Source organism: Polypterus senegalus, chromosome 11 (assembly GCF_016835505.1).
Source record: "Polypterus senegalus isolate Bchr_013 chromosome 11, ASM1683550v1, whole genome shotgun sequence".
NCBI lineage: Eukaryota > Metazoa > Chordata > Cladistia > Polypteriformes > Polypteridae > Polypterus > Polypterus senegalus.
The window spans coordinates 57,163,434-57,451,791 of NC_053164.1; the positions used below are offsets into that span (position 1 = coordinate 57,163,434).

A 288,358-nucleotide genomic window follows, 5' to 3' on the forward strand; every position below is an offset into this window, starting at 1 on the left:
GTGTGGGGTTTGCTCTGTGGATGGGTGAAGTGTAGTGGCTCCATACAGAAAAAGGTGAGGACCTATACATCAGTTCAGCTGATGTCGCCTGGAAGTGCACCACTCATAGTGTTTAGAGATGGGCTCTGTGAATCTTGCAGGTGGAGTGCTCTATTTAGTTCATGGTACAAGGTGCCTTCTTCTGAGCCAGAGATCACGGACTCATGGCAGCACAACTGAGAATCTTCATAGTCCACAGGTGTGATTCCACAGCAGCACACAGTTTTTCTACTATGAACCTGATCACTTATAAAAATACTAGCAAAATAGCCTGTTATCAATATAAAACCACATTCACTAATCAGGTGTTCAAATTTTCCCCTCAAATCCAAAATGCATGCTCATTACAACTGTTTATCTTTGTACAAAAGTTTGTATTAAGGAGCAAACATGCACAATAAAATCATTTTAATCAGAACTTTAACATGGAGGTGCAAGGATATCCTAAGAGCTATGTTTTTGGTGGCCTTTTACTCCCAGTAGAGTTACCCTTGGCAAATTTAACTTAAGGGAGAGAACAGTCAAAGAGCGAGTCATACCACTACAAGAACCTTAATACAGATGACAATGCTAGGAACTACGCCTGGAACCAGGTATCCGGCCGATATTTGCAGCAGTCACCTTGGTATGTCACATCAAAGGTAGTGTCCTGTAGTAACAACATATATATTAAGCCTGTGTCACAATACTCTCTGCATTTTTAAACAAGAACTACTGAGAGAATAGGAAACACAGAAACTCACTTTCAAGGCATTTCATAACTTTGTACACTTCATAGCTTGTTAAGTTCCATTGGATTAAGGAAAAAATTCATGTCATTCCATCGTGCATGCTCATGAAGATCGAATGGAAGTCCAAGGAGGCAAGGAATAACCATGAAGGTCCAAGAGGAAAGTAGAAGCCCTGTCTCTTCCAGTCACGCGACCCCCATACCATGAATTATGCATAAAAGAAGGAGAAAGAGAACAGTGAAAGAGAACAAATCATTTACCACTGGACACTAGATGCAATGGGACTCTTCATTAAAGATCTTCCCACTCTGAGAGCCAGGAATAGACTTAGTTTTTTATTTTGGCTGCCCATATTTGAATATTATCATCCAATTAAGACAAAATCATGATCAAGATTACTGTGCTTTAGAAACATGAAGAAGAAGAAGAAAGGACTCATTATTATTACTCTCATTATCATGTCTTAAAAAAAGGAAGTATATTGGCACCATCATGGTGGTATTAATAATTCCATTCTGGTCTGGTATCATGATTGGGAAAGCATCCCCCAGCAATCATAATGTCATCTACCGAGCAAAAAAGTTGAAGTGGAGTCTTTTTATATTGTTTTTACAAAAATATAGTTATCCCTTTTGATTTTAGGTGAGTAAAAATTCAGCTGCAACTCATAACAGCTTTCATACCTGAACAGCCTATTGTATTGACAGGCAAAGTGGCTCTTGGTAGTCTTTAAATCACAAGTGTATGTCATTTGCACAAACACTTAATGTACCTATGCTTCAGCCATTCATGCAGCTTTCTCCATATTCTTATTCTTACTCTTACCCCACACTCAGAAAAAGGACCACTGTCAGCACTGACCAAGTGTGTCTGCTCTTGGAACTGTGTCTTCAAGCCACATATTTCATATACAAAGGCCAGTAGTACAAGCAGAAACATGGGTGCACCATGGGTTCCTCAGTTTCACCTATTGTGGCCAATCTGTATATGGAAGAAGTGGAAAAGAGGGTGCTATTATCCTATCCTGGAACACTATCGAGCCATTGGTTCAGGTATGTGGATGACACCTGAGTGAAAATCAAGTCTCAGGAGGTACCACAATTCACCAACCACATCAACTCAATGGACAAGCATACCCAGTTCACCAGGGAGGAGATGAAACATGACAGGCTAGCTGTAAAATTTCCATCAGCAATGGGGGACATTTGAAAGCTGATGTGTACCGTAAACCAACACATACGGATCAGTATTTAAGGTTTGACTCTCACCGTCTGCTAGAGCACAAAATGAGTGTCATCAGGACTCTACAACACAGAGCAAACACCATACCCACAGACACAGCGACCAGGGAAGCAGAAGAACATCATATCAAGAAGACCCTGAGTAAATGGGGTTATCCCAGCTGGACTTTTGTCAAAGCAGGGAAGACACCTAAAGAATGCTCTAAGCAATCCAGGAGAGAGAAAGGACAACGAGTATCGGAACAGCTGAGACGCATTTTTTCAAAACACCAGGTCTCGGTGGCTTTCAAATCCCAAAACACGATACGGCAAAAATTGGTTCACCCCAAGGATCGGGTGCCCCGGCACAGACAGAGTAATATAGTTTATGCAGTTAAGTGCCAAGAGGTTTGCTGTGAATCATACATCGGGGAAACCAAACAACCACTGGTGAAGTGGATGGCACAACACAGAAGAGCTGCATCGTCAGGCCAGGACTCCACAGTCTATTTACATCTACAGGACAGTGGTCACTCTTTCAGTAATGAAGATGTGCACATCCTGGACAGGGAGGAACGCTAGTTTGAGTGAGGAGTCAAAGAGGCCATTTACATGAAAAAGGAATGACCATCTCTGAACTGAGGAAGGGGCCTAAGAGTACATCTTTCACCAACTTACAATGCAGTGATTGCAGCCATTCCCTAACTCTCTGTGAATGGTTCTCATGGCCATTGATCAGTGGACAATTTGCACGTCATTGATCACATGGCCTATTGTCAGTCAATGGTGCTAGTTCGGTCATTAGGCCAAGGTACTGTTTATAAGGTTGGAGGAACCTGCAGTCAACTGAGATTGAGGAAGATGAGTGATGAAACGTATTGGAAAACAACTTTGTCCAGATGAACAAAACCAACTTTCTAGAATTTTCTTACTTGGATTATTGAGCATGCATCGAGACATATTCTTATATACTTTATTGTCCAAATTTATAAGCAATGAACATGACATCAGTGTACACTAAACTGAATAAACTCAGTATATATGTCTGAAAATTGAAGAAGACTGATGATGAACGAATCACAAGCGGGATATACTGTATTAGATCTTCTCATAATTTATTCTTGTCCTCAAACATATTTTAAATAAATCCCATAGCCATTTTTCTTCTCTATTACTTTTTTTTAAATATCTAACCTGAAAAATGAAGTCACAGTGTCATAAACAGGAAAATGTTTCTCCCACAGTAGACATAAAATAGTGACACAGTGACAATGAAGGGAAATACATTGTGAACAATCAGCCCTGACACAGACAGATACACAGACTCAGAAGTCCCAAAAACACACACATTTATTTGTTTGTCTGCTCTTTACAGCACACAGTGCACCAATCACCAATTACTCAATCCTTTCTTCTCTCATCTCCTTATCTTTCCACCGCCTTCATTCCTCTCCCTCAAGCTCTGTCGTCTTCCTCCCGACTCCGGCTCCCTGTGTGGAATGAGGCAGCCTCCTTTATACTGCACCCAGAGGTGCTCCAGGTGCTTCCCGATCAACTTCCAGCTGCACCTCCGGGTGTGGTGGAAGTGCTGCATGCCAATGCTCCAGAGCTGTCCTGGTACCCCCTGTCGGTGCTCACGTGCCCCAGCAGGGTTGAGCTTTTAAGCTCCAAGCCCGTGGCCCCGATGCAACCCGGGGGGCTGCCCTCTCATGTCCTAGGGGAGGAACTGTTGTTGACATGCCCTCTCCCCCGGTCCTCTCCTTAAAAGGGCATCCTGACCGGGCAAGGACACCGGCCATCTACCACAACATACATTTTGTCTATCTTTTTAATTTGGTCATTAATTTAAACCATTTTAAACACTAGATGTTTTAGGGTTGCCTCTAATAATAGAGCAGTTCTTGTTAATTGTCAGTTTTTTTTAATTAAGTAGAATTCCAACATTTCATGATTATAATAAGTGATTGATATTTAATTCTAATCGAATGATTTGCAGTTATATGTACCATAGCCACCTACATTCACAAAAGGACAGAAAAACAGATGCACACACTGACTGACAGACACCCCACAGATGATCAGTTTGTGCTCTCACGCCCTCAGTGGACCAGTTTAGATCTGCTGTCATCCTAATTGGATATCTCAGCATGATATCCTGAAACATGAGTTGAACACACAAATTGTACACTAAAAGCATGCCAGACACAAATCAAAGCATGGTCTAGGTATTTTGAGGGCAATGATTGTACAAGTTAGACTACTAAGTCATCCATTTTAACAGATACAGATGTCAAATGGACACAAACACCTATAACCATTACAGTGTGTGTTTACTTGTTGACGACAGATCAGTTTGACCTTTTCAGGAATGACTCTGGTCTGATTTCTAACTACATCTCATCTCATGATCCTTGTCATTAAAAATCTTACTGCCTCTTGTGAGTGAGTATCGAAGCAGCACTTTGAGGATCTCCTAGGTACAGTGAATATGTAATCTAAGAGGAGGTAGTAAAATAAGTATTGGTTAGGGTTGAGTACTTAAACACATACAGATGCTAAATGGACATAAACACCTATAACCTTTACAGTATGTGTCCAGTTTTATTAAAATGTTCACTATATCATAAGTGAAGTAATGCTTTGGTGAGTAATTGCTACTTGATTTGAAACAAATACTTATTATTAGGAAGACTAATTCTTGGCAATTTAGAAAAGGGACTTAAATGATAATATTCATTCTCATATTTAATATTAATGCTGCCATATTTGTTGCCATCTTTCTACAGCATTTCCTGAACTCACGGTTTCCATTACAGGATCACAGGATAGTTCAACCCTACCGTACCAGCTACTATGTGTATATCACCAAAACTGAAATGCTTTTATTCACCATACTCACTTGATTAACCTGTTGTGTGTATTATAAGTGGTCAAAAAACAAGGACCAAATTTTATGAATGATAATATTAACATTTTTATTCGCAAATGTACTTGATAATAGAGTTCCTTGGGCCAAAACTAAATGTTTGTGTGTTTATGTCATCTGATCTGAGGTCACTTGGTCAGGAACTGGCTTGAATCCCCAAACAGGTTGTGAGTGTGTTCTAGAAACGACTAGTAAGATGAATCCAACTCTCACTTCTGGATCAGGTTCCCATGTATCTCAGAAGCGCTCAGGGTCAAAGACTCTAAATGGACTCGGTTCAAGACCTCACAAGTAGAGGCAGCTGCAAGATAGTTGCTACCTGTTATGGTGGCAGCATTGACACCTGAGGTGAGTGAAGCTGTCAAATGGAAGAACAAGGTCTTTCTGAAATATTAGCAAAAGGGTCTCCAAATATGGCTAACAGGTGCCAACAGAAAAAAGAGATAACAGATAATGTAGTGGCGGAATGGAAAGGCCATGTGTGAATGGAGTGGCAAGGAGATGGCTTTGAAGATGTTCTGGTAAACCAATTTGAAAAGGCTGGGCAACTAGGATGCTGTCCTGTTTGCCCTCAGCAAGGGGCAGTGAAAACCTAAAGCTAAATTGGTGATTATTCTTGTGTGTGTGTGTGTGTGTTTCCTGTGGTGTTTTGTGGACTTCAATACATTCCTTTAACCCAAAGAATTTTGTTGTGACATTTATTTTCCTCTGGGATTATTTTTGGAAGAGTAAAACATTTTTTTGTATTAATGTTTGTGTTGCTGTCCTGTTTTCTTATGGATACAACCATTGTAGAGAATCAATTCAGCTGTTGTTACTGAGAGCCTGCACAAAAATCAGTTGGGAATACAAAGTGCATTTCCAGACCATCTAATGTAAAAATAATGTTGGTGTGAGAATCTTTAGTCAGAAACGTTTTCCATAATATTACTTGTTTTTGGTATTAGGAACTTTTCATTTTTGATTAGTATTTTAAACTTGACAAGAAATCAATTTGACCTGTTCAGTAAAGACTTTGGCTTGATTTTTACTTATGTCTCATCTCCTGATCCTTTTCAGAAATCTAAATGAACTTTCTGATTCAGTACAGAGAAACACTTTGAGGATCACCTGCTCCCAGTTGATACAGTATCTGTGATCAAAAAAGAAAAAAAAGCTGTGAAAGAAATATTGGTTAAGGTTTAGTCCCTTTCTCTGGTTTTGGAAGTTGTGAGTATACATCTCCACAATGACAAGGGTATGAGGAAGGGATGAGGTCCAACCAGAAATGCTAAGATCACAGGATATTGTGGGGTGTTTAGCTGGGACAGTGCTTTGAGGCTGAGATTTTTAAAAAGGGTAACAAAAAGGTGTGTTCCATATTTTGTGGAATTACATTTCCTGTGAATGCCTAGGCAGGTTGTCGTCAGGGACACCCTGTCACCTCTCCTGTTCATGACTTTTACAAACAGGATATTAGGGTACAGCAAATGCCTGGAGAGTACAGTATTTAGTTTGGGAGCCTAAGGGTCACATCTTTTTCTTGTTTTTCTGTTTTATTGACTGTATTAAAAGCATGTAACATTCCATACAAGCAAGTCAAACTTGACAAAACTAAATTCAATTCAACCCTCACCCATGTGAAAGAGTGGAATGCCAACGGCCAGAATCAAATTTTAAGAGCAGAAAAAAGGGGGAGAGAATCCTTTTGTCCAGTATGAATGTTTATTCTAAAATGTTATTAATTAGACAGAAAGATATGGAAGAAGATGATCCGCTGTGGCGACCCTTAACAGGAGCAGCCTAAAGAAGAAGAGGAAGATGTGCTATATCTAAGTCAAGAGGAAACTGCGCGAGACAAGACAAAATGTGCATGCTTAGTCACAATTGTTGAGAATATCATAAACAAAAAGAGAAAAATTGAAAAGGGAATGCTTGGGAAAGTAAAATTGACGAGTAACTTTTACTATTTCTCAAATTCTGTAATATAATGAGCTACAGTAATCCTGATTTAACTTTCTGAGTTGTGATTCGTACCAATTTTAAATGAACTTTGAATGATTTTTCATATCTTTATAATATTACTTTTTAAGATAATATCAATCTCTTTACGTACACTGCCACAACAAACCACCCAGTGGTGCCGTTCAGCCCCACTTATTGCTGCAGATGCTAAAGTGTTTTCACAGACAATATGTTGTGTTCGCTGGGGACCTCATTCGCTGAATATTTTTTCCTGGACAGCTTAGACTAACTACTTTATCCCATCTCTCTGTGATGCTTTGCAAGGCCAGCGTGACATCACAGAGCTGTTGCAGCCAGTGTTGGATGGGACAGTCCACCCAAGTATAGTTTAATGCTGATCTTTGTAGTGGGCTAAAAATTAGCGGAGAACTGACAAACACATTTAAACATAACATGTGCATGCAGAAGGAAACTGAAAACATGTTGTATGGAATTGTATGTGACCTGTGTGTAATACGCCTTTAAAAATATGACCCAACGTGCTGTGAAGCTGATGCAGAAAAGAAGGAGTCAAGCATCCACATGCTTTAGTATTAAGCTTCTTTGATAGCAGTGGCAGTGAATGAGAAAAAGTTCAAGAGAGGTGAGTTGAGTATCTGCTATTAAGTCTTAGTTTGCCATTGTCTATAAGAAACTTTACTATTCAAATATTTAGTTCAGAGAAGCAGGGTGGCACAGTGGTTTTTACTGCTGCCTTACAGCTCAGGTACATTTTTGGCAACATTAATAGCATACTAATTCTATTAGACCCCAGTGCAGCATTTGAAACTGTCAGACATGACATTCTACTGTCCAGAATGGAGAACATGTTGGGTATCTTTGGCATTGCCCTTCTGTGGTCAACGTCCTATCTGACTGACAGGCAAGATATTTGTTAGTCTTGGCAACAGCAGGTCCAGCACAGTGCCAGTCACACAAAGGGTTCCTCAGGGCTCTGTCCTCTGCCCTCTGCTCTTCTGTATCCATATGCTTCCCTTTGGTTATATCATTTATATCTATGGACTGGGTTATTATTTTTATGCATATGATACTCAACTCTACTTCACTGTTAAAAATGAAACTTCATCAGGGCTTTCTCAGTTCACAACTTGCCTCAGGGAAATTAAAACCTGGATGGAGTAGAACTCTTTAAAATTAAATTGCAACAAAACTGAACTCCTGCAAATTGGCACTAAAGCACACATTCAGAAAATGAGCTCCTACTTAGACACTCTTGATAGTGATCTCATTAGACCTTCTTCTAATGCAAGGAATCTTGGTGCCATTTTTGATTTCCCCCTTACCTATTCCACTCACATAAACCATATTAAGAAACTTCCACCTCCATAACATATCCCGTGTTTGCTCATTCCTCTCCTTTGCTAAATGCTGAGAAACGTGTCCATGCCTTTATCACATCCTGCATTGATTATTGTAACTCCCTGCTATCAGGTGCTGCTTCTAATCTTAAATCACAGCTCCAGTTGATTCAAAACTCTGCTGCAAGAGTCCTTACACGGATCAGCAGCAGCGAGCACATCACACTCATCCTGTTACGCCTCCAGTGGCTCCCTGTGTCTTACGGAATTGAATTTAAAATTCTACTATTGACCTACAAAGCCTTAAATGGCCTCGCACCGGACTACATCAGTGACCTTCTCCACCACACTGCTACTGTTTGCTCACTAAGGTACTCTGATTCTGGTAATCTTGTTGTGCCCCACACAAACCTGCACTCTATGGGTGACAGGGCCTTTAGCTGTGTAGTGCCCAGACTTATGAATGATCTCCGTAAATTAATTAGATCAGCTGATTCCATTTATTCTTTAAAAAAAAACTTAAAACTCATCTGATCAGGAAGGCTTTTAACTTTAACTGACATTCTGCCCCTTCTTTCAGTTTACCTCTCTGTCCAGATGGTCAGGATAATTTGTGTGTGTGTGTGTGTTATATCACAAATGATGTTATTTGTTCAGGCTTTTCTTTTAGTATTGAATTTAGTATTTTCCTCTGGTTTATTGTCTTTTATTCTATTTAATGCTATGCATCTGGTGTATTTATCTGTTTAATGTTCTATGCAGAAATATTTATACCTAATATTGCTATACCCTGCTGTTTAAATAAGCACCTTGAGCATGGGAAAGGTGCTATATAAATAAAATGTATTATTACTATTATTGGCCACCATAGTTTGCTTAATAGAACATAGCACTATTATAATCCAATCAAACCTTTACTTAAGTGCTTTGTGCTAAAAAAAACTATTTTCGACAGACTGAGGGTGCAGCAAATTCATTTGGCTTCATCACTACTGATGATATAAGCAGGGATCGAGCCACTACAACTAAACCCTGCTCTCTGTATTGGCTTCACTTTTACACATGTTGTTCACGCTTAAATTTGACTGCACGTTTTACATGGCCTGTTAGCAGCAAGGTAATAGTCTTGAATACTTTAGACATCATTTAAAATTTTTAAATAAAACAAATTCAAATAAAATTTAGAAATCGGTATCCAAATACACATTTTGTGATTCAATAAAATCAATAAAATTATTCTGCACAATATAAAACAAAATATTGTGTCAGAGAAGGAGGTACTGCAGATATGAAGTGTCAACTTGATGAATTATAGTCTTTTGACTTCTAATGTTTTGACTTTGACAACATTTGACTACATTTTTTTAACATCTCCTAATATTTCTAATGCTTGATTTAGTAAACTGAACTACCAGAATTTTAGTGGAAACGCCTCAAACTGTCAACACAAAAGGTCAGTGTAAAAAATGCCCAAGAGGCTAAAGGCTAAACTCAGAAACAGCACATCAACAAAGTAAAGTCAGCAACCTGCAAGTATAGTTTCCTTTATTATAAACTTCTGTTCAGCAGACAGATATTGAAAAAGACACTTTACAAAATGTATTTGGATCTGCGACTGATGCAGAACAGAAGAATTGGGAACAGTAATCAAAGAGCCTCAGACGCCATATTACAAACTTTAGTCAGGGAATCGTAGTAGTTGGAAAGGCTCTACTGACCAATGTAAACTAATATTTGTGCAACAACACAGTTCATTTAAAACAAAGAAGTGTATAATTACTTTTATTACTTCCTGTCATTTTGGGAACTCTTTAGAATGGATGACTTCAGTCTACAACAGCAATTACCCCTGCTTTGAGAAAGTAAGAAGATTCTTAAGGGAAATATTTGTTTCAGATTCGGTGCTCATAAAAGTTAAGCTGGGTTTTAAAAGAAGGAAAGAGGTACATAAGTGACTATATACTGAATTTAAAAACCAACTTTGCAGATAGATAGATAGATAGATAGATAGATAGATAGATAGATAGATAGATAGATAGATAGATAGATAGATAGATAGATAGATAGATAGATAGATAGATAGATAGATAGATAGATAGATAGATAGATAGATAAAACTTTATTTGTCCCGAGGGGTATATTTGCTTTTTATCAGATCATTAAATTAATAAATACATACATACACTTTGGTCAAAACAAAGAAGAAATTTAAAAAGAAAGAAGTCTTCTGACTTGACTGTCACAGTCTCAGTGAGGCATTGTGCAGGCATATTCCTGTTGGTATAAAGGAGCCCCAGTTTCTTGATACACTTCTACTGAATGATGCATTGCCTGAAAATCCTCACTGTTAGTGTGTCAGAGGGAGGATATGCAGCACTATTCATAATGGCAATCGAGTTTTGTTTTAATTCACTCCTTTGCTGCTACCTCCAGAGGGTCCAGAGTGCATCCTATAACTGAACTCACCCTTTTAATTAACTTGTTAATTTGGTGGACCTTTCTTGAAGTGGTTTTATTAGCACACCACAGTGTAAAAAATCGCACTGGCCATAACAATGTTATAGAAGAAGTGAAGGATAACATGTGATGGTGTAGGTCAGCTCCATGCTCCCTAGTCATTTCCAGCAGCCTCTTGAACCCAGAACCGTTGATAGTTATAAACTAAGAGGAGCCAGGCAAATGAGGACACACTCAGTCAGCAAGGGGTTGGTGCAAAATTGCCAATGCTTTTAGTAAAAACCAACAATCAAACAGTGTCTCATTAGTGAAGTGCAAAAACAGGTCTTCAATAAATAAATACTCTCTAAAAACACATTGAGTAGTCTGTGAGTTTAGAATCCAATAACCCAAAGATAAAATCTGTATAAAACATTGTCATAGGGTACTTAATGTTTCTCCTACTCTTCGACTAAGCTCAGCACAACTTCTTCTCTGTCTACACCTCTCTCACTCATATCTCACTCAGCCAGCAGAGACTCCACAAGCTGTGGTCCTTCTTACTGTCCCCCATGTTGGCTTCCTCTATAGGTGTCTGCCAGAACTTTGATCAAATGTCCTCCTGATCTCCTTCTCAAACTCTTGGCACTCCACCACCATCGAACCCACTTCTTAAATAAATCTGTGGGGATGATCTACCTCTAGAGTGCCGATCATTCACTCTTCCATGGGTCTACTGACCATTCTGTCTCTCTCTGTTTCTCTCTCTCTCTCACACTCTCTTGCTGGCTCTCTCTCTCTTCCATGCTTTTGATCTGATTCTTTCTTTGATCTTCCTTCTTCCTTGTATCAGTTTTCAGAAATGGTCTCTCAGAAATGCCAAAAGATAATATGGCCACCCATAATTTTAGGGAACATAAGAAAAAGTTATTAGTGTGGCTCATAAATTAGTCACAAGATTATCAGAAATGAAAAGAGAGTTTTGTTACTAGGATAATCATTGGAGATTATTTGAGTTGCCTCCTTATTGGAATAATGATTGTGTCTGGAACCCTTTTACCTAAAGAAACTTCATAATGGGAGCAAAAAGGGGATTACTTTGATCATGCATTGAATATAAAGAACTGAACAAAATCACAGTAAAGAATAATTACCACCCTCCCACAAATCTCAGATCTTCTACATCAAATGAATAATTCAACAGTATTTACAAAGTTAGATTTAAGAAGTGTCTACAATCACACCCATATCAGAAAGGGTGACGAATGGCCGTTATAAATATTTGGTCATGCCATGTGAACTCGCCAATACTGCAGCAGTTTTGCAATCATTTTTCAATGATGCATTCCAATACATTTTAAAATAATTTACATTATATATTAATCATATTCTCACTTTTTCACTAGGAATGCCTACACATATTATTCATGTAAGAGAAGTACTTTCTTGGCTGAGGAAAATCATTTTGTATGTAATTTTAGAAAAATGTGAGTTTCGCATATTTTATTTTTAGAGGTTTTTACAGGTTTAAGTAATGATTCCATCAAAATTCAAATAAATAAGAACTGGCCAACACCAAATTCTATTAAGAAAGTTTAGCATTTTTTGCCATTTGTAAACTATTCAAGAAATTTCTTTAAGGACCATTTTAGCTTTAATCTGAAATATGAAAAACAGAATACAGAACAGATTTGAATGGACCAAAGAAACTTAATAGACTTGATGCATCTCAAGAAGTGGTGGGTGCAGTTTTATTTTAATGATTTCTGGACTTAGAAAAATTGCACATATGTAAATTGTTTAATAAGAAACTCTCTTCAGTAGAACAAAATTATGATGGTGGAAATCAACAGCTGTAAAAGTGGCTTTGGGAGGGTTGACCCATTAGCAGGAAGGCAGAGTTAACTTTTCTATTTCCTAAAGATCACAAAGTCTTCCTTGCTGTTACTTAAAAACTGCTAAATGCCTCAATACAAGACAAGCACTGTGGGCCTTGTTCCTTCGCCATTTTGGTTTTATGGTTTCTTATCAACCTGGTGATGCCAGAGATGTGAAAGTGAAGCAGAATCTATTTGTTCGTCTGAAAAAAAGCAGTAGAAGTTTTTGCTCTGGTGAATACAAAAGCGTTGAAAGCTTTACAAGTTAATTCTCCCTCCAAGGGCCTCCTTCTGTTATTTGTCACTGACTTATAGTGTCAGACAAATTGGAAACGATTCATTCTTTTTGAACAACAGTTATCAGTGAATCTAAGGAATCAATTTGCAGGCACAAATGAATTGATTCAGTAGAATTGAATCAATATATATTGAATTCAGACCCCTTCAATTTCTGCACACTTTACTGAGTTTTAATTTTAAATGGATATATTTTTTATTTCCGTCCAGCAATCTCAACTCAATGACTAATATTGACAAGGTGAAAACATTTCAGAAAGTTTTGCAAATTTATTAAAAAGCAAAAACTGAAGTCTCTCATTTATATAAGTATTCAGACCCTTCACTGTGGCATTCCAAATTGGGTTGGGTGCACCCTGTTTGTGCTAATTATACTTGAGATGTGTCTAGAACTTGATTCTCTCAAAAAAATTAAAGAAACACTTTTCAATTAGAGTATAGCATCAAGTCGATGAAACTTCTGGGCTATTGATCTGGTCAGGTAAGTAGCAGAGGGGGTTGTTTATCAGTTTCAGCTGCTTTGGTGTTAATGAAATTAATAACAAGAGCACTAGAGGGGCAGCAATGAGACAACCCCCAAAACAGGAATGGTTTAACAGGTGGAGGTCACTGACATTTTTCCCTTCTCATCTTTTCTGACTGTTTTTTCACTAATTTTGCATTTGGCTGTGGTCAGTGTCACTATTGTTAGCACAAAGTGATACGTGGACCCTACAGAGGTTGCACAAGTAGTCCAACTTCTCCAGGATGGTACATCAATACATACCATTTCCAGAAGGTTTGCTGTGTCTCCTAGCACAGTCTCAAGAGCATGGAGGAGATTCCAGGAGACAGGCAGTTACTCTAGGAGGGCTGGACAGGTCCGTAGAAGGTCCTTAACCTATCAGGAGGAACAGAATGAGCACTACCAGAGCCCTACAAAATGACCTCCAGCAGGCCACTTGTGTGAATATCTCTGAGCAAACAATCAGAAACAGACTTCATGAGAGTGGCCTGAGGGCCCAGCTTCTTAAGTGGGCCCTGTGCTCACTGACAAGCACTGTGGAGCTCAATTGGCATTTGCCATAGAATACCAGAATTGGTAGGTCCACCACTGGCACATTGTGCTTTTCACAGATGAGAGCAGGTTCACCCTGAGCCCATGTGACAGACGTGAAAGGGTCTGGAGAAGCCGTGGAGAACATTAGCTGCCTGTAACATCGTTCAGCATGACCGGTTTGGTGGTCTGGGGTGGCATATCCATGGAGGGATGCACAGACTTCTACAGGCTAGACAACAGCACCTTGACTGCCATTAGGTATCGGGATAAAATCCTTGGACCTATTGTCAGATCCTATGCTGGTGCAATGTTGTCTTGGGTTCCTCCTGGTGCACGACAATGCCCGGCCTCATGTAGCGAGAGTGTGCAGGCAATTCCTGGAGGATGAAGGAATTGATACCACTGACTGGCCCCCACACTCGCCTGACCTAAATCCAATAGAACACCTCTGGGACATTATTTTTCAGTCCATCCGACACCATCAGGTTGCACCTCAGACTGTTCAGGAGCTCAGTGATGCAGTGGTCCAGATCCGGGAGGAGATCCCCCAGGACACCATCTGTCATCTCATTAGGAGCATGACTTAACTGATGCACTCCTACTGTTAATAAACAAATGAAGAGTTATAATTATTTAAAAACAACATGAGGACATTTAAAAAAATCTTTAAAAGTTTTTTCTTAGACTGTCAACCTCCCCAGGAATGCTTTGGCCCCAAAAAACAGCCTCCAAAATTGAAACCACTGTGCTAATTTACAAAAAATATAAATAAACAAAAATTAAAAGCAGCAAACAAGATAAAACAAAGTCCTGAGAAGCATCTGAGTTTGACTTGATAGTTTTTGAGAGGAAGTTATTGAGTTTGACAACTTTCATACAGATCAAACTAAAATCCTGTATCCACAGTGTCATGTATGTGCAGACCTTTACATTGCACAATTAATGAAAGTGGATGTGAGGCTGGCTGGTATTGAAAGCTGATGAAAGCTCCACAAAACGCACCCTGACATAGGCATTTGGCCTTCTAGATTTATAGATCTCACCGTAAACAAATCAGTTGTTTTCTTGTCAGTCTCTAGTCTGTAACATTAAGATGTCCTTCACAAAAGTTTCAAAAATCAAGCATTAGTAGGCAAAATGCTGCTGGGCTATTTGTGCTGTTATGCTTAAAAAGTGTTGGAAACGAGGAAATAAAGGTTTTAGTGCAACACCAGCTGAAAACGAATAAAATAAGAGTAGATGAAAGACTTGATAAAGCTGTTTGTAACAGGCTTTCTGGACCAATTTGTTCAGCAGTGACTTTTTTCTTGAGGTAATGAACAAAGGCAATAGTAGTTTAAATGTCAGTTTTCCAACAATCACTTATGGCACCTTTCTTCACTTGCAGGTTCTTAAAGTTTATTTAGAATTATTGCAGGTAATTGAACCTTATTTGTGGCTGCTGTCATTGATAATTTTACAGATTCTGTCCATGCATTGTATAACCCAGTGGTTCTCAATCTGTGGGGCGGACGCGAAGTAATAAAAAGCGGGGCTTGAAGATGTGAAAAAAAGAAAACAAGATTCGAAAATATGAACAATACATGTTTTGAAACCAAAACAAATGAACTTAAACTACATTCTGATACTAGAAAAATAAATATAGAGTTAGATAAATGTTGATAAAAGTAGGTATAATAAAATATGCATCTATGATATATCATTAATTAAAAAAGAACAAATTGGTATTAGTGGACTCCATTCAAAAAAACGTTAGGGGGGACGCAATTAAAACTGTTATGAAAATTCGGGTCACAAATACTTAAAGGTTGACTGGTATTACCATTGTTGCACTGGAGAGCTTCTTTGCATGTGTTAGGGTTCTTCCAGGGCTTTTTGTTTTTTCTTAATAAACTTTTTTCTTGTTTTCCAAATATTATTCATATATTGTTATATAATAGATAACACATGGATAATATATAGTTTTATATTATAAATTATATGCTGGTTTTTGACCCCTGCAGTTTGTTTGTAAAGTACTGCCTTGTGTTCTTTTTTTTCTTTTAAATTGTGTTCCGAATAATTACATACAAACTTAGATATCATTTCAGTTTTTTTGTCCTGTACCTCCTATCTCATACGAAAACCCCCATATATAAATATCTTAAAGTCCTGAATTCTTAATGGTGTAAAGAAAGCAAAGGGACAAAGATAAAGATTTGGGGAGTCCATCCCTTATAATGTAGTAACAGCCAAATAAAAATCAATTTCAAGAGAGTAATCACAAAGGACTGAGTCAAACATCGACTGGCTAATAGAGTGAAGGCTTAGGGTTTGGGGTGGGATCTCAGGTGGAAGTGATGCCTGTAGGAGGGTGTGGTGTAGCAGCAGAAGTGGGCGGAGTCTTAGCTGGGTTTTTCTTCTGGTGGTCTTTGGAAGAGGGAGAAAAGGCATTAGAACCGTTCATCAACTCCTGGCTCTGTATCTTACTCCCAGTTAAACCCTTAGACTGTCTCCCATGCGCACGTGTGTGACAATGGCTAGTTAGGCATAACAACAAGCTTTTTCGGGTTCCCTCCTACTTTTGGCTCTCTAGACACACAAAACCTTTATGATAAAAAGTAAACCAATAGGGGTCTTTAGCAAAAAAAGTTCTGCATGCAATATCAACTGAACTCAGGGGTTCACAACCTAATGGGGTACAACAGAGTCAAAATTACTCCATTTCACAGAACTACAATAAAATGACAAATTTCAATCATAAGCATGGAGTATTGTTTTTGACTATTTCAAGGTCAGTATTATGAATGTTATTTTTGATTTTTGATCCTGTACCTCTATCAGAGGATGCAAAATTACTTTTTTTTCACATTTGAGATTGTAAACATTCAGAATTTAAATTAAAGCATGCATACTGTCAAGTCAGAGCTGGGCTGCCTGCCATGAGAGTAATCCAGGTGGCCGATACCTCAAAATAACACAGGTCTGGGTTTTTTGGAGGCTTGTGAAAAAAATGTGGACAGGGCTGTAGTTTTGGGGGGACGAAATTGAAGCGGGACTTATCTATTTTATAGTGCTTTTCACATCTATTTATCTATTATATAGTTCCTTTCATACCTCTCTATCTATCAATGCACATCTTGGCCTCACCAGTACTAGACCAAATCCAGGTTAAATCTTTATACCATTTCCACCTTGCTGCCCAATCTGATGCCAGCTTTCCCATTTCTGCCATGCTTCAAAACCTCAGTCCGTGACATCCACAGTCCCCTTATTCTTCCCATAACTTGCCCTATGGATGTGGAAAGGAACAGGTGCACTTTCCACCCACATTTTGTACTACATCCCTCTCTAAATTGACCAATCACCTGCCTTCTTTCCCAGTTCCCAATTCAGCCAAAAACCACACCATAATGTTCGCACCTCCATCTCTGTAATCTTCCAAAAACACGGACTTCCGTCTGTCCTATAACACACCCATAGCATATCCATCCATCCATCCATCCATCCATTTTCCAACCCACTGAATCCGAACACAGGGTCACGGGGGTCTGCTGGAGCCAATCCCAGCCAATACAGGGCACAAGGCAGGAACCAATCCTGGGCAGGGTGCCAACCCACCGCAGACCCATAGCATAAATTCAATCCAAATCTTACTCTGCTTCTGCTAATAGAGTGCCCAATCCTTGGCCATTTCCACTGTATTCCATAAATCCACATCATACCATAAATACAGTGGGATGCAAAAGTTTGGGCAACCTTGTTAATAGTCATTATTTTCCTGTATAAATTGTTGGTTGTTACGATAAAAAATGTCAGTTAAATATATCATATTGGAGACACACTCAGTGATATTTGAGAAGTGAAATGAAGTTTATTGGATTTACAGAAAGTGTGCAATAATTGTTCAAACAAAATCAGGCAGGTGCATAAATTTGGGCACCGTTGTCATTTTATTGATTCCAAAACTTTTAGAACTAATTATTGGAACTCAAATTGGCTTGGTAAGCTCAGTGACCCCTGACCTACATACACAGGTGAATCCTATAATGAGAAAGAGTATTTAAGGGGGTCAATTGTAAGTTTCCCTCCTCCTTTAATTTTCTCTGAAGAGTAGCAACATGGGGGTCACAAAACAACTCTCAAATGACCTGAAGACAAAGATTGTTCACCATCATGGTTTAGGGGAAGGATACAGAAAGCTGTCCCAGAGATTTAAGCTGTCTGTTTCCACAGTTAGGAACATATTGAGGAAATGGAAGACCACAGGCTCAGTTCAAGTTAAGGCTCAAGTGGCAGACCAAGAAAGATTTCGATAGACAGAAGCGACGAATGGTGAGAACAGTCAGAGTCAACCCACAGACCAGCACCAAAGACCTACAACATCATCTTGCAGCAGATGGAGTCACTGTGCATCGTTCAACCATTCAGCGCACTTTACACAAGGAGATGCTGTATGCGAGAGTGATGCAGAGGAAGCCTTTTCTCTGCCCACAGCACAAACAGAGCCGCTTGAGGTATGCTCAAGCACATTTGGACAAGCCAGCTTCATTTTGGAATAAGGTGCTGTGGACTGATGAAACTAAAATTGAGTTATTTGGGCATAACAAGGGGCATTATGCATGGAGGAAAAAGAACACAGCATTCCAAGAAAAACACCTGCTACCTACAGTAAAATATGGTGGTGGTTCCATCATGCTGTGGGGCTGTGTGGCCAGTGCAGGGACTGGGAATCTTGTCAAAGTTGAGGGACACATGGATTCCACTCAGTATCAGCAGATTCTGGAGACCAATGTCCAGGAATCAGTGACAAAGCTGAAGCTGCGCGGGCTGGATCTTTCAACAAGACAACGACCCGAAACACTGCTCAAAATCCACTAAGGCATTCATGCAGAGGAACAAGTACAACGTTCTGGAATGGCCATCTCAGTCCCCAGACCTGAATATAATTGAAAATCTGTGGTGTGAGTTAAAGAGAGCTGTCCATGCTCGGAAGCCATCAAACCTGAATGAACTAGAGATGTTTTGTAAAGAGGAATGGTCCAAAATACCTTCAACCACAATCCAGACTCTCATTGGAACCTACAGGAAGCGTTTAGAGGCTGTAATTTCTGCAAAAGGCGGATCTACTAAATATTGATTTCATTTCTTTTTTGTGGTGCCCAAATTTATGCACCTGCCTGATTTTGTTTGAACAATTATTGCACACTTTCTGTAAATCCAATAAACTTCATTTCACTTCTCAAATATCACTGTGTGTGTCTCCTATATGATATATTTAACTGACATTTTTTATCGTAACAACCAACGATTTATACAGGAAAATAATGACTATTAACAAGGTTGCCCAAACTTTTGCATCCCTGTAGTTCTCTGAGTTTCCTCAAGTCTTGCATCCCAAATTATTATTTACCACACATACAGCGTCATTCCCACCCTAATCTTATTTTACACTTGCTGCCAGTCTGCCCAATCCTATGCAAGTGTGCCAGGCTTACCTTACCTGGGCACAAATTCACACTATATGATCCACAGACCCCCCACATCTTAAAACATAACCCACCCCCAACCTGTCCTGTACTACACACACAGGACAAGTTCAAAGTAAATCTTATTCTGCCATTATGATCAGGATACCTATATTCTCTTGAACATAAATTTTGTCCTCCTTTCCTTCTTGCCTAAAAAAAATTCTGTTACTTTATGATTAAACTGAGTCATTTCACAAAGTCCACCAAAACCAATTAGCCTCATAATATTGTCTAGAACAGTGTTCCCCAACCTTTTTTCTATAGTGGCACATTTTTTTAACCAAAGTCACCCCAAGGTGCACCACTATCATACTAACCACGAACACATTATATCTCATACAAGTGCTCATTTGCCCGAGAGGTGGGACTATTGGAGAAGCCAGACACGGCACTTACTGAGCACTTTGCTGGCATCTCCAAGCTGCTTTGCCCTTTTACCCACCCCTTTCTGCCTCAGAGGCAACTCATATGCCTACTATCCACCAGCACAGTGAGGCTTGCTGGTAACTACACACCCAGGGCAAATGGACTCTAGCAGCCTGGATGTTCGTCTGAAGTGCTGTTAAATGGCAATCGTGAAGCTACTTTTATGCCAGCTTCTCTAGGTAGTCTTGTCCTCCTTAGACATTTCTTGACCACCTGCCGAGCTCGTCCCCCTCTGGTTCAGGCCTAAGTGTACTATACTATAATTTCCATGGCACACCTGGGTATCTCTCACTGTACACCACTGTGCCGTGGCACACTGGTTAAAAAACACTGAGCTAGATGGCTGAAGCTACTTTCATGCCACTTGCATTTTTCAGGAAGATGTTTTAGGTCTTGTACTCGAGTCGTTGTCCGCAATGCTTAGACAAGTTGGACCTGTCCAAACTCCTTTGTCTTCTTTTTTTCTTCAAGTGCATGATTTGTGAAGGCATATATCATTAAAGAAATAACTGAATTTTCTTTGATTTCTGAAGTTGCCATCACTGTAAAGACATGCTCACTCATCTGTAGTTACATTAATGGCAGGGGTGAACTTTGAACCATTGATGGGAACATGAAATAATGTATTAACAATGTGCCATTCACATTATATTAAAAATAATACTGATTCGCTGCCAATAAATGTGGGAGTTTCTGAATATCAGTAAGCAACCAATTAAAGGGCAACCTCAGGTCACCTGCTTGCCAAAAGATCAAGGACTTAAATAGACTCTCATTTAGCTCTCATGTGACTGACAAATATTGTTTCTTGAAGGTCTTGGTCAGCTCCGGATCCATTTATTTTGAGCAAAAGTAACTTTGACAGACGTGCTGGTGCTGTATGTGTTGACTCGCTTGTTAATAAGGTAACTGGCTGGGCCCTCAGTGGTTTATATGGCCTATACTATTCATTGTAATAGCAATGACTTAATTACGTGACTCATATAATGGCGGCTACTTGCTCAGACAATGGTGTCTTACACATTTCCCAGACCCCCAGAGCACTATAATACCACATATGATCTTGTGCTCTCAGTTGTGGAACACAACCAGATACTCTAGAAATGCAGGTGGTTGGATCTCAACATGGCAGGAGGGAGAGGCTGTTCTACCAGCTGAGGAATTTCTGCAAAATCGTGATTGCATGCAGTATGTATGAGGATGAGTATCATACTCCATATATGGAGGTTTCAGGGTGGTGTTTGAGGGAGGCTTATGTATGCATATTTAATAGGTAACTGTGGTTTTTAAAATATAAATTGCCTACAAATGTGCATGTGCCGGGTTTTATAAATCAGATTTTTTTTCTCACTGTACGCATTTTTCTGTTTTGTTTGTTGTTTTTGCCGTGCACATATACAGTACTCAAGGTCAAAAATATGTTAAGAAAACTGACAAATACAACAGGTAAACAATGATGGACAGGTTGCAATGGTAAAAGATGATATTTGTGACCATTAAGACAATAAATAACTCATGAGATAATATGACTCACCTAGGACAGTGCGATAAACTTTTGATTAAAGAAAAAAAATAAAGTTAAATATGGAAATCAAAAGCAGATTTCTTATGGCAGGCAAATGTGCAGACCATCATATCCTATCATTAAAGCCTTTCATTTGTTATTCATCCAGTGTACAGGTATTTGTTAATACATGTGATATCACACAGGCCAAGGACGAACAACTTAGGTAACAACTTTAGGTAATCTTTAGGTAATCTTGAATGTAAAAAAACATAAACCAGCATTAAAAATGGAATTAAAGTGTGTGGAATTAGCGCTCTGTTGGCGCCAACCCGACACAGACTTACAACATGAACATGAACCATAAATATTTTTTTTTTTCAGTTGGGGTCCACATCTTCTCCATGTCCCCCAGCTCTAACACAGTCCCCAAAAACACACCAAACAAAACAAAACACCCCAACACACTCTTCTTATCCTCCACTCCTCCCAGGCAGCTTTGTCATCCTCCTCCTGGCTCTGGTGCCTGGAGTGGTGACTGCCGGCTCCTTTTATAGCCCACCACCTTAAGTCGTGCAGCTCCCCCTGGTGGTGACCACGGAGCCCAACAGGAATGAGCTCTGGTGTTCCAAAATGGTGGCCCTGATGCAACGCAGGGGGGCTGCCACCAAGTGTTCCAGGGGACGTAGCGTGAATCCCATGGCTGCTCCTCCAGATCTAGTGTCAAAGGGGCATGGGTCCTGGCCGTCCGTCACAAGTGCAATATTTTTTTCTATAGTGCTTGAATGTCCTTAACTGAATTAAATTAGAAAGGAAGAGAGTGGTTATTAGCTGAAATAGACAAGTAAAGAGGCATTTCTCAGAAAGTGCTTACCCCTTGCAGAGCAGAACTAGTGACACGTCAGTTCACAAAAGGCACTGTAAATGAAGGTTCTGTGTTTAATGCTTAGTAGGAAACGTTTCAGTTCCAAGTAATATGAAGTTTCATGCCCACCTAATGTGAAAATGATCAGAGTCGACACACTTAAAGAGATTTGAAGCAGCCACCTGTATATTATCCCTGGCTGCAATTGGTTGAATTCTGGTAGCAATTCTGGTTCTTGGTTGGAGTCCCGAAATGAACTGATGAATGATTTGTAAAGATGGTGGTTTTAAAAAGTCAGACCAGAAGTGATGTAAGTGACCTTCTTCTGACGTCAATCGTGGCGCCAGAACCGGAAGTGATGTTAGTCGAGGCACCGGAAACGGAAGTGCCATCATCCTAGGTGCCAGAACCGGAAGTGACATCTTCAAGGTTGAGTCACACAGGTTTTCCCCTGGCTGGTCTGCAAAAATAACAGGAGAAGATTTAGTGCATCCCGTAACCCTCTGGCCTGCCATGGAATTACCTTCCCTTGGTCCATACAACGTCCTCCTACTTGCACATGTGTAACACTAGATAAAATCTTTAACAAACACTGCCTTGCCATTATTTTTCTTCCTTTGATAATTTTTGCCTTTTTATATTAAAAGATAAACTTTTTTTCTTATAAAAGCAGTACCATAGGAAATTTGAAAAAAAAAATCCTTAAAGCGTACAGAATACGTTCAATTTAAAGCCAGGAATGTTCCCAAATATTAACTTATGCCTTGAGATACACACATATTAGAACAAGGTATCCATATTGTTTTTTGAAAAACATTTCTTTTCTAAGTCTCTGTCAGTTTTAAAGAAGTCTTCACTTAATTTCTTCTCTCCATATATGCAACTGTTGAGCCCAGAGGTATAGTGTCTTGTTGCTCATTTCATGAATGGCAGATTTTCAATCTTTGATAATGTAAGAATTCAAGGAATACTTTTTCCACAGAATTAAAATTTTTCTAAGCATTTAGAAAAATTACCTCTCATTTTATACCATCGATACATCAGACTATGAAAAAAATAAAAAACACTGAGCCTCTGTGCTGAATTTAAGCCGTGTGAGGATGAGGAGCTGCAAAGGGATTAAAAATGAGGGAAAAAACAGGAAAGCAGAACTGGAAAGACAGAGAGAGGAAAATGTACAGCCTGAAACTAAACTGGCAATGTATATTTGAAATAAATGTGGATGAATGCAGAAAGTGGACATAGTGCTATTGCTGCTGGAAGATACAAAAGTGCTCGATTTGTCACACTAAGCTTCTGTTTATAATACTGACGGGGATGATCATCCAGCAATCATCAGTCATGAGGTTCTAGAGGCATCTTTCCCTTTTCAAAAATTAAACTGGAAGAAGCGATCAAAGCAAGAAGGAGTAGAGTACACCGACAACTTTCATAAGAGTAAATTTGTCCATAATTCTTGTTGGGTACAACGGCACATTGCTTAGTGGTATGAAGGTCAGTCTGATACATGTGGAATCTGTTTTCTCTATTTTTGTATATGTTGCATGCTGTTTTTTTCTTATATCGGTCACATCAGTGTGCTGCCATTTTATTGAGGCTTTTCTTGTTTGGGCATTGTCATAACGTGCATAGATACGTGGGTGGGCACCTTTGTATTTGGCACAGAAATAACCATGTTGCTGGGTATGTGATTGTTGATTGTGATGTTATTGCCCTGCCCAGTGATGGAGCAAAGCTTTTAAAATTTAAGGGTAATCACCTTAATTGTTTCTCCCTCAAGCACTCACCCAACACTGTTTTAGTGTTTATCCAATGCACACTGACCGCAAATTCCAAGTATTTAGCATGTGCTCGGTAAGTGCTGTCCATATGGGGAAATGGAAAGATATTCGTTAAGTAGACCAGTTCCCCCTAGTAGATATCAAGATCTGAGTATCTAGTTTGATTATTAGAGGACTGGAGTGTTTTAGTTCACTTGACTTATTTTTTTTGCTACATTTCAGTGTGGATGATCAATCAACGTTTTTTTTTTTTTTTGCTCTGCTTATGGGCCTTTCATTGAGTTGGGTCCCTTGACTTATTTTTTTTTTTTGTTCCATCATTTTGGTGGGCTCTGCCAATGCCCTGCCTCTACAAATGATGACAGTATGCATTAGTTGGTGTCCTGGATGAAAACTAAGACTAAGACAAAATTTTTTTAGGCGAGAGTTTAAGAATTTTTAGTTTGGTAAAGGTCTTTTACTGTGAACCTTTTAAAAGTGATTTTGTTCTAATTTTATCAATCTTTTTATTTTATTTTTTTAACTCCTGGTCATACTTTTGATTACCTCTCCAAAATTACTTTTCTTCCTATCGTGATTATATCTGTTTTTTAACTTTGTGGGCACCTAGTCTTTAAAGGTGATTAGTAATATTGATGCCTTAAAGCTCCAAGCAGCTGTGTGGACTTTACATGTTCTCCAGGTTTAATAAGTGGGCATTGGCAGGTACTCTTAAAAAAAACATACCGCATATGTTCATTTAAAAATCTCATTCTGGTTATGAGCATTTTCATAAAAATATTAGCTGTGTCTTGTTTAACAGCAACGTGCTTTGTTTTGTGATATTCTTCTATAGCACTTCAAATTCACATATTAGGTTCTTTCTTACTGGCATTTGTTGATATGAAAACTCTATCCACTCCAGTCACTGTGAAAACAGAAAATGAATCTTCCCTCAGGAAAGAGAGAACCAAGGATCTGTGATAGAAATTACAAACTCCCAACTTTGTTTTAGCATCATAAACATGCCTCATAAATGTGGAAAAGCACATTTTCTGAAATTGAAACTGAAATTGGATGGTGAGTTTTCAGACTTGGTTATTATTATTTTTGTAAAGGCGACTTACAATGCAAATTATAACACAAATGAGAATGAAGCTGTAAGGATCAAAAGGAACAGAGAACAAGTAAAAAAAACCTGGGAGTAAAACTATTGCATAATTATGCCTGCAACTAGACGAAGACTAAACTCATTATACTCAACCCTTTGTCAGTGCAACAGCAGTTATCCTGTAGGAGAGAAACAAAGCAGATCCAAAATATTTAATGAAATGGCCATTTTCAAAAGATATCTAGACACAGGCAATTTGGGTGCAGTTCAGATAGACAAATGGAGATCATTACATAGCTTTGGAGCAAGAACAGTGACGCGTTGCCCATTATTGGCATGAAGTAGGATGGTCACCAGACAGGCAGAGGCAGAATGAAGGGACATGAGGGGAGACCAAGGATTGGGGATAATGAGGAGCAGAACTATTCAGAACCCTTGTTTCACATTTTTGTTTTGTTTCACATTTCTTCTAGTGCTATATTAGACTGCCTTTGTAAGGCTCTATGGGAGCCCTGTGTTTTTAATTCATAACTAAGGCTTCATTTAAGAATACATTTCTGGGGCAAATAAAATAACAACAGGAAAAAACTCTGAATAGTTAGAAGGACGAGGAGGACAAGTTATAGTATGGTTTAGGCATTGCATGGAGATATGAGTAATGACTAGATTAGACTAGACCTGACTTTACCTGGGCATAATGCGTTTCTCTTTGTTAGTCATTTGTAAAGAAATATAAGTATCACCATATCTTTTAATCCATTACTAACCCTCCTCTATTCTATTTCTCTTCTTGGTATCTGGTGTGATATGGACGCAATATAGCGCCCGACCCGACACAGACTTGACAGTGAAACACATGTAAAACTCAACAAACTTTTATTTTTCTTCAGCTGGAGGGCACGACTTCCTCGTAATCCCTCCAGCCACAACACAGTCCCAAGCACTTAAGCACAGCACTCTTCTTCTCTTTCTGGCACCACCAATCCTCCCAGGCAACCTTGTCTTCCTCCTCACCCGACTCTGGCCCCTGAGTGGTGGTTGCTGGCTCATTTTATAGTTCAAGTGCTCCAGGTGCTTGATGCACTTCCGGGTGTGATGAATATGCTGCCCACATGGGACCAGGAGTCCCAAACACAGCACCCTCTAGCGGTGCCTGGGGGATCCAACAGGGCTGCACCCAACTGCAATTCCCAGGGAGCCCTGGGGGAAACCGAGGCACTGCTCCACCCCAGGGGGGCAACCATCTAGCATCCAGGGGGAGGTATTGCACTGTCCAGGGCTGCACCCCCGAATATAGTGTGCAGGGGCATCCCGGCTGGGCATGGACGCCAGCCGCCTGCCACACTGGATATGGCACATAGTGCCACTGCCCTACTGCCAGACAGCTCTCCTGCATATATAAAAGTCATCTCAGATAAAGGATCATTGGAATAATCTGATGGCAAGATTCTCTGATCAGACTGGACAGCCAAGCACAGACTCCATACTGAAAACCAAGGGGCAGGTGAGTGGTCGATTGGCCAAGGTCTCCAGAACTGTGACTTTGTCTGTCACTTTCTCTTGTAATATTTTAGTCTCGATTGTTGTCAACTGGCCATAGTTCATCAATTGATTGATGGACGAATATTGTTGGTTTTCATTTGTGTCTGATAAGTTGTGCTTTGTGTGTGTGTGTGTGTGTGTGTGTCTGTATGTTTGCAGCACTGAGTGAAGAGTGCTATACAAAAAGTTGTATTGTAGTATAAAAGAGGAAATGTGAGTATAAAGCCATTCAGTGGGTAGCCAGCATCACAACCTAAACTGTGAGCTATGTCTTATATGTCTAAAAAAATTTTAAGTATTCAATGACAATCTGATTTGGTTGATATGCTGCATACTGACACCTGATAAATTTGGGAGAAATGAAGAAGCAAGCCTAGACATATGATACAGCATGCTGTGTATATTGCAGCCTTCACAATTAAAATAATTGACCTTAACATGCATGCTTTCCTTCACATTTCATCCAATTTCAAACAGCATCCTACACATTGTTAAGCCAGGCATCCCAGTCTTCCTACAGTGAAGATGAGTTCTAAGAAATGGCTGGATGTCAGTCTGAACATATTGAACTTACCCAAGATTTGTGACTGCTGTGTAGCTGTCTGATATGTCTCTGCTAATTGCTCAATTAGCTTCATCTTACACTCCATAAATGTTGTTCTGTTTTTAAAGATTTTCATAAATCCCCATCTATCAGTTTTTACACTTGCTGTAATCCAGTTGGTGCTTAAGGGGAGCCTGAGACTATCTCAGCGGGAAGAGGCATAAGATAAGAACTCGCAATGGGAGAGACTCTGGTTGATTGTGAAGTGCCAATTCACACACCTACAGCCACATTTATACTGAAGCACTTTGGCATCAATCATTAAGCAAACAGTACATACAAAGCCACACAAATATGAGGGGGAAATGTTCAAAGAACAAAGGAGTGGGATTTGTGAAAATGTAACTATTTCAAGAGTCTTTTAATCCTAATGTAACAAAATAAGTAGCAAAGCTTGTATTATTTACTCTACAGTCAGGTCCACACGTAGACAGTGACATAATTTTCATAATTTTGGCTCTGTACACTAACACAATGGATTTGAAATAAAGCAATAACTGTGTGATTGAAGTGTAGACTTTGAACTTTAATTCAAGGGGTTTAACAAAAGCATTTTGTATGAGCTGTTTAGAAAAGTCAGCCATTTTTATACATGTTTTCCCCCATTTTCAGGGATTCCAAAGTATTCGGACAGACTAACATAATCATAAATATAATGATCATTTAATGAGATTAAATACTTGGGATCAACAGTATAGAGTAATGGGGATTGTGGAAGAGAGGTGAAAAAGAAAGTGCAAGCAAGGTGGAATGGCTGGAGAAGAGTGTCAAGAGTAATTTGTGACAGACGGGTATCAGCAAGAGTGAAAGGGAAGGTCTACAGGACGGTAGTGAGACCAGCTATGTTATATGGGTTGGAGATGGTGGCACTGACCAGAAAGCAGGAGACAGAGCTGGAGGTGGCAGAGTTAAAGATGCTAAGATTTGCACGGGGTGTGACGAGGATGGATAGGATTAGAAATGAGTTCATTAGAGGGTCAGCTCAAGTTGGACGTTTGGGAGACAAAGTCAGAGAGGCGAGATTGCATTGGTTTGGACATGTGCAGAGGAGAGATGCTGAGTATATTGGGAGAAGGATGCTAAGGACAGAGTTGCCAGGCAAGAGAAAAAGAGGAAGGCCTAAGAGAAAGTTTATGGATGTGGTGAGAGAGGCCATGCAGGTGATTAGTGTGACAGAGCAAGATGCAGAAGACAGGAATATATGGAAAAAGATGATCTGCTGTGGCAACCCCTAATGGGAGCAGCCGAACGAAGAAGAAGAAGACGTTATCCAAGACTGAGTTCTAACAAAGACTGACTAAAGGAGAGGAATGATCGGGTTTATAGCTGGAGGGCAGAAAGAGGTGGGTCCTCAGGCGGAAATGGACTCAGTAGGGGAGTGTGAACTGCTGCCAGAAGTGGGAGGAGTTTTAGATGGGCTCTCCTTCTGGAGGTCTGTGGAAGAGAAAGAAAAGGCAATGGTGCAATTAATCAACCCCAGACTCTGTGTCTTACTTCCACCTTAGCCCTTAGACTGCTTCCCATGCGCACATGTGTGACACACCCTACTGAAGCTGTGCCAGGTCTTTACTGCAGCTGTCTTCATTTGCTGCTTGTTTGTTGGACTTTCTGCCATCAGTTTTGTGTTCAGCAAGTGAAATGCATGTCCATTTGTGTTGAGGTTGGTTGACTGATTTGGCCCTTGAAGAATATTTCTCTACTTTTAAGTTTAAAAGCACTTGGTTAGCTTTCACAGTAGGTGTTGGCTCTGTGTCCATTTGTGCGGTGAAGCATCATCCTATCAGTTGTGCAGCATTTGCCTGAATCTAACCTGATAATATAGCCCTGTATACTTCAGAATTCATCCTGCTACTTCTGCCAGCAGTCATATCGTCAATAAACACAAGTGACTGACTTCCATTTGCAGCCATGCATGATCATGGCATAAAACTGCTTCCACCACGTTTCACATATGATGTGGTATTCATCAAATCATTGGCCATTTCTTCTTTTCCCTATACTCTTCTCTTTCCAACATTCTAATATATATTGACCTAAGTTTCCTTTGTCCAAATGAAAATTGTTCCAGAACGGAAGGGACTTTTAAAAATGTCTTTTAAAAAGTCTAATCTGTCCTTCCAATGTTTGAGGTTTACCAGTGGTTTGCATCTTATGGTAAACCCTCTGCCTTTACTTTCATGTCAAGTCTTCTCTTGATTGTAGAGAAAACTTCATAATGACAGGCCTACCTTCTGGAGAGTGTTCTTCGTTTGGCTAAATGTTGTGAAGGGGTTCTTCTTCACCAAGGAGAAAATTCTGCAATCATCCAGCACAGTTGTCTTCCATGGTTGTCCAGGACCTCTGGTGTTGCTGAGTTCACCAGTGTGGTCCTTCTCTTTAAGAATGCACCAAATGGTTGATTTAACCACTCCTTGCGTTACTGTCATCTCTCTGATGGAGTTGTTTTGTTTTCTCTGTCTAATGATGGCCTGTTTTTACTTACATGGATAGCTCTTTGGACTTCATATTGAGAATCAACTACAGATTTTTTTACCTGCTTTAATAGTTAATGAAATAATGAAGGGACCTGCTCCCAACTGACGATGGAACAGCTTGTCAGTCAAATGTATGTATTTTACTTTTTTTTTCTTTTTTAACCCTGATCAACAGATAAAGATTCTTTAATGTCAAAGTAAAAACAGACCTCTGGTCACTGCTGCAGCAAAGCATACTGTGAGGATGGTGTGTTTTTAATGTGCAGCATTTGGTTTATGCCAAACATTAAAGCATGGAGGTATTATAGCAGAACGGTCACCACAAACTAACTCAAAATGAACAAAAAGAAAAAAAAAAAAAAAAAGAGAAGCAAGTATACCAGTTACACAGAGGGTGTCCCAAAAGTCACTATACACTTTAAATAACTTCCTAAAAATTACACAAGAAACTGAGTTTATTAATATTTCTAGCATCAACAAAAGAGTCGTTGCAGTTTTACTTGCTAGGCTTGCCATCACGTTTCAATGCCTTGAAGACTAGTTGTATTCCTCCACATTCGCGCCTCTGTTTTCGACAACTTTCAGCCACCTTCATACGCAAGCTTCTCTGACGTTTTGCAGCATCTCTTCCCCGACCTCGCTGCAGGCCGTGCAGATTCTTTCCTCAAGCTGTAACAGGTTACGGGGCTTAGTGGCACACACCTTGCTTTTGAAATAGCCCCACAAAAAAAAAGTCACAAGATGTTAGATCGGGGGGGTGCAGAGGCCATTTGAGGGGACCCCTTCGACCAATCCATCAGTCAGGAAACTTGATGTTCAGGAAATCTCTGATTAACCTGGCAAAGTGGGGAGGGGATGATACACTTACAAAAACTGCAAATCCTAAGTTGTCATTTGCTGATGGCTTAAGTCTCTTCGAATGATACCTGGAACGAAATAGAAAAAAGGAAGTGTATAGTGACTTTTGGGACACCCTGTACATGAACAATATGATGAATAGGATTCAGAGGAGGAAAAAAATGCACACTTGCAAATTGTCATAAACATGTACAGCAGAAAATGCACGTCAAGGTCAGCAGAAACCCGCATTAATGAATGTGCTGATTTATTCCAAACACCACCTGAATCCCTGTGTCTGATTTAAACTTGGTTATTTGTTCTCCCATTCGTATGGAGGTTCTGCATGACATACAGCCACTTCATCCCAAAGGAAAGTCTTACATTAAATACAAAGACTTACTGCAGCAAAAGCCAAGTGAGCCTTTCCCGTTCCCTTACATATATCTCTCATATTTCAAACAAAGCTCCAAATGTATTATTCAGCAGCTCTGGCAAAAGCTCAATCCCCAGGGTGACACTTTGTCAAAAGCTTTTCAGAAAAGCAAAGGTTGACAGTAGTATCAATCTCAGTGGCCCTTTATAATTTGGAATCACTGAGTATTAACAAGTAAGTTGCAAGGAAAGCAAAAGTGTTCAAAAGTTGGATCATGCAAACACTTGCACTGTGCTAACAAAAGGGTACATTTCAAAGTTCACTTAACAGATTTGCTTTGCCTGTGCCATCCAGGTTTGGACGCAGTTCCACAGCTTGAGTATTTCTCATTTAAGAAGTGAATGTTGCACTGTGTCAGCCAACACAATTTGCGGTAAAGAAATAGTAAAAAAAAAAATATAAGAAAAAAAATAAATAAAAGTTGTCCTTACTTTCTACATACATAAAGTATGTAGAGCATATTAAATTTCAACATTGATATACTTTTAATCAATTATGATGACCTTTATATGTTCAAACAAAAAGAGACAACTCGCAAATCATTAAGAAGCTCTGTTATTTTCATCTAGTAAAATCCTGTCCACCTTATCCATTTTAATTCCTTATCATCCCTGTTCTATTTATGTAGCAGCGATCCCTGGAAAGTGATGGAAGGAGAGAGAGAGTCCAGGGGGGACTTTGGTAGAGTTGGCAAGCCTAAATGTTTTCTACATTCTCCCTTAAATTTGATGGGGTTTGTGTGGCTTATTTAAGGTGACGAGGAAACATATTTAGCTACCTGCACAATCCTTAAAGAAAAAAAAAATCATCCATTTCCTCTCTCTTTCTGGGTATTGAGTTTATGAAAGTTATATTTTTAATATAAAGTTATATTTTAAAGTATAAGTTGTAGCTGAGTCTGGTACCATGACTAACATCTGATGACAAAATGAAGGTGCATGTAGTGTGAATACATTTGGTGTTAAACACCTGCCATGTCAGTCATTTCAAACATGTAAATCTCTCTATTGAAATCCTGTGATGAGACAAGACTTTTTTTGAAGAGATTTTTTTCAAGTCCCACGAGACTTTGGCCATGAGAGTTTTTCAAGTCACGCCCTCCTCTCAACCATATTCAACCACACACACGGCACTCTCACCTCTCATTTGTGTGAATGCTTTTGACAGACACAGTTCCTGCTCTCTCAGCTCTTATAAATTTTAATGTTTTCTTCACTTTAAGTTCCCAATTAAAGAAGATGTATTATGTCCAAATCTTATTGAAGAATTTCATCACGAAGGATTATCAACAGAAAAAATGAGTACACGGGCAATCCTAGCACTGAGAAACAATGAAGTCAAACGAATAAATGGCAAAAATGTTGATTGGTTACATGGCAAATTGGTTAAATGTGTGTTAATAGACTATGCTGAAATATTTGGTGGTGATCGTGCGGAAGATCAAAACTTCAAATGACAATATCAAGAAGAATATCTACAACCGTTAACACTGTCTGGTTTTCCACCACACAAATTACTGTAGAAAGAACGATGTATCCAAGAAAGGTAATGTAGTAAATCTTCCACTGATAACATTAGGCAACAAAGGAGAAATTGATATGTCATTTGGATTAAAACGTTGACAGTTTCCCATTAGAATAGCTTTTGCAAAGACAATTAAAAAATCTCAGAGGCAAACATTCAAAAAAGTTGTTTTATTAAATAGAGAGAGAAAAAGAAATTCAATCACGAGCAGTTATATGTTACATTGTCACGATGAAAGACCATAACACAGAATTAAAATTCAATGCGATATTGACGAAAATTTTATTCAAAAAATAGTTTTTAATGAAGTTTTACAATGAAAATATAAGTTTAAAAAGTATTTTAAAGTTAATTTCAAAGTCAAACAGAACAAAATCCTATTATTCAAGATTACCTCGAATGTGACATGAAACATAATTTACTTTCAAATTATTACATTTTACTATTTTTTAATATGGTTAATTACTCGCTGTAATGTAAAATAGTTCTATTATGCATATGAAACAATTCCCATGAAAATAACTTTCTGTTTAAATTGTACATCCGCATCCCCATACGCGAGCGGCAGAACCGCAAAGAAGCTAGCGCATAGTGCAGGCCCAGGGGTTAGTGAGTGAAGCGAGTAGGGGGCAAAGACCCCTAGTATTAAAAACAATTGAAATGCTTGGTTTATAATTGAGAAATATTTTATGTGATCTCAATTACTGATTAATGTACTGTTTCAAATTTGCCTTGAGAGAGTTTACTTCAGCCCTTTATATTTTTCTCTTTCATATGTCTAATAGCCACTCCTGATAGCAAAAAAGATCCCCACTATGACTTACTGAAACACCAGCAAGTCGGTGGCTTGTTCAAATCTATGTAATACAAATCTGCTGCCTGAAGTCATACCAGGTAAGTTAAATGACCCTTGTAACTGTAAAAGTGCAAAATGCAAGCAAGGAAAACAAAATCTCACTTTAATGGTCTTTGTAATTGTAAAGGTAAAACATGCAAGCAAGAAAAACATGGACTCACTTAACTTATTTAGAAATGAATGGAAGAGAGCCTTCCCTAAATTTGATCCTGTAAGCCTTTATACGTGGAGTGAATAAACATGCACTTGATGCATACATTACACTAAAAACAATCTCAGGAAAATTAATACAATATAAACATATATTGTCTTGTTTTCACTAACTCAACCGTGTACAAATACCCTGTGTGATGAACCAAAGATTTCAAATTTTGATTCATTGGTCCATAAGACTTTCTTCCAGTCTGCAGTAGTCCACAGCCGGTATTTCAAAGCCTTATTTTGTCCTTTAAGGAATGGCTTTCTTACTGCTACTCACCCTGTAAAACCTGCAGCACAAAGTCTCCTCTTCACAGTAGAAACTGAGACTTGCTTTTTTCCGACCAAGATGTTGTACTATGAGGCGCCAATCACACAAGCTGATGACCCTCAGAAACGTGGCTTTAGTATTGGGTTAGGAGTTTGGGTCTGCCAGATCTCTCCCTATCACAGTTTCTTACAGTTTTCAATTGCCTTTGGATTGTGTAGGACACCATACTCACTGACACATTTTTTTGTAATTTCTCTAAAAGAAAGGCATACACTTCTAAAGATGATAATGCTCTGTCTCATTTTATTTGTTGTCGTTTTCTTGGCATTATTACTGGAATTTACAAGTTTGTACAGTGTAATATTGTCCAAGTAGTACCTCAGAGGTAGCACAGTCCATTCCATTTCTGTTTTAACTCAGACAGATGGGTTTTAAGTAATCAATAGTACAAATTGTTTGCTTCAATGTGCAAAGATTAATTTACTTTAATTGCTGCAGAACATCTGTAGGTTGTAACCTATTAGTTGCTCCTTGAAGAAGGCCCATTTGTAATATTCGGATATTTCCACTTTTTTCAGTTTTGCTAACCTAAACTTTAAATATAAACCTCTGGCAGTTTAATACTTACCTTTTCACCATTTGAGGTGATTCTTTGCATGTCAACTGATTAAATTTGTAACAGTACAGTATATATTCATTATAATTAGCAAGCAGAAACAGTAAGAAGTGTTGAGGCACCCTTAGGCAACCCCCATACAATTAGAATCTAAAAAAAAGAAAACATGGGTAAGAGATTTACAAGAGGTCTTTTCAGACTACCAAAGAATGCGGTCCTTCCGGCTGTGAGGTTTTCTGGCAGGAAGAGGTGGATCCAGGTAGACAGACACTGGAATTGATGTTGGTGATGGAAATGTCAGTCTACAGACGAGAATTACCATCACTTAGGCCTTAAACTGTTCCCTATGCACAAACCTGTATACACACATGAGTTCAAAGGGTCAAATATCATTTTTTGTTATAGTGCAGAACATTCTTAGCCAATTTTGGGAAATGTGCTCGGGGGATACATGGAACTGAATATTTCCTAAATGATTTATGGAACATTACATTGCCGTAAAAGCTGTAGTGTTTTCATGTCCACCCAGGTTTTTGAATGCTGCCCTTCATTCTAAAATTTGCCCACTTCCTATACTCCAACTGTGAGCTCAGAATTACAGTTCTAATAATATACAGTTCTAGTACAGTTCTGTATTCATGGCAAATTTTTCCTTGATAGGAAGGAAACACAAAATGTCTTGTGTAAGTTTGTTATGTATTCTATTCCTGACAATGAGAAAACTTCAATAGAAGGCAAGTGGTTATTTTATTTCGGTTTGGCTGCAGGCAATGAAAGTTGGCTTAAGTTTGTGGTTTTAAAATTGTATGATTAACAAAAGGGAAATGGGAATATATTATATTTATTCAAACATGTATCTATCAAAGAAAGCATTAACATTGGCTGATTGTTGAATATTGTCCCTTTCTTTTTTAATATAAGTGATTGGCCACCCCAGGAAAAAATAGTTTAGGCTTGTATTTGGCACATGCATTTAGATGCATCATTATTTTACTTTTAAATCCTTGGACTTCCAGCAATGTCAGGCCTTGTGTGTCATCCATCAGCATTGTCTGTATATTAGAGAGAGGATATTGCGCTTTCAGTGTTTTATGACTTTCATCTTAGACTGCTGAAGCCTTTATATTTCTCGATAACAGAAAGACAGGCAATAGCCACTGTGAGTCTGGTTAGTGAAGAGATATACTCTGCTCTGCTGCATAACATTTGGCACCTCTTACTTCAACTTATGACATTTATAAAATGTTCTTTCTATGACTAATGTTTAATCTAACTGGCAGACAAATGTCATGTTTTCGGGTTCTGCTAAGCGGGAAATTAGGTGTATGTTTATATTACCATTGAGAAAAACGAAATTAAAAAAGCACCAGAGACTTAAAAATTACTATTCTGGACAACTGGAATTACACAAACACAAGCAGATCAAAATATGCTCAACCCTCAAAGTCCCAGTGAGGGAGTTTTTGAAGTATTTGACATAATTATTGTTATCACACTGCATTTAAGATGCAACCACATTAGAAACCTTGCAAAAAAGTTCAAACCAGTATTAAGGAGAATATTCTACCTCAGCATTTAATTGGAAATGCACATCTTTAGTCTTTGAGAGATTAGACTATATAGAGAACTAATCCATATGTGTAAAATCTTAAAAATCATTGACAAAGTGACAATGTGTCAGCAAAGCCACTAGTGGAAATTCAAGTCAGAGCCAGGTAATGGAGGAGGCATGTCCAGGGACAAGGGAGAACAGGAAGGTAAAGAGAGTAGAAGTGAGAATAGGAACTTTGAATGTTGGCTGAATGACAGGGAAAGGAAGAGGGTTAGTTTACATGATGGAGAGAAGGAAGGCTGACATATTGTGAATGCAAGAGACCAGACTGAAGGGGAGTAAGGCCAGGTGTATTGTAGGTGAATTCAAATTATTCTGCCATGGTGTGGACAGGTGGAGAAATTGGGTAGGGGTCATCCTGTAGGAACAGTATGTCAAGAGTGTTTTGGACTTAAAGAGAGTGTCTAACAGAGTGAGGATTATGAAGCTGGAAACTGAAGGTGTGATGATAAATGTTGTTAGTAAATATGCCCTGCAAGGACCTGTACCGATTGGCTAGACTGAGGGACCAAGCTGGTAAAGATGTGCAGTAGGACATGGTGATCAAAGATAAAGATAGAAACGTACTCACAACCAAGCAGAGTGTGTTGAACAGATGGAAAGGGTAATTTGGAGAGGCTAATGAATGAAAAGAATGAGAGAGAGATAGAAGGTTGAATGATGTGGAGATAGTAAGCCAGGAAGTGCAACAGATTAACAAGGAGGAAGAAAGGACAGCTATGAAGAGGATAAAGAATGGGAAGGGTGTTAGTTTGGATTACATACCTGTGGAAGTATGTAGGTGTTTAGGAGAGATGGCAATGGAGTTTTTAAATTGTTTAATACAATCTTGGAAAGTGAGTGGTGTCTAAAGAGTGGAGAAGAAGTATACTGGTACTGGTTTTTAAGAATAAGGGGGATGTGCAGAGCTGTAGTAACTACAGAGGGATAAAATTGATGAGCCATAGCATGAAGTTATGGGAAAGTGTAGTGGAAGCTAGGAAGGAAGATGATGATTAGCGAGAAGCAGTATGGATTCATGCCAGGAAAGACCACCACAGATACAAAGTTTGCTCAGAGGGTGTTGATGGAGAAGTATAGAGAAGGACAGAAGGAGTTGCATTGTGTCTGTGTGGACTTAGGAAAAGCATATAGCAGAGTGCCTAGAAAGGAGTTGTGGTATTTTATAAGGAAGTTGGGAGTGGCAGAGAAGTATGTAAGAGCGGTACAGGATATGTACGAGGGGAGTGTACGAGGGGAGTGTAACAGTGGTGAGGTCTGCGGTACGAGTGATGGATGGATTGAAGGCAGAAGTGGGACCACATCCGGGATCAGTTCTGAGCCCTTTCTTATTTGCAATGGTGATGGACAGGTTGACAGACGAGATTAGACAGATTGTGAGACACTGGAGAGGTGGAGATATGCTCTAGAAAGGAGAGGAATGAAAGTTAGTAGAAACAAGACAGAACATGTGTGTGCGAGTGAGACGAAGGTCAGAGGAATGGCGAGGGTGCAGGGAGCAGATTTTTCCAGGGTGGATGAATTTAAATACCTGGGATCACCAGTACAGAATAATGGGGATTGTGGAACAGAGGTGAAGAAGAGAGTGCAGCGTGAGTGGAGAAGATTGTCAGGACTTATTTGTGACAGACGGATACAAGCAAGAGTGAAAGGGAAGGTTTACGAAACAGTAGTGAGAGTAGCAATGTTATATGGGTTGGAGATGGTGGCACTGACCAAAAACAGGAGACAGAGCTGGAGGTGGAAGAGTTACAAATGTTAAGATTTGCACTGGTTGTGACGAGGATGGACAGGATTAGAAGTGAGTACATTAGAGGATCAGCTCATGTTGGATGGTAGGGAGACAAAGTCAGAGAGGCGAGATTGCATTGGTTTGGACATGTGCAGAGGAGAGATGCTGGGTATATTGGGAGAAGGATGTTAAGGATGGAACTGCCAGGTAAAAGGAAAAGAGGAAGGCCTAAGAAGAGGTTTATGGATGTGGCGAGTGTTACGGAGCTAGATGCAAAAGGCAGGAAATGTATGGAAACAGATTATCCACTATGATGACCCCTAACGGAAGCATGACACTACTTATACACTATATATATGTATGTATATAGTTCAATTTTCAGTAAAACTATCTATTAACAGGTCAAGCACACAAATAACTATACAGGGCATTTGAAGAATATTTTATTTGTCAGTCTTTGAACTCCAGTACATCACAGTCAGATAAAAGTATTGCATTAACAAAAAAAGCAATGTAAATGCATGATTAAAGTTCAGAGAGTGAAAGTTTAAATTCTGTATTGTATCACAACAAATTAGATGTCCTTTGCTGATACAACATCAACAGGAAGCTCTTCCCTATAAATGAATTGCTAGGCACAACTTCAGTGCTGAAAGAGAAATAACTTTGGACTGTACATCAGGGTTTTTAATTTAAAAACACAATAACTACATATTATCATGTGACCCTGACCTTAGTTCACAAACAGAAAAGAGTTGTGTCAAGCATTACATTGTAAATCTCTCTCTTTATTTCACTAGTCAGTATATACACATTTACTAACGCAAAATGTGGATTCTACTTGTTTTCTTAATAAAAAAAAATAAATAAAACGAAAGCATTCGTTATTATAGCATTGCTTATTTCAAATGTAATTTTGGATGAGATTTTGGACTCGATTTAACATAGGTGGCCAAAGGCACTAGTGTTGTTTATATTACATTTAGCAATCTTTTAAATTTACAATATAGAATACCTTTTACTAGGTGGTTGCCTAATGTTTGTATTATTTTTAACAATTTATGTTCTAAAATGCATGGCTAAATTAATTTAAAATAAAGCCCAGTACACTTGAAGAAATTCCCCAAACGGAAAAAAAAAAACAACTAAATGTTCAAAACACTGAGAATATAAATGCACACTGGAAATTAGATGGCATGTAAATCTGAGGCACACAAGCTCTGCTACACATTTGCTAAGTAAGTTTCCAATGAGATACATTCTTTTAGCTGCTTCATACAAATGTTGTTTTCATAGCAGCAAGTCTCTTGAATACTGTCTTGGTTATTACATTTTTCATAAAAATATTACCTTATGATGCCCAGTAATCTTAAATCAATGTGCAACCCATCTATTGGTAGTACTTTGGCTGAAAGCTGATACACTTCAGCACTATGATTCTCAGTGAAACATTACAAGACTATAACACCTAGAAGGCTTACCTCTGCACCTCATCTCCCCTTGGCAACGTCATTCTGGAATTCTCTGACAGAAAAATGGACAGAGTCCAGAATTCATACATTTGGTTACCACATTTTTCACTTGAGATCAATGCAGCAAATTTTTCCTTCTAAATAACCCATGATTTCCTAGGTAAGATTTTTACAGAACAACCTTATGCTCACAAATAATGAAAATATCTGTCTTTTGAATGCCCATGGTTCATTGTGAGAGATTCTCCATTACAATAACCAATACCTCAGACAGAGCAACAGCAAGTAATGCCAACTTCAAGTTCCTAATAAGACACCCAGTACCCTGCCCCCCAGTTCCAAGCATCCTTTACAGGGACTGAATAAGTACACCAAATCTCTAATGACATTAGTGCATTACAGCCATGCAAGCACTAAAATGGTTCAATAAAGTGCGATTGCATTTTTCTCATACAAATGTAAATGGTATTTTTTTCTTTTGTTGTGGATAAGACAAAGAACAGGTCGCCAAATAAACTTTATTTCTTCCTCTGAAATGTTTGAAACATGTGCCTTTAAAACAGGTGCAATTCTGTAAAAGCTGGCTTTAAAAAGCTCACTTAATATTACATTAAGCCAAAATGAGAAAGAATTTCAAGATAAAACTATAATTAGTTTGCAAAATGAATTCAAATATAAATGTTTGTAAATTACCATTTTAGTAGTCATTATACAATTGTACATTTTACAGTTACAAATCACACATCCTTTTGTCAAATTTTATAAAAATAAATAAAACAGCAAACAAAATGTTTTCCACTTTCACCATATCAAATGTGTATAAAAGATTTCTGTCTGCAGGGGCAAGTTTACTCCAAAGAAATAACAGAAGCATTCAAAATGGAAGAAAAATAAGAATTCACTTTAAAAGAAATGAATTGGGGGCGATGGTGGTGTTACTGTTGTTTAATACTGGCTGTACAATAGACATGGTATAAGTGGAATACCTCTGATCTGGATAAAAAATATACATTAATAAATAAATAAAAAATATGAAACAATTAAAGAACACAAATCATTTTCCTGTTTTACATTAATTTGTAAGAGCAAAACTATTTGTCACCTTTCATTAAAATATTTTCACACACTAAACCATGAAAAGACAGTCAATAATTTGTTTATATGCTCAAATAAACTGGTCCCAAATATATCTACTTTCAGGAAGTGCCCTATATTATGTAGTTTCTCACTTTAGTAAATGACCATTTCAGAATTGTTCTTCTATTTATTAAATATGATATTGTAAGAATGAAAATAAGACTACACCAAAAATAAATTTCCCCTCAGTTGTCTGAACGACTGAACTGATCTGAACACACACACACACACACACACACAAACACACACACTGCATTTAGGGTTTCAGCAGTATTTTCCATATTCATTTACTAGTGTAAGTATCAGTTTTTGAATAAACCCTTGCTCCATGCTTTAGATAAATCTAGCCATTCATTATTCATACATCTCTGCATATTTGTCAGATAGTCATAGTATAACCATGTGTGTCACATGTGAGAAAACTGAACAGAAGAAACTGTTCTGAACTTGAGAATTTTACAAGAGGATTTTGGCAGATTGAGCGCAAAGCTGTTTAACATCAACTTCAAGATGAATTTTAGATGAAAATTACACATTACGTCAGAAGCAAACAAATTCTCAGCAGCCTTCAGAAGAACAATATTTGAAAGCTTTAAGCACTGTACTGTATGTCAGTCCAACTTAAATATTAAAATGACATGGATTTAAGGGCAAAAACTTCCTGTTTCCCACAAGAACGCATCATCTTGTTTCCAGTTCCTAGTACATGTAACCTTTGTCTCACTTGACATGGACTACAACCATTTTTGTGAGGCAGGTAAGGGGATCTCTTTGTTTGGATACACATCCATTTGCAGATGACCTGCTGAAAAAAATGTGACTGAAAAGAGATCAATGTTTCACATGAGACAGCTGGTTTCATTTCATAAGCTGACACTGCGATGGTGTTTAAAAAAGGAAGAAGAGTGCTGCTTTCTTTCTGAAGCTCTATGATGTCGACCAGGATCATCAGAATCTCCACCAAGGAGATCATCACTATGTAGGCTAGCAGCATCACAGACAATGTCCCCCAAGTGTTCAACTGAGTCAAATTTTTGCAGGTCTGAGGCGATGGTCTGCAGACTTAGCACTGACACATTATCTGTGGAGTCCACTTGGTGGACAAAATCTCCCATGTTGCTTGTCCCAAGGCTCAGAGCTCCACTTGCTGTTATGGAGCAGTCTGACTCTGCTCCAACAGGGGATCCCCGTCCCTCCCATGCCATTGGTTGGGGAATACTTCGTTTGCTTCGGCTGCCCAGGCGACGGCGGGCATGAATTTGTTCACTGATTTGTTCTAAGTTGCGCAGGGCTACTGAGTAACGCATTTTCACCTGGGAGACACGTAGTTCTAGATCCAGAACCTTGGACTTATGTTCCTGTTAGTGAAAGATAACAAATTAAAATGCTATAAATAAAAAGAAACTGATAGCATAAAATTACCCAAACTTTTAGTATCACATCTTCTAAGTATAATGTTCATTCCTACCTCTAAAATTTGATTAAACTGAGCCTTCAACTCAAAATAAGGCTTGGACTTGACAATGACCCTCTTTAGCGATTTCTGCAGGGTTTGTACTTTGGCTTCTGCTTGTTGACAAAGCTGTGTGACTCTCTGGTGCTCTCGCTCACTGCGTAGTCGCTCTTCTTCTGCCTCATTCACCTGAAAAATACCACCACGATAAAAATGCAGCAAATTTCTTTAAAAGCACAGCCGCTAAAATGTTCTGCATCATACCAAGCTTAGACAATTTAGCTATACTGACAAAAACATAAAGCAATAAATAATAAGTCATTTGTAAATATTATTTTAAAGTATCATTATTAAAGGCTCCATTATCATGTCCACTTGGTTGTTTCTGATTTTGAGCTCATATATAAGCAGGTCTGAATAAACAATGGTGTAACAATGTAGCAATTTAAACTGCTAGGGAAAAGCATCTGAAATCCCATAGTAAAGCATGCAAGTTTTTTTACTGCTCTAAAATATGAAATTTTCTTTCTTGGCATATTACCAAGTCAGTTTTTCTGACCTTTTGTTCATGAAATATGATTTTATTATACAGTCTTTAGCAGTACATTTACAATATGTTACTAAAGGCCTGGAACTTACTGAGCAACTATGTAAGCATTTGCAACTTTGACTCTGGATATTATAATAAATAAAAGTGGTCTTATTTGTAGTAAAAACAGAATTGTAAACTGCAATACCTCTACTTAGTATATCGTTTATATAATCAGGTTCAACAATGTAAAACTTGGGGAAAACAAGTAACAAGTGGAGATCCTGTTATTAGCAGTAACCTCAAATAAATACTTCCTACGTCTGCTGATCTCACTTGCACAACATTTAAGAGGTACTTTGGCAGATTCCTTTTTATTAAGCCATTTTGTTTTTTGACACAATTCATGAATAGTGCCACAACATTTAAATAGGAGTGGTTAGGACTTAGACTAGGCCTTTCTACAATGTAGAATTTCTTCCTTTTAAACAATGTTGTTGTTGATGGAATCCATTTTTTCTTGATTGTTTGGAAGCCATCCAGTTCCTAAGGTGGCTCATGTAGCTCCACAACATGTTTTTGAAGAGTAGTATTTAATTCTGTAAATATCATTCTTCAAATATTACACTGCAGACTATTTACAGGATGCTCACTTGCAGAAATAAAACAGCACTGAATTTCCTCCATATAAGCACTATTTGGCTAACTGTATACTGATAGTAGTCCTAGTCTACATAACTATTTCTGTGTCATCATCCAGAATTACAGGCTTCAATAACTCTTCTGATGTGCTTTGAAATGTTATTTTCTTAAGGCAATGTTGCTCTTCATGAGATCTCTGTTGTGAAAAGCAAAAAGCCACAATTATGAGAATTTTGTATGAGGGTCTGCACTCCAAACCATGCACCATCCTTGAAAATAAATATTTAAATGTAAAATTGAATATTTTGAAAAATAGAAGATGATTAGTCACTCCATTTAGCTTACTTGTTTAACCAATCAATAAGCTAGCCTCATCACTTCATCCAGAAACTGTCACTTGTAAATACATATTGTATATACAGTATTTGTGTTTATATGTTGCATGCTATCAACTGTAAACTTTTTTTTTATTATTATATGCAAGTAAGACACTCATTGGACTATGTATTCAAGACCTGTTAAATCAAGTCAACTGTCATCTACACGACTTTGTAGTTTGTTCTAGATTTTTATGGACTTTTGTATAAAGAAGTACGGTACCTCCTGGCTTATGTCTTAAATGCAAATAAATATATACAGTATATACACACACAGTGCATCCGGAAAGTATTCACAGCACATCACTTTTTATACAGTTTGTGGAATTCCTCAGAATTCTACACACAACACCCCATAATGAAAACGTGAAAAAAGTTTACTTGAGATTTTTGCAAATTTATTAAAAATAAAAAAAATGAGAAAGCACATGTAAATAAGTATTCACAGCCTTTGCCATGAAGCTCAAAATTGAGCTCAGGTGCATCCTGTTTCCCCTGATCATCCTTGAGATCTGCAGCTTAATTGGAGTCCACCTGTGGTAAATTCAGTTGATCGGACATGATTTGGAAAGGCGCACACTTGTCTACATAAGGTCCCACAATTGACAGCTCATGTCAGAGCACAAACCAAGCATGAAGTCAAAGGAATTGTCTGTAGACCTCCGAGACAGGATTGTCTCAAGGCACAAATCTGGGGAAGGTTAAAGAAAAATTTCTGCTGCTTTGAAGGTCCCAATGAGCACAGTGGCCTCCATCATCTGTAAGTGGAAGAAGTTCAAAACCACCAGGACTCTTCCTAGAATTTCCCAGCCCATCTAAACTGAGCGATTGGGGGAGAAGGGCCTTAGTCAGGGAGGTGACCAAGAACCTGATGGTCACTCTGTCAGAGCTCCAGAGGTCCTCTGTGGAGAAAGGAGAACCTTCCAGAAGGACAACCATCTCTGCAGCAATCCACCAATCAGGCCTGTATGGTAGAGTGGCCAGATGGAAGCCACTCCTTAGTAAAAGGCACATGGCAGCCCGCCTGGAGTTTGCCAAAAGCCAAGGACTCTCAGACCATGAGAAAAAAAATTCTCTGGTCTGATGAGACAAAGATTGAACTCTTTGGTGTGAATGCCAGGCGTCACATTTGGAGGAAACCAGGCACTGCTCATCACCAGGCCAATACCATCCCTACAGGGAAGCATGGTGGTGGCAGCATCATGCTGTGGGGATGTTTTTCAGTGGCAAGAAATGGGAGACTAGTCAGGATAAAGGGAAAGATGACTGCAGCAATGTACAGAGACATCCTGGATGAAAATCTGCTCCAGAACGCTCTTGACCTCAGACAGGAGCGACGATTCATCTTTCAGCAGGACAACAACCCTAAGCACACAGCCAAGATATCAAAGGAGTGGCTTCAGGACAACTCTGTGAATATCCTTGAGTGGCCCAGCCAGAGCCCAGACTTGAATCCGATTGAACATCTCTGGAGAGATCTTAAAATGGCTGTGCACTGATGCGTCCCGTCCAACCTGATGGAGCTTGAGAGGTGCTGCAAAGAGGAATGGGCAAAACTGGCCAAGGATAGGTGTGCCAAGCTTGCGGCATCATATTCAAAAAGATTTGAGGCTGTAATTGCAGCCAAAGGTGCATTGACAAAGTATTGAGCAAAGGCTGTGAATACTTATGTACATGTGCTTTCTCAGTTTTTTTATTTTTAATAAATTTGCAAAAACCTCAAGTAAACTTTTGTCACATTGTCATTATGGGGTGTTGTGTGTAGAATTCTGAGGAAAAAAATGAATTTAATTCATTTTTGAATAAGGCTGTAACATAACAAAATGTGGAAAAAGTGATGCGCTGTGAATACTTTCCGGATGCACTGTATATATACACACACACAAAATGTTGCCATGCCCCAGAGCCATGGTTAGTGAGTATAACAAAATATTTGCTTTCTCTACCTTAAATAACTATAACTACCTTACCTCAATATGTAAACCAGGTTAAGAATCTTAAGAATAAATTATACATTTTCAATTTGTATTCACTTTCACTACAGTTTTCATAACAAAAAACATATGTTTGACAAACATGAGAAGACCATTTGTTCCATCAAGCTCACTTACCTTATGAATTCAATATTTCACTATTGCTTTGTGGTGAATTCTGTCAAGAGTTAATGACAAGTCAGAAAAAAAATCCTTGAAGAGAATACCAAAATGTATACCCATACTTTCCCATACTGGGATGGGATTGCAAACATAGCAAATGTGCAAACTCCACAGGGAGTGACCAGGTCAAAATTCAAACTCAAGCTTCTGATGCTGTGAGACAGCAGTTTTCAATACTGCAAAGGGCGGGGGTATATTTTAAAATTAAACTGTAAATGAGTAACCATCATTTCCATTTAATATTGCTGGAAGTACATCTAGGCAGCAATTGTAGCTTTAGTCGGTTGGGATAGGTCTTTGAAAACTAAATATATTTTAGTGAATATTTGATCATTTTCTTTAACTCTCTTCAAGTAAAATCAAGTTCTTTAGGGAAATTTGACAGACAGCAACTTTCGAGTCATACCATTGATGGTGTTAGACTGAAACGTTTGCTAGACCACTCAAGAACATTTCACCTCTTGTTACTTCACTACTTTAGACTTGCTCAAACTATATGTGTCATAATAATGACATTTTGAAAATGTGTTATACTTGCCCAGCTTTCTATGTTCCATTCATTTTTGGTGTTATTCTGATAACCTTCCAACCAAACAAAATCATACATGCCATAATAATATGGGATGTTTCCACCAACATGTTTCACAATATAAGCAATTTTTCTTATGCAAGGTGCTATGTTGTGTTGGGAACTCTTTGCAACGAAAGCCTAAAAGCATTTCTCCCTAATGACATATCTCTAACAAGACTCAAATTTGGATTTTGTTTTCTGTGAGAACTTTCTCTTAACCGGTATGCTGTAAGCAAATAAAGAGATATGAACTGCTCGAGATATTATAATCAGGTGTCAACTTTGGATATAACAGCCTGCAGATCTTTCAGAATTACAATTGTTCTCCTTGTAGCCTTTTCTGATTCTCTCATAGAGTGCATTCTTCTTGGTCTTCAAACCTGCCTGACCTGTATCAACTTTGTACTGAACAGCCCAGAGATTTTACACTGGATTCTGGAAAAGCTACAGCCATTGCAGTGTTTTTGTTCCAACCAGTTCAACAATTAGATGTAAACTTTTGCTGCTAAAATAATATTTAATTGAATTAGAAATGTTTTCTCCTTCTCTTTGTCTGCAATCTTAAATTCTTCTTTCTAATACTGCAAGTTGTTTCTCTTTATGAACTTCATAAAGGTAGTTTACCACACAAACCTTTTCTTGTTTAGTTTGCTTAAATGTGAAACAGGTCAATAATAAAACTGCATCAGCCATCTTTGTCCTGTTTAAAAGTATTTACATTTATCAGAAGTATTTGTTTGAAAATAATGTTAACAAAGAGTTCTGATTTAGAGACAACAGATTACACATGACTAAATCCTATGTTATAAAAAGGCTATTCATAACTTCAAAGAAATGGTTCTTTGGAAGTGGGCAAAGTTTTATGTGTGAAAATAGCTCAGAGGCATATGGGAAGATGTGAAAGCACAGGTGATAAAATGGAATGCAGGAAATTGTGTCTGAGGTGTTAGGCGAGTGACAGCTCAAATATAATAACCAGAAACGGACTGTGAATATGTTGCATTAAACTGTCTCCTTTTCTCTGTATTATACTTCTCTGTAATGCATGCACAATTGTCTTAGTCCTTTTGTCTTGTACAGGGTCAAAAATGACAGATTCACCTCAGAAAATATGCATAGATAAAAAATCTATTGTGGGAGAAAAAAAGATATAATCTGCAAAATTAAACATGTTTAATCAACAGCAGAAACTGGCTTCAAATTGAGAAGTTGGTTTCATCTGAAACCTGCAACCACTGTGGCTCTAAAGGACTTGGACTTAAGATCACTGGTTATGCAGTTGTTTTTTTTTGGAAGAAGGGAATGTGTACCCACAACCTCAAGGTTTGAAGTCCAAAGCCTTAACCACTACACAAGATCAAACAAAATGAAAACTAAACGATCACCTATGACACAATATAAAATTAGTAAAGACTATCTCACACACAATACTAAATACTTTTATTGTTGGTTTTGCCCCCAATTACCAACATTTCTACACTCAAATAAATAACACTATCCTTATAGTCTCATTCAGCTACAAAAAGTGGCAATTCAAATGTGACCAAAAAAAACTGGATTCTACTCATGAGTAAAAGCAGACATTAGCTTTACTCACAAAAGCAATTTAAGGTATTTAAAATTGAAGATTACATTCAAAATATCTTTGTAGTCATCTCCATTATCTCTCTATACTCACACATAAAGACTAAATTTCTTTTATAAATCACACACCAGAAAGGAAGCAGCAGAAAAAAAAAAAAAAAAAAAAAAAAAAATGTCTTGATGACTGAGGAGGCTGACCTTGCAGATTAGCATAGTCTATGGTGGAAATGGAAGTTGCTTTCAGTTATACAGTGTCCTCATAATGTTTAGGATAAAGACACATTTTTCCTTGATTTATACCTCTGCTCTAAGTTTAAAATTACAAATCAAACAAATCAGAAGTGCACATTGTATACTTTTATTTAAGGGTATTTGCATACATTTGGCACACCATGTAGTAATTGTAACACTTTATATATGATCCCCTCATTTCAGAGTACCTTAATATTTGAAATGATGGAAGATCTTTGGGTTAAACATAAGATACAGATTGGCTGTTGCATTTCGTACTTTTACTATTAATGGATCTACCTATTTGCAGGTCTGTCATCTATAATTAAATTGAAATTGTTTTGTGAATTTTGCAATCTATTGCAGAAAACCGCAGATGACACTGTAGGGCTGCTATTTAAATGGACTGCAATTCCCAGCTCCTCTGGGTGTACTGCATCATTGGGCAGCTTTAATAGTTGCTGCAAGGGCTGCTGGGTGAAAGATGAGGGCACCAACTTTAAATGTGAGCCATAACAAGCCGGTAAGATTGCAATCAGCGATGTCCTTCTTTCAGCACCTCACTGCACAAAAATTACACTCATAGGATTACAGTTGTCTCTTTATTTATGTTATTGTTCTGTGCCTGCTTATTTGTATGAATTCATCTGAGTTGGAAATTTTCTTCATTTGGGAGCGCTACCAACTTCTACAAATCTTTACATACAACTGCATCACAGTAGGACAATACTATACATAACTTTCTGAAGATAATTCACAAGGGATTTCATTTCATAACTAAATCACCATCATTTGTGAAACTAGACTGTGATGTGTTTGTCATTTTGTGCTGAGTGTTTTAAGAATTCATTTTGTATCTGTAATATTAATTTTTATTGTTTCCTACCTTAAATATACACACAAATTATAATTTAAATTGTATACAGTTCACTAAAGAACTGCTGAACTATGGTCTTTGTATGGGGGGCACCATGCATCTATGTCCCAGTAGCCATTCTTACAAACATGATTTGCTTGTGCAGTGATTGTTTATCTCACAACCTTTTGCATCTTATTTAGTGGCCCTAACCCCCGCGAATCACAAGGGATTACTTCATTATATAAACTAAACTTGACAAAGTATGCCAAAATGCATCAACAATATGCACATTTCAAAAAGTCACAATTGTAAACTGCCTAATTCATCTCAATAATTAAAGCCTAAATAAAGCAAAAAATTTGAACAGTAGGGCAAGAAAAACCAAGAGAAATTTCAATGACTGTCCAAAGTTGCTACTTTCAATATACGTTTTAGCTAAAATCCATTACGTCTAAGGATGAACATATTCTAGGATTATAATTTGTGAGTAAAAATGTAGAGGAAGTCAGGGACAAAATTAATAAATGTTTAAAAATACCACCTTCCAGGACATTTAAATACTGTAGGCATTAATAAATAAAAATACAGCAAAGCATAATGTAGTTAAATACATAGTGAAAATGCTGAGTATGTACATTTCTGATAGAAAGTTGAAAATTCTTATGAAAACTAAATTTGAATATGTAGATAAATTTCTGCTGTATTGCTTTATTTAAGAATGATGCATTATATAGGATATATAATGATGTGTCATGCATATAATTTTGGTTCATGAGTTAGTGAAGACCTAGACTGGTAATTTTGTCATTATTCAAATATAGGAGAAGAAGAAAAAAAAAGGATAATTTCTCAGGCAACAAATAACATGTTTTACTACAAAACTAAATTTTGCCTTTATTTTTATACACATCTGTGTTATTTGTCTAAAATTCTAAATGCTTCAAAATATGTGCTGTGTATCTGAAAATAGATGTTCCAGAACAGTAACAATTTCCAACATTGCCAATTAATGACAGCTACGGTACTTACATTCCATAAATTGTTCTGACACAACTAAGAAATATGCCACAGCAGGATAAAATATGCACTTATGAAACTAGTTTAAAAAAGTTGAAGAAATACATTGTTCAAGAACTGACAGGACTCTGATGTGCTTTTCTACAGTTAGTGGGTCCCAATGAGAACCAACTGTCCTTGTCACATGAAATCTGACATAATGAACATGTCACTTTTTTAAAGAAAAAAAAAAAAAAACACTATATCATTTTATAACAGTTCAAAAGGTATGCAACAGTTAAGGAAATTTTTTGCGTAGTTAGAATGTTTGATAAAACTGTATAATTATACTACTGATAATTTTTTTAACACTATTTGAGCTATGTGAAGTCAATATAATAATATCTAGGTATTTTAAAACTCAAGTTCACTTATGCATTGAAAACAGTTTTTTACTGTCTACTAGAAAAGATAGTTACTTACTATGGATATGAAAAACTACAGAAAACATTTAATATCATTATACAGATAGTGCCTGTTTAAACAGTCTTTTTTTTTTTTGGACTTGCGTGTACTGAACACATTTCTAATGTACAGTCACATACATCTGCATAGTAAATAATATCAATAATCCAGTCCCAACTCTGGTTTATGTTTTTTCTTGTTGAACAGACATCCTCTGTTTTCAATATATTTGCACAAAGACAGACAGACAGATTATTTGTTCTCAGGGGAAATTCGGCTTTTTACAGGTGCTCATTGAATAAATAAATACTTGTATAAATACTATGGTCTGAACACACATAGATTTAGCTTGCTTTTAGATTTAAGCTTGTACTATGAATATTAAGACTACACTGTGAATAATCATTAAGATGTAAAAAAAAAAACAAGGTGTCTTGTGTCCATTAAATCTTTCATACTTAGCGCTTTATACAATAAATAAATAAATAAATAAATAGATAAATAAATATATATTTATATATATATAAAGCTCCAGTACTCTCCCATTGTCATGCAAGGTTAGGTTGTATGCAAATTTTCTATTGGCCCTAGAGTGTGTTGGGGGTGCAAGTGTGGTGTGGGTGTGTGTGTTCGCCTTATGATGGATTGGGGTTTGTTCCTGCCTTTTACCCAATATGAGCTGACTGGCTCCAGCATCCCCATGACCCTTTTTGGGACTAAGCAGGTTAGAAAATAACTGGCTAAAATTTAGTGTTTGCTAGAGTTGTGGTGTGCAAAATCTGCAAATTTTTGCCTATATTTTCATTATACTTTGCTCAAGACAAATAAAGGATGAACTTAAATATAGGTCGATTGCATGGGCAGTTTAACCTCAATAGCATTCTGTTTCCCTGAATTGAACCAATATCAATCACAGTACCATTTGTTTGAACAGAGCAGGAATTCAGGAGATGCCTCAAGCTGTATTGATGATTTTATCACCTGTGATGGGAAGAGCACCAGGACTAAATAGGTTTACAGCTTGAGACAGGAGATTGTTAAAACATCAAAAACTTTATTGCTTTGGGAAACTGATGTATTCAAATAGTTTAAAGAGTCAGAGTGAATTAATATTGCCAGCCAGCCAATCGGAATATCTAACAATCACGTGTTGCGAAACCCCAACATAGAATTTTATAATAAATATGCCTTTTCTGAAGAGCAATGTTAGAAAAAGAAAATGAAACAGCAATATCAGAAGAGGGCGCTGGCAACATGTGGAAGTTTTCATCTGATCGTCAACAAAAACAACTTTGAGTGCTAGATCACAAGCCGCCTGGGACATTTCTTCTTTGACATCTATACTTTTTCATAAGCTTTTCCTAAAGACTATATCCAGACTTTACAATCAGTCTTATTTTCTGTTATTCCTTATTCTATTTGGTATCATTATTCATGTAATAAATACCACGCTACTTTCTATACTCTGTCTTCATATTTACAGTGATTGAGGTAATAAGGTAATTTTTAGTAAGAGCACCTGGAGCAGATGGAAGTTTGTTATATGCTCTGAACTGCAAGGTTTATTAAGGCTGAAGGTGAGAGTGCCACCTAATAGTAGGGAACAGTATGTAAAGTAAGGCATTCAAGGTTGATAAATAGCCTATAGCCAAGGATATTGAGCCTTTGGTCTCTAGGAATATATTCAAACATACAAATTAATATTTAGCTCTGAGATATATTTAAAACATCATAATGTATGTTGTTCGTGCTGGTAATAAGTAAATCTCTTGAATTGCTAAGAGAGTGACATGTTGTGCATATGTTAGTCATAAGGCTGAAACAGTGATAAATAAAGCACTTCAGACTGAATAAACAATCAGTATGCGGAGGGATATACTGTAACAAACGTAATTTGGGAAGTTAAAAGCAGGTTTGATTGGCATCATGCACTTAATAAAACATCACTACATCCATTTTATGAAGTGGCATACTTCAGTGTAGGGTTGCAAGGGGCTGAAGCCAGGGGCAGGACCAGTTCTTTACAGATTTAGAAAAACATAATTAATACATTATCATTGTTAAACAATATAGTTTGACTTCAGTGTCACATAGCCCCAAATAACCTAATATGGATTCTCTGGGATATTGGAGGAAAACCACAGCAACCAGAAGAAAATCCACAGCACAATATGGTAACTCTAAACAAATAAGGCCTGTTGGGCATGTTATAGCCTAGTCTCTCTTCTAGACAACAGTGTTATGACCATAGTAAAGGTATTAGCTTAAAAAAAAAGTACCAGTACCAGTGTGGGTGGGTGTATATGTGGGCCCAGCAAAACTGGGGTGGCACTTGGTGCCCTCTCTGGGATTATTTCTTGCCTTGCACCCAAGAGTTGGAGAATGATGACTAGAGCCCATCATGACACAATGCATGATCAAGTGGGTTTGAGAATTTAATTTTACAGTGAATTCAAGAAGTATTCAGACTCCTTCTCTTTCTGCACACTTTATTATGTTGTAAATTTAATTATTAAAGGATCAATTTTCCATTTTCCGCCATTAATTTATACTTAATAACCCATAATACTAAGGTAAAAATCATGTTTTCAGAAAGGTTTTCAAATTTATTAAAATCAAAAGCTGAAATCTAAATATTCATACCCTTACTCTGTAGAAGCACCATTGACAGCAATTACACCTTTGACTTTGATTGGGCAAATCTGGCAGATTTATCAGTTTAAAATTACACCTACAACCAAGTAAAGTAACTGGAAATCGAAAGGGTCTGAATACTTTCTGGATTCAAATATATATTATCAGCATATTAAGAGTCTAAAGGATTTTTCTAGGAAAAGAAAGGAAATAACTACAAGGCATATTCTGTTAGGCACTCCTGAATGCAAATCAGAGAAACTAATAATGTCACTACTCTCATATAACCTGTGAATAAAATATTGTTTTTAGTTCTAGACGCTTAAGTAGTAAAGCTCTTAAAATAATAAGACCAAAAGTAAAATACAGTTGAAAGGTTCCTCAAAGCATTTAAATTATCATGCCTACAAAAGATGTGAGAAACACAACAGAGGTCTTATTTCTCTGTAATAATTACTGGATAGATTTAATAAATGATCAGCTAAGGAAAGAAAAACATTATACAGAGTAAAGTCTAAGTAAAATGGAGTACATCACTCTTGGCCTTTCTAAGATGCACTACTTCCTGTGACTTTTAAATTTCACACTATGGTTCTTTCACTGGTTTACAAAGTTCTTTGTGGGTCAGCCTTAGTGTCTGCTCATCATGAATTTGGTCTTACGAAAACAGTTTTTAGTAAAGTTAAATAATCTCAGTTTTCAAAAAGTCTAGAAATAACAGATACCTTTGAGGTAGCATGGTTAAGCATTTCTTGCCAAGTTGGATCCAGGCGATTACGATCTGCCATTAACCCTTGCTCAGCCACATAAACCATTTCCCGTGCAGCATTGTGCATGCTTACGGCTCTCTCATAGCTTAGGGCTGCTTTCTGCGTTTCTTGTTGTGCCTGAAATGTTCATAAAATAAAGGGCATCTGAGTAAACAGTGCATGTTTACTAGGACAGACATACAAAATTAATTAAATAAACAATTGTTTAAAAAAACAAACAAACAAAAAAAAACATGCCAACTTTAGAACTGTTCATGACACTACAGTGTGAATAATAGTCAGGAGGTTAAATATTTTTTATATTTCCATACAATTATTAAATTATTTACAAAGTACTTCTATGCCACTAGTGTTTAATATTTTAAGTCTTTATAAAATGGAGTTTCAAACTGTATCCAACTCTGCTTAAATTTTAATTAATTCCCTGAAGACTGATATACACAAGCGGTAAGATATATACAGAATATGCTATTTTTTTGTTTAAAGTGATTTTCACTACCATGAAGAAGACACCTGAAATCTTAGCTTGTGCATAAAATTTAAGTAAGTTTTGCTGACTACACTAAAAATAGAGAGAGACTAAATATTTGCCAGTCTGACCCAGTTATTTAACAAAATATTGCATATGTAAGATTTATTATTTCTAGGTGAAACCAACCAGTGAATAAGATTTAAATTGGGACTTCCATGATGTGCTACTTGAGTTAGGCAGATTTGTTAGGCTAAGACACAAGTTTGACAATGTTATCCCACTTCCTTGGCACCCATTCCAACATTATATTGTAAGACATCTGGGATATCAACTGACCTCTTTAGCTAGTCTTCTGGCTTCATAATATGGACGAGCTTTCTCAATGCAGGCTCCTAGCTGAGAACCCTGAGCATTAAGCTTGCGAGCAGAGTCTGTCAAGATTTTTCGATAAGCAGAGCGAGCTTCCTGAAAAATAAAGTTGTAAGATCAATGTCCAAAGAGAAAAGCAAGACACAAAATACATACAAACACTGTTTAAGTTAAACATGAATATATTTAACAGCACTGCAGATGACATTTCATTGGCATGTGGCTGCAGTCTTAAGCACTGAAACTTCTCCGAGATATGACTACAAATTCTCAGACAATGTACAATTAGAAAATGTGGATTAGCTGGCCACTTTGAGCCCTCAATAATCTGTATATGAACACTGTAAAACTGACATCCTTTTTCCACTGAATCTTTGATTCTAAATAGAATCGTTGTAAGTGGAGTTAAATTTTTGAAACTGTAATATGACTATGATGGACAGTCCACACTGGACAAAAACAAATGTTTTTTATCTGTGATATTAAAAGTATGATCTGACGCATTCAGTGTTAGTACTGTATTACTGCAAGCATCGTTAATTCCTCTGTAATGATTTAGTTTGGTGGATCTACGAAATAAAAATGGAAACTGCACGTTATTCATAATATGTCCGATTACCGAAGGAGTACTCAATACATTCAAAGATCACATTCATCTGAGAAAGGACTTGTTTTTAGATATTACCAGAAACATTTTATATATTATTCAAACTAAGAGACACTCATTCTCACTTACAATAATGTCTAGGTTTGATACTTTCCTACTTTAACTGTTATCCTTTCTCCATGCATGTCCATTGCACTCTGTCAATCTGCACATGTATTTTCTTTGCACACGCTTTCAGCAGCTGCTGGCAGAAGCGTCTACAAAATAATGTCCAGAGGCAAATGTTTTAGGCAATTGTATTGTTACTTCTCCTGGCTGAAATAATCTCTCTCAATATTTTAGAAATCGCTAAATTTGTGTTGATGTGCCGAATGTACAGTGCTAAACTCAGCAACACACTCTCAAGAGCAGTAGGGTGACATGTACAAAGTAATCCAGTTACTTTTTAAAGTCATGAGTAACCTAATGCAACACTTATCTTACTGAAATAAAAATACCTGCGTTGTTACTATTTCATCAGCACTGGCTGTAAGGCAAGAGGCATATGTACTGAGTCCTCTGCTGGGCTCCATCACATAAGTGTGAATTGATTATGAGTTGGACAATTGACAATCTGACAAAATCCTACTAAATGTAACAAATAAATACAAAATTTTCTAAAAGTGTCACTTTCCACATCAACGTGTATATTACAATCCCACATTAGCAATACATGATCATAATTTATAACTGTATCAGATAAAAGGTTGCCAAATTTATGAACAATGAATATGGTTCTGGTGGTCTGCAGACTAGCACTACAAATTGTGCTGGAATCTGTTTTAATATTTGTAATGAGTGCCTCAAAGGATGTGAATTTGCCTAAATTTTTAAAATTGATTTGCATTTTGTCATAATTAACTATTCCAAGACCACATCCTCAACCAGTATCTCTAGATTTATGAAGGAATGTCTAGTGACGTCTCAGCTAAAACAATGTTAGATTTAATAAGCTAGGTTTCAGTGCGAAGACACAAAACAGATTTTGCATTTAATATAATATTTACCAAAGTAGCTTTACTTTCAAGACAGAGAATGTTTGATAAGCAGCATTTAAAACTGCATAGATGCTTCTGAACTGGTGATATATTTTTTGTTTTAATTAGAATTAAGTTTACTATTACAGGTGCCCCAGGTGGAGGCTCTGGTTTTATGTCTTGGTTTAATTATACAACTTACTTTTAGGTTATCAGGCAATTTAAGATTTGAATCAATACTAAATTTATAAGATGCCCCCAACAGATGAGTAACAGCTACAGGATAGTAACAGGTAGGGATAAACAGCAGCCTGGGATTTAAGATCACAAGACTGCAGCCTGCATGGTGCTCTGATCAGTCAGCCAGGCAGTTTTGCTGCTGTATTTTGGGTGCGCTACCACTGCACCACCTGTGTGAGAGATGAAGTTCTCGTTTAATACCTCACATTGCCTATGTGAGACGCTGCTCTCGTATTTCCACTTGCTACTGTTCCCGTACTTCCTCACCCATGCTCCACACAAAGCCAACATGTTGTTTACATGTTACTTAACTCATGTACTTTGTAGTGACAACTGAGAGAAATTTTTTATATCGTCTTCATGCAGAGCCAGAGAAAAATGTTTATGACATAATAGAAGAGTGGTGACCAGTTCTGTCAAAAGGTAAACAATATGAAAACATACATGGAAGAAATTTTTACATTTCTCACATAACATGCGTTCCACAATCCACATGTCTGCTATCCATTCATACAGTCAAATCATGCAAAATGTGCATTTTTTGTTAAATATTATTAACAGTTACTTCCTGAATATTCAGCATTGAATATCAACAAGATACTACTCCCACAATACTGAGCATTTAAATTGAAGACAGGATATTTAAGTAATGAATGAGTGAAAGAGGCAGCCCTTTTTTTTGAATTTGAAAGGGTTGTCACTGAGACAAAACAACTTTGTCAAGTATTTTAAAAAGTAATATTCAATTTAGAGGTAGGATGCAAATTATTTATAACAGAGGACAAGATTAGTTATTTTGAGCAGAAGCTGAATTACTGCATGCTTAAAATAAGACAGAACAGAATAGAATTTATTGTTAAAGAACTGTTTATAATAAACATTAGGCACATTTACTTCAAATAACTTTTTTTAAAAAAGTGAGCAGGCATACAGTAATATTGAGGGAGCAAGAAGTTAGCTTCATGCAAGAGATAAGATTACTCAAATACATAAGAGATACTGGTGAAAATGAACCGAAAACCGAGTTACAATAATGGATGGATCTTGAAATGAAGTCTGGATATAGGACTTAATGTTATCAATATATAACTAATGAAAGTGTAAGATTCATCACAGGTCAGGGAATACATAGCACAGTTAAGAATTACATATGGATTAAGATGGCATCCTTGAACCACAGCTGTATATTTCTCTTTCATTTTCTCATTTTTAGAGAGGCTACAGTATTAAAAAATATGTGAGCAATTAAAATTAAATTGACTAACTAGATACCAACACATGCCAACAACAGAAATTTACAGATAACTCTTCTCATCACAGGCTGCATCAATAATGGGGATGAGTCAGAGTACAGGAAAGTTGTGGACGGCTCTTTTCTTGTGGTGCAAGGAGAACAACTCAACATCAGCAAGACAAAAAACCTGGTGGTGGACTTAGGACGTGCCTAGAAGCCACTGAGACCAGTCACCATTCAGGGGGAGGATGTGGAAGTGGCGCAGAGCTACAAGTACCTTGGGGTTTCACATAAACAATGAACTAGATTGGTCTAACAACATAGTGTTGCTGTACAAGAATGGCCACAGCAGACTGTACTTCCTAAGGAGATTCGAGTCTTTTGATGTATTCAGCAGCCTGCTAGAAATGTTCTATCAGTCCATAGTTGCCAATGTACTGTTACACGCTGCCTTCTCCTGGGGAAGCATCTTGAGCTCAAAAGATGTACAATGTCTGAACAAACTTTTCAGGAAACCCTGCTCAATCACTGCACAAACCAAGGACACACTGGAAGCTGTTGTGGAAAAGAGGATGGGGGCAAAACTGGGTGCCATCACAAAAAATCCCCTCCATCCATTCCAGGAGGCATTGTCCACAGGCTCATTCCACCACGGTTAAAGAAGCACCTCCGTGGATCTTTTCTGCCCACCGCTATCAGGAAATTCCATGCTTCCTCACAAAATACTTTTTAAATTTCTGTGCAATATACAGTACATGCATTTCTTTATTTTAGTTATTTATTTACTTACTGATTGAATGATTGACTATATTATCTGCCCTGCGAGTCTGTATCCTTGTTTTTTATGTTTTTGGTATGTATGCATGTGAATTTTCCCTTGGGATTAATAAAGTTTATCTAATCTAACCTACTCTAATATAGATCCTCAGTGCTTAAAGGTGATGCAGAGCCAGTAGTGAAATAATTGCAAGAAAAATCAGGTAGGCATTTGAAAAGTGTCCGACAGTAAAAAGAGTCAAAAACGTGGGTACGATATATGAATATAATAATTATATTCAGAAGTGGGCATTGCAGGTTGGCATCAAATACAATAAGATGTGACCTGAAGAAAAACATAAGGGAATAGCATGATACTGATTAATTTTACTTATTTAATATACTATTCAAGCACAAAAGGTATATTGTACTAATTTTACACTCAATTGGCAAAAAACCTTGCAAAATTTGTAATTTTTTGCCAGGATTTTGAAACCATTGATAAAGAAGTCACCTGCAATAGTGTTTACATGAATATTTATCAAAAGGAATATTTCATATGAAATTTAAAAAAGATTTTATTTTTCTGTTTTGATACCACACACATTTTTAAAACTATTGTCTAGCCTGACTTGCACACAAACACGTAGTTACATTTTACTGCTTGAATGGTTATAAATGACAGTTTTGATGTACTACTGAATGAGGCGACTGGGATACAAAACAGCCAATACTTTTTACTGAATGGAACCAAATAATAATAAGTAAAGCTTGTCTGTGGTCTGCCTTTTCCATTAAAGCCATCTGGACTGCAATAACCACTAGGAAAAGAGCTATTTTAAACATTTGTTCAATCCATCTAATAAGAAGTCACGTTTCCTTACCACAAAGCACCTATTGAAGCTATTTTTTAGTGATATAGAGTGTAACTGAACTTATGACATTTTGGAAAAAAGTTATCTTTTTCAATAAGACACACAAAATGAATATAGTAATTTACAAAGTACTATAAACCCACAATTAACAGTCAGCCCGGCCATGTTCTTGTTAACTAAAGCACAATTTAAGTTCCTCACTTTTTATTTGGAAGCATGCAATAGTCTTTCTTGTTGTTTAAGCATGTAATGAGTTTAGTAACAGCTTAGAACCGATGTTTGTTAAACATTTAATTTTGTCTGTCATTAAAGATGCACAGAATAGATTATGATATAATGGCACTAGCCAAATTTCTAAATGTGCTAGTTAATTCATAATCCTGTGCATTATACAATTTTATTGTTCAGCCATGAGCACGTTTTGTGAAAGTGTTTATTTCATATTTGGACTTCAGGCTTCACACATTATACACTTCATATCTACATTTTGTCAATTATTACTAAAACATGAAAAACGTTTCTGTTTTAATGATGTGTTTACATAGATTGTTGTAGACACGGAACACACATGAAATGCATGTGTTCCAAATAAGATATAGTATTTATAAAAGGTGTCATTTTGCTTGACTTCTCCCTCTATACAACTCTAAGCAACTGACACACAGGTAAACAGACTTGAGCTGAGAAAACTGTGTGGCGGTGGGGGGATGTGATAGTAGGCTGTTTGCTGCTTATTGACACATTTACAGGACAAAAGACGCTGACGGAAAAATTACAGAAAATTATGTCAAGTCTTTAGGCAATTAGACAATCAGCTACTAATAGCCAATTAGCCTTACTGGAGACAACTTGTGGATGTATGTTAAGGCCTACCATCGAACGAACCATCTCCTTGATTGATATAATGGGAAGATCAAAAGAAACTGGCCAAGACCTCAGAAAAAAAATTGTGGACATCTATAAGGTTCCACATACATTCCAAATACATCTGTACAAACAATTATACAAAAGGTATAAACACCATAGGACCACTCTACCATCATTCCACTTATGCAGATGACACATTCTGTGTCCTAGAAAATAATTTACTTTGGCAAAAAATGTACAAATCAATCCCAGAAAAACAGGAAAGGACCTTGTGACAATGTTGGAAGAAACAAGTATCATTAACTATAGTAAAACATAGTCCTATATCGACATAACCTGAAAGGCTGCTCAAAAAGGAAGAAGCCACTGCTCCAAAGCCATCATAAAAAAGCCAGCCTGCACTTTGCAATGGCACATGGGGACAAAGATATTACCTTCTGGGGAAATGTTCTCTGGTCTGATGAACTGTTTGGTCATAATGACCGTTGCTATGCTTGGAGGAAAAAGGTTGAGGCTTGCAAGCCAAACAGCACCATCACACCCATCAAGCATGGGGGTGGAAGCATCATGTTATGAGAGTGCTTTGCTGCAAGAGGGATGCTGGTGCACTTCGCAAAATAGATGGCATCATGAGGAAGAAAAATTATGTAGATATACTGGAGCAACATCTCAAGAGCTAAGCAAGAAAGTTGAAGATCAGTCACAAATTGGTCTTCCATATGGACAATAACCCCAAGCATACCTCCAAAGTTGTGACACAATGTCTTAAGGACAACAAGGATAAGGTATTGGAGTGGCTATCATGAAGCCCTGACCTCAATCCAATTGAAAATGTGTGGATAAAACTGAAAAAGCATGTGGAAGCAAGGAAGCCAACGAATCTGTTCCAGTTACACCAGTTCTGTCTTAAGAAATGGGCCATAATTCCTGCAGCATATTGTAAGTAGCTGGTGGAATGCTACCCAAAATGTTTAGTTCAAGTTAAACAATTTAAAGTTAATGCTACCAAATATTTACTAAGTGTATGTAAACTTGTGACACACTACAATTGTGATATAATCAATATAAAGTGAAATACTGTCTGTAAACATTGTTGAAAAACATGACTTTTGCCCTGCTCAAAACAGACGTCTTAAATGATATGCTAAATTTATAGTTTGTTATTAGGAAATCTGTGGAGGGGTTATAAAGAGAGTTTTAGTGAAGTGTATGTAAGCTTCTGACTTCAGCTGTATAGCTCATATTTCACCTTTTCTTATCATGCGTGCAAATGACATGTTACAAAACAAAAAAGCATAAAATCACTGACAAGTTGCATTAGCCTGGGAATCGGTCTTCCACAATATGTGCTGGCATTTCATAATGCAAATAACCAGCTTCAGAGCTCACTAAAGAAGATCCTTTAAAAGGGGCAAACCCGCCAAAGCCACACAAGAATTTCAACTTGTGCGACAACAGCGAATAAAAAGAGCAACATAAAAATCAGGAAATCATGGGTACTCCAAACCTGCGAGAACAGCTACACCATAAAAATACCTGTGTTCTTCCCATTCAAACGTTGTGCTAAATACTCTGTAAACTTAACTGATAAAAATAACTACTTCAAAATAAACAGGGACTAAATACTGTATATACATTCCAGAATTAACCAGACACTCAGACTTGCAAAATGTATGCAAAATTTCTCATCTAAACATAGATCACAATGAAAAAATAAATGTTGCTCAGAGAAGCACACAAAAAGCATTATACTTACATCCAGTTGCAGTTCAAGTCTATTAATCTCATCACTGGCTTGGTTCAAATGCTCCAGTTCTTCCTGTGAAGAACAAGAAACACTGGTTGTAATGGAAAGATTTTTCTAAAGAGAGGGGGGGGATCAAGAGAGCAGATGGGCGTTGGTCGCTCAGCGCAAAAACCAGCTTCAAGAAGGAAAAGTACTGGGAATATGGCCAGAGGGTCATGCTGACTTGTTTTTCACTTCAAGGGGCTTCACTACGCAATTCTTATTTTTGTGTGCCTCCTGGTACCAGGTGTCGTCATCATCAGGACCAAGTGCAAAACAACACCACGTCCCGTGGAAAGGTGTGTGTGCTGAAACTAATCACTTCTGTATACACTGCTTACACGTAAGCCGCTTTGGGCAAGGACGCTCAATTAGTATATAAGGGAAGGTTCCGCCCTCAGTTTCTTTGGAGGCTCAACCGTGGGGACAGCGCGCACCGCCCGGTAAATTGGAAGGGCAAATAATAAGTTGATCCTCTGACAAGACTGACAAGCGGGCCCCCTCAGTCTACTGGTCTGGGATGATGGCTCTGTGCCTTTTCATATGTTTGTAAGTATTGTTTTGCTTTTGTATGTCTGCATTATATTGCATTAGATGTGTTTGATTATTATAATTGATTAAGTAAATAAAATAGAAGTATTGGACCTCTTCTCTCTGATTCTTTGCCTACTTATGTTCATATCCCTGGAACCATTTTCCCGTAACAAAACACTGGTATAAGAAGGTTTTATAAATCTGCTTTATGCAGGCAACAGATGAACCTTGGGGTTAGCACCTATCTAATCAAACTGTCTAACAAAACAAAAAAAGAAAAAGAAAATCCTTGTGTTATGTTTAAAAGACTCCCTTATGTTTAATAAGTCATCTCTTCTTTTGAGTATTACTCATAGTCTAGTCTACATTTGTAGTTTGTGAAAATGGATTGTTTAAAACGTTAAAATAAAAGATTGTTGAAAAGTCCACAGCTTTCTCTTCACCATTTTCCAGTACTCATACATGTGGTTAGTGTTCCCATATTAATAGTCTGTTTAAGCATGATCATTTTCAAAAGCAGAGTCTTACTGGTTTAGTGTTCTCTAAGTATTACTTTACATAAAATATATATTTTTGTTTTTGTTACTGTTAAAAAAGATGTTATATAAATCATTTCCAAAAAAATTAAAGCATACATAAATAAGATTGAACTTTGGAAGTGAAGATCAGCCTCATCTTTATTCAATAGCCAATACCCTGCTTACTCACTGGTAGTCTTTCTGAAGCCAGAAGTATAAAATACACACCAGGAGACAACCATGAGTTAGTTGTGCTTAAAACTGGGTTGGAACAACTGGGATGACTCACTCAGTGTCACATTTTTAAACTAATCCAACAACTCATGAAGGCAGCACTCAAAGTAGGGGCAGTGACTTTCACCTGCAAAGATCAGAGATTTTCTCGTTAACTTGGTCCGAAAGGTAAGCAAGCTTGTGTTTATAATGGACTATCTATAGTAAAAAAAATCTCCTAAAAAAACCTTATTAAACATATAATGTATGTCACGTTTGCAGAGAGCACATTGCACGTTTTAAAAATAAACACAACCAGCTGTAAGAGAAAAACCTTTCTGTAGCACCTGATTATACATTGGCATTCGATGGCATCAATGAACAAATGGTAAATGTGAACAATTATGTTGTCACAGGTACTGTGTGTGCACTCTTGTCTTCAATGTTACAACGACAGCACAGGAGTCAATGTATGCTTGAAAGAAGTGGTAGCCCTGCTTGCGAAAATATGAACTTTAAAATAAGCATTTGAAGTAAACTTTGCATCACACTTCATCAGAAGGAATACAGTTAAGAGATATGATAAAAAAGATCCTCAGGAAATGTAGATTTTATACTCAAAACACTCAAAGCCAATAAATATGCCTAACAACACCAGTAAAATGCACAGCATCCACCTTCTGACAGCACATCCAAATGAATAACTAAAGAAATTTAACATTACAGTTGGAAATGCAAACATGCCATGACAAAATAGCCACTTTTTAACACGTTATATACAGTGCATCTGGAAAGTATCCACAGCGCATCACTTTTTCCACATTTTGTTATGTTACAGCCTTATTCCAAAACGGATTAAATTCATTTTTTTCCTCAGAATTCTACACACAACACCCCATAATGCCAACGTGAAAAAAGTTTACTTGAGGTTTTTGCAAATTTATTAAACATAAAAAAACTGAGAAATCACATGTACATAAGTATTCACAGCCTTTGCTCAATACTTTGTTGATGCACCTTTGGCTGCAATTACAGCCTGAAGTCTTTTTGAATATGATGCCACAAGCTTGGCACACTTATCCTTGGCCAGTTTCGCCCATTCCTCTTTGCAGTACCTCTCAAGCTCCATCAGATTGGATGGGAAGCGTCGGTGCAGAGCCATTATAAGATCTCTCCAGAGATGTTCAATCGGATTCAAGTCTGGGCCACTCAAGGACGATCACAGAGTTGTCCTGAAGCCACTCCTTTTATATCTTGGCTGTGTGCTTAGGGTCGTTGTCCTGCTGAAAGATGAACCGTCGCCCCAGTCTGAGGTTAAGAGCGCTCTGGAGCAGGTTTTCATCCAGGATGTCTCTGTAAATTGCTGCAGTCATCTTTTCCTTTATCCTGACTAGTCTCCCAGTTCCTGCCGCTGAAAAACATCCCCATAGCATGATGCTGCCACCACCATTCTTCCCTGTAGGGATGGTATTGGCCTGGTGATGAGTTGTGCCTGGTTTCCTCCAAATGTGACGCCTGGCACTCACACCAAAGAATTAAATCTTTGTCTCATCAGACCAGAGAATTTTGTTTCTCATGGTCTGAGAGTCCTTCATGTGCCTTTTGGCAAACTCCATGCGGGCTTCCATCCGGCCACTTTACCATACAGGCCTGATTGGTGGATTGCTGCAGAGATGGTTGTCCTTCTGGAAGGTTCTCCTCTCTCCACAGAGGACCTCTGGAGCTCTGACAGAGTGACCCTCGGGTTCTTGGTCACCTCCCTGACGAAGGCCCTTCTCCCCCGATTGCTCAGTTTAGATGGCTGGCCAGCTCTAGGAAGAGTCCTGGTGGTTTCAAACTTCTTCCACTTATGGATGATGGAGGCCACTGTGCTCATTGGGACATTCAAAGCAGCAGAAATTTTTCTTTAACCTTCCCCAGATTTGTGCCTCGAGACAATCCTGTCTCGGCGGTCTACAGACAATTCCTTTGACTTCATGCTTGGTTTGTGCTCTGACATGAGCTGTCAACTGTGGAACCTTATATAGACAGGTGTGTGCCTTTCCAAATCATGTCCAATCAACTGAATTTATCACAGGTGGACTCTAATTAAGCTGCAGAAACATCTCAAGGATGATCAGGGGAAACAGGATGTACCCAAGCTCAATTTTGAACATCATGGCAAAGGCTGTGAATACTTATGTACATGTGCTTTCTCAATTTTTTTATTTTTAATAAATTTGCAAAAACCTCAAGTAAATTACGTTGTCATTATGGGGTGTTGTGGGTAGAATTCTGAGGAAAAAAAAAGAATTTAATCCATTTTGGAATAAGGCTGTAATGTAACAAAATGTGGAAAAAGTGATGTGCTGTGAATACTTTCCGGATGCACTGTACATCCATAGAAATCAATGCTTATTTTAAATGTATATGCTGTTATCTCATATAGTGATGCAATAGTTAAAATGATATTGTAGCAGACAGAAGCACTTCTCAAATGTGCGGAGCCCCATAGCTGCAGTGGTCTGTGTTTGTACGTGTGTCTGTCTGTCTGTCTTTTGTTCAGTATCTTTTGCTCTCTCCCTGAAACCCCAGTGATGGTTTAAAACACACTGACAGGAGGAATTGGGGACAGGTGTTTTAGGAAGAAGCCTTGTGGATGTAGCCTTTGCAGTGCAGGATTTCACCGCTATTCAGTACATACTTTTAAATGGGTTGTACACAGGTGTGTATTTTCATTTGAGAATCACATCTGGTCCCACGAGACTAACTCACTGGCTACCCTGATTTTCAAGTATACATTAAATGCAATGAGTGCTTTATGGTCATTTAACAGTAGTATACAGTATGAAACTGTACTAGTAAATTGGCCTCATGAATGCTGAAGCACCTTAAATGTACCAGATAATATCTTCAAAAGATTCTAGAACTTTAAATCTCAAAATGCACACTTTTCTCAGACCACATTCTAGAATGTAGACATTGCGTGAAGTATCATGACAGCCAAATAATGAGCTAGTTCTGGACAGGTATGATGACCAGTGAATAAGAGGAGGAGGCAGGTCTTTAATTTAAAAGCTCGATCCTGTTTGTGTGCGCTTCACTGTTGTACTCAAATAGAATTTGCAGAAATTTTTTATTTAACAATACTGCAGTAAGAGAAATGCTTCTGGGCTAATGTGAGCTTATGTGATATTATTAAATGAAAATGGTTTCCTGTTTATTTAAGCAGGGTATTTATTCCAGCCCATTGTATGAGGAATTTTGTTATTTCCTTTGTCAAGGAAATGCAAATATTTTTTCTTGGTCAAAATACAAAGAAAGTAGCACCCAAAAACAATAAAAAATTCTTTTTACCTAATTCTCAGTCATATGAGGCGAGAGCCTATTATGGTAGCAGAATATGCTGTTAATTAACATCCTGCAGTAACAGAAAGACATTATTGATTAAATCTATTTGGAAAATTGTATATGGTATCTGAAGTTTAATAAAATAATAAAAAAATCATATGCATAAATAAAAGAAGCAAACAAAAGAATTAAGAAGCCCATTGAAAATTTGCTCAAAAGCTACTGGCAACTGTTTCCTTTGAATTGATAGGAGAGTGTCATGCTGTACCAAAAGAGGAAACCTTTTCAGTACAGGTCTGTCTGGTACTAACTGCATCTCACACCCAAATCACTATGTACATAGAAACAGAAACTGTGCAGTCTTGATTATGTGAGTTCTAACATAGTTATCATGTTTCAGTTTCTCTATTATAAAAAAAAAAAAATTTGGTGGAGGGGAAACCAAGAAGACGAGACATGATCTTCTCGGAAGACACTTAACACCCGCGAGATGAAAGAAATTGGCCACGGAGCGTCTCACGGGGACCTTAAACATGAGACTTGGTGCCAAGAGATTGCAATTTGACATCCCGTGAGAGCCACTTTAACGTCACGCGAGACAAGGCAGTGAGACATTTAAAACAAGTTCACGGACATCTAAGCTAGCAGTTGTTGAAATGCTTTTGGCAGGCAGACATCATGGGCTGCCAGCTCTTAAAACAATAACAAGCAACAAGCAGAAAAGCCAGCAGCAGGAAGCCAGCTGATGATCCGACCGCTTCTCCTTAGTGTGAGTTCAGCCCCCTCCCCCCATTCACAACGGGAGCGACAGAGACGCGAAGTGGCAAAAGGACAGCTGCTGTACAGGCTTTTAAATGATCGATGAACAGGGCAACAAGGAAACAACGCAGCAAGCCAGCAGCAATAAGACATAAGATGATCCGATGGCTTCTCCATAGCATGCGTTCAGCCGCCCCCCCTTCGCATGCAGCATTATATGTCCTGCAAGAAATAGATTTAACCACGCCCGGAGCCGGAAATATAGGACAAGTATTGTTTTTACAAAAGTTTTAAAGTAAAAGTTTAAAAATAATGCAAATGTATGTAACAATTTCCATGAAAATAATCTCTTTAAATTGTATATCCGCTAAACCAAACCTGGGGGTGGGTGAGTGAAGCGAGCAGGGGGTGGAGCCCCCTAGTTTATTAAATATTTTTGTAACGAGTCATAGCAAAAATAAAAGTAATAATAGAAGCAGGGGTGTGGAAATCAAATTTTTTTCTACTTGTCCATGGACAAGTAAACTTAGAAAATCCACTTGTCCGCCAGTTAAATTCACTTGCCCATAAACAAATAACAAAAGTGAAAAATAGTTTATTTTTTCTGATCTCTTTTATTGATACCAAAACTGCCTTCCATTTTAAAACTGAAAAAAGTTCTTTTAGGGAGAGTTTGCCACCTTGCTCTAGAACATTATATAAAAGATGCCCTTATCATTTTAACTCACTAATAAACAATGCCTTCATTATAGCTACACTAGTTCTGTTTCACATATTACAGTTACATAACAGAACACTGTCCCGATTCATTTTCTGCCATGTTCTTCAGCATTTGTCTTGCAACATATTCTCCCCCAAGAATCTTTACCATCTAAGACAGCATGGGCTGAATGCTATTCATTTCTGCTTGAGCTGCCCTGCATGGTACCTGGACTGATTTACCAAAGAAGTAAATATTACCAATGTTGTCGGGAAAAAATAATCGCGTCTAAGTGAAGATTTTTATAGATATTTCATAACATTTGGAAACTTAGAATGTTTTCTTCTTTATTTTTAATAAACTGACAGCACGAAACCAACTTGTTTTACATGAAAAATTTTCTAATCAAAAACGATCTATAGACAGATCATCAAAATTGATGTTGTCACGCAATAAATTTCTTAACTCTTCAGTATATCACAACCTACGCGAAACTGCAAAAAGATTAACTGCCTAACAAGCTTTGTTATGTGGTGAAAACATTTGCATTGTAAGTAAATGACCGTATTTTTATGTAAAAACAATGAATTTTATTAATAATATATAAAAGTTATCGATTATAATGAAAAATCATCAGATTGCATCGTAATGTCAGCATGAAAAAAAATGACCGCATCTCCAAGCGTGTAAATAGCAGGGTAAAATACTTATGTAAGACCGAAAGAGTGCTTCCCCTTTGAAAAATCAGCTGTCATTTTGTAAACAATATTGAAGACCAATCTGAGACATGAAGAACATGCCTAAGTAAACTGTTTCCGCACGAAGTACATACCCAAATGTTTAAAATTTGAAAGTAGTGAAAAAATGTACCCTGCACAGCGCACATAATTCTTTTTTCTCCAGAAAATTGCACTTGTCCGCGGACAACTGAAACCAGAAAAACACGCTTGTCCGTGTCGGACGAGTCGGGCGTTGGAATTCCGCACCCCTAACAGAATGCAATTAAATATTTGCTCTTTAACAGTACTTTACAGTGTCACATGGATAAAAGCATGGCACTGGCTGCCCAACAGTTTTTTATACACAGAAGAGTCCGATTGAAGGGATGTAAAAATGGCATTGATTGATGTGTGTTAGTGGTGGAGGGTCTGTGACTAACTGATGTTCAATTTTCTTAAAAATAACATTTTTTGCAGTTATATCAATAGAGTAGTACCCAATAATAACAAAAAGAATAAGAAGTTCCCCATTTAGAAAATAGTATTAGTTTAAAGTCATGCAATTCATTAAAATTATATAAATAACTAATAAATTATAAAGAAACTGATTTATTGTATAACATGAATAGCAAAGGTGACAATTAAAGATTTGAATTCCAGTTTGAAAATGCACAGAAGCAAAAAAAATTGTTTGCATCCAGATAAACCATAAACTCAACTCAGTTTGTTGTACATTACACCACTAAGCAACTCTTTCAGAACGGTGCAAACTTTAATTCCTGCTGTTTGCGGCATAACCAGACTCTTCATACACCACAGCACAGCTCTTGCTGCAGGCCCCACAAATCAGCTGTTCTTTCTGCACATCAATTACAGTTCACTTTTTAAACCCATTCAATATTTACATTAATTAGGGCAGCTGCACCTTTCCTGTGTAGTTAATTAGTTCAAATACTGCTTAGCTACTGGTTGATAATATCACTCCTCTACAATAATAACTGGCAGATAATATTAGTTCAGGCAGGTCAGTCTTATATATAAATAAATGATCGCTTTCCTCTTTCATTCATTTCCTGAGAAGCGTTTTTGTACTTTTATAGTTAACTTACATAAACAGCAGGAGAAGATGCTGCTGTAAAGGTAGATTGAGTGCACGTACCAAAGGCGAAGAGGAAAATATACAAGTTGTTATCACTGCTGTCAAGGAAAAACTGTAAACAAAACTGTAGTTGAAGTCGCAGGGAATAGGATATGGGAGAGTTTGGAGATTCACCTATGCTTTTCATTCGGAGAATTTAATTTTCAAAACTTTTTACAGTGCAATCCTTTTGAGATGCTCCAATGAAAATTGAACTGTATTGACAAATTTCTATTAAGAATAAGTGTGCCAAATTTAAACAAAACTGGTCAGTGGGGGGCCAAGTTGTTTCATGCACACACACAGACAAATAGACTGACAGACATGGCTGTCGCAGTAATGAGTAATGTGTAAACTTAAGTGAGTTGGATAAAAACCTGTATTCCCGGAGTTGTGATGTAGTACCCAGAAATACCGTGTCACAGTATAGCATGCCCAAACCAAAACATAACTCATCAAAAGAAGAAAACATAAAAATAAATAAACAAAACAACTAATGCAAAGTTCCACCCAACTTGAAGGCAAAAATGCTCAAGGATTATTCCATAATTTGTCCTTGTGTCCTATGTAATTTATATGTTTAACGGGTGTCACATGTTCTTTATGCAAAATTTTTGAAGGGGGTTATTTTTCTTCCACTATAAGCAAGCATTTCTGGAGAAAAGAAAAAAAAAAAAAAAAAAACTAATGCTGGACCTCCCTCAAAAGAGGCAATGAAATCTATCTTTTCGGTCGAAAGCATAGCCCTCAACACATAAAGCATGCTACTAAAATAGAAAGTCTGAATGAACATAAACTGCCCTAATGTGGGATAGAAGTACATAATCTATCTCTCTCTATTATATATATATATATTATATGTTATGAGGGGCCGTTCAGGAAAAAAAGATTGGCTTGTAAATATATACATTGGTTCAGATATATATATATATATATATCGGTTCAGATACATTGGTTTGAATATATACATTGGATTTAATACATCCGTTCAGATATACAGTATATATAAGGATGTTATGGAGGAAAACACTGGAATAGAGCCGTTTCTTCTGAATGTTTATCAGTGATCAGGGACCAGAATGATCAGAATATTCCTGCTTCACAAATAACTGATGTCTGTTTTTATTGTAAAACTGAGAAAACCATACACACACGTACAAACACAACAAAAAACAGTCAAACTCACAAATCGTGGGTCGCACACACTACTGATTAAGTGTATCTCTCACGGACGATAATTTTTTTTCACCCAATAAAACTTTAGTTCATCAAAGTTAGAAAGCAGTGCGGCGATTTCTATTATGCCTTATTGGCAGCATTTAATTTAAAGATGATTCACGTCAACAAGGTAAAAGAGTCTTTTATTTTGACAGGACGATCTTTTTTTAGGCTTAAGCATTTTTTATTGACTTACAAAAGAAAATAGTTATTACTTACCCTCTTTGCTTCAAATTGGCTTTTTAAAAAACCTTTTTGATATAATTTGTTTATGACAGTATAAAATAGCAAAAGTAGTGCTCAAAATGATAATACTCTTATCTAACAGGAAGAGGTGGTGGTAAAAGTAAGATTGCTGACTCGCAGTTAAATGATCACTGGTTTGTGTCCGGGGGCTTCCTTTCTGTTATTTTATTTATTTATTTCTACAAATTGCTTTGAGTAGTAAGAAAGTAGCTATAAAAACGTGAGGAATTAATAACAATATTATTTATTATACGTGTGAATGTGTGATCTAATTCAGCCGCTGCGTAGTGGGGTATGAATAGGGACACCATGTGCTCAACAGTACCATGAGTTTATTGAAATAATTACACAGCAAGGTACACACGCAATACAAACATAATGTGTATATTACTGAAGTAAAGGTTCATATAAATTAATTATATACAACTTTTTAACAAGTTGAGAGATGTCAACTGGTTAAAATTCACAAAATTATACATGTATTGCTTTATAGTCCACATATAGTGTATGTATTTTATTAAAATAATGATATAAAAATCATATAAAATGGTATAGAATCTGTGTCGTAAACGTATTTTGTGTCATATTTCTTCAAAGAAATTTTTAATTAGTTTGCTTTAAAAAATCTTACGGCAAATATGTGAACTGTTGAAAATCGCTGATCTTAATCAATTTGTTTTAACGCATGCTCCGTGCAAAATGCTGTCATATCTGTTAGTAAACATGCACGTGCAGCGATGTCCTAATGTCTGCGTTCTTAGGCCGTAGTTATACTTCACGTGATGCGACGCATGCTGCAGCAGATGCTCCTGGTACGCAAGCGTTGTGGTGTTTATACTTGCGCGCGTACTTTACGTAAATCTGGAGGAATCCACCAGGTGGCAGTGTGAGATATTATCACGGTGAGAACATGTTCGGCTTCTCTGTGTTGTGAATTGCCTAAAACACCTTACCGCAATATCTCTGAAAAGGATGTTTATTGATTAAATCCATAAATCCAGGGATGTATGTGTCCATTCCAGGAAGCATTGGGCACGAGTGAGAAACAGTCCCTTGACGAGGCCTCAGCTCATCGCAAGGTGAATACAAGCACACACATACACTAGCGTCATTTTAGCGGCACCAAATCCCCAAATCTGCATATCTTTGGAAGGAAACCGGAGCACATTTTGGAATACAAGCAGGAAATACCAGCAACATAACTCCCTGCGAGACAGCAGTGCTATCGCTCCGCCACCGTGACACCCCCATGTGTGTAATTATTCCCCCATGTGTGTATTTATTAACAGTATTCATTATTTAAACGAAATTATATGTAAAATGTAACATACACATTTTAATGAAGTTCATCATGAAAGTGATATCAAGTATAAATCTAAAGATTCTAAATGTGCAGAGAGTTGGAATATCATACATTTAATTTGTTCTGTTTGGCGATCTATTGCTGCTTTCCGCTGCTGAAGCAAAATGCCGACATACAGATGCATTCCTGGTCCTTTTATATTCAAGCGTCGCATATTCCCGATCGTAATGACACGATACATTTTAAAAGTCTCACATACCATCTTTTGTGCCATCTATTTTTATTGTTTTACTTTACCTGCTCTCAGGTCCAAGAAGCTCGTAGCGATTAAAAACTGGGATGACGTTTACGACCGTCTGCTTTAATGATAAAGTAAACTACAAGGTTAAAGTGGACATTTTGAGATTAAAGCTGAAATTTCCACTTTAATCACAAAATACACATTTTCACCGTGTCCTTTATTTTTTTCTCAGTGGCTCAAATACAACGCTATACATTATGTTGCTGTTAAGTTGCAAAATTAAAACATAAAAAAGACAAATATAAATGACACGATACATTTTAAAAGTCTCACATACCATCTTTTGTGCCGTCTATTTTTTTTTTTGCAACTTCACATCGGCTACATAATGTATAGCGCTGTATTTTAACCATTCGTCAAACAGCAAAATGCGCACATTGATCCCAGTAGGATCTCCATAGAGGCTTGCTGTCACATGTAGATAGTAAACAGAGACTCTGACGTCACGTTCCGACTTTTAGCACACTGCGCCCCCTGACTTTTTGCTGGTACTGCAACTCGCGCACGCATCGCGTTAATTTCTGAGGACCTGCTCAGAGGACGCGTGAAATGAACGCTGGGAACGCGTAGCAGCCATGATGCGGGCGCGTACGCGTTCTGAGCGTGAAGTATAAATGAGCCCTAAGGCTGCAGGTGTATTAAACGCTATTGACGTTTTACTGCAGGGTGCTCTGTGATTGAAGGTGGACAGTAAACTTTGTTAAAATGATATCGAAAAATACCAGTCGTCAGTTGTGTTTTCAGTCGTTTTGGCGTGTTTACTGTTCTGTTACCAAAAAATTCTTCAACGGGGCTCATCAACAAAGAAACGTGGATAGTAAGATTTAGTAAAATATCAGTAATAATAATACATTGCTCGACACCCAGTAACACTTTACAAAGGCATTTAAAAGACAGCTCATTAAAATAAATGTAGCAATCCACTGTACAGCTTGCTCTTAAACATTTACACAGTTGGTTTTTCCTGGGAATAAAAAAAGGGGAAAAATCCACGGGAAAGGTTTTGTTATTGAACTCAAATTTCACTTCCGCCATGTGAGTCATTAAAACTATTGAAATGAAAACGCATGTCTCATCCTGGTCGGGACGCTCGTTTTCCATGGCTGCTGTAGAGAAGTAAAATGTGTGCCCTCTGACTGCTGATTACAAAATGAACACTGGAGAGGTAAAAATATGTAAAATTGATTTTAAAAGGTCGTATGTATAGTTTTCTATATAATCTTCTCCACTATGTGTCTGCATCCTATCCCCTACAGGGAACACTCATTTCCATGGCTGGAGCAGATCCATGGGCTTTTGTGCACCCTGTCTGCTGCTTTCAAAATGAACCCTGGATAACTAATATTATCTGAAATCCATGGTAAAAGATTGATGAAAGTCTTCTACATCACTTTCAAGTCTACTGTGTCCCATTGTCCTCTCCACTCAAAGGGACATTCACTTCTACAGCTGAGCTTTTGCTCAGAGTTGTGAGCCCCAACTGTTGCTTGCAGAATGAACATTAGACAGCTAAAATTGTTATTTGATTGGCTGTTTTTTCATTATATTAATATTAATTTATTTATTCATTCAGCCTCTGTTAAAAAAAGAAGCACATTTTCCTTAGAGGACAAGTAAAGTTCTATCTATCTATCTGAAATATATGAGACTTGGAAAAATTAATATTATTTGTCAAATGAAGTACCAAATATCCACTGATACACATTTGTAGGACAAGTCAATTAAAGAGTCCGACAAACAGCAACTGAGATATTAAAACATTTTATTGAATCTGTTCTGACAATTATAGTCTTTTAATTAAAATAATGATTATAATTATCAGAAAAGTAGCCATTTTAATGTCAGCATAAAACCAGGCCAGTAACATCTTTGTGAAATAATATCAGCAGTTTTATAAATTCCAGAATGTACACCGATAGCACTGGCATGAACTTCCTTACAAGTATCCTTTGTCTCCTAAACTCAACAAATAACTTTCATATTCCTCCTGTTGCCCTGCTTGTCTTTTTTGACAATAGTAAAGGTCATCCCTTGAAAAAATTATATTCACGCAGCAATTAATAATATGGTTATAATGTAAAACACTTCAAACAAACCTGTAAAATGTACATTTTCTTTGTTTAAGTTGACTTCTTCAATGGATCTAACACTTACAACATGGGGCACTACAACACACATACACAAATATCTTTTAGTATTGTTTTAATATAGCCTTGAAAATTGTTAGTATCTGTCCTCTATCCAAGCCACCCATTTACAAAAGAGATTTACAAGCTTGGGCCAGAAGACAAAAAATGAAACGGAAAGAAATGCCAATCTAGTGCTTGCCACACTGATGTTTGCTCATACTACTACAATTTAAAAGTGCCACCCAACCTGATGCCATCTCTTTCAGATGGGTAATGAAACCCGGAAAATGTATTAATGGATACAGGAAAAAAGTTGAAAGACTTATTCTGGACAGTGACCAAGTTGGGGATTGTTGATCTGTGAAGTGGCAGTAAAAATAAAAAAAATTTAAAACCTGATTACAAAATATATTAAGAAACCTAAAAAGGTATATAATGATTAATTTATGAAAACTCCATAGAATACTTTCTAATACATGTTTTCCTTCAACAGTCATGCTAATGTCAGAATTTGTGTGTTTTATCACTTATACTTTGTGCACATATTGAAGCTGTTTTATGGAATACGCAAGCACACAAATAAATAATTGCCAGCGGTTACAATTTAAATGTATATTTGCAGTATTTACTGTATCCTGAAATTAGAAATGAGAAGATGATGAAAAGTTATTTTTTGCTTAATATACTTTAAACAAACTGATCACAAAATTTCCTAATCAGTTTGACATTGTTGGTACCCTAGAGTGGCACATATCTTGGAAGAAGTCCTATCAAGTTTATTTGGATTTTAAAAAACCTAAATAATAATAATATCTTACATTTATATAGCATTTTTCTGGCTACTCACAGCGATTTTCATAGACATACTTAAAAAAAGACAGTGTATTGATTTTTTTTTTTTTAATTAGTGGATGAGTAAGGACATAGTAGACAAAAAAGTGATATAGAAGACTTCCTTCAATCTCTTTAAATAAACTGTGGACAGTTTTGTAATTCCAGTATTAATTTACAAGCAGAAGCCAGGGGGCACACATTTCTACAGCATAGATCAAGCTGTGGAAATAAGTGTCTCCTCTGCTAGAAGGGATTAAGAGACACACTCGATATGAAAGTGCTATAAAAGACTGTCTGATAGGCTTATTAAAGAAACTGTGCACAATTTTAACTGCCTGGTGTTCATTTTGTAATGGACCACAGCAGATGAGGAATGCCACAGGCTGCTAAAAGTTTTTTAAATACATTTGATGAGTTTTAATCTCCCATGAAAAACGGTGCACAGAACTCCTATGTGTTTTATAGGATAATTGCACCTGCTGTGAAAATGAGATTCCTCTCCAATGTACAGGGGTTAAAGGGTGGTTGTGAAAGGAAATGTATTTATTTATTTATATAGAACTATATTTCATTCCAATAGTTTTAATGACTCACATGGCGGAGGTGAAATTTGAGTTCAACAACAAAACCTTTCCGTGGATTTTTTCCCCTTTTTTATTCCCAGGAAAAACCACCTGTGTAAATGTTTAAGAGCAAGCTGTCACTTATAGCATGACAATGGATTGCTACATTTATTTTAACGAGCTGTCTTTTAAATGTCTTTGTAAAGTGTTACTGGGTGTCGAGCAATGTATTATTATTACTGATATTTTACTAAATCTTACTATCCACGTTTCTTTGTTGATGAGCCCCGTGAAGAATTTTTGGTAACAGAACAGTAAACACGCCAAAACGACTGAAAACACAACTGACGACTGGTATTTTTCGATATCATTTTAACAAAGTTTACTGTCCGTCCTCAATCACAGAGCACCCAGTAAAACGTCAATAGCGTTTAATATACCTGCAGCCTTAGAACGCAGACATCAGGACATGCGCGCGGCATGTTTACTAACAGATATGACAGCATTTTGCACAGAGCATGCGTTAAAACAAATTGATTAAGATCAACGATTTTCAACGGATCACGTTTGCCGTAAGATTTTTTTAAAGCAAACTAATTAAAAACATCTTTGAAGAAATATGACACAAAATTCGTCTACAACACAGATTCTATACCATTTTATATGATTTTTATATCATTATTTTAATAATATACATACACTATATGTGGACTATAAAGCAATACATGTATAATTTCGTGCATTTTAACCAGTTGACATCTCTCAACTTGTTAAAAAATTTGTATATAATCAATTTATATGAACCTTTTTTTCAATAATATACACATTATGTTTGTATTACGTGTGCACCTTGCTGTGTAATTATTTCAATGAACTCGTGATATTGTCGAGCACATAGTGTTCCCATTTATACCACACTACGCAGCGGCTGAATTTGATCACGCATTCACACGTATAATAAATAATAATAATATTATTACCGTAATTCCTTACATTTTTATAGCTACTTTCTTACTACTCAAAGCAATTTGTAAAAATAAATAAATAAAATAACAGAAAGGAAGCCCCCCGGACACAAACCAGTGATCATTTAACTGCGAGTCAGCAATCTTACTCTTACCACCACCTCTTCCTGTTAGATAGGCGCATTATCATTTTGAGCACTACTTTTGTTATTTTATACTGTCATAAAAAATTATATCAAAAAGGTTTTTTAAAAAGCCAATTAGAAGCAAAAAGGGTAAGTAATAACCATTTTCTTTTGCTTAAGCCTAAAAAAAGATCGCCCTGTCAAAATAAGAGACCCTTTCACCTTGTTGACGTGAATCATCTTTAAATTAAATGCTGCCAATAAGGAATAATAGAAATCGCCGCACTGCTTTCTAACTTTGACAAACTAAAGTTTTATTGGTTGAAAAAAATGATCGTCCGTGACAGATACACTTAATCAGTAGTGTGTGCGACCCACAATTTGTGAGTTTGACTGTTTGTGTTGTGTTTGTATGCGTGTGTTTGGTTTTCTCAGTTTTACAATAAAAACAGACATCAGTTATTTGTGAAGCAGGAATATTCTGATCATTCTGGTCCCTGATCACTGAAACACTCAGAAGAAACAGCACTATTCCAGTGTTTTCCTTCATAACATCCTTTCAGCAAACAGGACTAAGTTCCTTGCTGAAACAGATCGCCCTTTAATGAAATGCTGACAATACGGAAAAACAGAAATCACCGGGCGGCTTTCGGTCAATGATAAACCAGCGTCTTTCAAGGTTAAAAAATGGGAGGTACTGCGGTTACTATCAATGCTTCCTGGTAACTCAGCTTTTGAGAAGAATCCGTTTTGTGGGGTGAAAAAACAATCGCCCATGACAGATTTGCTTAATCAGTAGTACATGTGACCCACGATTTGTGAGTTTGTGTGTGTGTGTGAACGTGTACGTGCTTGTGTTAGTTTTACTATAAAAACAGTTAAACATCAGTTATTTGTGAAGCTGGAATATTCTGGTCATTTTGATCCCTGATTAGCATTTAAAGAAACAGAGCAACTCCAGTGTTTTCCTCCATAACATCATTTCAGCAAACAGGACTAAGTTCCTTGCTGAAGCAGATCGCCCTTTAATGAAATGCTGCCAATAAGGAATAACAGATATCAACGGGCGGCTTTCCACCAATGATAAAACAGCGTCTCATGAGGCGAAAAAATGGGAGGTACTGTGTTTGCGATTACTGTACTGCTTTCTGGTAACTTTGCTTTTGAGAAGAATCTGTCTTGGGTGGGAAAAGAGGGAGCGAGTGAAGCGGGTACAATGAGCCGGGGCGAGACGGAGTGAGGCGAAGAGGCGGGTATCTGTGCGAGTGTTTTAAATAATGAAAGGAAAAAAAGTGCTTTGAAATCGAGGACCCCCAACCAAAAGGACTTACAAAACAAAACGCAACAGACAGGCATATGCTACTTGTATAAAATGTGCACAATAATTACAACAGTGTTGAAGCAATGATGAAGCGAAAGGGAGATGCTAAACATGGGTGGCCGCGTTGTGCCTGCCCATAAATCCCAACCAATGTATATATCTGAACGGATCTATCTGAAACAATATATATGTCAGAACGGATGTATCTGAACCGATGTATATATCTAAACCAATCTATTTTAACCAATATATATATTTAAACCAATGTATAATCGACCAATATATTATATATTTATTTATTTATATATATATATATATATATATATATATATATATATATATATATATATATATATATATATATATATATATATATATATATATATATATATATATATATATATATACTGTATCTCAACCAATGTATATATTTGAATGTATGTATTCAAACCAATGTATATATCTGAACGGATGTATCTCAACCAATGTATATATGTTAGAACGGATCTATGCAATACAATTTATACAGTGGCTTGCAAAAGTATTCGGCCCTCTTGAACTTTTCCACATTGTGTCACATTACAGCCACAAACATGAATCAATTTAATTGGAATTCCACGTGAAAGACCAATACAAAGTGGTGTACACTTGAGAAGTGGAACGAAAATCATACATGATTCCAAACATTTTTTACAAATAAATAACTGCAAAGTGGGGTGTGGTAATTATTCAGCCCCCTTTGGTCTGAGTGCAGTCAGTTGCCCATAGACATTGCCTGATGAGTGCTAATGACTAAATAGAGTGCACCTGTGAGTAATCTAATGTCAGTACAAATACAGCTGCTCTGTGACGGCCTCAGAGGTTGTCTAAGAGAATATTGGGAGCAACAACACCATGAAGTCCAAAGAACACACCAGACAGGTCAGGGATAAAGTTATTGAGAAATTTAAAGCAGGCTTAGGCTACAAAAAGATTTCCAAAGCCTTGAACATCCCACGGAGCACTGTTCAAGCGATCATTCAGAAATGGAAGGAGTATGGCACAACTGTAAACCTACCAAGACAAGGCCGTCCACCTAAACTCACAGGCCGAACAAGGAGAGCGCTGATCAGAAATGCAGCCAAGAGGCCCATGGTGACTCTAGATGAGCTGCAGAGATCTACAGCTCAGGTGGGGGAATCTGTCCATAGGACAACTATTAGTCGTGCACTGCACAAAGTTGGCCTTTATGGAAGAGTGGCAAGAAGAAAGCCATTGTTAACAGAAAACCATAAGAAGTCCCGTTTGCAGTTTGCCACAAGCCATGTGGGGGACACAGCAAACATGTGGAAGAAGGTGCTCTGGTCAGATGAGACCAAAATGGAACTTTTTGGCCAAAATGCAAAACGCTATGTGTGGCGGAAAACTAACACTGCACATCACTCTGAACACACCATCCCCACTGTCAAATATGGTGGTGGCAGCATCATGCTCTGGGGGTGCTTCTCTTCAGCAGGGACAGGGAAGCTGGTCAGAGTTGATGGGAAGATGGATGGAGCCAAATACAGGGCAATCTTGGAAGAAAACCTCTTGGAGTCTGCAAAAGACTTGAGACTGGGGCGGAGGTTCACCTTCCAGCAGGACAACGGTCCTAAACATAAAGCAAGGGCAACAATGGAATGGTTTAAAACAAAACATATCCATGTGTTAGAATGGCCCAGTCAAAGTCCAGATCTAAATCCAATCGAGAATCTGTGGCAAGATCTGAAAACTGCTGTTCACAAACGCTGTCCATCTAATCTGACTGAGCTGGAGCTGTTTTGCAAAGAAGAATGGGCAAGGATTTCAGTCTCTAGATGTGCAAAGCTGGTAGAGACATACCCTAAAAGACTGGCAGCTGTAATTGCAGCAAAAGGTGGTTCTACAAAGTATTGACTCAGGGGGCTGAATAATTATGCACACCCCACTTTTCAGTTATTTATGTGTAAAAATTGTTTGGAATCATGTATGATTTTCGTTCCACTTCTCACGTGTACACCACTTTGTATTGGTCTTTCACGTGGAATTCCAATAAAATTGATTCATGTTTGTGGCTGTAATGTGACAAAATGTGGAAAAGTTCAAGGGGGCCGAATACTTTTGCAAGCTACTGTATATATCTGAACCAATGCATCTAAACCAATGTATATTTCTGACTGGATGTATTCAAACCAATGTATATATCTCAACCAATATATATATCTAAACCGAAATATACATCTGAACGGATGTATTAAAACCAAAGTATATATTCAAACCAAAGTATCTGAACCGATATATATATATATATATATATATATATATATCTGAACCAATGTATATATTTACGAGCCAATCTTTCTTTCCTGAACGCCCCCCCATAATATAATATTTTATATATATATATATATATATATATATATATATATATATATATATATATATATATATATATATATATATATATATATATATATATATATATATATACATACACACATACATACACACACACACATACATACACACACGCACACACAGGTGCCGGTCATAAAATTAGAATATCATGACAAAGTTGATTTATTTCAGTAATTCCATTCAAAAAGTGAAACTTGTATATTAGATTCATTCATTACAAATAGACTGATGTATTTCAAATGTTTTTCTTTTAATTTTGATGATTATAACTGACAACTTATGAAAGTCCCAAATTCAGTATCTCAGAAAATTAGAATATCAATTAAGACCAATACAAAAAAAGGATTTTTAGAAATGTTGGCCAACTGAAAGGTATGAACATGAAAAGTATGAGCATGTACAGCACTCAATATTTAGTTGGGGCTCCTTTGGCCTGGATTACTACAGCAATGCGGCGTGGCATGGAGTCGATCAGTCTGTGGCACTGCCATGTTGCTCTGATAGTGGCCTTCAGCTCTTCTGAATTGTTGGGTCTGGCGCATTGCATCTTCCTCTTCATAATACCCCATAGATTTTCTATGGGGTTAAGGTCAGGCGAGTTTGCTGGCCAATTAAGAACAGGGATACCATGATCCTTAAACCAGGTACTGGTAGCTTTGGCACTGTGTACAGGTGCCAGGTCCTGTTGGAAAATGAAATCTGCATCTCCATAAGGTTCGTCAGCAGCAGGAAGCATGAAGTGCTCTAAAACTTCCTGGTAGACGACTGCGTTGACCTTGGACTTCAGAAGACACAATGGACCAACACCAGCAGATGACATGGCACCCCAAACCATCACTGACTGTGGAAACTTTACACTGGACCTCAAGCAACATGGATTCTGTGCCACTCTGCTCTTCCTCCAGACTCTGGGATCTTGATTTCCAAAGGAAATGCAAAATTTACTTTCATCAGAGAACATAACTTTGGGCCACTCAGCAGCAGTCCAGTCGAGACGCTTCTGACGCTCTCTTGTTCAAGAGTGGCTTGACACAAGGAATGCGACAGCTGAAACCCATGTCTTGCATATGTCTGTGCATGGTGGTTCTTGAAGCACTGACTCCAGCTGCGGCCCACTTTTTGTGAATCTCCCACACAGTTTTAAATGGGTTTTGTTTCACAATCCTCTCCAGGGTGCGGTTATCCCTATTGCTTGTACGCTTTTTTTTACGACATCTTGTCCTTCCTTCGCCTCTCTATTAATGTGCTTGGACACAGAGCTTTGTGAACAGCCAGCCTCTTTAGCAATGACCTTTTGTGTCTTGCCCTCCTTGTGCAAGGTGTCAATGGTCGCCTTCTGGACAACTGTCAAGTCAGCAGTCTTCCCCATGATTGTGTAGCCTACTGAACTAGACTGAGAGACCATTTAAAGGCGTTTGCAGGTGTTTTGAGTTAATTAGCTGATTAGAGTGTGGCACCAGGTGTCTTCAATATTGAACCTTTTCACAATATTGTAATTTTCCGAGATACTGAATTTGGGACTTTCATTAGTTGTCAGTTATAATCATCAGGATTAAAAGAAATAAACATTTGAAATACATCAGTCTGTGTGTAATGAATGAATCTAATATACAAGTTTCACTTTTTGAATGGAATTACTGAAATAAATCAACTTTGTCATGATATTCTAATTTTATGACCGGCACCTGTATGTATGTATATATGATCAGGTTTAGATCAGGTTTTTTCTATTATTTGCTTGAATATTCCAGTTAATTTTGTGACATCTTTCATCACACTAAGTATCATAGTTTGCTTACTATACCAATTTATTTGTGCAAATCCGAGAGAGAGGCTGCAGACCCTCCTCACTCACACACCAGCTTCTGTTTGAGTTGGTCTATGTCCCACCACTTGTTGGAGCATACCTTGCCTCTACTTAGCTAACGATACCAGTTTGTTCAACAGACATTATCATCTACAGATTGTTTAGGAGTAACATTTGATGCTTCTGAGAGAGAGAGAGAAAGAGAGAGACATCAGAGCTACATGTGTTTTAGAGGGTAGCTGCTGACTGCCAGAGATATCATGGTCAAGTACTTTTCTCCCCATGCGGGGGGCATCTCTCCCATCAGAGCTGAACAAGATCAGATACAGTGCCAGTGTTTGACATTGGAACATACCTACATTCCACTTGGCCAGAATTACATTTTTTTTTTTTAATTGATTTTTAAAGTTTGTCCTGTTTCACTACTATGTGGGTGTAGCTATAGGGGACAGCCAGCAAACAATAAAAGTCATGGGAAATATCTTAAATATTAAAATGTATCCTTCAATTTAAATGTCTAAATCTAAATATGGTCCGTTATAATAGAAATTTGGCATTTTTTACCCACTGATCGATATCCATAGAGGGCTTGAACCCTAGTAAAGGATTACAAATAACAGTCATAACCACTGACCTTGAAATAGTCTAGAACAATACAATACAATACATTATTATGTTTGAAATTTGTCTACACCTTCTGTGAGTGAATGGTTCTTAGAGGGCTAGGTCCCAAATTGAATCAAATATTTAAAAATAAGGTCATATTTGTGATCAGCAACATTGAAATAGTATAAAACAACACTCCACATGTCTATATCACTGATCCACATTTTTTCAAAGATTTGTGAAAAGGAGTAACTTTGACCCCTCTTATCCCACTAGAGGGCAAACACCTAAGGGTTGGTGGATATGGCATGCACAACTTCAAGTGTCTCTGATTATTTTTGCTCAAGACACCAGATGGTTTACACGTAGTCATAAGGAAGTAGTTTGTGGCACAAAATATGTTTTATTTCGGATCTAGAGGGCCAAAAATATGGGGAACCCCCAAAAAGCTTGAGTCCAATGGTATATAATGTGGGCGTTTCCCCCATAAAAAGAAAAAAAAATGACGTTTGGTTTAAAAAACAAAAAAAAAAAAAAGTTTTTCCCCCACTGGAACAGAAGGCTAATGTTCTGTTAATTACAATCACTTAATTCCTGTGGCCAATTCACTATTTCTGCTTTTAAAAATATATTTGTAAACAGAATACAGATCATGGTTAGTAACAGTAATACCCAACCTTTCTAAATTAAATTAATTATTACACATTCTTTCTAAATCCACAGGCAAAGTGTAAATCAAAATGCAGAAAAGGAAAAAGAAAAATACACCTTTTAACACTTTCGGAAGCGAAAAGAAATAATCGCTGCCACGTTAACGAACTGTTTTAAATATTGCACCAGTTCAGGCACTTGTTCCCACTGCTGGGCAAACAGTTTTAAATTAGACATGTGAAAAGTTAAATGATACTATGTAAATACATTTCGCGCAAAATTCGTTAACAAACAAAAATTTAATAGAAAAGGTATATATACTGTACACAGTTAAACTTTGCTTACTGTACTTCAAGGAATCAAATAATAGCTCACTTTTTAGTTCAAATTAAATTTATGATTTTGTACTTTGTTTCAGCAACTTGAAAAATACAATTACATTTTAATCATTTGTAACTACATAAATATGTTCGTTTCTGACAGTGATAGGATTGCATTAATATGAAGAACCTCAGGCAACACTGCTTACAATGCAGGTTCTCTTCCAAGGCACAAACCTGAGCGTTAAAACATTGCGAAGCCGAAAAGCGTAGCTCGGCTAAACATGCCAGCGCCTTAACAGTGTACTACAGTTTACCTGTATCCTAGGATCCAACTCCTCTTCGTCCACATCATCAAGATCTTCCTCGTCTTGATACAGCTCGCGATTACTCACAGGCCCTACTTCTTCTCTGCCGCCAGTTATTTCTCCATCTCCTTCACAACCCCGTTTTAGTTCTTGATCGCTTTTCTGCGTTCCCGAAATAACTACGGGTTTCTCTTCTTTCCATTGCTCGTCTTCGGTGTCCCCAGCCCCTGCCGGGCTCTCACGCAAGTTTCCCAGCTCCATATCAGGCCTAACAAAATTCCGCTAAATCAGAAAAAAACAAACTCCAGTGTGTGCAAAAAATAAAACACCGAAAGTACAAACGAATGCCGCTACATTGTTGAGCAACAATATGCATTAGTTTAAATAATTCTACAGTCCAAATGTACCTGTTATGGAGGCATCATTATTTCATTCTAATATCTGGACTCCTCCCTAACTTGCAGCTTTGCTTCTGAACAGTAACAGCTTGGTTTGTCCACGAAATGTAAATAAAACACGACTTTTTGATTAAGAAGATTGTCCTCCACTGTAGTCCGTATGTATTACGTCACTATACGGAACGATTTTTAGCCATTCAATACGGCGCAAGGCTACTATTATACAGACGCCATTTTTTAATACGGCGCCACACAAGTTACCCAGAAAACCTTGCGTACGAAAACGTCAACATGGCTGTATAGTATAGTATAGTGAAGTGCTTAGGTTTTATTGTTAAGTGCTAGAAACATTGAATGTTAGACATTGAAAAAAAATTATGTTTCTTTAATTTTATAAGGAATATTCGAGTAAGTTGACCGATGAAAATCAGTTACTTTGGTTGTTGTTTTCTTCAAGAGGTGACTGTCAAGACATTCACTTTCTTATTCTGAAATTAATAGGTAGATTTTGAAGATTTTTGGGGGGCCATTTAAGTAATATTAATCGCAGAAGAACTGTAAACGGTGATGATAATTTAGCATTTTTAAAGTTGTGGTTTTGTGAATCTGTTTAATGTGCAATTTTGTTTAAAATTACTTATTTGGCTTACCATATTGTCTAGAGGTAAAAAATATGTAATTTATTGTAGTTTTTGGAGCTCGTGGTGTATTAAATGTAGTTAATAAGTAAGAGGAAAATAAGAGAATGAGCTGCTAATACTTTTGCTTAATATATATATATATATATATATATATATATATATATATATATATATATATATAGCATTAACATTTTCGTCCAGAGTATTAATATTTTTGAGAGTCCATTTGTTTTTAGTTAGCATTTCTTGCCAATTCAGTGACTGTAAGTTAAATTTCATAATGCCTCGTAATGTATTTAGTGTTTTGGAAAATGAAATATATGCAGTTAATTTTAGGTAAGATACCGCATTTAGAATTAAAAGTAAAGTGTAGTAAACGGCGAACTGACAGTCTGATAATATTTTAATCTATCAAAATGAAAGAAAAAATGTAATTGTTAGAAATCATTTCTGTTGAATAGTTTAATAATTTTGCTACTTTTAAGCTTATTAGGGACATTTTATGAGTTATCATTTACAAATTGATATTTTAAATATAAATGTGTGTTTTCCCCACACTTATCTTGCAGAAGCCATGAAGCTACGAGTGCACCTGCGCTGTAAGAATCTCCATGAATTTCTTAAAGAGCTTAGCCAGCATGTGTTAGATCGCCTCTACAACCATCCTGCGACTTGCTTGGCAGTGTTCAGGTAGAACAATTAAAAACATTTCTCAAACATATTCCTTAAATGTTCTTTCCAGGCTTCCCAGTAATTAGTTGCTGACTGACTGTGACACGGTTAAGTGTTCCTAACATAAGATATTATTTTATATTAATTTTTCACCTTACTTGCCAAAAAAGATCATTTTTTTAGTGATATAATATATATATATATATATATATATATATATATATATATATATATATATATATATATAAATAAAATAACCATGTTTTTCCTTGTTTTAAAATGTATAACCTTATTTAAAGTATACAAATCAGTTATCAAAAAGATCAGGTGAGTTTTAGAAATTTGTTCTTAAATTAATGGTAATGAACTAGGTTTGTAAATGATGTTTATGAGTATGCCCATTGATGGAATGGTAAGTTTTCCATGGATAGTTCCTGCCATGTGTCGTTTGCTGGTAGTATAGCCTCTGACATTTTAGTACTTCATATTCAAATTGGGTGGATTAATTTACACTTTTTTTTTTTGTTGTTCATTATTATGTGGTGCTGATCATGTACTGTTTGCTTTGATGAAGTACTTTTTTTTTTGCTTTTCTGAAGCATGATTTAATGTCTAAAGTAGACATACCCAGCCAAGCATGAAATAATTATGCTGTTGTGAGCTAGCATTAATAATTTTGTTATTAATTATAACTACAGGGTAGTCACAAAAAAATGTTTAGATGAATAAGTTAGTACGTGTAAAATTGCTTCATCTTGCTCAAACTGTACATAATAATAATTAATTCTCATCAATCAAATCTAATATGGAAATGCTACTTTTCAATAATCGTGTTAGTCATTTCACAAAGTATATGACACAGAACAGGTAGAAAAGCAAAGAGGCACATGCAAAGAAACAATGTAGATGACAGTCTGACACTAATGGATATGAATTTAATAGCTGATAAGATGAATGTCTGAAAAAAAGTTGATAAAGATGTTGGGAGTGATGAATAATTGACACAAACAGGTGATCTGTTTGTTTTAAGTTTGTAAGTTAAGATCAAGGAAACTGTTTTGTCAAATGAACAAGTCATAAATTACTTTTCAGCAATGGGAAACATAACTTTAATATCGAAATTGTTCTACGTATTACTAGTTGTGGCACTTTACATTAGTTTGTAAAAATCAAAATACACAGGCACTGTACAAACGTAAACTTTACATAAATATTGTTTCTTCATTAGGGGTTTCTTCAGTGCATTCTTGGAGAAATCACATTTGAGACACATCAGCAAGAAAGTGAGAGCTTATTATTTTTCTATTTAGACGGGTTTAATGCAGCTCAATATACTTTCCTGTAGTGTGGGGTATTTAAATTACAACCCAGGTTGGTGTCATATTGTACATAATTTTCCCAAATACACTTAATATAAATCAAAGTGACAGGAATGATAAACCTCTCTTGGAACCATTGGTCGCACATCCATATCTTTGGGATGTTGGAAGAAAACTGAACTACACACAGGGAGAATGTTAATTAGAAATTGTGACAAAATCACAAGATTAGCCCCACCAAACTTCTGATAAATACTGTAGTGTATGAAGCAGTCAGTTTGTGTCTTTAAGGCAGTATGTGATTATATATGCACAAAGTTTGGTTAAGGTTTTTGAAGTGACATAGAGGCACACTAATTTGCCCTGCTACCTTATTGCCTCAGAGACCAGACAGTCATTTTCTATGTGGAGTATGCACTTTCCCATTATATGTTTTTGGGTTTTTCCTCATTTAAAAAACAATTTTTTTGTAAGTTGTGTGAGAATGTAGTGATGGTGAGTCATACAGTATTAAGAACATGAAGCAGTGTTGGAAAATAGAGCAGAGAGATATGATTGATGTAAAGGTAATAAATTGTTTTGTGAGATGAAATATTTTGTGGTGGTATGGGCATGTGAAGTGAAAAGTGGAGCATGGCTGAATAAAGGGATAAATTGTGATAAAACAGAGGTGGATTGATAAGACCTCAAAGTCAGTCAATGGTATTAAATGAATGACTGTTGCTATTAGGATTTTTTTATAATACAAATGGCAGAAAGTGATTTGGGGAATAAATAGCTATTGTAACTAGGGTACACCCATACAACACTGATCATTATTCTGCAGTAAATTAATGTTCTTTTCTGTAACGTGAAACGTTTGAGTTTTGATCCACAGAAAAAATATAGTTTCACAACTTCTTAAAATTTAATTTTCACCTCCAATTGTGATACTTGTGGAACAGTGGTGCTTCTGACCACCTATTTTAAAATTCTCTTTTCATTTACAGGGAGCTCCCCCCACTGGCTAAAAACTATGTGATGCGAATGTTGTTTCTTGATCAACCTCTCCCACAAGCTGCAGTCTCATTGTGGATTAAAAAAGACAATCACAAGTATGTATTAATTGTAAATATTTTGCATTGCTCTAAATTGCCCACTAGGTGTGTTAGAATAACATTTAGTACTTATATATCATTTTGTTTGTTTTTACTATTTTTTTTTTTTATTTAGAAAAACCTCAGTACCATACATAGGATGCATTTTTAGAATGCTGTAGAATCAAAGATCACTTGTCATTTTGTATACTGCTTTTTCTTGCAATGTTCACTTGACTACCAAATACTGTATAAGGTTCTGCCATTGATTAATTGTAATGTGTGAACAGGAGATCATATAAATTGTTTTTTCATTTTTATGGTAATTATTTTCTTAGTGAATATTATAGCTTGATATCGTAAATAACAATGTCGATAAAAAAATAAAATGTGGCAAAGTATGTGATATGATTTTTTTTTTTTCATTTCCCTATGAAAGTTAATGTTGTTTATCAAATGTCCTTTAATCTATCAAGCCCTGACCATATATATTATGTACCAGCAGTAGTTTTATTTGGAGAAAATTATTTGTTATTGTATATTTGGCTGATACTTTCATTCAAAGAAGGTCAAAATAATATATGTTTATATATTTTTACAGTTGGAGCACAGGCCGCTTAACTGACTCGTTCAGGGTCCCACACTGAGTCAGAGATGGGAATTGAACCTGCCCTCTTATGTTTAAAAACTTGTGCCTTAGCTACTTAACATAATATTAAGCTAGCTAATCAATACCTATTTTCTCAGTATTACTCAATTGTATGCTTATCTTACTGTTTTGTTGTAAGAACTTAATATTTTTAGTTGGTTAACATAAAGCAAATTTAAATTGCTCTCTTTTTAAAACATCAGCTTACTTTTTTGATGGCTTAATAACTTATTATACTTTATGCATCATGATTCCATACAGTACATTTAGCAGTTGTTTCTTTGTGTTTTTTTTTTTTTTTTTTTAAGGGAGCATGAGGACTGTACCTCTGTACTCAGTGGTCTCAGACTGTGGCACACTCAGCTGCTCCCTGGTGGTCTTCAAGGTTTAATCCTTAACCCTGTCTTTAAAGAAAATCTCCGCATTGCATTGCTAGGAGGGTAAGTACAAGCTTTGGAAATGTAGATACAGGATTTTGCCAATTATACATTTGCAAGGTAATGTTTTGATTAACAATAACCCATAATTGAATAAGTTATAATTAGTTTTAAGTAATTAAAGCTGTTTTCACATTGTATTATAATAGGTAAGTTAGGATTCTTGTATTTCAGCAAAAGTAAATGGCAAGCTATTAGTGTATAGGGAATCTTCATAGTGTCCATTAAGCAGAGTGAATTGAAACAGAAATACTGTTTACCTGGCCAAAAGTGATACAAGCCTAGACCTGCAAACATAAATCTAATTAATATAAAATAATTTTCTCTCTTATAGAGAAAATATTTCCTTCAAAATTAAACGAATATGCACATGACTTTCCTTGGAATTGTTTTGGCTTATAAGCATGTTCAAAGTTATGAATGCAAAGAACAGTTGATTAGAATGAATATGTAAAGTGACATCTTTAATTCAAGAAATACTGAATTAATTATCTTCGCAGATTGCTGTATCTTAAGTCTCTGCTGTGAATGTGGCACTTAATGGCCAAAGATTTACGTCCAGTATATATACTAGCTGTGTAAGCCTGTGCTGTAAAAAGGCCGGGCTCCTAGACACTATTGAAATCATCAGAAAAAGTTGAAATGCAGAGTCTTTGGTTTCGTTTTGTGGCCATGCTCACCCCTAAACCCCCCCCTAAAATCAACTCCCTTGTCTAGCAGCTAAGCAAGTTTCTCTCTCCTCGGAGGTTTCGTTTTGCCGATGTGCTCGCCTCTCTTGTGTAGTAGCGGCTAAGCAAGTTTGTCTTTCGTTTACGAATTAATTTTGATGGCGGAGTCACTTTCTTTCAGCTTCATGCTGTAGTCTCGTAATTCTTTCTTCTTCCGACTCGTTAACTTGGGGCCGCCTTGCCAGCTATTTGAGTTTCAGAGTGTAGACTCGCACCAGGGCCGGACAGACAGACACAAATGTGTAGATGTTTATATATAAGATATATAAGTATATTCCATAAAGTCTGAGTTATTGTGAATCACAGGACTAATATTTTTTGAATATTTTTTTTAATAAGATAGAACAGTGGTGAAAGCACAACTGCATCACATAATAGATAAATAGTTTTATATATCAACTCGATCACTGTATTCGAGGAGTTTGCACGTTCATCCCTTATCAGTTTCATTTTTCTCCATGTACTTTAATTTTCCCATGCATCTCAAAAGATTAGGTTATTCAATGATTCTAATTTGTCCTAGTATGGCTATTTGCATGGTTGCACATGGCTTTATGTTTAAGTTTATTTATTAGGGGATACTTTATGGCTCTGATTTGTGGGCTTCTATTTTATCAATATCACCACGAGTTTCATTTCTACGATGTTCAAGAAATTCCTCCTAGGGCTACATCATTTCATCAAGTAGAAACATACAGATACAATGGCCAAGGCCGTCCCAGTTTCTTCCTGTGTGCCATTCTCTCCTCCCTCTCCACCCCAACAACTAACCAACTACCCTTTATTTTCCATGATATTAGTGGTTACAGAACTGCATAGGACAATAATTGCTACATGTGCCTCAAAGTATTAACTTAAATCTTTAAGGAATGTATGTCTCTGCACTGAAGTTAAATGCTACATTATTTTAATGACCCAAATTGTATAGTGATTCTATCTTTACACTAAGGGCATTTTTTCAGAGAAGTACAATAAAATGATAAAAGTTAATGTGATTTTTAGGCTGTTTTTAACTGGTGTGGGCAAATTGTAAATGGTGTTCTGCGGCTGAGCTTCTAACTTTCTAAATGTGTTAGCCCAGATAAAATTTCTAGTAGCCCAGCTTTTTTTCTTAAAAGCAAAACATAGACTTCAGCTTTTTACAGTAACATTTATTTGTAAAGTATCGTAAGAAAACAGTGCATACCACTCCATCCTCAACCACACAATTAACATCTTGACAAAGAAAATTTTAATTTACAAATGATTGCTGAAGGATTATTCCATGTTGATGCATGGTGTTTATTCAGATTATACGGAAATATGTTATAACAAATGAAATTAACATTGCATTAATATTCTCAAATTCTTACGCTGTATCTAAAAAGTTCTTTCTCATTTATGTTTGTCTTAATGCTGATTGTAATTGCAATTACTGTCACTAGTGATTGGTGCAGAAGTTTTACTAGAACTCCTTGCTTTGTCATCTGCTTTTGGTAATGAAATGGTGTTTTCATTCTTGTTTTGTTTATGCTGCGGTAAGGCATGATAATGTTAACCTTAAGTTGTCTACTCTTGCTGTCTCCGCACCAGTTGCTTTAACACAAACACAGTTGTTTCCCTTACTTGCTTTGTGAACTTGCTGCCTTGTATGTGAAACACCAATTTAATAAAAAATCGGGAGTGGTCTCCCCTAGACTTTCTCGCATACTCAGATATGGGGATGGATATTTGAGGAATAAACTGCAAGACAATGCTTATGTTTTTATATTATGAACATTAAAGAACCATCAGTAACAAATCAAATTAATAATATATTGAACAATTGTTATAAAAGTAAAGTTGAATAAATCGGACTCTGCAGCTGCATGAATAAAAGGTAAAGTACCATTTCTGGTTAACGAAAATAGCCCAAAAGTTGATTGAAATCAACGTTTTGTACCTAATACTTGTATGCAAAATTTGGTTGACCTGAGTGAAAGCGTACTCAAGTTATCGTGTTTATACACACACACACACAGACATCATTCAAAAAATTGTATTTGCAGGGTCAGGGAGGTCTAAAATGTTGAGATTCATCAAAATCTTGACATTCAATCTTTGCACAATTCCAATACTTTCCCTATACTTTGTATACAAGAAATTCAGGCAGGTCTAAAACATTGAGATTCATCAACATCTCAACATCAATTTTTTGGACGATTCCAATACTTTCCTTATACGAGAAAGTAAACAACAATATTTATTTATATAGCACATTTTCATACAAATGATGTAGCTCAGAGTGCTTTACAGGATGAAAAAAGATAAAATATATTTAAAAATAAAATTAGTCAATATTAATTACCATGGCTCCAGCAGACCCCTGTGACCCTGTATTTTGATTATAGTGGGTTAGATAATGGATAGATGGATAGAATAAAAGTAAGGTCCGATAGCCAGAGAAGGCAGGAAAAACAAAAAAAAGAACTCCAGATGGCTGAAGAAAAAAATAAAAATCTTCAGAGGTTCAGAGTGCACAAGACCACCCAGCTCCCTCTAGGCATTCTACCTAACATAAATGACCTCAGTCAGTCCTCATGGTATTCAGGGTTCCATGGAAGAACTTGATGATGATGGTCCTATGGACTTCTGGCCTTCATTCCATCAATGCAGGGATAGCATGGTGCTTTGATCAGGTGGTAGAACGCCACCACAGAAAACCATAAAAAGAACAGCAGAGAAAGTAGGGGTTAGTACAGATTTTGGAGCCACCGTGCATGATACTCTGTATATGCATTTAATTATCATGATTAAGCTAAAATAAAGCTATGAGGAAGCCATGTTAAAATAATGTGTTTTTAGCAGTTTTTTAAAGTGCTCCACCGTATTTGCCTGGCGAATTTCTGTTGATAAAAAATAGACAACAAATTAAAATCGCATGATCCAAAGCACCTGGGTGTCTGCCAGGCTTGTGAGTCTGTAGTTTGCTTGTCCAAGATTGCAACAACAATGTATTTCTTGTATAGCCCAAAATCACACATGGAATGCCGTAATGGCTTTAACAACTACTGCCTTTTTACAGTCCCCTAGCTTTGACTCTCTGAGAAGATGATAAGTAACTCTCTTGTAGGGAAAAAAGTAGAAAGGAGTCTTGGGAAATGCAATTTAGAGATAGACCTCCTTTCAGGTAGGTTGAGTGTACAGTGGGTATCAAGAAATGGAGTAAATATAATACAAAAAAACAGAACACAAGTTAAAAAGGTAAACAATCAAGGGCAATTTTCTAATTATGATTCACTGTTAGTAAAAAGTGGTAGCAGAGCATAATAAACTAAGTGCTTCCCCAACCACTGGCTGAATACTGTATGAATTCCTACAGAGTTGCAATCTGAATCAATTTGTTTTATGTATTTCCAGTGGTAAAGCCTGGACAGATGACACAACTCAGCTGGGGCCAGACAAACATGCCAGAGACATCGAGTCATTAGACAAGTATGCCATGGAAAGGTGGGAGGTAAGAAAAATTGCTATGCAGTGTCTGTTGTCCCAAGTATTAAGAACATTTTTACCTTAACTAAGCAATATTCACATTACTTTTTATATGTCTGTAAAGTACAAAATAATAAAGCACCTGCTATTCCCATGTTTTCATGTAATCTGTTCACTCCCATTTCAAAAATAAATTATATATGGCCTAGGGGCACAAATCAGACACAAACCAGTTGACAGTAGATTATAGAATTTACTATTCTGATATAAAGCAATAGTGTCTCCATAACAGCATAGACAGGAATATCTATAATGTAATACAGAATGTAAACAATTTCAATATTAGAGAGAGAGGTTAGGAGCATTCACTGATATAGCATGTTGCTGCACCCATCATACAGCAAACCACCACAGGATCCCAAATTAGGACTTGAGCGCAGCTGTGCAACAGGTGACACCTCAGCATCACACTAGTTTGAATGGCATGAAACAGTATGAGTTTTTTTTTACAGTGGCTGGAGTGCCAATCCTGCCAGCAACCCCCGAGTTCTCACAGCTAGTTTGGAGTAACTGCTTACAGGACTGGATGCAGGTTAACACTACAATCCCTGAAGCGTGTGATTTTTTTTCACTGTTTCTGACCTAGTTACATTTTCCTGATTTAGGCCAAGAAGCTTATCACTGCGCTAATAGCCTGCTTTTGTTTTACAAATATATGGTTTAGCAGAACGCAGCCTACTACCCCCACTCCCGCCATTCAGTCAGATGAAGACATCACCCTGTTGCAATCCCCACAGTTCAAGTCTTTGGATTCTAAGGAATTTTATAGGTAATGAAATATCATAATTTGAAGCACATACATTTCATGTGTGTTCTGCCTCTACAACAATCTTTATAAACAGGGCTGTGGAGTCAGTAAATAAATTCTTTGACTCGGACTCCTTAGTTTCTGGTACTTCTGACTCCAACTCCCCGACTCCTCTGTATTTAATATGCTGATGTATTTTCCATGTTGATTAAAGGAAGGCAACATACACATCATTTAACACTAGAATTACCAGAGCCTACAAAAAAATGCCCTATAAATGTGCCGATAGAAGCCGGCTATTCCATCCCCCCCACCGACTTAAAACGTGCACGAACTTCTCCCAGCTCATGCCTTGATTGATTATCTTAGAGTGAAGTGGAATTTTTGAGTGGAAATAATAGATCGTTATTTGGAACACACGCATTTCATGTGTGTTCCATTTCTACAATAATCTGTGTAAACACATTTGTAATACAGAAACGTTTTTCATATTTTAGTAGTAAATGACAAAATGTAGGCATAAACTATATACAGTAATCCCACCTCGATCGCGGGGGTTGCATTCCAGACCCCCCCCGCGATAGGTGAAAAATCCGCAAAGTAGAAACCATATGTTTGTATGGTTATTTTTATATATTTTAAGCCCTTATAATTTTAAGCCCTTATAAACTCACCCACACTGTTTATAAATATTCCCCGCACAGTTATACAGCATAATCCCTTTGTATTCTCTTAGATATTAGGTAAGATTCATTGAAATTATGTATATAAACACACTGTTTATATACAGTAAAACCTAAATATTATTTTAAAGATATCGAGTGTCTCCGATATCACATATGTTACAGCCATTACGATAGACAGGCCACCAGCAATAAATACGCACAATGCAAGAAAAATAGTATACAGTAAATGTGTGTACAGTGACACTAAACGTACATACATGTACTAAGTACTGTAAGTAGAAAATTAATTATGGTTACTCACCAACAATGACACGATGACTTGTCCGATAACAATGAGTTTAATTTTACTGCACAACAAAGGAGAGCGTTACAGCCCTTCTAAAGGAGCCACTTCATGCGATTTTGTAACACTGCCGTTGTTCTTCTTCTGGCAATCTTCAATCCAAATCCCTAAAGCAGATTCCATCCAGACTACTGCCTTATTACATCCACTTACAACTCGATTTGCACCCTGGTTGAAAGGACACTGCAGCTGTAGATCTTATATTCCTTTCCTACTTTTTAAATAAAAAGAATCGTAGCCTCATTGATGCCGTAATGGCGTCCTACAGCGGTGTAGCTTTTCCCTTCCTTCAGCATATCCAAAACGTTTACCTTTTTGGCATTCATTAACATCTTCTGTTGGCGCTTGGGCACGGCCCCTGAAGCAGGAGCAGATCGTTTTGGAGCCATAATGAAGGGCTTGACTATGCACAAAGATTAACACAAAAGAGCACAAAAGTTAACTCTTTACAAAGCGAAACACGTTAATGCTGAATGAGCGAGACGAGACTTCCTGGTTAACACTGCATTCAGCACACAGGAACTTAACTGCGTGCTCTGATTGGTTAGCTTCTCAGTCAGGAGAACTTAACTGCGGGCTCTGATTGGTTAGCTTCTCAGTCAGGAGAACTTAACTGCGGGCTCTGATTGGTTAGCTTCTCAGTCAGGAGAACTTAACTGCGGGCTCTGATTGGTTAGCTTCTCAGTCATCCGCCAATAGCGTCCCTAGTATGAAATCAACTGGGCAAACCAACTGAGGAAGCATGTACAGGAAGTAAAAAGACACATTGTCCGCAGAACCCGTGAAGCAGCGAAAAATACGCGTTATATATTTAGTTATGCTTACATATAAAATCCGCGATAGAGTGAAGCTGCGAAAATCGAAGCGCGATATAGTGAGGGATTGCTATAATGTATGAAGCCTGAAGTCCAAAGCTCAATAAACACTTTCACAAAAGGTTCAAGGAAAATACAACAGCTTCTGTGGCGTAGCAGTAAGATTTGCTGACTTGTAATCAATCAGTCCCCGGTTCGATCCCGACTCCTATATTTGCCGTTTTCAGTAGTGAGCTGCTCTTATCTATATAATAAAAGCCCAGCACGGTGTCCGTGTCCGCGTTCCTTTTGGCTGTATAGCCGCCCCGTAGAAAAGCCCCAGTCCGTCCCCACTCAGAATTCCTGCTTACCCCCCTCCGTTCTTTCCCCTTTACTTTTATTTTTCCTGTTCTCGAAAATCTTTTCATAACAAAATGTGACACTCTGTCTATTTCTTTACTTAACGTCTTCTCCCCTCTGCCTATTAAATAATCAATAAAATGAAATAAAAAAATCAGGAAAGAAACAGAAAGCACAACCTACCCTTACAGCGTCCACCGCGCTTCTGGCGTTACAGCGAAACACGTGGTGTATGCAGGTTATGAGGTATGACGCTAATTAACGCCCGTACTACAACAGATTATATTGTTCATAGACTATTAACTATTTACAGGGATCAACTCTTTTGGGAAGTTCATAACAAAAAAAATTAAATTATAAATAATGCACTTGAGTATTTCGAGCCCCACGTCTGAGTCGGATGGTTCCCCTGGTCACCAATTCGTGTGCTTCACTATGCCCACTATGCCTTTCCGTCTTCAGCTACCCATGTGCACTTGTACGGAAGAGACCTTACGGAACAATGCCGAAACAAAACGCAACTAAACCTGCTGCTGCGAGAGAGGACACATTACAGCGTGATCACGAAGCAAAGAGGCAAAGGCGTGACAGTCGCTCGCAAGAAACGGACACTCAGCATTCACACAGATTAGCTCAACGACGCGTCTCTGCCGCACAACGAAAGCCAACTGAAACCCCTACAGATAGAGAAGATAGATTACGCCGTGATCGCGAAAGAAAGAGGCAAAAGCGTGCCAATGAGACACCCGACGAGAGGTACTTATGATTGAGTCCTTCAACTGTGGTCATCCAACATGCAGCGTAGCGCGCGGCAAGTTGCTAGTTGTTAATATTATACAGTACACACATACACTTGGTTTGCGTCTGTAACATACAGTGTACATTTATATGACTTGTAAAAGTTACCGTTTTTTTTTTCTTCACTTTTATTAATTTATTAAATCACAATCACAATACATACTACAGCCCCCCCACCCAGGGATCTGACGTAGTTCGTTTTTATTTGAAACTGGGAATAACTGGAGATGTGAGTTGTGTTTTGAGAAAATGGAAACTGGACATTCTCTCATCTGGAGGGATAAAAGCTGCCTTCTTCGTATCTCACCGTCACTTGATATTTTTTTTTACTCAGTTTTATTGAGTATTCCTGCTCACGCTGAATTAGTATGCACCTTTTGGTCTAGGATGTAAAAAAATAAAAACAAAAAAACAGAGACATAGGTATATATGATATTTGGTATTATTCATTTTATGACCTGTATAGTATATTTGGGAAAACTTTGTGGCACGGATGCAACATTATTCATATTCATTTGCATAACAACATCTTGCAGTTTGTAATCAGTGACCACGTGTTTTTTTCCCCCCGATCTTGCCAGTCCCTACGTGTTGCTGTATGCTGTTTCTTTTGTACTCCAGGACATGCAGAGGACAGAATAGAACAGAGCAGTAAGTTCAGCGCTATATGCAATCATCAGATTCAAATGTTAACAGTTCACACACATGCAAGGATCATCCTTCCTACATTTACAACATGTACACCTGTTACAATATACACACTTCTCTCTCTGCTGTGGTTTCTATTACACACCTGAAAGAAAGAGACAATATATGTGAAAACGACATCACACTAATGCAATATTATTTGAAAACGAACAGCGTCAGATCGGGTGTGAATTTATGCTGGCACTGTTACTTAGAGTCAGATCAGGAGCTTATTCAGTGCGTACAATACAATACAATACAATACAGTTTATTTTTGTATAGCCCAAAATCACACAGGAAGTGCCGCAATGGGCTTTAACAGGCCCTGCCTCTTGACAGCCCCCCAGCCTCGACTCTCTGAGAAGACAAGGAAAAACTCCCAAAGAAAACCTTGTAGGGAAAAATGGAAGAAACCTTGGGAAAGGCAGTTCAAAGAGAGACCCCTTTCCAGGTAAGTTGGGCGTGCAGTGGGTGTCAAAAGAATGGGGTCAATACAATACAATACACAGAACAAATCCTTAATACAGCATAATAATAAAAAATTTTAGAAGTACGGAGCAGAATTTAGATAGATAGATATTTTTTTAATCCCAAGGGGAAATTCACATAATCCAGCAGCAGTATACTGATACAAAGAAACAATATTAAATTAAATAGTAATAAAAATGAAAAAATGAAAAAGCAGACAATAACTTTGAGTAATGTTAGCATTTACTCCCCCGGGTGGAATTGAAGAGTCGCATAGTGTGGGGGAGGAACGATCTCCTCAGTCTGTCAGTGGAGCAGGACAGTGACAAAAGTCTGTCACTGAAGCTACTCCTCTGCCTGGAGATGACACTGTTCAGTGGATGCAGTGGATTATTCATGATTGACAGGAGTTTGCTTAATGCCCGTCGCTCTGCCACAGATGTTAAACTGTCCAACTTTACTCCTACAATAGAGCCTGCCTTCTTAACAAGTTTGTCCAGGCGTGAGGCGTCTTTCATCTTTATGCTGCCACCCCAGCACACCACCGCGTAGAAGAGGGCACTCGCCACAACCGTCTGGTAGAACATCTGCAGCATCTTACTGCAGATGTTGAAGGATGCCAACCTTCTCAGAAAGTATAGTCTGCTCTGACCTTTCTTACATAGAGCATCAGTATTGGCAGTCCAGTCCAATTTGTCATTCAGCTGCACTCCCAGATATTTATAGGTCTGCACCCTCTGCACACAGTCACCTCTGATGATCACAGGGTCCATGAGGGGCCTGGGCCTCCTAAAATCCACCACCAGCTCCTTGGTTTTGCTGGTGTTAAGGTGTAAGTGGTTTGAGTCGCACCATTTAACAAAGTCTTTGATTAACTTTCTGTACTCCTCCTCCTGCCCACTCCTGATGCAGCCCACAATAGCAGTGTCATCAGTGAACTTTTGCACGTGGCAGGACTCCGAGTCATATTGGAAGTCTGATGTATATAGATTGAACAGGACCGAGAAAGTACAGTCCCCTGTGCGCCCTGTATTGCTGAACACAATGTCAGACCTGCAGTTCCCAAGGCGCATATTGAGGTCTGTCTGTAAGATAGTCCACAATCCATGCCACCAGGTGTGAGTCTACTCCCATCTCAGTCAGCTTGTCTCTAAGGAGCAGAGGTTGGATGGTGTTGAAGGCGCTAGAGAAGTCCAAAACATAATTCTTACAGCACCACTGCCTCTGTCCAGGTGGGAGAGGGATCGGTGTAGCATATAGATGATGGCATCCTCCTCCCACCTTCTCCTGGTATGCGAACTGCAGAGGGTCGAGGCGTGGCGGACCTGTGGCCTCAGGTGGTGAAGCAGCAGCCGCTCCATGGTCTTCATCAGATGTGACGTCAGAGCAACAGGCGGAAGTCATTCAGCTCACTAGGACGTGATACCTTTGGGACAGGTGATACAAGATGTTTTCCAAAGCCTTGGGACTCTCCCTGTTCCAGGCTCAGGTTGAAGATGCGCTGTAGAGGACTCCCCAGTTCCAACGCACAGGCCTTCAGCAGTCATGGCGATACACCATCTGGACCCGCTGCTTTGCTGGCACAAGTCTTTTCAGCTCTCTGCTCACCTGGGCTGCTGTAATTGTGGGTGGGGATGTCTCACCTATGCTGGTATCAGCAGAAGGATGGTTGGAGGATGCAGTACTCGAGGTGAGAGTGGGTTAGTGATCAAACCTATTAAAGAAGTTGTTCATTTGGTTTGCTCTCTCCACGTCTGTCTCGATGGCGGCACCCGCTTGAGCTGCAGCCAGTGATAATCTTCATCCCATCCCACACTTCCTTCATGCTGTTGTTCTGCAACTTCTGCTCCAGCTTTCTCCTGTACTGCTCTTTCGCCCCCTGAGCTGGACTCGGAGTTCCTTCTGCACGCTTGAGCTCATGCTGATCACCACCTTTAAAAGCCCTTTTCTTCTGGTTCAAAAGGCCCTTGATGTCACTTGTAATCCATGGCTTGTTGTTAGCATAGCAGCGTACTGTTCTTACTGGAACTACAATGTCCATACAGAAGTTGATGTAATCAGTTGTGCATTCAACAGCCTCTTCAATGTTCTCACTATGTGACCCCAGCAATATATCCCAGTCTGTAGTTCCGAAGCAGTCTCTCAGAGCCTGCTCTGCCTCAGGGGACCACTTCCTGAATGAGCGTGTAGTTGTAGGTAGCGCCCTCACTCTTGGTTTGTATTGAGGCTGAAGCAGAACCAGGTTATGATCTGCTTTCCCAAGCGCAGGCAGCGGGGCGGCGCTGTATGCGTCTTTAACGTTTGCATACAGTAGGTCGATAGTCCTGTTTCCCCGAGTGTTACAATCCACATACTGGGAAAAGACAGGTAATGTTTTATCCAGCGTTACATGGTTAAAGTCTCCAGCGATTAGCACAAGTGCCTCAGGGTGCTGCGTTTGTAACTTAGCAACTGCGGAATGGATGATGTCACTCGCCATCTCCGCGTTTGCTTTAGGGGGGATGTAAACAATAACAACAATCACGTGTCCAAACTCTCTGGGCAAGTAATAGGGGCGCAGACTTACGGCCAACAGTTCGATGTCCCTGCAGCAATTGGAGATTTTAACGTTTACATGTCCTGAGTTGCACCACTTTGTATTGACATAGAGAGCGAGTCCTCCTCCTTTCTTCTTTCTGCAGGTACTTGCGTCTCTGTCCGCTCTAACTGTGCTAAACCCGGGTAGCTCCACAGTACAGTACAGCTTAACAGTAGATGATATCACATAATAAGATTTGGATATTTTTAGTGTCCTGGAGACCTCATCCATTAAGCTGCCTCCCCATATGGCCATTCCACGGCTGAAACGTTGCTCGGCCAGCCAATCCAATGAAAGGACCCCTTTTTTCCATGATTCCTGTGATCCTCCATCAGGGATGACTTTACCATAGGCAGACAAACAACTTGGCAGGTGGGCCGTGGCACCAATTGCCACATTTGAGTACCGAGAACAGAAACAGAATAGGTGAGGGTTAATAACAAATTATAACAATCATGTTAGTTATGTTTTAGTGCTAATGACTAACAACAGAGATGCAGTATGTACAGTTAATCAGCAGCTTTAGTCAGAATATGCTAAACTGAAGTAGTGAGTCTTCAGCCGAGATTTAAAGGCTGGGACCGAAGGGGCATCTCTTATAGAAGCAGGAAGACCATTCCACAGTTTAGGGCCCCTTTAACTAAAAGCTCGACCTACCACTGTTATTTTATTAATCCTTGGAATCATAAGCAGACCGGCATCTTGAGATCTTAATGTGCGCTCAGGTTTGTAAGTCGTGATAAGCTCAGACAAGTAAGCCAGACTTTGAAATCTGCCCTAAACTTAACTTAAATTAAGAATTGGAGTTATGTGTTCACATTTTGTTGTTCTTGTAATAATTCTTGCAGCCGCATTTTGGATTAACTGGCGGCTGTATAAAGAACAGTTTGAACAGCCAGTGAACACCGCATTGAAGTAGTCAATCCTACTAGAGATAAATGCATGAATTAATTTCTCAGAATCCTGTTTATTTTTGAAAGCGCCTTAATTTCCTAACATTTTTAAGATGGAAAGAACATGCAGGGGGCCAGTTGTTGTGTGCTACAACATGCTGGCGGTGATCAACGCACATGTACCGTGCAAGGCATGCACAGGGGCCACTGAGAAAAGAAGAGTGTTCATGGCTCAGCTTGCAGAGGAACTTCATCGTTGCATCTTACTAGAAAAGGCGATGGAAAAAGAAAAGGAGCATTCAACATCAACAAGCTTCTGTTCCAGACATCCGCTTTCCCCAGGAAAGTAAACTGAGTCAGTGTCACCTCACCGCTCCTAATCTGACTCTATGTAACAGCGCCCCCTAGTCCATCAGTGCCTAGTGAGCAGGTGTTCAGTGTTATGGGCAACATTTATAAGGAAAAGAGCTGTTTTCATGGCATAAATTCAGAGAAACTATAATATCTGCATTATAATGTCCCTTTACTGAGATGGGAGTATTAGTTTGACCATGCTAGTTAGCTGCTCTTTACAGTAATAGTTTTGTTTTATTTATTGTTTTGTAAATTGCACAGAATGTAAGAATACAGTATTGTTTTTATAATTTTGAGTATTTTTTATTTAATTATACAAATATAGTTTAATTTAATGTTCTGTTATTATGGTTTTCATATATTATTTGGTTTTATGGTTATTTTCTTAATATTTGTTAATTGACAATTTTTTGCTCATTGCTAAAATCTAATTTGTATTCATGTTCTGTTTTAAATTATTTATTTGAATATTTTTGTGCTTCAGTTTTATTTGAACCCAAGGGTTGGGTTCTAGCAATGACACCTCTTCCCTAGAAGGAGGAGAATAGGAATATCATAAGAATAGCCAATAAAATCAAATGCCATATTTATTTTTAAAAACCAACAAAAAAAAATATCAAAAATAGGGAGTTAGGTCATTCCAAAATTAAGGTGTAGAGCTAAAGTTTATTTATTCATGAGTAGTTTTGTTTACACTGGAATGTCTTTCTTTTTTTAACATTTTATTGAATTTGTTAAAAATCAAATAACATTCCATACAAGCAAGTCAAATTTTACAAAACTAGGTTTAAATCAAACCAACCCCCAACAATGAGAGAGAGAACTAGGCCCACTGAGTAAAACTTTAATAGTCGGGTGTATAAATAAATAAATTACAAAAATAAATAGAATAAAATAAGGGAAGAGAGTCTGCTTCCTCAATTTAAATGCTCATTCTAAAATGTTATTGATTAGCTCCTGCCAGGTTTTTAAAAAGTTTTATACAGATCCTCTAAGTGAGAATGTTGATTTTTTTTCCCGATTTCAAATGATATATAACCTCAGTTACCCACTGACTTGAGAGGTGAGTTAGGATTCTTCCAGTTGAACAAGATAAGTCTATATGCCAATAGTGAAGTAAAGGCAACTACAGTTTGTTTGTCCTCCTCCACTTTAAGCCCATCTGGAAGCTGTCTGAAAAGCATTTAAAGATTTTGATCCAAAATGATGTTAATTTGGTGCATGCTCAAAACATAGGGCCCAATGTGGCTAGAAGCTGATCGCAACGTTTGCAGGTTGGATCTCGTCCAGGAAACATTTTGGAAAATTTTACATGAGACAGGTGTGCCGGACAGATCATTTTAAGTTGAATAATTGTATGCTTTGCTCATATGGAGCTAGAGTGATTTCTGTGCATTGCTAAATTCCATTCCTTTTCTGACATGTTGAGTGAGAGATCCTTTTCCCACTGAACTCCTGGATCTTTGAAAGGGAGAGACTGTAAAATGTTTTATATATTGCGGAAATACTGTCTCAAGTCCTCAAGACTGATGAATATTTTTTCCGGCATAGAGGTAGGTGGTAGGTGAAAATTGGGCAGATTCTGTTTAACAAAGTTGCTAATTTTAAAGTAGTGAAAGATGCAAAGAATGCAAAGACATTGTCAATGTACTGATCTCCAAATCCCAAATGCTTCTCTATCTTAAAATACTTCCTACATTGGTTCCATATTCTGAGTGAGTGAAGCCCAAATTTAATTGTTAGCATATTGGCAATGACTTGTACTTATTGGGGTACAAAGCAAGGAATATAAAGAAGTACTGCAGGATTTTATCTCTATGTGTATGTTCATCTATTTATGTTAATGTCCAGGTTTTTATTGCTTGTATATTTGCTGCCTAGTAATAAAATTGAAAGTTAGGTAGAGCCATGCCACCTTCCACCTTAGGTCTTCATGGGGTCGCCCTTTGGATACGGGAATGTTTTAAAATTCAAATAAATGAGATTATGGTTGAATCTAATTTCTTAAAAATTATTATTGATGTATATTGGAATGATTTGAAATAAAAAAAGAAGCTTAGGAATGATATTCATCTTAACAATGTTAATTCTTCCAGCTAAAGTGAGATGAAGGGTTGACCATCTATGCAAGTCTTGCTTAATTTTTTCCATACAGGTAGCAAAATTTTGTTGATAAACAGCTTTATGTTTACTTGTGATGTTTACCCCTAGGTATTTAAACTGATCTGCGTATAGTGACATTTTCTGTTCAAGTCATTTTCTGATAATCCCCTTTATCTCATAAGCATTTCGACAGTGAACTGCCAGTGGCTCAATGGCGAATGCAAAAAGTAGTGGTGACAAAGGGCATCCTTGTTTAGTACTACATTCTAGTTTGAAGTAGTCCGAGTTAATGTTCCTAATACAAACTGAAGCTTCTGGATTGGTATACTATAGTTTGATCCATGCACAAATGTACGGGCCAAACCCAATTTTCTCCAATGTAGTGAAAAGGTAGTTCCGTACAACATTATTCTGAAGTGAGATTGGCCTGTATGATAAACATTGTAATAAGTCCTTATTTTGCTTGGTGAAAAGTTTGAGGTAGAATGTTATTGTCTCTGGCTTCTGTAAATGTTGCTAATAAAAGAGGGGCTACCTTAATTGAGAACTTTTTATAAAACTCGGCAGGGTAGCCGGCAGGGCCTGATGCCTTTCCACTCAGAAGTGAGTTTAAACCATCTAGTAATTCTGATCGTGCCAGAGGTTTATTAATTCATCTGCACTGAGAGTATCTAGTTGTGATATCTGTAATGTATCCAGAATGCATTAGGTTGTGTTTTTGTCTTCTTTAAACAGAGTAGAATATAAGGACGTATAGTAGTGCATTATATTTTTGTGGTCAATGATTTGTCCGTGTTGGTAATTGCTGGGATTGTATTGCAAACTTCCTGCTTGTGGATTTGTTGAGCTAAGATCTTAACTTTCTCTCTGTGTTCATAGTAATGATGTCTTGATTTAAAAATGAGATTGTCAAGAGGTTGAGTTCTGTATGCAAAGCCTGTCTTTTCCTATGAAGTGCCTCATTTGGACACCTGGCATGTTCTTGATCTTTTCTGTTAATTTCACTGATTAGCTCTGATTTCTTCTTGGTTTCCAGTTTATTTTTGTGGGAAAGATACAAAATAATCTGTCCTCTTAAGAAAGCATTCAGAGTTTCCCAGAATATTCCAGCAGAGATCTCTGAGGATGTATTTGTCACTAAAAAAAATCGATATGCTTTAATATAAATTCTGTACAGTTTTCGTCTGGTAATATAAGTGGGTTAAGCCACCATCTGCGAGAGGAGTATTTTGGGCATATTGATTTTTAGGTCCAAATCAGTGTGATTGGAAATAACAATAGCATTGTACTTACAAGATGTAATCGTAGGCAAAAAGTTGTTATCTACAGTGGAAACTCTAGATACGATCACCTCTGTATACGAGAAATTCAAGATAAGAGGAAAGTATGAGCGAAAAATTCGGATCTAAATACGAGCATTGGCTCGTAACGAGCCACGAGCCAGGCTGTGGTTATGCGTGACGCGTTTCCCAATCCGCCTCGACTCGGGGATTCACCCAAGCTGACGCTGCCAGCCCGTCAGCTCACTCAGTGTTCCTTGTTCTCCCGTAGCGCGAGGATCTACGCGTTTGTGCGCTTGTGATTTCGTTGTTTCGCTGTAGCAGTTCGCCGTATAAGCGTATCCAAAAATGTTGCGGACATGCAGACGGAGAATAGGAGACGATTGCCCTCAAGAGGAGTACTAGGGTGTTGTACCGTGTTAGCCATTACATTATTAATGTAGAGAAAAGCCAAGCAAAATGACACCTTTTGTTGGCTAACTAAAAAGATTACAATATGCAAGTTTTGATTACATCTTGCCTGAAGAAGGGGCCTGAGTTGCCTCGAAAGCTTGCATATTGTAATCTTTTTAGTTAGCCAATAAAAGGTGTCATTTTGCTTGGCTTTTCTACCCTCAAGAGGAGAGAGAGGGGGCGAGCGAGCAAGAGAGATAAGGAGAGGGAGACGTGCACGAGAGAGAAGAACCATCAGCTCAGTTATGATCACATGACGCTCAGCAGACAAAGTGTATCCACACTTATTTATCAGTGTTATTTGTTAGGAAAATTGATTTTTATGTTGATATTTTTGGGGGTGCGGAACGGATTAACTGGATTTCCATTATTTTCAATGGGGAAGTTTTGTTCTAGATACAAGAAATTCGCTATACAAGCTCAGTGCTGGAACGAATTAAACTCTTATCTAGAGGTTCCACTGTATAAAGAAATAATCAATTCTTGAGTAACAATGATACACTGGTCAGTAGAAGACATATGCTCTTGAGTTTGGGTTTAGAAATCTCCAGGGGTCTGATAAGTTGTGATCAATTATAAACCGTGTATTTGTTTTTGCAGTGTTAGATGTCATCGCATCTGTGGCAGGAGACCTATGTAGGTCTGGATTTTAAACACGATTAAAGTCCCCAACCATTATAATTTTATGTCTTCGTATTGGGAATGGATGCAAATACGTTTTGGATGAAGTCCCTGTTATCCACATTGGGTGTGTAGATATTTATCAAAATTGGAATTTGTAATGAAACTCTATCTTGTGATCATAGTTTATGCTCTGTTTTATGGGCATATGTTGTATAAGGTCAAGGGAATTCAATGATATTGCATGATTTTCATATATTAAAAGGAGTACTTTAAATTTGTCCCTATTATTCTACTTATTTAGCAGATTTTTTTAAATCTATAATATAGTTCAAAGTGTAGGTTATATGTCTTGCAGTGCTATACAGTTCATTCGTGTTTTCTCATGATGTTTTGTTTATTTAACTCTTTGCCAGTTATATTACTGCAAATCCAATGTAGCAATTTTAGAAATAGTTCTAATGTCATTATTCTTAAATTATCTTATGGTCATTTTGAAGTAATTGTAGAGTAGTAATTGAATGAGTTGAATAGCCTAATAAAATATTTTTAAAAATTGGACTTGTTACATAGAAATGAATTGTCTTTTCAAGATCCTACACATTAACAGACCACCTTTAGTTTTCAACAAAACATCCGAAATTACTGCCGAAAACATCCAGGGCAACATACCACCTACAGGAGAGAACCTATACATATTAGTGTGGAAGCTTTGGGGGCACTCTGTCCAGCATGTGTGCTTGATGCAGCAGAAGGGCAGCAGGCTAAGGCATTAGTAAAGTAAAAATGAGAGGTGCAATGTAAGTGGATGCTTGTAATGTTCCCTCAGGAGAGTAAAGGGATTTTTTGTTTTTGTGCTTTTTGTTACAGTGATCCTTCCTCGATTGCGGGGGTTGCATTCCAGAACCCCCCACGAAAGGTGAGAATCTGCGAAGTAAAAACCATATATTTATATTGTTATTTCTATATTGTCACGCTTGGGTCACAGATTTGCACAGAAACGCAAGAGGTTGTAGAGACAGAGACTTTAAAACACTGCAAACAAACATTTGTCTCTTTTTCAAAAGTTTAAACTGTGCTCCATGGCAAGACAGAGATGACAGTTCCGTTTCACAATTAAAAGAATGCAAACATATCTTCATCTTCAAAGGAGTGCGCATCCGGAGCAGAGAATGTCAGAGTGAGAGAGACAGAGAGAAAAAAGCAAACAATCAAAAATCAATAGGTGCTTTTAAGTATGCGAAGCACCGCCTGACAACGCAGCCGCAAGAAAGGGAGCAATGTGAAGGTAGTCTTTCAGCATTTTTTAGAGGAGCGTCCGTATCCTCTAGGCCAGTGTGCGAACAGCCCCTCTGCTCACACCCCCTCTGTCAGGAGCAGAGAATGTCAGAGAGACAGAGAGAGAAAAGCAAACAATCAGAAATCAATACGTGCTGTTCGAGCTTTAAAGTATGCAAAGCACCACGCGTGAAGCATACTGTATATCATTGAGGAGTTTTATTTAATACATAATACGTGCTCTGATTGGGTAGCTTCTCAGCCATCCGCCAATAGCATCATTTGTATGAAATCAACTGGGCAAACCAACTGAGGAAGCATGTACCATAAATTAAAAGACCTATTGTCGCAGAAATCTACGAACCAGCGAAAAATCCGTGATGTATATTTAGATATGCTTACAAATAAAATCGGCGATGGAGTGAAGCCACGAAAGTCGAAGCGCGATATAGTGTGGGATCACTGTATTTAGAAAGTTTCAGTATATGTTTAACATCAATGAGTTTATTATGGCAAAACTGGAACTTTAATTATTGAAAAACTGTTTTTCCTTTATACAATAAGAAAAAAATATATTTTCATATAATAACCATTTTGATCACTGAAAAGGAAAATTGAAATGTGCAGAATAGTTGGAGATGTATTACTCTACGTATTGAAATTTTTTTGGGTATTAATTACTAAGAGGCTTCTAGAGACAGACTGCAGGGTTCAGATCCAGGTCATCTTGACCTAATTCTGGTATTTACTGGGAAATTAATTAGACTCTCTGTGGGCATAAATTTCAGAATCCTAATTGTTTCTTTTTATTTAATGTTGACTAAAGGGAGCAAATGTTGGACTTGTATGCCTTGTTTTTTCTTCTTTGTTCAGCATCATATGATATATAGTATACCTGCCTTCTTTTGTTATCTTTTAAGTGAAAAATTTACATTTAATGTAACTGAACCCATAGAATGAATAGATTTATGTACAGACGAAAAAAAAAACCCTGCATTTTTTTTTCCAAGAACAGGGAATTAAGTCTAAGTTAGCTGTAGTCATGATACCGTGTTTTGAATTCAATATATTAATGAGCTCAATCTGAAATGTGTTTTATTTTTCATTTTGGGTTCAAAGTGCTTTAGGAATATAATCTTTTTTTAATAATATCCCTAGTGATTAAAAATGTTTAACAGTTTTATTAATCGTTTAATATACCAATTTTTTATTTTTATCAATTTTTTAAATATGTTTTTGTGTTTTTTTTTTTCCTGTGGAGTAATCCCCCATTGTCATATTTTAACAAAAAAAATAAACAACTTTGCACTATAATCCATACAAAAAAATAAAGGTAAAATTTCATTAGTCATTTATTCTCTCAAGTCCACTCTGTCCAGATGAATCCAGTTTTTTTACATTTTTTTTTTGGTTTTTTCACTTTCTGAAATGAATTAATCAATTTCATATTAGTTTTTTGGAGTGCAAATATCTTCTAATGCATACATTTATGTGCCTGTTAATGTGCTAGTGATACACTCAGTAAAGATTATTTCTTATGTTACAGTGTGTTATTTATATATATATATATATATATATATATATATATATATATATATATATATATATATATATACACAGTGGTACCTTGGTATATGTCCTTTATCCGTTCTAGATCCTTGGACTTCTACCAAACGAATTTTTCCCATAAGAAATAATGGGAAAATGATTAATTGCTCCCATGAAATAAAAATCCTATTGTTATTGGCATATTATACATTGATGGGGTTGTATAAAATAATTTAAACACTGCTTAATACTAAAATACATAAATACAAAAGCAATTAGATTAAATAAATGAAAATGACTTGTCCGATAACAATGAGTTTAATTTTACTGCACAACAAAGGAGAGCGTTACAGCTCTTCCAAAGGAGCCTCTTCAGGCAAATGTGAAGCACTGCCGTTGTTCTTCTTCTGGCAGTCTTCAATCCAAATCCCTAAAGCAGATTCCATCCAGACTACTGCCTTATTACATCCACTTACAACTCGCTTTGCACCCTGGTTAAAAGGACACTGCGTCGTAGATCTTATATTCCTTTCCTACTTTTTAAATAAAAGAATCGTAGCCTTCAACAAATCTAAAACGTTTACCTTTTCGGCAATCATTAACATCTTCCATTTGCACTTGGGCACGGCCCCTGAAGCAGTAGCAGATCGTTTTGGAGCCATAATGAAGGGCTTGACTATGCAAAAAGATAAACACAAAAGAGCACAAAAGTTAACTCTTTACAAAGCGAAACATGTTGATGCTGAATGAGCGAGACGAGACTTCCTGGTTAACACTGAATTCAGCACGCAGGAACTCAACTGCGTGCTCTGATTGGTTAGCTTCTCAGTCAGGAGAACTTAACTGTGTGCTCTGATTGGTTAGCTTCTCAGTCATCCGCCAATAGCGTCCCTTGTATGAAATCAACTGGGCAAACCAACTGAGGAAGCATGTACAGGAAGTAAAAAGACACATTGTCCACAGAACCCATGAAGCAGCGTAAAATCTGCGTTATATATTTAGTTATGCTTTCATATAAAATCCACGATAGAGTGAAGCTGCGAAAGTCGAAGCGCGATATAGTGACTGTACAGGTTAAAACTTTTTTTTTTTTTTGAAGGCGCACGCCCGGTATACCACACATGTTGTTCTAGCACACGAGTCGTATTCCAAACAAAGGTTGTATACCAAGCAAAAGATTTCGCCTCTAAACAGGACGTATACCAAGTTGGACTTATTCCAAAGCAGACGTATACGAAGGTACCACTGTATATATATATATATATATATATATATATATATATATATATATATATATATATATATATATATATATATATATATATATATATATATGTATATATATATGTATATATTTACACATATACACACACATTCATATGTGTTTTGGACCTCCAGGGGACGTACCGCTCCCCAAACCCTGACACAGACAAGCTGAAACAACAGATCAATACAGCACACATTTTATTCGGGTAGGGGAAGCATTTTTCTTTTTTTCCCCCACTTCATAGCACAGTACAAAAGCACCAACTAATATGGCACACAATCCTTTACTTCTTCTCACTCACATCCACGTCTCCTCGCAAACTTTGTCCTCCATCTCCCATCCGCCCATCTGTGAGGCAGATCCCATCCTTCCATATTTGCCATTTGTCAGGCAGAAACGTCATATCATATGTCTATTCCACAGCACCACCTGGTGGCACCCACTAGTGCTGGGCAGTAAGACCAAAATTCTATATCACTGTATTTTTCAAAATTGTACCAGTTTCACAGTATTCGACTGTATTTTTTTCCCTTGCATGAGTTAACCACATTTTCCACTGCAATTACTTCAGTAGACTGGTTAAGAATAACCTATTCCACTGTCATGAGAATTGTATATTGTACAAAAAAATATTTTAATGTACACACAAGTATTAATACAGGTTTGCATGGCCCCATAAAGTGATAGTTTTCAAGGAGGGGGGCTCTAATAAAGAGAAGGAATCACATTGCATGACAGTTGCAGTCAAAATATTGAACCTTTTTATTGAACAAATTTTGCAAACAACTTAAACTACAATTTTGACAACATATTGTCAACCATTCAAAGAGACATTTAGACTTAGTAAAATATCCAGAGGTGCTTGTCAAAAGTTATATTGCACTGAACATGTCTTAGAAAAGGAATAAATAGTAAATATTTTTTGTAAACCAACTACACTTTCTGTTAATGTTAACAATCTCTGTTCAATGACACGTTAAAGTGACTTTTTAAACAACTTTACCATCATTAAACTGCATAATATTTAAACTAATAAATAATAACAATAAAATAAATAATAGTGCAACTTCCAGTAATAATACTTTTACCGTATATGCTCCAATAGAGGCCCCCGGCGTTTATTTGCAAAACTAGCCTCGGCTCCTGGCTCTTAATAGAGACCCGCTGCTATTAGAGACTAGCCATTATTAACAAAAACCTTCAGAACGCAATATTTTTTTTGCGCGTTTCGGTACAGGTAGGTACACAAAAATATAGGTTAATATTACAAACAGCTACTTTATTTGAATTTCACATTCTGCATAAGACTGTTAAAGATAAATGGCAATGTCTTTCTGTACCTTTCGCTGCTATTCGTCGTCCAAATCCACAATGACGGCTTTGTTGTTGTCCAGTTCACTATTGTCATCCTCTTCTTCCAGGTTTGTCACGACGCTTTGAATTCTTGCCACCGACAATTTCTCTCTTCCTTCAAAACACGACTGATTTTCTTTGAGGCAATGAATTAATGAATCCTCACTGCCGTCAGTAGAATAGGTGATGCCACAATTTTTGAAAGATTCCCGAATCATTTCCCATGCAGACATGATCCATGTCACCATCAGATGTCGTGAAGGTGCGCGCAAATGTCCGCCTCGTGTGAGTTCTTTGTCATTGTCAACTGCAATCCAATTTTCATATAATGCTCTGATCTTGTCCTTGAAAGATTTGTTCCATTAAACGTCTGCTGGCTGCACATATATTGTGCAACCTCCTGGAACGACTGCTGTGTCCATGTTGTACTTTTTGAGCTCACGTTTAATGTTTGCACTGATATGGCAATGATAAGAGTCCCAAACCAGAAGTCTCTTGTGGAATGAAAATTTCCCACAAACTTTTTGTCAAACCAAACTGACGTCTCATCAATTCCAATAATGTTGCATTCTCGGTTACCTTTGGGCACTTGCAACTGAGAAACCCACATCACAAAAGAAACAACTTTGTCAATCAATTTATCTGGGTCTTTTTGAGCCACAGTAGGTTTTCATCTGAGAGATAACGAATTACGCTCCATAAATTTTTGCAACCAGCCGGAACTCACAACAAAAGTCTCCTTTCTCTTGGATTCTTCATCGATCTCGGTATTGAAAATCAGTTTTGCTTGTTCACGAATCATCTTTCTGGAAACGCGGATGGATTTTCGCCGCTGCTTGAGAATCCAGGACAATACACGGTCTTCAAGTTCTTCACTAAAATTCTTGGTTCCTCCTCCTTCTAACCGCTTTCTGCTTGCACCTTTGTCCTTTTTCGCAGACACAAGACTCTCATATTGTTTTTTCCACTCTCTGATTCTTTTCGGATCAACACCATAATGACGAGAGGCCACTTCACCGGAAGTTTCTTTCACGTATTCCATTGCACAAATCTTAACACTAGAATTACCAGAGCCTACGAAAAAACTCGTAATTCCGTCCCACCTTAAACTGCTTCTTAAATCCCTTCACACTTCTCCGCCAGCGTCCTTTGTCTTCTAAATTTACTGATAAAGAGAAGCTTGGAGCAGCCGGCTATTCCATCCCCCCACCAATTTAGAACGTGCACGAACTTCAGCTTGATTGAGTATCTGGGAGTGAAGTGGAGTTTTAGAGTGGAAATAATAGATCGTTGTTTGGAACACACGCATTTCATGTCTGTTCCGTTTCTACAGTAATCTGTGTCAACACATTGTTAAAACAGAAACGTTTTTTATATTCTAGTAGTAGATGACAAAATGTAGGCATTAACTATATAGTGTATGAAGCCTGAAGTCCAAATAGCAAAGAAACATTTTCACAAGAATAACACAATTGCGCTTTTATTCAAAAATATAACTGCAGAAACAAAAAGCCGCCTTAACATGCGACATTGACAGCAGCTTATTGTAACTGCCTCTGTGGTTCAATAGACTCAGTCCCCGCTTGGGAATCAAGAGGTCACGAGTTCGATCCTGCGCCCCTCTGTTTGGAGAAGTAAACTGCTCTTAGTCTTACTATTTTAGAATAAAAGCATACATTTGATTTCAGTCTGTAACAGCCAGTGCAGTTTATGATCCTTGTAAAGGTTAGCTTTTTTTTTTTTATTCACTTTTCATTCTCTCAGTCACGTTCAGAATCAGTCCATACAACCCCATCTGACACGGCTGTTTTCACTAAAGACGCGCTATAGCTCTGCAGTGTACCACGATGCATACCAACGGCCCCCCTACCCCCTTTTATTTAAGTGCACTTTTTCCATCGCCTTTTCCTGTAAGAAGCAATGTACACACTTCTCTCTATGCTGTGGTTTCTATTACACACCTGAAAGAAAGAGACAATATATGTGAAAATATCATCGCACTAATGCAATAGTATTTGAAAACGAACAGCGTCAGATCGGGTGTGAATTTATGCAGGAACTGGAAATTCTCTGATGCGGGACCTTCCCCCAGGGAAGAAAGTACAGTGTCAGGTGCTCATTCAGTGTAATAGAAACCATAGCACAGAGAGGTGTGTACACGGCAACAAGTACACGTGCCGTAAATGTAGGAAGGACGGTCCTTGGGTGTGTGGGAACTGTTAATATTTGAATGTGATTATTTTATATGGCACGGAATGAAAATCGGCACTTCTTAGCATTGCACCATGCAAGCTGTCGTATCAATCGCTTACTGTAACTTGCTTTCTTTTTTCTTCGGTTATACAGGTAGTTTTGAATAAAAGTGCACTTGTTTTGTTTGCGAAATGAAGTGTCTGCGTGCACTTTTCGTGGCATTACACATGTATTTTTTGAGCATGCCCGTTTGAGCAGTATAAAAAGTATTGAAAAGTATAACAAAACAACGGGCAGATGGGGAGTGTCTGATGATTGCATATAGCGCCGAACTTACTGCTCTTTACCATTCTCTCCTCTGCATGCCCTGGAGTACAAAAGAAACAGAATACAGACGCGCTATAGCTCTGCGTTGTACCACAATGCATACTAACGCCCCCCCACCCGGTTCTGACACACAGACGCTGGCGAAGCTGCCTTCTTCGTATCTCACCGTCACTTGATTTTCTTTTTATTCAGTTTTATTGAGTGTTCCTGCCAGTCCCCGCATGTTGCTGTATGCTGGATATTTTCACATGTATTGTCTCTTTCTTTCAGGTGTGTAATAGAAACCACAGCATAGAGAGAAGTGTGTACATTGCTTCTTACAGGAAAAGGCGATGGAAAACGTGCACTTGAATAAAAGGGGGGGGTAGGGGGGCCGTTAGTATGCATCGTGGTACACTGCAGAGCTATAGCGCGTCTTTAGTGAAAACAGCCGTGTCAGATGGGGTTGTATGGATTGATTCTGAACGTGACTGAGAGAATGAAAAGTGAATAAAAAAAAAGCTAACCTTTACAAGGATCATAAACTGCACTGGCTGTTACAGACTGAAATCAAATGTATGCTTTTATTCTAAAATAGTAAGACTAAGAGCAGTTTACTTCTCAAAACAGAGGGGCGCAGGATCGAACTCGTGACCTCTTGATTCCTGCTGGACTGAGTCTATTGAACCACGGAGGCAGTTACAATAAGCTGCTGTCAATGTCGCATGTTAAGGCGGCTTTTTGTTTCTGTAGTTCTATTTTTGAATAAAAGCGCAATTGTGTTATTCTTGTGAAAATGTTTCTTTGCTATTTGGACTTCAGGCTTCATACACTATATAGTTAATGCCTACATTTTGTCATCTACTACTAGAATATAAAAAACGTTTCTGTTTTAACAGTGTGTTGACACAGATTACTGTAGAAACGGAACAAACATGAAATGCGTGTGTTCCAAACAACGATCTATTATTTCCACTCTAAAACTCCACTTCACTCCCAGATACTCAATCAAGGCATGAGCTGAGAGAAGTTTGTGCACGTTCTAAATTGGTGGGGTGGAATAGCCGGCTACTCCAAGCTTCTCTTTATCAGCACATTTAGAAGACAAAGTGCACTGGCGGAGATGTGTGAAGGGATTTAAGAAGTTTATTTAAGGTGGGACGGAATTACGAGTTTTTTCGTAGGCTCTGGTAATTCTAGTGTTAAAAGCAATGTCAAATGACTGTTTTGGCGGCATTTTGGAATGCAATGAAACCGGTATATCCATATTTCTTATATATGCAACATGCACATGAATTACACACGTCTATAAAGATACAGACTTACAATGTACGCTAGTAGGCAAATATCAAAGACCCGGCTACTGTTAGAGACTGGCTACTATTTGGCCCAACGCTTATTAGAGACCGGCGACAATAAGAGACTCGGCATTTATTGGAGCATATACAGTACTTCAAAACTTCAAGCCCAGGTACATTACACAGTATTCACCAAAATAAAATAAAACAAGTGCAAGTTGTTGATGACATCTTTGCCAACTGAACTGTCATTAAGGCAAATTGCATTAATATGGACCTTGCTTCAAGCTAAGCTATATACATAAATAATAAAACTGCAACTTACATTTGTAATGCTATTTGTGGTATAGTGGGTCTGCGGCTTCAAAAAAAAAAAGGTCAGTTTTTAAATCCAGTTCGCCGTGTCTGTCTCCGTGGACGCAATTGCACAACCACGAGGAGTTGATGAGGTGATTGGGGTGAGTCACACCCGATCGTTGTGTGATGCGGTGTGTGAATAAGGCGCTGCACCCATGGAGACGTATATTAAAGGGCCGGCAGGATAGGGGGAAGGAAAAAAGAAAAGATAGAACACAAGGAGGTTAAAGAAGGGAAAAGGCAGTCATGGGAGATGACCCAGACACCAGGAAGGTGAAGGCAGCACGAGCTGGGGCTCTGTGAGGGTACACAGGCTGAGGCAATCTAGGGGCTGGTTCACCCCACTGACTAAGCGTAAAATGTGGGGTGAGTGAAATGTAAGACCTCCCAATGGATCTGAGGAGCGACTGAGTGAGCACGAAGGAAGGCAGGAGGTGTGCCGACCTCGAATGATCTGGCTGCGCAGTGTGGCAGCAGCCAAGACATGGGTTGGCAGAAAGCAGTTTGTGCTGCAAAGGCTCCGCCAGCAACACCAGTGAAGAGTGAGCTATGAAGACAGAAGGTGGTGTCCTGCGATCGGGCGAGGAGAGAGACTGCATTTTAACCTCTATTTTAACGGATTTATTTATTATGGATTTTATCTCCACGTTTTACTGGTTTTATGGATTTGCTATTTGTTTGGGTACTGTATTTTTCTGAATACTGCACAATGGACACTTTTGGTTTTACTTTTGACTGTTTTAAACCAAAGCACTTGAGCACTTTCCACCATCTCCTGGCTTCAATGAGATTTTTCAGCTCATCTCGGTCGTAACTATCAACGGTATTGGTTCAACAGACTCCCATGTGGGAAAAGGGAGTCTGTAGGGGACACTATTACACAGTAACCAGGTACATTACACAGTATTGAAACAAAAAAAAAAAGTACAACTTGGCTTGCAGTATTATCCAGTAGTATAGAAGCAGTATTCACACATTTGAACATAATGGTCCACATCCGAAATTTTAAAACCAAAGTATCTTCAGGCAACAGACACAGAACCTTTTTTCATCAAAAGTTCTCAATTTTATCGTCTGCTACAGCTTCCGTTTAAGAATGTTCTCTGTCCATTTTTACTGCTCAATACTTCCATTAATGCATGTACTTTGCATGCCCATTTAGCGGTGCAGCAGTGTAAAAGGTCACCCCTTAAACAGTTTCCCGCTGTGCCACATTCTGAACGTTGTTTAGCTTATTTAAACTGGTGTTCCGGTATAAGAAAAGTCCATATCATAACAAAAAAAAATGTTTTTTTGTATGAACCAGTATTACTGCCCAGCACTAGCACCCACGGCACCCAACGGAGCTTAAATATTGAACTCTTAAGTCCCATGGTGCCCTGTGGGAATTTGGGGCACAGCTGTAAACCAAGAAGGCTGCCATCTAGCATTTTGGGGGAGGCAGCAACCGCCTTACCCCATCCTTCCATATTTTCAGCGTCCCGAGTGGGTTGGACTGCCAGTCATCCCTTACAGTGTGTGTATATGTATATATGTGTGTGTTTATTTTCTTTTTTTAGGAAGACTACAATTTTATGTATATATGTTTTTGTCTTTATTTTTCATTTTGGGACTGACAATTTCACTATATATATTGCTGACTTATTTTTGATTGGAACATTACTCTTGTGTTTTTGTGTGCTTTTCAATAAAACCCACTTTTGTTTTTAAAAAGTACCACCTTTTTGTATCTGTGTCTACAAGACGCCCACTGTGTAGTCTGGTGCCAACCTTACCACTGCCACTAACTGTTAATCTTTATTTATTTTGCCATTATAATTAGATGTGCTCATTCAGCTTTGTCTTTATGTATACCTGAACTGTGGCTGGAGCCGGGACACTGTAATCTTATTTTAAGAGACTGATTTTACATGTTTAGGTTGTAGCATTTTAAGAAATGTTGGAAGTAAATTAATCAACAGTGTTTATGCTGTTGGCATTTACATCCCTCGCCCCATGATTTCTGTTTGGACCAATTTCTAATTTAATTTTTTTTAAATTGTGATTTAGTATTGTGTTAAACTGCTACACCAGCAGCTCTCCGTGTCCCTTAACAGTTTTTTGATTCATGATTGAGCATATAGAAAATCCTTTTAAAATGTAATTATATTCTAAGAAGTCAAAGTTGTATTTTGGATGTTTAGTTCATAATCTAGGCTAGGGCTGCAACAAGGAACTATTTTTAGTAATCCACTAATTGGTTAATTACCACTGATTAATTAATCAATTGTATGAGAAAAGATTATTGTCAAATTTAAATGCAAGAGCTATTTATAGTGCACTCTGTAATGTTTGGACAAAGACAGATTTTCCTTGATTTATCCTTCTGCTACACATTTTAAAATTACAGATCAAACAATTCAGATCTGATTTAAGTGTACCTTGTGACATTAACTTAAGGGTATTTGGGTATTTAAGGGTATTCAATTTTTCTATTTACAATGCTGCCAATGGTTTCTTCTCCAGCACCATTTAAGTTCTTCATTGCTTATGGCAGATCGCTTTATTAGGGCACAGTTTTTGTGAATATTATCTATAAGTTGTACCGCAGTTTGTAAATATTAATTAAAACCCTAAAAGATTAATTATTAAAACACTAGACATTAAGCCTGTTACAATAACGGGCGCTAGAACAGTAGTGCATAAACATTAGTAGGAACAGTCTATATTAAATGGCAAGGAACTTGACCTCATTCTGTTTCTTGTCTTAATTTTTTTTTTGTCAAAAATATTTTTGCAAGAAGCCTAAAATAGAATAATAATAAAAATAAAATAGAAACGTATGACAATACAGTAAGTATAATTAATATTGCCTTAGTGTAAACCTTTGTAACAATCTGTAATACACAATATCTGAAGAAGATATTTAGGAAAAAAATTTCTATTTTTTTACCTCATGAAATTTTTCTATAAAATTTCATTATAGACAACATTTCTTGTAAATATTCTGTCTGTTTGGCAAGAGTTTGCCTTGTTCAGGACCATCTACAACCTTGACAACAACATCTGGATAACTTCTAACTCTTGTTAATGCAACATATAACTGACCATGGCTGAATACTGGTTCTGGCAAGTAAATGCCAACTTTTTATAAGGTTTGCTCTTCTGAGTCTCTCTCTTTTTTGCATTTTTCTGACGCTCATTTTCTTTTTCTTCAATCGATCTATTTGTTTGTATTTTTTTTTTTGTCTTTCAGCCTGTCTTTTGTTGATGTTAAATTGTTGAGCTGACCGTTCTTCCAGGAGATGTTACTTGTATAGGATTTGATTGTCTGTGTCTTTTGTCCTACTTGACGTGTACTTTTTTTTTTTTGAGTGACATGTTGTTAGTAGATATGTCCGTAATATTTTCTCTTACAGTAATACTGGCTTGTACATGGCTGTAATATGCGTCAGTGTATTGTGTGCCTTTAAATTTCTCTCGCAGCAATACTGGTTTGTATTTCCGTAAAATGCCTGTAATTTTCTCTGACAGTAATCCTGGCTTTGATGTCCGTAATATGACTTTAATTTTCTGTTACAACAGTGGGCAATCAGCAGAGTGTCCCCAGCAACTGATGTAATGTGTGGCGTGCAGTTGATAATCATGACTGTGTCGTCTCCCCAGCAAGTACTGTGCAGATCACCAGCAAGTATTTTAATCTGTGCTGGCGTGTAGCTGATTATTGTATGTGTGGCGTCTCCCCAGCAACGAATTTTATGTGCGTGGCTGCGACTACCCAATCAGCACTCTCCCAGCAATTATGTCTTTTATTTACTTGTCATGCGCTGCCGCGGCAAGACCATTCACTGTGTGCCCAGCTTCCAGTGTGTGTGCTTTATTTGCTTATTATGCGCTGCCGCGGATAGGCCATTCACTATGTTCCCAGCTTCGAGTGTGTGTGCGACCAAGGTGCCGTGCGCATGGGCGGGGCACGGTGCGATGTGCTGGCCCTGCACATACGCACTTCACCAGAAGACACACACACACGGACACCTGGATGCACACAGGGCTTTTATTAAAGAGGATTAAATCCTCCAAATTATAATGTGTTCTTTGTTGTGAGGATTCGACAAATACTTTGTTTACACTGAACAGTTACTTAATTAAAATTATCATAAATAGTTTTCTTCACAAAAACATGTTTCTTTGTCTTGTAAAAGACACATATTTCATGTGTTTAATTGCATAGATTTATTTTTATATAGCTGTGAACCTTATTTTAGCGTATATTGGATATGTAGAATCACAAATTCAAAAGACATTATTTAATTTATAGCAATTTGTGTTATCTGACATTTTGGTATGTTGACTATTGTCATAATACCTCTTTCTCCCATAATATGTCTCATTACAATTAATTAGAAAATTTGCACACAAGAATTAAATTAATGCCACCTCCATATATTCATGTTCCATGTTCACATTAAATTTAATCAGGTCAATATCCACACCAATCTCCTACCTCTCTACGATGAATTGCACAAAGTAAAATAAATAAATAAATAAATCTGTTGATGCTAATTTGAAACATACAGTATGTTCCAATTTGAAATTAAGTCCAATCACATCAATATTAGCACTCTTACCCAATTCAAAGAGCTATGTAATAAACATTAATAAATTCTCGATGAATTCTAATAATTCTTTAGATTATAGTTTGCAGAGAAAATTTGACCTTTTCAAAATTTAAGCAATAAAAACATGTCATTTGCTGACTGAGTTGGGAAGATGGATTCTGTCACTTTGAGTAAAATAAGATAATGATCAAATCAAGTGTAAGATACCACAACTGATTTTCTTTTTTTTTTTTCTTTAGTGTATTGTCCCTTCTTATTTAATTGAATGTAAGGGCAACAATACACTTACACAGCTTTTAGTTGAAGAGCATGTGAAACATACTGATTTCATTTGCTGATGCTGGCCAAAATGAAGATGTCAAAGGATAAGACTAGGAGTCGTTGCAGCCCATATTGGGCAATCACAGGTGCGGTGTGCGATTTGTGTGAAGCCAGCTTAATAATATCAGAGAATTTGGAATAATCGTAAATTAAAAATGATCTGACAAATAAGCAAAGGTTTTTCCATATATTGTTGGCATATTAGGGCATTTAGAACACATTCTAGCAAGGCAAAACTTGATCAATATCATCGTCACAATTTGTTTCTTGTCCTGGGTATATTTTGGATAATCTTAATCGAGATAAATGTGTGCAATTAATGATATTAATTGAACTATATTCTGTTCACAAATGGTTGAGACGTATATCTTGTTGATGGCTGGTTATTGCTTTATAAATTTTTATTCTAATTAAAAGGTCCTATTCTCATATTTTCCATAGAAAATCTATGGGTACACTATTTGAGATAATCTGGTAAACTTTAGAGTTGCTCCTTGAAGCCTTTTCTTCATCAATACATAGTATAGTGGCAACTATTGATAGTAAAGAAATATTCCTTAGGTTTCTTTTAATAGCGTTTCTAACTGACAAATAGTAAGAGTGTAATTATTGAAAGATGTAGACCTTTTGACGTTATATACTTAATTAAATATTTAATCTCCAAGTAACTGCAGTTTGGTCTTCACTGTGAGAGCTTCACTGCCAATTTGGCTAGGTTCTCAGCCACTGCTATATGTCGAGAAGGCTGGATAGGCTCCTTTTACAACTACAGCCCTACCCACATTGTGCCCCACATCCTCCTCTTCATCTGCATTATAGATAAATAGATAAAAAGAATGTTCATTTGTTTGTTCCTTCATTCTAACTTTATTTGTCCCCTCAAGGATATTTGGCTTTTTGCCGAAACTCTTAGAAACATTATGGTCTAAACATACACCAGAATGACTAAAAAGCGAGAAAAGTAAAAAAGAAAAAAAAGAAAAGCTGTTGAACTGGCTGTCACGATGAGGCATTATGCAGTTTTGGTTTAGAGGAGGCTGAGGCCCTGTTTCATTTCTTGACAATGATTCTTTGGCTGAAAGTACTTCATCTGTCAGAGTGAGGATGTGCAGCATTGTTCATTACTGGCACTCAGTTTTGTTTTACTTCTCTCCTTTGATTCTTCCTCCATGGGGAACTGACCGTGTCCTATGCTCTGCCTTACATATATAGTTCTTCTGTATTCTGAGACTTGTCCAACCTGTCATTAATGTCGACCCCCAAGTACTTTTAGGAGTGGACTTGAATAGTGACCAGACCTAGATGCTCTTTGGTGCGATGAAGGTCAATAACCAGTATCTTTGTTATGCGGATATTAAGATGCAGACAATTCTGTTTCCATCAAGGAACAAAGCTCTCTTCCTGACTCAATTACTCTGTCTCATTCCCTTTATCAGTGACCCATAACAAATTTTATATTGTCATTTGGAAATTGTGGCTGTTTAGGAAGTTGTTGTTTTGGAGACATAATGTGCTTCTTGCTACTGTATATATATTATGATATGCAATATTTTGAATATTTGGAGGATAAAGACATTAAGGAACTACTAAGAGAGTTGTCTCCAGCATCTATTCCTGACAAGTAGATGAGAGCAAATGTTAGTTTTTAACGCCATGTACTACCCATAAATCATCCTTAATCCTAGATACTTTTGAAGTCTTTTTTCTATTTAATATTTCTGGAATAGTTTACATTGGAAATTGATATTGCTCGTACATGTTTTTGGTTTAAAAAATTGCATGAAAAGGGAGAGAAGTAACAGTCAATACATACATTTTACACTTACTAGCTATCAGCTTTAGATTCTGGTTCCTAATCAATAAAAAAGAATATTGCTTAGTTAGCATGCAAAGTGTTCAGGTTTTGTCCCTCCCAATAAAGGTTAAAATGCAAGATTTGTAATAAGAATTTATATTACCATATTCCTTAAACATTATATCACTCATTGCAGGTTCCTAGATTCTTGCCATTTGTATCTTCAAATGCTATATTGTCCTATCTGAAAAATTTAATTTTAACAGGTGATACTCGAGTGTTTCTCTTTTAAAATTAGGAGTGATAAACATATACTAAAAATGTTCACAAGCTGAATTACTTAACTTTGCAGGAACATACCTCTTCTTGAGCATTTTAGAAAGCAGGAGGCACTCTTAAGGACACCTGTATTTCTTTTTCACAGGATTTCTGAACCCCACATCTCATACCAGAAGACTTGTCATTCTGCTACACAAGATTACACAGTACAGAATGTATAACAGCAACTACTTTTCTTGACAATAAATGCAATGTACAGATAACTCTTAAGTGCTTTTGTATGTTAAATTTACAAAAATGTGGTTAGTTCCATGAAGGTAAATACAAGAGTGTGATCTGTTGGAATCCCTTTTTGAAGCTGTTGTTTTAAGGTCTTTACATACATCAGGTGAAACTGTGATCCTCCTCTGCTTATTGGGTATGTGCAGTTTACCAGAGTCAAAGGTGTGGTTTTTAGTGCTATCCAGCAGAACTCCTTACCCATTCCTGAATGAAAGTTGAATTGAATGAGTGCAAGTATTAAAAATTGAAGTATAATTCATCATGATTGCTCTTCCACAGGCTGTTGTCATTGATGTTATATATGGTGTTTTATGGGTCAAAAATTCCCAGAATTTATCAATGGCATTTTAATAGGGTGTATTTATCAACTATGCTGCTAGATACTGTATGCCTACGGTTTTCTTAATTAGTATACTATGTGTCATTATTCTGAGTTGATCAAGATGAGTATTTCTGACATTCTACAATTGTGCTTATGATTTCAGTGATTTTGTTTTCTTCCAAAATGAACAAAGCAGGGTAGGTTGTATTGAACATCAAAACAAAGATGGTCTAATTTTTACGAATTGACAGAAAATAAAGTTTCTCAGTGAGTAGTCCACTTATTTGTAACATTACACTAAACTACTGAATCATCTGTGGGAAATTGACGGGTGAGAAAAATGCATGGCGCATACAAAGTTCCATTTTGCACTGTGACGGGGCACCTGCACTCAATGTTTCACCATGACAATACAGCTGCACACATCACTGTACTATTACTGCCAACCTGAATGCATTGTCAATCAAAAGTTTTGACCAAAAACAATGTGGTTGTTGATTCACACTAAACTATTTCATCAGATCTTATTGCCTGTGAGTTCTTTTAGTTTCTAAAATTAAAACTGTAAACGAAGGGAAGGCAATTTGCTACCATGTTAGAAATACAGAAATAATCGCAGGAGGCATTATACATGGTAAGAAAAGATGAGTACAGGAAATGTTTCTAGGAATGGAAGAAGTCTGGAAGTGTATTACATTCAAGTCAAGGGGAGTATTATGACAATCAAATAGAATTGCTAAAAGTTATATAATTTTCCAATACTTTTTTGCTGCATAACATTTTTTCACTGTTGCCAAAGACTAATTGGACAGAAATCACAAGTGAGATTCTTCTTTGAACCACTGTCACATGTTCACTACATGCAGAATGCCTGCGCATGTTCCTTTAATATACAAGTGCTTAGTAAATAGCAAAGTTCAATTATCTGTGTAACCATTCAACCCAAATGCAGTATATCTATGTACTTGATAGCTACTAATCTGCTCTTAAACAAGTGTCACTGCTGCCTTTACTGGGTGCACTAGTATTTTGTTTATTTTAAAATTTCCTCATAAGAATCATTCTGCAATCCAGCACATCTTGTGTTATTGACTACTGATGATCCCACTTGCTTCATACACTTGGCCTGCAAACACGTATTGGCACTGAGATTGTATAGTAGATTATAATATTAATATTAGAATATATGCAAATGAGGATTCAGTGTCAATTATATAGTAGTTTTTTGGTTAATAACCCAATTATTGGTACTTCTGAGAAACCTGCCATGTAATCACTATTGCTGTCATCATAACATTTTTTTCTTAATGAGTTATGCTAATTTAAATCTGATTATTTCACAAATGAGTTTCAGAACATTTAAGTTCCAGATTCTGCACAGTGAGTAAACATTAAGTTTCCAGAAGAGTAATGCATTGGCTGTTTTTGAAGCTGTGTAAAGTTTTTGCTTGAAGAGTACTGGTTTTAGGTTTTTACAGTTTAACCTTTAACTTTAGAATACAACGCACTCATTTATAAACAGTTTATATTTGTGCTGACTCTACGCTTGTGTGAAAGAGACTGGGGACACAGACTTTTGGTATGGGCTGGCTCCCTGACCGAATTGGCTCTGTATTCCTGTACATCTAAAATTACATTAAGAAAAAAAATGTAAGGTTTATTGCATAAGTCTCCACCATCTTTGTCATTGGAATATTGTTTAACAGGCATGTAATATAAGGTAAATAGATTTGGGTCAAATATCTAGTCACAGTTGTTAAGCTTAGTTGAAAACACAAGGATGACAAATAAAGATGTTTCTATTGTTTAAAAAAGGAAAAAGAGCAACTTTTCCAGAAGAACATTTTAAATTTTAGGTACTTTTTAGTAGCTCAGTCAGCTTTTCTTTCCAAAGTCACATGCACTGTGCTATAAAAAATTAACAGACAACTCATTGACAGCACAACATCAGAAATTTGTTATAGAAAATGTTATGAGGAGGATTCTAAGTAAGTCAACTGTGTTTTACAATTCTTTATCAAATAGTAGCCTTGGGGAATAATACAGTGTACCAGATAGTGTTTCAAACAGGAAAATAGGGGCAGAGAGTTCTCGCATTCAATGAATATGTGTGAACAACTGCTAACCATGAGTTATAACATGATCCTGTACTGGTGTCAAAGTGTGAAATCAGTTTTCTCAAACACCCTTCTGGTCAGTAGATTTTCAGATTTTTGTTATATTTACAAATACTGTGATTTATCCATTCCTTACTTAAACAGTTTAATCCATTCAGAACATTTCTTCATAATAATGTAAGGAAGTATATCAGGTTTTTAAAGCTGTTCTTATTTTCTGATGCTTCTAAAGTAGATGGCTCATTTAATACCTGAAGTTTAGGTGCTCTCACAAACCTTGAAATTAACTACATTACTGGCCAAAAGTTTTACAGTTCACTTCAGTTTTTATTCAGATTTAATCAGTTGAAATGTAATGAAAGAACATAATTAATGAGCTGTGACACAGCATTATTACACTTTCAAGTGTATGGCTTTCATTTGGAGAAATTGCAAAGAAAAATCAAAAGTGTCAGTGAGGGCAGTGTCCTACACAATCAAGGCAATTGGAAACTGGAAGAAACTCTGATAGTCACAGATCTGGCAGATCCAAAGTCACAACCCAGTCAGAAGACAGGTTTCTAAAGGTCACCAGCTTTCATGATAGGAGCTCTACAACACAACGGCTCATTGTCATAAGCACTTTGTTATTTGGCACTTTGAGTAGAAAAACAGAAAAAAAAAGTTAATAATATAGAGTAGTGTGGTGCCAGCACATGTGATTGTTTTTATGGCTTGTTGTCTTAACAAGTATCACAAGGAATACAGGTCAATGAGTAAGACTGTGACACGGTGAGAATGGTGACTGAAGTAAAAAAAAGCAGGCAAGAGGCAAGCAAGTCAAAGATGGACTTTTATTATTTTCGAGTTGTCCAATGGGCAGCAGCAGGGTACCTTTTATTATTGTGCCTTTTGGAATAAAGAGACTGTCAGCACCTATGGACTCACCTGAAAAAGTGGAATTGTCAGAGTATTAAGTCAGGTTCCGCATAATCTGTCTACTTTTTTTCTCTCCTTTACTGATAGTAATATTTCAATACCAGTGGCTTGAAATTTTTTATTGCTCCTTATTGTTTTAGGTGTTTGGTGTCAAACCAGCTGCCACATAAGGTGAAAAGGAAAATTAGATTAATGAGTTGTTTTCATTTTTCTTAGCATTTGTTTAGCTTTAAACAACAGGGATCTCAGGTTTAAGAGTGAATGGGACAGCGTTAGATATAAAATGAAACTTTCAGGGTGCATAAAAAGCGTTTAGAAAACATTTCTCACATTTCTCAGTTCACTTATGGGATCAGGAAAACAACTACATTGTGAAGGGAACTGATTGTTAAGTTTTGCTAATGAAGATAACCATTCAAAATTACAAAATGATAGTGGAAGCATAAACAAATCTGCAAAATAATGCCTTCTTTGCACAGAACATCTGGAGTAACATGATGCCAAAATAAGTGTAGGTAAAATGAACAACCATACTTTTATAAACAAATTTCAGCTTTTTCTTTCTAATAAGACCTTTAAGAAAATTGAATAACATTCAAATAGCAACTTTCAATCTGACAGCATTACTACGTAAAATTCAATTAACCTGAAAGGAACATTGTTATTAAATTACCATAAATATTTGTGTGTATAATTTTAGTCTATCAATTCTGTTGATACTAATAAAAAAAACTTCTTCTTCTTTCAGCAGCTCCCGTTAGGGGTTGCCCCAGTGGATTATCTTCTTCCATATCTTTCTGTCCTCTGCATCATGTTCTGTTACACCCATCACCTGCATGTCCTCTCTCACCACATCCATAAACCTTTGCTTAGGCCTTCCTCTTTTCCTTTTCCCTGGCAGCTCTGTCCTTAGCATCCTTCTCCCAATATACCCAGCATCTCTCCTCTGCAAATGTCCAAACCAATGTAATCTTGCCTCTCTGACTTTGTCTCCCAACCGTCCAACTTGAGCTGACCCTCTAATGTACTAATCCTATCCATCCTCGTCACACCCAATGCAAATCTTAGCATCTTTAACTCTGCCACCTGCAGCTCTGTCTCCTGCTTTCTGGTCAGTGCCACCGTCTCCAACCCATATAACATAGCTGGTGTCACTACTGTCCTGTAGACCTTCCCTTTCACTCATGCTGATCCTGTCTGTCACAAATTACTCTTGACACTCTTCTCCACCCATTCCACCCTGCCTCTCTTCCACAATCCCCATTACACTGTACTGTTGATCCCAAGTATTTAAACTCATCCACCTTCGCAAACTCTACTCCCTGCATCCTCACCATTCCACTGACCTCCATCTCATTTACACACATGTATTCTGTCTTGTTCCTACTGACCTTCATTCCTCTCCTTTCTAGAGCATATCTCCACCTTTCCAGGGTCTCCTCAACCTGCTCCCTACAATCGCTACAGATAACAATGTCATCAGCAAACATCATAGTCCACGGGGACTCCTGTCTAATCTGTCAACCTGTCCATCACCATTGCAAATAAGAAAGGGATCAGAGCCAATCACTGATGTAATCCCACCTCCAACTTGAATGCATCCGTCACTCCTACCGCAGACCTCACCACTGTCACACTTCGCTGTACCACTCTTACGTACTTCTCTGCCATTCCCGACTTCCTCATACAATACCACAGTTCATCTCGAGGCACTCTGTCATATGCTTTCTCCAGTCCACAAAGACGCAATGCAACTCCTTCTGGCCTTCTCTAAACTTCTCCATCAACATCCTCAGAGCAAACATTGCATCTGTGGTGCTCTTTCTTGGCATGAAACCATACTGCTGCTTACTAATCATCACATCACTTCTTAATCTAGCTTCCACTACTCTTTCCCATAACTTCATGCTGTGGCACATCAATTTTATTCCCCTGTAGTTACTGCAGTCCTGCACATCCCCCTTATTCTTAAATAGTACACTCCTCAGACATCCTCTTACTTTCCAAGATTCCGTTAAACAATCTGGTTAAAAACTCTACTGCCATCTCTCCTAGAGACCTCCATGCTTCCACAGGTATTTCATCTCTGACCAACGGCCTTTCCATTTTTCATCCTCTTCATACCTGTCCTTACTTCCTCCTTGCTAATCCTTTGCACTTCCTGATTCACTATCTCCACATCATCCAACCTCTTCTCTCTCTCGTTCTCTTCATTCATCATCCTCTCAAAGTACTCTTTCCATCTGCTCAATACACACACCTCACTCCTGAGTACGTTTCCATCTTTATCCTTTATCACCCTAACCTGCTGCACATCTTTCCCAGCTCGGTCCCTCTGTCTAGCCAATCGGTAGAGGTCCTTTTCTCCCTCTTTAGTGTCCAACCTCTCATACAATTCATCATACGCCTTTTCTTTAGCCTTCGCCACCTCTCTCTTCACCTTGCACCTTATCTCCTTGTACTCTTGTCTACTTTTTGCATCTCTCTGACTATCCCACTTCTTCTTTGCCATCCTCTTCCTCTGTATACTCTCCTGTATTTCCTCATTCCACCTCCAGGTTTCCTTTTCCCTCTTTCCAGATGTCACGCCAAGCACCTTTCTTGCTGTCACCCTTACTACATCGCTGTAGTTTCCCAGCTGTCTGGTAACTGTTCACTGCCACCCAGTGCCTGTCTCACCTCCTCCCTAAACTCAACCTTGCAGTCTTCCTTTTTCAACTTCCGCCATTTGATCCTTGGCTCTGCCCTCACTCTCTTCCTCTTCTTGATCTCCAACGTCATTCTACAGATCACCATCCTATGCTGCTTAACTACACTTTCCCCTGTCACCACTTTGCAGTCTTCAATCTTTTTTAGATCACTTCTTCTGCATAAGATGTAATCTACCTGTGTGCATCTTCCTCTACTCTTGTACGTAACCCTATGTTCCTCCCTCTTCTTAAAATACGTATTCACCACAGCCATGTCCATCCTTTTGGCAAAATCCACTGTCCTCTGACCTTCTTCATTCCTTTCCTTGACACCATACCTACCCATCACCTCCTCGTCTGCGCTGTTCCCTTCACCAACATGCCCATTGAAATCCACTCCAATCACCACTTTCTGTCCCTTGCGTACACTGTTCATCACTTCATCCATCTCACTCCAAAAATCTTCTTTCTCGCCCATTGCACACACAACTTGCGGTGCATATGCACTAACAACATTCATCATCACACCTTCAGTTTCCAGCTTCATAATCATTACTCGGCCTGACACTCTTTTCACCTTCAAAACACTCTTGACATACTGTTCCTTCAGAATAACTCCTACCCCATTTCTCCTCCCATCCAAACCATGATAGAACAATTTGAATCCACCTCCAATCCACCTGGCCTATCTTCACTTCCATTTAGTCTCTTGCACACACAATATATCAACCTTTCTTCTCTCCATCATATCTGCTAACTCTCTCCCCTTACCAGTAATACTGCCGACATTCAAAGTTCCAACCCTCAGCTCCACTCTCTTTACTTTCCTCCTGCCTCCGGACACGTCTTCCCCCCTCTTTTTCTCCTTCTTCGGCCAACAGTAGCCCAGTTTCCGCCAGCACCCTGTTAGCTAACAGTACTGGTGGCGGTCGTTGGTAACCCGGGGCTCGACCGATCCGTTATGGAAATTTGTATTGTTGTCCACATAGTGATTTGGCAAAATTTTACACCGGATGCCCTTTCCTGGCGTAACAATCCCCATTTATCCGGGTTTGGGACCAGCATGGAGAAACACACTGGTTTATGCATCCTCTGTGGCTTTTGTTTTTTGTTTTTTTTTTTTTATTTAGTGGCCCCATAGAAATCTTTTTCCCGGGCCCGCCCTTTACTCTTAAGCAATTGGATACTACCTAAATACCACAGTGCTAAATACCATAATACTAAGCTTTCTATCATTACTTTCCATGTTTATAATTAAATGTATTAAAAACATTTTGAAAGTTTAATGATCTCTAGGTTGAGCATCCCTAATCCAAAATTTCAAAATTCTAAACTGAAACAGCTGTTGTTAAGTTACAGTGATAGTGCAAAAGTTGATGTAAGGCTGAAAGTATTGTCAGCTATATTCATGCAACTATGAAAGTATTACATCTCATCAAAAGTAGGTGAAAAGGACTACAGTTAAGTTAGTTGATAACAAAGTTCCACAAGAGATATGGATTTCAGTACTCGAAATACCCGACTCCATAAATGTCCCTAATGACACCAGTAGAAGCACAGACAAGGCTGCACAGCATCCACATTCTCACTGTACAGCACCCACCTTCTGACTGCACACTTAAACGAATAATTAAAGGAAGTTAACATTACTGTCTACATGAAAATACAAACTTGCCATACCAGAAAATAGCTGCAGTGTTTTAACGAGTAATATACCTGTATTCTGCAATGCTTCTGTAAAGTCTTAATTTGCTGTTGTTATGCCATATAGTGGTGTAATAATCAGAGTGACAGAAATATATTGTAGAAGACAGAAGCACTTGTCAAACAAGTGGAGCCAAGTACCTGCAGTGGTCTAAGAATATGTGTGTCTGTCTCTTTTGTAACTGCACACATTACAATTTACAAATTCATCATTTAGCTTCAGTTATCTTGTACTACAGAGATCTGAATGATTAATGGTTATTTTTGCTTTTTATTTTCTCACAATGTCAAGGCAGTTTCTTTTATTCTCTCTCTGAAACACTGAAAATTTAAAATGCATGAACTAGAGGAATTGAGGATAGGTGTTTTAGGAATGGATGCCAGTATTCCAAAATACCTTTAGTCCCAGGAATTATGGATTAGAGATTTTGGACTTTTAGTATACCCCATTGTTAATTTTCAGGAAGTATGAGGCTCTCCGTCTGTTGCAGAGATTCGATTTTAATTGTCAGAAGGTACCAGTGTCACTGTCAGATTATTACATTAAAACCTTGATAAAAACTGTGCTTAATCATAACCTTTTTCCTCATAAACTAAGGAACAAAACATGCCACTTGTATAAAAATAAATTTCAAAGATAATTGGATAGACAACAATATTATGTTTATTTTCTGTTTGTTTAGATAATGAATATTTTCTTCTTAATGCTCACATCACAGGAGATGTCATTCCTTGCAGTCTTTCATGTTTGTTTCAAAATCAATTCAATGTAATGGAGTTGAAATTGGCAGTCTCAATATTATGTTCTGTATGTGGAATGTATTAAGTTTACCAGGTAGCACATTTCCTGAACCAAAAGCTCTGTCATCTTGGCACACTATCATTAAAAATAGATTTAGGTGTAAAAAATAAACCGTTTTATTTCCTATTTTATATTTTCAGTATAGCTTTTGTAATTACAAACATCAGTAAAATTTACATGAGAACAGACCATTCAGCCCAATAAAGCTCACCTGTCCTACCCACTTAATTCCTCAAAAAAACATTGTCTAGTTTTGAAGGTTCCTAAAGTTCTACTGTCTACCGCACAACTTGGTAACTTATTGCATATGTCTAATCCTCTCTGTGTGTAGAAAAATTTCTACATGGATCGTACCCCTTCACCTCTCACCATAATTTTGGTCTTTCCTGTCGTTACCTTCTTCAATTCATCTTTACATTTTGCCATAAGTACAAAAATCATTGGCGTACAAGAGTACCCATTGCAGGGCACTTCTTTGGTTGCCACCTTCATCACTATTACAGAACAGTACATTCTGAACAGATTGCGTATTGCCTTCACCTCAAAATGTATTACTCTCTTCTCTCTTCAACATTGTTCATGTTTCCTCATACTGTAACATCACTAAAGATGCCACATTTTTTTTTCATACCTAACTTTCTCAAACCACTCCTCTTGCAGCTCCCTGCCACATTCTCCAGATCTACAAATGTATAATAGAGCTTGTTTACCTTTCCTTGATGATTTCCCTAATAGCAAAGATCTGTTCATTACCCAGGCATGAAACCAAACTCTATTTTGTTTTTTCAGCCCTTATTCTCTGGCACTCTTATCAACCACCTTTGTTGTAGTAATAAGACTTGTAAATTCTATGTATATGATTGATGAGAGAATTGGGTTACAGCTAATCCTTGTTAGATGTATGTTTTAAAGCATGCTGTCATGTTTTATGATCAAGTTAGATGGGAAATCTATACTAATAAAAGGCAAAGCCCGCACTGACTGACTGACTCATCACTAATTCTCCAACTACCCGTTCAGGTAGAAGGCTGAAATTTGGCAGGCTCATTCCTTAAAGCTTATTTACAAAAGTTGGGCAGATTTCATTTCGAAATTCTACGCATAATGGTCATAACTGGAACCTATTTTTTTGTCCATCTATAATAATAAAAGGAAAAGCCCTCACTCACTCACTCACTCACTCACTGACTCATCACTAATTCTCCAACTTTCCGTGTAGGTAGAAGGCTGAAATTTGGCAGGCTTATTCCTTACAGCTTACTTACAAAAGTTAAGCAGGTTTCATTTCGAAATTCTACACGTAACGGTCATAATTGTCGATAACGGTCAACAACGTCCGCCATGTTGAACTTTCTTATTTATGACCCCATCTTCACGAAATTTGGTAAGTGGCTTCCCTGTGCTAACCGAAACCAATGTACATACTTATTTCGGTGGTATGACGCCACTGTCAGCCGCCATATTGTTTTCCAACATCACTAATTCTCCAACTTCCCGTATAGCAGTGCTTCTCAATTATTTTCTGTCATGCCTCCCCCCAAGGAAGAAAAAAACATCTTGCGTCCCCCGCACAACTATAAATAGTATAATTTGTCTATAAAATTGTTATAAGTACACCTCTGCATAACACTGTACCCTTATTAACGTATAAGAGAATAAAAAAAGAAAGAAATATGGACCAATTTACAACAAAGAATAGCTTTATTAAATGTAACAGAAAAGATTTAAAGTGCATTCTAAATTCAAAAAAAATTTTAAAGAAAAATAAAAAAGCATGTTCCCCGAGGTTAAACGCCCCCCTTGATGGGTGGGGGGCGCTCCCCACTATTTGAGAAACACTGCCGTATAGGTTGAAGGCCGAAATTTGGCAGGCTCATTCCTTACAGCTTACTTACAATAGTTAAGCAGGTTTCATTTCAAAATTCTATGAGTAATGGTCATAACGGTCAACGACGTCCGCCATGTTGAACTTTCTTATTTATGGCCCCATCTTCTCGAAATTTGGTAGGCGGCTTCCCTGCACTAACTGAAACCAATGTATGCATACTTATTTCGGTGGTATGATGCCACTGTCGGCCGCCATATTGAACTTTTCAGCAGTCTTTGTTACTTATGGGCCCATCTTCAAGAAATTTGGTACACGGGTTCCTAACGCTAACTGAATCCTACTTGCGTACATATATACGTCCATAGCCTGCACCTCGGTCACCGTGGGAGGTGGCGTTGGTCCCCATCCCAACGCCTCCCGTTGTTGGCTGCCTGCCTATATAAGACCGTCCGTCTCCGGTCTCTACATTCCCTTCCTTGCTTCGCCACGGGATTCACGTCTCCCTACTGATAACTACAGCCTTTTTGTTTAATCCACGGCTTCTCCGCTGTTATTTTGTTTGTTTATTACAATTATAGTTATTGTATAGGTATTTAACACTTACTTTACATTGCTCAGATACCCATTTCCTTTTTCATTCCAACCTCCATTACCATGTCTATCGAGATGATCACTATCGATCAAAGAACTGTCACTTACCGAGTGGTTTCCATGCCCGGAGATACCACCTACCTTTACCATTCTTTTTGTTACATATTGCATGGCCATATCAGGCTCACTCTTAATATCCGGAGGAACATTGTGTCTTATGTATTGAATGACTGGGACAGGTTCAAGGTGTGGACTGATGACGGTACAGGAGATAATTATACTACACAGGAGCACTATAAGAGTGAAATGCTTAAACCCTTCACCTATGGTTCTGCACCTGAGTTGATGGCTGCCACTGAATTGTTCGGTTGTCGCTTTCAAGTGTACCGAAATGGCCAAATATTTTACACCTTTCGACAACCGCCAATGCCTCTTAAACATCTTAGATTCACAGGTGACGATTTCAGTAGTGGACACTTTGATGTTTATGAATGTTTAAACTCTCAAAAGCTGGATGTGATTTTATCGATGAAACCGGTTGTGTGCATACAACGCTTGACAGATGCCAAATGTCACTTCAACATAACAAATCCTGCAAATACTGTCGTAATTGAAACAAACCATGAAACTCAAACCGATTATGACAGCAGCAACCCAAGCTGTGAGATTTGAGACAAGATTACTGTTCACATGGCCAACTGTAAGTTGCATGATCAAGAGTAAGCTCAGCGCACAGCTTGGTCATGTTACAATCGGAGGGCTGAACTGACAACATGGTATACAAAGAGATCCTTAACAAATAATTATTGGCACATTTTCCCTCAGTTTGAAAAGGTTTAATTTTCTTCTTAATAAAAATTTTAATACAGTACTTCGCCGCTGCGAAGCGCGGGTATTTTGCTAGTATACTATAATAGACTTCTGCTCGATGGCCGTGGGAGGCGGAGTTATGCCTCCCACGTAATTTAGTGCCTGCCCATATAAGGCCATCCGTCAGCAGCAATCCAATAGAAACACTGCTGCTAAATATTCACGGGTGAAGGACTGTGCTTATGCAGACGAAGATGAGATGGTCAGAGTGGTGTTTGGCACAAACTCAGCGAAACTGCGAGAGAAACTTTTAAGTGCCAGGTCTTAGCTAACATTAAATACAGCCTTCGATGCATGTACACCGAGCGGCTCACGTGAACTGACGCAGTGCACAGACAAAAAGCAACAGTTCCAAAGAGTGCTGAACAAAAACCGAATTACACAATTGAGAAGGCAGCAAAAAAATATGAAGCGTGTGACACATACAAGCATATTCATAAGTGCAGCTACTGCGGAAACAAAGCACACGGTGCTGCAGTAAGAAACGAATCGATGAATGAAACCAGCAAAGGATATTTGGAGCTGTTTTCTCTCCACTATGTCAGAGGGCAGCAACTAAGTGGGATAGATGCCTCTCTTCTGTAAAGTTCAATTTCCCTCTCAATTCCATTGCTGGGCTGTTCTATCTTAGAGAAAGAGTCCCATAGCAGATCCTCAAGTGCTGTCTTCTTGGAAGCAGGTTCCTCTTCTGACTCAGCTCCGCCTTCAGCTTCAAGAGCCCCCTCGCCCCCATGTGTGGAACAATGAGCTGATGCCTCTTCCTTGCACTCCATACTCTTCTCATCTGTGGGCTTTAAGCAGCAGTAACACTGGCTTTAACATTAGCAAGCAGCAAAGCAGTCCCCCTCTCTCTTTTAACACAAATACACTCACTCTGATGCTCTCGTGTTTACAACACACACACAAACACAGTATGAACCTATTAAATCCATTAAAATTTGGTACTGGAAACATAAATCTTCTAGGGGAAAAAAAATCAAGTCAATGATACCTGGTTTTGCTGCAACTGTTCCACCCTTTTCTGTATCCTCTGAAAGACTGCCTCACGCTGGTTGCAGTCTAGCTGCAGTAGAGACTGGAATCTTGGGTCCAGCGCAGTGCACTCCAGCAGGTAGTTGTATACATCCCCACTGTATCTGCCTGAAATATTGCTGAGAATTGCTCTCTTTGTGTCGACCACAGTGGGGGAATCACTGTCATTTGGTGCCATGTTTTGTTCTATCATGTTCTTCAATGGCACGATGAGAGACACTTTGGGCCTCGTCTCTTCACACAAGACAGTGGTAGCTGTCTTTAAAGGATTCAGCAGCTTCACAAGAAATTCGGCATTGACAATGTCGCAGGTATCCAGTGTGTCAATGTTTCGGGCATTTTGTCTTCTTTCTGGGCTGGTGAGCGCTGCTGCTATAGCAGCCTGCTGCTCCAGGTAACAAACCAGCATATCCAATGATGAATTCCATCGCGTGGTGACGTCCATTATTAATTTGTGCGGTGGCAGTTGTAGCAGCTTCTGCTTAGACGTCAGTACCGCGGCAGCTGTTGAACTCTGGTGGAAAAAAAGCAGTTACAAATCTCACCCGCCCGAGCAAACGAGCGACACGCGCAACACCGAGGCCAGCCTGTGTAGCGAGATTTATTGTGTGCGTGAAGCATTTGATGTGCGGCTCAAATCCTGCCTCGCGCACAGCCACATCCATATTACGCGCATTGTCTGTTACAATAGCTATGCCATGGTTTGGCTTTTTAAGACCCCACTGTGTGACAGCTTCTTGTAAAACTTCAGCGACGTTTCCCCTTGTGTGTGATTCAAAAAGTGGGCGCATCTGCAGTACAAAATGTACCATTTCCCAATTACTGTTGATAATGTGGGCTGTAATTGTGATATAGCTCTGTGTACACCTAGAAGTCCAACCGTCAGTAGTTATGGCGATGGTTTCTGCCTCTTTCAGAGCCTGTACAACGTTTACCTTGCACTCCTTGTAGAGGGTCAGGACCACCATGCGAGTAAAATGTGCGCGTGACGGGATGGCATACTTTGGTTCCAGTGTGTGGATGAGTCGCCAAAATCCCAGATTTTCCACCACAGAAAATGGTCTCATATCGGCTGCAAAGAAAACGCCGATGTCTCTTGTTATTGCCGTGGCTCTTGCATTGAATGGTAGAAGTTTAGTTGCAAAGGCATTTGTTATGGTTGTTTGCCCTTTCATGCGAACTGAATTGCTTTCCGTTTTCTTCACAGGCGCAGCTTTTAGTAACGAGCTGTGGTCGTTTTCTAAATGCTTTTGCATAGTGCTTGTGTTAGCAGAGGTGTACGGTATTAATTTCTTACAGTGTTTGCAAATTGTCTTTGTCTTGTCTGTCATTTTTTCGCCGTTTCTTATTTCCACAAGGAATCCAAAATGTTGCCACACCAACGATTTAAATGTCGCGGGCACATCTTCTATCCTTACTTCTCCCTCACACTCCATCATGCCAATAACGCAAGAATATCGTCACGTTCTCACGACATCTCGTCACACTACTAACATACATATATACACACACACACATACATATATATCAGCGCTTCCTGATTAATTTTACCCTTGCACCCCTTTGGTTTGAGACGTATGAAAAAATATGCGGTTAACGCAGAAAGACAGATCACCAATTGAAGCTTTATGAATAATGGATACTTTATTCGCCATCAATGATTGTTTTGGTAAAGCCATACTCAGTGTAATCATTAGGTGAACGGTAAAAAGTAAGAGCGAGGGGAGGGTGACTTATTGAGGCACGCAGGCGAAAGCACAACAGCATGCGGACTCGATGTAGTGCGCGTCAACTTGATCTGAATTACGCGATCACATTAGAAAAAATATATCTTTTCAAGTTCTATTTGTTTACACAAATATCTTTGGTTGGAATGTAAGGTGAATTTACTCTTTACATTTCTATGGTGAAGAAAAATTTATGCAGTGATGCCTATATTTAACTTACATTCCTACCAAAGATATTTCTGTCGACTAAATAAAAATTCCTTCTATTTAAAATTTAAATAGAACTTGAACAGATACGATTGTTCATAAAATCCTCGCAGACTTGCACGTAAGAGCGGGAGTCATCCATTTTAACAAGCAGCGTATTGCACTGATACGAAATAGTCTGCCCATTTAATTATTTAGGAATGGATAGATAAATTAAGCTGCTCGCACCCCAAAGGAGATATATATATATATTATATATATATATATATATATATATATATATATATATATCTAATATGGATATAGATATACATATATATAGATAATAGATAGATATAGATATATAGATTATATTTTAATTAATTAAATAAATTAATATTTTGATTTTTCTTCCTTGATGGATTCTGGCACCCCAGCAACAGTTGCTCGCACCCAAAGAGCATGTGTGTGTGTGTGTATGTATTTATATATATATATATATATATATATATATATATATATATATATATATATATATATATATATATATATATGACAGCATCACTCGCAACAGTGACAAAAAAATTACATTGACAATCATGATACGTTATTTTCAAAATGTTTCCTTTTCTTTCTCATTACTTCTTTAACACACTATTTTGCTAGTTCTCATATAAAATAATGGATTATATGACGTCTGAAGAGTATTTATTCATGCTCATAAAGCTCATAAATGTTTTTATGTAGTTTCTTGTTTGGCCACTGCTTTTAAATGAAGGAAACAGCCATTTGTTGCTCTTAAGAGGAAAAATATTTGGTTAGAATAAAGAAAAAATTATTTTAGGTGGATGTAATTGTCACAGGTACAATTTTTGTTACATTTTAAATCACACAAACTGTAAACAGGAATGTTGATGTCTTTCAGACTCCTTATTTATTTTGTATTGAACTTTTACTTCCGTATTGGTAGTCTTCAACTCCACTATGCAGTGGATCACAGCAAATTGTGATAATTTAGCAAAATATCACAGTGCTCTGATAATGACTCGGTTATTGGTGGGAAACACATTATTCCAAGTTACACCAAGTTTAACTACAGGATGCCAAGAATGAAATTAACATGGGAAAGACTGTAGAAAAAGTTAAAAAATTTTCTACAGTTGTTGAAAAACAATATAAACAGACTAATCAGTAGCACCTCTGATTATACAATGTTACTATTAAAATAAAAAAACAGGTCTTCAACCTGATTTAAATAATAAAGTTAATGGTGCTTCCCTACTATTGGTTGGTACACCATTTCAGAGTTAGCTAAACGCATTAACTCTTTTATAGATAGTAAATATATATTATGATATATACAATTTTAAATATATATATATATATATATATATATATATATATATATATATATACATATATATATACATATATATATATATATATATATATACATATATATATATATACATATATATATTTTGTGATAATCTATAGGTTGCATTCACTGAAATTACCTTCTTCTTGATGGGTTTTAATGGCATATAGACATTTGTCAAATGAGAGGAAATACAGCGCCAGTATTTCCTGACATTACCTGTCTTAATGTGCTTTGTTAGCTTGAATATTTAGTAATATTTAGTAACCTAAATGGAATTTGTTTATGAGAGTTTTACAATAAAACTTCTTTCCTTATTTGCAGTAATATCAAGATTAATCAGACATTATTTCTATACAGATAAAAAGTATTTTTCATATTATATGTTTTAGTTTATGATATTAAACATTTTATTACAAAGGTCTATATAGATTATTATGTAACTAGCCAACCCGTAGCGTAGCATACGCCACATAATTATTCATTGATGGGTGAAGACTTCCTGAAAGACACAGTTGTCCAAATGGGGTGGGTTTGAGGATATGACTCTGAGTGAATGAAAAGATGGAACTCTGGAGAGAGCAACGTACAATTGTCCGTGACTGAAAACTGGTTTTTGCAGATACAGGCATATCTTTTTGAAAGTGTGGCCCTGTGCCGTATTAATTGTCATTGCAAAGGCCAATCTAACAGGAAATTGTCTGCGTGTAAAAGTATAAGGCAAATTTGAATCTGATGAGGTCATTGAAATCCAGGGAATAAGGACAGTTTATGAGGTAGCAGCCGCGATTGCGGTGAATGCTGGTAACAGAGTCTAGTGCCATTACAGAGACCTCTTGATGGCAGGAGGTTTCTGAGAAGCATGACGACTGAACCAATTTTAATTTTGAGTTTATACATAGGCATGCCAGTGGGAGTAAGACTATTAAGGCGTGCGGGCACATGAGCAGGCAGTACTCATACCTCGAGATCGATCGATCGATCTATCTATCTATCTATCGCTACTCAGTATTCATTGTCACAGAAACCAATTCTTGTGCAAAAAGTATGAAGCTAAACATGCAGTGAAACAATGTTTGTGAGTGCATGAATGAAATGCATTGAGAAATTATATACAGTATAAGGCTGTTCATATTCTGAATTTGCCAGGCCTTGTTCGGAATTTTGTTTGTCTCAAGTTAGTCTAGAAAAAAGATGAATATTGAACTATCTCTTAAATCTCTTAAATTCACTGCTAGTTCCAACAGCTGTCATACTATTTTCTGAAATCTCTTTAAATCACTCATGCCTTGCATCTCTACTGATTTTAATCAACGTGAAGCTTCTGAAGAACTCCTTCTGAAGCTATTTATGCATCTATAATGTACTCTGCAATAAATCCTACATTTTTAGAAGGCTAAAGGTGTTGAATCTAATGAACCTTACATGATTAAATGGTGACATATCGAAACTAGTCATACATATGAAATCTGTAATTAAGTCTTTGTGTGAGGAAGGTAATCCTATAGTAACCAATATAAAGGTAAAATGCTAATTGTTATAAACAAAACACTCATTCCTGAACAAATAAAATCTGGCTTTCATCTACTTTATTTATCGTTATGCTTGAAAATGTGATTATAAAATTATACTTTAAACATGCACAGTATTAATAAAATATTTTTTAGTTTGTCATTCAATACAATGCATAGCATTCTATACACCAAGTAAATCCACAAACATTTATATATGGATGGACAGAAACCTACTCTGTATGACAAAGTTAGCAAATGACCACTTAAAACATTTGAAGAAAGCAGTATGAATATTCCTATAAGAAGTTTTCATTTTCTGAACCCACTTTTTACCATTTTAGTGTTTCAGGGCAAACTCTTGAAGAGAAAAAAAACTTTCAGAAAGCACAATTTTGTTTATTACTATTAATGCTTTTTGCTAATTTATTTTTTAATAGCTAGCTCTACTAATATTATGAAGACATTACTAATTAAAAACACTGATGCTTATACTTATTACCCTAAGTAATATATTTATAGAACAGTGTATGTGTCTAAATTTCAGCATAGACTGTGTCATTAATTCTTAAATAAATACATGTGTAAGAGATTAGCACTGCCTGATTTAACAAATTCACTTTGTTTGGAATTGCTCATTTGAAATATCATTTTCATCCTTCATTGTGTCTTTCCATGCATGTCTTAAAATTGTTGCATTAAAATTGAATTGAAAAATATCTAGAATTAACACTCTTCTGATCATTGTAGAGAATTATTATCAGGAGTCACCAGACCTTTCTAGCATTTAAACCACGCAGAGCATCAGAGTATTTCTTTGACATTGTTTTTGTACATACAGCAGTACTTGCATACAAACTACTAATCCAGGAAACTAGAGGTTTCAGCGTCTTTCTCAGTCTGGGTGCATCGCATGGAACAACCCAGAACAGGATACCACTCTGTTGTATTACATAGGCATGCACACCTCTACTCTGAGCTCCTCCCGGATGACTGAACTTCTCACTCAGTCTTTAAGGGAAAGCCCAGATACCCTGCGGAGGAAACTTATTTCAGCCACATGTATTCGCGATCTCGTTCTTTTGGTCACTACCCATAGCTCATGACCATAGGTGAGGGTAGGAATATAGATCGACTGGTAAATTGAGAGCTTTGCCTTACGGTTCAGCTCCTTTTTCACCATGACAGACCAATGCAGAGCCTGCATCACTGCGGACGCCACACCTATCCGCCTGTCAATCCAACGCTCCATTCTTCCCTCACTCGTGAGCAAGACCCTGAGATACTTGACCTCTTCCACTTGGGGCAGGATCTCGCTCCCAACCCTGAGAGGGCACTCCACCCTTTTCTGGCTGAGGACCATGGTCTCGAATTTGGAGGTGCCGATTCCCATCTCAAGCGCTTCACACTCAGCTGCGAACCGATCCAGAGAGAGCTGAAGATCACGGCCTGATAAAGCAAACAGGACAATATCACCTGCAAAAAGCAGTGACCCAATCCTGAGTCCACCAAACCGGACCCCCTCAACACCCTGGCTGCGCCTAGAAATTCTATCCATAAAAGTTATGAAACCTGCCTAAACCTTTACTTTCAAAATTAATTTTTCATTCCAGTCCTTGAAATATCTTCTGTTCACCACTGGACACGTTAACCTTACATTTTGTACAATAGATTGGGGCTTTTGTTCTGCAATTCATAGATTTTCACCTGGCTTCTGTTGCAGCTGCCCCAGAAAGGTTGCTTTTTCCATGCATTTCAGATCTGGAATAATTTATTTTATACATATGTTTTCATACCATCTTCCTCCAGTGCTAGGTCACTGGATGGAGGCAATGCCTTTCCTGGCAGTCCTGGGTGAAGGGCAGGCCCTGAACAGTTCCCCAGAGCTAGTCACACACACATGCACCTAAACCATTCCCATTGGGGCCAAGATAGTGCATTCAGTCAACCCAAACAGCACATATTTGCCATGCAAGTTGGAAACTGGCATACTCAGAAATAGTGGAGTGGATTTGTGACATTAAGTTGATTGGTGAAAGAGGGGAGTCCCCACATGAAACTGCGAGTGATGGCAGCACTGCGTGATATAAGTATATTTGATTGAAAAGCAGTCCCCTGTAAAAGTTTGTGGCATAATACAGTGACATTTAAGAGAGATGGTGTTCCCCAAGTGAAACTGCATGAGGCACAGTGCGCAGTGGCACAATACAAGGTCATTCGGTCAAAGAGTGATCCCCATGAAAGTTCAAGATGCATGATTCAGTGACATTCAATCGAATGGGGTGAATTTTCAAGTACATTTGACCAAAGAATGGTCTCCCGTGAAAGTTTGGCAGGCGTGATTCATTTACATTCACTTTGGGGCATGGTGATCTCTTGTTGGATGTTCCCATAGATGAAGCTACAAGAGCACTGCTCAGAAAACTAACATAGGGAGAATGTGCAGCAGATTGCCTCTGGATATGGTAATTGAACATATGATGCATGAACTCTAAAATGGCATGCTGAGATGCCTCAAAGTTATACAGATACTATGAAAGATACTTACAAATCAAGCATAGTATTAGTTCCTTCAAAAAAACGCGTCATTCTCAATAGAGTCAAAACTGTGAATAGGATCTGACCCACGGTCTTCATATTCTTTATCACTAGCATTTTATAACTTTCTAAACTGTATTTTTTCACTCAGCTGTGACATGCTGCTTGCCTTAACATACTCTATATTTGTGTAAATTGAATATTTTACTAATGAAATAGAGTACACCACATGGAAACTTGTGATTTATTTGAAAGAAGACACCCTTGGGTATGTTAAAATACCATTATTGCTTTTGATTGACATGTGGATTTATTCGGCATACACAAACAGCTTTATAATATGGTGCATTGTGCATAATGATTAAGGTAAATAAATCCAACATTGACTTTTATACATTTCTGTGAATCAAAGAAAGAGTAAAAGTAGAATACAGCAATAAGTATTTTAAGTACATAAGCAGATTTGAAGGTGTTCGTCTTACATCTATTAAGGCAATTAATATATTGTTATATTAATTGTGAATGAATGCCCAATATGGCAAATAGAATTTCCTGAATACTCTGACTTTTTTCTTACAATAGTTACAGTAATCCCCTACATTTTTTTATTAGCTGTCACCATTTGCTAATTTCTGCTCCTTTATTTCTTCCATTGTTTCACTGTCCAGTGAACTGTTAAAATGAGTATGAATTTAAATCTGAGGTTCTCATCTGTCTCCCAGACTCCCACTACACTTTAGTGCATGACATGTTAAAGTCTTAAAAATTCTTTACATTGTTCTTTGCCCTTTTATATTTGTCTTCTGCCATCTTCAAAATGATGCTAGCTACAGAAATGCAAAATTGTGTGCTCTACACAGCAGTTAATTTATCTTTAATTTCAAAATGTTTTTTCTTGTTAGCTTTGCAGTATATTACTGATAGTTGAGCAAAGGCATTTACACATTTGTTTTTTTTTTCATAGGAAAATACCATGCAATGAAAAAGGATGCTGACGCTGTGTAGAGGATTATGTAACATACAGAAGCTTTTGTTTTATTAAATTTTTGACGGGAAGCATTAGATCGTTCTTGCCCAAATCAGTTTAATCCCGCAATTTTAATTAGAGGAGGGGCATGCTGAATGTGTGATATTTAAAAGAATCCTATATCCTCGGTTGTGTAACCCTTTAGGTGAATATACATTAGTACCAACTTGTAAAAGCTAACTCTGAAACAATTGTGTATGACTGAAACGACATGAACATGGATACAAGCATGGTATACACTTAGAAAAGCAATAGTATTCTGTTAAAAAAGGGCTTCTGCACTGATACAACAAAGTAGTTTATATGGTATTTATTGCCTGAATATTCAAAACTGTTATATCACATCTGTTATTCTTGACTTTGTTTTCACTGCCATACAGTTTACAGTTTACATGGCTTTAAGTCAGATGAGGACATCAGACATACAGTAACAACAGCATTTGCTGGATCTTTTTGCCTTGTGGATATACATGACTTGGAATCTCAGCCCTTTTATTTTCCTTTCTCAGTTCTCTTTCAGTACACACATGAGACATTCAACAGAAGCAACTCTATTCTGTTTGTGTGGTCCAAAACTCTGGGTGTCATTCTTACCTATGACTGAATTGTATGCATTATATTTCTGGGTGTACATTCATTGGTTGCCAGCTCTCAAAGATGCACAAGCCCTTTTGTTGGGGTAAGATGCAGGTTGGTCTGACTGAGTCACTAGGGTTGTTGACCTACACAACTGGTAGTTAAAAGAGCATGTTTTATCTGCCACTGACTCACTATGATTCTGCAAATAAGGCTTGCAAAGGAAACTGCTGAAAAAGTTGTTTAGTGTGATAGGGGCTTTATACTTGGGTAATTATCTCTCCAGAGATTTTACCTTAAATGCCAACAGTCAATTAGATCTAATCCCTCAATTGAACTCCAAACGCAAGCAAGCCACCGATTAATTAATAAACTAGTTTTCCCTCTACTATTTGATAACATGGAATAAGGGAGGAGACTATCATATTTTATAATTAAGAAAACATAAAGTACGATAATTGAAGCATAGTCTACAAATTAAAGAAGTTGTTTCCTCGTGTCATTGGAGCATTCAGCAAAATATAAACTCCTCCAATGATATAATGTAACAAATATAATTTATTTAAGCATTTGCCTATACATCTTCCACACACATTATTTCCTTCTGTGCATGAAGAAATGTCTGTGGCAGCTACTGATTAATTCAATTTTTAATGTTTTATCTGTTTTTTTGACAGGTAATTCTGCACTTCATGGTGGGATCTCCTAGTGCTGCTGTTAGCCAGGACTTGGCACAGCTGCTTATCCAGGCTGGCCTCATGAAGAGGTAAGTACACTAACAGAAAAGAGAGAGTTGAACCACAAGATATGGACAATCTTTTGATGCTGCCAGGTTTAATTTCCCAATTTAAACTTTTGTTTGTTTCACATTTACATTTTGAACAACATCTTCCAGTTCTAATATACATAGCCATTTAAAAAGTCACTCAAAGCACTTAAGCAGTGCTTTATACAGTTTACTCCATGCACATGACCACATGTTATTCAGTAGATATGGTTTCTGTGAAAAAGTATGTGCCTCCTTTTTTAATATATGTTGATATGTATGGCCAGCAAATAGCCACAACATTAAAATAACTGACATGTGAAGTGAATAACATTGATTATCTCATTACAATGGCACCTTTCAAGGGGTGAAATATATTGGGCAACAAGTGAACAGTCAGTTCTTGAAGGTGATTTTTTTGGAACAAGGAAAAATGGGCAAGTGTAAGGATTTGAGCGATTTTGACAAGGGCCAAATTGTTACAGCTAGACAGAGCATTTTCAAAACAAGTGTTGCCAGTGTGCAGTGGTTAGTACCTACCAAAACTGGTTCATGGAAGGACAACCAGTGAACTGGTGACCGGGTCATGGGCACCCAATATTCATTGATGCATGTGGGTAGTAAAGTCTAGTTAGTCTGTCTGTCAGAAGAGCTACTATAGCACAAGTTACTGAAAAACTTAAAGCTGGCCATGAGAGAAAGGTGTCTTGAACACCAGTGCATCGCAGTTTGCTGAGTAGCTGCAGTCTAGTCAGAGTGCCTATGTTGACAACCGTCCTCTACTGAAGGCACTCAGAATGAGCATGTGAATGTCAGAACTGGACCACTGAACAATGAAAGAAGATGGCCTAGTCTGGTAAATCATGTTTTCTTTTGGATCATGTGGATGGCTGGGTACGTGTGTGTCATTTACCTGGGGAAGAGATGGCAGCAGGATGCACTATGGGAAGAGTGGAGGGAGTGTGATGCTGTGTGTAATGTTCTGTTGGGGAACCTTGGGTCCTAGTATTCAAGTGAATGTGACTTGGACACATCTCACCTATGTAAAAATTGTTGCAGACTACATAACCTTGTCATGGCAACAGTATTCTCTTATGGCTATGGCCTCTTTCAGCAGGATAAAGCGTCCTGACACAGTATAATTTTTCTCAAGCCATTCATGAATAGTTTTTACCAAGAGTTCAGGGTGTTGACTTGTCCTCCAAATTCTCGAGATCTCAATCTGGGATGTTCTGGGAAAAAAAGTCCGATCCATGGAGTTTTCACCACACTTCTTCCATAACTTGAAGAATCTGCTGGTAATGTCTTGGTGCCACATGCCTCAGGACAACTTCAGAGGTCTTATGAGGTCTATCCCTCGATGGGTCAGAACTGCCTTTGTGGGCAAGGGGGATATACACAATATTAGGCAGGTAGTTTTAATGTGGCTAATCGGTGTGTGTGTGTGTATAATGAAACTCACAGGATCATAAAAATATTTTTTTATAGCGGAAATTTTGTTATGACAAATATGGGGAAAATATGTATAGTACAGTACTGTGATCGGGCCACCAGCGATTTACCATGTCTAATGCCAGCAGAGCAAGGACAGCTCCGTAGCTACTCTGCTGCATCGGGTCAGCGGTAAACCAAGGGCAATTAGTAGTCCTCTGCAGAATCAGGGTTAACGCGTATCATGCTTGACACACAATTTTTAACATTTAACACTGGGCTTTGATCTGCTGTTCCTCATACTCTCCTGAACCGTCTTTTCCAGACCATGTCTGCCACAGCATTGATTCCAAGCTGCTTGTGTTCTTGTCATCCAAAGATGGGAGCTAAAGCTTTTTTTTAATAGAAATACAGGTATGAATACAGAGTGTAAATTAGACATTAAATGTAACTTTTTTTTTTAATACAGGTATGAACATAGCATGAAAATGAGACATTAGATAAGTTTAAAATAGTCCATTAAAATAGTCCAATTTTTAACAATTCTTTTGTGCTTTTGTATCATTGTCCTGCTAAAGGACCTTTGATCTTTGACTCATACATATTTTTCTGACAGTGGATGGCATATTCTACTGTAAAATGTCCTGATAATCCTGACATTTCCTCTAGCACCAAAAGCAGCAAATTATTTCCCACAGCATTAATGAACCTTCAAAATATTTAACTGTAGATAGGATGTACTTTTTCTTTACAAGTTTCATTTCATAGTCTATAAACAAATTGCCACTGTGCATTTTCAAAGAGCTCTACTTTGGTTTTATCATTCCATAGAATATTCACATAAAGAGATTTTGGTTTCTCTAGGCAGGTTTGGCAAAAGATAATTTGTCCCTTATAATGTTTGTCTTTTAACAGTGGGGGTGGGTCTTTGCCTTTCACCGAAAAGTGTTTTCACAGATTAGTGTGCAGAATATAGTACAGGTTGAAACCATTATTCTAGTTCATTTCAGGTCAGCTTTTAAATTTCTGGATGTTTTACGTGGGAATTTTTCAACACTTTACACCAACCATCAGTTACTTGATTGATTTTTTCCTTTTCCTAACACTTATTTGGAGGTTTTTGACAGTTCCATTAGCAGCATGCATCTCACTAGCATGAGGAAGTGTGGAGCCATGAATGTCAAGGTCTCCTGGAAATGACCTTGTACACTTTTGCATCTTCCTGTTTTCTGATGGTCTTGGATGACAGCTGTGTTGTCTTTGGCATTTTCAATAAGGAAAAAGGAATGAAAGTGACTGGTCTAAGTATTAAATCCATGATTCATTGGTTTAATTCATGCCATATGAATGCTCAGAAATGTATTACAGGTGAATCTCGTTTTGCCATAATTTGAATCAAGTTTTTTTTTAATCAAATTGATGTGAGTTGTTCAGTAGGGTACCAATATTTGCCATGGCAACTTTTCAGTTTTTATAACACTTCCACACATTTTCTTTTTCATTTGTACTATTTGATCATGTGCTACTTTGTATCAGATAAATTAGTTCATATAAACTCTAGCTTTTTCACTGTGATAGTGTACATAGTAAACCAATGTAAGGTTCTAACAAGAGTGACCTCATCTGTATGTGTGCATGTAGAGAGATAAAGTGAAATTAAAATGTGCAGTGGGTATAGAAAATACTCATACCATTCGCATTTTGTTTCTTTACAGCCTAAAATGAAAACACACACAAAAATACTTACAACGTCCGGTTTTCCAAGTGTAATCAGAGAGGCCAGCTGCACGCATCTATTGCAACAACACCGGACAAATTGCAGCAGCCATGGGTGAATCGCCAAAATAATGAGCTGACATTACATCATCTATAGCAGGAGAGCATATACTGTATAAACATCAACGTCACAGGTGCTTTTTCCAACTAATGCAGCAAAAAGGCACTAGTTGGAAAAATTGGGATAGCGAGTTACTTCAAAGAGCCATGTAAAGAGCAGAGTGCTTGGTTCTGACGCTGCACTATAAAGGAGTCTTCAGAGAATTAATTTGCTAATGTAAATAGAAAGCATTTCCACTCTATTAATTTGCAGTTCTATGGTCCACACAAAGTGTGTCACATTGTGCAAGCTTGTAGAGTGCTGCATAATATGGCACACAATCATGGCTTTCCTGTACATGAAGAGATGAGATATGATGAACCTCACCTTGTCCTGCCGAAGGATCAGCCAAATCGGACACTGTTACAACTTCATTTGAATGTAATTAGCAGAATGTAAAAACAGGTAATCAGGTGCAGCATTTATTTTTTAACCAGTTCATTTCATTTGTGGTCAATATCACATAACAACAACAACATTTATTTATATAGCACATTTTCATACAAAAAGTAGCTCAAAGTGCTTTACATAATAAAGAAAAGAAAAATAAAAGACAAAATAAGAAATTAAAATAGACAACATTAGTTAACATAGAAAAGGAGTAAGGTCCGATGGCCAGGGTGGACAGAAAAAACAAAACAATACTCCAGACGGCTGGAGAAGAAAATAAAATCTGCAGGGGTTTCAGGCCACGGGACCGCCCAGTTCCCTCTGGGCATTCTACCTAACATAAATGAAATAGTCCTCTTTGTAGTTAGGGTTCTCACGGAGTCACTTGATGTTGATGGTCAAACAGACTTCTGGCTTTTAATCCATCCATCATTGTTGGAACATCATGGTGCTTTATAGTAGATGGTGGTGACGTAAGCCACCACCAAAAGGACACCGGAAAAGGAAACAGAAGAGAGTAGGGGTTAGTACAGATTTTAGAGCCACCATTAATAGTTATTATAATGAGCTGGAATACAGAGTATCAGGATTTTAATTACAGTGAAGTTATGAGAAGGCCATGTTAAAGTAATGTGTTTTCAGCAGTTTTTTAAAGTGCTCTACTGTATTAGCCTGGCGAATTCGTATTAGCAGGCTATTCCAGATTTTAGGTGCATAACAGCAGAAGGCCGCCTCACCACTTCTTTTAAGTTTTGTTCTTGGAATTGTAAGGAGACACTCATTTGAGGATCTGAGGTTACAATTTGGAATATAAGGTGTCAGACATTCCAATATATAAGATGGGGCGAGATTATTTAAGGCTTTATAAACCATAAGCAGAATTTTAAAGTCAATCCTGAATGACACAGATAACCAATGTAGTGACATCAAAACTGGAGAGATGTGTTCAGACTTTCTTTTTCTAGTTAGGATTCTAGCAGCTGCATTCTGCACTAGTTGCAAATGATTTATTTTTTTTGTGTAGTTCTGAGAGGAGTGCGTTACAGTAATCTAGTCGACCAAAAACAAACGCGTGAACTAATTTCTCAGCATCTTTCAATGATATAAGAGGTCTAACTTTTGCTATGTTTCTTAAGTGAAAAAATGCTGTCCTAGTGATCTGATTAATATGCGATTTAAAATTTAGATTACAGTCAACAGTTACCCCTAAGCTTTTTACCTCCGTCTTGACTTTTAATCCTAATGTATCCAGTTTATTTCTAATAGCCTCATTGTATCCATTATTGCCAATCACTAAGATTTCAGTTTTCTCTTTATTTAACTTGAGAAAGTTACTATTCATCCATTCTGAGATATAAGTCAGACATTGTGTTAGTGAATCGAGAGAGTCAGAGTCTTTAGGTGCTATTGATAAGTACAGATGTGTGTCATCAGCATAGCTGTGGTAGCTCACGTTGTGCCCTGAGATAATCTGACCTAACGGAAGCATGTAGATTGAGAAGAGCAGCGGACCCAGGATAGAGCCTTGTGGAACACCATATCAGATATCATGTGTCTTTGAGTTGTAATTACCACAACTAACAAAGAATTTTCTCCTGCCAGGTAGGATTCAAACCAATTTAAGACACTGCCAGAGAGGCCCACCCATTGACTAAGACGATTTCTAAGAATATTATGATCAATGGTGTCAAATGCGGCATTAGGATCTAAGAGGATGAGAACAGATAAATGGCCTATGTCTGCATTCACCGCAAATCATTTACTACTTTACTTGAGTGCATTTTCTGTGCTGTGATTTTTTCTAAAACCCGACTGAAATTTATCAAGAATAGCATGTTTATTGAGGTGGTCATTTAACTGCATAATGACTGCCTTCTCCAGAATTTTACTTAAGGAAGGCAGGTTAGAGACGGGTCTAAAATTTTCAAGAGCCGAGGGGTCAAGATTATGTTTCTTAAGTAGGGGTTTAACTACAGCAGTCTTAAGACAGTCTGAGAAGACCCCAGTATCTAATGACGAATTTACTATGTCAGGAACATTATCAATTAGCACACCCGATACTTCTTTGAAAAAATTTGTTGGTATTGGGTCAAGGACGCAGGTGGAGGGTTTCAGTTGAGAAATTATTTTATGTAAATCTATCCTAGTGAAAGAGTTTAATTTGTTTATAATGGAATGCTGGGGTAGGCGGCACGGTGGCGCAGTGGTAGCGCTGCTGCCTCGCAGTTAGGAGACCCGAGTTCGCTTCCCGGGTCCTCCTGCGTGGAGTTTGCATGTTCTCCCCGTGTCTGCGTGGGTTTCCTCCGGGCGCTCCGGTTTCCTCCCACAATCCAAAGACATGCAGGTTAGGTGGATTGGCGATTCTAAATTGGCCCTAGTGTGTGCTTGGTGTGTGGGTGTGTTTGTGTGTGTCCTGTGGTGGGTTGGCACCCGGCCCAGGATTGGTTCCTGCCTTGTGCCCTGTGTTGGCTGGGATTGGCTCCAGCAGACCCCGTGACCCTGTATTCGGATTCAGCGGGTTAGAAAATGGATGGATGGATGGAATGCTGGGGTTTAGGAGGATCCTTAGTGTTGGGGAGATATACTATGTTATTTCTAATATCATTAATTTTTTGATTGACATAGTACAGGCCTATATTCTTTAGGTCATCTCGTTTGCCAGTGTCCACTATGGAATTTTTTGACTTAAGAACACTGTCTGTCAGCTCACAGCCAGATGGTCGTGTAGCGGTTTCTGAGGCAGAAGTGTGTGTGCAGCCAGTGCCTGAAGATGGGCTGGCCACAGCAGCACCATTACCATTTGGAGTGGTGTCCTCGGCATGGGCGTCAACTTTTGTAATATTGTCTCAAACAGAATAAAGACACGGTGGACTGCAACTCGCTTTTCATGTCGACTTTGATATCTGATCACTTCTTTTTTTGAGGCACTGTGCGACTTTTTGAACTTGAACTTTCAAGTGTGTACTCCATGCTGTGTCACTACATCAACTTCCTTTTGTTTATTATACCACTGCTTAAGCTAACAAATAGTAAATTTTTCTTTGCTTTCACTTCGCATTCACTGAAATTCTTTTTTCCATGTGCTTTTTCCATTGACTTTTAACAAAACACTGAATGGAAGAGATTAGTTATATTGATTTGCATATTCAAATATGTGAAATTCTGGGAGGAGTCAGGGAGGGGCTGTAGGTGCATGCACTTCGGTTATATTTCAGATTCAGTGGACTTTATAAAGGGGAAGTGCTTGGAACTTGGTGTAAACACAGTTTTGTGCATCTGGATTTTTTTGTGCACACGTACATTTCCAGTTTTGTCTGTGCACCATCTTTTTTCGTATGAATTCTACACAGAGCATTGCACATGAGGCCCCTTGTGTGGTCTAGTCAGAGCCTAGACTTAAACCCTATTGGAAATCTGTAGACTGATGTGAAGCTTGCAGTCCACCAACTGTCACCATCCAATTTAACTGAATTTGGACAGTTCTATAAAGACAAGTGGGCCAATATTGCTCAGTCCTGACGTGCAAAGTTGGCACAGAAGTATCGCAGCAGACTCAAGGTATTAATCAAAGCAAAGCTGGTTCCACAAACTACTGACACATTTGACCCTTTACCAATTCAAACTTCAATATCAGTTTTTTATTTTTTTTTTTTCCAGAAATGTTGATTGTATATCTTTGACATGGACTTTATAGGTTGCATTGATTAATTTAGACTGAAAAAATATTTTTGTGTGTGTTTTCATTTTAGGCTATAAAGCCACAAAATTGGAATATTTTCAGAGGGAGGAATTCCTTTCTATACCCACTGTATGTAGATATATTAGCAGATTAAATAATGTTTTACTCTTCCCATCCAGTGAGTCTGGAGAAGCTCCATGCATCACCTCTGCTGGTTTCCAGTTCCTTCTGTTAGACACTGCATCTCAGTTATGGTACTTCATGCTGCAATATCTGAAGACAGCAGAGGTATGTTTATTCAATGTAAATAAAATATTTTCTGTGTTATGATTTTAATAACATAAGCTAGCAATCTTTGAAAATTGCTTACAAGTAAATTGAGGAACTCTGTTCTCTCCAATATCTATAAACCAGTAATAACATCTAATTAGTTAATTGAGAAATAAGAAAGAAACTTGGTAACACTACTGATATTGAAATTGCTATAGCTAAACTATAACCAATCTTAAAAGATTGTGAAAATAAGTTTTAAAAAAGTAACCCTATTTGCTAATCAGTTAAAATTTTGTGTTTCACTTGACTGTAGTTTGTTGTAACTAATCCATCTTATGACAGAGACATTTAGTTGTTTGGGGGTCTTTATTCTAAATGCAACTTCAGATAAATGATAAGCAGTGTATAATTTTTCATAACATATTTATAAAAAAACAAGTATGACAATGAACTAAGGCAAATATCTAAAGAACACATACCATTAATATCAGTACAAATTTGCCCTATGCTGGTAACATCTGCATAAACAGGAAACTAGTTCACCAATTTACTTATGTTAATGTACTGAATATAGCTCTTGTAAGTGGCCTGTCAGTATTTTATGTCCAATTTACCAAATAAACTTTTTTTTTAATACATGGTATTTAATTAACTAATGGACAACTCCGATAAAATGAATCCATATTAGTTCACACTCCTGGGCATCTAATATAAAGCATTTAACATATTCCAAACATTTATTTTACAGAGAGCAACACAGCATTATTTAACAGTATGTTAGAAAACAGCAACATGAATCTTTACATATCTTTACATAGCGCTCTTTGTTATACAGATACTGTCTTCCTCAGTACTCCTCTACTCTACAAACAAACGGAAATTATTATTTGGTGAAATAACGGAAACAGCGATAAGAGATCGAATATATTGTTCGGATTTAAACTTTAAGTCAGAGACTTGTAGATCGTCTAATTCGTGTTGCTATCAGGGAAAAAAAGTAACAATTTCCATGAAAATAACAATCTCTGGATTTTGGTCTCGTCTGATGCGAGAGATGGACGTCTGAAGTGGAGCTCCGCTAGCAGTGGTGCTATTTTTCATATTCTTTGCTTATTATTCTGAGATATCCTGTATTTATTCAACCCGAGAGGGACTGCCACAGTATATGTAAACACATATAAACATGGCCAACAAGAAGGGGTCCGAAGAATCGAAGACTAAAGCTACATCCAAGCTGCGATCAGCAAGCCCTAGCTCGAGATACGGCCTCTCAGAGACAGACCTGGATCAGATGGGCGAAAGTACAGACTCCTCGGGACCACGGACCGCTACATCGTCGCCGGCTGAGAGCGAAAAGGGGAGTGAAGGTGCGATCGTGAGTGCAGATGTGGATAGCTCGCCGATTGGAGAGGATTACCTGAAACTGGAAAAGGCCGGGAGGTCCGCGGCTTCAGTTACGCAATTACGCGGGACTGGAGCAGCGGGACACCGCTTCAGCAGAGTCTGCTGCTTCATCTACGGTACAAGAAGGCACATTTGAGCTATCTGAACTGAAAGTGTTGCTCGCTGAGCTCACGCAAGATATAAAGAAAAGCGAGAAGGCTAATGAGAAAGCAACGGCAAAGGCACATGAGAGACTGAAACAGGAGATGAAACAGGCCAATGAATGTCTGCGACAGGAAATCCAACAGGCAAATGAAAGGCTGCGACAGGAATTCCAACAGGCAAATGAAAGGCTGCGTCAAGAGGTACAACTTGAACTTCGACAGGTGCTGGGTAAAATTGAAGAGCGCATTGAGAAAAACTCGTTAAACTGAGCACGCTTGCTGATCAATTGGAGCATCTTAGTGAGACATTCACGAATCGGATCGAAATAGCGAACATCTAGCTGCCAGTGCCGAGGAAAGAGCAGTAAATGTCAGTTGAATGTAAAAACTCGGAGAAAAACTTGGAGACAGACTGGCTGCTTTAGAAGATGGGAATAGAAGGTATAATGTCAGAATTGAAGGCCTGCGGAGAATCGAGAAAGTTTAAACCCTGTGAAATTCGCAACTGAACTTTTTTTCTAAAATAATCGGGGGCGACTTTAAAGCAGAATCTGAGATAGCAGCGGCTTACAGCGACGCTGATCAAACACCGTCAGACCCCGACCAAGATCTTTTATAGTTCGTTTTGAACGATTATCATTTAAGTTAGAGGTGATGGAACTCCTCAGAAAAAAGGAAGATATTATATATGAAAATTGCCACATTCCGTCTTCCCTGACTTCTCTCCAGCAACAGCTATTAAATGCGCAGCCTTCTATAATATTAAACAGCTGCTACGGCAAGCCAATGTCAAATACGGCCTCCTGTATCCGCAAAACTGAAAGTGGAATGGCAGGGTCATTTCTATGTTTTCGCTAGCAAGGAGGAGGCAGAAAATGAATTAAGAAAGCTGATCCCGGGACTATTCTGATACATAATTGTGAGTCATGGCGGTAACTGATAAAGCTAGGATTAATAATCTACTGTCTGATCTATTTGTTTTAAAATACGGGTTTTTATCAGCATATATTCTCATATTCTTATATTACTTACTTATTACTTATCATTACTTAGTATTACTAGGGCTAAATGTTTATGTTTTATTGTGCTTAATTACGTTTTCCTCCTCTTTTTTTTTCTTTTCTTTTCTAATTATTTCATGTGTACCCTAAATGAGACTGTTCAATATCATACCCTTGGTTTGCTGTTATTGCTATTACTGCATTAAGACTTGTTATGCTTGTTTTGGACACATCTTTAACACCATCACCTGGGTTTATTATCTGGGGATATCATCTTAATGCACTAAAATTGATGAAGATTATATATATATATATATATATATATATATATATATATATATATATTAAGTGCAAAATTCTTTTTTTTTTTTTTTTTTCCCTCTTTTAAAGACTATATTGGTAACAGATATCTCTATCTTTTAACCTTAAAGCGCCACTGCATGGGGGCTTGATGTGCTTTGGACGTGCTCTGTCTCTGGGTATGTCAGAGGACTGGGACTGCATGAAGTGGGTTTTAGCCTCACCTGGGGAGGCAAAAAGGGAGGGTGGGGGTTAAGGGGGGAAGAGAAAGAGAGCAGGCTTGATCTATATCTAATCTATCATCTCAATCTTTATAATTATAACTATCAACGTAATAATAAGCTGCATGGCAACAACTCTTGTGGGAATAGGAAATTAAGACCTAAACTATTTCACTTCCAGTTAAGACTATAAAATGACATCAAAAACTCAGAATCAGTGTCTCCATGATGGGACAGTTAACTTCGTAAGCTGGAATGTTAAAGGCCTGAATCACGAATTAAAGAGAAAGAAAGTACTTTCTCACCTAACAGGTCTAAATGCTAAAATAGTATTTTTACAGGAAACCCACTTACTAAGTAAGGATCAGTTCCGCTGCAAAAGACTGGACTGGCCAAATGTTCCATTCTAGTTTTACAAAGAAAACTAGAGGGTGGGAATTCTCATACATAGAACAGTACCATTTGTAGCATCAGATGTAGTATTGGATCCTGAAGGGAGATATGTGATGGTCATGGGAGACTTATCTAACTGTAAAATGATTTTGATAAATGTTTATGCACCTAATGTTGATGATAAGGAATTTATACAAAATTTATTTGCATCCATTCCCAATCTGAACACTCATAAACTTATAATGGCTGGGGACTTTAATTGTGTTCTAAATCCACTTTTAGATAAGACTTCCTCCACAGGGGAACGCAACTAACACCGCAAAGATAATTACAAAGTTTATAACTGATCACAACTTATCAGATCCCTGGAGGTTTTAAACCCAAATTCAAGAACATATTCTTTCTACTCACCAGTACATCATTGCTACTCAAGGATTGATTACTTCTTTATAGATAATAACTTCTTGCCTAAGATTAAATCTTGTAAATACGATGCTATTGTTATTTCAGACCATGCTCCGATGATCTTGGAGCTGAAATTACTAAGCCCCATACACTCACCCCGCAGATGGCGCTCAATCCGCTTCTATTAGCTGACGAGAATTGTACTGAATTTATATCCAAACAAATTGAATTCTTTCTAGAGACAAATACATCCCCTGAGATCTCTGCAGGAATACTCTGGGAAACTCTTAAGGCCTTCTTAAGAGGACAGATTATCTCATATCTTTCCCACAGAAATAAATCCGAGCGAAGAAAGTAGCAGAGATAAAAAGCGAAATTACTAAAATAGATGAAGAACATGCCAGACTACCAAGCGAGACTCTACATAAGAGGAGGCAGGCTCTACATTCAGAATTAAACCTCTTGACAACTAAAGAAACCGAACAACTAATTTACAAATCCAGACATCATTATTATGAACATGGAGAGAAAGCTAATAAGCTTTTAGCGCAACAAATTCACAAGCAAGATGTACATAACGCAATCTCGTAATTACTAACACTAACGGAGATAAAATCATCGAACACAAAAATATAATGTACACTTTTAGAGACTACTATAAATCCCTATATACTACTGAGTTTAAAGAAGACAATATACAATCTAATGCATTTCTGGATAAATTACAGATACCACAAATTGACGCTTTTAGTGTGGAGGAACTCGATAAACCTCTGTCATTATCAGAATTACTGGATGCTATAAAGTCACTCCAAGGTGGAAAAGCAGCAGGCCCTGATGGCTACCCTGCAGAGTTTTACAAGAAATTCTCCGCTCAGCTAGCTCCCTCCTATTAGCAACATTTACAGAAGCCAGAGATAACCAATCTCTTCCACAAACCTTTCGCCAAGCACTAATCACTGTCTTTCCAAAACAAAATAAGGACTTATTACAATGTGCATCATACAGACCAATTTCACTTCTGAATAACGACGTTAAAATACTCTCTAAAATCATAGCTAGAAGGATGGAGAAAGTGCTCCCTCAGTAATATCACAAGACCAAACTGGATTTATTAGGGGCCGACACTTATCTTCAAATCTTCGACGCCTGTTTAATGTAATATACTCACCAACTAAATCAAACACCCCAGAAATATTATTATCATTGGATGCAGAAAAGCATTCGACATGATTGAATGGAAATACCTTTTACTATTTTGGAGAAGTTTGGGTTTGGCCCAACATTTGTGCATGGATTAAATTACTGTATACTAACCCAGAAGCTTCAGTTTGCATCAATAACATTTGCTCAGACTACTTTAAACTAGAACGTGGCACAAGACAAGGATGCCCTTTGTCACCACTGCTGTTTGCAATTGCCATTGAACCACTGGCAATACATTGTCGAAATACTGATCAGATAAAGGGGATTAGCAGAGAAGGACTGGAACAGAAAATCTCATTATATGCAGATGACATGGTACTGTATATATCGGACCCAGAAAATTCTGTGCCTGCAGTCTTAGCAGCACTCACAGAATTTCAAAAGCTCTCTGGTCTCAGAATTAATCTGAATAAAAGTGTACTCTTTCCGTGAATTCTCAAGCATATAATATTAGATTAGACACCCTTCCTTTTATCATTGCAGAACAGTTTAAATACCTCGGGGTAAACATCACAAGTAAACATAAAGCTCTTTATCAACAAAATTTCGTGCCTGCATGGAAAAAATTAAACAAGACTTGCATAGATGGTCAACCCTTCATCTCACACTAGCTGGAAGAATTAACACTGTTAAGATGAATATTCTTCCTAAGCTCCTTTTTATTTCAAAACATACCAATATACATTAATAAATCGTTCTTTAAGCAATTAGATTCAACAATAACCTCATTTATTTGGAATTCTAAACATCCACGCATCAAAAGAGCGACCCTACAAAGACAAAAGGCAGAAGGCGGCATGGCTCTACCTAACTTCCAGTTTTATTACTGGGCGCAAATATACAGTCGATAAGAACCTGGACACAAATAGAAGAACATACACAGGCATGGACCGCAATAGAAGTAAAATCCTGCAGTACTTCTTTGTATTCCTTGCTTTGTGCTCCAATAAACACACGCTATCGGCAATACACTAATAACCCAATTGTGCTCCACTCACTTAGAATCTGGAACCAATGTAGAAAGCATTTTAAGACGGAGAAGCTTCTTTCTGTGGCACCCTGCAAGAGAACCACCTCTTTCAACCCTCACAAACATATGCAGTTTTAATATCTGGAAAAATTTGGAATTAACTTGCTTAGAGATCTTTATATAGACAACGCCTTTGCATCCTATGAACAATTACATTCCAAATTTAACATTCCAGCTACAAATTTCTTTCACTATCTTCAAATCAGGAACTTTGTTAAACAGAACCTTCCAGATTTTCCTCATCTTGCACCCTCATCCACGCTGGAAAAATTATTGCTCAATTTCAAGGAGTTAGACTCCATCTCTACAATATATAAAATCCTTTTACAATCCCTTCCTTTCAAAGATCCAAGAGGACACTGGGAAAATGACCTCTCAATTAATATATCAGAAAAGGAGTGGAAAGTAGCAATGCAGAGAATTCACTCGAGCTCCATATGCGCAAAGCATACAATTATACAACTCAAAATTATATATCGAGCACATCTGTCTCACTAAAACTCTCAAAATGTTTTCAGGGCATGATCCAACCTGCGAACGTTGCAACCAAGCCCCAGCCTCACTGGGTCACATGTTCTGGGCCTGCCCCAAATTAACATTATTCTGGACAAAAATTTTAATTACCTCTCAGACAGTCTTGGACTCACAATCCCTCCTAACCCATTAACAGCTGTGTTTGGGGTTCTTCCAGAGGGTCTTAAAGTGGAGAAAGACAAACAAATTGTGATTGCATTCACTACACTGTTGGCACGCAGACTTATTCTGATAAACTGGAAGAACCCAAACTCTCCTCTTTTAAGTCAGTGGGAAACTGATGTGTTATATTATTTAAAATTGGAAAAATCAAATACTCAGTTAGAGGATCTGTGCAGACTTTTTCAAAACATGGCAGGATCTAATCAGTAATATTTTGAAATGTTTATAAAGCACAGAGAATTTGTTGATTTAGGTATTTTTAAAGCCTTAAATTTTACACCTTTGGCTTGCTCTCTCTCTCAAGGGTGGGGATCGATCTGTTCTTAGCATAATTTTTTTTTTGTAAAACTTGATTGCTATGTATTGATTGTAATAAAATTAATAAATAAATAAAATAAAAAAAAGAAAATAATCTCTTTAAATTGTGTATCCAGTTAACCAAACCCGGGGGTGGGTGAGCAAAGTAAGCAGGGGGCAGAGCCCCCTAGTAATGTAAAAAGTAAAAGGGTTCTGAACACACAGTATTATGTGCTCTTATTTTTAGTTTACTGCAGGTATGATCTACTACATTTATGGGAAATAAACAAGATTTTTTTATTCATGAGTCTATCATATATGTTTCAAGGCAAATTACAGCATATGCAAATTATCCATCCATAACCCGCTGAATCCGAATACAGGGTCACGGGGGTCTGATGGAGCCAATCCCAGCCAACACAGGGCACAAGGCAGGAACCAATCCTGGGCAGGGTGCCAACCCATTGCAGGACACACATAAACACACCAAGCACACACTAGGGCCAATTTAGAATCGCCAATCCACCTAACCTGCATGTCTTTGGATTGTGGGAGGAAACCGGAGCACCCAGAGGAAACCCACGCAGACACGGGGAGAACATGCAAACTCCACGCAGGGAGGACCCGGGAAGCGAACCCTGGTCTCCTAACTGCGAGGCAGCAGCGCTACCACTGCGCCACCGTGCCACCCCATATGCAAATCAGAATAAGTAAAACATTTTAAATGATTATCATACCGGACTGATAAGCATTAGCCATGGCTAGTTAGTAGATTGGGATTTTTTTCTTTGTGCTTAGCAATGTGTCATTGCCAGCTACCTGAGGCAATGGATCTTGATCTGCTTGGAGAGGTTTGGGCAACTCCTTACTGTAGAGCCTGCAGATAGTGCCTGCATCCTTATTTGGTTCTAGGCTGCATTATTTTTTAATAAGTCGCTTCACCCAAAATACATATATTTTAACCCCCTGAACAAAGTCCTTAGTCCTCCAACTGATGTTGCCCTGCATTATTCAGTATTCACCTCTTCATCTCGGGGGCTGTATTGGTTTGACACAGTAAAAATTTGAAGGTCTTATCTTGTAGACTGATGGCTAAAGATGGTATTCTAAACCCTGTTCTTTTTGTTATCTATAAACCTCTATATATGTTTTTCTGCAGGCTCGAGGAATGGATCTTGTTGAAATCTTGTCATTTCTATTCCAGCTCAGTTTTTCCACACTTGGTAGGGTGAGTTCTCTTTGGAATGTACATTTTTATATAGAAAAAAGCTTCCAGGTGTTGTCTTAGTTTGCTTTCTTGTGTTGTGTAATATTTGTTAATGTGCAGAGGTATTAAATTTAAGGCGAATTTACCCTTTTGATATGAGCACTTATATTAACAACGTTTATTTCAAGTCAGTGTCAACACATTCAATCTTTTTAGGTGCATTCATATATAATGTGTAAAGCACCTATTGTGAAAACTTCTGCCTGTCCACAAGAAACTATTTAACACTAGAATTACCAGAGCCTACGAAAAAACTTGTAGATCCGTCCCGCCTTAAATCGCTTCTCACCTCTCCGTCAGCGTCTTTTGTCCTTTAAATGTGTTGATAAGCAGCAAGCAGTCTGCTATCACATCCCCCACTGGTGCACAGTTTTCTCAGCTCAAGTCTGTTTACCTGTGTGTCAGTTGCTTGGAATTGTATAGAGTGAGAAGTCAAGCAAAATCACACCTTTTATAAATATTATATCGTTATTTGAAACACATGCATTTCATGTGTGTTACATGTCTAAAACGATCTATGTAAACACATTCTTAAATAAGAAACGTTTTTCATGTTTTAGTAATAATTGACACAATGTAGACATGAAGTTTATAATGTCTGAAGCCTAAAGTCCAAATATCAAAGAAACACTTTCACAAAAGGTACAAATATAACAGAACAAGTCTGCTTTTATTTAAAAACTAGCAAAATACCCGCGCTTTGCAGCGGCGAAGTACTGCCTTAAAATTTTTATTAAGAAGAAAATTAAACCTTTTTAAACTGAGGGAAAATCTACCAATAATTATTTGTTAAGGATCTCTTTGTATACCACATTGTGAGTTCGGCCCTCCGGTTGTAATATGACCAAGCTGTGCGCTGAGCTTACTCTTGAGCATGCAATGTACAGTTGGCCATGTGAACAGTAATCTTGTTTCAAATCTCACAGCTTGGATTGCTGCTGTCATAATCGGTTTGAGTTTCATGGTTTTTTTCAATTACAACAGTATTTGTAGGACTTGTGTTGAAGAGACATTTGGCATCTGTCAAGCGTTGTAAGTATACAACCGGTTTCATCGATAACTTCACATCCAGCTTTGAGAGTTTAAACATTCATAAACATCAAAGTGTCCACTACTGAAATCGTCACCTGTCAATCTAAGATGTTTAAGAGGCATTGGCGGTTGTCGAAAGGTGTAAAATATTTGGCCATTTTGGTACACTTGAAAGCGACAACCGAACAATTCAGCGGCAGCAAACAACTCACATGCAGATGCATAGGTGAAGGGCTTAAGCATTTCACTCTTACAGTGCTTCTGTGTAGTATAATTATCTCCTGTACCGTCATCAGTCCACACCTTGAACCTGTCCCAGTCATTCAGTACATAAGACACAATGTTCCTCCGGATATCAAGATTGAGCCTGATATGCCCGTGCAATATGTAACAAAGAGAATGGAAAAGGCAGGTGCCATCTCCTGGCATGGAAACCACTCGGTAAGTGACAGTTCTTTGATCGATGGTGATCACCTCGATAGACATGTTAATGGGGGTACTGTTGGAATGATAAAGGAAATGGGTACCTGAACAATGTAAAGTAAGTCTAAAATACCCACACAATAACTATAATCGTAATAAACGAACAATAAAACACCAGAGAAGCCGTGGATTAAATAAAAAGGCTGTAGTTATCAGCAGGGAGACGTGTATCCCGTGGTGAAGCAAGGAAGGGAATGTAGAGACTGGAGCGGCGGACGACCTTATATAGGCAGGCAGCCAACAGCGTGGGAGGCGTTGGGATGGGGGACCCAACGCGCCTGACACGGTGACTGTGCTGCAAGCTATGGACGTATATATGTACGTAAGTAGGATTCAGTTAGTGCTGGGAACCCGCGTACCAAATTTCTTGAAAATGGGCCCATAAGTAACAAAGACCATTGAAAAGTTCAATATGGCGGCCGACAGTGGCATCACACCACCGAAATAAGTACCAAATTTCAGCCTTCTACCTACACGGGAAGTTGGAGAATTAGTAACGTTGGAAAGTTCAATTTGGCGGCTTACAGTGGCGTCATACCACCAAAATAAGTGCGTACATTGGTTTCGGTTAGCGCGGGAAGCCGCCTACCAAATTTCGTGAAGATGGGGCCATGAATAACAAAGTTCAACATGGCGAACGTTGTTGACCGTTATGACCGTTACGCGTAGAATTTCGAAATGAAACCTGCCCAAGTTTTGTAAGTAAGCTGTAAGGAATGAGCCTGCCAAACTTCAGCCTTCTACCTACACGGGAAGTTGGAGAATTAGTGATCAGTGAGTCAGTCAGTGAGTGAGTGAATCAGTGAGGGCTTTGCCTTTATTATATATATATATATATATATATATATATATATATATATATATATATATATATATATATATATATATGTATATATATGTATATACACACATACAGTATGTATATACATATATACATATATATACACTGCCTGGCCAAGAAAATAGTCGCCACCAAAAAAAAAAGGTCACACACTCTAATATTTTGTTGGACTGCCTTTAGCTTTGATTACGGCACGCATTAGCTGTGGCATTGTTTCGATATGCTTCTGCAATGTCACAAGATTTAGTTCCATTACGCGTAGAAATGAAACCTGCCCAATTTTTGTAAGTAAGCTGTAAGGAATGAGCCTGCCAAATTTCAGCCTTCTACCTACACGGGAAGTTGGAGAATTAGTGATGAGTGAGTGAGTCAGTCAATGAGTGAGTGAGTCAGTGAGGGCTTTACCTTTTATTAGTATAGATATATATACATATCTACATATATACACGCATACATATACATACATACAGTACATATATATACACACATACATACACACACACATATATATACATATATATATACATATCTACATATATATATATACACACACACACATATATATATATATATATATATATATATATATATATATATATATACACATAAATCGACATATATCTACATATACAGTATACACACATATATATGGTTGAAATAGTTTTTACTGTCAAATAATGCAGAGAGTACGCAACATGTGTTTCGTCCTAATTCTGGGCTCATCAGGCGTACTCACTGCACTCCCTCTCGGGAATCGAACCTCGGGCGTCAGCGTCAGAGGCAAAGCCTCTTACGTTTCACCACGGCGTGTGGTTTGTTTATTTGACAGTATGTAGATCGGGGTAATTATATTCAAGGCATTCATAGTCTGAATCACAATCCGATTGTATGGGTGGTTACCTACCAGGTAACGCTTGTGGTTGGTCAGCAAGTCAGCTAACGTCCACCATGGTGCCCTCTTTCAGTTGCAAGAAGCAGATCATAGAATGGTTGAAATAGTTTTTACTGTCAAATAATGCAAAAGAGTACGCAACACGTGTTTCGCCCTAATTCTGGGCTAATCAGGCGTACACACTCACTGCACTTCCTCTCGGGAATTGAACCTCGGGCATCAGCAGCAAAGCCTCTTAAGTTGCGCCACGGCGCGTGGTTCGTTTATTTGACAATATGTAGATCAGAGTCATTACATTCAAGGCATTCGTAGTCTGAATCACAATCTGACTGTATGGGTGGTTACCTACCAGGTAACGCTTGTGGTTGGTCAGCAAGTCGGCTAACGCAACGGCGTGTGGTTCGTTTATTTCACAGTATGTAGATCGGGGTATACATATATTCAGTGGAACCTCTAGATACGATCACTTTGTATATGAGAAATTCAAGATAAGAGGAAAGTATGAGCGAAAAATTCAGATCTAAATACGAGCATTGGCTCGCATAATGAGCCACGAGCCAGGCTGTGGTTATGCGTGACGCGTTTCCCAATCCGCCTCGATGCGGGGATTCACCCAAGCTGACGCTGCCAGCCCGTCCAGCTCACTCAGTGTTCCTTGTTCTCCCGTAGCATGAGGATCTACACGTTTGTGCACTTGTGATTTCATTGTTTCGCTGTAGCAGTTCGCCGTATAAGCGTATCCATAAATATTGCGGACATGCAGACGGAGAATAGGAAACGATTGCCCTCAAGAGGAGTACTAGGGTGTTGTACCGTGTTAGCCATTATGAATGTAGAGAAAAGCCAAGCAAAATGACACCTTTTATTGGCTAACTAAAAAGATTACAATATACAAGCTTTGATTACATCTTGCCTGAAGAAGGGGCCTGAGTTGCCTCGAAAGCTTGCATATTGTAATCTTTTTAGTTAGCCAATAAAAGGTGTAATTTTGCTTGGCTTTTCTCTACCCTCAAGAGGAGAGAGAGAGAGAGAGAGAGGCGCGCGAGCGAGCAAGAGAAATAAGGAGAGGGAGACGCGCACGAGAGAGAAGAATCATCAGCTCAGTTATGATCACATGACACTCAGCAGACAAAGTGTATCCACACTTATTTATCAGTGTTATTTGTTAGGAAAATTGATTTTTATGTTGATATTTTTGGGGGTACGGAACAGATTAACTGGATTTCCATTATTTTCAATAGGGAAATTTTGTTCTAGATACAAGAAATTCGCTATACAAGCTCAGTGCTGGAGCGAATTAAACTCGTATCTAGAGGTTCCACTGTGTGTGTGTGTATATATATATATATATATATATATATATATATATATATATATATATATATATATATATATATATATATATATATATATATATATATATATATATATATATATATATATATACAGTAATCCCTCCTTGATCGCGGGGGTTGCGTTCCAGAACCCCCCGCGATAGGTGAAAATCCGAGAAGTAGAAACCATATGTTTGTTTAGTTATTTTTATATTTTTAAGCCCTTAGAAACTTTCCCACACTGTTTATAAATATTCTCCGCACAGTTATACAGTAAACCCTCGTTTATAGAGGTTAAACCGCTCCAGACAGATAAATGAATTTCCACGAAGTAGTATTCTTTATTTATAAATCTAATATTTTTGCAGTTAAAGTATAGAAAACCTGTTTACGACCTTCTAAATACGTTTTTTAACATTATTAGAGCCCTCTATACATGAAATAACACCCTTTAGTCAAAAGTTTAAACTGTGCTCCATGACAAGACAGAGATGACATTTCTTTCTCACAATTAAAAGAATGCAAACATATCTTCCTCTTCAAAGGAGCGCCGTCAGGAGCAGAGAATGTCAGAGAGAGAGAGAAATGTAAACAATCAAAAATCAATAGGGCTCTTGGGCTTTTAAGTATACGAAGCACCCGCGATAAAGCAGCTGCAATGAAGGGATCAATGTGAAGGTAGTCTTTCAGCATTTTTTTACAGGAGCGTCAGTATCTTCTAAGCAAACAGCCTCTGTGCAAACAGCCCCTCTGCTCACACCCCCTCCGTCAGGAGCAGAGAGTGGGACAGAGAAAAGCAAACAATCAAAAATCAATACGGCCTGTTAGAGCTTTGAAGTGTGCGAACCTCTGCGCAGGAAGCATATCGTATATCATTGAGGAGTTTTATTTAATACATAACACGTGCTCTGATTGGATAGCTTCTCAGCCATCTGCCAATAGCGTCACTTGTATGAAATCAACTGGGCAAACAAACTGAGGAAGCATGTACCATAAATTAAAAGACCCATTGTCCGCAGAAATCCGCGAACCAGCCAAAAATACGTGATATATATTTAGATATGCTTACATATAAATCCGCGATGGAGTGAAGCTACGATAGTCGAAGCATGATATAGCGAGGGATCACTGTATATATATATATATATATATATATATATATATATATATATATATACACACTCACCTAAAGGATTATTAGGAACACCTGTTCAATTTCTCATTAATGCAATTATCTAATCAACCAATCACATGGCAGTTGCTTCAATGCATTTATGGGTGTGGTCCTGATCAAGACAATCACCTGAACTCCAAACTGAATGTCAGAAGGTGAAAGAAAGGTGATTTAAGCAATTTTGAGGGTGTCAGATGGGCCGGTCTGAGTATTTCACAATCTACTCAGTTACTGGGATTTTCACGTGCAACCATTTCTAGGGTTTACAAAGAATGGTGTGAAAAGGAAAAAACATCCAGTATGCAGCAGTCCTGTGGGCGAAAATGCCTTGTTGATGCTAGAGGTCAGAGGAGAATGGGCCGACTGATTCAAGCTGATAGAAGAGCAACTTTGAGTGAAATAACCACTCGTTACAACTGAGGTATGCAGCAAAGCATTTGTGAAGCCACAACACGCACAACCTTGAGGCGGATGGGCTACAACAGCAGAAGACGCCACCAGGTACCACTCATCTCCACTACAAATAGGAAAAAGAGGCTACAATTTGCACAAGCTCACCAAAATTGGACAGTTGAAGACTGGAAAAATGTTGCCTGGTCTGATGAGTCTCGATTTCTGTTGAAAAATTCAAATGGTAGAGTCAGAATTTGGCATAAACAGAATGAGAACATGGATCCATCATGCCTTGTTACCACTGTTCAGGTTGGTGGTGGTGGTGTAATGGTGTGGGGGATGTTTTCTTGGCACACTTTAGGCCCCTTAGTGCCAATTGGGCATCGTTTAAATGCCACGGGCTACCTGAGCATTGTTTCTGACCATGTCCATCCCTTTATGACCACCATGTACCCATTCTCTGATGGCTACTTACAGCAGGATAATGCACCATGTCACAAAGCTCGAATCATTTCAAATTGGTTTCTTGAACATGACAATGAGTTCACTGTACTAAAATGGCCCCCCCAGTCACCAGATCTCAACCCAATAGAGCATCTTTGGGATGTGGTGGAACGGGAGCTTCGTGCCCTGGATGTGCATCCCACAAATCTCCATCAACTGCAAGATGCTATCCTATCAATTTGGGCCAACATTTCTAAAGAATGCTTTCAGCACCTTGTTGAATCAATGCCACGTAGAATTAAGGCAGTTCTGAAGGCGAAAGGGGGTCAAACACCGTATTAGTATGGTGTTCCTAATAATCCTTTAGGTGAGTGTGTGTATGTATATATATATATATATATATATATATAGCAAAATACCCATGCTTTACAGCGGAGAAGTATTGTGTTAAAGAAGTTATGAAAACGAAAAGGGAACATTTTAAAAATAACGTAATATGATTGTCAGTGTAATTGTTTTGTGACTGTTATGAGTGTTGCTGTCATCAAGGATTTGATTATCATTATTTCTTTCAATCAGGTTCGTATTTGGAGGATGTGTTGTGTTCAAGTTACATTTCGTGTTTGTCAACCGTTGTAAAGATATCAGGTTTCATTCATCGATTCCATACTTACTGCATCAATAAACAGCTCGTCTTCCTCTTTATTTGAGACATCACACACTGCATGCACGGGTTTTTTACACTGTCTTCCTTTAGCTGGACATTGACTTTTTCCACCGTGTGCTTTGTTTCTGCAGTAGCTGCACTTATGAATATGCTTGTATGCATCACCCGCTTCATATTCTTTTGCTGCCTTCTCAATTGTGTAATGCTTTTTTGTTCAGCGCTCTTTGGAGCTCTTGCTTTTTGTCTGTGTACTACGTTCACAGTCAGTTCACGTGAGCCGCTCGGAGTACATGCATCAAAGGTTCTCAGCTGTGCTTGCGGTATCTCGTGCGATGTCCACGGCTGTATTTAATGTTAGCTAAGACCCCAGCACAGTTTCTCTCACTGTTTCGCTGAGTTTGTGCCAAACACCACCCTGACCATCTCATCTTCGTCTGAATATTTAGCGGCAGACTGTTTCTATTGGATTGCCACTGACGGACGGCCTTATATGGGCAGGCACTCAATTACGTGGGAGGCGTGACGATGAGGGACGCAACTCCGACCCACACGGCAACCTAGCTGCAGGCTATGGCGAGTATATATGTACATAAGTAGGTTCCAGTTATGACCGTTACGCATAGAATTTCGAAATGAAAACTGCCTAACTTTTGTAAGTACGCTGTAATGAATGAGCCTGCCAAATTTCAGTCTTCTACCTACAAGGGAAGTTGGAGAATAAGTGATGAGTGAGTGAGTGAGTCAGTTAGTCAGTCAGTCAGTGAGGGCTTTGCCTTTTATTGGTATAGATAGTAAGAATAAGAACAGCTCACTACTCAAAACGTTTATTTTGGGAGACGTTAAGACTCAAACCCAGGATCTTCTGAATAGGAGTCGGCAACTGTAACCGCTGTACTACCAAAGAAGTCAGGATGACAAGCAACACTAATCTGATTTCTTTTTCTTCAGTTATAGTCTTGGAGGAAAAAAGCGCATTTGTTCTGTATCTTTTGTGGAAGTGTTTATTTGATATTTGGACTTCAATCTTCACACATTATACACTTCATGTATACATTTTATTGTTAGTAGTAAAACATGGAAAAAGCTTGTCTTTTTGGTATGTGTGCAACATTTCCTGTCATCCTACACCTACACAGATCTTTTTGGCACGGAACAAACGTGAAATGCATATGTTCTGAATAACGATATATTTTTTAGCCTAGGTACCTGACTCACTGATAAGGCTTCAGTTGGGAGACGTTTTTGCAGTTTCTCTGGCGGTGGGGGGGATGGTATAGCAGGCAGCTTGCTGCTTGGGATTATCAACACATTTATAAGACAAAAGAGCTGAATGGAGACGTGCAAGTGGACTTAAGGTGGGCCGGATTTACGAGTTTTCTCATAAGCTTTGATAATTCTAGTGTTAATTTCCTTTTTTCCTTTCATAGGGTAATATACTGACTTATGCTAGTATTGTTTTTCTTGTATTAATGGATATTTTTCAGTTTCTAAATATCGGATAATACAGTACTTTCAATAATGTTATGTTTAAGAAAACTGAGCAACATTTAGTCATAAACCCTCCACCACTAACAAACATCAGCCAATGTCATTTTCACATCACTTGAATTAGAATCTGCTGTGTATGAAATCTTTTGAGCCGCCACAAGCCTGTTTGTGCTCCAGTTTTTAACTTTACTGTAAAGTTCTGTTGTAAACTCACATATTTAATGTATTCTAACATATGTAATTGCATTCTGTTACGACTTTTACTATTACTTTTCAGTTTAACTCCTGTTTACAAAGTTGTTTAATAAAGAAAAATATAATATATAATTAATGTAGAATACTCTAACTTTCATATCAGTTAACTTAGGTGCCGAAAGCACCTGAATGTTACGCAATATGTACATTGTCTATCTTGTATTTAATCTGTTGCTTGTATATCAGTCATACTTGAGCAAGCGTAATTTGTCCAACAGTTCTCTGCTAAAACCAGTTCCTCAAGAAAAACAAATACCTAGCACATTACAAAAGTATGTGGCCCTCTTCCTTTGAGTTTGGTTGTCCTTGTAATTTAAGTGTTTTTTTTCCTGTAAATAATTTCAGCAGTTCAAAATTAAGATTTTTATTTTAATGTAACAAGTAATAATATTTCAGTTTGCTTTTTTTTTTTTTTAGCACTCGCCGACTCGTGTTTTGTCTTATAAGCCATTTATGAAAGATGCTACTTTGAGCTGCCAGTAGTGAGTGTGGCAAAAATTAATGAAGAAATTAAGGTAGACTTTAAATAATAAAAATGTGGTCATTAGTTGTTTTTTCAACTTGTAGATATTTCAAATATTTTGGAAATATCATGGCCATATTCAGTTTTTTAATTTGTTAACAGAATAGGGAAAGATGGAAATTTCAGAAATTATAAAGTCAATTCATAAAACATGCATTAATAAAACTTCAAGCAGCAATTGCAAAAATGTATTGAGCATGGCAAAACAGCTTCATTTATTAGTCCATTTTCAGTCTTTTACACTGGCATCTGCTAAAGTTTACAGGTTAAAGCAGTTGTTCCCAAACATAGTCCTGGGGACCCACTGTGGCTGCAGGTTTTTGTTCCAACCAGATTCACAATCGGTGATAATAATTGATAACAACTGATCTCATTTAATTAGCTGGTCTTTTTTACTCTTATTTAGCATTCAGAAAAACGTAACAGTATGATTTTTACATTTATAAGACATTTAGAAATATTTCTATTTTTTTCTAAAGCTGTAAATACTTAACTCTCTTTTGTTGTTTTCCTATTATTTTCCCCTTTTCCTGCGTAGTTTTCTCCCTTCATTTAAACCTAATAGTGACAATTAACAACAAGCAGAGCAGACACCCAGGATGATGAAAGCTCCAAAGACTTAAGTGTCATACCCGCTAATTACTAATTAATAATTAAATAACCAGAACACGTGGAAAAGCAGAATGAAAATTAGGTTGAAAATACTGTTAACAACTTATTATTCCCCATATAACTGCTTATTACATTTTAATAAAAATCTACCAAACTTAGTTTGTAATTTCTACATTGACTCCAAAACACAGAAACTGGGAACTAATGACTCACTTAATGACACTACGAATCCAGTGAAAAATAAAAGTTGGTTGGAACAAAAACCTGCAGCCACAGTGGGTCCCCAGGACCGAGTCTGGGAACCACTGGTTTAAAGAAAAAAAAAACTCAGATCTCAATATACTGAATGTATACAATAATATTATGATTATGAGCCAAGGACACCTGTAACCAATGGTTACTAGTACTGACTAAAGAAATGCTTAGATCATTAGTTCTTCACCTGAGCTCCGTGGACCCCTAGTGGGGTCAGATAAAAATTAATATTTGTATTCTCTATACAGCTGGTACTGTTGATATAGAGTAGATTTAGTAGTAGTAGTAGTAGTTGTAGTAGTAGTAATAATGGTAGTAGAAAATGTAGTAGTAGTAGATCTGTTTTAATTTACACAAGAGGATTGTATTTCATAATTATGAGTGGCCATTACTTTTTACATAAAAAAGGAGTGTTTTTTAGATTGTTTAAAGTAAAGTTTAATTGTACTTTGTGTATGGAGTATATGTATGAGACAGTCAAATCTCGATAAATAAAAGTACATTATATTCATTTCATGGAAAGTTGCGTTTATGTGAATATTTCTGGGGAAGTCCATAGCTTTCATCAGATTGTTAAAGAGGTCCATGACTCAAAAAAGGTTAAGAATCACTGACTTAGATGAAACTGCTGCAGTTATTATCTGTTTGAATTAGGGCAGCAGACCTTGAACACTGTGCAAAACGAAGACCAGGAAGTGGATTTTCTTTTAAAAGGAGGGACAAGAGGATGTCTAAAAACAGCCTGGGGTTATAGAATAAAGGAAAGCAAGGTTTCTTAAACTAAATCTTCTTGGAAACTCTTTAAGGCTTCCACTAAAGCTACAAAAAAATTTATTGTTGAGAGTTCTTACTTCCAGTACACAGCTGTGTGTACAGCCATGCCAACATCTTAAATAGAAATAACACTATGACATCAAATGTCGCAATAATATCCAAAAGCTTGATTAGCAGTGGATGTCATCTCTAAAACACCATGTTACAGTGACCACATAAAAACCTTACAGAACAGTGTCATCAGCAGAGAAAACTGTCTAAGATGACAACATACTTACATCATGTCATGACTATAAAATTATTCAAAACGATACAGAGATAGGCTATGATCACTCAATAAATACAGAAATTGAAATAGACTACAATGAATCATAATCACAAATGAATCTGACTACTGTCCTTAAAAAAAAAAAAAATCTGTAAATTGGAAAAAATTAAATGTTATAAATTCCTCAATTTCTGTAAAATAGAAGGTATAATTGCAAGGAACAGTGAATGCTTACAGTCTATCTCTGTCCACTTTGTTATATTTTACTAACAGGTTTAAACTTCAATCAATAATCATTTAATCATTTTTCTTTAACAGCAGTGGGAGTTGGGGGGGACACCAATTACCATATATAAAGTAAGTGTATGTATAAATATGCATACAGTATATACACCAGGTTAAATTCTTTTACTTTTTCTTTTATTTTTTGGGAAATTTTTCCATGCACCCAGTTTGTCTCCTGTTTGAATAGGTTTTCTTTCTATAAGGTCATGTTCTCTTCCAGACTAGAAAACTTAAATTCTAGTTGTCTGTCTCCCTCTTGTGGTGCAGCTTTATCACATGTTTTTTCATATAAGGAATACAGTATTATTGCCTTTGCAGGACTATTCTGTGGAGGGGATGAGTGACTCCTTACTTAACTTTCTGCAGCATCTTCGTGAATTTGGATTGGTTTTTCAGCGCAAGGTAAGATCCTTTTTCATTAGGTTTTTGTAATTTTCTCTGCTACATTTCTGGGTTTTTTATGGTCCCATTAGCACACATTAACTACCTAGTATGCCTTAATTAGTAACTGATTTTTACATTTAAGTAAATGCTTTGCATTAATGGATTTATTAGAACATTACATCTAGACAATTCACAACTGTTTAAAAATTAAAAATGATTATTGCTTTGTTGATGTGTAAATTTATGTACTGTATATAGTAAGTAGAACTTGATTTCTGACTGGAACATGCAGATCTGTGTCTTCTGCAGTAGTCAGCTTCTTCATTTTCATTCATAGCTGTACTTCATTACTGCAGATGATTTCTTTTGACTCTCGCAGGGTATTACAACCGTGCTTAAAAAGACTACCATACCAGAAATTCACCTTAAAAGGAATCAGAAAATCTGAAAGGCAATATGCAGAAAAAAAGATCCATTATGCTGACAACCCAGAGGTTAAAGATGATAAAACTTTACAGCAGTTGCTCACAAATATAACTGATATAATATATCTGTCAACCTGAAAAACTCATTCTATTACAATTGCTCATATTTTTACAAAATAAACTCCACAATATGTAACATTGAAAGGCACTAAATTTCAAAGAGTCTACTTAAAATATAAACATAAAAAATAAATTAACTTGTTTTCTTAGTGAATGATGCACAGAGAAAAGGAAAAACACAAAATTATAAATGCAGACAGAAAAAACTCCATGCATACACATTTAAAACTGTATGTAGACACACTCACTTCTGACATCAACTTGATGTTCAGCAGTTCAGTTTATTGTATTATATTGCTGCAAATTAAATATTTGTGAATAAAGTGGAATTAATGGACAGAATATAGAAATGGCTCCATTAAAGGATGAAGTTATGCAGCTTGCCTAATCTTTTAAGAAATATTATGTAGCACAGTGTGCTTCCTATAAGGTATTTTTCCATTACATCATTTACTGATTAGCTCTTTAAATGCCTTGATTAATTGAAACACATTTCATATATCAAATGTCTTTACTACCCTATAAATCATTGTTTCTGCCTTTGAAATTAGTTCCTATTTTGTTATTCTTTTTAAGTTTTAATTACAAACAGAAATCAGTGTAAAAAGATAATCATTTTTATTTAATTTTTCTTTGGACATCTCTTGAACTCGGAATAAATAAGCAATGTAATTTTTATAATGCTTTGTTTCTGATTTGAACTTGTGCCACCTGCTTTATCTGTAACACTTTGGAAATTATGGTCAAGATAGTAATATTTAACAAGTTATATGTTGACAGTTAATTTTCTGCATGATCATTGAAAGCCAGACAAATTTAATTAATATTCAAAGTCTATTAGATTGAACATTGTGAATACTCATTAATTTTCTATCTGTATTTATTTGGTAAAGTTTATGGTGGTATCTTGTAGGGCACGACAGACCATGCCTCTGTATTCCCAACAACATTTGTCAGATATTTCTGAGGACTACCCAGGTGCTTCTGGCCCAGCTATACATTATCATCTGGTGTGTTCTGGCCTTAGTTTGGTGTTCGACAAACATTCTTAATACATGCTAAGACTACCAAAACTTTCTTCTCTCAGTCTGGAGATGCAGCAACTATTCTAGAATCTTTAGAAATTGTTACGCTTAGCAGCAATCTGGAGACAACCTCTAAACCTTGTGTGGGGTCCCCAGTTCAGCAGTTTGTATTTTTGGTAGCATTCTTGAAGTCACTACCAAAAGGACGATTATGGTTGAGAGAAGGCATGTTGCTTGACCATTAAGTTGATTGTTCTGATCAAACACACAATTGTGAACATTATCCAGAAGTACTTGAGCTAACTGCTTTACACTATCCTACAGAATGCAAGTCATTAATTTCTAGCAGAGGTCCATGATGTTAGATTTGGCAATGTTAATTTTTAGCCTCGCTGACTCCATTGTAAAGTACTTTACTGTGTCGTAGAGATCACATATTGATAAACCAATATAGCAAATATGTACTCCTCAGGTTCTAAGATCAGACATTCTATAAGTGATTAGAACAATTTTGGCCATAACTGATTATACATTCAAACAAAGATCATCAAATCTACTCATCTAGTTTTGCTAAAATAGCTTTACGTCAGAAGATCACTAAACTTCTACTATCTCCCATACTACTTGGTAAGTTATATTATGTGTCTGTGGTTCTTTGTGTGTGGAAAAACTTTCTAACATTTGTGTGAAATTTACCCTTAACAACTGCACATCAGTGTCCTTGTGTTCCTGTCAAAAAAACACATTTTTATGTAACACTGTAAATTCACCATACTAATTTCCTTTAGTCATGTTACCTACTAATCATCATTTGCTTAAACTGAAAAGGATCAAATCTTTCCTCCTACTTCACAGTCTTGGAAACCACCTGGTCACTAATGATGCTGTCAGCCTGAAAAAGCTCAACAGTTGCTCATATTTTTGCAGAATGAACTCCACCATAACGAACCAAAACTCCATACAATACTCCAGCTGAGGCCACACACAAGTGCATTGTATTGACTTGTAGTCTATACATTGGGCTATATAACCTAACATGGTATTAGCCCCTTAATCATTTCTGTACACTGTCTTAATGTAGAAAGTGAAGTATTCAGTATGACTTCTAGGTTTTTTTTTTTTATAGGCATACTTGCAAGTTTCAAACAACAATTTAACCCTTCAAATGGTGCATTCAGATCTAATGTTTGTGATTCTGACAGCCTTCCTAAGCTGCTAGGGTAACCAAAGTAGTGACTTGAAAATGTTTCTCTTTAAGTTTGCTCAAGGTTAGACATGTAGAAGTGCTGTATATAAACTAACTTTAATCGTAGTGAGGTACAAAAAAGAAAATTATAAATACACAGTACTTACTGGGAGTTGTCTGATGAGTTGTCAAGACCTTTAGATGTCTGCATGCTGGCACCCTTCACACAGATACATGAAAATGTTTGCTTGTAATTTAAGCATTTAAGTGCAGCCGAACAGGAGATAGTAAAGACAGGCCCAGGGTTATTCAATCCACTGTATGATTGGTTACATTTTTAGTTTAATTTCTAGTGTAGAGTTAAGTTTGGGATATTATTTAGTTAATTACAATGAGTTATTTTGCTTTAGGGTTATTTTATATAGCATTTTTGTTGAGTGTTCAGTGCTATTTCAATGAAAATGGCCTTTGACTGTTGATTAGTTTGTCTTAATATTCTTATACCATTTTGGCACAAGAACTGAACTGTTTTTAAGGATTATTGTAAATAAAACAACACTTTTTTATATTTTGCCATTTTAGTGCTTTCTTTTCCTTGATCATCTCTGGTCCCAGTCAATACCAACTACTGTCAGGGCATCTGCTCTCGTTGGTGGTTTGTGACACTTTATGTATGTCATACTTTACACAAAAGTAGGTGAATTATAATCTGCAGACTTAATCAGTTTGTTATTCATTTCATATGAATTTATTCATATAAGAAAGAGCAGTGAAAGAGCTTTTATAAAATTGATTTTTATAAAAGTAAATCAAATTGAAATTTCAATATATTGCCCAGCCTTAAATACACACTCTATTTTTCTTTGTGTCAATATCCTCACCTCCTACCTAACACTGAAGTAGTAGGTATATTCACCAGGACACCCCCTATTCCCCATTTTGCAACATTTTCATTTTGGAGTGCTGCAGCGATATCCATAAGAAATTCTTAGCGAAGCAGTAGGTACTTCCTAACAAAGCTTCTGCCGCTGCCTCCTTTAACAAGTTCAAATCCATTGGTTTTAAGAGGTTTTTCTAAATGTTCCCTATAACTCTTCATGCAAAAGTTTGGACAACCCTGGCCAAGTTACATATTTTGTTGACATATTAAGTAAAAAAAAACAGTAAATATAACTTTTTACAGAAGGTTATTGTACAATTGCGACTTATTTGATTAAAATAAAAAGAATAAGTAGATGTGGCATTAAATCTCTGAATTCCTGTTTTGGAAGTTTTTGCCATTTTTCTTGCTGATCATTTACTCCTGTAAGATATTCTTGGGCTGTTTTGCATGCACAGCACTTATGATTTGCCCAAATACTGTATTTTCAATTATATTTAAGTCTGAGGACTTAACCATAATTCTGTTTCTTGATGTTTTTCATAATATATTTTTACATTTATTTTGGATCCGGTCTTGTTGTGGAAGCTTTTTTCAGCTTCGATTTTCTGATTGACAATCTGGTATTCTCTTTTGTTGATTTTCAGTGTACTGCATTCTTCTCTGTATTCAGTGTTTCCTGTGCCGCTAGCTCCCACACAACCCTAAACCATAATAATAGTTCCATCCTCATGTTTAACATTTAACAAGGTGTTGCTCATATTTTCTCCTAACAAACCTTTAGTATCCAAGATTTTAAAAATTAAAAAATTAGACAGTTATAGTTTCTATCAAGCGATAATTGTGATGCTTTGAGGTCAGAAATATCTTGCAAGGAACTTCAGGTTTTCAGGGGAGTGGATGTGGCAGTATATATATATATATATATATATATATATATATATATATATATATATATATATATATATTTGCAGCTGGAGATCCACAAAGGAAGAAAATGAATCGCGTATCATAAAGTAGTTTTTATTTCTGAGCTTTCAACCCCTGCCAGGAGTCTTCGTCAGAGGATAATGCTTAGACTTTCAAGAATCAAAGGCAATATATAGCAAAAAATTACGAGGAGTGGGTGGGGAGGTGGGTAAGTCAGTGTGATCCGGAAGGGGGTTATTGGTTGTAAAATTTTATTTATTATGAACATGTTCTTCTTAAGTTTGCATATGCTGGATTTATGTCCAAGTGTCTGTCTGATGGCATTTTAATTTGATAGCCAAGATTCAGCCAGCTCTCTGGCACTTAGTACTGGCTTTAAATTTTACTTGTACATTGGCCCAGTTAAATGTATGTCCTGTTGATTTAGTGTGCGTATAGATCAATGATCATGAGTCCGTCCTTCTGACGGCGTTGCGATGTTCCTGTATACATGTTGCTATTCTTCTTCAATGCTAAAAACAAGAAATCGACAGCAGAAATACGAAACGCAGTTTATAACATTACTTGCAGTTCTTACTCGGTGGTATACATAGGACAAACATCGAAAAGAATTGCAGCATATGCAAACTTAACAAGAACATGTTCATAATAAATAAAACTTTACAACCAATACCTTTTTCTCCCTAAATAATAAAAACCATCATTTAAAAACTGCATTTTGTGTTTACTTGTGTTATATTTGACTAATGGTTAAATGTGTTTGATGATGAGAAACATTTTGTGTGACAAACATGCAAAAGAATAAGAAATCAGGAAGGGGGCAATTAGTTTTTCACACCACTGTATATATACATATATACACATACATTCACATATATATATATATATATATATATATATATATATATATATATATATCTACATATACACACATACATATACATACACACACATATATACACACAAATACATATATATCCCATCCATCCATCCATCCATCCTCTTCCGCTTATCCGAGGTCGGGTCGCGGGGGCAGCAGTTTAAGCAGAGAGGCCCAGACTTCCTCTCCCCGCCACTTCTTCCAGCTCTTCCGGGAGAATCCCAATGCTTCCCAGGCCAGCCGGGAGACATAGTCCCTCCAGCGTGTCCTGGGTCTTCCCCGGGGCCTCCTCCCAGTTGGACGTGCCCGGAACACCTCACCAGGGAAGTGTCCAGGAGGCATCCTGATCAGATGCCCGAGCCACCTCATCTGACTCCTCTCGATGCGGAGGAGCAGCGGCTCTACTCTGAGCCCCTCCCGGATGACTGAGCTTCTCACCCTATCTTTAAGGGAAAGCCCAGACACCCCGCGGAGGAAACTCATTTCAGCCGCTTGTATTCGCGATCTCGTTCTTTCGGTCACTACCCATAGCTCATGACCATAGGTGAGGGTAGGAGCGTAGATCGACTGGTAAATTGAGAGCTTTGCCTTACGGCTCAGCTTCTTTTTCACCACGACAGACCGATGCAGAGCCGCATCACCGCGGATGCCGCACTGATCCGCCTGTCGATCTCACGCTCCATTCTTCCCTCACTCGTGAACAAGACCCCGAGATACTTGAACTCCTCCACTTGGGGCAGGATCTCTCCCCCAACCCTGAGAGGGCACTCCAACCTTTTCCGGCTGAGGACCATGCTCTCGGATTTGAGGTGCTGATTCTCATCCCAGCCGCTTCACACTCAGCTGCTAACCGATCCAGAGAGCTGAAGATCACGGCCTGATGAAGCAAACAGGACAACATCATCTGCAAAAGCAGTGACCCAATCCTGAGTCCACCAAACCGACCCCTTCAACACCCTGGTTGCGCTTAGAAATTCTGTCCATAAAAGTTATGAACAGAATCGGTGACAAAGGGCAGCCCTGGCGGAGTCCAACTCTCACTGGAAACGGGCTCGACTTACTGCTCGACTAATGTGGACCAGGCTCTGACACCGGTTGTACAGAGACCGAACAGCTCTTATCAGGGGTCCGTACCCCATACTCCCGAGCACCCCCACAGGATTCCCCGAGGGACACGGTCGAATGCTTTTCCAAGTCCACAAAACACATGTAGACCGGTCGGGCAAACTCCCATGCACCCTCCAGGACTCTGCTAAGGGTGAAGAGCTGGTCCACTGTTCCGCGACCAGGACGAAAACCACACTGTTCCTCCTGAATCCGAGGTTCACTATCCGACGGACCCTCCTCTCCAGAACCCCGAATAGACTTTTCCAGGGAGGCTGAGGAGTGTGATCCCTCTATAGTTGGAACACACCCTCCGGTCCCCTTTTAAAGAGGGGACCACCACCCCGTCTGCCAATCCAGAGGCACTGTCCCGATGTCCATGCGATGTTGCAGAGACGGTCAACCAAGACAGTCCTACAACATCCAGAGCCTTAAGGAACTCCGGGCGATCTCATCCACCCCGGGCCCCTGCCACCAAGGAGTTTTGACCACCTCGGTGACTTCAGTCCCAGAGATGGGAGAGCCCCCCTCAGAGTCCCCAGGCTCTGCTTCCTCATTGGAAGGCATGTTAGTGGGATTGAGGAGGTCTTGAAGTACTCCTCCCACCACCCATAACGCCCCGAAGTCGAGGTCAGCAGCGCACCATCCCCACTATATACGGTGTTGACACTGCACTGCTTCCCTCCTGAGACGCCGGACGGTGGACCAGAATCTCCTCGAAGCCGTCCGAAAGTCGCTCTCCATGGCCTCTCCAACTCCTCCCATGCCCGAAGTTTTGCCTCAGCAACAACCGGCCGCTCCGCTTGGCCTGCGGTACCTATCAGCTGCCTCCAGAGACCCACAGGACAAAAAGTCCTATAGGACTCCTTCTTCAGCTTGACGGCATCCCTCACGCGGTGTCCACCAACAGGTTCGGGATTGCCGCCACAACAGGCACCGACCACCTTGCGGCCACAGCTCAGGTCAGCCGCCTCAACAATAGAGGCACGGAACATGGCCCATTCGACTCAATGTCCCCACCTCCCTCGGGGCGTGGTTGAAGTTCTGCCGGAGGTGGGAGTTGAAGCTACTTCTGACAGGGGACTCTGCCAGCCGTTCCCAGCAGACCCTCACAACACGGTTGGGCCTACCAGGTCTGACCGCATCTTCCCCACCATCGAAGCCAACTCACCACCAGGTGGTGATCAGTTGACAGCTCCGCCCCTCTCTTCACCCGAGTGTCCAAGACATATGGCCGCAAGTCCGGCGACACGACCACAAAGTCGATCATCGACCTGAGGCCTAGGGTGTCCTGGTGCCAAGTGCACATATGAACACCCTTATGCTTGAACATGGTGTTCGTATGGACAATCCGTGACGAGCACAGAAGTCCAATAACAAAACACCGCCGGGTTCAGATCGGGGCCATTCCTCCCAATCACGCCCTTCCAGGTCTCACTGTCATTGCCCATGTGAGCATTGAAGTCTCCCAGCAAAACGAGGGAATCCCCAGAAGGTATGCCCTCTAGCAACCCCTCCAGAGACTCCAAAAAGGGTGGATACTCCAAACTGCTGTTCGGGCGCATACGCACAAACAACAGTCAGGACCCTTCCCCCCACCCGAAGGCGGGGGGAGGCCACCCTCTCGTCCACCGGGGTAAACCCCAATGCACAGGCTAAGAGTCGGGGGGCAATAAGTATGCCCACACCTGCTCGGCGCCTCTCACCGGGGGCAACTCCAGAGTGGTAGAGAGTCCAGCCCCTCTCAAGGAGATTGGTTCCAGAGTCCAAGCTGTGCGTCGAGGTGAGTCCGACTATATCTAGCCGGAACCTCTCGACCTCGCGCACTAGCTCAGGCTCCTTCCCTTCAAAGAGGTGACATTCCACGTCCCAAGAGCCAGTTTCTGTAGCCGAGGATCAGACCGCCAAGGTCCCCGCCTTCGGCCACCACCCAACTCACACTGCACCCAACCTCCTTGGCCCCTCCCATAGGTGGTGAGCCCATGGGGAGGAGGACCCACGTTACCTCTTCGGCTGTGCCCGCCGAGCCCCATGGGTGCAGGCCCGCCACCAGGCGCCGCCATCGAGCCCCACCTCCCTCCAGAGGGTGCCCGTGACCCGTCCGGCAAGGGAAAATGTCGTCCACAGTTTTTATTCTTCATTGGAGGTTTATTGAACCGCTCTTTGTCTCATCCCTCACCTAGGACCAGTTTGCCTTGGTGGTTCTACCAGGCATAAAGCCCCGGACAACATAGCTCCTAGGATCATTGGGACACGCAAACCCCTCCACCACGATAAGGTGATGGTTCAAGGAGGAGATACATATATATATACATACACACACATATATATAAACATATATATACATATACATACATATATACATATACACACACACATACATATATATATGTAGATATATATATATATGTAGATATATATATATGTAGATATATATATATATATATATATATATATATGTAGATATTATGAACTATCAGATATCTGTTCAAGTTCTATTTAAATTTTAAATAGAAGGAATTTTTATTTAGTTGACAGAAATATCTTTGGTAGGAATGTAAGTTAAATGTAGGCATCATTGCATATATTTTTCTTCACCATACAAATGTAAAGAGTAAATTTGCCTTATATTCCAATCAAAGATATTTGTATCGACTAAATTGAACTTGAAAAGTTATATTTTTTCGAATGTGATCGCGCAATTCAGATCGAGTTGACGCGCACCGACGCATCAAGCCCGCGTGCTATTGTGGTTTCGCCTGCGTGCCTCAATAAGTCACCCTCCTCTCACTCTTAATTTTTTTCCGTTCATCTAATGAATACACTGAGTATGGCTTTACCAAAACAATCATTGATAGCGAATAAAGTATCCATTATTCATAAAGCTTCAATTGGCGATCTGTCTTTCTGCATTAACCGCATATTTTTTCATACTCCTCAAACCAAGGGGATGCGAGGGTAAAATGAATCGGGAAGCGCGCGTACATACTCAGTGCACCCCCTCTCGGGAATCGAACCTCGAGACCGAACCTTTGAGAGTATGTAGATCGGGTATATATATATACATATATATATATATATATATATACCCGCGCTTCGCAGCAGAGAAGTAGTGTGTTAAAGAAGTTATGAAAAAGAAAAGGGAACATTTTAAAAATAACGTAACATGATTGTCAATATACAGTAATTGTTTTATGAGTGTTATGAATGTTGCTGTTATCAAGGATTTTATTATCATTATTTCTTTCAATCAGGTTCGTATTTGTAGGATATGTTGTGTTCAAGTTACATTGTGTGTTTGTCAATCTTTGTAAAGATAACAGGTTTCATTCATCGATTCGTTTCTTACTGCATCAATAAACAGCTCATCTTCCTCTTTATCTGAGACGTGACACACTGCATGCACGGGTTTTTTTTTTACACTGTCTTCCTTTAGCGGGACGACTTTTTCGACCATGTGCTTTGTTTCCGCAGTAGCTGCACTTATGAATATGCTTGTTTGTATCACATGCTTCATATTTTTTTGCTGCCTTCTCAATTGTGTAATTCGGTTTTTGTTCAGCACTCTTTGGAACTGTTGCTTTTTGTCTGTGCACTGCGTCATTTCACGTGAGCCGCTCGGTGTACATGCATCGAAGGTTCCCAGCTGTGCTGGTGCCATCTCGTGCGATGTCCACGGCTGTATTTAATGTTAGCTAAGACCCGGCACTTAAAAGTTTCTCTCACAGTTTCGCTGAGTTTGTGCCAAACACCACCCTGACCATCTCATCTTCCTCTGCATAAGCACAGTCCTTCACCCATGAATATTTAGCAGCAGTGTTTCTATTGGATTGCCGCTGACGGACGGCCTTATATGGGCAGGCACTAAATTACGTGGGATTCCACCATGTGCTGCTGCACTTATGAATATGCTTGCTTGTATGTATCACACGCTTCATATTTTTTGCTGCCTTCTCAGTTGTATAATTCGGTTTTTGTTCAGCACTCTTTGGAACTGTTGCTTTTTGTCTGTGCACTAAGTCAGTTCATGTGAGCCACTCGGTGTACATGCATCGAAGGTTCCCAGCTGTGCTGGTGCCATCTCATGCAATGTCCACGGCTGTATTTAATGTTAGCTAAGACCCAGCACTTAAAAGTTTCTCTCACAGTTTCACTGAGTTTGTGCCAAACACCACCCTGACCATCTCATCTTCCTCTGCATAAGCACAGTCCCTCACCCGTGAATATTTAGCAGCAGTGTTTCTATTGGATTACCACTGACAGACGGCCTTATATGGGCAGGCACTAAATTACGTGGGAGGCGTAACTCCGCCTCCCAAGGGCATCGAGCAGAAGTCTATTATTGTATATGGACGAAAAAATAGGTTCCAGTTATGACCATTACACGTAGAATTTCTAAATGAAACCTGCCCAACTTTTGTAAGTAAGCTGTAAGGAATGAGCCTGCCAAATTTCAGCCTTCTACCTACACAGGAAGTTGGAGAATTAGTGATGAGTGAGTGAGTGAGTGAGTCATTCAGTCAGTCAGTGAGGGCTTTGCCTTTTATTAGTATAGATATACATATGTATTTATATATATATATATATATATACACACATACAGTATGTATATACATATATACATATATATACACTGCCTGGCCAAAAAAAAAGTCGCCACCAAAAAAAAAAGGTCACACACTAATATTTTGTTGGACTGCCTTTAGCTTTGATTACGGCACGCATTAGCTGTGGCATTGTTTCGATATGCTTCTGCAATGTCACAAGATTTAGTTCCATCCAGTGTTGCATTAATTTTTCACCAAGATCTTGCATTGATCATGGCATGGTAGAGTCTGACCACTGCGCAAAGCCTTCTCCAGCACATCCCAAAGATTCTCAATGGGGTCTGGACTTTGTATGTGGCCAATCCATGTGTGAAAATGATGTCTCATGCTCCCACAATTTGAGCCCAATAATTCCTGGCATTGTCATCTTGGAATATGCCCGTGCCATCAGGGAAGAAAAAATCCATTGATGGAATAGCCTGGTCATTCAGTATATTCAGGTAGTCAGCTGACCTCATTCTTGGAGCACATAATGTTGCTGAACCTGGACCTGACCAACTGCAGCAACCCCAGATCATAGCACTGCCCCCACAGGCTGGTACAATAGGCACTAGGCATGATGGGTGCATCACTTCATCTGCCTCTCTTCTTACCCTGATGCGCCCATCACTCTGGAACAGGGTAAATCTGGACTCATCAGACCACATGACCTTCTTCCATTGCTCCAGAGTCCAATCTTTATGCTTCCTACCAAATTGAAGCCTTTTTTTCCGGTTTGACTCACTGATTAGTGGTTTTCTTACGGCTACACAGCCATTCAGTACCACGAGATGCGTCTTCGACTTGGTTGTTTAAGAAATGAGAAGCAACTCATTGCACCAGTTGGGGTTAAATAACGTGCTACCAGCTGAAACATGATCGCCCATGCAGTAATTATCCAATAGGAGGCTCGTACCTATTTGCTTAGTTAAATCCAGGTGGCGACTTTTTTTTGGCCAGGCAGTGTATACTAATTAGTCTATACTAATAAACGGCAAAGCCCTCACTGACTTACTCACTCACTGACTGACTCACTCATCACTAATTCTCCAACTTCCCGTGTAGGTAGAAGGCTGAAATTTGGCGGGCTCATTCCTTACTGCTTACTTACAAAAGTTGGGCAGGTTTCATTTTGAAATTCTACGCGTAACGGTCATAACTGGAACCTATTTTTCTCCATATACTGTAATGGACGTTAGTTCAACGGCTGTGGGGGGCGGAGCTGCGTGTGACATCATCACACCTCCCACGTAATCACGTGAACTGACTGTGACCGCAGTACGTAGAAAAGAAGGAAGAGCTCCCAAAGATTGCTTTTCTCCTGGACAACTATACGTTGCATTCTCAAGAGTGAGCTCGTGCAGCTTCGTCATGTTACAACCGGAGTGCAGCCAGAAACTTTTAAGTGCCGGGTCTTAGCTAACATTAAATAAAGCCGTGGACATCGCAACATCACACAAGAGAGCAGCTCACGTGAACTGACTGAATGCAGTACGAGTGATCACTTCCATGCATCAAACCTGTTCAAAAAACACATTACACAATTGACAAGGTGATGGCTTTATATGTCGTCCGTTTATAAAACAGGGGAGAAGCTGTGTAAAGGCTGTTTCACAAAAAACCAGCGGAGCGTCTTATATGACCAGGCAGCCAGCTAAAGAAGGGAATCAATAAATATCTATATAATCATAATAAACGAGCAAAAAATAACGTACAAGCCACGGATTAAATAAAGGAAATGGATACCTGAACAGTAAAGTAAGTCTCGAATAGCTACACAATAACTATAAGAATCGTAATAAACGATTCTAAAAATAAGCGAAGCAAGGAGAAACGATGGCCTTATATGGCGTTCGTTTATAAAGCAGCGGAGAAGCTGTGTGAAGGCAGCTACACAAAAAAACAGCAGAGCGTCAAACTCTGAATGTATTCCTGGCATCACCGTTATACCCTCTGATCTCCCATTTAAATTGAAGTGCCTCAAATTTCCAGTAAGGCTCTGCTTCGCGATGACAATTAATAAGTCTCAGGGACACACCCTACAAAAGGCTGGCATTGATTTGAGGCAACATTGCTTTCCTCCTGGACAAAACTGTACGTTGCATTCTCAAAAGTAATATATATATATATATATATATATATATATATATATATACACACACCCCGATCTACATACTGTCAAATAAACGAACCACACACCGTGGCGCAACATGAGAGGCTTCGCTTCTAGCGCTGATGTCCGAGGTTCGATTCCCGAGAGGGGGTGCAGTGAATGTGTACTGCCTGATGATCCCAGAATTAGGGCGAAACACGTGCCGTGTACTGTTTGCATTATTTGAAAGTAAAACTATTTCAATATATTCAATATATATATCTATATATATATATATATATATATATATATATATATATATATATATATATATATATATATCATCGCTTCCTGATTCATTTTACCCTCGCACCCCCTTAGTTTGAGAAGAAATATGAGGTTAATGCAGAAAAACAGATCACCAATTGAAGCTTTATGAATAATGGATACTTTATTCGCCATCAATAATTGTTTTGGTAAAGCCATACTCAGTGTAATCTTCCTTCCATGTTATAATTTTTCCGTGACTAGCCATGATTAAATGAACGGTAAAAAAGTAAGAGCGAAGCGAGGGTGACTTATTCAGGCAGGCAGGCGACAGCTCAATAGCTCAATTTGGATATAAGTAGGTTCTATTTAGTCGCCAGAAATATCTTTGGTAGGAATGGAAGTTGAATTTAGTCTTTAAATTTCTATGGTGAAGAAAATTTATGCAATGATAACTAGATTTAACTTACATTCCCACTAAACATATTTCTGTCGACCAAATTAAAATTACTTATATTTAAAATTTAAATAGAACTTGAACAGATACGATAGTTCATAATACCCACGCAGCACTAAGTGCACGTAAGAGCAGGAGTCATCCGTTTTAACAAGCAGCGTATTGCACTGATACGAAATAGCCTGGCCATTTAATTATGTAGGAATGGATAGATAAATTAAGCTGCTCGCACCCCAAAGGAGATTGATATATATATACTGTATATATATATAATATGGATATAGATATACATATATATAGATAGATAGATAGATATATACATATAGGTAGATATATAGATATAGATAATAAATATATATATATGCCAGCGACACTCATGACAATGACAAAACAATTGCATTCTCAATCATGTTACGTTATTATTAAAAGGTTTCCTTTTTCATTACTTCTTTAACACAATACTTCTCCGCTGCAAAGCGCTGGTATTTTGCTATATATGTATATGTTTATATCTATATATATATGTATATGTATGTATGTATATATATATACATATGTATATGTGTATATATGTATGTATATGTATATATATAGGTGTATGTATATGTGTGTGTGTGTGTATATATGTACTGTAGATATGTATGTGTATATATATATATATATATATATATATATATATATATATATGCCAGCAACACTCATGACAATGACAAAACAATTACATTGTCAATCATGTTACGTTTTTATTAAAATGTTTCCTTTTCTTTTTCATTACTTCTTTAACACACTACTTCTCCGCTGCGAAGCACGGGTATTTTGTTAGTATATATATCTACTTCATGGATTTTCACCTATCGCGGGGGGTTCTGGAATGCAACCCCCATGATTGAGGAGGGATTACTGTATACATATCTACATATATACACACATACATACATATATATATATACCCTTTGGGGTGCGAGCAGCTGTTGATGTCGAGGAAGAAAAAAGAAAAACATTATTTGTACAAAACCTTAAATTATCTATCCATATCTAAATAATTAAATGGACAGGCTATTTCGTAACAGTGCAAATACGCTGCTTGTTAAAATGGATGACTCCCGCTCTTACGTGTACTTAGTGCTGCGTGGGTATTGTGAACTATCGTATCTGTTCAAGTTCTGTTTAAATTTTAAATATAAGTAATTTTTATTTAGTCAATAGAAATATGTTTGGTAGGAATGTAAGTTAAATTTAGTCATCATTGCATAAACTTTTCTTCACCATAGAAATTTAAAGACTAAATTCAAATTACATTCCTACCAAAGATATTTCTGTTGACTAAATAGAACCTACTTATATCCAAATAGAACTTGAAAAGATATATTTTTTCGAATCTGACCACGCATTTTAGATCGACTTGACGCGCACTACATCGAGCCTGCGTGCTATTGTGCTCTCGCCTGCCTGCCTCAATAAGTCACCGTCGCTTCTCTCTTAGTTTTTTACCGTTCATTTAATCATGGCAAGTCGCGAAAAAATTAGAAAATGGAAGGAGGATTACACGGAGTATGGCTTTACCAAAACAATTATTATCCATTATTCATAAAGCTTCAATTGGTGATCTGTTTTTCTGCGTTAACCTCATATTTTTTCATACTTCTTCTCAAACCAAAGGGGTGCGAAATCAGGATTGTCTGTCACAGGGGGTGCGAGTGTAAAATGAATCGGGAAGCGCTGATATATATGTATGTGTGTGTGTATATATAATATATGTATAGATATATATATTGAAATAGTTTTACTATCAAATAATGCAGAGTATGCAGCATGTGTTTTGCCCTAATTCTAGGCTCATCAGGCGTACACACTCACTGCACCCCTTCTTGGGAATCGAACCTCAGACGTCAGCGATAGAGGCGAAGCCTCTTTTGTTGCGCCACAGCATGTGGTTCGTTCATTTGACAGTATATAGATCGGGGTATATATATATATCAATCAACATTTACTTATATAGCACATATTCATACAAAAAAATGTAACTCAAAGTGCTTTACAAAATGAATAGAAAAATAGAAGACACAATAAAAAATAAACAGTCAACATTAATTAACATAGAATAAGTAAGGTCCGATGGCCAGGGTGGACAGAAAAAACAAAAAAACTCCAAAGGCTGGAGAAAAAAAAATAAAATCTGTAGGGGTTCCAGACCACGAGACCGCCCAGTCCCCTCTGGGCAATCTACCTAACATAAGTCAAACAGTCCTCTTTGTATTTAGGGTTTTCATGGAAGGACCTGATGATGATGGTCACATAGACTTCTGGCTTTCAGTCCATCAATGTTGGTGCATCATGATGCTTTGAGTAGGTGGTGGTGGCGCAGGCCGCCACCACCACAAAGAAACTGGAAAAAAACTGGAAAAAGAAACAGAAGAGAGAGTTGGGGTCAGTACGGATTTTAGAGCCACTATGAATAGTTATTATGATGAATTGAACATACAGAGTATCAGTATTAAGTTAAAGTGAAGTTAGGAGAAAGCCATGTTAAAGTAATGTGTTTTCAGCAGTGTTTTAAAGTGCTCTACTGTATTTGCCTGGCGAATTCCTATTGGCAGGCTATTCCAGATTTTAGGTGCATAACAGCAGAAGGCCGCCTCACCACTTCTTTTAAGTTTAGCTTTTGGAATTGTAAGGAGACACTCATTTGAAGATCTAAGGTTACGATTTGGAATATAACGTGTCATGCATTCCGATATATAAGATAACTATATATATATATATATATATATATATATATATATATATATATATATAAGATAACTCCTGTAGCCACAATAAATGCCTTTATTGAATAGACAAACCGGGGTGAGCAAGTTCCTTTCAGCTGCGACACAGATAAAAAACTTCAATAATAACTCAAACTTGCAATATTATTTAGGAAAATCACAACATTTTACTCACCAAAAATTTGGAATAGTTGTAAACAAAATCCATCCTCCTCTCTTTCCTCAAAAACAGTTCAATTACTCTGTCATACGGATTATCCGTGCGCTTCAATTCCATCAAAAAGTCCCTTTCTATCGCCATCGAAGCTAATGCTGAAAGTCGAACCTGCCCTGTCGTATTTCTGGCATAAGTTTTAATTCGCTTTAGGGCTGAAAATGTCTGCTCGACAGAAGCAGTGTACACGGGAATGGTCACCACCAAATATACCAATGTGAACAGCTGCCCCATGCTCTCATTCAGATTTTTCTGATGAAGGAAGTCAAGGAGATCAGTGGGAGATTTTTCTGCAAAATCATCCATGGCATACATTTTAGTCAGTTCTGTTTTTAGCCGAGACAGATCAAAAACCGCTCCATGGCTCTTGTGTTAAACTGGAGAAGGCTGCATGAGTGAAATTTTTCTTGCATTCCCGAAAACTCTGGGGCTCAAGGAGCGTGACAAACATCAAGTTTTCGTGGTCTTGAAATCTGGCCTGTGTCTGGCAAATAATATTGTCCAGAATCCTGCTGTGGAGTTGGCCGTAGTGCACGCGAGGATCTTGCGCTCGGAACGCTTGCAGTGCGTTCAGTGGCCTCGTAGAGTTCCTCATATCGGCTTCTATCCAATCAATGGGTCTGAATACGGTGACGTTGCCATACGCCTTCTAGAGGGCCCTACTGACACCAACTCAAAATCTGATTGGTTGAAGCAACAGGTTAATCGACATTTATTCTGTGTTAGAGTGCCTGCACAACGGATTGTTAAGACCTCTCTGCCTGGCAACAAATGATGGCTGAAATGTGATTGGTTAAATGCTTTAATATGAAAATACATGCCTGGAAGCAGCACAACCATCGGAAAAGCTATGAAAGGAAGCGGACAGACTATTTGGAATTATTTAATTAGTATTCATGGACAAAATATAATTAACATCAGTTTGTGATTCAGATATTTTTACTTATGAATATGCTAAGCACAGTCCTTGACCCGCGAATATTTACCTTATATGTGCAGGCACTCAATTACGTGGGAGGCATGATGATTCGAGACACAACTCCGCCTCCCACGGCCATCGAGCTGCAGTCTATTACTTTATATGGACTAAAATAGGTTCCAGTTACGACCATTACACGTAGAATTTCGAAATGAAACCTGCCAAACTTTTGTAAGTAAGCTGTAAGGAATGAGCCTGCCAAATTTCAGCCTTCTACCTACACGGAAAGTTGGAGATTCAGTCAGTCAGTCAGTCAGTGCTTTGCCTTTTATTAGTATAGATGTATATATATGTATATATATATAATACAGTGCATCCTGAAAGTATTCACAGCCCATCACTTTTTCCACATTTTCTTGTGTTACAGCCTTATTCCAAAATAGATTAAATTCATTTTTTTCCTCAGAATTCTACACACAACACCCCATAATGACCACATGAAAAAAGTTTACTTGAGGTTTTTGCAAATTTATTAAAAAATAAAAAAACTGAGAAAGCACATGTACATAAGTATTCACAGCCTTTGCTCAATACTTTGTCGATGCACCTTTGGCAGCAATTACAGCCTCAAGTCTTTTTGAATATGATGCCACAAGCTTGGCACACCTATCCTTGGCCAGTTTCGCCCATTCCTCTTGCAGCACCTCTCAAGCTCCATCAGGTTGGACGGGAAGTGTCGGTGCACAGCCATTTTAAGATCTCTCCAGAGATGTTCAATCGGATTCAAGCCTGGGCTTTGGCTGGGCCACTCAAGAACATTCACAGAGTTGTCCTAAAGCCACTCCTTTGATATCTTGGCTGTGAGCTTAGGGTCATTGTCCTGCTGAAAGATGAACCGTCGCCCCAGTCTGAGGTCAAGAGCGCTTTGGAGCAGGTTTTCATCCAGGATGTCTCTGTACATTGCTGCAGTCAACTTTCCCTTTATCCTGACTAGTCTCCCAGTTCCTGCCGCTGAAAAACATCCCCACAGCATGATGCTGCCACCACCATGCTTCACTGTAGGGATGGTATTGGCCTGGTGATGAGCGGTGCCTGGTTTCATAGATGGAGTAATCAAACAATAAAAGAAACAGAACATGGTTAAAGGACGTGAAAGGCAGCCTTAGAAGGATGACCTGGCCACCTGAAAGGAGGAGACCACATGAGTTGGGGCCCCGTGAAGGAGCGTTACCTGTGGCACTCTAGGGGCTACTTCACCCCACTGAACATCCAGGTAGAGTGTGGCGAAAAAAGCAGGTGCCCTCCCTAGGCTTCCGAGGTGCGACCACGTGAGCGCAAAGGAAGACGGGAGGAGAGCCGACCTCGGACGGCCTGGCCGTGATTCCTGGAAGCTATGCAAGCAATGTCTTTGTCTGAAATTGCCACATCAGGAGTTGACACTGCACTGTCATTAGTTTGTGCCGTCTCTTTTCTTAAAAAACTGAGCAGTGTTGTTTTCTGAACACTTTTTTTTTTTTCCTCGTGTTGGTAAAACGTTTGGAAAAAATGAAAAGTACCTATGAATAAGGCTTTTGAGTGGGAAAGTGAGAGCCTGTTGGGTATTCACTGCACACTTATACTATGGCACGGCAAGATATGAACAAAAAAAGGAATGCCAGATGGGTCACTTTAACAAAACGCTCAGCAATTCAGTGACAAAACTTTTGCTCAGGACAGTGTGCTACAATGGTTCCTGTACACTTTATGCAATATGGACGTTGGTTCAAATATGAGCAAATATAAGAACAGCAGAGGGAGTCACTTTAACAGGAGCCACAGTGAGTGCTACAAGGATTTTTGCACACAGAACACATCTAATGCTTAAACCACCGTATATATATTGGTTTGCTATGTACTGAAGAAGAAGAGAGCAGCTGTATGCTTAGTAGCACTACACAGACTGCACTGAGAACAGAGTCGTCACTTCCTGGCGCCCTTTTTCTGATATCTGACAGGCTAGTTCCACTAGACTTTTTTTATTTTATCACTCCTCCTCTCACCTGCCCACCTCCACATCCTCTTTGCTTGTGAACTGCTGCTCCGCACCTGATATTACCATGTACAGCCCCCTCTCGAAAGCCCACCTCCCCATACTGTTTTCCTTTGAACTCCGCTCCGCCTCGTCCCCACTATTAGCTTGTTCTGCATCGAGTGATCAGCAACATCTTGCCCCATGCCTCTCTCCTCACCATATGAGATCCTGCTTCTAAAATATTTGCTCACCCGCTCACTCGTCCCTTGCCATCTCTGCAGATCATTAGATCTGCCTGTGCCTGTAGATCTGCGGCTGTCATCTTGCAGTGTCATCCGGGATGACAGCCGGGGTTCAACTAAATTAGCCGGGCAGAGCGCCCAGCTAAAATATGCTAGGGAGAACACTGAGGTGAATTGCATATTTCACAGTAGTGGGAGTTGGCATTTAGATAGATGTTGTGTGTGAGTGAATAGGTATAATATGACAGTTTATTCTTCTAAATCTTAACATAAATGCTTAAGTCACTCTCAGAATAACAATGGAAACTACGGCAATCATGGAACATATTACAGGAAACCACACCCACAAGGTGAAAAGTTGTTATGGAGTAAATCAGACAATGAGGTGTAGGGCACAAACAGATTTTTTAAAAATGTCAGAATCTCACAAAAGTATATTTTTTCACCACAAAGGACATGGATGCGCTTTTTACAATATGTGTGCAGTCTAAAGACTGGCCAAATGACTTGAAAAATACCAAAGTTATCCTTTAAACAGATCTTTCATTAGTTTATTGTGAACATTTATTTATCTGTTCTTTTCTTTATGTATGTATTTTTGTTCTTTTGCAGAGAAAATCTAGACGGTACTATCCAACCCGTTTAGCCATCAACCTAGCTTCAGGAGTGTCAGGCACTTCAGTTGACGCCCATACACAAGGCTTTATCGTTGTTGATACTAATTACCGGATATATGGGTACACAGGTCAGAAATAATACATTTGTAAACAATTTGTTGTTTTGATCCTTTTTCTCCTATCATTGTGCGTTGCTCCCATCTTTCAAATGCTAGAACTCATTAGAGTTCCTAGGATCATTTATTCATAATAATATTATATTTACATAACTTTTTTGCAAATTTCTGCATTCAAGACATTTAAAGAAATAGCAGTAATATATATGAATGGAAAATAAATGTGTTTTCTTTATAATCTAAGCTAATTATTGGTTTTGACTGCAAGCTGATGTAGTACAAATATTAAAGGAACAAGATAAAAATAATTTTAAAGTAAAATTTATTCATGTTTTACTTCTGATTTTCTGGTAGCCTGATGAAATATAGGATAGACCTATTGACCAGGCACCAATTTTCTGCTTCTGTCTTTTTAAAACTGTTCACACACACTGTAACACTAATAACAGTATATAAATGCAATGGATGTTTTTATCAGTAATGCCTACACATATAGAACACAGTGAATTTAATTTACAAATAATGAGGTTAGTAGCTTATTTTATTTAAATTAAATCATGCTGTTATTACTGAGCTAGTGTGTGTCTGCAAAATGAAAATAGATACAAAAGTTAACTTTATACTCAAAAATAAAGTTAGATGGTGCATTTTGGTTGATTCAATTCTTTGGTTTTCTGAATTCAAAATGTTTGTTTCAGACACTATTTTTCTCACTTAGAGTTCCGTTTTTCATGTTTTGTTTTGTTGATGTATTATGATAAACTTTGTCAAAAATCAGTTTTTTTATTTAAATGTATTGCTGTTATTTCTAGACAACTACTTTTAAAATATGGTCTTTTGTATCAAATGTATAATTTCTGCATTTTGGCTCAATTATCTTTCATCAAGTATGAAACTGGTGTGTTGTGTGGACATGCAGGTTTCACTATACTCATGACAATACCATTACTACCAATGAACTGCTGGTCCTTGTCCTTTCAGTATAGTGGTACTTTATAATGTTTATTAGACAAATATGAAAAGCAGAAAAATGCAGGTGTTTTATGCAGAGGCACATGCTACCTGAAAAGTAAGTCCCTTTTCCTTGCAGCCTTTGGCATTTGCCTGATTCTTTCACAGAATGTATTGGTGACTGATGGGCAAAATACTCTGATATTGCAAAAAAAATTAATTTGATGTTTACTACTGATTAAATTACTTGAATCAATCAGCTATTAACACTAGAATTACCAGAGCCTACGAGAAAACTCGTAAATCCGACCCACCTTAAATCCATTCTCACCTCTCCACCAGCGTCTTTTGTCCTGTAAATGTGTCGATAACAGCAAGCAGCCTGCTATCCCATCCCCCCACCCACCGCCGCAGCTCAATTCGCAAAAAGTTTGTCAGTGCTCAGTATTTATCTTTGAGTGGAGTGCTGAAGCTTTATAGGGTAAAAAAAAAGTACAACGTCATTTGGAATATATACATTTCATGTGTGTTCCGTGTCAACAACAATCTATGTAAAACGTAGTTAACACAGAAACTTTTTTCATGTTTTAGTAATAATTGAAAAAATGTAGACGTGAAATGTATAATGTGTGAAGCCTGAAATACAAATATGAAATAAACACTTTCACAAAAGGTACAAGTATAACAAAACAAGTGCACTTTTATTGAAGAATTTAACCGAAGAAAAAAGAAAGCAGGTACGACAGCTTGCGTGGTGCAATGCTAAGAACTGCTGCCTTCCAATCAAGAGGTCGCAGTTTTGATATCAGCTGCTTCCCAAATTTACCATTTTGAGTAGTGAGCTACTCTTATTGTTTATATCATACAATAAAAACATACATTTGATTTGCGTCTGTAAATTTATAGTACTTGTCAAAGTTTTTTTTTCAGTTATATTCTCTCACTCACGTTCAAGCTGCCACACACACATACCCCAACCCCCCAATCTGACACCGTTTTCAGATAAAGAAATTGTACAAACTTGTTTTGTTACACCCACTCTTTATTTGAAAACCGTTTCAGATCTTGTGCGTGAACGAGACTGGGGAAACTGTGGATGTGGATGTGAGTGTTGTGCCTGACTGAGAATGACTGTGGATGTAATTTTTTTTTTATTCAGTTTTATTTTTGAGTGTTCCTGCTCACACTGAATTAGAAAATTTTTTTTTTGTCTCTTCTGATGTAAACGTGTAACCTGATTCAGAAAACAAAGTGCAACGATTAGAGAGCTCAATGCATTGTCAAGATCAGGGAGTGCTTCATGTCAAAGGTCCTACTGATTCTGTACTTAGAAAAGAGAGTTAGAGCAGGGATCCATTAGCAGATGAAATACTTAAGAGTTGTGTCAGGAAAACTTATGATGAGAGCCGAAGTGAGGGAGTGCTAGTGCTATCAAAAAATAAAATATAATCATATTTTTTTCCTTAATATTTCTAAATATATTATTAGAAACATTTTGTTTATTACCAGTGTCTGTGTCACTTTATTCATGTTTTAACCATCTGAGGAAAGTCAAAAAGAAAAATGTTGGGCTTATTCAAATAAAAAAAAAAATCAAAATAATTATTCACTTGCAAACTTTATAATGTTTTTTAAAAAAACATTTAACATGGGGGTGTAAAACATCATCCCTGAGTGCACCAATTATATTTGATTTGTCACAAGTAAGCTACAACGGCCAAAGACCATGTTGGGTACCAATGTTGTCAGCAAAAAAAGGAAAGCATGTCTACAGTGGGCATAAAAACATCTGAAAGGGCTGTTTTGGAGCTGAATAAGTTTGCTTGTTTTTAAGAATGCATCAGTGCTGATGGAAGGATCATAATTGTTTCATAAGCAACAAGAGTCCATGAAGACACCTGTTTGGTGTCAACAGCACAGGCCAGTGGAGGTAGTTTGATGGTTTGGAGAATGGTTTCCTGGCACATATGATACCCACTGAAGAATATCTGAAAGGCAAGGCATATTAAAATATCAGTTTTAATCCAGTTCATCCCTTTTCGGTAATGATTTATGTACATTTAGATGGACACATCATCATCAATTGCTCCCTGGAACAAGATTGTAAATTTTTATTGCTTTAGTGGCCTCCACAATCCTCTGCTCTTAACTCTATTGAACATCTTTTAGATGAGGCAGAAAATGCAGTTTGAAGAAACACCACTGCTGTCCATTTGTGCAGCAAAGTCATTTCTGCATGGTACACCATTCCCAAATAATGTATCCAATATGTTTAGGATCCATGCCCTTGCTGTTCATGCTGAGGGCAAAAGGAGGCAGAGTGTGCTACAAGACTGGTATGTGTTTGATGAAGGTACAGGAGGAGGCGAAACAGCTCTAGATTGTGAGTCATTAAGCATAATTACACCAGGCCAATATGGAATCACTAGGCAATTAATAAGAAACTGAAGTAACTCTTTGTATATAATAGGATGGTATTCAAGTTCCACACTCGGGGAATGTAATGCAAATGCAGGCTAAAAATCATTTTTTGCAAATCCAATTTACTGATGCCTTTTGATTAGTATTGCAGTGTTCACACAAGTTATTTGAGGCTTTACATTTAGTTCATTGATTTATTCATTTATTTTGAGTAGCAATAAGTTTCATTCTAATCTCCAATGTAATGTAGTGTCTTAAAGACCCCCATTGAATAGTACAAACACCTGTTCTTGTATCTTTTTAGCCCTAGTTGTAGGGTTGCCACCATGATAAACACCAACAAGGTTATATCCACATATCCATGCTGCTGGATATCATAATGAGGTTTTAAACAGTGTCAGTTCACATGTCATGCCACTGACTACACCCAAGATGTAAGAGAATGTCTTCTGGAGATTATGAAGGTTAAAAGAGGCAGGATTTCGAGTTTTTGTTTGTGTAGTTTTGTAAATGCATTGAAATTACATGCATCATAATCAATTAGACCAGTTTATTTACATGGATTAATTGGTGAAGTGGTTAGTGGATGCAGATTTTTTTTCTCAAACTGGGGTGCTTTATTTTTTAAACCTAGTCTTTAGCTGCACCTTTCTGTGGTTATAAACCACATTTAAAAATGTGACCTTAAGTCTATTGCAAAAATATTTTTAAATGTTCAAAAATTTATATTTGCATGCACGGAATTCCCTCTGAAGTGACCAATTTACATGCATCATTTACATTGTAGATATGTATTGTTGAATTATTATATTTTGGCTAAATATTCTTTGTTACATAGAAAGGAGAGATGTTTGTTATTCTTATTAATTGACATTTTTAAAATCATTGTGCTGTTTTTTTTTTTTTTTTTGCTTTTTACTGAGCTCTGCATATGTGTTAAAATTGTAGTTATTTTTTTCACTATTTTCAGAATCTGCATTGCAAATTGCATTGGTGGCATTGTTTTCTGAAATGCTTTGTCATTTCCCAAACTTCGTGGTGGCACAAGTTACCAGAGAAAGTGTCCAGCAGGCTATAGCAAATGGCATCACTGCAGAACAGGTAATTTATCCTTGCACAGAACAGTTTTAATGGCTCTGCTTTAGGCTTAATTGTAACATGTTACCCAGTATCCAGTGCCCAGTATCTTTTTGAAGTATTTTTTCATTATGCTTAGGGAAAACTATTAAAATGAAAAGGATTTTAATTACATTTAATAGTTACAGAAGAACTCCTGTTTATCAGCATCAGTGTTTAAATGGGGAAAAAAGTGAAGATTCATTTTATGCAAAAAATATAGGTTATAAACACAAGGCACTGTATTTTCCTAATCTTCCTGACTTTATTTTTCTTCATGAAATTAACAGTACCCTGTTTTTTGCCTTACAGTGTTAACCTTTTCTGTGATAATTTATACATGCCTATATTTCTGGTAGTTACACAAAATTTAACAGCCCAAAAGTTTATACCTTCGATAAATTGTGGTAGTCACAATTCATATCAGAATATTTCATTTGGTAATGTGATTAAAGAATCATTTGGTAAGTGAGTCACGTGATGCTTTAATCTGATGGCTGGCTAGATCTCCAACTCTGCCGCCACACCAAACATTTTGGTTCAGCATTTTGTCCAATCATACTAGTAATATTTAAAATGACTCTGTACTGATACTGTCACCAAAAAATGTTGTCTTCAGGCTGGAGACTGCATTCCTCAGATTTTAACTTATTAAACTGCAGCATCCTCCATAGGAGTCCACTATTGGATGCCTACTGGAACTTTATGAAAAATCTCCTCACATTCAGTGGTACATATGCTGAGCTGAAGGCTACTAAGAAGGTAAGATTAAATAGTGACGTCAAAGCTTTACAGTCCACTGCATCCCATCACAATTTGGAAATTAACATGCTGTTTGAAGATGCTGACTTGAAAATTAAACTTGTCAATCAAGAAGACAAGGCTTGAAGTGATAACCTAAAAGCTGAGAAGGCATTTCAATCCATTTTCTTAGCCCAAATAGTCCCTGAATCTCTCAAACATTGCCCCAAAATCATGCCGACTCTTAAAGTGTACATTGACTGTTCAGATGCTGCTGGTCTCCAGCCTCTCATAATTCAGTTTATAAAGTTTTCAGACCACCAACTAATACTAAAGGAGGAATGTCATATTCAAAATATTAATTTTACAGGATTTACTTTTAACTGGATTTCAGTTTCTTTACAGTGCAGGTAGGTGAATGGGTTTGTTGCTGAAAAAGTGCATGCAGCTGGACTTCATCCTTATTTAGACCGTTAGAATGTTTTTTATATTCTTAATAGAATTTTGGTGATGTTTTATTTACTGGCACTGGTGTTAAAATAAGGGACTTTTTGCATTGCTTATCTATTTGATAGAGATAGGAGAGCCATAGCCTTATGGCATTTTCAGGGTCATTGTGGGTTGCCAGGTGCCAAATTTAATCCTATCCCTTCAGTTTTTTGTCCTTTTTATCATGCTTGTTCTTCGCATTGCACATACTATTGTAAGATATTATTTACTCTTAGTGATTAATTATGATAGTGAGGGTTGGGGTGATTTTGGGCCCCTCTTCTTGTTCTCATTTTGTGCTAGTTTCTTTGCATTACACTCAGGTGAGTGAGCCTGCTTCCATGGTGGTTTGTGGTATAGTCAGTGATGTGAATATTAGAGGTTGCAGGTGTTCTTTTGTTTTTTCTGGTAATTACACATTGTTCAGGATATTGTTGGAGGTGGTTTTCAGGTTGTTTGGTTGGATTTTGCAAGATGCATAAGCTGAGGGAACTTTGGGTTTTTATATCTTTAAAGGTATCAATCACTAGACAACAGCACACTACTACTTCCTATTTTTGTTATTTCACTTTATCTCCAGTTAGTCTGTTTTATTAACTGAATTATGGCAACGCTTAACATTATTTAGTGGAACTTTAAAGCCTTTAGTTCAGGCCAGCAGTACTCCTTGCCTCCTAGATTTCTTCCATCTCCAGACACAACCTTAATTCAGTAGTTACATCTGCTGGCTCTGGATGTCTCATGTTGTAATAGCAAGTATTACAGGGTTGCGGTGCCATCCTCTACTGAATCTAGAAGATGTAGTGTTCTTATTATATCGTGGCACAACTTACAAATTAAGAACTTGTGATTGGGTGACTACAGCTTAGGTTGATTCTGTTTCTTCTAGGCCAAGCTGGGCGGTTGCAAATGATTTTTCATCTCTGCACATGGCTGTATCTTGTATCACCCATCCTTTTCCGACTTAACTAGCAGTCTTCTTAAATTCTGTTACTATGAGCTTCTGGTCAGCATTAATGTGAAGGCTAAATCCATTGTTATACTGAGTCCAATCTTCTGCTGGCAATCTTAATTTAATAGCTCCATTTCACTTACTTACCTATTCATTTTTTTCTTTTCCTTTCGTAATTCATAATTTTATATTGATCATAGTTTTATATTATGTACCATTGCTTGTTTAGTTGCAGACTCATTGGTCTCATCTGCCTTATCCAACCACATATTTAACCTTTTGCAATTACACCTTCCATTTTTTAGGTCCCATGTGAGGTGGAAGTTCAGTAACTTTCTTCTGAAAAATAATTTGTTTCTAAACAACCTTCTCTTAATGTAGATGAGTTTCTCACATTCTGTACTGCTTCTGCAGCTAATGCAGGTGTGATTCTTGGAGGCAATTAAAGACTTTATTTGGGGCTTTACTGTTTTCCTTTTCTTACACTGTAAACTCCAAAACATGAAGGGAATTGAACCTAAGCTCTCATCCCTAGAAAAGGCATGGCCCCCTATGGTCAATAAATCATCATACTAGAAATCGCTATTACATCTCTAGGACTAAGCCAAGTTGGCTGCTTACTTTCAGAATCAAGTAAAATGTCATACAGTCATTCATACAATGATTCCCGTAAAATCAATAAGGAATTTTTCAGATTTCCACTCTAGACTATGTATTGACAACTCTAGTACTCCTCCCCTCTGATATCAAATCATTCCTCAACATCCTTCCATTTCCCCCGCCTTACAGAGAAAGAAACTTCTTTTCTAGATGTTACAATTTCATTGGCTAAACTTAGAGGAGACTCTTTGAGCACAGGAGAGGCCCTGTGGATAAATGGGTGTCTCTGTCCCTTCCTCTCTTTGATGTGGTTAGTGAAGCTGCCTCTTCTGGCCATCTAAACCCTAGAAATAACATGGCAGTTATTACTCAATTTTTAAAGATAGGTAAAGACCCTACTCTGTGTCAGAGATACAAATTCCCCATTTCTCATTCTCACTTACAGAAACTCATTAGTAAATGAATCCATTCGTACTCTCTTTGAAAACATTCATAGACTTCTGCATATCATTGATTTGGTTCCTTCCCTTTCAAGCCCTGCTGCTCTCCTTTTTCTTGATCCTGAGAAGGCTTTTGACTTCAGGAATTGGCAATTCTTAGTGCACATAATGGGCTTTCATACAGGTTTTGTAAATCTGGTCAAGACTCTTTACTTTTCCCTCTCTGCAGTCCTCTTGTCTAATTTAAATACTGTATCTTGAATACCCTTCCCCAGTAGTTGAGGAGCTGGACAGGGCTGTCCTTTGTCTCCTTTACTCTTTGACTTCTCTCTTGAACTGTTGGCATTTTCCATCTGTATTTTCCCCCCATTATAGTTTCAGATTCCATTCATGTCATATCCTTATCACAGAACCTCCACCATATTTCACAGTTGGGACAAGGTTCTTTTAATTATAGCCATCCTTCTTTTTACACCAAACCCACTTTGAGTGTTTATTGCCAAAAAGTTCAATTTTTGTTTCATCAGACCATAGAATACAGTTCCAGTTAAAGTTGTAGTGTTTTACAAACTCCAGGTGCTTATGTTTGTGGATAACTGACAGAAAAGGAATACGCAAACTCCACACAGGGAGCAACCAGGATCTGAGCTCTCATCTGTGCTAGGCAAAGGCACTAATACTGTGCAACACCAGTTTAGTGATAATGGCTGAAAGTAACACATAGGAAATTACAATAAGTAGGAATAATAAATCATAAAATAGTGTTGTATCATAACATAAATTGTGAAGAGCAATAATTAATTATTAATAAAAATAATACATATACAGTAAATGTAATGAAATAATAAACCAAGAAAAAAAAAATATCATGAAATTTTAAGAACAATGAAGTACATGGTTAAATCGCAACAAAAACTCACTCATAAACGCAACAGAAAAAACATGCATAATACAGTAATCTTGTACTTTAGCAACAATCCACATTAGCTTCTCTTATTTCTGCTGGTTTTGATATAATATTTGAAGGTGTTTTTCTCATTATCACTGACTTCTCGGGCAACCCGAAATGAACAATGCAGCGTCCAGGAGCTGCATGGAGTAGATCATTTAACATAAATTCTTAAGAAGTACTAAGTAAACAAATAATTTTATGCATTTTAGTTAAGTTAATTTTTTTTTTCCTCACTGATCAGCAAGGGAAGAATTAAGAGGGTGATCATAATCAAGTGTTTCCCATCAGTTTACTGATGAAGGAAGTAATAGTTGTAGGAGTCTTCTTTCATTAATAATCAATAAAACACCCACCACAGGACGGCAAATGAATGCAGTAAATGGGGTGTGAGATTTCTGTTTCATATTCCAGTTAGGAGGCCAAAAATCTGAAGAGATCTGTACAATTTATGAGCAAGGTTAATTTATCAGTGAAAGTCTACATTAACACTTTCAATTTCTCTGTTGTGATTCAAAATGTGGCCAAAGACTTGCTTTCACAAATAAGCCAGACATACTTGTTGAAATAAGCAAAATAATACAATTTATTTTTTAACATAAGGATAATAGGAGATGGATATATGGAAATATATAGATATATTGGCAAAATACATAAACAGTACAAAACAAAAAATAATAAAGCTCCACTTAACCCTTTCTCTCATATAGAAAAAGGCACGTAACATCAATTCTATCTCTTGGCTTAGATGGAACTTTCCTCTCTTTTAGGAAAAGGCACATGACGTTAAGAATCCTGAATTTTCAATTCACTAGTTTAAGAAGTAGGAGTTGTCTAGCTGGTTATAAAGTTTTATTGCTGGCAAGTGGCATTCATTTGCTCACAGCAGCTAGCATTTGTCATGGCTCAGGGAACAACCCCCACCACACAGAGTTCTCTGTCTCAGTGTGTGTGTGTGCAAGTGTGAAGTGCTGCTTTGCCCTTTCCTTTTGGTTTTAGGATAAGAAACTTATAGCCAGAATTTATTCTTCACAAGATTGTTATCTTTAGTCCTGCTGGCTTTGTCCTGTTAAATTACAGTTAATAATTCTCTGAATTAAAGAATACTTATGGTTTGATCTGAGTGATGCTTGATTTCTTTCCTGGCTGACTTTCTCCAAACACGTGTTGAGTGTGCTTCCTTTTCTTTGTTTAGGAGGTGGTCTTCATCTGGTTGTAAGCACTACTGCAGTCTTCACATCAAAGGTTTTGTACAAAGTCTCCTCAGATGTTAGCAAAGTTATGGCTGCTAAGTCAACTGGTGATCAGACAGTAACTGTCGTTGGCAAGATGAACACATGGTTTACATATAGTCTCTGTTTCTCTTGTTCCTGTCCTCGCTGTCCCTCAGCAAGGTTGGACTAATCGCAACCTTGTCCAAACACAGAACACAAAAACTCAAGCACAGACAAGTATTCCACCTTTTCAGTCCAACACGGGTGCCTTTGGAGTAGAGGGATAGCTTTGACCTCTGTTGCAGCCACACCCTATCAGCTATGGATTCAGGCTATGGGCAGCCAAATTATGGTCAGATCAAGGTGTAGCAAAGTGAGAGATAAGCAGTTTTTGTATGGTGTTACTTGGGTTTTTATAGACAGGAATAGAGGTTGTATCATTGGCTTCTTGGGTGCACATAAGTCCATCCTCTTGAATGACCACTGGTGCATAATTGTGTCCATCAATATTACTCATCCTTAATTTATGGTCCTTTGTTCAGAACTTTATTTCATTTTGCACCTTAGAGAGAGATGTCCCTGACTGTTACATGGTGTGGTATCCATCATCTTATCAGATAAGGCTACAGATGCTGCACTCCAAACTTGAGGCCCAGTCAGGCAAACTGATACTTTAGGTGGCAATAAAAGGTTGTTGCAAAAGTATAAGACAGGATTTGGGTACCAGCCTGGCAAAATGGATAATGCCAGTCTGTCCTACACAGTCATAGAGACCATTTTTTTAGCAGTTTTTTTAATGTTTCTGGTTATCCTTTCAAGAAATTGTTGATATTTAGGAAGGATTAACTAGCTTTAAGTGTAATCTAGGTCTATTCCTGGCATCCCGGCACAGAAATTGCACAGGTTAAGAAAAGGTTGCCAGAATGAGATATTGATATATCCTTTCCCCTTATCAGTTAATTATGTATTTATTTTTTCAATACTGTTTATTTTCTAACAAGTTATTTTTTAATGTGTTTCCACCGTGCCATTTTATTGTGGTTAATCCTGTTTGTCTCCATCTTTTTTAACAAACTGGAGCCCAGTTTTGACAATTGCCGGACACGTTCTCTCCCTAACAGCCTGTGCAAGCAACAGATGTAAATGTAATAAAACGTACTTGAAAAGCTTCAAATCAATAGCAGGGATCTGTAAAGTTAAACTGGCTGTTATTTTGCAGTTACTAACTTACGGTTTACAGTGCATCCGGAAAGTATTCACAGTGCATCTCTTTTTCCACATTTTGTTATTTTACAGCCTTATTCCAAAATGGATTAAATTAATTTTTTTCCTCAGAATTCTACACACAACACCCCGTAATGACCACATGAAAAAAGTTTACTTGAGGTTTTTGCAAATTTATTAAAAACTAGCAAAATACCCACGCTTCGCAGCGGAGAAGTAGTGTGTTAAAAGTAATGAAAAAGAAAAGGAAACATTTTGAAAATAACGTAATATGAACAATGTAATTGTTTTGTCACTGTTGTGAGTGATGAGTGTTGCTGTCATATATATATATACACACACACATATAAACATGTATATATACATATCCATACATATATACATATACACATATACAGTATATATATACACACACACATATATACATACATATATATATATACATATATACACATACATCCACATATATATACATATCTACATATACACACACATATATACACACAAATACATATATATATATATACATATACACACACACACACATATATATATATATATATATATATATATACACACACTCTTTGGGGTGCGAGCAACTGTTGCTGGAGGTGGCAGAATCCATCAAGGAAGAAAAATTAAAAACATTATTTGTACAAAATCTTAATTTATTTATCCATTCCTAAATAATTAAATGGGCAGGCTATTTCGTATCAGTGCAATACGCTGTTTGTTAAAACGGATGACTCCCGCTCTTACGTGCAAGTCTGCGTGGATATTATGAACTATCGTATCTGTTCAAGTTCTATTTAAATTTTAAATAGAAGGAATTTTTATTTAGTCGACAGAAATATCTTTGGTAGGAATGTAAGTTAAATGTAGGCATCATTGCATAAATTTTTCTTCACCATACAAATGTAAAGAGTAAATTAAGCCTTACATTCCAACCAAAGATATTTGTGTCGACTAAATCAGGGGTGTCAAACTCAATTGCACAGGGGGCCAAACCTTTAGGTCGCGGGCCGAACAGGATAAACATTTATTGAACACACTAAAACTAAACTTTTAAAACTTTTAAAACTTAACTTTTTTGAACATAAATATGAATAAAAACAGACAGGAATATTATTCCGGAATAAATCAACTCAAACCTTAAATAACTTATAATATTTTGCTCTCCATAAAAATATATCCTGTCTAAATTATACAAGTTAGAAATAAAGTAAGCGTTAAAAGAACAAACATTCAAATTTCTTTACTCTTATGTAATTTTATATAAAAAATAAACTTCAATTTTAAATATCCCAAAAGATTTTGCTCTCCATAAAAATATATCCTGTCAAAATTATACAAATTCAAATATGAACATGCTGCATAACAAAACCTGGAAATATAAATAAAATTTGTTCTTTTCAGCAATAACAAATCAAATCATTCAGTTGTCTTTGCTCATATGTCATTTTATCAGAGCTGGACGCCTGGCATCTTTTTTTGGCAACAAGTTTGTTTGTGTGGGGTGAGGTTCTGTGTTGTGGAGATTCTCAGGATGGACTGCAGGTGCTCATCAGTGAGGCGACTCCTGTGTGCTGTTTTGTTAGTCTTCATCACTGAGAAGAGCTTCTCACACAGATATGTGCTACCAAACATGCACAAGGTTCGAGCCGCATGTAGACGGAGCTGGAGCATTTCTGCGGGAATGGAGTGAATAAACTGTGAGGGCCCTGCAGTATCGTACTTTGCCTTCAGTGTGCCATTACACTGCAGCTCAATCACCTCCATCTGAATCTGCACAGGTGCAGTTTCCACATCGATGGCAAATGGGTTGCGAAACAACTCAAAATTTTTTTTTTGTTCTTCAAAGCGCCGTGCGAACTCAGTGCGTAGTGCGCTCAGTTTATCAGCAAAGTGCGTATTTGGGAACACCGTTGTGCCGACTTGGTTCAACATTACTTGGCAACAGGGAAAGTGGGGCAAGTTGCACTGGTGCATTTGTGTCTCCCATAAAAGCAGCTTCACTTGAAATCACTTTGTGATTTTGCAGGTAAAACGTCTGCTGAAGTGTCAGATTCTTCTTTAACTCTTCTGCTTTCTGTATCTTGTGCATTGCATTCAGGTCTTTCAGGTTATCCTGATGTTTTGTCTCATAGTGCCGTCTTAGATTAAATTCTGTAATTACAGCCACATTAGCTCCACAAATGAGACACACAGGTTTACCGGCAATGTCAGTAAACATATACTCAGCCTCCCATCGGTTTTTAAAGGCTCTATGTTCAGAATCACCTTTTCTCTTCGGCATCGTGTGGGCTAGCTTCGCAATAACTTGCAGCATCATAAGGTAGACTTGATTAACATGGTAAGTGTTCAGCAAGGCAGCTAAAGCACTGCATTATGGGATCTGTAGTTTATTGTGTTACCAGCGCTTCATATCCCCGGGCCAATAATATATAAAATGATCTCGGGCGGATATAATTACACGCTGAGCCGGATGTGGCCTGCGGGCCTTGAGTTTGACACATATCGACTAAATAGAACTTGAAAAGATATATTTTTTCGAATGTGATCGCACAATTCAGATCGAGTTGACACGCACTACATCGAGCCCGCGTGCTATTGTGGTTTTGCCTGCGTGCCTCAATAAGTCATTCTCCCCTCGCTTACTTTTTTACTGTTCATCTAATGAATACACTGAGTATGGCTTTACCAAAACAATCATTGATGGCGAATAAAGTATCCATTATTCATAAAGCTTCAATTGGTGATCTGTCTTTCTGCGTTAATCGCATATTTTTTTCATATGTCTCAAACCAAGGGGATGCGAGGGTAAAATGAATCGGGAGCGCATACATACTCAGTGCACTCCCTCTCGGGAATCGAACCTCGGACATCGGCGCTAGAGGGGAAGCCTCTACCATTCCGCCACGGCTTGAGGTTTGTCTATTTGAGCGCATGTAGATTGGGGTATATATATATATACACATATATATATATATATATATATATATATATATATATATATACCCGCGCTTCGCAGCGTAGAAGTAGTGTGTTAAAGAAGTTATGAAAAAGAAAAGGGAACATTTTAAAAATAACGTAACATAATTGTCAATATACAGTAATTGTTTTCTGAGTGTTATGAGTGTTGCTGTCATCAAGGATTTGATTATCATTATTTCTTTCAATCAGGTTTGTATTTGTAGGATGTGTTGTGTTCTAATTACATTCCGTGTTTGTCAATCGTTGTAAAGATAAGAGGTTTCATTAATCGATTCGTTTCTTACTGCCTCAATAAACAGCTCGTCTTCCTCTTTATCTGAGACGTGACACACTGCATTCACGGGTTTTTTTTTACACTGTCTTCCTTTAGCGGGACATTGACTTTTTCCACCCCACAGCTGTATTTAATGTTAGCTAAGACCCGGCACTTAAACATTTCTCTTGCAGTTTCGCTGAATTTGTGCCAAACACCACCCTGACCATCTCATCTTCTTCTGCATAAGCACAGTCCTTCACCTGTGAATATTTAGCGGCAGTGTTTCTATTGGATTGCCACTGATGGACGGCCTTATATGGGCAGGAACTAAATTACGTGGGAGGCGTAACTCCACCTCCAACGGGCATCGAGCAGAAGTCTATTATAGTATACTAGCCAACCCGCGGCGTAGCATACGCCGCATAATCAGGCCGCTTTTTAAATGATTTTTAAGCACAGAGGAAAAAATAAACATTTGAAAAATCCGTAATTTATTAAACCACCAAGAAAAGTAACATTGCAACAATGCATGCTACGAACCAACATACAATTATCCATGACTAAAAACCGGAGGAGCACCATCGTGCTTTCTCCTTCCAAAGCGAAGGACGGGATTGAACGGTGCTCGTTCAGTATGCACTGCCCGCTTATGTGCCCGCCCCCAACTCCCTACCTGAGTCGCTTTCGTCTGTGTACAGTCCACACGCACCTGTGAGTCACATTGACTGTTAATTTTCCAAACACTGCCTCAGTCGGTTTCCACGTTGATTTTTCATTGTTCTTTGCGGTTCCGGCTGCTTTTTTTTATATATAATCCACCAAGTCACCCGACCATGGGGGGCTTTACAAAGGCAGGGGCGTAATCAGTGCGGCGTATGACCCGCGCGCACTAGGAATTTCTCGTTCGTGGGGAACAATTGGAAGCCACGGTCTCCATCACGAATGGGGTTCAACGGCTTACCCACACCTCCCCGCTCTGGGTAGATACACGTTGATCCATTCAGTGTAGCGCTCGTGCAGTACCGGACATACAAGTGCATCACAGACCTGTTAATGCTCAATTTCACGTGGCTGAAAGCCACTTGTCCCTCTAAGAATTTGGACGCCGACCGCTGTTGGGTCATGTAACTATTTAGCAGGCGGGAGTCTCGTTCGTTTTCGGAAATAACCAGCCAAATCGCTCCACCAACTAAGAACTGCCATGCACCACCACCCACAGAATCGAAAAGAGCTATCAATCTGTCAATCCTGTCCGTGTCGGGCGGGTGAGGTTTCCTGTATTGAGTCAAATGAAGCGAAAGGCTCCACACCTGGTGGTGCCCTTCCTTCAATTCCTTTAAGTTTCAGCTTTGTAACCATACTCCCCCCTGAACCCAAAGACTTTGGTTACCCGGTTGGCTGCCGGGTCATGGGAATGATGCCGCCGGATCGCCTGTTGCGGGGCCTGCATTGGTGAAGCAGGTGAGACAGTAATGAAACAGAGGCACAGGGCTTATTGGTTTTTAAAGACTGCTTCTTTCATTGGGTTTTAACCAATGCACGGAACAAACCAACACACAATCGTCCGTGCGGCGCTCAGGGTGGAGCGGGAGGAGAGGAGAAGGACATCCACTCCGCTCCCTCCGTCATGCTAGTCTGCTGATTTCTTGTTCAGTATACACTGCCTGCTCATGTGCCCACCTCCAACTCGTCACTCGAGTCGTTGTCGTCTTTGTACAGTCCAGATGCACCTGTGACTCACGTAGACTTTTCATTGCTCTGTGCGGTTTTGGCTGCCTTTCTATATATAATCCTCCAAGACACCCGACCACGGTGGGAGGGGGGTGTGAACAAAGTGAACAAAATCTAAGAAGATGCATGTTTGTCGCGGATGGGAATTGCTCTATGTAGCGTGTAAAACAGTTTGCTATAGTGCACGCGGTCGTGCGTCGTAACCGAAAACTCGTTTTTTAAAGACTGCTCACTTCATTGTGTTTTAACCTCAGTTGCAAAGGAACGTTTTAAGGATCCCATGGGATACCCCTCGCAAACAGTTTTACGCCGCATATGGCGATTCACCTCCGAGAAACATGCCTCTATTAACAGTCAACGTGGGTCGGAGCTGCATGTGACCTCTACGACAGACGAATATAAATGACGCCGGTTTTTCTGTGTTGTCGCGTCCGAGTTGGTAGGCATGGCTCTGTGAGTTGTCGTCGTATCCAATGGTCTTGGAGTTGGTGGGCGTGGCTCCTTCCTGCGTGTGCCATAGGTGTCTCACTTGTCGGCGGCTTAGTGAATCCACGCCCCTTCCGGTGTGCTTTCCATGGTTGTCTTGCCTTAGTGAATTATATATATAGATGGACGAAAAAATAGGTTCCAGTTATGACCATTACGCGTAGAATTTCTAAATGAAACCTGCCCAACTTTTGTAAGTAAGCTGTAAGGAATGAGCCTGCCAAATTTCAGCCTTCTACCTACACGGGTAGTTGGAGAATTAGTGATGATGAGTGAGTGAGTGAGTGAGTCAGTGAGGGCTTTGCCTTTTATTAGTATAGATAAAAAACCTAAGAGAGCACGTACATAAGTATTCACAGCCTTTGCTCAATACTTTGTTGATGCACCTTTGGCAGCAATTACAGCCTCAAGTCTTTTTGAATATGATGCCACAAGCTTGGCACACCTATCCTTGGCCAGTTTCGCCCATTCCTCTTTGCAGCACCTCTCAAGCTCCATCAGGTTGGATGGGAAGCGTCGGTGCACAGCCATTTTAAGATCTCTCCAGAGATGTTCAATCGGATTCAAGTCTGGGCTCTGGCTGGGCCACTCAAGGACATTCACAGAGTTGTCCTGAAGCCACTCCTTTGATATCTTGGCTGTGTGTTTAGGGTCGTTGTCCTGCTGAAAGATGAATCGTCGTCCTAGTCCGAGGTCAAGAGCGCTCTGGAGCAGGTTTTCATCCAGGATGTCTCTGTACATAGCTTCAGTCATCTTTCCCTTTATTCTGACTAGTCTCCCAGTTCCTGCCTCTGAAAAACATCCCCACAGCATGATGCTACCACCACCATGCTTCACTGTAGGGATGGTATTGGCCTGGTGATGAGTGGTGCCTGGTTTCCTCCAAACGTGATGCCTGGCATTCACACCAAAGACTTCAATCTTTGTCTCATCAGACCAGAGAATTTTGTTTCTCATGGTCTGAGAGTCCTTCAGGTGCCTTTTGGCAAAGTCCAGGTGGGCTGCCATGTGCCTTTTACTAAGGAGTGGCTTCCATCTGGCCACTCTACCATATAGGCCTGATTGGTGGATTGTTGCAGAGATGGTTGTCCATCTGGAAGGTTCTCCTCTCTCCACAGAGGACCTCTGGAGCTCTGACAGAGTGACCATCGGGTTCTTGGTCACCGCCCTGACTAAGGCCTTTCTCCCCGATCGCTCAGTTTAGATGGCCGGTCAGCTCTAGGAAGAGTCCTGGTGGTTTCGAACTTCTTCTTCCACTTACGGATGATGGAAGCCACTGTGCTCATTGGGACCTTCAAAGCAGCAGAAATGTTTTTGTAACCTTCCCCAGATTTGAGCCTTGAGACAATCCTGTCTCGGAGGTCTACAGACAATTCCTTTGACTTCGTGCTTGGTTTGTGCTCTGACATGAACTGTCAACTGTGGGACCTTATATAGACAGGTGTGTGCCTTTCCAAATCATGTCCAATCAACTGAATTTACCACAGGTGGACTCCAATTAAGCTACAAAAACATCTCAAGGATGATCAGGGGAAACAGGATGCACCTGAGCTCAATTTTGAGCTTCATGGCAAAGGCTGTGAATACTTAATGTACATGTGTTTTCTCAATTTTTTTTATTTTTAATAAATTTGCAAAAATCTCAAGTAAACTTTTTTCACGTTGTCATTATGGGGTGTTGTGTGTAGAATTCTGAGGAAAAAAATGAATTTAATCCATTTTGGAATAAGGCTGTCACATAACAAAATGTGGAAAAAGTGATGCGCTGTGAATACTTTCCGGATGCACTGTAGGTAACTCTTATGTATCTTTGGTTTGCGTGCGTGCGTATGTCTGACATCATGTTCACTATGTAGCCCTCACTCCCCATGTGTTTGCGTCAAGTATAAGCCAGCCTTTAGACATCAAGCTTTCACGAGTCATAAGACAGAGGTCGAAGTCCAAGTGGAAGTCCTTGCTGTTCAAGTCCAAGTTGAATTGCGAGTATTTTTGATTTTTTTGAGTCGGGTCTGAAGTCATCAAATTTGTGACTTGAGTCCTAATTTCTGTTCCAAACTTTCCTCTTTTTATCTTTTTATATGTCATCAACATCTGGCACTGTATGAAAAAGATTCTTTCTTCCTCTGTAAAATGGAATTCTATCACTCCCATATTTCATAACCCTGTTCTCTCAATAGGTGGTTGGCCCTGCATATTTCCATCTTGGCCTTGGAAGTGGATCAATGTGCATGGTGATTTGTTTCATAGTTAAAGGACTTATGATTTTTTAGTCTTTCAAGCACATTTTAATTTATCTAGTTCAAGTTTCTTTTTCTACTTTCAATTTCGATCAGTGCATGTGGAGTTTCTCTATGCATCTCTCTACCAATCCACCAGTTGCACTCTTTATTTTGCTCTTTCTATCCCAATAAAAACCTGTTTCCATCCTGTACTTCTTACTTTGTAAAGCGTCTTAAAAATGTCTCCCCTTGATTCCTCTTTGATACAAAAACCTTTCTTCTTGCCTTTCCCCATTAAGACACTGCTTTCTCCAATGCTAGATCTTCCTCTACATATTCCAACTGTCAGGAATTCTGCATAGACTTTATCTAATTCCCGGTAATCATCTGCTTGTGAAACTCGCCGCTGTCAATTATGCCTTTTTTGGTTTATCTAGCACTTTACTCCACATATTCTGGCACTGACCTCCTGTCTTTTATTTTTGGACTTATTTATGTCACCTACTATCTTCTTTTCTTTCTGTAAAATGGTTCCATTTCCTGAAATCTTTCTTCATTTAGACCCCTCAATGCTTCCGCTTAAACCTCCAGAATGTAAATTATTCTGTCTTGGTACACTGGCAGCCAAATTAATTCTTGCCTCCCGCTGGAAGGCACCTGAGTGCATTACTGTGAATAATTGGCAATCTTCCTTCTACAATTTAATAGACTTTAAATTGTCCACAACACAGATTAATAGTGCAGCAATTCAATTGAAACTTGGACAACAGCTGCTAATTTGCTACTTCTTTTAACTGTTGGTCATTTGTGTTTTGATGGGGTTTTTGTGTGTGTGTGTTTTTTTTTACACTGTTCTTTGTACCTTGATCGTGATCCTTTAACCCCCCCTCTCCACTTCTCTGGTGCCTGGGTTTTCCCAGAATATTTACCTCCTTGGCTCAGTCAGTGACAGGCTGGGTTGGGTTCTTTTCTATCTTACAGTAGTTTAATTACAAAATTGAAACATTTGGTTTTATGTGTATTCTGTGATATTTTGTTTTCTATTTTGTCTTTTTAGATCATTCATTTTCTAAGAACAAGAGCTCATCCAATTATGTTGAAACAGGTAAATAAAATCACTTCATTGTACACAATAACTTGATGTCAAGTTAAATCAACACTCAACAAACAAGAGTTTCTAAAAATGTAAGTTTGTTTTGAATGTCAGTCTATCAACTAAGGGTACTTAGATACATTTTTTTTTCTCCCTGCTCATGTTAAGATTACTTCTGCTTAGTGTGATTTTTAGCATGTGGTAATCTTTTCCACCCAGGACAACAGCAGAAAATTCCTGTGATTAATTCCATTTGTGACTGATGAGACTATAACAAAAGATTTGAAGCAACGTATCTGATAACTATATGTCTAGTGTGATGAAGAATTGCATTAAACAATAATGTATTCAAATAATGTTACTATTTATGTTTACTCTTTTTTTTATACAGCTACATTGTATGCTTTGTGGGAGCAGAGTTTAGCAGTGGCTGTTAGGTTTCAATGATAATTTAAGAAATAAGTCTGAAAAATCAACCTTTATTGCTGTGTGGTTTGTGGCTTTCTTTAAAAGGTGCTACATTTCCTGTTTTTGTTTTAACAGGTGCCTGTATTGCCTCCTACACTAACTGACCAGATCAGGTTATGGGAGCTAGAAAGAGACAGATTACAGTTTAATGAAGGTATTGCATTATTTTTGTGACAATTCTAAATGGCTGTTCATTGTGAGGATCATGACTTTTTCTTTCAGCCTTGCAGGATTACAAAATTCTGATTAAAATGGAACATATATAATCATATAACAAAAATAAGTGCTGCCTCCAAGAGTTCTGTAGTTTTACATATACTAGCCGTCCCTCATGGCACTGCCCACATAGTAGTAAAACGGGACAGTGAGGAGGGCTCCGCCCGGCTCCCTACTCCAAACGTCACGCATCCTCCTCCCCTCGGTCTGCAGCCTCTGTCTTGGATTATCACAAATATATCGCTCCTGCAAGTGAACTATGATTCTTAGCATGATGTAAGAAATCGCAAAACCAACCAGAATGTTCAAGCAAATTATAGAATAAAACCTGATCTAAATCTGTTAAGTAGTTCTCTCGTTCACTAGCTAAACAGAGGTAAGATATACGCCCCAAGGCTGGTGCATGAGTGAGGAGGTCCCAGAACCCTCCCCTTGGCCTGCTGCATGTCTCTCGGATTCACGCAAATAAATTAGTACTGCAAGAGAACTATGATACATACCGAAATGAGAGACGTCGCAAAATCAACCGGAATGTTCAAGCAAATTATAGAGGAGATACCGATCTAAATTCGTTAAGTAGTTCTCTCGGGAAATGCGGACAGACAGGCAGATGTTGGATTGTTATATATAAATAACAATCATTTACTCTTCACCAAGTCCCTATTACCAGTTAAATAATTTCAAAGTAAACTCTAAAATGTATGTGTCATTTGTTACATGAAGTTAAAATTGCCTGATTTTAGGAGCTGATCAAGGCAAGATTAGTAAAATCTGTTATATATTGTTCATCACTAGGTTAGAGCTATATTGTTAATAAAGGGTAATGTTACAGAAATCTAACTTTAAAAGAATTTTACAGTGAGTGTAATCCAAAGGATTTTTTATAATTGCAGAAGTATAGTTCCACCGTCCTTTTTTCTTACATACAATTTTTTACAACTGGAACATTGGCAGAATAATGACACAGAGGTGTGCAGTGGGTTAGTAATGAAGATCAAACCAGGAGAATTGTGTTTTACTGCCCTGTGCCTTGTTTACTACAGCACACTGCATTCTGATAAATTTAAACACAACCAAAATATCATTACATTATGTTGTACTATTCTAATAAAATTTGTTAAAATCAGATTCGTTATTTAGAGACTTAGAATCTTCAAGGAGATCTTTGAAGAGGAATTTAGCATTCTCTACAATGTAAATTGATAGGGGATACCAGAATAAATGAAGGTAATGTAGAAATTTTTCTAAAATGATCCTGCAAATTATCTAGAATTTCTTTTTCAAACAATAATCACTAAAACCATTTACAGAAGAATGGTGCTTTATCAACATCAAAATTAAACGTGACATCAAATTCAGGAATGTCGAACACAAAAAATACATGATTAAAAAACGCATCAATTTTGTGCCATGTACTTCAGTGTATAAATTACTTTAGAGTGCAGAATATTTTTGCCAACAGGATAATATATATGTTTACAGAAGCGTAATAGGACTACAGTGAAGAAAAAAAAATTTGGATACAGTGAAGGAAAAAAAAACTATATGTCGAGAATAAAGTCAATATGTTAACTTTATTCTCAAAATTTCCACTTTAATCTCGACGTTTATGCCGAGATTAAAGTCGACATTTCCACTTTATTCTCATAGTTTATTTTGTCATTAAAGTAGAATATTGTAAACTAAACTTCATCTTAAAATCAATGTTTAATTTACTTGATTTTCTCAAACCCCGTTATTAGTTAATGTAGCACATTAAATGCTTGTGTTAAGTGTTCCCCGACCCAGTTGTTAATCACTATGCGCTTCTTAAACTGACATCCTCTTGCACTGAGGAGGCACAGGCAGCGATCCCCATACAGAATACATTCACTTCATGATATTCCTGCTCTCTTTACATTTAGAATGCTAAGATAAATGCTTGATATGATTTTCATGATGAAATGCATTAAAGCATGTATTAAACATGCATGGTGGTGTGGCGGTATTGCTGCTCCCTCGCAGTAAGGGGTCCCCAGGTGTACGTTCACTGTAGAGATCTTTATGGCAGGTGTGACAAACAACTGGATGTTTGAATGGGTATCACACGGGTTTAACTTAAATATTGTGTAAATGTTGGGTTCGTGATCTGGTGGTTGGAGACACGAATACAGAATTCAGTGGATATTCTTCTGAGCAGGCTTTCTTTATTCCATGCGTGCTGTCTTTATGTGACGTGCCAAAACCCTAGTTCCTATCCTTCCTTTTTCTTTCTCCACATAACCAATCACCACATGATAAATTTCTTTGTGAAATTAAAACTAGTTATAAACTTAGACCATGGAGTGTTCAGAACTTAAATCTTTGTTATACATTTTTAATTATGCCATCCATTCAGGGTTGCGCCCATCCCACCAAGCATCGTGTGCAAGGCAGGAAGAAATCCTGAACAGGGTGCCAGCTCATTGCAAAGTGAATACGAGCACACACATAGACTAGGGGCAGTTTAGCAGAACAAACCCCCACTGCCTACATGGCTTTGAAATGAAACTGAAGCATGCTGAGTAAACCCACCAGAAAAACATGCAAACTCAAGGCAGGGAACACCCGGGACCCCCTTGCTGCCAGGCAGCAGTGCAACCTCCACACCACCATGCAAAGCTTTTCATGCGCAACATAATTTATGACGGTTTGAGAAAATCTAGCAAATTAAATATTCATTTTAAGATGAAGTTTAGTTTACAATGTTGTACTGTAATGACAAACTACGAGAATAAAGTCAACATATCGGCGAGAATAAAGTTGAAATGTCGACTTTATTCTCGACATTAGTGTCGAGATTAAAGTGGAAATGTCGAGAATAAAGTCAATATGTCAACTTTATTTTCGACATATAGTTTTTTTTTTTTTTTTTCTTCACCATGGCCCTAATACACTTACATAATATGTTTAATAAAGTTGAATGGCAAAAAACTAAAAATGTAAAAGTGCATTAATGTTGATTTCCATTTAGGGAATTTTTAAATGCCTTGTGCTGAAAATGTGTCTTGTTTAAAAGATTGATGCAGGTGGTACAACATGTTTAAATTGCAACTTTGTGTCATTTACATTTCCTTATTACAGTAATAAGATTTTTTTGTGTGTTTAATGCAGGTTCCTAGCAAAGCACAGAGGAATAAAGATTGAGAGAGTCATTTTATTACATCAGGATATAGCTTTCCCATTTTAACTTTGTTAAAAAGCAGTATATTGCAGTTTTAATCATTGAATCTTTGACTACCATAATATGGTTTGATTGTCTCAAGCACAATATCTTGTGTTCTAAAGTACAATAGTAAAAGGGTCTTCTCGAAAGTGGACTTGCTATTTAATTAGATTATTTTTTCCCAATTAAAAGTATTTTACTTATTTTAAAATAATGAAGAAAAATGTTTTTGTTACCGAATGCATTCAGTATGTTTACTAAGGTATGATCCAGTTATATATTGTATATCTATATAAGTAGACTACTAAATATTTGAATATGTGAGTCAAGCTTCATTCTGTTATTAAGCAAACAAAGAATGAATTCACTGTAATACTTTTGTTTTGGTTTTTTTTCTTCAAAACAGATATCAAAACAGAAAAACACTGTCCCTATTTATGGGGCACCAGACATTGTTTTTGCTATTTAGAGTTAGTTTATTTCCATTAGATTTTTTGTTTCTGTTACACCAAAGATCTTTTATACAGTGACTAAAAATATATTAAGCCTTTAAGTGTATTGGCACAACGTAACACTATTGTGTTCTTTTTTTGTATGCAGGAGTCTTGTACAACCAGTTCTTATCACAAGTGGATTTTGAAGTACTACGGAATCATGCTAGAGACCTTGGTGTTCTTGTTTGGGAAAACCCTCAGAAGAGACTCATGGTGGTCACTCCAGCTGGGCATTCTGATGTTAAGAAGTTTTGGAAAAGACAGAAGCATACACCTTGAAGATATAAATTAACTTCTTAAATGTGTATCTTTTCTTAGCCAATATGAGGTTAATCATTTAAGGTTTATGAGAATTAATAATGAATGTTCCTGCTTCTAAATGATTCTGAAACCCATTTATTTCAGATTTCACAATATACATTTTGACAGATTTTCAGTAGTATATGTTGTCATTCCAAGTGGCATTCTTAAGTATTGTATTGTCTTCTAAAATATTTTTTATTCTACTTTATTTAAAATAAACTGAAAAATTTAAAAAGTGTGTTTATCCAGTGTACATCGGAATTCAAGTCAGTTGTATTTTATTTTACTTGATCCTAGGTTCATAAATGTTTTTTGTCAGGCTTTTAGAAGTCTCCTGTGGCGCACCATAAGACTGAAGCAGGGAGACAAAACAATGAGAATTCAATGATAGATACCAAATTTTCTATAATGTAGTTGCATTTTGATACCTCACAGCTGCTGGACTTCAGACATGCTCAAGCTGCACGGCTGTTGACCCAGCTTAACTTTGTCACTTTTAAATTTCTTCACTCCACCCTCCAAACTTCTGAATAGAGCAACAGGATCTAAGATAACAGCCAGCATACAGAGAGGCCCGCATTTAACTGCTGCATTCATCTCCATCAACTGCTATAGTGGTTCCCCTGACAGAGCCTCATTCTGGATTTGTCTGCTGAAAAATTATTTTTCATGCAAGCTGAGTATAAGTTATTTTTTGTGTCTTAATTGATTTACTGTATGTGTAAAGGTTGCTTGGTCATCATTGAGGTTTTGAGGTGGCACTGTAAGTGGAACGACCTTTCTGAGGTGCACCTGGTCTGTTTATGGAACTAACGCTCTCTGCAGCCAACAGTTCCTAAAGAACATTTAATCATTATTAAAACTGACGCCTCGGTTTTTAACTTAATAGTGACTTTACTTTTCTCTTATTAACTTTGATTAATCCAAAAACAAAGTTGTGGGAATAAGTGGTGCAGAAAAGTGTCAACTGGGCAAATATAGATTATACAATATGTAAAAGAACACAATGGGTATTGTAGTTCTTATTAAGAAACCTGAAAGTTAATTCTATTCAAACTATTGTACTTGTTAATTATTCTATCTAGCTGTGTATAAGAAAAGCACGTAATTTACCTTACCTCATTGGTTGTGCTATAATTTTGAATCTCGACAGTGACACGAAAAGCCAATGAAGCAACAGTCTAATGAAATCAGGTTCTGAAGGGATTAAAATGCAGGCTTATGAGAGCTGACTAGATCAGGCTCCAAAGCAATTAGGCTGTAGGTGTCTGGGAGCTGACAGGGGATGGCTTTGGATTAAGGTGGATGACTCTCAGGATTGACAGGATCCAACACAGCAAACAGAAAGCTGCAGACTGAAGGGAGAGCATTTTTGGTGTTGACAAGTATCCTAATTACTACTAATATAATATGTTTTAATAAAAATAAGAATCATAATGGAACAACCCCAAATCAAAAAAAGTTGGGACATTATGGAAAATGCAAAAAAAAAAACCAAAACGCAGTTTTGTTTTTTGACACCCACTGAACACCCAACCTACCTGGAAAGGGGTCTCTCTTTGAACTGCCTTTCCCAAGGTTTCTTCCATTTTTTCCCTACTAAGTTTTTTCTTGTCTTCTTAGAGAGTCAAGGTTGGGGGACTGTCAAAATGCAGGGCATGTTAGAGTCCATTGCGGCACTCCTTGTGTGATTTTTGGGCTATACACAAATAAATTGTATTGTACTTGCAGTGTCAAGGTCTAGTGTAACAGTGTGGTGTAGCTAGTAATAATAATAATTCTTTGCATTTATATATTGCTTTTATCACTACTCAAAGAGCTCAGCAATTACAGGTTAAGGGCCTTGCTCAAGGGCCCAAAAGAACAGAGTCCCTTTTGGCATTTACTGGATTTGAACCGGCAATCTTCCGATTGCCAGTGCAGAACCCTAGCCTCAGAGCCACCACTCTGCCTGCATATACTGTATATAAGAGCTGAAGTAATCGGGCCCTGGAGTGTAAATCAGAGCATGCCACTATTCATACGGTAATAGTTTTGACCAAGTTAGTCAAATGTCTTGAAAGTGATATTGGAGTTATTGTGACTGCCAAACTGTTTCATCACACCAAACATTTGACCCCAAAACACATTCCAGCCCCTTTGATATCAAAGGCAATCCTAGTCCAACACATAATTTCAAATGATTATCTGCTTTTGGAAGGGTTGTTACTAATATGTTCCTGATTCAGTATTGCCCCTTTGTATAAATTGAAATCAACCAATGACCGTGAAATATCCAGGACTGTCTTCACTTATTTACAAATTAATCAAAAAAATCATTTTATTAAAAAAAAAATGGGCAGAATATTATACATCAAGAAGTTAAGTACGGCCAGAAAAATGGTCTTAAAGAAAGATTAGCAGTAGGGATGTGCAAGACTCTCCTTAAGGATGTGATATAGTTTTGCCCTGGTTCAAAACATCTTTCCAGAGAAGGTAAAACATTAGCTTAACAAGTTTTCTCTACAATGCAGTGGCTGCAGGTGTTCATTCTAACCCTTTTCCTAATTGCACTTCCAGGAGTTGAATGATTGAAAGGAAATTGGTTTATCACATCAGACCACCTTCAAACAGAGACGTAGCCTGGTGTAAAAGTGCTCGCCCAGCCCCATAGGACACTATAGTCTCATCGAGTTACAGTCCATTAAGACATTAGGCAGGTGCTTGAAAAAGGTATACTCGGAGAATCTTCATTATTACATGGCATAACCCAGTATTAAGTAAGGGTATCAGAGAAATGTTTGTCAACAAAAAATTGTCTACATTAGATGTGTGTTCAAAGCGAAGAAAAATGAGCAACTACTCAGTGTAACTCTGGAGAACGCAGAGTAGAGAAAAAGGCCCTGTTAATATTTAAGTTGGGAGGAAATGGCCTCCAGTTTTTTTTTTTCTTCTTTCTTCAGTGGAAGCCCTTAGCATTCCAGCTGTTACTGCAGTAAATATTGTAAGTCCATCAAAATGATGTTAATATAGATCAAGTTGATTAGATTATTTTCTCTAATGTTTGGAAACTTGTTAGCCTAGAGACTAAGACCTTGGACTCGAATCACAGAATTATCTTTTCAGTCCTAACATTGGCTCACAGTGGGACACTAGGCCTAACTTGTTTGAGAATACCTTAGGATAGTGTTCACTGTGCTAAAGCATTGTACAAGTCAAGGACATGATGACAAAGCAATAGCAGCTCCATTCATATAAAATTTCAAAAAATATAAATAATAGGGACTGGTGTAACAATATATATATATATATATATATATATATATATATATACAAGGGTTGGCAAAAGTAGGGTTAGGGTTGAGTAGGTGAAGCACAGAGTTTATTTATTTTTTTATTTGATATTGTTTATTTGTATTATTTGTCGTCGTCTTCTTCTTAAAGCTATTGAGTTAATAAAGCCATTGTAATAATCATAACCTGCATGTCTTTATCCATACGAACAACTGTAAGCCTACTTTTGCCCACCCCTGTATGTATCTGAATCTGTGTAACTCCAATGCATGGTGTTGTGAACAGGATCTTATTTGACTAATCACCTGTCAGGCCTGCCCATTGGACATAATTACCAAGATTATCGCATGTCTTGGGCAGTCAGGCTCAGAAGCCCACCTGGAGATGAAGCCTTCTGAAAGCGTTCTTTGCATGTGGTGCCAGGCTACCTCTCAAACCACATGTCAAGTACCCTTGTGGCAGAGTCCGTCATAAGGCACGCTGTTCTTTGGAATATTTATCAAAGCACTTTGCTAATGGATTTTTACGACTGTCTATTGGTCCTCTTCATTACCTGGTTCATATTTATCATGGAAGGTAAGCCTTTTTTTTAAACAGCGGGTACATGGGTGCATTAAAACTTGACGGTGCTTGTTTCCTGGAACCTGTAAAGTAAATATGTGAATACTGGTTCCCAAGCAAGCAACCACCATCAAAGTTATTTTCAGATGGCTCAAAAGATCTAACAGACAAGACTATTGACCGCTGGTAGAAAACACCCAATAATGTCATTCCGTTTCGCACGTTATCTGTGTTTTATTTTGACAAGTTAAAACAAGAACAAATCAAGAGGCAGATGCTACATTGACACAGAGCAAGGCTGACAGCCAGATTAGGGGCTTAACTTGAGCTTTGCCAAAATTATGTACATACTGTTCAAGGGGAAAAATGTGCAAGACAACAGCAATAGTTTTTCTGTAACTAACTCACGACATACCTTTAATTGTTTTAAACTGATTTTCATGAAGCGGTTTACTTACACTCAGCAGTCAAGGTATTTACTAGAGCTGGCCTCTTCACTTTCATTTCAAACTGATACATTCTGTTGTCGTCATTTCGTGCATAATCCACCGTGTGGTGTAGGGTTTCCACTGTTTTGGTGTGTTCCCCCTTGTCCAGTCTTTAACATCATCACTACACACTGTTTTCAAAGCAAATGGCTTGCTGTACATTTTATCAATATCCACTTTCGTGAATAGACATAATTAAAGATAGTTTGCAGAAGGCAGTGCCTAAACATTATGGGATTACTGAATAAATATACTGTACAATAAAAAAACACTTTTATGGAGGACAAAATGTGATTTAAAAGTAAATAAATACATCTTTGGCATGAATAAATAAAGATAATGTTGGTAGAAATAAATTAATAAATCCTTGCCACAAATAAAATACTAAACAAATAAATCTGTTCTAATACTTTTCATGAATATTTTTTATTTACACCAAAGATGTATTGATTTATTTATTTCAAGATTTACGGATTTATTTATTTACAGATTTTTTCATCTCTGTGTTAATGAGGTGGGCAGCCCTAAGCTTTTTCTAAAGCATTATTGGTCAGGGGCCTAACCAGTCAGAAACAAGAGCCACTGATCGACTAGTTCTCTTCACTTCACTCTAGTCATGCAATGCCTTCCGCAATGAAACCGCTAGTGATGGTGGGGGGGGGAACTTCTTGAAGACTGTCCAACACTGCTGGGTCTAAATCAATATCTAACTGTGCATTTAGCTGTGCCAAAATATCCATGTACCCCTCCAAGCAAGTTGAACATAATCATTTGGTGGTCAGTTTTCAACTTCATTAGCTGATGACCTTAGTTCAGTAGCAAGAATTTGTAAGCGTTTGCCATCAGCTAAAAATTGATTCTTTTTTTTGCTAGCTGTTATTACCCAACAAGAAAGCCAGCTAGTATTTCTTCTCATCCAAGCAAGGCCAAGATACTGGAGTGCAGATCAATACAATCCACCTGACCAATAGTGCTTTAGAAAAGGTTAGAGCTGCCCACCTCATTAACACAGAGATGAAGAAATATGAAAATAAATAAATCAACAAAATAAATTTCTCTATTATATTAAAAAATCCTGGGACAAAGCAAAACTTCATCGAAGAGATTTTTTGAAGTTCCGCAAGACGAGACTTTGGCCATGATATTTTTTCAAGTCACACCCTCCTCTTAACCATATTTAACCACGCACGCGGTACTCTCGCTTCTCATTCGTGTGAATGCTTTTGACAGACACAGTTCCTGCTCTCTCAGCTCTTTCCTCACTTTAATTTCCCAATTAAAGAAGACGTATTATGTCCAAATCTTATTGAAGAATTTCATCATGAAGGGTTATCAACAGTAAAAATAAGTATATTATGTCCAAATCTTATTTAAGAATTTCATCATGAAGGGTTATCAACAGTAAAAATGAGTACACGGGCAATCCTAGCACCGAGAAATGATGAAGTCAAATTAATTAACGGCAAAAATGTCGATCAGTTACACGGCAAATTGGTTAAATGCGTGTCAATAGACTATGTAGAAACAGTCATGTTAGTCATTTACCAACCCGTTATATCCTAACATAGGGTCACGGGGGTCTGCTAGAGTCAATCCCAGCCAACACAGGGCGCAAGGCAGGAACAAATCCCCGGGCAGGGCGCCAGCCCACCGCAGTATGCTGAAACTGTAGAAATTACTGTAGAAAGAAGGATGTATGCAAGAAAGGTAATGTAGTACATCTTCAGAGGATAACATTAGACAACAAAGGAGATCTTGATATGCCATTTGTATTAAAATGTTAAGTTTCCCGTTAGAATAGCTATTACAAAGACAATTAACATATCTCAGAGCCAAACATTCAAAAAAGTAATTTTATTTAATAGAGAGAAACTAAATTCAATCACGTGCAGTTATATATTATGTTGTCATGATGAAAGTGTAAGTTTAAAAAGTATTTGCGTGTTAATTTCAAAACCAAACAGAACAAAATCATATTACGCAAATTACTCTAAAGCAACATGAAACATAATTTACTTTCAAATTATTATGTTTCACTATTTTTTAATATGGATAATTACTTGCTGTAATGTAAAATAGTTTTCTTATGCATATGTAACAATTCCCATGAAAATAATAAAATTCCCATGTGTGGCAGAACCGTAAAGAGGATGGCGCGTAGCACAGGCACGGGAGTTGGCAGAGGAAGTGAGCAGGGGGCAAAGCCCCCTAGTAAGTCCAGAAATAAAGAATTTAATAAATAAATCAATACATCTTTGGCGTGAATAGAAATTAATTTATTCTACAGATGTATTTATTCTTTTAGTTATAGAAAATAATTATTTATTTATTTATTTATTTCAACAGTTTATTTCTGTATTTATTAATGCCAAAGATTTATTTATTTACTTAACTTTCAAGTCCCTTTCCATCCTCCATGCACTTTAAATATATATAATATAGGTTGTATATTGTGTTAAAATAAAAGCAGAAGCAGCTAAATCTGGTGATGTTTTCACATATTGTTCAGAGTTATTGCTTCCTAGGCCCTGCAACGGGGATCTGCATTTGATTCCCAGCCTGGTCACTATCTGTTTTGTTCTTTCTGTGTCCACCGCCTCTATCATGTCAGAGGCATGCATTTTAAGGTGTCTGGCAGACGTACATTAGTGAAGTTTAACTGAGCTTACCCTGAGATGGATTGGCATCCTGTCTAGTGCTGGTTTCTGCCTCGCACCTGTTGCTGGCCCAATAGACCCAGCTTTCAAAAGGCCCTGTACTGGACAGTGTGGGCTACAGCAATAGATTGAAGCAACAATCCCACTACCTTATGGCCACTTAAATTCTGATCATTTGTAACATAATTGACATAATTGAAAAGCGGGAGAACCTTGGTTCAGGTCATAAGAGATTGTTTATTTTTGAAATATGTTGCATGGACCATATGCTCTTAATATAGTTAGTATCTCCATTTGAGGACCTATGCAGCAATTGTTCGTACTTTTTAAACAGTAATGGTCAGTACTATTACTGAGCTACAAATTTGTACAGTGAAATATTGGAAAGTGAAAAAAAGTGAAGTTTCATTGATTATTTTTAGAATATGTTTTTGGTATTTGCTTTATATATATATATATATATATATATATATATCCAACGCTGGCTTTATATATCCCAAAAATCATTGTAATTGCCTGTTTGGCACCCCATAATACAGTATGTATGTGTGTATATATATATATATATATATATGCAGACCTTTCCCAGGAAATCCCGCCTGTTGCCGGCCCCAAGGATGACATCACTTCCGGGCACAAGGACGCCACTCCCAGTTCCTGCACAGATGACGTCATTTCCCTTCCAGGCCTTTAAAACTGCCATCTTGCCTCACTACAGGCAGTTCTGTTCTGGACTCTGAACTAAGCACATCGTGCTACTTAAAACCAACTTTTGCAGCCGATTCAATTATACAGGTGGCTGCCCCAAATCTTTATGATGTCTCCGACTCATTCTTCTTACAGTGGCGTAGTCGGCAGGATGAGACATTCCCAGAAGAAACCAGGAAGGAACCATGGATATACTCGGGAGAGTACTGGGGCCGTGTTTCCGGGTGGGGGGTGCGCTCAGCGTTCCAGAGTGACATGGTGCAGACTTCGCTCTCACCAAGAGAAAACGAGCCCCTAGTCCTATACAGGGAGAATGTGGAGGAGATCCACCGACGTGGACTGGTTCCTGGGGGGATAACGAAAAGGGCTTATTATGTTCTCTCAGAGGAGAGGACTGAGCCATCCGTTGGGACCACGGTCCCAGAGACATACAGGCTATCTCCAGACCAGAAGGTAAAGCACTTAAATAATTGGGAATATGATCCGGAGAGATCAACCCGGGAGCAAGCTTATGCTCTCTGGGAAATGGTGGCTCAATGGCTGAAGCCATTCAAATTAAGTACTATACAAATTGTGCAGCAGATGGCCTGCTTTATCCTAATTAATGGTCTTCTCACTAATTTTACCCAGCCGGTCTGGGGAGACTTTCATTCCATGGACAAGTTAATAACTCAATTAAGAACAACTAAGCCAGCCTCGCAAACTGTGAGAGCAGAACGGTCCTCTAGTGGACTCCGTGGGGATTATGTTCCACTGTATAAGTCCCTTCCATATAAAGCGAAGCCTGTCCCGATGTCCCCGGGGCAAGGGGGTTGGCTGCTCGTGTCGGAGCATGGAGGAATGCAGGTGGAAGGGGGGAGGACGGTTATGTGCACTTATGAACCCCCTTGCAACTGGTCATATGGGAGTAGTAATTGTGAATGGATTTCAAGTTACAGCCCTTCTAGACTCCGGCAGCAACATCTCCATTGTTGATTGCCGTTACGTACTACCACGATAGTGGACGATAAAAAAGACCAGTATACGCTGCATACATGGGGAAACGCGGGTATATAAAACCGCCCTCTGTGTTATAAGTTATGAAGGCTTAGTAAAAAAGTTCTCTGTGGCAATCCACCCACACCCACCTTCTCCTGTGATCCTAGGGCGGGAATGGTCTGACAGAAAATGCAGAGTGCGGATAACTGCTCCCCTTGTCCCTGTAGGCCTAGTCATGAAAGGGGATATCCCGACTCAGGCTGTTTCCACACCGTGTAACCAGCTGGAGGAGAGAGGTATGGAGGACTCCGAGGAGGATGGGGAGGCTCCTTGGCCGTTGCACTTAAACACAACATCAACCCGGGCCAAGATGAGTCGGGAGGACTCCCTGCCCCTTGAGGTCAGACCGGACCCTCTCTCTGAAATGTTCTTCCAATTCAAAAAAACACCAGCGTCTTTAAGGAGGGAACAATGGAATGATGACTCCCTGAAGTTTGCTAAAAATGCAGTCGTGCTTGTCAATGGCCAATGCACTCATCAGCCTATGCCACGCAGGCCCCACTTTGTATTAGACAATGATCTGTTATATCGAATATCGGAACATAAGGGCGGGGTGCGGAAGTTGTTGCTAATCCCATGAACCTACTGGCGTTAGGTTAGCGAGCTGGCGCACGCCCACCTCATGGGAGGCCATTTAGCCATCGAAAAGACATTGTAGCGGATTAAGCTATGATTTTACTGGCCGGGAATTAATGAGGAGGTTCACCGTTTTTGCATATCCTGTCCAGAATGTCAATTACGGCAAATTCCTAGGAGGGACCGTGCTCCTCTCGTTCCCCTCCCCCAATTGATGTTCCCTTTGAGCATATTGGGGTCGATATAGTAGGACCTCTGGAGCCCTCAGCCCGAGGACACAAATATATATTAGTCCTCGTGGATTATGCTACCCGATATGCAGAGGCAGTTCCGCTGCGCTCTGCCACTACTAAAGCTATCGCACGGGAACTAATGGTAGTCTTTGCACGTGTCGAGATCCCTAAAGAAGTCATTACGGACCAAGGGCTGCCCTTCACCTTGGCAATGTTCAAGGAAATGGCCAAGTTACTTAAAATAAAGCACTTAAAGACCACAGTATATCATCCTCAAACTGACTCTTAAGCAAATGCTATGCAAGGTGGTTAGCGGGGACAGGAGGAACTGGGATCAGCTCCTCCCCCTTGTGCTCTTTGCTTATTGGGAAGTCCCACAAGCCTCTACGGGGTTCTCCCCTTTTGAATTGTTATATGGCCGACAACCCCGAGAGCTATTGGATGTTTTAAAAGAAGGATAGGAAGGAGAGGCTCTTCCCTCTATCAATATATTAGAGTATATCGCGCAGTTACGCGATCGATTCGGAAAAATCAGATCTTTGTTAAAAAGTCACATGGAAGAGGTGCAAGCAGCACAGGCCCTCTATTATGATCGTGGCACAACTCTCCAGGAGTTCCAACAGGGGGATCAGGTCATGGTATTGGTCCCTACCTCATATTCTAAGTTGTTTGCCCACTGGCAAGGCCCGTATGAAGTTAAGGAGAGGAAAGGGCTTGTCTATTATTTGGTGAAACAACCCAATCGTCGGCCAAGCAAGCGGGTATATCATGTCAACTTGCTGAAGCCGTGGAAGGAGAGGGATTCCGATCCCTCCTCCGCACAGCCCTGCTCTTTCTTTGCTCAGAATGACCACCTTAACTTCAGACTAACTTTAGAACAGTAGTGCATAAACATTAGTAGGAACAGTCTATATTAAATGGCAAGGACCTTGACCTCATTCTGTTCCTTGTCTTAATTTTTTTTTGTCAAAAATATTTTTGCAAGAAGCCTAAAGTAAAATAATAATAAACATAAAATAGAAATGTATATGACAATACAGTAAGTATAATTAATATTGCCTTAGTGTAAAACTTTGTAACAATCTGTAAGACACAATATCTGAAGAAGATATTTAGGTAAAAGTTTCTATTTTTTACCTCATGAAATGTTTCTATACAATTTCATTATAGACAACATTTCTTGTAAATATTCTGTCTGAGTTTGGCAACAGTTTGCCTTGTTCAGGAATCTCTACCACCTTGACTACAACATCTGGAAAACTTCTTACTCTTGATAATACAACATATAACTGACCGTGGCTGAATACTGGTTCTGGCAAGTAAATGCCAACTTTTTCTATGGTTTGCTCTTCTGAGTCTTTCTCTTTTAGCGTTTTTCGTACGCTCATTTTCTTTTTCTTCAATCGATCTATTTGCTCGCATTTTTCTTTGTCTTTCAGCCTTTCTTTTGTTAATGTTTACTTGTTGAGCTGACCGTTCTTCCAGGAGATGTTGCTTATATAGGATTTGATTGTCTGTGTCTTTTGTCCTACTTGATGTGTCCTTTTTTTGGGTGGCATGTTGTTAGTAGATACGTCCGTAATATTTTCTCCTAGAGTAATACTGGCTTGTATATGGCTGTAATATGCATCACTGTATTGTGTGTCATTAATTTTCTCTCGCAGTAATACTGGTTTGTATTTCCATAAAATGCCTGTAATTTTCTCTGACAGTAATACTGGCTTTGATGTCCGTAATATGACTTTAATTTTCTGTCACAACAGTGGGCAATCAGCAGAGTGGCCCCAGCAACTGATGTAATGTGTGGCGTGCTGCTTATAATCGTGCCTGTGGCGTCTCCCCAGCAAGTACTGTGCAGTTCCCCAGCAAGTACTTTAATCTGTGGGGGCGTGCAGCTGATTATTTAATGTGTGGCGTCTCCCCAGCAACGGATTTTATGTGCGCGGCCACGACTACCCAATCAGCACTCTCCCCAGCAATGGTGTCCTTTATTTCTTATCATGCACGGCTGTGGCAAGGCCATTTACTGTGTGCCCAGCTTCCAGTGTGTGTGCGTCCATGGTGCCGAGCGCATGGGCGGAGCATGGTATGATGTGCAGCATGGCCCGCGCATCCGCACTTCACCAGAAGACACACACACACACACACAGACACCTGGACGCACACAGGGGTTTTATTAAAGAGGATATATATATATATGTATATGTTGTGAGAAATCAGTCTTGAAGAAAATAACTCCAAACAAAACAGATAAAGATTTGGGTATCGTTCCCATATATTGTCGTCCAGACAATAATAAAGAAACTGATTCTAAAGACTTTTCAGTAAATGTTTTACTGAAGACAAAATGGCGTTTTTATAGTACAAGGAATGATGGGACAGGAAATGATTGGCAGGAAGTGACAATTGGAGACAGGAGGCGGAACCAATGTCATCAGAAGCCAACAGAAGTGAAGGATTGTGGAACCGAAAGTGACGTCATCATAATTGACCGGAAGTGATGTCATTGCGGCCATTTTAACCCGGAAATGGAGATCTTTACTTTTCTTCTGATTTTCTGTAGAGGTAAAGAGATTCAGGTAAGTACCACGTGATGACCCTTTGTCTCGCGATAATTCACTCACCTTTAGACTCTTTGACTGCCTCCAACTCGCATGTGTGTGACAATGTATATATATGTATATATACAGTATATGTATGTATTTTATATATATATATATATATATATGTATGTATATATATATACAGTGAACCCTCGTTTATCACGGTTAATTCGTTCCAGACCGTGATTAATACATTTTCGCGAAGTAGGATTCTTTATTTATAAATCGAATATTTTCGCAGTCAGAATATAGAAAACCTGTTTACGTCCTTCTAAATACATTTTTTAACATTATTAGAGCCCTCTAGATATGAAATAACACCCTTTAGTCACCATTACACTCGTATTACCCAATATATTAGACAAAATATGAGAAAATAAGACATATTAGATGTTACAAATATCATATTACTAGGCGCACTCGCCTTTTAAGGCGACCGACTTTTATCCTCAATTTTTGTGCGCATGTGTACATCAGGCGTAAGTGTAGGGAATGAGAACATCAAAGTGCCCATTCATAACATCTCCCGAAAACCTAAGTTTTTTTTTTTATCCCCTCAAGTGCCTGTCCAAAGTCGCACAATGTCAGCCCGAATCTGTACCGCTAAAGACGGAGTTTCATGCACTAAGTAAGCTATAGATGAGAATAAGCAAGCACCATCTCTCCTGGTATCTACTAAGGGTTGAGGCATTTGTACTCCATCAACATTAATTATTTCCAGAGACATAATTTTGTCTATTTTTCCAGCGTATCGTGCACAAAAGCAAGGGAACAATGAGAGCACCAGAACTCTGCTCACATCACGTCGCTTCGTCCCTCAAGCCGCAAGTAGTAAGTCTGTAATAAGTGGAATACCGCTACTCTTTGCACTCACAGACGGAAAGACAATCCCGAACGCTTTTATATAGTAGATTATTGTACTGTGCATTTAATTGCACACAAACACACACAGTTCTTACACACAACCACTAACCTATGAAGGCACAACCTCAGTAGGAGAGTCTTCAGAGGTGGTGCAGTATCTTCAGCAGGTGCGGCGTTGTCTTCTTCCGCTGAAGGAGTACTAGGAGTAGGCAGTGGGTGTCTGGGTGCACGGCTGAAGAACATCTTGATAGGCAGTTGCTGGCGCTGTCTTTTCATATGCGTGAGGAGGCTTTTGTAGGGTATTGCCATCTTTAATCATATCCAAGAGTTTCACCTTCTCCTGGATAGTAAGCATCTTCCTCCAGCGCTTAGTTTTATTGTCAGAAAGCTTAGAAAAAGCAGCACTTTAGGAGCCATCGTAGGGCTTAGATAAAAGTTCTCAGAAAGCGCATGCGTAGTGACGTAAGCGTGTATGAGGAAAAAATCGCGATAGAGTGAAGCCGCAAAAGTCGAAGCGTGATAGCGAGGGATCACTGTATGTATGTGTGTATATACATATTTAGAAGGTCGTAAACAGGTTTTCTATACTCTAACTGCGAAAATATTCAATTTATAAATAAAGAATCCTACTTCGCGAAAATTCATTTATCACGTTAGAGTCTGGAACGGATTAACCATGATAAACGAGGGTTCACTGTGTATATATATATATATATATACTGTATAGAGTGGGGAACAGTCCGGACACAGATAGGTGGACATGATGTTTTGCACCACCACACGTTTATTTACAGTTATTTACAAAAATGTTGAACACGCACAAACCCAGTGCCGCAGCACCAATCACCCCTCCTGGCCTTTCTCAATGCCTTTCTTCAGGACCGCCTCCACTCCTCTCCTCCCGAGCTCTGTCTTTCTCCTCTCCCGACTACAGCCATCGAATGCAGGCAGGCGGCCCCTTTTACACAACCCCGGATGTGTTCCAGGTGCCTCCCGGTATGGCGGAAGTGTCGGCTGTGTACCCAGAAGCACTTCGGGTGTCTCCGATCTTTTTCCCCCCAGCACTTCCGGGTGTGGCGGAATTGCTGAGGTACAGGGCTCTGCAGGCATTGGTGCACCCCCTGGTGGTGACCACGGACCCCTACAGGGTTGAGCTTCAAAGTTCTGTATCCATGGTATTTACATTTATTTATGTATGTGTATATATATATGTATGTATATAATATATATAAATGTATATATATGTGTATATTGATTGGCTTGTGCTTTGTTAGTGTGTTTTGTTCTTTAAAGTTAAATTTGGGACACTAAATTGTAACACAGAGATGCATTAACATTTCCTGCACTGCCTGACATAGTCAACAGTACATTTTATCATATAAAACATTACTTTTTTGCACCAAAATGTTTTACATGCTGGCCATCAAAAGCTCATTAGTACTCAGACAAATTAGGAAATGAATGTGTCTACCAACTGTTATTGTTTTTTGATTTATGTTTTGATGTGCTTGTTTCAAACAGAGCAAATAATTCAGAAGCTTCGCTGGACAATCTGCCACTTCTCCAATGCCCTCAACCAACTCTGCCTAATTGCTGACCCTCTGCACTTTGTGCTGTTCCAATTTGGCAAATTTGTTATCCAAATGAGCAGGATGACATTTCATCTCAACTTGTCTGTTGGTCACCTGCTGGCATCCCTGATTCTCTTGAAACTGGCAAGGGAGTCCACCCAGATGGATGAACATTTTAATGAAGCTCACCGCCAGAGGGCTGAGGCACAAAACCAGCTGCGGCAGGTCTCCCTGCAACTACCCAGGGCAGCAGTCTGTCTCTTTGAGATGCTGTATCGACTGTGTGAGATGGCATCTCAGCTACTAGAGGTGGCACTGTCGGCTTGCTTTGCTTTGTTCTATCTCTTAGAGAGTGCACTTTGTTTATTCAAGGCTTCTGTAAATCACTGCCAGAATATTATCATTTCCTGGAGTGGAGCATCTTCACAACGTCAATCAAAAAACCACCACGTCAACAGTCTGAGTTCCAACAGCTTTGGGATTCCATACAATCTGTCTTCAGCTTCAGAAGCCCTTTTCCATGGAGAGCCAAACCCTTTGAATATACTAAACACTCATGACAAATTGTAAAAACAAAAATAACAATACGATTGAAAGAAAGATGGACAAACTACAATACTGAATGATACAATGTAAACATTGGACAGAGATAGCAAATTTAAAGATGGAAAAAGTAAAATATGTACGACGAGGTTGTATCGCTCCAAAATGTGTGTTAGACAGTAGCACAGAAGTAATACACGTAAGAACTGAAGCAGCAGAACTTGCAAAAAAGCTAATTGAGAAAGAAGACCACTTAATAGGAAGCATTGCTCACTGTGCTGGAGAAGGAGTCCAAAGATAATGATACTTTTTTCAGTTCCAAGAACATCCGTTTCTAAAGTGGTTTTGTGAGGTGACCATTGAAATGGTAGATGTTATACAGGCTCATGGTGTTTATTCTGTCAATCTAGCTGGCTTCTCAGACATCACAAACCAAAGATGTGGTGTCCAGGGTTTACAGATCAACTGGAGAGAGAAGTACAATATACATTGATGGGTCCACTGTATGGTTGTTTTCAGGCCTTACTGCACAGTAGGTATAGCTCAGAAGTAGTAAAGAAGAAGGCCAAGACAGTCATATTACAGACTTTTCTTCTTTTTTCACTTTAACATGGTACATTTTGCATTTTGTAACACAGCTGTGTGATGTTATTTTGCACTATGATGTTTAGTCAGCGACAATTAAAATATTAATGGCTATGTTGATATCTTTTCATTTTATTTATGTTTCATGATTATAGAGCCTCCAGTTGTGGCCTTTTGTACTGCAGATGAAGCACAGAGATTGCTTGGCCCCCTACTGTGAGTTCTTCTTCTAATTGTTTGTTAATGTTGTTCTTATTATAGATTTACAGGGTCGTTATTGAAGTTTTGGTAAGGATGTGAGAAAATGGGGCATAGTGAGGATGAAGATGAATGCTAGAGATCAAGCCATTCAGTCCAACAATCTTGTCCATCCTGTTCACTTGGATTGTCCCTAAATGACACGAATCTGAGATCTGAAGGTCCCTAAACACCAACTCTGCACCACACATGACATTAGATTGGTGATGTACGCAATGGGTCTGGGTTTTTTTGTGTGAAGAAATGCTTTCAAATATTTGTGTGAAATATGCCCTTGACAACTTTGACTGTGTCCCCATGTTCTTGTTGAAAAATGTATTTGAAAGTAACAGTTGGGATCCACTGTGCTAATTCCCCTTAAAATTGTAAGCAATTTGATCATGTCAACTTTTAATCTCTGTCTGCTTGAACTGAAAAGGTTCAGCTCCCTTAATCTCTCATCATAGCTCCTACCTCTCAGTCCTGAAATCAGCCTAGTCTTTTTGTTTTGGACTTTCTCTAGTGCTGCTATGTCCTTTTGAGAGATGGAGACCAAAACTGTACACCATACTTCATGTGAGGCCTCGCTAGCACAATCTAAAGCTTAAGTTTCGACTTGTACTCCACAGAATGTGCTATGAAAAGTAACATTCAGTTAACCTTCTTGATTGCATTTGAAAACTGTCTTGATTTAGATAGTGATGATTCCACTATAACTCTGTGGTCTTTCTTCCAAATTTCAAACCTCCCATTGTGTATATAAATCTAACCTTTTCACTTTAATGTGTAATACCATACATTTACTTTCATTCAATTTTGTGAGACATGGAAGTATTCAATGACCTGAGATGAAGATTGGACTCCTTTGGTATTGTGTCTCTTCGGAGAATCCTTGGGCACTGCTGGTGTCGAAGGAGTGGTTGCTCACGGAGTCCCAAATGAGGCACATTGCCTGCATTGTGAGGGAGTGTCAGTTACGGAACTACGGCCATGTGGCGTGATTCCTCGAGGGTGATCCAGCTCTCGGGATCCTCAATGTCGAGGACCTGAGTGGCTGGACAAACAAAATGGATGCCCACGTAACACCTGGCTGGGGCAGATAGATGGTCATTTCCAGGGGGTGGGAATGGACTGCGTATCTGCCTGTTTCGTCCTAGGTAGGCGCAGTAATGCACTGTACCAGCACATGCTCCCTGACCTGACCTAAATTTGTTTCTGCAGCAAATCTGCCCAAACCTATATGCAGTCCATGTCCTTCTGTAACAACTTTGTTGATTCTGCATTACCTGCATATCCACTTGGTTCCTTTATCATCTGCAGACTTAACCAGCTGATTAATTATATTCTTGTTCAGAAAAGAACAGCAGTCTCGGCACTGACCCCAGAGGGCCACTGCTTTTAAGATTACCTATTTCTGTACACCTGTTTTTGGGCCAATTTTGTACCCACCTATACACCACACCTTGAGTTCCCACTTTGTGTAGAACCTTATCAAAAGCCTTCTAAAAAATCAAAATAAATACAATCTTGTGGACCTCTCTTTCTTATATTGTTTTTGTTGCTGCCTCATAGATTTCCAACATGCTAGTAAAACAAAGGGCGGCACGGTGGCACAGTGGTAGCGCTGCTGCCTCGCAGTTAGGAGACCCGGGTTCACTTCCTGGGTCCTCCCTGCGTGGAGTTGGCATGTTCTTCCCGTGTCTACGTGGGTTTCCTCTGGGCGCTCCGTTTTCCTCCCATAATCCAAAGACATGCAGGTTAGGTGGATTGGCGATTCTAAATTGGCCCTAGTGTGTGCTTGGTGTGTGGGTGTGTTTGTGTGTGTCCTGCGGTGGGTTGGCACCCTGCCCAGGATTGGTTCCTGCCTTGTGCCCTGGGATTGGCTCCAGCAGACCCCCGTGACCCTATTCGGATTCAGCGGGTTGGAAAATGGATGGATGGATGGATAGTAAAACAAACCCTTCTTCATCTGAACCCATGGTGAGTATTTGCTATTATTTCTGTTCTTGCCATGTGTTGCTCGATCTTCTCCTTAATCATTCCTTCTTTAATTTAACTGTGATGCTCTTTAAGCTTACTGGCATATAGTTATTCAGACCTGCCTGATCACCCTTTTTATATAACAGGATAGTATTTATTAGCCTCCAGTGCTGAGAAATTTTCAAAAAATACTTGCCAAGAGTTTATATATGTACTCCCTAACTTCCTTAGGCACTTTAGGATAAATGTTTATCTGGTCCTGATGATTTTTTAGATTTCAGTCTGTTTAATCTAAGCAGTATTTTTACCTACAATTTCCAAATCACTAAGTATCCTCTTGGCAAGCTCTGTCACATTTGGAAGGTTATCAACTTCTTCACACTTAAAATGTCAGAAAAATGTTACCTCAAAGCTTTTGCACTTTCCCTATCTGTATATTCTATCAAGTTCTTCACCTTTTCTGTTCTCTTTAATACTCTTCACCTTAACTGTTCTTTCACTTCAAAAATAGTGAAGAAATCTCTTTGGGTGGTCTTTTGCCTATTCTGCAATATTTCTTTCCAATTCCATTTTAGTTTTCCACTTTTGAGCTGCTACTCTTATGCTTTCATATGGTAAGCACTGGAGTTATTAGTCTTATACACTATACCAAGCTATTTTTCCTTTATTTTTTTAACTATTTATTTATCCACCATAGAGTTCTCCTTATGTTAAACATGTGTACATTATTAATGTACGCTCTATCATGTCATGAATTCAACAATTGGAATATCTTCGCCCAGAATGTTCAGATTTCCTCAATCACTGGAAGGTTGATGATGATCTCTTACTGGAAACGCACTTGACGCTTAAAGCTGTAGCTATCGCCTCTGTTGGTATTTTCAAGTGGCATCATCTTGTGTCTCCATGACAATACATATGTAGCATAATCAATTCTGTTTCTTTTCTCGGTACCCAAATGTGGCAATTAGTGCCACGGCTCACCTGCCAAGTTGTTTGCCTGCCTATGGTAAAGTCATCCCTGATGGAGGATCACAGGAATCATGGGAAAGAGGGGTCCTTTCATCGGAGCAACGTTTCAGCCGTGGCATGGCCAAATGGGGAGGCAGCTAGATGGATGAGGTCTCCAGGACTCTAAAAATATCCAAACCTAATTATGTCATATCATCTACTGTTAAATTCTGCTCCGTACTTCTAAAATTTTTATTATTATGCTGTCTTAAGGAATTGTTCTGTTCTGTGTATTGTATTGTATTGACCCCCTTCTTTTGACACTCACTGCATGCCCAACCTACCTGGAAAAGGGTCTCTCTTTGAACTGCCTTTCCCAAGGTTTCTTCCATTTTTCCCTACAAGGTTTTCTTTGGGAGTTTTTCCTTGTCTTCTCAGAGAGTCAAGGCTGGGGGGCTGTCAAAAGGCAGGGCCTGTTAAAGCCCATTGCGGCACTTCCTGTGTGATTTGGGGCTATACAAAAATAAACTGTATTGTATTGTATTTTTACATCTTAATTAGCATTATAGTTTGTATATTTGAATTCAACGCTTGGGTTCTAGTGAGATTTGATTTATAGTATGGCTTATTTGTTGGATGGCAAAACGTTCAATTCTGCTTACGTAAATATGTATTTTAAGTCATTCTCTTTTAATGAGAGCTAAACATGTTTACTTGTTTCCTCTCATGTGTTTAATATCATATGCGGTCATCTGAGTGAATAACAGGCTGATACAACAGCAAGTTTTTGAGGTGACAACCCAACTGTCCCCATTTCCTTATAAAGATGAACTAAAATAACACGCTATGGTGTTCAAAATGGTATAACAAAAGGCTGCCCTGTAACACTTGGGTTCTTTTAGGTACTGCTACAACAACAACAACAACAACAATATTTATTTATATAGCACATTTTCATAAAAATGATGTAGCTCAAAGTGCTTTATAGCATATGTGTCAAACTCCAGGCCTGGAGGGCCGCAGTGGGTGCAGGTTTTCATTCTAACCCTTTTCCTAATCAGTTTTCACTGCTAATTAACTTCTTTTCCCAGTATTTTTATAGCCCTGTTTGAAAGGATTAAGTCTTCTGAATTTATTCTTTTCTTCATTAAATGACAGCCAAACAGAAATGAGACGAGCCAACAGATGACCAGCTAAATTGGGGCTTTAAACTCCAACCAGTTCCTTAATTAGAAGCTGATTCTTGCTGTTAATTAAACCCGTTATTCAATTCCATGGCTTGTTGCTGCTCTCTTTTTGCCACAGCAGACATTTCCAAAACTGTTGATGGTCTGTTTTTTTCTAAGAATTCCTAAAATGTTTTGGTAACCTGAGGAATCCACCTTACTGAGACCTTCATCTTTATTTTCAGATTTTGTTTCATGGGTACAGGTGAGCTGGTCATGTCCTGCTTATTTTATGTTCCATTACTGTCCGGCTGCTAATTAAGGAAAAGACAACTAAGGAGCCTGAGTCCAGCTAATTAAAAGTAAGGCTAAATAAGTTAATTAGCATCAAAAACTGGTCACTAATTAAGTAGGTGTTTAGAATGAAAACTTGTAGCCACTGCGGCCCTCCAGGAATGGAGTTCGACACCCCTGAATTATAGGATGAAGAAAGAGAAAAACAGACAAAATATAAAAATAAAATTAGGCAGTACTAATTAACATAGAATAAAGTAAGGTCCGATGGCCAGGGAGGACAGAAAACTCTAGAAGGCTGGAGAAAAAAAAACAAAATCTGAAGGGTTTCCAAGGCCACGAGACCACCTAGCCCCCTCTAGGCATTCTACCTAACATAAATGACCTAAATCAGTTCCCGTTGTTTTCAGACTCCACGTGGAAGAACTTGATGATTGCGGTCATGTGAACTTTTGGCCTTCAATCCATCAATGTAGGAACTGCACGGTGCTTTGATCAGGTGGTGGTGGCGCAGATCGCCACCACAGAAAACCGAAAAAAGAGCCGCCATGAATGACAATGATAATTAAATTCATATACAGAATATCGAGATTAAACTAAAATGAAGCTACGAGAAAACCATGTTAAACTATTGAGTTTTTAGCAGTTTTTTAAAATGCTCCTCTGCATTAGCCTGGCAAATTCCTATTGCCTCACCACTTCTTTTAAGTTTCGCTCTCAGAATTATAAGCAGACACTCATTTGAAGATCTAAGGTTACGATTTGGAGTGCAAGGTGAAAGACATTCTGAAATTTAGGATGGAGCGAGATTATTTAAGGCTTTGTAAACCATAAGCAGTAAACAAGAATTCTGTAAGCAGGCTGTGGAGCTCCTCTCCTTAGGTCACCTGAACCAGAATTACTGCCTTCTTCTGGGTGGTCTCACTTTTATGGCCCAGGGACTGGAAGGGGTGGAAGTCATTTGCCCTCACTAAGTGGTTTCCCTGCAATGTCAAGGGAAGAAAAGACAAGGCAGTTAACTGTAAAGCCCATTCTCCACTTGTGGTGACAACACACAACTGCAAAGAACTCGGAGCGTGACCCTCTGATGCGTATGTATGACATGTACGAATATTGTGCATACCTTTGTCATCTGCTGCCGTATATGCATTCTGTGCACATCTGGACATTTTGACGTCTAATAGCCTATACATTCTTTTGCTACAGATTGCTTCAACCCCAATATAAAAATCAATCTGGCATATTTTTTATTTACTGATATTTGAACGCCTTATGTCATATCATTGTGATATTAGTTTTGTATTGTTTCCACTATCTGGCCATGGGGTTGCTGTGGTCAAGTTAGATCAGCCTATGCTTCCTCCTCAAGCTGTAACGTGAACATTTAACAGAGTAATGCAAGAAAAAACTAGGATTTCTGTAATGTGTTCTGTAAAGATTAACATGTTTTTGCCATTCCACAGAAAGCTGTAAAGAAATTTACACAATAGCTTTTGTATCACATAAAAAAAATAGCGTAAATTAAAATAGTTGATCTGTAGTGTAAACTAATGAGCAAGGAGCATTTTTGTTTGGACATTTTTGAGTCTCATCTGAAAATGCAAATGTACGCAATAGGAACAGAATTAATTATTAGAGTGCTGCATGCACATTATTGAAGTTCAGGTTCAAAACAGAGGAAGCTGTTAGCGATGCACCTTCACAATTGTTCAGGTATTAAGAGGCAGAGTGTTAATTTAACTATTAATTCATAAACAAATTCAAAAATTGTTTCCTCCTATTTGAAGTGGAGGGAAATGAAGCCCCACTTTTAAATGAGTTATTTCTCACCCATCTTAATTCTTCCTTGTTTATTGTGCTTCTGACATGATCATCTAGTGGCTACTCGCAATTCGGAGGAAAAAGACAAAAGGCTGAGGTAGTTCCCCCCAACCATCACCAGCAATTGAGGTTTTGTTATCTTTTTATAGGCATCATTTACCTTATTTGTAAGAAATGTGTAAAATATAAGTTTAATATTTTTCAGGTGGAAGTTATTTCTTCACAATCATTGTATATATTATTTTGACATTTGAAACTATGCTCTAAAGTGAAGCGTTTTTTTTTATAAATTGTCTGTTCTTGTAGTTTACAATTGGCCTATAAGCTCCAGGGTCATTGTTTTTGTCAGGTAGGGGCATATTGTCACCAGAGTTACTTATTACCATTTGTGTTTACTTGCATTTGAAGAAAAAAAAAACAAGAAAATTGTACACAAGAGGCTTTCCAATACTAAAAAAAGTTATATAATTAATAAGACAATTTTAAGGATATGAAAACCCGTTAAAATATTATTTGTAATTACTTTTTATCTTTACAACTTTCTGTTTTATCATCCAGGCAATGCTGAGTACCTCAACAAGAGATTAAATAAGCTTTCACTGCAATGAAGCATTATATGCTATAGTTCTGTCATGTAATCTCGACTTTATATTAAATTAACAGGACTCTAGACTCCATTAGGTTCTTTGTTGTAATGAATTTTCATTAACACAGTAACACCTCTTTACTGCTCAAGTGCTAGTACCCAATTGCAATCTAAAATTAACCAACTGCCTAATAAATTAGGGAGTTCCAGAATTTCCTGTGCTATGGTACATAAAAACTGTACTCTTTATAATTTAAATATCTCTTATTATAATAAAAAAAATCCTGGGACAAGACGTGACTTTTTCAGAGAGATATTTTCATGTCCTGTGAGACCAGACTTTGTGCCATAGAGATTTAACCACGCCCAGGGCTGGAGATAAAAGACAAAGAGTAGATGACAAAGTAGAACGTCGTAAAGAATTCAAAAACGTTGGTGCAGTACACATGCAGAGCAGACTGGAGATAATGAAAGTACTAAAATTCGAAAGTCTCAAAAAAAAGGATAATAAAGATCGCATTAGTGCGAACAAATGGAAATTATTACTTGGTGAAATAATGGAACAGTGAAAAGAGATCGAATATATTGTTTGGATTTAAACGTTAAGTCTGAGACTTGTAGATCGTCTAATTTGTGTTGCCATCAGGGAAAAGTAGTGTTTCTTCCCAATGAGGAAGTGAGTGTATCCATGAGAAAGCAAGCAGGGAGCAAAGCCCTCTAGTGTTTTAAAAAGAGAAACATTTTAGGGTTTGGGATTTGTAGGTGAGCCCTGTTTAATGCCAAAAAAACATAAATAAAGGAGGGAGAAATACAAATAAAGAAATAAGATCATCGGGTCTTGGCACTCACTTTGTCAGCTTGGAGAAAAAGGCTTCCAAGGGCTCTGAATGGACACTCATAGGATGCTGTCCTCCATTTGGATTAAATAGCACTTGGGGCACAAGATGCAGGACTGTCAGTGTTAGGGCAGAAGTGACATCATGGTTCCCCTCCAATCTCTTCCTGTGTTCTAAAGGTGGAGAAGGTGTCATTGGTCTACAGGTAAATGAAAAAGCCTTAAAACATAACAAATATGCCCACTTTGAAGCAGAAAACTTTTAGATTTAAGTCAACATGCCTTCTTCATCTATGAGGCATCCTTGTGATATTGAAAGGGAACAAGAGAAAAACTACGAGGGGTGTTCAATTATAAATGGGAATTTTCATGCTCTGTTCTTCTAAATAGTGCAAGGTAGACCTGACTCATTGGACAAACATGAACTTGTCGTTAGTAGTGCTAGTTGCTCTTTTCCCCTTTCCAGTCAGTTGTAATCAACATGTCAGAGCAGTACACAGTAGTGTTGCGCAGCACATTATTATTCAATTTTTGACAAATGAAGGAGTCGTTTCATCTCAGATGTATTCGTGACTTAAAAAACAGTTTGGAGATGAGTGTCTCTCTCTCTCTCTCAGTCTAGAGTGTATGATTGGTGTAAGTCTTTCAGAGAGGGACTGTCATCTCTTCAGTCCACTTAAGGAATTTTTAGGAGAGAAGAAATTCAAGCCGAATGAGGAGGTTATTGACGCTGCGCAGAAATGGGTCAACATGCAGTCAAAAGACTTCTGCTCTTCAGGGATTAAGAAGTGTCCTGAGCACTGGAACAAGTGTACTGCAGTGGCAGGAGACTATATAGAAAAATAGTGTGTAAGTTGTTTCCTTGTATTCAATAAATAAAGCATAGCTCATAGATTCCTGTTTATATTTGAACGCCCCTCGTATTTTCTCAAGGTTAAGGATCCGTTTCTTGCTTATTTGTCTGCTTGCAGTGGCTGTAGTGGGTGGTGTTTTGACAACCCAATGTCAACCTCCCGCCACCAGTCTTTTGTATTCTGTGTTGTTATTTTACATAACCTATACAGTGAAATGTGTGCCAGGTGCAAGTGTAGTGACTTTCATTGTACTTTGTACACATCACAATAAATCTGAACTGAACTGATCGACTGCATTGTATTTTTAGTAAAAAGCCACCTTTTGTGTGGCATGTCAGAGCAGACTGAAGTGCCACAAACCAATTATAATTTTTTGTAATACGCTACACTACTTCTCCCTGATGGCAACACAAATTAGATGATTTACAAGTCTCCGACATAAAGTTTAAATCTGAACAATATATTCGATCTCTTTTCACTGTTCCGTTATTTCACTGGGTAATAATTTCCATTTGTTTGCACTAATGTGATCTTTACTATCATTTTTTTGAGACTTTCTAATTTTAGTACTTTCATTATCTCCAGTCTGCTCTGCATGTGTATCACACCAACGTTTTTGAATTCTTTACAATGTTCTACTTTGTCATCTACTTCTTGTCTTTTATTTCCAGTCTTGTCTCACGGGACATGAAAGTATCTCTCTAAAAATGTCACATCTCGTCCCAGGCAAAGAAGTCTCGTCTTGTCCCAGGATTTTTTTTATTATAATAGAGAGATATCTGTACCCCAGCATGGCGTAAGGTCTGTATCTTTTGGGTAGTGATGTATTTATTTTCTGCCTTTTGCAAAGAATATTACTTTCTTGTCCATATTTTTGTTGTTTATTATGATTTAAGACAAACTTGAGCTTTGAATTTCATATGAGTTACAAACTGAAGGCTGTGCTAAAGAGGGCCACAGACCATTGGAAGTTGATCCCATGATAAAGCAGGCTTTGGTGACATTGAGACAGGTAGGTGTCCTGTCAGGCTTGTTTAAGATGAAATGCTTCTTGATGAAGGAGACCAGTGTTGGATATAAGATTTAGTTTCTAATATTTGGCCTCTTTTTATTACTGCTACTCATAAATAGAATACCCTAAAAACAAAACATGAAGTATATGATTCACTAAAGCTTTGTAGATTTCCACCAAAAGTAAAACTCCATTCTTCTTACAGACACGTTTTAATTAATAAAAGAATTAATTGGTTTTAGAACATTAGAACACTCTAGACGAGAACAGGCCATTCAGCCCAACAAATCCCAACAAAGCTTGCCAGTCCTATCCACTTATTTCTTCCAAAAAAACATCAAGTCGAGTTTTAAAAGTCCCTAAAGTCTTACTATCTACCACACTACTTGTGTCTATCGTTCTTTGTGTAAAGAAAAACTTCCTAATGTTTGTGTAAAATTTACCCTTAACAAGTTTCCAACTGTGTCCCTGTGTCCTTGATGAACTCATTTTAAAATACAAGTCTCGATCCACTGTACTAATTCCCTTCATAATTTTAAACACTTCAGTCAGGTCACCTCTTAATCTTCTTTTGCTTAAACTGTATTAGGCTCAGCTCTTTTAATCTTTCCTCATAATTCAACCCCTGTAGACCTGGAATCAGCCTAGTCGCTCTTCTCTGGACCTTTTCTAGTGCTGCTATGTCCTTTTTGTAGCCTGGAGACCAAAACTGCACACAGTACTCAAGATGAGGCCTCACCAGTGCATTATAAAGGTTGAGCATAACCTCCTGTGACTTGTACTCCACACATCATGCTATATAACCTAACATTCTGTTAGTCTTCTTAATGGCTTCTCAACATTGTCAGGAAGTCGATAGCTTAGGGTCCACTATGACCCGTAAATCCTTCTCATAAGGTGTACTCTCAGTTTTCTGACCGCCCATTGTGTATTTGCTATATACAATTTTTTGCATTAGGAACTTGCCCTTTTTTTTTTTTTGCATATCACAACTTTTCATCAAGCAACTGAGGATTCCCCTTATAAATGGAGAAGTGAAAAGTGAATGGTGAAAAGTGGGTGGGAGAGAAGTCTACAATATTTCAAAAAAGGACAACCTAGTTCAAGGGCGTTTGGGAATGTTACAATGTTGAGCCCTTATCCATGCCTTTTAATTTTCACACAGTGGTCCTAAAGATGTTACGATTTGCTGTCATTATGAATATTGTACTTGTAGCATCATCGCACCAGTGCTCACTTGTGGCAAGTGCGAATGGCTTCTCTCTCTTCCCATGGCTTTTTTAGGTAGCTCACTATCCAGAAGCACCACTTGCTGTTACCACATTGGCTGCAAATATTTTAAGATATTTGCAGGCATGATTTTTTGGCTCCCATACAGCTGGCACCATTACTGCTCATTTGTATGATGGAATGCCAACTAATAGGCTGGCAACTCATGCCCAGGCTGATGCTGCCTGACAGCGCTTTTACTATAGCAATATAACCATACAGTTGTGCTTGAAAGTTTGTGAACCCTTTAGATATATTTGTGCATAAATATGACCTAAAACATCATCATATTTTCACTCAAGTCCTAAAAGTAGATAAAGAGGAACCAGTTAAACAAATTAGACAAAAATATTATATTTGGTCTTTTATTTATTAAGGAAAATGATTAAATATTACATTTTGTGAGTGACAAAAGTATGTGAACCTTTGCTTTCAATATCTGGTGTGACCCCCCTTTGAAGCAGTAACTGCAATTAAACGTTTTCGGTAACTTTTGATCATCCCTGCACACTGGCTTGGAGGAATTTTAGCCCATTCCTCCGTACAGAACAGCTTCAACTGGGATGTTGGTGGGTTTCCTCACATTAACTGCTCACTTCAGGTTCTTCAACAACATTTTGATTGGATTAAGGTCAGGACTTTGACTTGGCCATTTCAAAACATTAACTTTATTCTTATTTAACCATCCTTGGTAGAACCACTTGTGTGCTTAGGGTCGTTGTCTTGCTGTATGACCCACCTTCTGTTGAGATTCAGTTCATGGACAGATGTCCTGACATTTTCCTTTAGAATTCTCTGATATAACTCAGAATTCATTGTTCCATCAATGAAGGCAAGCCGTCCTGGCCCAGATGCAGCAAAACCAGGTCCAAACCACGATACTACCACCACGTTTCACAGATGGGATAAGGTTCTTATGTTGGAATGCAGTGCTTTCCTTTCTCCAAACATAACGCTTTTCATTTAAACCAAAAAGTTCCATTTTTGCCTCATCCGTCCACAAAACATTCTTCCAATAGCCTTCCGGTTTGTCCATGTGATCTTTAGCAAACTGCAGACGAGCAGCAATGTTTTTTTTTTGAGGAGCAGTGGCTTTCTCCTTGCAACCATGCCATGCACACCATTGTTGTTCAGTACTCTCCTGATGGTGGACTCATGAACATGAACATTAGTCAATATGAGAGAGGCCTTCAGTTGCTTATAAGTTACCCTGGGGTCCTTTGTGACCTCACTGACTATTACATGCCTTGCTCTTGGAGTGATCTTTGTTGGTCGACCACTCCTGGGGAGGGTAACAGTGGTCCTGAATTTCCTCCAATTGTACACAATCTGTCTGACTGTGGATTGATGGAGTCCAAACTCTTTAGAGATGGTTTTATAACCTTTTTCAGCCTGATGAGCATCAACATCTCTTTTTCTGAGGTCCTCAGAAATCTCCTTTTGTTCGTGTCATGATACACTTCCACAAACATGTTGTGAAGAGCAGACTTTGATAGATCCCTGTTCTTTAAATAACACAGGGTGCCCACTCACACCTGATTGTCATCCCATTGATTGAAAACACCTGACTCGAATTTCACCTTCAAACTAACTGCTAATTCTAGAGGTTCACATACTTTTGCCACTCACAAATAAATGTCCAAATATAATATTTTTGTCTCATTTGTTTAACTGTTTTTTCTTTATCTACTTTTAGGACTTGAGTGAAAATCTGATGATGTTTTAGGTCATATTTATAAAGAAATATAGAAAATTCTAAAGGGTTCACAAACTTTCAAGCACAACTGTACATTATAAGTCACCACTCGTTCATAATTATGTGACAACTGTATTGCATCAGGGAGGTTTCTGCTGTGAGGAAATGTGAAATATTAATATTTTTTCATTAGTACTTGGAGAATAATCGCCCCAAGGGGCTAAGAGAATCATAACAGGGTTTAGGGAATGTGGTTGAGGAATTGGGGATGCATAAGAAAATTTAGAGCAGTGGTCCTGGGGACCCCCTGTGGCTGCATGTTTCTGTTCCAACCAGATTCGCAATAAGTGATAATAATTAATAATTATTGATCTCATTTAGTTAGCTGTTTTTTTTTTCCTTCTCTTATGCTGTATTCAGAAAAGAACAGTAGTATGATTTTTATTTTACAAGACATTCAGAAATATTTCTACTTTTTCTATAGCTTTAAATGCTTTAACTCTTTTTTGTTGTTTTTCCTTTTATTTTTCCCTTATTTTGAGTCATCTGCTCCCATTGTTGTATCCTAATAGTGACAATTAAAAAACAAGCAAAGCACATCACCCGCGTGAACAACACTAAATGATAAAAGGCAGTGCTTCAGCATCAGACCCACTAATTAGTCCATAATGGAAACAACAACAACAACAACATTTATTTATATAGAACATTTTCATACAAAAAAATGTAGCTCAAAGTGCTTTACATAATGAAGAATAGAAAAATAAGAGACACAGTAAGAAAATAAAATAAGTCAACATTAATTAACATAGAATAAGAGTAAGGTCCAATGGCCAGGGGGGACAGAAAAAACAAAAAAACTCCAGACGGCCGGAGAAAAAAATAAAATCTGCAGGGATTCCAGGCCATGAGACCGCCCAGTCCCCTCTGGGCAATCTACCTAACATAAATGAAACAGTCCTCTTTGGATTTATGGTTTTCACGGAAGGGTTTGATAATGATGATGATGATGATGAACACGTGGACTTCTGGCTTTTAGTCCATCAATGCTGGGGCATCATAGTGCTTTGAGTAAGTTGGTGGTGGCAGGCCGCCACCACAGAGAAACCGGAAAAAGAAACAGAAGAGAGAGTAGGGGTCAGTACGGATTTTAGAACCACCATGAATAGTTATTATGATGAATTGAACATACAGAGTATCAGGATTAAGTTAAAGTGAAGTTATAAAAAGGCCATGTTAAAGTGATGTGTTTTCAGCAGTGTTTTAAATTGCTCTACTGTATCAGCCTGGCGAATTCCTATCGGCAGGCTATTCCAGATTTTAGGTGCATAACAGCAGAAGCCCGCCTCACCACTTCTTTTAAGTTTAGCTTTTGGAATTCTAAGGAGACACTCATTTGAGGATCTAAGGTTACGATTTGGAATATAGGGTGTCAGACATTCCGATATATAAGATGGAGTGAGATTATTTAAGGCTTTATAAACCATAAGCAGTATTTTAAAGTCAATTCTGAAAGACACAGGTAACCAGTGTAGCGACATCAAAACTGGAGAAATGTGTTCGGATTTTCTTTTTCTAGTTAGGATTCTAGCAGCTGCATTCTGCACTCGTTGCAAATGATTTATGTCTTTTTTGGGTAGTCCTGAGAGGAGTGCGTTACAGTAATCTAGTCGACTGAAAACAAAAGCGTGAATTAATTTACAGCATCTTTCAATGATATAAGAGGTCTATTTTTTGCTATGTTTCTTAAGTGAAAAAATGCTGTCCTAGTGGTCTGATGAATATGTGATTTAAAATTCAGGTTACAGTCAACGGTTACCCCTAAGTTTTTTACTTCTGTCTTAACTTCTAATCCTAATGCGTCAAGTTTATTTCTGATAACCTCACTGGATCCGTTTTTGCCAATCAATACAATTTCAGTTTTCTCTTTATTTAACTTGAGAAAATGACTATTCATCCATTCACAAATACCAGTAAGACATTGTGTTATTGATTCGAGAGAGTCGGTGTCATCAGGTGCTACTGATAAGTACAGCTGTGTGTCATCAGCATAGCTGTGGCAGCTCACGTTGTAACTTGAGATAATCTGAATTAACGGGAGCATATAGATTGAGGAAAGAAGCGGACCTAGGATAGAGCCTTGTGGAACACCATATAGAATATCATGCGTCTTTGAGTTGTGACTACCACAAAGGCAGAGATGGAAATCAGGATGAACATAAATGAAATGTAAAAAAAAATACATTATCCACATATAACTGCTTAATTTTTAATTTTTTTATTAAAATGTATTAACACACTTACTTTTGTAATTTCTTCACTGGCCCCAAAACGGGGAAATGACAGCTCATTTACTTAGGCTAGGAGTCCAATTAAAAACAAACATTGGTTGGAACAACACCTTGCAGCCCCGGTGGGTCCCCAGGATCGAGTTTGGGGGAATCATTGATTTAGAGAATAGAGCATTAATTAAACGTTGTAGGTTCCAATACAGAAGAATAGAATAATATTGTATTTACTTTATTGTCGGATAACAGGCCCCACGATTTCTAGATTCCACATTTAATTCAGTATATCCTTTGTATAAGATAGCGAACGGTAGGTTCACATCCCCTTTTCATATCATGTGGGAAAGTACAAAGCTTCGAAACAGTGAGAGCGCCGCCGGTGTGCTTCAGTGACGTTAGAAGCTGTGGACGTCATCAGTCACGTGGTTCGAAAGCTTCGCTACGCCGTTTGGAAGCAGTGCGCTTCATTAAACCAATCCAAGCTTCGAATCCTCAGTGTATCAAAAGTGCCACCCCTGGGGAGTACAAACGTTGTGAGGCAGCACACTAACCACTACACGAATGCTTTTCCCATCCGGAAAATACTGCATTTTTATAATGCCAAGTATATTTGGGCAAGTTCTGCTTTTCCTGCTCGAGGCTCAACTCTTTCACTTAGGAGCGAAAGTTGTATAAAATACGATCATTCAAAAGTAACATACAGAGCCCGACCTTTTTGCTCTTCGTCGCCTTGCACTTTAGTAACCTAATAATGTATGTTCCTGTTCAAATATGTGCGTGTAAATATCGCGCATTTACTAAAGTGTCTCGTAAATAGCAGATGCTCGAGTCAGACGGCATCAGTTTTGTTTCATGTAGACTTCCGTAGGAAGGGGTCAGTGTCGTATGATTTTTTTTTTTTTCGTCAAACTCCAAGAGGATTTCGTGCCCAGTGTTGGTGCAGGAGCTTATTCGGGTCTCCGGATGGCAGCTGGGTGCGACCCATAAGAGCGTAAGGATGATTTCCAAGTTGACCGACGCATGGCTGCGAATCTTCCGAGAAGTGGAGCGACTCTACGTGGCTCTGTGCCACCTGCACCTTTTGTTCAACCGTCTGTTCAATGCGACGGCGCCGGTCCTGGTCGGAATCTGCGCGGCCTGCCGCGTTGTTTACCGCCTCATTCTCGGGATTGATTACTTCTTCAACGCGACCGCCAGCCGCTTTCAAAAATTGCTCGAGTATTTAGGCTATCTGAAACCAGTCGAGAGACGAAACTTAGAGAGAAGCTAGCACTGGCTAAGCAAGAGTTGGGAAGGGCTGGTCGCCGCCTGCTCTTCTCATAAATCTGTGAGGAGCGCGGCAGGCGTACGAGGCCATCCAGCTGCTGGACACCGTTACCTGAAAGGAACTTCATTGACAGCAGGAGAGCAGTGGATAGAAACTGACAACTAGTGAGGAATGCAGTATTACCAGTCGTAGATAAAAAGAGGACCTTGAACATGGAAGGACGGGTATGGTGAGAAGAAAACGCAGCTGTTCGGCGCCTGTCCGGCTGTTGCCATCTACAACACCCAGACCTTTTTAATAGTTCGTTTTGTTATTGGATCTGCTATTTAAATTGTTAAAAAATTGACAGAGTCGTTATTTCATTTATTATCAGTTATATTGATCAGCAATATATTTTGAAATGTAATGGTTGTGTTTATGTGCGCCGGGGTACACCGTCCAGGTCCTTTGTCCACGGGGTAGGAGCCCACCATGACGAAGAGATTGAATAAAGCCGACTCGGAAAGTAAATAAATGGAGAGCACTGACCTCATTCTCTTATAGTTTTATAACCAGACCTACAGGTTGGAAAGGAATGAGCGCATTTGTTTACACCTTGCTAACGAATGTTGTGGCATCCCACCCTGGAAGGATCCCTGTCCTGTACTTGATGCTGTCAGAGTAGAGACCTGCTTCGAAAAGCTTGAATTAATGAAACATGTCAGATAATGGATGAAAATACTTGGATCAAAATGACTGACATTGCTGGAAGTAACGGTTCCTCAGTTTAGGCTGAAATCAAACAGATCACCAGGACCAGATAATATTTACACTCGAGTTCTTAATGAGGCTTGTGAGTACATATGTATCTATATCTACTGTATAAACATTTGACAAATATTTTTAGGAAGTCACTGTGCACTGAGATTCCAAAGGACTGGAAAATGGCAAATATCACTCCATTATATAAAAAGGGTGACAGGGCAGATCCAAACAACTATAGGCCAGTAAGCTTAACATGCATCACAGGAAAACTAATGGAAGGAATTATTACGGATAAGATTGAGCAACATCTGGCAAGGACAGGAATTATTCTGAACTGTCAGCATGGGTTCAGAAGAGGGAGGTCGTGTTTTACTAACATGCTGGAATTCTATGAGGTTGCAACAAAAGGTTATGATCAAAGTGGAGCTTATGATGTTATTTATCTGGACTTTCAGAAAGCGTTTGATAAGGTGCCACATGAGAGGTTGGGCATCAAATTAAAAGAAGTGGGAGTTCAGTGTGATGTTTTTAGATGGGTGCAGAATTGGCTCAGACACAGGAAGCAGAGGGTGATGGTGCAAGGAACCTCGTCAGAGTGTTAAGAGTGGTGTTCCTCAGGGGTCAGTGCTGGGGCCGCTGGTATTTTTAATACATATTAATGATTTAGATAGGAATATAAGTAACAAGCTGGTTAAGTTTGCAGATGATACCAAGATAGGTGGATTAGCTATTTGGAAGAGATTACTGTGTATTTAGTAGTTAAATATTTAGTGCACTTAATATCCATCCAATGCTTTTTTCCATCTTACTCTTTTTTGTGTACAATACAGTTTTATAAACTCTGTCTGCTAACCTTGTTTGATTACTTTGATAATCTGAGGAATGGCGCCTGGGTGCTATCCCTCCTGAGTCCTGCATTTTTTTAAAAATTTGACTGCTTTCAGTCTTCCATGGGTATTGTGACCAAGTGTCTAGCTTCACATCTCTTAAGAATGGATTGCAGATTGTTTTTAAATAAAAAGGGAGAATGAAATGATCAGCATGCTATACAGTAGTTTGTTCATTTTTACTGTACAGTGATTAATAATAATATATCTGTTGTCACACACATACACATGGGAGGCTGCTAAAGGGCTTGAAAGAGGGAATTCCACACCAGACCAGGGGGTAGCGAGGTGCACTAATCCTTTCTCTCTTTCCACTGCAGACCAATTATGGGAAATTCTGCCTGGCCTCAGTGACATCACGATCCAGATGGCATTGCTTACCATCCTGAAAGATGCCACTTCTGGTCATGACTCAGGTGATGTCACTTCTGGTCTCGAAGACACTACTTCCGGTCCCAGTCACGATTACCTCACTTCCTCTACCTTACTTTAAAACCGCCATCTTAACCTCACCCTGACAGTACTGTTTTGGACTCCAATCTGTACACAACTGTACAACCAATTTAACGTTTTGTAACCGGGTTCAAGTATACGGGAGGCTGCCCCAAAACCTTTTTGTGGCTCTTTGTCTTTTCATTGACACTGTTTAGGATTAAACAGTGATTAGTGTTTCATCCTAAGTACACGAAGATTTTGGACCCGAGTTATGTCTTGTTGTGGGAGGTCTACATGTTCCTCTCACGTCTGCATGGGTTTTCACTCAATGCCTGCTTTAATCTTGCTTGGCGTCACATTCTCTCTAAAAAGTAGATCTTTTTTGTCTTGCAGACCACTGCAAACACAAAAACACACACACCTTTAAACAGATAGTAAAAGAAAATATACTCAAACATTCAAGAAAAATAGCATAAGCTGGACTTGTAATGCTGATTTTAACTTCTTGGAACACACAGCTGTAAAGGCACAAGAGTCTCCGGCGTGACAGGACCATGTTCCTTTCCTGTGCGTGAGATTTTGGTTCTTCTCCTTGGTTCAATGAAAAAGGAGCAAAGGCTGGATAACTTGATGAATTCCCAAATGATCACACTCGGAAGTTAAACTAGACAGAACGTCAACAGGCAAACTGCAAGGTGTGTTGGCAGCTTTCTGTCTATAAACAGAATATTCTGTGGAGTTCTTCATTATGGAAAAGATTCTGTGCTAGACATTCTGTTGTATCTTGTTTTGACAGTTGTCTTTATATATAAAAAATCCAACGTCTGACTATCTGTCTGTCTGCTTTTCACAAGAGAACTACTTGACGGATTTAGATTTTTTTTTTTTCTATAATTTGCTTGAACATTCCAGATGACTTTGTAACTTCTCTCATCATGTTGGGTGTCATAGTTTGCTTACGGTACCGATTTATTTGTGCGAGTCTGATGGACACTCAACAAGCTGAGGGGATGAGCGACAGGGCCCTCCTCACTCTCGTGCCAGCCTCGGGCCGTTCCTTACCTCTACTTCTCTAGCATAAGAGAGAACTACTTAATGGATTTAGATTGGGTTTTTTTCTATAATTTGCTTGAACAGTCCAGTTGATTTTATGACTTCTCTGAAGAACCATAGTTCGCTTGGAGGAGTGATATATTCGCATTAATCCAAAACAGAGGCTGTGGGCCAAGGGAAGAGGGAAGTGAGACATCAGGAGTGGGGAGCCAGGCAGAGGGCCCTCCTCACTGTCCTGTTTCACTACTACGCGGGTGGAGCTGCAGCGGACGGCTAGTAGTTCATAAAGTGTATATAAAACTTTGGTGTTTTTGGCTAAATACAAGCTAAATCTTGGTGTAACATATGTAAAGAGAGTTAAAAAAATCACACATATATCTACATAACCAAAGCATAAATCAGGAATCACTGATTATTTTTGTTACACACTACACTGGGCACATTCCAAAGATATGCTCTTTTGCTTGATTGGCCAATCCAAATTGGCATGTGCCCAGTAATCTTGTGGTGGATAACACGGGTTAATTAAAATGATGGATGTTTACATTTTATTCTCAGAAAGACACAATACAAATCCAAAGAGTGTGTTTGTGGATTAGACCTTTGACACACATACCCACAAACACACATAAAAATGCAGTCTTATATGGTTTGATTTGTACTGTTTTGATTATTATAGATCATTATGTGGCTTTAGTAATTAGACTTTTTCTTATATATGTTATATATATATAAAGTAAGCAAATTTCATAACTACAAAAATGGTATTAAACTATTTTTCATTCAATTTGTGGAGGAATTCTTGAATTTATTTAAACTGATGTTTTATTACAAGTCCCATATCTTAATAAATGCACACATTTCAATAATATTCATTCATGGCTCGCTTTAGCAAAAACTTTGTTTTTATAATTTTTCCACACTTTTTATTTATTTAATAGCTGCATCATTATTAAATTCTAATTGCTGCATCTTAATTATGAGCTTTTTGACAAGTACAAGTCCTTTTTTAAAAAGGAAAAAGCATTTTTGAATCCTTATTCCAATTGAAATAGATTTAACTATGCAAGAAGTTAAAGTAAAAAGGAAGGTTAGCCTGTGATATGTCGATTCCTGCCTTTTAGCGAATGCAATCAGCATATCCCCCAGTCTGCAATTCTGAATTGAATAAACTGTTAGAATACAGATGGAGGTGTGTTATCTTTTGATGAATTCCTCTGGACACTGCATTGCAGTGGGAGTTCATTTTGAAATCTCTACAGCTGAGGTGACACAGGCCTCGCAGTTCCAGTAGCATGGTGTTAAATGAAGGCCTGATTACTGTCCGTTGAGATTTTACACATTATCCTTATACAGTATATATGCAGTTTTTTTCTCCATATCTATCAGTCTCCTCATTTTCTGAGACATGCAGGTTAGGTAGCTTGACAGAACTGCTAGGGGGCATGCCAGCCATCCATCCCGACACAGACGGACACAGGAGGCACACTTATAAAAACACAAGTTTTTTTATTTTTCTTCACTCGTGGAGAACGTCTTCCCCATTCCCACAACAAAGTCCAAGCAAAAACACAAAACAATTCTCTCTTTCTTTTCTCCTCCACTACTCCGGTCAAGCTTCGTCTTCCTCCTCCCGACTCTGGTTCTTCGAGTTGTGGCAGCTGGCTCCTTTTATTAAGGCACCCGGAAGTGCTCCAGGTGCTTGATGACTAATTTCCGGCAGCACTTCCCTGAGTGGCAGAAGGACTGCCCATAAGGGCTAATAGCTCCTGCTGCAGCACCCCCTGGCAGCACCTGCGGATCCCAACAGGGCTGCACCAAACTCCAACTCCCATGAAGCCCTGCGGGAGTCCAAGGCACCGCTTTCAGCGCAGAGGGGTTGCTATCTAGCGTTCCGAGGGAGGTAACGCTCTGACATTCTTGCCCCCCTGGTCTTCCCTGTGTGGAGGCATCCTGGCTGCACAGTACAGTAGATTCATCCAAATGTGTAAGTATCCTCTCTGCAGTGTAAAGTTTTTTCCTGCTGTGTGTGCAATACTGCCTGGATAGGCTCCAATCTTCTGCGAGTAAGGAAATTCAGAAAATGAGTGAACAAACTTCTGTTAATGTTTTGTGGTATAAAGTCCTCGGTGACCCTGTTCTCCTCTTTATACTCTTTATTGTGTAGACCTTTCAAAATTTTTTTTAAAATCTTATACACTTGCCACTAATGTCAGGCACTGCAGTTCCTAGATAGAGTGAAAGAACAGGCAGGAAATAGTTTCACTTTTAATTATTTATTACTAGCCATGTGCGCCCAACTACCTTGCACGTGTTAAAGTTATCTGTGAAGGGCTCCCTGTTTAAACGCGGCTGCCAGTCGTGAATTGGGCCCTTCGTCGCACAGCATTATGATTTTTTATAAGGGAAACAAAATTACAAAAGAAAACCCTAGGATATTGATTCGATAGGAACGGCCTACTCGGAATCACTGTCCGAATCGTAATTATGTGGTGGTGTAGGAGCATTTCTGCTTCTGTCTGTTCACAGTCCGTCTCGTTTTCACAACGCTATCGTTTCCTGTCACGATGTCTTCTCAACCTTTCTCCAATCTCGCAGGTTGCTTTGTGGCAATCCAAAGAGTAAGGCAATATACATGGAGCAATGGTTATAAAAGGGGGACACATGTACCTTTTATCTTCGGCAATCTCATTCTCTAACCAGGCCTCAGGAGCTAACCAGCGTAACACTGTCCACCACCCCTTTCGTTAATCCGACACATTGTTGACATCCGTGAGTAACAACAACGTACTAAACTGGAAGGTGGTCTACGCATGTGTGGAATTCGCGGACAAACAAAGATCAAGATCTAAATGAAGATCTCTTAAGTTAATTTAAAGCACAACAATTTGTTTAGTTTGAATGTCTGTGTTTTGAGGTGTGACTGGAGTACTACAGTCTTCAGTAGTATAAGCCTGGAGGAGATTCTTAATGCAATGCCTATGTTTTAGCTGTCTCTCTACTGCCATCTACTGCTTCTTCTTCTAATTCATTCGCAGGCAAACAAAGATCAAGATCTAAATGAAGATTATATATAGAGATAGATAATATGCCCAAATTATAAGAAGGCAAAATTAAATGAGTGTTGATTATAAAGCAGTTCAAGTTGATTATGCTAGAGGGTGCAATAACTTGTAGCTACATTTGATTCTTCCTGGTCAGCTTATCATCTACACAGGCTCAGGCAGCCTACCTGTCTCGATATGTCTGCTGTGTCGATATGTCTGCTGAGACGGATTTCTTTTCTTCTCATGGAGAAATGTCGAGAGAGAGTGGTGGTCTTCTCTTCATTGCAAGATAGCAAGAAGGACACCATGACTTTGCAAGCCTCCCTCTGTATTGTCTTTCCGCAGCTCATGACACATACACACCTCCCGGATATTTCCTGGGCCATTTGCTAGTGAAGCAGCTCAGACTACAGTGTAGGTGTAATGTTAACGAATGAAACAAATCATGAAAGCTCAGCCCCCAAGTTGAGCATTTTCTGTAGTTTCCAAAAAAACAAGAAGGAAAGGAAATGTAAGTAATTATGTAATAAAAATGAGTCCTTTCTGTCAAAGGTGGCCTGTAATTAAGTCATAAAAACTAGCATTCCTAAACCATTGAAGAAAGAAAGTTACAATGATTTACTTAAAGAAAGCTGCTTCTTTCTTTATGACATCATTTAATAACGATAATAATAATAATTCTTTACAATATTGAGCGTTTCATACTGAGTGGGGAGCCATTTTAACCACTACTAATGAGTAGCATCCACCTGGATGATGCAATGGCAGCCATTTTTGAGCCAGTACACTTGTCACACCTGAGCTATTAGGTGGTGAGAGAGATAGCCAATTACAGGTAGGATGACTGCTGTGGAGGGCAATTTAGACATTGGGATACACCCTACTCTTTACAAAGGACGCCTGGAGATCTTTTATGGCTACAGAGAGTCAGGACCTCAGTTTTACGTCTCATCCGAGGTATGGTGCTATTTTTACAGTGTTCCCATTGCTTCACTGGGACATTGAGATCCACATTCAAAACCCACCTCTTTCAGCAACAACCCGAGCTTTTCCTAGGTGGTCTACCATCAAAGGACTGGCCGGGCTCAAAAATGCTTAGCTTCATGGGGGATGACCTCTTGTGAACTGCATATGATATGGCTGGTATTCACTTCTTAAATGACAATTTACAGGCCTTGTACATTTTGAATATTAATCTACATAACAGTTATAAAAACAATACTGTATGAAATAAACTTGTAAAATACTGATATTGTAACTGATGTGAAGAATTTATGAAAGGCCTAAACATTTTATTGGAGAACACAGAGCCAGTCAATCTATTAGGCAACACAGGCGACCACTTAGGACTATAATCTGAGGTGTTTAGAATTATGATACTAATGTTCACAGTATGTACATAAATGGGGGGGCGTTTGTGTTTCTGAAAGCTTGCATACCTTAGACACCGAAGAGGACCCTTCCCTCCAGCCCTTCGTCAAACAATGATGATGGTCGTTTTTAATAAAAGTAAACCCAATAGAGACCAACCCCATGTTTACAAAGTCTGAGAATAAATACTGACTACCCACTATGGAAAATGGGGGGGTGACTTCCATCATCCTCACCTAGGGGTTTAACTGGCATTGGGCACATATGCAATTTTGGTGCCTCATTATTTACTCTTAATTGCCATTTTTAATAATACCATACCATACCATTTTCCCAATCCACTGAATCCTAACACAGGGTCACGGGGGGTCTGCTAGAGCCAATCCCAGCCAACACAGGGCGCAAAGCAGGAAACAAACCCTGGGCAGGGCACACACACACACACAATTTCGGATCACCAATGCACCTAACCTGCATGTCTTTGGACTGTGGGAAGAAACCAGAGCAGCCGGAAGAAACACAGGGAGAACATGCAAACTCCACACAGAGAGGACCCGGGAAGCAAACCCAGGTCTCCTTACTGCAAGGCAGCAACGCTACTGCCGCGCCACCTTTTTAATAATTATTTTAAAAATTGTTTTGTTGTTAAGTTTAATTTCAGAAACTGTAGCGCTATATACATGTTAATAACTTCACCAAAAGACCCCTGTTGATAAATTAATGATTAACACATGTTAAATCTAAAAAGTTTTTTACACTTGAACTTCAGCATTCCTGGTATCCCTGCCCAAAGTTCCAAGAGGGTTCACCCAGTTTACAGGCAACTCATTTTGTAATGTACAGTAGGTTAACATGAAAACCAGAGTGGCTATGTGTGGAGAAAATAGGAATGAAAGGTCACTTAATACACTTACTAGATATAGTTTATGACTTATGGTACATGCTTGTTTTCAGTCACTCAGATTACAAATACTGGCAGCAGATGAAGTGAAGACCTTTTGAAGATATGGCAACAACAACTGGTGAGCATTCCTTTTAATTTCTTAATATTGCTGTGATTCCATATCACTTACAAACATCATGCTTAAAAATGCTTGTATAAAATGCTGAGTTAAACAAAAGCCCTTCCCGGATTAGAAAAGGTGAATTACTGCATAAACTGAGTTGGATTTCTAATATGAATGTGCATTGAAAAACTAAATATAAATGTTTTATAAATACATTAGCATTTTAAAACTACTGCTTCACAAATTCAGTTCTAGGACCCTTACCACTTTTGTACCAGCTAATATCCAGTTATTCTGCAGCATAGGCCAAGCTTATTAGTGTGCCAACCGACTGTTTGGTAGCTACTATGCAGCTGAGTTTTTCCCCCCTTATGATCTGGCAAATGCCTAATTTGCCTTAATGGTGGTGCTGGCCCTGCTTACATCTGCACCATTTTGCTTTGAGTTTCTAGCTGTGGTCATGGCATACTTCTGTTGCCAATACACATCCGGGAAGGTGATATGTATTAAACATGCTGTAGGTGGGGGCAGAGTATTTTAGGAGGTGGGCATGCTCTAAGATGAGGTGATGTCAAAGTGTGCAGAAGATAGCAAAATAGATCTGCTAGGAGCCCTGTGCTAGCTTCACAGCAGGCTGTCATGGTGCTGACCCTCTGTCTGTTTGAACTGCCCTCCATTTAAAGGTAAGGCTGATCAAACTCATTTTTGAAGATTTGGTTGACATGGCCCTTAAAAGCAAAACAGCAAAAATGGCAAATGTTTTAACAACACTCTAGTCTGAAAATGGAGCAGATACCCTGTTCACAATGTAGTCTTAAATTTCAAGTTCATGGAAAAACTAACAATTGTGTTTTCAGCATTTAAAGTATAAAAGTGTTATTAAACTTGCAGGACAAAAAAAAAACATAAAACATCTCTTAGCATGACTGAATTTAGTTAAGCAAATAAAGAAAAGGTGTTTATGCAATTGTATCTCTCTATTTTATATCAAAAAAGTCGGAGATGAGACGTGACTTTCTCAGAGAGATACTTTCAAGTCCTGCAAGACGAGACTTTGGGGGGGGATTGGGGTTTGCGAACGAAGCGAGCAGGGGCAAAGACCCATCCATCCATCCATTATCCAACCCGCTGAATCCGAACACAGGGTTAAGGGGGTCTGCTGGAGCCAATCCCAGCCAACACAGGGCACAAGGCAGGAACCAATCCTGGGCAGGCAGGACACACACAGACACATCCACACACCAAGCACACACTAGAATCGCCAATCCACCTAACCGGCATGTCTTTGGACTGTGGGAGGAAACCCACGCAGACACGGGGAGAACATGCAAACTCCACGCAGGGAGGACCCTGGAAGTGAACCTGGGTCTCCTAACTGCGAGGCAGAAGCGCTACCACTGTGCCACCGTGCCGCCCGGTGGCAAAGACCCCTAGTAATAAAACAAAAAAACAGAGTAACAGAAAAAATATCTCCAAGTAATGCTTCCTTGTAATCTCAAAATAAAGTTGTGTGATGGGAGATTAATTGGTGTGCTGCAGAGAGTCCAACAGACACATAAAAATGATTTTCTACAGCCTTAGGGATGGACAGAGGTCAGACAGAATTCAAACAAGTTAAATGCTAATCAGGGATCCATATCTTTGTGCAAATGGGATGTTGACCTATTGCAGGGCACACTTGTTCATGCTCAGATAATAATAATTATTTATGGTGTACTGTTGCCTGAAAAGGTGAAGCTTCCATCTTGCATGGCAATTTGTTTTTTTCTGCAGCTACTAAATGGGGTATATAGTTTTCAAATTAATGTAAAGTTCACGCTACATTTTCTAGCATAAAATTGTGGCACAACTCAATGACATCCTTTCACACAGCCAGTTAACCCTGGCAAAGAATACATATACCAGCAAGTAAACTGTCATTGCAAATAAAGAAATGCTTAAAGAAGTAGTTTGCTGAAACCAAAGCAGAACTTTGCAATGATTTTAGGTCCTCAAAGGCTGCCTGTGTTTATTTCTATTGTTTCGGTCCACTACCAGTGTTACTGGGGGCATGGCCTCTGAGGTCAGGACCCATGTGTGAGCGATGTGACAGAATAAAAGGACGGCTATGAGTGCAAATCCTTATCCTCCATGCGGATACCAAATCTCAGAGGTATTCAAAGTTTCTAATTTTCTTGCATATATGTTTGGTTTTGAACCTCTTATTCTCTCCACCATTATTAGTGCCTGTCGTGATTAGGCTTCAGTTTTGTTTCTCTTTATATATATTTTTTTGTTTTGTTTTTTGCATGCATCTTATGGTTTTTGCTCAAAATGTTTAACTGTCAATTTGCTGACAGAACATGTATAAATGTACCATATCACCTTTCTTTCAATGAGTATATATTCTGCAAGAAATGAAGGCACCAAAGACCCCCTTTACACCCCTCTGTTTAGGCTAAGGACTCCTGTGTGGTGTCTGTGTGGCTGTAGGATGCCTGTGTGTTTTCCTCCCACTTATCCAGTTTACCATGTTTAGTTAATTGGTAACACTGACTGGTCCAGTATGAGCAGGTGCAGCATGTGATTGACTGGTGTGTAATCAAGGCTTGAATGGCTGAAATGGAAGAATGGCTATTTAAAAAAAACAGCCACAGCCTGGAGAGCTGAATCAGTTAAAAGGGAGAAGTTGTTAACTGCAAGTATCTTCAGCGAGATTCACACAGCAGCTAATAGAATGCATTAACATTTTGTATCTTTTTAAGTCCCAAAGTAAAAGAGAGGCACACAAGTGTCTGTCAATTGAAACAGCGATCATAATTTGAAAAATGCTTTTAAAGAGTGCAGGAAAATCTTTTATTTTTTCTTAAATGCACACAGCAGGCATTTCAAAGCTCAGAGTTTGTAACTTTTGGAGTACAGGTCATTTTATCTTTAGAGTACTTAAAACAGGCCCATCCTCTGCTGTGAGCATCAGTAAACGTTAACAAGCCAAAGCAGACATAGCAGCACACATACACCAAGTTTATTTGTCCACATTTACACTGTCGAGTATATAGCACCTTTCTCAACGCCAGGGTCTCTATGCATAGCATTAATAAAAGGACAGTAAAACCTCAGAGCCAATAATAAAGTAATAATAACAGAATAAATTAAAGTATTTAACAAAAAATAACTAACATGAAGGTACAAAAGAAAAACACAATCTACAGAAACTAAGAGTTAAGACTGGCAGAAAAGAAAAGTTTTCCTTTAAGTTTAGAAGGAAGATTACAAGGAGCTTTCTCAGATGCATTAAGGTAAAGAATTCTAAAGTTTGGGAGCCATGACAGTAAGTGACCTGCCACCCTGTGCAGATAGTCTGGTCTGAGAGTTGTGAGGATGAAGGGGCCCAGCTAAGTGAATGGGGTCTAGACATAGTACAACTTTGAAGAGGGTTTGTAGAAGTTCATTTTTTATATACCTGAAGAAGTCTGTAACCAATAACTGAATAAGAACGGAGTTGATGTTCTCTGTGTGCTTAGAGTAAAGTGGGAACTCGTGCAGCTGAGTGCTCTATTGAGAGTTTTAACTGGGAGACTGGTAAATAGGAAATTACATGAAATGGGATTTGATGGAATGATGGGCCAGTGTTTCAGCGTCTTTCCTGTTGTAATAAGCGGCTAAGGCAAGCAATGCTGCAGAGATGATAAAATGCCATTTTAGTGAGTGAATTTAGTTAGTAGTAAGGTAAGTGATGAGTGCACTAAATACACTGAGACTTTGCACGGTTTGTGAAGGACACTGGTTTGACCTGATTGCCATTTTTCCACATACAGTATGTGATGCAGATTGTCAGTCAGTCAGTCAGTCATTATCCATCCCGCTGTATCCTAACACAGCCAATCCCAGCCAACACAGGGCAGGAACAAATCCCCAGGCAGGGCACCAGCCCACCACAGAGCACACACACCCACACCAAGCACACACTAGGGACAATTTAGGATTGCCAATGCACCTAAACTGCATGTCTTTGGACTGTGGGAGGAAACCCACGCAGACACAGGGAGAACATGCAAACTCCACGCAGGGAGTACCTGGGAACCCAGGCGAAACCAGGCCTCCTTACTGTGAGCCAGCAGCGCTACCACTGTGCCGCTTGTGATACAGATTGGATTTTGGTAAACACCCCAAACCATATGGTTTCTGATTTTTATTTTTTAATTGAATGCAGGCCACTGTTATTGTAGTACTGATTTCTGATTCAGTTCCACTCACCAATATCCAATCAGTCAGATTGGATTTTTACTCAAGGATGCAGCTTGACTGCGATAATTATGTGTATCATTCAATACGTTAAAACAGTACTGGTGATAAAGCAAACTGTCAGTAGTATAGTGAGGGAATGCAATTTTTGATAAATGTATGCGGTTATAAAGCTACTCAAGCTAAATTTGAAGGTTTTTATGGAAATCACAGAAAACACACGTGGGGATTGTGATATAGTGGGTGGGCGGTTCAGCAATAGCTGTTCCCTTTTAAATAAATAATCACACCCCAAGAACATGCAGGTGCCAACTGGGCGCAGGTGTGCATGAGTGCGTTTTGCTCCATGGTTAATTGGGGCACCTGGCCGAACGCACTGCATACATGTGTGGAAGTTAGTGGATTGGTCAGGCGCCTCAGTGGTCACGCAGAGGGGGCAGCTCCTCTCACCTGTGCCCAATTAGGCAGCAGAGGATTAAAGGGAGAAGGACAAGGACGTAAAAATCAGATGGAAAGATGCTGAAAGACCCAAGCAGGGTAAACTGGAGAGACATCAGTTTTAAAGGAAAATACTAGGGACTGAGAGTTTTAGAGATTCCTGCCATGTTTTAACCTTGCTTTTATGGATATGTATTTCACTGAAATATAACCTCCACAGATGATATGGTTTTATGGATTATTTATTAATGAACTTATATGCACTGCACTATTTATTTGGACACTGATTTGTTTTTGGAGTTTAGCAAAAGCACTGTTCACTTCTTTGCACCTACCCCTTGCCTGGATGCATGTGTCCTCATCTGTCTGAGTCATCTCGGTAACGTTATCAACGTTGGTGAGTTCAAGAGGCTATCAGAAGGAACTGGTAGCCTGGAGCCAGCCCGCAGCATCACAGGGATCCGTATTTCCAACGTATCCAAGTCTCTATGTTGCAATGCATGAACAGCATATACATTCCACATAATCAGAATCAGCATCACATTTATTGGCCAGATATGCACACATACAAGGAATTTGACTCTCTAAGTATGGTTACATAACTGACGCAATTGGTAAGTACACACCTGAGATTAATAAAAGATATACATTGTAAGCATATTCATACAAAGTACAAGGTAGTGTAGGAAATACTGAAATATATACACATTAACTATTGTAAGAGCCACATGGGATGGACGGGCATCCCTGCCTGTAGAGGGGAAGGTTCCTTACCCGGACGGGAGGCCACAAGTGGACGTAAAGGTATCCAAGAGAGAGAAAGGGGCATTACCCAAACTAGACTCATCAAGCAGATGGAAGGACATCCCAGCCAAAGGAAGAATTCCCTTACATGGACAGGACGCTCAGGCGAATGGACAAGCGCCCCTGACGGTTATATTTATGGCACCTTTCCTGGCCAGGATAAGTAAGGAAGAACAGGGAAGAACTGTTGCTGTGGACTGTTTATTTCCCCAGGACACTAGGTGGCAGCGGCCCTGGAAATCAGTACCCAGTTAGAAACCAGTAGGGTATGCTGAGAAAGGTAGTCTGGCAAAGCAGACCTGCTGGAGTTTGTGGGTGCCACAAGAGGGTGCTGCAGGGAGAGTTACTCCCTGTTATGTTGGACTTCCAAGTGACCTAGAAGTGCTTCCAACGGGTAACAGCCCATGCACCGGAGGTACTCCCAGATCCTCAATAAAAGGGACTGCACTCTTCTCTAAGTGAGTTGGAGCTGGGAAGAAGATGAGCTACACTCAACTGGAGGAGGGTAGTGTGGTGGAAAGTGAGGAGAAGTGAATCAGAAAAGAGTTAACTTGTGCTTTGTGCTGTACATTCAGGTATTGTGCAATAAATCATCATTTATTTGAACCTGGGACCGGTGGTCCTGTTTCTATTATACTGTATGTACGTATATTGCAAGATATTGGGGTGTGTGTGTGGGGGGAGGGATTTGCTTATACTGAGCAAGGAGAGCCAAATGAACCACTTGTGAGCTTGATGGCCTGTGGAAAAAAACTGTTCTTATATCTGCTTAATTTGGCATGGTTTAGTCTATAATGCCTGGCAGATGGGATAAGTTCAAAAAGGTTTGTGGCTTGGATATGAGAGGTCAGTGGCCTACTTCATGATTCTAGAATAGCAGAAGTCCTACAACATAGGAAGACTGCTGCCAATGATCTTTTCAGCAGACCTGACAATTCGTTGTAGCCTGTTCTCGTCTTGTTCAGTTGCTGATCTAAACCATACTATGATGGACTGACTCAATAATTGCTGTTTAGAACTGAATCGGCCACTCCTGTGGTAGAAAGAACTCCCTCAGCTTTCACAGGACGTACATCTGCTGCTGTGCCCTTTTTATTTTGGAGTTTATGTTGGCCTTCTATGTCAAGTTCTGGGTGATGATAGAGCCCAAAACATGAAGATTTCCACAATTGTCACCTTATTTTTAAGTATGAAGAGGGAAGGTAATATTGAGGGCGGGAAAGGCCTCTTGATGTCTAAGCATCAAAACAAAGTGTCCCAGGATGGTTGGGACTTGCTGCCTTTTGGGGAAGCAGACAATAGAGGTACAGTCTGTAAGGCCCATAGTTAGTGGAGGAGAGAGAAGTTCTGGGGTGTTCCTCAAAAGCAGGACAAGCCCATATTGCCTTTGAGTATCTCAGGTGAAACTTGTGATTTACCGAGCGACATGGCCTCCACTCTGCGGGACGACCCAGTCTGTGTACCTGCTTCAACAAAGCCACAAAGGGTGTAAGATCTAAATCTAGAGAGCAGTTTGTCCTCCAGGTTAACATTCTCTTCCACCAGCATGAGCATGTTGGTTTTAAACTTGATTTTATATTTGACTTTATTATTTTTTTAACCTCCACTTCCACTTTGTTTTTATGAATTGATTGATTGAAGATTGAGCACTGCACTTTTTGCAAACACTTTTTGTTGGATTTTAATAAAAGTACTGAGCACTTTTACACCTTCCTCTTGCTTGGATGTGTGAGCATCTTCATTTGCCGGCTCATCCTGGTCATGACTATCAACGTGTTGGGTTCAAGAGCTTCCCAAAATGTCAGTGACCCACACCTTCAGTTAACTGTTGTCTTAGAGCGTAGGTGGACTTAGGCAAGGGACACTGAGGTCACTTCCATAGGTAAACCTACCTCTTCACCCCCAACCCTAAGAACCTCATGACCTGTAGTCAAATCACCTGGGGCCTCATGTATCACGCCGTGCATAGAACTCACACTATAACATGGCCTAAGCACAAAAGGGGAATGTGCATACGCACAGAAAAATCCAGATGCTGGAATCTGTGCGTATGCAAACTTCCATGTTTTTGCACTACATAAATCCCAATTAGCGTGAAAAGTAACGCTTGTGCACGCGCCTGCTGTCCCGCCCCAACTCCTCCCAGAATTACTCATCTTTGAATATGCAAATCAATATAAATAGCCCTTAAGCTCAGCCTTCTATGAAAAGACAATGGGAAAAGCATGGGGAAAAATATAAGAATTTCAGCGAATACCAAGTGGAAACAAGGAAAAGGTACTATTTGTTGGTTTAAACGGTGGTATAATCAACAAAAGGAAGTTGATCGAGTGACAGAGTGTCAGAGAAACTCGAAAGCTCAAGTTCACAAAGTTGCACAGTTCCCGAAATAAAAAAGTTGTCACATATTAAAGTTGCAGTGAAAAGGCGAGTTGTAGCCCACTGTCTGAGTGTCATATGAAAGCTTATTAGGGTGCAGAGAAAAAAAATAGGCACACAATGGGGAAAAAAGCACGAAATGTCAACTTTAATCTCTAAATTTCTACTTTAATCACGTAGTTTATTTTGTCATTAAAGTAGAAATCATAAACTTCATCATAAAATTGTTTAATTTACTAGTTTCTCAAATCCCATCGTAACTAAAGTATGACGTTAAATGTTTTGTTTTGTATTTGATCTTCTATGTGCTCTATGTGTGTGAATCACTACTTGTTTTTGCGCTTTCTGTTTCTCCGACAGGACACAGAATCCATTACATTCATAATATTACAGCTCTCTGAATACTTAAAATACTGAGATGTATACGTGATATCTTTTTCATGATGATAGGAATGAAAGCATGTTATTAAACATGGGAACATGGTGGCGCAGTGATTGTGCGCGACCTTCGATGAAATTATTGCAGCAGTACTGTCATTCTCAAACGTACTAACCTCCAATTCCTGTCCTTCCTTTTCTTTCCCCAAATACCCAATCGTCACACAATCAGCTCTGTAACAGACGTTAAGCCATCTGTAAGCTTACAACGACAATTCTCCAAAACTTTTAAGGAACATTGAAATATCTTCATAGTATGTGTTTAATTATTCTATCCATCTATCCTTCCAGTGTCACGCCAGCCCAGCAAGAATACAGCACAAGGTAGGATCAATCCGTGAACTTGCTAGTGCTGCGGCAACATGTCCTCACATGTTTAATTATTAACAATGCAGATTATTTAAATGCAGTTAAAGTTTTATGTGTATAATATAATCAACATATTTTGCTGCATTTCATCTTAAAAATGATATTGTCATCATATGAACATATGCGCTTTATACAGTGGGCAGGTTGTACAATATTATAACTGTAGTGCAAGTTTACAGTGAGGTAATTGTACTTATAAGTACAAACAATTCTACAAGGAGCACTTGATTGAGTGCGTTTATAGTTCTTGGGATGAAACTGTTTCTGAACCGTGAGGTCCGTACAGGAAAGTCTGTGAAGCATTTTGCGATGGCTGAGGCAGCGTGTGCTTGATGCTGTATCCCGATAATTCTCTTTCCGATCAGCAGCTGCTGTGATTCCCCACTCAGTGATACAGGGATATAAATACTCTAAGTGGTGCAGTGAGAGTAATATGGAAAAAGATGATCTGCTGTGGCAACCCTTAACAGGAGCAGCTGAAAGAAGAAGAAGAAGAAGGTGCAGTGGCAGTAACAACGCTAAAGCAGTTATGGGATTTGGAATACTATGGCTATTCCCTGGACCATTATATTGTTACAGGTTAATTACTATCAGATGCATTACACTAATAAACAATATGTGGTTAGTTTCAGTGTATTTATAAAGTTGCGGCAGGAATGTGGACCTAAGAAAAAAAGGGTAACCACACAGGAACAGTAGCACTGCTTTGACACTGGGTGCCGCCAGTCTGCAAAACCGAGCGCAGAACTTGCATACGACAGGGTTTGAGGTACCGTGGAAAAGTGCGTGGCTTTACGCCAAGTTTAGATTTTATACATCGCGATTTGAACATGGAAACATTTGTACGCAACATTTCTGTGCATACGCACCGTTTATACATGAGGCCCTTGTTCTGGCCAGGAGCTCTATGAAGACAGAAGTTGGAGAGAATGGACTACCTCTGACATAGCAGGTGTGACATCATTATCAGATTTTTTTTCCCCTTAGACAGTACAGCAGAATTAAAATCACTCTTTCTGTTGTCCAGCGATTCATTTGCACTCCTTAATCTAATCCAATGTCAGAGTGGAGCATGGTCTATCCCAACAGTACCCAGGAAACACTCTCTTGTGGAAAATCGGTCAATCAAATTCCAGTTATGGAATTGCCAGTAATTTTCTTTCCTCCAGCCTGAGTCAGTTTATATTGGAATTTTACCTGCTGCCTCTAATGATAATGTCCTGAATTTGCATCCCAGCTTGATCACATTCCTCATCAGAGACACCTGCTACCATGTGTACTCAACAATCCCCTTCTCCGCTAACAGCCCGATCATCTGCTGGCTGAATTTTGATCTGTTTACCTTAGCAGTAGAACTTGCTATACTCCTGAAGATGTAAACTCAGGACCCTGAGATTACAAGTAGCAACAGCAGTGGAGTGACACAGCAGTCAAATTCTGCTGCAGAGACATCCACTGTCTCTTGGGTGGCAGCTGGAGCAAGTATACCTTCTTGTCAGTTGTCATCAGCATATTCCTGTCATTTGGACCTTTACCACCAAAAGTTGACAGCTAGATTACTCATCCGTAGTGCATTGCTGGTCACAGGATTAATGGTCCACTTTGTAATGAAGCAGCACTTTTGCTGAGAGGCACAAGCAGAGAATTGCTTCTTCACTCAGTTCTGATATGCATATCATTTGCTTCATAACAAAACGAATGCCCTTCTCTTTCAAAAACCCTGAAGCCCTGATTTTATAATTAAATGTCTGCGTGTTTAGTGAGTATAGGCTGGCCTTCTTGAATAGGACAGTTCTGGGTTTGGTGTGTTTTTATATGTCTCTCTTTTAAATTTCAGAAGACAACCCTTGTTTGTTTAACACAAAACTAAACAGAGCATTTGCATGTTTTAAGTAACCGTCAATACTAGTTAAATTAAATATATCTATACACCTTGTCACCTGATGATGGCTCAAAGTCATTTTTCTTTAATCTGCTACCCACACGCTGATGTAACTCTCCTGTCTTAACAAAGCCTCCCAAGTAGCAAGAGGTATCTGCTTTGTGATTCTGCAGTATACCATAAGATGGCAGTCTCTCATTATATTAGGTCCCAGTGCAATCTGTCAAATTCAACTTGGTTTATTGGGATTTTAAATTGATTAAAATGACACATAATTAGAAAAGTTTGGCAACTAATAATCTGTAAAACCATTAACAAAGGTTTGTTTTAAGGAGGGGGAGGAGGAGGTTGGGAGCATGCACTGATAGCAAGGTTAAATAATAATTTAATGTATTATACAGATACCGTTCAGCTTTAATCTTGAACATCTTATATAAATTTGCACCCATAGTATACAACATCCTAGTATTTCTCTCACCCTACATCTATACAGGGTATCGTATCAATCACAGTCTTAACCTGAGACATCATTATGTGAAAAATTCAGTCGTTTAGCCATTAGCTACAAGGACAGAAGAAATATGACCTGTGCCCTGGTTCTTCTGTTAGTCACAATTATCAGAAAATGGCTCTTAATGTGTCATAAAGCAGGAGCATCCAGTACTGATCCAGCAGAAGGTTCCAATCCCAACCATTTTAATAATATATCAGTCCTTTTTAATTATTGAAGTCATTTATTCAAAATGGGAGGGTGCAATGCTGCAGTGGGAAGCCCTTTGTTTAGATCCCAGTCCAGTCATCTGTTTTTTCCCCTGAGGACACTTTGTTTTTTCTTCCAATGTCCTAAAATCATACTGTATATGTTAGGCTATTTGGCTGAAAGTGGTTGTGAGTGTGTACTCGAGTAGGCCATGTGGCTCCCTGTCTGTGGTTTGTCCCAGCCTTCTACGGATGCTGTTGGCTGAAGCTTGAACCGCTGTGACCCTCAATTGGATTAAGTTAGTTTGACAATGGAATATTAATATTATGTAAATTTCCCTGTGGTGGATTGGTGCCCCATTTTGAGTGTGTGTGATAACAGGGGGTGAAATTAATCAGGTGGCTCATCCCAGTTTTCAGTGTATATTTACAGAATAGTGCAACTTTAACTGATCTTTGAAGCTCAGAAAGATAATATAGCATCCCATGCACATGAGGCATTTTATTTATTTATTTTCAAAGAGGCATACATTAACAAGACACCAGATCTCAGCGCCTATTGTGTTTTCATCATCATCTAGTTATTTCAGATAAAATATTTAGGGGTAAATTGACCAAATAAAGTGAATGTATTAATCGGTTTCTATCTCCTCCGTTTTTTTAGGTATTGCTTTTTTTTCTCAACAGAAAACGCAAAACATACATTGTATAATAAGACGAAGAATTACAATGAGCGCAAAAAATGCGTTCTAATTTTTAATCTTCTTTCTATTAAGATTCATGGGAGAAAAAAAGCTCCTGCAGCGTTCCGTAGTCATCTCGGGACGGAATGCAGGGAAACTTCGATGTTCCATTGTACCTTCGGTAGCGTCTTACTTTTAAACAACAACGATGTTTCATAAGTTATGTATTCGTCATATTAAAAACGTGCTATCGTAAGTGCCAGTATCCGCCAAGCCTGGCAGGTATCTCTGTACTTTGCAATGTGTCATCGTCACCTCCGTAGGGAGAAGACACCTTAGTCATAACGCAATCTTAAACGGAAATTTCAAAACACCGATGCGTTCCTCCAGGTCTGCCTAATTGTTGGAGGAGGAGCTCATCGAAAGGGGCAGGGAGATTTCTTTCTCGACCAATGAACTGAGGCGGAGCGGTCCACTTAAAAAAAGACTCCCCGCCCCTGCGAGCGAGTCGTGCGGCTCCTGAAGGGTTCTCTTCGTATAATTTGAAAGTGTGCTGCTCTCGTCCCTCTGAGATTGCTTTCTGCTGGAAACTTGATGCTTCAACAGAAGTTTCGGTCTGAGGCATGGCATCTGTACCGTCCGCCTCGGCCAGGGCCGCCGTGATACGGTGTCGGGGCAGTTTGTTTGGACGAAAGCAACCCAAGAAGGCCTCATCTAACGGCAGCGGGCTTAAGCGTATCCCTTCAATCCAGTGGGTGCCACAGGCTCTCGGCTGGAAGGACCACACAGGGTGGGCTTCCAGAAACAATGAGAAACGGTCAGTCGGTGCCCTATTAAATGTAAAATGTCGACGGAAGCAGGTCAGTAATCCGTCCGGCACTTCGGCGCCAAAGCAGCCTTGCCCGCGAAGGAATCAAGAGTATCGATTCCGCTCCCTTCTTCCTTTTCGGATGAGTTTTTCTAGAAAGGACTGCAGGACTCGAAACTTGGCGAGTGCCGAGGTTGTCCGGGATAGCCTGACCCACTGGCATGTCGGCGCCCCCTATCCCCTGGAGGCTCGTCACGCCGTCCTCCGCCTCACGGTACCGTTGGGACCGCATCTGGGACTCCCTGCTTCTCCGGCGCTCCAGTTCTCCACCTGGACGAACCTCGTCAGGAGGTGCCTCTGCTGGACGGGACCGCTTTCCGCGGTGTGGTACACATTAGCCCCGTGGAACGGTGACAGGCACTCGGGAAGAGAGGTGAGTAAAGTCATTAGCAATATTTGTCGAGAGAAGAATATACTAAATGCGTTAAGACCAAATCTAGAGGCTAAGAGGGCGGCTCACGTTCCCAAAAACAATTGCTTTTTATTAAGTTTGTTTCAAAAAGTGAAGAGCCTAAAACTTTTTTGAGATCGATATACTCGGGGTACAGTCGATAACTGGCAAATGCTTCATTATTTGTAGGGAAACTATAGGCCGGTGAGCTTTTATCAATGCACATCACAGGCAACCTGAACAACTCAAGTGATGTGCGCACAACTCGTGTGCTCCTTTTCTCACCACGGGGCAATTGTGATGGTCGGTGTTGCTCTCCTGTCTTGCTGTCTGGTATGACTCCAATTATCTACTTACCTTTTAGCTGCGCTAAATTTGTATATTGCATTTCTCAGGTTGTGCCATCCACGTAGCTGTTTTATGACCAAGGCTACATTAATACTGTAGCTCAATACTGTCTATTTTCACATGTGATAAAGATGTGGCCTTTATTCGTGGATTGTGAATAGGAAAAGCGTCACATTGAATAGCATGGTGACCTGATTTTACACACTTGAATACGAATTAGCTGGGAACTTAGTGCCTACCAATTTTTCTTCACAATTTGTGACCTTTGTCATGTTCCTGCATTGAAAAAGCAAGATAAATGGCAGTACTGAACGAATGCTTAAGAATTTGAGTGACCAGCAAACGCACAGCATTTCCTGAAGGAAGTGGTACACCCAAGCAGATATTTTTCTAGAATAGTCTGGGCGATAGATGACACAAATAGTGAAACATACATTACATTATCCGGCTGACACCTTTTATCCAAGACGACTTACATTTATGATAGAATCGGTTACATTCCTTTGGTTTTTTCCAGCACGGGCAGGTTAATTGAGTTGCTCATGGTCACATCCTCAGGGTTTGAAGTCCAGAGCCTTAACCGCTATGCCACTCTGCAGCAATCCCCTTCACCATTCTTAAATTGTAATACATTAAAACTTTCCATGCCTTGCTCAAGCCAGTACTAGGTTCTGTATTTATCTAGCATCTCCAAATTACTCCTAGGAATTGTCATAAAATCTGACTTGGATAAGAACTTGTCCAACTTCAGAGTAGGAGATAAGAATTTACCATCCTCCATGCATTCTCAGGAAGGAATGGGAAGTCGCATTTAAGAATGAATGACGTCACAACTTCGTGATACCCCAAGCCACAAAAGTGGAACTCCCGACCATCTTTTGTATTTTTCTGATACTAATGTTAGGGCTGCACCACAAAGTTGGATATTTGTAGAATAAGAATAAAAACATATGGTAGCATATTGCACTAAATTGCACATTACTGTTGGCACTTTGCAACATCAAGAATAATAAATACTATGACAAGCACCAAGATGAATCACACACACTGAATCAAAGTCCAAATTTGGGCATGTTTGTTTAATAATGAATGCTCCAGGGATTGTTCCTATCTTTTGCCCAGTGCCTGCTGGGATAGGCTCGTGGTAGCTTTCCTACAACCCTGCACAGAATAAATCTCGTTTAGAAAATGGTTGGATAATTCACAGTTGTATTTTCAGATGAATCCCCTTCTTGCTGTTATGGCCACCACAAACCTCTCGTAAAGCAGCAGTGATAACAGACCCAGCTGTTCTCGCACGATAATCTGGAGTCGCATTAACTCTTGCAGTGTCCCATATCGTTTCTCACTGAGCCATGCTGTGTCTTCTGTAATACCTCCGGAGTCTCTGCCTGTCTTCTTGAACCTTCCCTGCCTTGTAAAATGTAACATGAATGTTCCAGGGGTTTCTGGAATGCAGAGCTCAGCCAATCTGTGTGACATTTCACTATCAAACACCCATCCGGCTCTGCTTCTCTTCAGGGTAATATGTTGGCAACTACAGTGCTTTTTGTAGGCTGCCTAGCACGCAAGGTATATTTTTTTTGTACTGTACATGGGTTGAAATGCCTCCAGCTTCACTTTTAGTTATTAGCCATCCTTTGTCTATTTAACCCAAATACTTCAGTTCTGGGTCATGGAGGCCAGAGACTAACATAGCAGTCTTCGACAGGTTGTAAAACTCCACCCTCCTTGCAGTCACACTTTTTATTTATTTAAAATACACCAAATTAACTTTGTGGCTTTGAGGAAATTCAGAGTTCAGTGGGAGGTGATGTTTGTAGACATGTGAAGAGAATTTAAAGAGCATTTAGATGTCACACATAGTGACAAGGTTTAAAACCTAGCACTCTGGGGCTGCGACATTACTTGCCACCATGCTGTCCTGACCTCTGCCTTTTGTTTTCTGTTCTTTAGAGTAAAGGTCTATGTAGCTCCATATACAAAGCTCTACTTTTATAGTGTGTATCTCACAACCTGTCCATCTGAAGTGTTTTTTATTTAGAGGGGGAGTGCATCATCTGTTCGGGCCACCTGTGACACTGCTGTCTGAATACACCCCTGCATGCCTGAATTGGCTATGTGATGGGCTGCTTCCTTCCTTACAACTAAGGCTGTTTGCATTGGCTGCAGCCCCCAACCCTGATCTCAGATTAATATTTGAGGATGTTGTATTCACTTCAGAACATGAAAGGACTTGATGTACTTCAGCACATTGTTGTTTTTTTAATTAATGTCTATGTGGCATGTAGAGGAGTTCTCAAACCCAGAATAAAATCAGTGAAGAAAAAAATATACAGAAAGGTGATTGATCCCACCTTGTTAATTTAAAGTTAATAAAAGTATCAAAACAAAAGAGAGAAAATGAAAGATCTGCCATCTCTGTAGGCCTTTCTAAACAATAATTAACCTCTGACTACAATGTTTTCCAAAACATCAGATCCTTTGTTTTCCAAATGTGTCAAGCAGCAAGCAGCCTGCTATTCCATTCCTCTACCAACGCAGCTCAAGTCGCACAGAAGATTCTTGGAGCTCAAGTCTGTTTATCTGCGTGTGAGGTGCCTGGAATCGTAGAGGGTAAATCGTATACAGTAATCCCTCGCTATATCGCGCTTCGACTTTCGCGGCTTCACTCTATCGCAGATTTTAACATCTAAATGTATATTACGGATTTTTGCTGGTTCGCCGCTTTCTGCAGACAATGGGTCTTTTTAATTTAGGTTACATGCTTCCTCAGTTGGTTTGCCCAGTTGATTTCATACAAGGGATGCTATTGGCGGTTGGCTTAGAAGCTACCCAATCAGAGCATGTATTACATATTAACTAAAACTCCTCAGTGATATAAGATATGCTTCCAGCACGGTGCTTGAGATTGTTTGCTTCTCTCTATCTCTCTCACTCTCTCTGCCTGACGGAGGGGGTGTGAGCAGAGGGGCTGTTTGCACAGAGGACACGGACGCTCCTCTACAAAATGCCGCTTTATCGCTGTGCTTCTGTATACTTAAAAGCACGTATTGATTTTTTGATTGTTTGCTTTTCTTAGCGAGCGCTCTCTCTGACATTATCTGCTTTTCACGGCGCTCCTTTGAAGATAAGATATGTTTGCATTCTTTTAATTGTGAGAAAGAACTGCCATCTCTGTCTTGTAATGAAGCACAGTTTAAACGTTTGACTAAAGGGTGTTATTTCATGTCTAGAGGGCTCTAATAATAACAGGGTGGGAGAGTTTATAAGGGCTTAAAATCTATAAAGATAACCATACAAACATGGTTTCTACTTCGCGGATTTTCACCTATCGTGGGGGGTTCTGGAATGCAACCCCCGCGATCGAGGAGAGATTACTGTATCATCATTTGGAATACATATATTTCATGCGTGTTCCATGTCTACAACAATCTAAGTAAATGTAGGATGACAGGAAATGCGAGACCGGAATTGGTGAACACCTAACTAAAACAGAAACATTTTTCATGTTTTAGTAATAATTGACAAAATGTAGAATGTGTAAAGAACTGAAGTCCAAATATCAACCACTTTCACAAAAGGTAGAACTATAACAAAACAAGTGTGCTTTTATTCAAGAATATACCTGAAGAAAAATATACCTGAGGTTGTGGGTTTGATTCCTGGGTCCTCCATAATTTACCATTTTGAGTAGTGAGCTGCTATATTTATTACTATTGTATAATGAAAACATTCATTTGATTGTAAATTTATGGTACTTGTAACAGTTAGGGCTTAGTTTTATTCTCTTAGTCATGTTCACTCTCCACCCCAACCCAGAGATCGTTGTAGCATGTAATGCACATGAAATGTATTAATTCCAAATGACGGTATTTACCCCCTACAATTCCAGACCTACTTCAACCCCAGAAACACAGACTTGAGCTGTGGTGGTGGTGGTGGGGGGAATGGGATAGCAGGCTGCTTGTGCTGATAGATAGATTTGCAAAACAAGACACCAGTGGAGAAGTGCAAATGAATTTAAAGTAGCCCGGGAGTATGAGTTTTTTCGTGGCTTCAGGGTTTCTAGTGTTTAAGCCCTGTCCAGAGCTGTGTCTTTGAAAACCCATTCCAGATTTAGAAATGGCCTAGGAGGCCAGCAGTTCTGGACCTTATTTCTTAACAAATACTGCCTATACTTTTTTTTTTTTTTCTTTCTTTTCTTTCATGGGCAATAGAGTACCATGTATGTAATGTAGCTGGCTTCCATGCTGCCATATACTATCTTGGAGAATACCTGGCCCAGTTTAACCACACTGAGACAAACCTTAGTCCTTTTATTCTGGCATTTTACAGCCTGAATCCTGATGTGAATCAGATGGCTATACTCCTAATTCCAGCTGTGACAGAATCCTATTTCATAACTGGTAAGATTGTCCCCACAACTCTGAAGTGGATTAGAAAGTGGATGGAGTGTTCTTAAATTATTTTTATCTGTTCTAATGTCAAAGGTTCAGTCAAGATTAAATACTAAGTAGTTTCTGATTCATCTGATTATTCAAATAATACCTTGAGCATTTGTCTACCTAGATGGCTTTTTAAAGTAGAACTTGATGATGGAGCTTCAGAAAAAGTTTAATGCTGGCTCTGTCAAATGATTTTCTTTTGTTCATAATTTCTAGTATGTTCTCAGTTTTTCCATAGTGTTTCTCCATTATAATGGTCTCTGTGCACTGTCGCCAAGGCATATTTCGAAATGCTTTCAGAGGACAATGCTAAAAGGAGTTTTGAATAGTGTTCAATTGAGGAAATGTTTGAACTAGATGTTATAAGTAAAAATGGAAGGGGCCAGTGGGAGGCACCTGAATTCACAGCAGGAGGGCATTGTAAGGCAGTCTCTTGAAGTCTGTTAAAAATTTATATAATCCATCACCTCATGCTAGGTTGATGTCTCATTACACACCTTCTAGTCGTAGGGTATGTCAGATTTGAGTACCACACTTGCTGATCTGTCATCAGAGCATGTCAGTTTACATGACTGAAAACCATTACATGCGTCACATTTAGCATCTGCCTGCTGTTGTGCTTGTCCGCTTTTGTGACAGCCACATGCTGCCTGATGGAGCCAGCGCTATATAAAACGTCAACAGGTGCTACAAGTTCAGTACACTCTCTGCCCTTTTTTCTGTTTTACATTATGTTTTAGTAGGCAAAACATGAGACATTATCAAGACAAGCCTCTCTTCTATTTGTGAGGTTCAAAATATGCATGTTCCTTATCACTATATTTTATACATCATACTTCCGGATGAGCATTCATTGGATGCCATCTCTCACGCCCACCGAGCCCTTCCCTGTGACTAAATACAAGATTATCAGAGCAAGTCACAGATAAGTCCACCAACTTACTCCAATATGTCACAATGGACAACTGGTTTCACATGAGCACAATGCTGACTGCCTCAGATTCACACTGATTATGTAAATGAAGGCTATGACTGGAAAATTCAAGTCATGTGACTTGGGTTTCAACCATCCAGAGATTTCTCCAGGTCTTTCTGATTATTAAGTTAACCTGCTGAGAAGGAGATGGAGTAATAGAAAGGTGTCATCCATGGGCGTTTTATCAAACGTGATCACTTTCCTCATGTAAGTGGTAGCCATCATGCGACTCTGTGCCTGTTCATGTATTTAAGATAAAATCAAATCAGCTTGATTTTGTGGAAGTAAGTCACAGACTGCTTATGTCAAACTGCTGGTGACCATGGGAGTGTGCAGTATTTGTTAGATGTATCGATTTAAACCTAGTGTAAAATGACAAGCTAAACAGATAGCTAGTTTCATAATTGCAAGAATTAAAGAGATTTTTGGTGCAGGTATTAATGAAAGCAGAGTGGAGCAGGCAGCGTGAGGTGTGGAGAATGATGCAAAAAGTGAAAACGGACTACCTTTTTTTCCTGCCTTGAGTTTGACCCTGGTTTGTTAAAAAAGAAAGCCATATTCCAAAATGGTGTTACACCGCTGGGAACACACATTAGGGGAATGCAGCATTTGCAAGCAGGTGTGAACTCTTTAAAAGTGATATCACTGTGAAGCACACAACTCTGCTTGCTATTCCATTTCCAGAGAATTATTTGTGATTAAAATTAGCCGTTCAAACCCCAGGCACGCTACAGCAAATCCAGCATAATGTCAAAGAATAGATAAAACGGCTGAAAACGAAGAGGAATTTCAAGAAGCAGCTCGGGCATTTTAAAGCTACATGACATGCATCGATCTTGCAAAAGGTGGATGCTCTCGGATATTGTGACATGCAGAGGTTCTATCTCTGATGCACTTGCATGCTGTACTTTGTTACACTCGCTCACGTTATTTTGGGTCTACAGATTAGGATTTAACAAATTAGAAGTGCCTGGAAAGTTGCAGATGCTTAAAGAGCCTGTCTCCAAAAATTAGAGAGAAGAGCAAGAGATGATCAAATCCAATAGATGTGATGAACATCAAGTGCAACATATCAGAAATGTGTAGGCTTTTTTACATGGATGTCAGGACTTGGTGTCAAATTACAGCAAGTTTAATTTTCAGTGTATTTTTGTATATTCTGCTGAGCATTGGAAGGTGTTTACTTTTTTCTTCCCAATTTCATAACTGGTTCTCATTTTCAAATCATCTTAATGTCAAAGTTTTTTATTCGAATCTCTAATAAGCACTGTAGTGCCGTGTGGCAGACCCTGCTCACAAGCGAGCCTTGTTGTCACAACTTTGAAGTTAATAAACAAAGCCAAACGTAAATGATGAGTATGTAGCATCTGGTGTTGTCTTTTTGCGTTTAGGAGAGAGAGCTCATGTTGACCCCTTCCATCTCTGTTGCACAAGCTGACCGAGGCTTCTTAGCACAAATTGGTTCTAGTTGCGGTTGATTACTCTCCTGAAATCTTTCTTGAGGGGGCTCACAGTGAGCAGTTTGAACCGACAAAAGCTGCGCATTAGAGTATGTGTAGTAAATAGACTCGCAGCGCGGAGGAAAGCTGAACATGAGACAAGTCAAAAGAATATCACAAAAGGGATGTTTGTTTTGAGTAATTTAGCATGGTTAGTCCTTAAAAGTTTTACAGTTAAATGAAGCAAATTTGTGCTCCATGTTCTTGCTGATTACAACATGGAGGCCTTATCTGCAAAATTTTGCTTAGATTCCATACTTAAATTTTGCTTATGCTTGCAAAGCAAAAATAGCATAAGAAAACAGTATGTGCATCACATGCCAAACAAAGTTCCTTTAAAAGTCTCTAATTTAATGAGCACATGTATTTTTAATTTAAAAATAAATGAATTTTTAATTTGATGGGTACAAGGTTTTAGCTGCTCCCTTGCTAGTAACCATGTATGTTCTTTTTGAGTATTCATGATGTAGTCACCATATAAATATGGCTATGTTCCTCAGTAACGTCTTTACTACAACACACAATGGAAAAACACCAAAAATAAAACTAGTTAATATGAACTGAGTGATTACTGACTAAAGTGGAGAACTGCAAAAACATTTTTTGCTGGTTTCTCTTTGTGGGTGTCGCAAATTAGAGTGGGATCAGCTGAGTGGAGAGGGGAATGGCAATATACCATCATGCAGTGCCCACACCACCGCCAGCATGCAGCATAAATTGATGTAGGTAATACGCATAGAACTGTGAGATATTAAGAGCATTCTTCTTGAACTTTGCAAATTTTTTGTCTTCCAAGTAAATATCGTTGTTACAATCCATACAAGTCTCTCTGCTTCTTTGAATTGCCATCGTGTCTTGAGGGACAGGGTCCAGATCTTCATGTGCTCACTGTGGTGTATCTCCAGTGGCTGAGGCAGCTCGTGTTGGTGCGCCATGTTGTTCAGTACTGCATAAGCCATCATAATACAACAAACCCTTGTGGGGCTTTACAGAAATGTGCCACTGAATGAGTCCAAGGATGGCTGTCTACCATTTAATGCCTCATTTGGTTTGTGGTGATGACTGGCTTGTAAGCTGATTTAGACTTTCTAGAGCCAGTCTCCATGAGCTGCGTCATGCCATCTCGTTGGGACAGTATGATTGAGATGTTACCCAGATACTTTCCATACGGTTCAGGGTGAGTAAATTGAGATCAAAAGGCAGTTTGCAGTGATTGTCGCTTATCCTAATGTAATTTGCTATAAAAACACCATCACAGAATGAATGTGCCTTTGCAAACAGAAAAGCTTATTCATTTAATATACAACTAATATGTGATGCTCAAGTGTGTGACTAGCCTTGCGAAATGTCTTTGTTCAATCCACCATTACCTTATTTTATCAGTAAGTAGCATGGCATGCAGACTTCTGGGTCATGCTGTCCATGATGTTTGCCTTCTAGGTAACCTCACCATTGCCAATTATGCTGTACAACACACACAGTCTTGCATGATCGTGCATGATACCCAAGCAAATGAGGTTCAGTTTAACTGAGGTGGTCTCTTGTTGTTTGTGTATGTAAATTAATATAGTAGAGACCAAGACTGAAGGGATACTAAAATGTCATAGGGAAGTGTGGAGTATTCTGTCAAATTGTGAGCTTTGATCTTATTTAACAAATAGACCAGTGTGAAAAGATCACAGAATTTGAGGTCTTTTTCTTTACAGTTTATTATTTTCTTCCAGAACTCTTGCCAAGATCACCAGTGCCCTCTGCAGAAAAACCAAAACTGTGAACCGAATGAAGAAGCTCAGTGGAAAGTGGCACGCAGAATTCAAAGTATGGAGAAGGAAGGCGTATCCCGGGACTAAGATGAAGGCGGCCAGGCTGGAAGAACCTGGGTGTGTAGTATGAAGTATCTGGGAGATTTTTAATTAAGAGAAAGTAGTGTTTAGCTTAAGGTGGGGTTGCCACTTGTATTTTGCACAGAGTATCACATAAAAAAATTTATATTTTGGCCGAATATATAGTTTCGACGCCTGATGAATTAGCTTTGTAGATCACAGTTTAGTCTTAAGTAGGATTAGGGACCCCAAATCTAATGTTTCTGACGGAATATCAGAAGAACATTCAAGGAGATGTCTGCTGGCCCCTGAAGTTATTTGTTTTTCATTTGGTTTAGAATTTCTGGTGCTTTCTTCCAGTATTGCTTTGCGGTATTTGCTTTCTTATGTTATGTATGGTAGTTGTCAATCATGCACTGTTACCATTGTGTGCTCCACTCAAACTTAGACTTTTATTCTGACCGCCGTTTCTTCTCCTCAAGGGTGTTTGCTACACAGTCTAAATTCAAGTGGTCGAGGTAGATGGGTGCACAATTACTTCAGTCCTACTTTGTAGGAAGTTTGTAAATTTAAATTGGTTTGGGAAGTACATTAATTCATGGATTATAATAAATGTAATCCAAGTTTAGCAAAGCTTGTGTGTAAGATTGCTAGGACATTGAGAGTTTACAGTTTGTGTTTTTTATTTTTTATTTTTTTTTTTATTGTTTAGAATTGTTTAATAGCCAAAGACTTTTGAACATTCAACCAGATTACTTCTCCAGGTGTGTTTAACTGGTTGTGCTTACTAATAAAGATACTTATTTTATAAGCAAATAAAATATGTTGACTTTAAATGTTTTTACCAGTTATACCCAATAGCTGTTTTTTTTTTTTGCTGAAATTTTGTAAAATTTGTGCAAATAAATAACTGTATAAACCCAACAACTACATGTGAATCTGCAGTTCCCTTTTTACATCTCCATTTTAGTGATCAAATGGTCTTTGATCCTGTGGTTTGATAATTTGTGACGGGTGTCAAAACTAATCTGTTCATGCCTACAGTCTTCCTCAGTGCTTAAGGAGCTGGTCTGAAAACGGTTCAAGTGGTGCTACTGGTTCGTTGCGGCACCCTGAGCAAGACGTGTGTAATAGTCCAAGGAGTTCACATGAAGGACCATGAGAAGCTGGTTTAAACTTTTGTTGCGATTGACGGGGAGCAAATTAGATTTTTTTTTTTTTTGCCAAAACAATTTTTAAGGTACATTTTCTTTTCTTTTGTATTTGTATACAGGATCAGCAGTATTCAGCAGTCAATAGTTAAGGCAGTGTCAATAGCAATTAATCTTCTAAAATTCTCAAGTCTGCTAAATCCAAGTCAGGATAATGATGGGGATTATGGGATGGTGGTTAACTTTTACATAACTTTTATGGATAGAATTTCTAGGCGCAGCCAGGGTGTTGAAGGGGTCCGGTTTGGTGGACTCAGGATTGGGTCACTGCTTTTTGCAGATGATGTTGTCCTGTTTGCTTCATCAGGCCGTGATCTTCAGCTCTCTCTGGATCGGTTCGCAGCTGAGTGTGAAGCAGCTGGGATGAGAATCAGCACCTCCAAATCCGTGAGCATGGTCCTCAGCCGGAAAAGGGTGGAGTGCCCTCTCAGGGTTGTGGGAGAGATCCTGCCCCAAGTGGAGGAGTTCAAGTATCTCGGGGTCTTGTTCACGAGTGAGGGATAGAATGGAGCGTGTGATCGACAGGCGGATCGGTGCGGGCTCTGCATCGGTCTTTCATGGTGAAAAAGGAGCTGAGCCGTAAGGCAAAGCTCTCAATTTATCAGTCGATCTACGTTCCTACCCTCACCTATGGTCATGAGCTATGGGTAGTGACCGAAAGAACAAGATCGCGAATACAAGCGGCTGAAATGAGTTTCCTCCGCAGGGTGTCTGGGCTTTCCCTTAAAGATAGGGGGAGGGGCTCAGAGTAGAGCCGCTGCTCCTCCGCATCGAGAGGAGTCAGATGAGGTGGCTCGGGCATCTGATCAGGATGCCTCCTGGACGCCTCCCTGGTGAGGTGTTCTGGGAACATCCAACTGGGAGGAGGCCCCAGGACACGCTGGAGGGACTATGTCTCCCAGCTGGCCTGGGAACGCCTTGGGATTCCCCCGGAAGAGCTGGAAGAAATGGCCGGGGAGAGGGAAGTCTGGGCCTCTTTGCTCAAGCTGCTGCCCCCGCGACCCGACCTCGGATAATCGGAAGAGGATGGATGGATGGATGGATGGTTGGTGGGGCCAGTGGCCCTAATATTGTGTGCTAGACTGGAGCCATCTTGACCTGCTAGAAGTTCAAAGCTATTATGGAGAAAGGCATTAAGGATTGGCACCCTACTTCATTACATTTTTTTTCCAACACAAATGGCTACTTTCACTGCAATTTATTTTGCTAAAAAAAGTCATCACTGTAGTATTAAAATGTTTGTTGGCCTGTCGTTTTCTGGTTTTTTACTCAGTTATCTAAATCGGCTTCTCCCACTTTAGGAAAAATTTGTATATGCAAAGATGGGATAATATTGAGCCGCATGCTATTGGTGCTAACATGCACCACCTATACTGCACAGTCATTTGTTGTACACCGCAGGGCAGGGCTGGACGTTGATGCCCAAACCCAGCCTCGCTTATTTCCATTACATATGCCGCCGTGTTCGGACGGTGTCCTCATGGCAGGGTGCTGAACAGGATAGAACTGATCTGCAGGGATGTGTACTTGTGTGCTCACATGTCTTCTCATGTTATGGATCCAAAACAGATCATGAATTAGTTGGAAAAACCAAAAGGTTTTGATGATTTGAATATGATGCTTGCAGTGACAATATCTAGGCAAAGCGCTTTATTAAACTTGAACGACCAGTAACGGCACAGAATACACTTAACTTGAGCATTAATAGTTTTCAGATACTCGGTGGCTGATGCACTTGCAGCTTCCTGCACTTGTTTTCTTCTCTTCTTTTGTTGGCATCTTTTCGCATTACAACTGATTAAGTCAGTGTTTGTGTTGCGATTACTTAGTATGTTTTCTTTAATTTTTCACTTAAGCTGAGACTTAAGTCTTCAATCTGCCTCAAGAATGATTTAAGATAGGAAGAGGGTAGAGGAAATGATGGCGAAGGTGGTAGGGATGAGAACGGCATCTGTACGCATGCTCCACACGGCCATCCTGTTGCACGCTGCCAAGAGTTTATTCTACAATAAAAAAAAGAATAAAAGGAGGAATAACCTTGGAGGTCAATCATCACCCCCCAAAAGCGGAGAGTAAACGTCACGTGGTATTTGTGTACCAAAGTTCAGGTCAATAGGTCAAACGGTTTGCGAGCCACAGGTGATTTAAAATCCTAGACAGCCACAGTAGCGCATTATATATAAAGATTGGCATTGCCATTTTAGGGTTAGCTTTGATGACTAATGCTATTAAACTAATTCTCTCAATTTTCATGTAGTTCACTGCTGTTTTTACAGAACCGGGGGTGACTACAATTGTTTTTGAATTAAGTGTTTAACTTTACAAAGGGATTTATTTAAGGCCATTTTCAGGAATGGCTCAGCTCCTTTAAATGGGGCCTCTCCTGTTCGCACCTACTCCATTTATTTAAGATAAAATCATTAAGATGTCTGCTCACACTGAATGTCACGGCATCGAGTTGCAGTTACTTGGCTCATAGTTTAGTGATTGTAATATGACACACCTGTAAAGAGAAGGTAGTCTGTTAGTCTGAATTATTTTAAGTTTGAGAACCTTTTTTTTTATTTTTCTACTCCCATATATAAAAGTTCATAAGAACATGCTATTCGAGCCAAACTCTGCTCCTGCTTGTCTGCACATAATGACTTGTGAGACCATGCGCCATTTTCTCATCTCCCTGTTCTTGGGTAACAGTAGTGGATCCTGGTGTGCTCTTCTGCTGTAGTGTTTTTCCTTCAAATTGTGAGTTGTCCATTCAGAGATGCCATTTCCATACCAGTTACTGGATTATTTGTGTCCTTTCAGAGCCATTATAGTTTCCTTGGGAGTGTTGAATATTGGTTGCACCATCTCTTTTTCAAATTCCAGACTATAGTGCCATGAAAAGCTCGAGAGTGCATCTCTCTTTGACGCCAACAATCCTACTACAGTAAAAGTTGACAAGATCACGCATCTTGCCCATTGTAGCATTCAGTCAAACAAAAAGTAAACCTTTTAATCGTGTTGGCATGTGTGCTCTAAAGCTGCTGGCATATGATTGACTGTTAGGAGAAGCAGGATCATCATTTATAATGAGCAGGTGTGCCTACTGCAATGGCCACTGGGAGTAACATAAAGCAGAGACACCGCTGTAAATCACACTGTCCTTTTCGCCCATCACAGTTGACAGGGTGGGCTCTAGCGACTATGGTCTTTTGATTGGGTGTGCCCCATTTACAGTACATCAGATGATGACTTCACAGCTTGTTTAGTTAAAGTAGCTTTTCCATGCAAAAAATTCTGGGTAACCTTTTCTGGCAGTCCTGTTTTCTGCCAATGCTCACAGTCCCAACTTTCAGCATTTACTTCACAACTGGCTCTCCAATCAAAAGGTACGGGACTCACTAGAGCCAACCCTCTCAACACTGATGAGTGAAAATGACAGTTGGTGAGTGGCACTGCTGAAATAAAGAAACGGGAACACTTATTTATGCTCACATGTTCTTGATGTGTTTGTGGAATTATTTTATTTTGCCTAAATATTCCTCTGTATATGAGCTGTTTTTGTAAATAAATAAAAAGTTTCAGTTTAGGGGTAATGTTGAACTGCCCCCATGAATTAAAAGACTATTTGCAAGATGAGGCTGTGCTCTGCTGCTAAAAAAAAAAAATGAGTAAACTGAACACTCATCTGACATACCAGAAAAACACAGTCACTGTACACATAGCGGAGAACTTTATTATTACAGAAAGATGCAATTCCATTTAAAAAAAATCATTTATACATACAGTGTTTTGTTTGTATCATCATTCCTGGTTTAAATGCTTACTGAAGCAGTTTTAAAAGTAAAATGGTTCTCTTGCAATATTTTAGTTTTCAGTATCACTTGTTTGTGAAGAACTAGCAATTCAGCAATCAAATAATAAATAAACAATCAGTCAGGGTAGCACAACCAAAAAAAAAAAAAAAAGGAATGTGAAAA

General features: G+C 38.4%; 4 protein-coding genes across 7 annotated transcripts in view; 2 read left to right on the forward strand and 2 right to left on the reverse strand.

Moving 5' to 3' along the window:
- Positions 1-38,172: 38,172 nt before the first annotated feature.
- sh3bp5lb (SH3-binding domain protein 5-like, b) lies at positions 38,173-85,383 on the reverse strand. The gene is made up of 7 exons (XM_039768694.1): positions 85,274-85,383; positions 84,876-85,148; positions 61,814-61,876; positions 54,430-54,558; positions 53,577-53,738; positions 41,823-41,996; positions 38,173-41,712 (listed from the first exon to the last, which is right to left on the reverse strand). Exons 2-7 carry the CDS (start codon positions 85,125-85,127, stop codon positions 41,218-41,220), a joined length of 1,275 nt encoding a protein of 424 aa, XP_039624628.1. The 5' UTR covers positions 85,128-85,148; positions 85,274-85,383; the 3' UTR covers positions 38,173-41,217.
- Positions 85,384-85,526: 143 nt separating this feature from the next.
- Positions 85,527-220,654, forward strand: gtf2h4 (general transcription factor IIH, polypeptide 4). Of its 4 annotated transcripts, none has more exons than XM_039768699.1 (14): positions 85,527-85,723; positions 86,475-86,595; positions 88,886-88,990; positions 89,930-90,061; positions 94,165-94,261; positions 146,832-146,920; positions 154,476-154,584; positions 162,825-162,893; positions 174,971-175,054; positions 195,755-195,887; positions 200,218-200,348; positions 215,716-215,763; positions 216,295-216,373; positions 220,220-220,654. In XM_039768699.1, the coding sequence occupies exons 2-14, from the start codon at positions 86,480-86,482 to the stop codon at positions 220,390-220,392; spliced, it is 1,365 nt and encodes a 454-aa protein (XP_039624633.1). In that variant the 5' UTR covers positions 85,527-85,723; positions 86,475-86,479; the 3' UTR covers positions 220,393-220,654. The 4 variants fall into 4 exon arrangements, with proteins under 4 accessions (XP_039624633.1, XP_039624630.1, XP_039624631.1 ...); XM_039768696.1 differs by having other exon boundaries at positions 85,527-85,672; XM_039768697.1 differs by having other exon boundaries at positions 85,683-85,765.
- Positions 220,655-273,328: 52,674 nt separating this feature from the next.
- On the forward strand, positions 273,329-284,071 carry LOC120539018. Its single transcript, XM_039768702.1, has 2 exons — positions 273,329-274,073; positions 283,087-284,071. Exons 1-2 carry the CDS (start codon positions 273,456-273,458, stop codon positions 283,210-283,212), a joined length of 744 nt encoding a protein of 247 aa, XP_039624636.1. The 5' UTR covers positions 273,329-273,455; the 3' UTR covers positions 283,213-284,071.
- Positions 284,072-288,092: 4,021 nt separating this feature from the next.
- The window catches only part of ppp1r11 (protein phosphatase 1, regulatory (inhibitor) subunit 11), a 21,460-nt gene continuing 21,194 nt past the window's right edge, over positions 288,093-288,358 (reverse strand). Inside the window, exon 3 of the mRNA XM_039768703.1 lies at positions 288,093-288,358. This exon is cut by the window's right edge and continues 1,853 nt beyond it. The gene's annotated coding sequence lies outside the window, so the exon portion shown is untranslated.

Bases quoted from the DNA above. Each gene is read 5' to 3' on its own strand.
- sh3bp5lb (XM_039768694.1), bottom strand. From the start codon at position 85,127: ATGGAGCTGGGAAACTTGCGTGAGAGCCCGGCAGGGGCTGGGGACACC. The intron at 54,559-61,813 runs GTAAGTATAATG...TTTATTTTTCAG, and splicing joins GACTTGAACTGCAACTGGAT to GAAGCTCGCTCTGCTTATCG. The intron at 53,739-54,429 runs GTCAGTTGATAT...TGAACATTTCAG, and splicing joins CCAGAAGACTAGCTAAAGAG to GCACAACAAGAAACGCAGAA.
- gtf2h4 (XM_039768699.1), top strand. From the start codon at position 86,480: ATGAAGCTACGAGTGCACCTGCGCTGTAAGAATCTCCATGAATTTCTT. The intron at 90,062-94,164 runs GTAAGTACAAGC...ATGTATTTCCAG, and splicing joins CGCATTGCATTGCTAGGAGG to TGGTAAAGCCTGGACAGATG. The intron at 216,374-220,219 runs GTATTGCATTAT...TTTTGTATGCAG, and splicing joins CAGATTACAGTTTAATGAAG to GAGTCTTGTACAACCAGTTC.
- LOC120539018 (XM_039768702.1), top strand. From the start codon at position 273,456: ATGGCATCTGTACCGTCCGCCTCGGCCAGGGCCGCCGTGATACGGTGT. The intron at 274,074-283,086 runs GTGAGTAAAGTC...ATTTTCTTCCAG, and splicing joins ACAGGCACTCGGGAAGAGAG to AACTCTTGCCAAGATCACCA.